Genomic DNA, 213275 nt, shown 5'->3' on the forward strand with positions numbered 1-213275 from the left:
TGACGACATCAGGACGAAACAACTCAGCTGGTACGGACACGTAAGGAGAATGGCGGAGAATAGAATACCAAGACAAATCCTCGAATGGCAACCAAGAGGAAGGCGCAGACCAGGAAGACCTAGAAGAAGTTGGAGAGAAGGAGTTGATAGAGAAATCAGGGACAGAGAACTCGAGGACGATCTATGGAATGACAGAACGAGATGGAGATTGGAAATCGGAAGACGTCGAAGAACGTTGTAAACCGATATTATACAGGGTGTCCCGAAAAGATTGGTCATAAATTATACCACAGATTCTGGGGTCAAAAACAGGTTGATTGAACCTCACTTACCTATACAGGGTGGTGAATCGAAAAACGGGCCATAGGAAACTCAATGTAAAATTTTAAACTGTTGAATTCCTGCTTCCCTAATTATGTTACATCAAAAGTCATGAGAAGTTATTTGTAGAGGATTGAAATCTGTATTAAAAACAGAAGTTACAATTGTTCTACGATTTAAACACATTCCAAAATTTTGAAAAATATAATGTATTTACCGCAGTAGGTATATGTGGGCATGTTAGGCCACACGTTACTATTTAACTGACAGTGAGCACACTATTGACTGAAGAAAATATCTTTATTATTAATACTTTCTCCTTAACTGAGGGTATCTGATCAACTTTATTGTGTTTTAAACAATAAATGATAAAATAAATAAAGAAATTGACAGTTCAAATTGTTAATATAATAAACTCATTGCCACCGAATGCAATCTTATACACATTATTGCACTGTGTGTGGCGTAACTTTGGCGTATTTCTCTGAAAATTGTATTATATTTTTACAAAATTTTGAATAATTATTGTTCGTAGAACAATATTAACAGTTGTTTTCAATACAGATTTCAATTCTCTACAAATAGTTTCTTATGACTTTCGATGTAAAATAATTAGGGAAGCAGGAATTCAACAGTTTAGAATTTTACATTGAGTTTCCTATGGCCCGTGTTCCAATTCACCACCCGGTATACAATAGTGCACACAAAAAAAGTTACAGCCCTTTGAAGTTACAAAATGAAAATCGATTTTTTTTCATATATCGAAAACTCTCAGAGATTTTTTATTGAAAATTGACATGTGGCATTTTTACGACAGCAATATCTTAAAAAAAAATTAAGTAAAATTTGTGCACCCCATACAAATTTTATGGGGGTTTTATTCCCTTAAACCCCCCCAAATTTTTGTGTACGTTCCAATTATATTATTATTGTGGCACTATTAGGTAAACACATTATTTTTAAAACTTTTTTGCCTCTTAGTACTTTTTCGATAAGCCAGTGTTTATCGAGATATTTTGAATATTTGTCGAATCCACCACATATTTGTATATGGTTAAGTACGGTTATAGAGACCTGTTAATAATCTGAAAATTTATTTATAATTTACATTTTTAGGTATATTTTGAAAAAGAAGCTACATCTCGATAAAAGGTGACTTATGAACAAAAGACTAAGAGACAAAAGTTTTAAAAACACTGTGTTTAACTAATGGTACCACAATAATAGTTTAATTGGAACGTACACAAACATTAGGGGGGTTTAAAGGAACAAAACCCCCATAAAATTTTTACGTAAATATATTGAACAAGAAGCCGCATCTCAATAAAAACTGGCTTATCGAAAAAATACTAAGAGGCAAAAAAGTTTTAAAAACGTTGTGTTTAACTAATGGTACCACAATAATGAATTAATTGGAACGTACACAAAAGTTTGGGGGGGTTTAAGGGAACAAAATCCCCATAAATTTTTTATGGGGTGGACAAATTTCACTATAATTTTGTTTTAAGATGTTCCTGACATAAGAATTATACATGTCCATTTTCAATAAAAAATCTCTATTAGTTTTCGATATATTGAAAAAAATCGATTTTCATTTTGTAACTTCAAAGGGCTGTAACTTTTTTTGTGAGCACATTTGTACTAAGGTAAGTTAGGTTCAATCGAACTATTTTTGACCCCAGAATGTGTGGTATAATTTATGACCATTCTTTTCGGGACACCCTGTATATATAACCAGGAGCTATCCTAGTTTTTCACTATGCAGGATAAAATGTGTGTTCGTGTTAATCCACATAGTGTTATGGGAAAATTGGGATATGCACAAAATTGTGTACAAAAGATTACTATAGTTTTTGTTTCTAGTTCTGAACTTATGTGTATATAGTATAAAAGGATTTTTATAATAAACAGCAATATTTGATGCATTCTATAACTCAAAATCTAACATTTCACCTGACAAGACAATGTACACGTGGATCCCTGCGCAGAAATGCACGGCACCTTAAGAAGAAGATAACTCAAAATCTATACGTGGTGAAAAAATTTAGTGTTTGAATTCGCATTCAAGGCGCTTTAAACTCCACGGTATAGCCATTTTAACATCTGTCGCAAAATTTTTTTGTTTATTTGTTGACTAGTAATTTATTAGTAATAAATTTTACAAAAAAAAACACAACCACTACTTTTGAAACACTTAAAAACTACTTTTGTATGTAAATGTAACAAATAAATAAAGAAAAATAATTTATTGGTTATAAATTTTACAAAAAAAAAAACACAACCACAACATACAACATTTTTCAAACCCTGAAACATTTTCTGAAAACAGTTATTAAAAACTAACTTTTATATGTAAACGTCCGAAGTGGAAACGTTAATACAATCATTGTTTAAGTTAACCTGTGGCTTATTTCCAATTTAGAATAATAAATTACATAAATGCCACAAAGAAATACCTCTAGAATAATATATTAGGTGATAATGAACACTGATTTAAAACAAACAATGTTTTAAATACTTTTAAAACTTATAAGATTTTTAGAAGTTTTAAACTTCTAAAATACTTTTAATAAATCCATTTGTACTATTCATACCGCGTATACATCGAAAGATCGACAATCGACAATGTGGCTGTGCCTTGTAGTCGATTCAGTTCGGCTTGTCCGACTCCGTTTTCGGGAACGTTAAGTAACCGAGAGTGTATTTAAGGAGAGAACCGATGAACCGAAGAAGAATAATCAGTATCAGCCTTGCGGCGATCAAGCTCTAGACTCCCTGGCTAACCAGTGTAGAGTGTAGTGAACAGGTAGGCCAACCTGGGTGGTGGAATCCTGTATTGAAGAGATGCGCCGCTCGTAATTGAACAGGATCCATGTAGCCGTGGAGTGAACGGTTACCGCCTTCTCCGATTCGGAGTTGTATGGGTGTCTGCATAGTTATTGATATTATGATTGTGGGAGTATTTGTACTTAGGTACACTGGAGTGAAGTGTAGTAGGGAGGTGCGAGTCTATGTGTAATTGCTTCTTTTATTTCGTTAATTGCATTTTCTTTTGATGGTAATAAATACAATTTTATTTTTCTTCTGCATAATATGTCTGCCTAAGGAGCTTTCTCCGGAAAGCGGCGAAAATAGAATATTTTATTTTGTTATTTTTAATTTTGAACTATATATAAATATCCTTAATACATTTATTTTGTCTTAACCTGTGTTTTACTGAATCTGTTGTCCTGAAAGGACTACCCGTCACAAACTAATTAGACCGGGCAGTATCGTCGCCCCCGCTAGCGCAATTATTCCGATTTGATTTTTTTGCACAAACTTACTCAAAAAGAGGTCCTTATAACATATCCACAGGGTGTCGGGCGGTGCCGTGGTCGAAAAATGTTTTAAACAATTTTTTTTAAACAAATTCACAAAAATAATTTTTTTATTTCCAAAAATTTTTTTAGATAATTTGGGTCATTCTGAACAAAAAAGGTCTCTTGTCATTTTTCTCTAAAATTGACTGTTGTCGAGTTATACGCGATTAAAAATTTGAAAAATGCAAAAATGGACATTTTTAGAGCTTCATAACTCGATCAAAAATGATTATTATGAAATTCAAAAAGTGACAAAATCAAGATTCAAATACCTTCTTCAGCGTTCTGAAGAGATTTTTGTCATTAATTTATTACAAAGCTGTTATTTTTAGTTATTAACAATTAGCGCTATAGTCCAACTGAATCGTCGCCCCCGTTAACGGAACTGTTTCGATTAGATTTTTTTGCACAAACTTACTCAAAAAGAGGTCCTTATAACATATCCACAGGGTGCCGGCAGTTGGGCTATATCGCTAATTGTTAATAACTAAAAGTAACAGTTTTGTAATAAAATAATGCCAAAAATCTCTTCAAGACGTTGAAGAAGATATTTGAATCTTGATTTTGTCACTTTTTGAATTTCATGATAATAATTTTTAATCGAGTTATGAAGCCTTGAAAATGGCCATTTTCGCATTTTTTAAATTTTTAATCGCGTCCCACATAACAATTTCATGTTCTTAGTAGATTCATAGAACATACTTTTCAGAAAAAGTATATACTGAGAATATGCGTAATTACCATTGCGAATGTTCAGAGCACATACTGAGTATATACTACATTACAGTACTTAAACGTTCTGTGTATATACTTAGAATGTACTACCGCACTTCTTTTCAGTATTTACCAAGAATGTTCTTTTTAGAACATTCCAAGGACGTGCTATAAACCTTCTATGTGTATACTTAGAACATACTACCGCACATCTTTTTAGTTTATACCAAGAAGGTACTTTTTAGAATATTCCAAGGAAGTGCTATAAACCTTCTATCTATATACTTAGAACGTACCTACTACCGCACATCTTTGTATGGGAAGAATATATATTTTTAAGAATATTCTAAGAAAGTGCTATCAAGTGCTATATTGCTTAGAAGTATGTTTTCAGCATCACCTAATCCCATCTTAGGTTCTACTGGTTCTACCAAATACTTATTATATTTACATATTTTAATTGCAAATGAGAATGTAGTTAGTACCTACATTCTACAATATTACTTAAAAAGTAAGTACATATTTATAAATTTTAGTCATTTATATAAATCATTATATATTTAGCTAAACTAAACTATGCATAAGTAACTAAAATTTATATAATACTTATATGTACTAAAATAGATTATATTTTATGTAATTTGAAGCACCGCAAACAAAATAAAGATATTACAATAAAGATATTGTATGTATGTTCTTTAGTCCTAGTACTACATCATTCGTCTTCATCCTCAACACTGCATAGATCCATAGATGATACAAATAATGAAATAATGCCTGTTTTTTCCTATCCCTGATCCATTCAAGTAAGAAATGGTCAGATGGGGGATATGAATGTATGTGTTGTGGAATAACATCGGTGGTCAGTGTTGCCAAACGGAGAGAAATTTCCCTTTTTGCGGGAATTTTCAACAAGGTGATAAAAGGAAGAAGTTAACTCAAAAGGTAACTTATCCATTCCAAATTGTAAAATATTAAGAAAAAATCAAAATATTTGAAAATAATTAAACATATTTTCTCAGATTTTGTAAACAGGAGGGAAGTTTTTTTTATAAAAGTGGGAATTTTTAAGGTAAGTTGACGGAAAAAGCTTACTCGACGGTTGGCAACGCCAAAGCCTTTGGTTGTGCAGTTTGGCACGTTTTGGTTCTGCGAAATGTACCTAAATTCAAATTCCAAGGATATAAAAATACTCATGATTCATGATAAACTCGAAATGGTAAAGTCATTTCAATTATGAAAACGAATTTTTAATAGTATCTATCTATGTAACCGTTAATACAATTAATGTTTAAACTTTTTTACTATACAACAATTTTGAAATGAAATTCGTCCAATACTACCTACATACATAAATTTTATTAATTATTCTAAAATATAACGAAGTTGATAAACTTCCTATACTATACATACATATTATTTTTAAGATATTTTAAAAGTATCTACTTATAAGTATGTGTTAAGAATGTACTTATAAGTATGTGCTAAGAATATTCGATAAAGGTATATTCTAAGAATAGTATCTACTTATAAGTATGTGTTAAGAATGTACTTATAAGTATGTGCTAAGAATATTCGATAAAGGTATATTCTGAGAATAAACTTTTACGATTATTCCGAGTTACTACGTACAGGAATGTACTCAGTATATTCGGTACGAGAATATACTTTAAAGTATATGCAAAGAACATGAAATTTAGAATGTTTTTTAAGGTACATGCTATGCTTGTACTACGTATATATTAAACAGAATATACTCCGACGAATGTTGGTAGTATATGCTTAGAACATGATACGAACATCATTGTTATGTGGGGTATAACTCGAAATGAAAAAATTATTTTTGTGAATTTGTTTAAAAAAATTGTTTAAAACATTTTTCGACCACGGCACCGCCCGGCACCCTGTGGATATGTTATAAAGACCTCTTTTTGAGTAAGTTTGTGCAAAAAAATCTAATCGAAATAGTTCCGCTAACGGGGGCGACGATACAGTTGGACTATACCGCTAATTGTTAATAACTAAAAATAACAGCTTTATAATAAAATAGTGACAAAAATCTCTTCAGGACGTTGAAGAAGGTATTTGAATCTTGATTTTGTCACTTTTTGAATTTCATAATAATCATTTTTAATCGAGTTATGAAGCCTTAAAAATGGCAATTTTTGCATTTTTCAAATTTTTAATCGCGTATAACTCGTTAACAGTCAATTTTAGAGAAAAATGACAAGAGACCTTTTTTGCTCAGAATGACCCAAATAACCAAAAAAACATTGTGGTAAATGAAAAAAATAGTTTTGTGAATTTGTTTAAAAAAAATTGTTTAAAAAATTTTTCGACCACGGCACCGCCCCGCACCCTGTGGATATGTTATAAGGACCTCCTTTTGAGTAAGTTTGTGCAAAAAAAAATCGAATCGGAATAATTGCGCTAGCGGGGCCGACGATACTGACCGGTCTAAATGATAATATCCATTAAAGTTGGGATTGGATGGCAAGGATATAAGAGTTAGTCTGAACTTGGTCCTCACTGGATGTTACTTTTTTGTTTTCGTTTATTTTAAATTAGTCTTAATATTTCATCAGTCATCCATTGTTGTTTGCGACTTTTCAATTATTATGTCTTGCATGATGATTACAGCGGACTTCGACGTTATGTTTTTCTTCCGACTTTTCGAACTTCATTTCTATATCGTGTATAATAGTCTAAGAGCTAGTGAACCATCGGAGTAACGGTTTTCCTGTAAAGCTAGAAATTTGTATAATGATAATTCCTAGCACACCAAGGCTAAAAACCATGACCTGGCACGCATCAGCCCTGAACGTGTATCTACCAGGTGAATCGAAAACTGCATAGTTTATGGGAAAAATAAACTTTCTCCTGTAAAGTTTAAATTTAAGTATGTGTTTGAGTAAGTCATTTAGAAGAAATGTGTACAATGAGAGGAGATTCTGAACAGCATAAGACCTTGCCAGGCGAGGGGAAAGATTAGGGGCGTTTCCTAAAATTATTTTTTTGCATCGCACAAAGTTTTGAGGTTTTTTGAATCATTCCAAACAGAAAAGATCTTTAGTGACTTTTCTCTTAGGTTAATAGTTTTTGACATATAAGCGATTAAAAATTTAAAAATTGCAAAATCAGCCATTTTTAACTCTGAATCGGACATTTAACTGAAAATTTAAATGTTGCCAAGGTAGGTAGATATTCTTTAAACATCGATTGATGAAATCCCGAAGAGCTTTTTGCAGTACAATATCGAAAACCCCTTTGTTTTTTAATTGCTAATCAAGCGGGCTCGACACTGGTGTATAAGTGAGGACGTTTGAGTTTGCATAAATTCATTTTTTCGAGAATGGGCAAATTTGAAGAGACATTCTCAGACAGGTCGATTTTTATTTTTAAATTAGGACTTTTTGTTGTATATATAATACTAGTGACGTCATTCATCTGGGCGTGATGACGTAATCGATGATTTTTAAAATGAGAGTAGGGATTGTGTGATAGCTCATTTGAAAGGTTATCTAATTCTCTATTCAGTAATGTAACCATTAATATAATTATTTATACAGGGTGTACAAAATTTTTTTATATTTTATATTTATAATAATTTACAAAAAAAGATGAAACATTTTTTGCACACCCTGTATAAATAATTATGTTAAAACGTTTATATTACTGAATAGATAATTAAATAACCTTTCAAATGAGCTATCACACGACCCCTACTCCCATTCAAAAAAATCATCGATTACATCATCACGTCCAGATGGATGACGTCACTAGTAATATATATATGCCATTAGTCCTGATTTAAATAAAAATCGACCTATCTGAGGGTTTCCCTTAAAATTTGACCATTCTCGAGATAATGAGTTTATGCAAACTCAAACGTCCTCACTTATACTACAGTGTCGCACCCGCTTGATTAGCAATTAAAAAACGAAGGGGTTTTCGATATTGTACTGCAAAAAACTCTTCGGGAGTTCATCAATCGATGTTTAAAGAATATCTTCCTACCTTGGCCACATTGAAATTTTCAGTAGTAATTACACAAGAGCTCTGAAATTATTGAATTTTCCCGAGTGACACTTTGACAGTTTTAATTTCACGAGCCGAAGGCGAGTGAAATTATGTCAAAGTGTCACGAGAGCAAAAATTCTATATTAATTTCAGAGGTCGAGTGCAATTTGTTGCGATTATTTCATGAATAAAACTATTCAAAACCAAAATTTTATTGTAATTTATTTATGTAAGTACCATTAAACACACAGTTTTTATAAATATTTGACGATTGAAAGTCATCACTTTTATAATTTTTAAAACATTAATTGTCATTAATGTCACTGAATGTATTTTTTCGTAGCAACGAAGGGCATCTGACGTAATATACTTAACGACGGGAGATTATCAAAAATTATCGATTTAATTCAGATTTCTGTAGCTTTCTATTGGTCAGAATCTCCTATGAATGAAATAATCAGTTAAATGTCCAATTCAGGGTTACAAATAGCTGATTTCGCAATTTTTAAATTTTTAATCGCTTATATGTCAAAAACTATTAACCTAAGAGAAAAGTCACTAAAAATCTTTTCTGTTTGGAATGATTCAAAAAAACCAAAAAAATTTGATCGATGCAAGAAAATAATTTTAGGAAAAAACCCTAATCTTTCTTCTCGCTTGGCAAGGTCTTATGTTGTTCAGAATCGCCTGTCATTGTACATATTTCTTCTAAATAACTTACTCAAACACATACCTAAATTTAAACTTTACAGGAGAACGTTTATTTTTACCCTAAACTATGCACGTTTAGTTTCACCTGGTAGATACACGTGCAGGGCTGATGCCTGCCAGGTCATGGTTTGTAGCCTTGGTGTGCTATGACTTATCACTAGACAAATTTCTAGCCTTACAGGAAGACCGTTACTCGGAGGGTTCACTAGCTCTTAGACTATAATTTCTTGGCTACTGGTGTCTATTGGCCTGACAGATGTCTAATTAAAGATTAGAAGGGTTGAAAAAAATATGAAAAACTCATTTTTCTTAGTACAAACATTATATAATTATTCTAATCCTAATCTACATTTATAATAAAGTAACACGATGAAAACAGTCTCGTAGCAGGATCTTTGACAGTAAATCTAATGTCATGTTTGCCTTTCGTTAGTGTCCCTTCTAAATCTTTGGCCCAGCTCGGAAAACTCGTCACATATTTCCAGTTGACATCTGTGATTGGCGATGAGAACCGTACATGAACCCTATCCGTGCCATTTTCGGTCACCAAATTTTGTGAAGTTGGACAGGTTAGAACTGGTGGTGGAGCTTCTACAACAACAAAAAACAAAATAATTAGCGGTATCTAAGAAAACACTTGAATATCTTTTTTCACTTAATATAGACCAGGATGTCAGAACGGGGTGTCAGACAGGGATGTATACTATCTCCACAATTATTCAATATATATGGAGAGCATATTATGAGAAGAGCACTTGAAGGATGGGAAAAAGGCATCTCAATAAATGGTCATAAAATAAACAACCTACGTTTCGCAGATGACACAGCCCTGTTGCAAATAGTCAAGCAGAGCTGATTGATCTTATACGACTGGTTGAAAACGAAAGTCAAATATTTGGTGTGCAATTAAACATATCAAAGACAAAGATCGTGATAGTGGACAGACTACATAACAATCATCCACATATAACCACAATTGATCGGTTTGAGGTTGTGAGCTCATATTTATATCTGGGGTCATTAATCACAAACACAGGGTCACTACAGGAAGAAATAAAACGTAGATGTGATTTAGCAAAAGTCACCACAGCAATAATGACCACAATATGTAAGGACTCTCAAATTTCAATAGCGTTAAAGATGAGGTTGATCAACTGCTTAATATTCCCAATACTGACCTACATATGTGAATCTTGGACCCTGAGAAATTCGGAAAGAAGAAAGATAGACGCCACTGAAATGTTCTGTTGGAGACGAATGCTACGAGTTCCTTGGACCGACCATAGAACAAATAATTCAATTTTAAGAGAGCTAAAAGTTAGCCAACGACTCTCCAGTAAAGTCCATCTCCAACAATTAAAATTCTTTGGACATGTTATGAGAGCAAACACAGAACACATGGAAAGATTTATTATACATACAAGGAAAGGTGGAAGGTCGAAGATCACGAAGAAGATCCCCAACAAGATGGATCGATCAAATTACGGGAATATGCAAAAGACCTATGCATGAGTTAAAAGAAATGACCAGAGACAGAGATCTTTGGAGACAGACAATACATGACATCACGTCGACCACTACACTCCCTCCGGGGGGTCAGGATTGAAGAGAGAGATACTGATACAAAGGTGCATGAACGTCAATCAAAATCTGTGTTTTATTGACTATAATAAAGCATTCAACACAATATGACATGTACAATTTATGCATGTTTTGAAAAACAAATTCTGAAATATATCTTGAAACAATGATCAACTCCACAAATGATTAATTCCAGGAAATTAAAATCAGAATAGAAAAGACTAGAGCAAATTTTAACAAACTGAGAAGAATGCTATGCACAAGAGATTTGAAGTTGAAGCTAAGAGTAAGGCTCGATGTACTTTTGCGTGCTTTTAAGCTGCGAGTAAGCTACTAGTACATTCTTTGACGGTTTTTGCGGTAAATTTTAAAGAACCGTTTGAATTAACTTGAAATTTGGCAGACATATACATAATATGTCAAAGAAAAAAAGTGATATTGTGCCGATGTGTGCTTTTGATCTGGGGGTGGGTACCACCCCTTCTCGGGGGTGGAAATATTTAACCTCATCATAACCTCGGAAGTTGATAGATATTTCAATTATGAGTAAAAAATCTTATATACGACTTTTTCGCTAAATTGATATTATTTAGCAAGTTATTCACGATCGAAATTAATGATTTCCTATATGAAAAATGCATGTTTTTGAGTGAATTTTCAAAATAACTCTGAAATTATGCATTTTTACGAAAAAGTCATTATAATCAAAAAGAAACCTTTAATATTGGTAAATAGGGGTGGTGTTCTTTAAATCATTAAAGCAATAACACAACCTAAGTTACAGCCTACTTAAAATCGGGTTTTTTTTTCGAATTAACCTTGAATCAAACATTTTATCAGTAAATAACGCAAGAAATGGAGATGTTTAGAAAAAAATTATGCAGACATTTTTTAAAGATTTTATTGATACCTTTAAAAAATACTACGTTAAAAGTGATTTAGATAAAAAATGGCCGAGTTATTACAAAAACAAAACGATTATGTCGTTGAAAAAATAAAAGAATAATTACTTAAATTGGTGAATTTTCCACAAAAATAAAAATTAACATTATTCCATAAAAAATTAGGTATATTTATAAACTAACTATGTGTTCTGAGATTTTAACCAGTTTAAATTGCTTAGGTTTGAAAAAAAATTCAATTTAGTGTTAAATTATTTTTTGATATTTTATAAATATTTTCCATTTTTTCAAAATTACTTGAAAACTAAAAGAAATTTGAAAAATATAGTTTAATACTAAAATGTACTATTTTTCATACTAAAACTTTTTCAGTTTTTTTAATATCTCTATAATAAAAACTGAGTGAGATATTTATATTTTAATTTTGCACGTAAGTGTGAGAAGCAGTTTTCTAAGCTCTTTGAATCGCATGCTTTAAAAATTAAAGATCTCCAGAAAGTCCAACTTTTGAAAACTTTTCTTCTTAGCCTTCTATCGTCCACGTTTGGACATAGGCCTCTCCCAACTCCTTCCATCGGTCTCTATCCTGAGCAACATATTTCCAATTTTTCCAATTTTTTTCCATTTCTTTTTTTCCAATGAAAACTTTTAGCGCATACAATTCCCCACAAAATAAGCTTTGGGACAATGAAATATCTTGAAAACTGCAGAAGTTATCGTTAAAGAACCATATTGAAACTTGTCGAATGCTTTTTAAGCGTTGATATAAGTATTTTATTTTTTTATGAAAATGGCGCATTGTATGAAAAAAAGGAAAGATATATTTTCTGTCACCAATTAAATAAGTAACTTAAAAAGGCTTTTTAATTTGAAATATCTCAGTGGCGTACTATTTTTTTAATTCAGACCACTACCCGTACGCGCGCCAATGGAAAATATATAATTCTTAATAGTAAGTCTGTCAACAAATGCGTAATAACTACCTCTTAAAACCCACCAAATTTCATTTGCATATCTCAACCGGTTTTAGATCAATCAATAAATCTTCACTTTATAAGAGAAATCTCAACAAAGTATCTTGGAAATTCATTAGCTACGACTCTGGTTCTACTAGGTCTCCAAATATCATACATACACAGATTTTTTTAGTTTTTTATAATCTATATTTCTGCTCGGAATATTGTTGAGATAAAATACTTACTTTTTGAATTATTTCCGAAAAACCGTCTAACAACGTGGTTCTTTTGTTTAAAAATGAACATATTCACTAGCAAATAACGCGAAAACTATTGACTTGGTGAAAAACTCTATAGAACAAAAGTTGCTTAGAATTAGTCAGTTTATCCATTTCCGGACTTATTTTGGACCTATATTTTTTCACTCCCGAGAAGGGGTGAAACTCACCCCAGGGTAAAAGCACACATCGGTACTATATAACTTTTTTTCGTTGACTTATTAGCTATGTGAATGCCAAATTTCATGTTAACCCAAGCGGTTGTTTAAAATTCACAGGTTTTGCAATATTTTACCGTGAGTGAATGATCTAATAAATGCCTTTGTAGGGGCAGTTTTTAAGGGTTGAAAATATTAAATACTTAATAAACTAAATTGCAAACATAAAATAAAGTTTAAATCACTACAAAATACAGCATTACCTAATTTAAAGTTAGAAAATATTTTTTATACAAATTCTTATTTAGAGGGTAGTTTTTAAGGGTTTAAAAATAGTTGTAAACTATAAAATACATTTCAATATGAGAAAAAATCAAATTCCTATATTTAACATACTATTTAACATACCTACACATACTTTAGATTTAAATAACGCTTATATCGGCTGTTTTTAACTTTTGTTAAAAAAGGGTAGTTTTCGCCCCTTAAAAATAAAAAGCACACATTGTAGTCACATCACTTTTGAAGAAGAGGACAAGATGAGCTTATTTGCAAAATTTGTTCTAAATCGGAGCGGTTCTTTAGAATTTAGAGGTCTTGCAATATTTTACCGTTAAAGAACGCACTATATTATGTACGTGCAATCGCTGGGGGTTCAGCAGTACATGAGTTGAATTTATTCACTGCACACTCGAGCTGAGCCGCGGCGTGCAAGTTGCTTGCAAGTGACTTGCCAGCGTCGTGGACCGAGAGCACGCCAGTTTCTGCCAAAGTTTGTTTAGCAGTAAATGGTTGACTTCAATAAGTGCGGTCGTAAATATTATTAAATTTATCTGAATTGGTCCATTGTTAAGACCGGTCCGGAGCGATAAGCAAACCAGGTAGACAGAGTTGGTCTTTTGACAATTAACACTGACTAGACGGTACTCCTATAATAAAGCAAAAGATCCACAAAATTTACAATAATTACGACGACAAAAACAAAAAAACGGATGTAAAATATATTGCTTTGCCTTATATACCCGAAAATAATGTTTTCAAATGATTTTTAAAATAAATTACATCTATTTTGATTGCTAAAATTATAGAAAATCAAACATTCAATCATATTTAAATTTTACCTGAAACCGGTCTATTTATACTATTGAAGTACCAGTACAAGTATTGACCATTGAAGTCAACCATTTACTGCTAAACAAACTTTACACAGCCACGTGCACGCCACATGTAAACAAGTCAGGCGGTTTGGCAGTCTGTGATGGGAAATCATTCAGTACACATTGACAGCGCGATCGATGTCAACGTAGATATATAATAACCGGCAAAATAGCGCAAAAGATGGAAAACATTAAATTTTGAGATAAAAAGAAATAAAACTAGTAGAGGTGTTAAAATTAGCGATCGTAACATATACATTGACATTATATATTGATTGTTTCCCACCTTTAGACGTATCAGAGGAGTATGTCAACGAAAACTTTTCACTGTGACAGTGGCATTTCTCAAACTCGTCCGATACGTCTAAAGGTGGGAAACAATCAATATAATGTCAATTTTTAAGTTACTATCGCTAAATTTAACACCTCTACTAGGTTCATCCTTTTTTATCTTACAACTTAATATGTTTCCATCTTTTGCGTTGCTTTGCCGGTTATTAGTGCGCTCATCACTGTATAGCTGTTTATTTTTGGCGTGTATTGACCCCGAGAAACCAGCTCAAATATGTGTTGGCAGGAAACTTGGTTGAAAACAAGCAGCTTGCTCGCATCTTGAAAACACGCAAATGTGCGTCGAGCCTTAGGCTCTACCCCTGTTCTCATTTAAAAAATCATCGATTAGGTCATCACGCCCAGATGTATGTCGTTACTAGTGTGATATATATGCCCAAAAATTAAAATTTCAAAATAAAAATCGACCTGTTTCGGTATTTTTACCGGCTTACGAAATAACGAAATTATTCCTCCCATTTGCACCATACTATAAATATTATATTATGAGCCATTCTTAATAAATTGGCAGATTTTACCACAAAGTTTTAAAATAATTAAGATTCATTAAATATATTTTTCTATTCTCATACTTACTTACTTAAGCCGTCCGCTTGTACCTTACGGTGTCGAGGAGAATAATATGGAGAATAAATGTCTCATACTATAATATATCAATTATGATGTCACTACCTGTATCATAATGAACTTCATTATGATACAGATTTTCATTAAGATACAGATATTTAACCAATAGAATCGCGATATGGCATTCGCGATAAAGGTGGTACACGCGCAGTGACCAATGGCAAGTCAAATACATACGCTTTGACAGTTCTCAATATGTAAACAAACCGTCAAACTGACAAACTACTGAATTTATTTGTGTTACAAAATTAATAAATTTGAATATATTTTTGGTTGTGAATGATCATAGAAAAAATAGTGTATACAACTTGCATTTAATTATCATTATGAAGCTCGTACTCTATACGAAACTCGCCGCATACGGCTCGTTTCGTAACCATCATACTCTCTTCATAATGACCATCATTAAATGCTCGTTGCATAATATACTATTTTTATTTCGTAACTTGACTGATACCATCTCGCCCAAGCTATTCAACCAAGCGCTAGAAGATGTGTTCAAACAACTGCACTGGGATGGTTTGGGTATAAACATAAACGGGCAATATCTGAATCACTTACGATATGCTGATGATATTGTATTAATAGCAGAAAGAAGTGAAGAATTACAAAGAATGATAAAAGAACTAGATAGAGAATCGACAAAGATAGGACTGAAGATGAATTACAGTAAAACAAAAACCATGACCAATCAACAAGAAGAACTAGTAATTACAGTGGCACAAACAAGAATAGAACAAGTAAAAGAATATATATATCTAGGACAAATCACTAGATTAAATAAAGAAAATCAGACCGAAGAAATAAAGAGAAGAATAAGGTTGGCCTGGGCATCATTCGGAAAACTGTCTTATATTCTAAAGAACAGAAAATACCCGCAATACCTAAAAACAAAAGTCTTCAATCAATGTATACTCCCTGTTTTAATATATGGCTCTTAGACATGGACGTTTACAAAAGAGAATATGGAAAAAATAGCAAAGACAGAAAGAGCCATGGAAAGACAAATGCTGAACATTAAATTATCAGACAGGAAAAGAAACAAATGGATCCGTAACAAAACAAAAGTGAAAGACGTCTCTACCCAAGTAGCAAAGCTTAAATGGAAGTTCGCCGGACACACCCTACGGCAGAAGGATGAAAGATGGACTAAGATGGTAATACATTGGACACCATGGAACCACAAACGAAAAAGGGGAAGGCCACAGATGCGATGGTCAGATGACCTGAAGAAACACACTGGGTCAAAATGGAAGCAAATTGCCCAAGATATACAGGCATGGAAGAAGGAAGAGGAGGCCTATATCCAAAGATGGATGTTTAGGGCTGATTAGATAGATTAGACTTGACTGAGATATAGCCATTTGTTACAGAAATGGTAGCTGTCAAGCTAAATATAAAGTATTTTTCCGTAAATTAAAAAAATGTATAGTCCACAGGCAAGATGTGAGCACTGACTTGACAAAATATGTTTATTTCTGATGTTTATGTACGTAGGGTACATAAAACATAATGCGAATTATTTAGTTTTATATTTAGTAAGCAATAATAATTATTTATGTATTAAGAGCGAAAAGTGATACATTATTGCTTGAGAGTAGTTTACTCCAGGGAAATAAGGCAAAAATATACCATGTTCGGGACACTTGAGCAGCCAGGTTGCAAATTGGTTTTTGGGTACTATATACCTAATACATTATACATACAAAAATGCCCGTCACAGTTCGGACGAGAAATTTAGTTATTAACAAATAAGTGTCAAAAATGGCAGTTTTTTCGTTTAAATAGCTACGGGTAAAAATAGGGTAATTAAATATCTTATTTATACTATTATTCTTTTAGCAGATGAGCCAAGGTTTAAAATGGCAGCTTTTGAATTTCGGTTCGATTATTGGTTGCTTCAGAAATTGCAAAATTAGACTAAAATTTCGAAAATAAAAAAATTGCTATAACTTTTGTGAAAATGATCTTAAGACTTTCATATTGCACAAAAAGTTGAGACAAACAGTTCGTATAATGCATAAAAATTTTTAAGACGATTCGTCAATCAGTTTAAATTTGATTCAATTTGTTTATCCCAATGAGCTTTTTCTTCGCAATATTGTTGTTCAGAAAATAGTAATGTAATAACAAATCTGTGAAAACCACATGAAAGAAGAAAAGCCATGTTTTCAAAGTATTTTAAAAAAATCATTAAAAACTCATTTTTATCATTCAGAAAACATTTTACTCTAGTATTAGTTCATAAACAATTTTAATAACTTTGTTAATATTGACTTTAGATTAAAACTACTTTGGAATTTTAAAAGCTGGTATTTTTATACGAATTTTGAAAAAAACACTTTTTGCCTAGGATAATTACAGTCAAAGTTAGCCACTTTTTTTATTTAATTGACAGCTACTTTGTTTATAACAATTAAGCAACCCAACTAGCGCCATTTTTTCGAAGTTGAAGGTATATAGTTTATGTGTAAAAGTTTGAGTAAACTTTAAGCTTTAACAGAGTTGTTAATAAAGCTTTAAAGTAACGTTCTAACGAAATCGATTTGTGGTCGATGGAAATGAATTATTAAAATCCGTGCACTAAAACAATTAAACTGATTCTTCAAACATATGCTGCAATTAATATCTCCAGAGCTTGTTGATGGATTTTGATCATAATTTTTTTAAATTGTATGTACTCGTAGTCTTGTAGAGTACGTTATGTACGTAAATCCCCACCTAACATTTCAAAATGTTAGGGGGAGTTCCATTTATCACTGAGGGATATGAAAAATACATTACGACCGATTATAAGACCTACCGAATATACATATGTAACTTCATAAAAATCGGTCAAGCGGTCTCGGAGGAGTATGACAACTAACACTGTGACAGGAGAGTTTTATAGATGTAAATATTATAGATGGGTATTAACAAATAGGGGTTGGTGATGGAAAAGTGTAAATTAAGGGTTGTATGTATTTTTTAATCCTACATCATATAAAATTAAGATAGACAATTTTGTCCAAAAAAATTTAAAAAAATGTCAGGGGGCAACCCCCGCTTATAACTTATGGGTATGAAAAATAGATTAAAACCTATTCTCAGTCCCATAAGATATACTAAAATTTCATAAAAATCCGCCACGCCGTTTCGGAGTAGTATGGTAACTAACACTGTTACAGGAGAATTTTATGTATATTGAAGTAACTGTGAATTAAATAATAAAAGTGGCTAACTTTGACCGTAATTAACATAGGCGAAAAGTTTTCTTTTGAAAATTTGTGTAAAAATACCAGCTTTTGAAATTCTAAGGTAAATTTACTCTACACTCAATATTAACAAAGCTATTCCAATTGTTTTCAAGCCAAAAATGACTCTATTTTAGTAAAATGTTTTCGTAGTGACAAAAATTACTTTTTAATGATTTTCTTCAATAATTTGAAAAAAAGACTATTGTTCTTTCATGTGGTTTTCACAGAATTTCTATATAATTATTATTTTCTGAACAATAACATTACAAAAAAAGCTCTTTGGGATAAACAAATTGAATAAAATATAAACTAATTGGCGAATCGTCTTAAAATTTTTTGTTCAGTATATGGACTCTTTGAGTCAACTTTTTGTGAAATATAAAAGTCGTAAGGTCACTTTCTGAAAAGTTATAGCAAATTTTTTATTTTCGAAATTTTAGTTTTATTTTGCAATTTTCGAAGGAACAAATGATCAGACCAAAATTAAAAAACTGCCGTTTTAAACATTGGCTCATCTACTAAAAGAAGAATACTATAAATAAGATATTTAATTATCCTATTTTTACCTGTAGCGATTTAAACGAAAAAACTGCCATATTTGACCCTTATTTGTTAATAAGTAAAATTCTCGTCCGAACTGTGACGGGCATTTTTGTATGTATAATGTATTAGGTATATAGTATCCAAAAAACCCATTTGCAACCTGGCTGCTCAAGTGTCCCGACAAAAACCTTATTTCCCTGGAGTAGTTACCTGGTGACCCGAAGCGGAACGCAGTAATTACTCGAAAGCAATAATGTCACTTTGTGCTTGTAACACATACAACATTTTTTCTACACCCACTTAATAAAATAAAACTATTTTTAAATCATTAACTTTATTGTAACTATTTTAAATCTGTCATTATATTGTCACAACATTAACTTTAATATCTTTCAGTTTGAATTTTCAGCTTGTTTGTATTGTATGGTTGTACGGTTGCTACGGACGACGCGCGGTAATTAAATTTTAACGCGCTAGAGCGATAAAGTGACGGTACTCAGTAAACGTCAACTTTTCGTTGCCATTGACAAGGGAAAAAGTCTTCTTTATCAAGTGATTGTAGAAAAACTAAGTTTCACCTTTTCTTTTTTTATTTTGGTTTAATAAAATATAATGGTACTTGTAAAATAAATCACGTCCGTGGATATTTTGTTACGTCCGTGGAAAACAAGAATCCGTGGGTATGACGTTCATGGACGTGACAAAAAACACGTTACTAACAATCTAGAGATCAGATTTTTGAGATTAGAAAATGTTTTTACTATGTCATACAGGGTGTCGCCGAAAATAGGGCGTTCCTTTAAGGTATGGATATAATACATAATTTAGAACAAAAAAGTCTTATAACATTTTTTTTCTAAAGTTAACCGTTTCCAAGAAAAAAATTAAATTGTTCTCCATATAAGCGAATTTTTATTTTCATAAATTTAAATGACATGGCAACGTAGCCTAGAAGAACTTGCTGTGACTGTGGAAATTTAACCTAATAACCCCTTGTTTATTTACTTTGAGGTGTGATTTTCCTGGTTGTTGACATCTTAGGTACCTACCTGCAAAATAATGGATATGGGTTTGGTTGATATTTACATTATTTTACCTACCAGATGCAACTAACCTACACCTACTTTTTTAATCTTTAGATTTTTGAGTTGCGCGTTGTTGCCAGACTTCAATTTGCATATCAAAATATATTTTCGTTTCTTGGTCAAACGAATCAATTTAGAGAAAAATGTTATAATGACTTTTTTGCTCTACATTGTGCCTTTTACCTATACCTTTAAGAACGCACTATTTTCGGGGACACCTTGTATACGCAAAATTCCTGTTGAAATAACTTCACTGATGCGTTTAACAATTTGTTTGGTTTTATGCTTGCCTCGCCATCTGGTAGCCATTTGTGGTAATTTAGTATATTTATGCGCGAATTGTACAACGTATTAAGTAGGTCCACGGACATGACAAATATTTTGTGACAAGCTTTAAACCTATGTAAATTAATAGCTGTTCAGACTAAATTAATTTTATATCTACGACAGATAATAAATAGAACATAACAAATCGTTCATCTAAAATTTCTTTTGTTATTTCTAATATGTTGATTAAAAACAGACTTTCAATATTATTCATTACAGATGTGACTGTCCACGGATATGATAACTCACATTCCGTGGGCAACATAAAAACGCAAAAAATGAAGCTTACTACATATGTCCATAATATACGTTGGATAGCCAAACTTAAAATAGGGGAGGTGGGCCTAAGACGGGATATGTAGGTAAAACGGGAAATGCTATTTTGGACAACACGGCAACGTCGCTAGTTTAGTTTTCCTACGGCTAAGTGTGACGCATACCGGTTATTGTTGATGTGTGTTGTCGTCGGTGCAATTTTGCAAGTAAAACGTAAGTATTATTTTTTTATGATTTATGTAAAGGGTCGAGCTGATATTTATGATATCCTAACGAGTTCCTAGCATGTGCAAAACGCATGGTATTCAGTCGCGGCTGTGTTTACGCGAACTCGATAAGGTTAGGTTAGATTTCATGCATGAACTTCTGCTGCCAGTGTCACACAGTCCTTACGAGCTAAATTTAAAAGTGTGGCTGTAGAGTGTAGGTAAAACGGAATTCCCATGTAAAGGTAAAACGGGATATCCTGTTTTACCTACATATCTCTTTTATATATGATTTCATTTATTTCCAGATGCCTTCCAATTATAAAAGGAAATCTAACCGCAATTCGTGGTCCGAAGAGTCGATGGCTAGAGCCCTGGAGTCTGTACGAGATGGTACTCATGGTTTTCTGAGTGCTGCGAAAACGTTTAATGTTCCCAAGTCAACACTAGAACAAAGATTTAAGGATACAAATCAAGTAGCAAAAGGAACCGCAAAGAAACTTGGCAGCAGGAAGTTAACATTCCCGGTGGAATTGGAACAAAAGTTAGTAGAATATGTAGAATGTAGTAGAATAACAACAAGAAGTATTCGTAGTCTTGCATTCCAATTGGCTGAAATTAATAATATCGAACATCATTTCAACAAGACCACCAAACTAGCTGGATGGCACTGGTTACGTTCGTTTTTGCAGCGACATAAGCTCTCTTTGCGATTGCCAGAAGCTACTTCTGCAGCTAGGGCTCGAGACTTCAACAAACAAGCAATAACTTTTTTTTTGATATTTTGGAGCCCCTTCAAGATAAGATGAAGTTTACTCCAAATCGAATTTTCAATGTGGACGAAACGGGGATCACAACAGTGCAAGGGCGTCCATCAAAGGTAGTGGCCTTGAGAGGTAGAAAACAAGTGGGTAAACTCACATCAGCAGAGCGTGGTGAGTTATCGACTGCAGTGATCTGCATGAGCGCTAGTGGAATATCCATCCCACCGATGATCATTTTCCCAGGGTAAATATGCAGCAGCACTTTATGCATGGCGTTCCACCAGGAACTTTGGGGGTAACACATAAATCTGGCTGGATGCAGATTGATCTATTCACTAAATGGTTTGATCACTTCCTCATCCACACTCAAGCCTCTAAAGACAATCCAGCATTGCTTATACTCGATGGACACAAAACCCACACTCAAAATATTGCCGCTATAGAAAAAGCAAGGGAGAATGGTGTGACAATTTTATGTTTACCTCCACACTGCAGTCACCGTATTCAGACGCTCGATGTTTCGTTTATGGCACCGCTAAGTACCTTTTATACTGCACAAGTGGAAGTTTGGCTGAGGCAAAATCCAGGCAAGTGTGTAACTCTACCTCAAATTGGTTCATTATTTGGCCATGCTTATCTACAAGCTTCAACACCGTTGAACGCCATAAATGGGTTCAAGAAGACCGGAATTATCCAGTAGACCGTACTGTCTTCACAGATAACATGTTTGCAGCTTCTCTGCCTACAGAGAGACCATTAACTGAGCCTAATGGAGACGATGGCGCAGTATTATCGGAAGAGCCCCCAGAACGCACAGATTCTATTGAAATTCCTAGGGAAGTTACGCCAATGGAACAAATCGGACAAATAGGGCAGCCACTGGGTTCAATCGAATTCGAGGAAAATGATTTTCCAGTTGAAGACGATATTAGACCATCCACTAGCAAAATTCACCACTATATTTCTCCTCAAAAAATTGCCCCCTACCCAAAGACGGCAGATAAGGTAGCTCCGAAAAAAACAAGGAAGGTGAAGAAAGATAAAGCGGCTATTCTCACAAGTACCCCTTACAAAGAAGAATTAGAGAAGTTTTTTAAAGAGCAAGAAGGGAAAAATAAAAGAGTGAGCGTTAAAAAAATTAATGCTAATACAAAAATTAAATCTCTTCAAAGCAGTAGCCGAAATAAACAGTCTTCAGAAATAAACATTAAGAATAAAAACAAGTCAGTGGAGTTGGATAATATTGAAGTTACAAGAGGGAAAAGGAAGAAGTATATGAAGAAGGAAAGTAGCAGTAGTGAATCCGAAACTGAAGAAGTCAACGTCGCATGTTTATATTGCAGCAACAATTTCTTAGAAGACAGGCCCGGCGAGGGTTGGATAAGGTGCTCTTGTTGCCATAAATGGGCGCATGACGCTTGCGCCGGTGCCGAGGATGACGAGGACACATTTGTATGTGATGTGTGCAAATAATGTCTAATAATCTTTTGTTTCAGTTTTTTTTATAAAAATTAACTTTAAGAATATATCATTTGTGCAAAATTCTTATCCCGTTTTACCTCTATGTTATTTCCCGTTTTACCAACACTTATAGCACTGGCGAAGCGTCCATGTAACCATTGTTACCATTGGTAACAGTTAAAATTTGTAAATAAATATTTTATGACTACTATGAAATAATTCCATTTATATTTTTTAAAAATAGAAATATTTGTTAATAGTATCTACCTAATTCAGTAAAATAGCCAACTAGACGCACGAAAATATCAGCGAGTTTATGTAAAATCGGTTGCACGTTATTATAATACGCCCTTACCACAGTATAAAGAGGTTCCATATTTATTATACTGTGCCCTTACCGTGCGCCGCGCCGTTTACCACTTCTGTGAGTGGCAACGATAGTAGGATCTTTGACTGGATCGTCTCTGAAAATTTTGCGGGGACGATGGCTCTGAAACCGCGTATTGGTGTTACCAAATTTTAATTTGGTGACGCTAGGTAGGGCCGGTGTCTATCGGGACAGAAAATACCGACCGTAAGAATATCAGACTTAATAAATGCAATTTTAATTATTATTATAATTATAGGTAATAATTATAATTCCATTTATGAAGTCTGTTATTCTTAGGGCCGGTATTTTCTCGATTAAACTCCGGTTAGTTAACCGTACCAGCCCTTTGGATTTGATTATTGCATAATATGCATTATTAATTATTAGTTTATAACTTGTAACTGTACTTGCTTATTATACAGATAATATATCTATACCTTTTTATCCTATATAAATCATATTAATCGATTTTAATTACTTTTCGAAATATATTAATTAACAACAACATTATTATAATATGACATAATAATATTGATTATACAGTACATTGTAGTGTATAATCAATAAAATAAAAATTATTTAATATTTTAGGCTAAAAATGACAAATGAATGTACTGATTAGTATAGGTACTAATTATACAATTTGGATTTTTTAATAAAGTATAAAGGTGATATAATACATATTTTACCTAAAAACAACAAATATGTTTTTAGTTTGTAGATACTTTATATAATTTCTTAAATTTTTAATTTTATTTCATCTATTTTTATAATAGACCTGGATCGCGCGTACCAAAAAAAAGTTGATTAATAGCAAGCTGAAAATTCACGGTGTCTAGTCGAACAAACTTTGATGCATGGGAACACTGTATATATAAAAATATTTATAAAATACATTATATATATATAGATAATATATAATATATCTGGTATATATTTAATATCTGGTTTTGGTAACACTTTAGAAAAAGTCACGCGTCGCCACTGACTTATAGGTAAAAAGGGAAACTGTGCATCTGTTTGAATATAAATTTTTTCTGACTACGTTTTTCAGAATTATTCATAAGTTTGATAACAATGTTTTACATAATTGACTAATAAGAGACAAGCACCATAATTGAGTCTTATTTGACTTTATACTACTTGTGCTTCAGAAAATTTCAAAAGAAAAGTATCCCGTCTTAGGCCCACCTCCCCTACATTGTTACTAATAATAATTAATCTCAGAGGGTTTAGGGTTTTCTACAATGAAAATCACTATATGAGATGAACGGTGTATTTCGTGTTTACCATACAAAAGTCGACTGTTAACTAAATAAGAGCAAAAGCTAAGATACTGTCTGTGTGTTCTATTCACAGCTGCAAAACATTAAATATATACAAAACATTCGAACCACACACAAAATTGTGGCAGTGGACCATGAAGGTACCGGGCTCTCGGAATGTCAAGGGGCTGGTTTGTTACAAGCTTTTAAAAAATATATGATTCTATTCTAATGATTTTAAAACAGAGTAACCTACTTTCTTCCTATTTGATAAGAACAACCCATATAACGAGCACTGTTATTAGTTAATTAGTTTTTATGATAATTTCCGGCCGTATATAAATAGGTTACATAAATTAGAACCGTTCATTTCCTTTAAAATAGTAATTAGAGTATATTACCTATACATTTTCCATTTTGTTTCCCTTGCCATTCGCCATTGATTCCGCACACAAAATTATAATCTCCTGTTAACTTATATCCGTACGGACATACAAGTTCGCAAGCAGTACCAGGACTATTAATAATTCTTCTACGACCTTTTTTGGTAAACGATTGGAAAGCTCCCTTTCTTGTACAACTAATGAAACCTCTGGATGGTGGAAACAGAGGTTTGCATACGACATTGGTGGAAGACTGATCGCTTTGCATATCTGTCATGTCGAGACACATATAGGAGCCTTGTGTGTTGATACAGGTTTTACAGGTTTGTAGTATTTCATCTGTTTCACATTCATTTATATCTAAAAAAATGTACATTATGAAAACCTATATAAATAATAAATAAATACAGTATGCGGCAAAATAAACAGTACCTACTGAAATGAATATTGAAGTATTTATGATGATTTAAATTAATATGTAGTATACATGATATAGCCTTACAAACTTTATTCACGACGACGCACGTTCCCGATAAAACAGATATTAAAGATGCCCGCTGGCCAGTGGCGGATCTACGGAGAGGGAAAATGCGGAAATTTTCCCCCTACCAAGGTCAAAAATTAAAGAAAGAATTGTTCAAACATAAAAATATATTAGCTGACATGAAACCGAAACCACAGAAAGACAAATTCAACTCAATAAATACTCTAGTTAGGAAAATAAAGGGAACTTAATGCCTATAAGTTATAATTTATGTCTTTTATGTAATCTGAGTTTATCTTTTTTATATCTTTTGGTTGTTTTTGCATTGGAAGTTCCCCTAAGGCAAATTTCCCCTCCCAAGGCAAATTTCTAGATCCGCCACTGCCTCTGGCACGAAAAAATCTTTAAGTCTAGTCCATAATTCCAAAATGGCAGACGGTGGATTTGTCTGACTCCTTCAGCATTCCCCATATGTACGCATCTGGTGGCATTAGTTCAGGTGAGTGGCAGATCCCAAAATGATCGCGCAGTATTCGAAGAGGCTCCCTGACGTGTGACAGGTTGTCCCGTCCTGCTAAAACCATTGTTTATTTTAAGGTTGGACCGTTTTCGTGATCTTTTCCGTATGACCGAAAAAGTACTCCGCCATAAAAAATTTTTCTGCAAAACTGAGGCAAATTCTGGAGCACCTAACATTACCACCACATTCACATATGTTATAACCACGTTCTGAAATAACTCAGTACGTTTCGGCGCCTGACACATATAAAGTTGAGCCATACGAATTTCAGTAAGCACTGTTTATTTTGCCGCATACCGTATTTATATGTACCGGGTGTCCCAATAAGAATGGCTCTCGGCCATATCTCAGGAACCGTTTATAGTACAGCTTTGAGAAAAAAATATTGAGAACAAAAGATGCATCGGGAAAAGCCTGGAAATTATTTTCATAATTGTAGGTCGCTACAACATAATTGTAACGCTAGAGGCTAAACGTAACGCTAAAAATTAAAAAATCAAAATTTTACAAAATTTACCTAATGAAGGGGCGCTGAAAATCCAATCATCGTATTCTTCATAAAATTCTGCGCATATTTTATTTCACAAGTTTAAGTCTACCTTTGCAAATAAGAGTTGGGGGTGAGTGGGAACCTTCTTATAAAAAAAATGGTTGTAAGTCCGGTTCTGCTAAATCGAATTTTGCATAATTGGTCTTGTTGAAAACAGCTCTTTTTCGTCAATGTAAGAATCTTATCTTCGAAATAGCCTAATAAGTAATATGCCATGCAGCTAGTAGGCGTTATTTAATTATTTTCGGAAATCTAGTTTTCTTTGGTTAATATTAAATACAAGCATGCATTTATAATCCTGTATTACAAAATTAGACCAAATTAGCAATATAATACCGAAAGCCACATGTCGATACTTTTTTCTATTTTGAGATATCTTAAGAAACGTGTAAATCACCGGTAAACGAAGTTAAGGAAAGGTAGTGTGCTCTGGAAAAAACAAAGAACATTTTCCAGATGTAAACGTATATAATTGATTAAAACAACAATAAGACAAATAACACTAAACATAACAAAGAAATAAAAGCAACTATACTTACTTAGTGACGACCAAAATGTTCAAATTGTTGCCCATCATTTTCGATGCAAGCATTTACTCTTTCAAGAGCAGATTGGACAGCAACAGATTTAACTGTTCTAGACTTTTATTTATGAGAACGGATTAAAGACCTTGTTTTTGAAGCTAGGCCCACTACTCGAAAAAACATGATTTAGAGACTACCAACGCCATTCAAAGCATTGTGAGAAGAGAAATTGAGACTACTGTTTCATCTACTCTTGAAAGAGTAAATGCTTGCATCGAAAATGATGGGCAACAATTTGAACATTTTGGTCGTCACTAAGTAAGTAGTTGCTTTTAATTCTTTGTTATATTTTATAGTGTTGATTGTCTTCTTGTTGTTTTAATTAATTATGTACGTTTACATTTGGAAAATGTTTCTTTGTTCTTTCCATAGCACACTACTTTTCCTTACCTTCGTTCACCGGTGACATTAACAGTTGTTTAAAATTTACAAGTTTCTTAAGATATCTCGAGATAAAAAAAAAAGGTATCGACGTGCGGTTTTCGTTATTATGTTGCTAATTTGGTCTAATTTTGTAATACAGGATTAAAAATGCATACTTGTATTTAATATTAACCAAAGAAAACTAGATTTCCGAAAATAATTAAATACCGCCTACTAGCTGGCACATTACTTATTAGTAGGGAGCGGATTTATATGCGATCAATTTTGATGAAATATGCGCATATATATGTAGTAAAAAATTACGAAATATGCGCAAGATATGCACAAAAATTCAAAAAATGCGCATTTTGAGAAACCACAAATTTTCTGTTCTATTCTATTCTAGGTGGTACTTTTAAAGGGCGGCAATGTTATTTATTACTTTTCAAATTAAATCACTCTTTTATATATAGAATTTATTCACATTTTTTACAAAAACTGATACCAGTAGTTACCTATTTACAATAAAACAACAATAACACTATTATATCTTCGATTATAATTCACTACAATGTGTTTTTCCAAATTTTTTACGAGGAAACATTTTCTTTGATCAGATAAAATATTTTTATAACTTGAACAAATCCTTTAAACATCAACAGAAGTAATTGGGGCGTATTTAAAATAACTTGTTAAAGCCGAAAATTCTGCACCAAAATCAATTTTAAAATTGCCATTAAAAATTTCGCATATTATGTCCTCCAAAGTTTTAAAGACGGGATCTGATCTAAAGCATGAATATTCCAATTTCCGTTGGAAAATCGTAAAACTATGGTTAAAGGTGTAAATTCTCTTAACAATAGGGGATTTAAGAATCACCAGAATTATAGGTACCTACTAAATTGGGATACAAATTGTACTCAATATAATAAAAGTAAATAAAATTCTGATTTCCCGGTAAACCATCATTCATCATTTTAACATCCTACAATCATTTTATAACGGCGTACTATAAGCACTATAAGTACTTTGTGTAAAGATCGGATATTTTCTAAGAAAAAATGAGAAGGCAGTGAATGAGTCGTCTCCCTTCAGGTAGTTCTCGAATTAATAGAACAGCCTGTGCGGGGAAATATTATTTTGTGTCGAATTAAAAAATAAAATTTTTTTTTGGACTTAAATATTTTTAATAGGCCCAAAATATGCATGTTTTTTTAAAAATATGCAAAATTTAGTAAAGTTCTCAAATATGCGAAATATGCATGCAATATGCATTTAGCATAAAATCCGCTCCCTACTTATTAGGCTATTTCGAAAATAAGACTCTTACGTTGACGAAAAAGAGCAGTTTTCAACAAGACCAAGTATGCAAAATTCAATTTAGCAGAACCGGACTTACAGCCATTTTTCATAAGAAGGTTTCCACTCACCCTCACCTCTTATTTGCAAAGGTAGACTTAAACTTGTCAAATCAAATATGCGCAAAATTTAATGAAGAATACGATGATTGGATTTCCAGTGCCCTTTCATTAGGCAAATTTTGTAAAATTTTGATTTTTTGATTTTTTAATTTTTGATAATTAATTATGCCCTCTAGAGGTGGACCTACAATTATGAAAATAATTTCCAGGCTTTACCCGAAGCAACTTTTGTTATAATTATTTTTTTCTCAAAGCTGTACTATAAACTGTTCCTGAGATATGGGCGAGGGCCGTTCTTATTGGGACACCCGGTACATAAATTTCCCCGTACGTGGTTGTTAGATCCACCATCGGGCTCCTCCCCAGGTGACAGAAAGAGGAATGCCTCTTAGATGTGGGTGGTACCGAGGAAATTAATTTTAAGGAAAAACAATATTACTAACATGGGAGTGAGTGACAAGATGACCAAATACAGGGACTTATGAAACAGCATTATATAAGTCATTTTAATACAGCTGAATGTTAAAGCTGCAAATACAGATGAGTAGAACATGGCTGAATTCTACTATCAAATAGAATAAGTGCTGAAAATAACAAGGAAACACGAAACAAAAATAATTATGGAAAACTGTAACGCTAAAGTTGGACAGAAGAAAATGCAAAACATCACCGGAAACTTTGGCTTGGGAGATAGAAATTAAAGAGGTGAGCGTCTAATCGAATTCTGGCAAGAAAATGACTTCTAAAAATACCTGGTTTCAAGAAAGTCATCGGTAATTACATAGAAAACACCTCAAAATGAACAACAAGGGAAAATAGTATCGAATCAAATAGATTACATCTTAATAAACCACCGATTTTGAAACAATATTAAAGATATAAAAACTTACCCTGACGCTGATATAAACTTTAATCATAATTTGCTATGCCCCATAATACAAATTAAAAATTAATAAACCCTACTAAGGTTACTAAAATATATCTCGACCCCCTTAGAAAACCTCGAACACGTGAACACATCATAGCAGATAAATAGAAAAATACACAGAAACCAAACCGTACCAAACGAAAACAAAAACATCAACGAATGTTGGTATGATTATGAGAAAATCAATTTTAGAGGAAGTAACAGAAACAAAAAATAATGTAAGCATGCATTGGAAAATGAACACAGAGTTAGTGTAAAGATTCAAGTAAAGTCCTGAAAAAAAAACAGATGGTAAAAAGAGAAAACTCGAAACCAATTACGCCGCAAATTGCTCGGTAGATTCAGCAGAATCTGGTTACCCATATTAAAAGAGGAAATCAATAGAAGGAAAATATCACTTTTATTAATTTAATGACATATTTTAAAGTAACATACATATAAAATCGGAGTTTGGGCTTAAAATTGAGAATAAACTAAATGTAAGACCAAATAATGATTATGTCGAGATAGTATCAAAAGGTTTTTATCCTGGTTTTATCCTTATGACTTACTATGGAATCATTACCAGGAGAATTTTACCGACATCATTGCATGTGGTTGAATAAAATTGAATTGAATAAAATGTTGTCAAAATATTCAAAATTATTTCAAAGGTAGTTGGGTACGTACAATGGGGAAAAAGTTACTTTAGAAATAGATGAAAATGTAAAACCAGTTTTCCACAAACCTCATCCATTACCATTTGGTTTTCGTGAAAAGGTGGAGGTGGAACTAAAGCGGTTAGAATCAGAGGGTACTATTGAACAGGCACATCATTCTCTGTGGGGAACACCATTTAGTACCAGTTATGAAACCCAATGGCAAAGATATCCGTGTTTGCGCTAACTATAAAATCCCAGTAAATAAATATTTAAAAGATTTCAACCATCTAATGACCCGTATTGAGGACATTTTTGTCTCGTTACAAGGTGGGCAAACATATTCAAAACTCGATTTTCTCAATGCTTATAATCAGTTAGTACTAGATGATAAAACTAGTGAGTTATTATCGTGCAGCACACCTCTAGGTATATACAGAATAAAGCGGTTACCGTATGGTACCAAGCCGGCCTGTTCTATTTTTCAAAATGTAATTGAAAAGGTTTTGCAGGGGGTCAGGGCACGGTAAATTTTCTGGACGATGTAGTAGTAACAGGGAAAGACGAAAGAGAGCATTTAGAAAATTTAGAGGAGGTGTTAAATCAACTAGAAAGGGCAGGGTTTAGATTAAATGAAAAAAAATGTGATTTTTTCAAAGAAAACATTCATTATTTGGGACACAAAATATCACAAAAGGGGTTGGAAATAGACGAATAAATGGTAAGGGCAATCATAAGTGCTCCTAGACCCAAGAATGTTACAGAGGTTAGGGCTTTTGCAGGGATGATAAATTATTATTCTCGTTTTTGTGAAAATTTACATGGGAAATTAAAACCGTTATATGTATGAGTAGGAAGGAAAAATAAAAAAAATTTAAATGGACAAAAAAATATGAAAATGCTTTTCAATATGCAAAGACTGAGTTAGCTACACAAAAAATTTTAGTGCATTATGACCCATAGTCGAGGAAATGAAGCATTTTGGCTCGCAATTTTTTCGTCCAGCATGGATTTACTTGAAATTTTCACAGAAGGTAGGGAATAATCCAAGGATCATTTTCTATATCATGCCGTTGTACGCTAAAACCTTGGGGGTGGTTTTCACGGGGGTGGGAAATCTCGGGGTGGGAATTTTTTATTACATTTTAACCATGTAAATAGATGTAAAAAGTAATTCTAAGAAAAAATGTTTTTTACATTTTCTTAGTTTTTCGACGAAAAAATCGACTTTTTAGAGGGTTTTTTCAGAATAACTCGAAAAATATGCATTTAATCAAAAAAACTGTAGATATAAAAATTGTATCTTTTAGTAACACAAACGAAACTGTTTTTTCTGTAATATTTTTACGACCAATACAAAAAGAGATACGGCATGTTAAAGGTTAGCTTTTTTCGTCAAATGCATAATTTGAAATTTTCAAAGCCAAATAACGGGAAAACTTTGCATTTTTCGAGGAAAACTTAAAACATCTTTTTTCAAGCACACAATTAAATCTTTTAAAGAATAATAATAAAGAATTTCTAGCATAAAAATAGACCGACTTATGATAAAAAAGGTCGGTACTGGCTTTTTTTACGAAAAACTCAGTGAAAATAACCCCCTAACTACCCTCCTAATTAAAAATTGGTCTTGACCTTTCTGTAATTCCTTTTATATTTATATTGTCAACACACTTAAGAAGTTTGACCTATTTAAAATGCCTAATTTTAGAAAAAGTGGAGTTTAAAGGAAACCTGATTTTTCGCAATTTCCTATTTTTCACCTTTTCCTTCAAAATATCTCCGAAAATACTGGAGGTGTGAAAAAATTATAGTTTACTAAATTGTAGCTTTTTTAATAAATAAAATTATATTGTGCATATGTTTTCATTACAGTAAACAGTTAGCGAGATATAGCTGTTTAAAATCTCTATTTACGAGCAAACACCCCCTTATTCGAGCCCTTCAAACCCACCCCAATTATAAACTAAGGGATCCTATGGAATTTAATTTACACAGGCTTATAGCTCTTTAAAAATACTACAAAATCGTTTTTAAAAAAACTTTTTATCGCCAAAAATGAAAGAGCTATGTTTATAAAACGAATATTTTTTTGAAATATTCGAATAGTCCGCTTATGGAACATTTTCAATGCATGTATAATACCACAGAACTGGTTCGTATACTGGAAGATGACTTAAAAACTATTTGTATTTGTACTTGTACGAATTTGTATATTCGTATTTTTGTGTAAATAAATGTTTTTGTAATCCTTTAATTCTACTTTTTTTTTCTATAGATCTATTAAATTATCTACTTATAAAAATTGTAATGTTCTTAAAGGTTGTTTTTAAGGGTTGAAATATTATGGTATATCCTAAAGCATAAAACAATCATTATTTTTAGCCAATCAAATCCAAATTTTACCCATATTAAATTTTACAATGTTTTTATATAATTTGTGTATAATTTATATAATGTATTTATATAATTTTTGAAAATAAGGGGTAGTTTACACCCCTAAAAATAATCGACGCCGTTAAGCATGATATAGAATATGAAGTATAGAGTAAGATGATCCTAATCCCAAATTTTTATGTAAATCGATGCAAGCCGAAATTATTCTTTTCGGATAAGTAATTTGTTATATATATATATATATATATATATATATATATATATATATATATATATATATATATATATATATATATATATATATATATGCAAAAATAATAAAGCTTCTAGCAAAGCTTGCTATTGCTTTTATGAATTAAAACGCCATAATACATAGCATTGGAGCACAAATTCGTCAAAACTTCCGTGATTCAACTGGTACCAATAGACTGATATATCGATATTTCAAGGTCTCCCTCTCATCAGTCAGTCGAGCTGGTACTACAAATTAAATCACGGAAGTTTCTCTGAACGTCTCCAAAAATTTCGCCACTCTAGTGGCAGCTTACAGAGGCGCCATCTCTTTTGATGGCAGGGAACGAAGACGATTTAATAATACCGTCTCCTATCCTCTGAGCTATCGGAATGTGCAAAAAGAATAAAGCTTCTAGCAAAGCTTGCTATTGCTTTTATGAATTAAAACGCCATAATACATAGCATTGGAGCACAAATTCGTCAAAACTTCCGTGATTCAACTATTCAATGTATTATGGCGTTTTAATTCATAAAAGCAATAGCAAGCTTTGCTAGAAGCTTTATTCTTTTTGCACATTCCGATAGCTCAGAGGATAGGAGACGGTATTATTAAATCGTCTTCGTTCCCTGCCATCAAAAGAGATGGCGCCTCTGTAAGCTGCCACTAGAGTGGCGAAATTTTTGGAGACGTTCAGAGAAACTTCCGTGATTTAATTTGTAGTACCAGCTTGACTGACTGATGAGAGGGAGACCTTGAAATATCGATATATCAGTCTATTGGTACCAGTTGAATCACGGAAGTTTTGACGAATTTGTGCTCCAATGCTATGTATTATGGCGTTTTAATTCATAAAAGCAATAGCAAGCTTTGCTAGAAGCTTTATTCTTTTTGCACATTCCGATAGCTCAGAGGATAGGAGACGGTATTATTAAATCGTCTTCGTTCCCTGCCATCAAAAGAGATGGCGCCTCTGTAAGCTGCCACTAGAGTGGCGAAATTTTTGGAGACGTTCAGAGAAACTTCCGTGATTTAATTTGTAGTACCAGCTCGACTGACTGATGAGAGGGAGACCTTGAAATATCGATATATCAGTCTATTGGTACCAGTTGAATCACGGAAGTTTTGACGAATTTGTGCTCCAATGCTATGTATTATGGCGTTTTAATTCATATATATATATATATATATATATATATATATATATATATATGAAAGGAAACGGCAATTGCATTTTATTTCACTTCGACCACCACCGATATTCTACACGACGTGTTTCGAGCTCATGTCAAGCTCTCGTCAGGAACATCTAGGTGGATGGTCGAGGTGTAAGAAAATGCTTTTGGCCTTTCTGGTAATAATAAAATAACCAGACTTCAGTACACTTGGTACGACATCTATATTAATTAAACGAAAAGATTTCTCTGGTATACAGAAGAAATCCTTTCCGTAGCGGACGCGAAAATGTAAATTTCAAAGTCTTCATAAAAGATGATGAACGACAAAAGACACCTCTTTGTGTCACAGATTTGTCTACAAAGCCACGTTATTCGCTACACATTCGTCAATAACGGAGAAGAACCGTGATATGAAAGGAAACGGCAATTGCCTTTTATTTCACTTCGACCACCACCGATATTCTACACGACGTGTTTCGAGCTCATGTCAAGCTCTCGTCAGGAACATCTAGGTGGATGGTCGAGGTGTAAGAAAATGCTTTTGGCCTTTCTGGTAATAATAAAATAACCAGACTTCAGTACACTTGGTACGACATCTATATTAATTAAACGAAAAGATTTCTCTGGTATACAGAAGAAATCCTTTCCGTAGCGGACGCGAAAATGTAAATTTCAAAGTCTTCATAAAAGATGATGAACGACAAAAGACACCTCTTTGTGTCACAGATTTGTCTACAAAGCCACGTTATTCGCTACACATTCGTCAATAACGGAGAAGAACCGTGATATGAAAGGAAACGGCAATTGCATTTTATTTCACTTCGACCACCACCGATATTCTACACGACGTGTTTCGAGCTCATGTCAAGCTCTCGTCAGGAACATCTAGGTGGATGGTCGAGGTGTAAGAAAATGCTTTTGGCCTTTCTGGTAATAATAAAATAACCAGACTTCAGTACACTTGGTACGACATCTATATTAATTAAACGAAAAGATTTCTCTGGTATACAGAAGAAATCCTTTCCGTAGCGGACGCGAAAATGTAAATTTCAAAGTCTTCATAAAAGATGATGAACGACAAAAGACACCTCTTTGTGTCACAGATTTGTCTACAAAGCCACGTTATTCGCTACACATTCGTCAATAACGGAGAAGAACCGTGATATGAAAGGAAACGGCAATTGCATTTTATTTCACTTCGACCACCACCGATATTCTACACGACGTGTTTCGAGCTCATGTCAAGCTCTCGTCAGGAACATCTAGGTGGATGGTCGAGGTGTAAGAAAATGCTTTTGGCCTTTCTGGTAATAATAAAATAACCAGACTTCAGTACACTTGGTACGACATCTATATTAATTAAACGAAAAGATTTCTCTGGTATACAGAAGAAATCCTTTCCGTAGCGGACGCGAAAATGTAAATTTCAAAGTCTTCATAAAAGATGATGAACGACAAAAGACACCTCTTTGTGTCACAGATTTGTCTACAAAGCCACGTTATTCGCTACACATTCGTCAATAACGGAGAAGAACCGTGATATGAAAGGAAACGGCAATTGCATTTTATTTCACTTCGACCACCACCGATATTCTACACGACGTGTTTCGAGCTCATGTCAAGCTCTCGTCAGGAACATCTAGGTGGATGGTCGAGGTGTAAGAAAATGCTTTTGGCCTTTCTGGTAATAATAAAATAACCAGACTTCAGTACACTTGGTACGACATCTATATTAATTAAACGAAAAGATTTCTCTGGTATACAGAAGAAATCCTTTCCGTAGCGGACGCGAAAATGTAAATTTCAAAGTCTTCATAAAAGATGATGAACGACAAAAGACACCTCTTTGTGTCACAGATTTGTCTACAAAGCCACGTTATTCGCTACACATTCGTCAATAACGGAGAAGAACCGTGATATGAAAGGAAACGGCAATTGCATTTTATTTCACTTCGACCACCACCGATATTCTACACGACGTGTTTCGAGCTCATGTCAAGCTCTCGTCAGGAACATCTAGGTGGATGGTCGAGGTGTAAGAAAATGCTTTTGGCCTTCGGTGGTGGTCGAAGTGAAATAAAATGCAATTGCCGTTTCCTTTCATATCACGGTTCTTCTCCGTTATTGACGAATGTGTAGCGAATAACGTGGCTTTGTAGACAAATCTGTGACACAAAGAGGTGTCTTTTGTCGTTCATCATATTTTATGAAGACTTTGAAATTTACATTTTCGCGTCCGCTACGGAAAGGGTTTCTTCTCTATACCAGAGAAATCTTTTCGTTTAATTAATATAGATGTCGTACCAAGTGTACTGAAGTCTGGTTATTTTATTATTACCAGAAAGGCCAAAAGCATTTTCTTACACCTCGACCATCCACCTAGATGTTCCTGACGAGAGCTTGACATGAGCTCGAAACACGTCGTGTAGAATATCGGTGGTGGTCGAAGTGAAATAAAATGCAATTGCCGTTTCCTTTCATATCACGGTTCTTCTCCGTTATTGACGAATGTGTAGCGAATAACGTGGCTTTGTAGACAAATCTGTGACACAAAGAGGTGTCTTTTGTCGTTCATCATCTTTTATGAAGACTTTGAAATTTACATTTTCGCGTCCGCTACGGAAAGGATTTCTTCTGTATACCAGAGAAATCTTTTCGTTTAATTAATATAGATGTCGTACCAAGTGTACTGAAGTCTGGTTATTTTATTATTACCAGAAAGGCCAAAAGCATTTTCTTACACCTCGACAATCCACCTAGATGTTCCTGACGAGAGCTTGACATGAGCTCGAAACACGTCGTGTAGAATATCGGTGGTGGTCGAAGTGAAATAAAATGCAATTGCCGTTTCCTTTCATATCACGGTTCTTCTCCGTTATTGACGAATGTGTAGCGAATAACGTGGCTTTGTAGACAAATCTGTGACACAAAGAGGTGTCTTTTGTCGTTCATCATCTTTTATGAAGACTTTGAAATTTACATTTTCGCGTCCGCTACGGAAAGGATTTCTTCTGTATACCAGAGAAATCTTTTCGTTTAATTAATATAGATGTCGTACCAAGTGTACTGAAGTCTGGTTATTTTATTATTACCAGAAAGGCCAAAAGCATTTTCTTACACCTCGACCATCCACCTAGATGTTCCTGACGAGAGCTTGACATGAGCTCGAAACACGTCGTGTAGAATATCGGTGGTGGTCGAAGTGAAATAAAATGCAATTGCCGTTTCCTTTCATATCACGGTTCTTCTCCGTTATTGACGAATGTGTAGCGAATAACGTGGCTTTGTAGACAAATCTGTGACACAAAGAGGTGTCTTTTGTCGTTCATCATCTTTTATGAAGACTTTGAAATTTACATTTTCGCGTCCGCTACGGAAAGGATTTCTTCTGTATACCAGAGAAATCTTTTCGTTTAATTAATATATATATATATATATATATATATATATATATATATATATATATATATATATATATATATATATATATATATGTATATATTATATATATATATATATCTCCAACAAGGGTGGTTTTAAGGGTTGAAATATTAATGATAGTATATCATAAAGCATAAAACAATCATTATGTAACTAATAAGAACCAAATATTGACAATATTAAAGTTTAAAATGTTATTTTATAATTTTTTACAAGTAGTTTTTTTAGGGGTAGTTTTCACCCTTAAAAAACAAAAAGCGTACAACGGCTCAATATAGAAAATGAACTAGAGGGTGAAATGAACCTAATCCCAAATTTTTGTTCAAATCGATGCTGGACGAAAAAATTGCGAGGTTTTGCCATTTTTTCAGTTTCATTTCCTCGACTACCAGATAAGCCAATTGTTACCATGTGTTACCAGATGGGAGTGCGAGGCCTACATATATGCTATATCTCGAGGGTATTAAACAAAGCAGAGCGAAATTACTCTCAAATTATGAAGGAGGCCTGGCTGTCTACTGGTCAGTATCTAAATTGTACCAATATTTGGCGGGACGGAAGTTCGAAATTTTAAGTGATCACAAACCTTTGAACTCAATCTTTGGTGAATATAGAAGCCTACCGAAAATGGCGGCGGGTCGAATTCAAAGATGGTCTTTGTCTCTAGCTAGTTTTGATTATACTTTTAGGTTTATCAGGGGAGTGGATAACTCAAAAGCAGATGCTTTGTCACGATTGCCTTTACAGGACTATTACGAAAATGATGAGCCTGAATCTGGATATTTAAACATGGTTGAGAGCTTAATACCTATAGATTCAATAAAACTGCGGTCAGAATCAAGAAAAGATCCAATTTTGGGCACAGTGTTCAATTTTATTAAATATATGGATTTCCGAAGCATACTGAAAAGGAAATTTTGAAACCATTTATAGCCAGGAGGCAGCAGCTTTCTATTGAACAAGGAATTATAATGTAGGGGTATCGAGCGGTAATTTCTGTTGCACTGAGAGGGCAGTTACTTAAAGAATTACACAGTAATCACGAAGGTATGCCTAAGATGAAATCCAGTGCCCGTTTATATTTTTGGTGGCCATCGCTAGACAACGAGATTGAACAACAGGTAAATAATTGTAAGGTTTGTTGCCAATTGCGGCCAGATCCGCCTAAGGCTAAGTTAATAAAGTCACAGGAATCTTACTATATATATGAAAAAATACATGCTGATTTTCTAAGGCCTATTAGGACAAAGACGATTTTAATCATTGTAGACACATACACTAAATGGCCAGAGGTTTTCATAATGAACACTCCGGAGTCGGAAAATACTATTAGTAAATTTAGGGAATGTTTTTCACGTTTTGGAATACCGCGTATAGTAGAAACGGATAATGGGACCCAATTTATATCTGAAAATTTTCTAATAACCCACTAAAAGGGGTTTTATCAAAAGAAAAAGCGGAAAATCAAATTCTTATTTATAAAAGAAAAAGAAAAGATAGCTTTGTAGAAGGGGATAAAGTTTTGTGCAGGGACTATCGAAATCCAAATAGAAAAATATGAGTGGAGAGTGTAATAGACGAAGTTTTAAATGATAGAAATAATTTGTGTAAACTGATTCATGAGAATTTGATTTGGAAGAGACATTTGAATCAAATTCGGCGGAATCAATCAGATATAGTGGAAGATCAGGTTGAAAAAGTTGATAGGGAATGTCCTGAAAATAAATGGTTAAGTGGGGAACAGGGACCAAGTGCTATACATTTTCCGAAGTTAGATTTGAATGTCCAACCAAAATTGGTATGAAACGAATCGATAAACGAGCCCTATTCTCAAACAAATGAGAGTCGGGGGCAGGAAGAAATTAAAATCGACGAAGATTTAGCTGGTCAACCTTATCCTCAGACTGCATCTGAAGTTACAGCTAAAAAGGTTCAGGTTAATATAAGCGAACGGCCGAAGCGTAATATTAAACCGCCCCAGCGATTGAATTTGTGAGGGGAGGTATTGTAATATCGTAGCTTTAGATAGTGTGAACCAGACCTTAGGGTGATAGCTGTCTGCTAACCTTCAGCTGTCAACCTAAAAACAACACTTGTATAATTCTGTAAAACTAGAAACATTGTACCTATTTGTAATTATAGTATCATTTCCAAGATATTAAAATGATTATGATATTTTTGACAAATATATTCTTAGTTAAATTGATTTCATGTAATTGAATGATCTTCCAATAAAATCATCCAAGGAACGCAACTCATAAACATTGACATTATAATTTTAAAGTCATCTACTTTAAATTGTATAAGTGATATGTCTGAAGAATTTTTTACCAAGAAACAAAAATATTTTGTATTTTGAGAACGAATTCGAAAGTACAAATCGAAACGTCAAATAAACTTAACTTTAACCCTCCGTTAGTCGCTAGGATAAACGGAGCATCAAGAGTCGCTACAGTGTCAGAGACCGACAATTAAAAAAAATAGTTATTGCTATAAAATTCATACAAATATTTTATATTGTGTATAGGAATGACTTAAAAATATTTTTGAAAATGTTTTATTGAAAAACAACAGATATAAAATGAAAACCCTAGTATAACAATATACATATTATTATTTGTAATATAAAAATATTCGCTAGGAACCATTTCCCATAATTCCAACAAACGTTTTTGTTCGGCTTCAAAGGACATCTATAAATAAGATTTGACCAAAACTTACCGATAAAATGCAATAATAAGATGCTAAATCTTTACCTGAACTGCAAGTTATGCCAATAAAATAATAACCACACCGTTAGTCGCTAGGAGTCTTGCACCGAAAATAGCTATAAAACTCGCACAACTGTACCCAAGTAGGTAATAATGTATACTAACACGAGGTTAGTTGATAGGAAGAGGTACAGAAAGTGGCGATAGAAAAAACCAGTTATTTTGTAAATCCCGAATGAATAATTCTGTCGTCGGTGTGTGACACCGATAGTGACTAACGGAGGGTTAAAGTAAAATTGTAGCTTATTTCCAACAATTTTTATTTATAAATTGGATTAACAGGCAACAAGAAAATAGCTTTACGACAATAATACTAACACATTTAAAATATTTTTTAATTGTTTTAGTTTCAAATAGTGTCAGAGTTCTGTGCTAAGTTCATATTTTACCTCAATAGTGTTCGATCAGATAACAAATCTTGGTTCGAAACCTTAAGGAAAGGAGGATGTAGCAAACCGTATGGGTTATTTTAAAATGTTTTGTCTCATGTAAGAGTCCCAAAATAACTTTTCGAGTTAAAAACTATAAAAATTTCTTTACCTTGGCATGTTTTCCAATCTGAGGATAACTCCATACCATCGGGACAACTACAAAATGAGCGTCCAAGGGCATTAATGCAGTTATGGGAACAACCACCATTATTATTTTTGCACTCGTCTATATCTTCGCAAGAGTGGCCATCAATACCTTGAAATTGGACAAAGTATATCAAACAAACTACTAAATACTGTTAAAATTTTAACATAAACTAAAATAAAGTAAGTTATCAATCGAAGTAGCACAGAAAACGACAATAAATATCGTTTCCATACCACCAGATTGACAACAGGTGGAATACTTTCTTTGGTTACAACCTCCCGAGATTTTCAAAAATTATAAGTCATACAGGAGGCCGAGGAAATTAAGATGAGAGAATTTTAAATAATTCACAACCCATCTGCTCAGCGTGGCAAAAGTTCCAACAAGAAAGATTCCTTAGTACTCAACAAAAGAGTAAATGAATTAAAATGTATAAACATTTTCAATTTCTTTGCAACATGAAAATGCAGCAGCTGCATAATACCCTGGTTAAATCGGAGAGTGCAGGAAGAGTCTATACCGGTTTCGGAGGTTTTTTCCTCCTCATCAGTAGTCCCATATCCTCTTCTCTCCGATTTCCCCAGGTATCATATTTTGGGCCATTCCGAATTGCAAAAAACGAAATGTGACGGATGTACTAGAGCCATCTACCGAAAAAAAATTAAGTTATCAATCGAAGTAGCACAAAAAACGACAATAAATATCGGTCCCATACCACCAGATTGGCAACAGGTGGAATACTTTCTTTGGTTACAACCTCCCAAAATATGATGCCTGGGGAAATCGGAGAGAAGAGGATATGGGACTACTGATGAGGCGGAAAAAACCTCCAAAACCGGTATAGACTCTTCCTGCAATTTCCGATTTAACCAGAGTATTATGCAGCTGCTGCATTTTCGTGTTGCAAAGAAACTGAAAATGTTTATACATTTTAAACTAAAATAAATGATCTGCTATATCGCCATCTGTTGGGTAAACGAAATATGGTAGATAGAATAGAATAGAATAGAATTTATTTCATCAAATATACAAAATTTCTTTTGTTTTTGACAAGTCAAAAGAGTACGTACCTACATTATAAAATTTTGACAAAATTTAAAAGATAAATATTATAAATTATAATGAACAGATATACAAACAGGTACTAACAAATTTAAACAATTTAACCCACTATGTAAAAACGTAAAGACATGAAATAAACTTAAAAACATGAAACATCGTCATAATCGGCAAAAAAAACCCTGACCAAACTAGTGTACTTATCACAATGTATTATAAGCGGTACCTAAGTACTCTGTCTTTGTGTAAAAACAATGTTTTAAAAAGTGTGATTTCATTTTATTTTTAAACGACTGTAAATGAAAACTTTTTACTTCATCTGGCAAAAAATTGTACAAACTAACATCAGTTGAGTTTTTTATACTTTTCGTCAACCTAAAACGTTGTGCTCTAATAGCATCGCTCGATCTTGTATGGTGATCATGGAAGTTGGAGTCTATGTTAAACTTACTTTTGTTGGAATGAATTTCAATCAGCGTCTCATATATATAGAGTGAAGGTAGTGACATAATACATAACTTCTGAAATAAAGGTTTACAGTGTTCCCTATACTCTGCTCCTGCAAGTATCCTCACTAGTTTCTTTTGTAACTTAAAAATTCTGTCTGCGTGACAAGAGCCACCCCAAACAGTTATTCCGTACTTTAAATGGCTATGGAACAGTGCAAAGTAGATCATTTTAAGGGTACTTTTAGGGATCATAAAAACTAAGTTGCGTATCAAAAATATAGTTGTAGCAAGTTTAGAACTTAAGTAGTCTGTATGAGCACTCCAGTCCAAATTATCATCTAGGAAAATTCCTAAGAGTTTAACACTATTTCCTAAGACATACTTCCGGTCAGAACTAAACATCAAATTCTGATTTTTGTCTTCATTTAGCTTCAGACCATTATGCAAAAACCAGTTTTTTGCTTTCTTAGTATCACTATCTATTTTAATTTTCAAATTATGATGATTAATGTCAGTATTTATGAGAGTGGTATCATCTGCAAAGCACACACATTTTATGGGAAAAGTGTAGTGAAACAGATCGTTCAGATAAATAAGAAACAAAGTGGGTCCTAGTATTGAACCTTGAGGAACCCCGTATTCGACCGTGTTCAAATCAGAATAGCTATTATTAAGAAAAACTGCCTGTTTTCTATTTGTTAAATAAGATCTAAATAGATTGAGAGTGGTTCCCCTTATACCATATTTATGCATTTTTTCCAACATTAATTTATGCGAAACACAGTCAAAAGCTTTGGATAAATCACACAATGTCAAAGACACGAAATGACCTTCCTCCATGCCGTCGACTATATCTCTCACAATTTTCTGTATAGCTTGTGTAGTGCTGCACTTTTTTCTAAAGCCATATTGGTTACAGTGAAGTATTTTGTGTTTATCTAGATATTCTATCAAACGAGTATTAAGAATGCTTTCAACAATTTTACCGAAAATGGGAATGATAGAGATGGGACGGTAATTTCCAATTTCATCTAAAGACCCTTTTTTGAATAGTGGCAACACTTTTGTTACTTTTAGTACATCAGGGAAAATCCCCTCAGTAAGGCAATTATTATAAAGTAAAACTAATTTGTCAATAACAATATCAATAGTTTCGATAATTATTTTTTTGTTTAAAAAATAAAAATCTGTACAATGTGAATTTTTCAAGCCACGCAAAACATTTCTGATTTCAATATCAGTAACAGGTAGTAAAAATAAAGAGTGGCAAGGAGAGTGTACATCTTTCAAAATATCTATAGCTACATTTTCATTTGTAGAACTGAAAGAACCTCTAATATTTTTAGCTACTGAAGTAAAGTAATTATTGAAATCGTTTGATGAGATCGTACTAGGACTAACTTTTTTATTTTGACCTTTATTTCTGTGATAGTTTATAACTTTCCAACTGTCACGAGATATATTTTCAGAATTTGAAAACAAATACCCATAAGCTAATTTTTTCTTTAATGATATTGTTGATCTATAATGCTTCTTAAACTTATTATATTCACTATAATTTTTTGTAACGTCAGCAATTACCTTGACTGTGGAAAGATTTTCTCGCATAAGTTTTAATTCATCATCACACCAAGAAATTGGAGCTTTATTCTGACTTCGCAATTTTTTTAATGGAAAATTGATTTCAGTTAACTTTTGATACATTTCAGTAATAAATTGAGCTAATTCTGTTGCTGTTTTGAGAGAAATAGCTAAAGACCAATCAACGTTATTTAACGAATGTTTCAACTTCAGTATGCCATTACTCGTTATACGTCTTGTGTATGTATTTGCACTATGATTTTTTTCAGATTTTATTTTTAAGTTAATAAATTGAGCAAGATGATCAGAGATACATGGGTCCACAATTCCACAACCAACTATCCCACTGTTTATGTTTGTTAAGATGTTATCTAAACAAGTTGCTGATCTAGTTGTTATTCTAGTATATTCATTAATATTTATTGTTAAGCCAAAAGTAGAAATTAGATCACGGAAAATTCTAAGTTCATTAGAAGATTTTTTAAAATCAATGTTGAAATCCCCAATTATTATTATTTCCAAAAATATAATGTAACTTATTTCTTAATACAATTTATAGTCCCCAGTACACCATCGTTATTGGAAAATAATTATATGTATAAGCCTTAAAAATGTTTTACTGGTTCGTCTGAGCGACTACCACTTTCTGAAAATTTTCAGAGTACAGGTTGGACGCGTTTCCGCACGCATAAGACCTAAACCTGTAGTAGCTTTAGCGCCGTTATAATATTTTGTTATTGCAACACTATAATTTTTAATTTAAATCAAAAGATTATACGTTAAAATAAAATAAATTATTTTTGTCGGACAAAATTAGGGAGCGTAAGATGTCACTCTAGCTCGGTACAGTTTTGTTATTACAAAACTCTTAATTTTCAGTTGAAGGTACGAATAACTAATTTACGAAATATTATCGATATCTTATCCGGCGAATTTACAGCCTCGTTTCTTTAGTCCGACAACGTAAATATGTTAATTATCGCAGGTTATATTTCGCGATTACAAAAGCCATAATTTTAATTATTTTAACTTTCAAATAAAACATGTTTATTAAAAAAGTAAGTGTTCGACAAAATAAATGATGCAATCTTAACAAAAATCTTATTTTTCCTTATTTTTGAATTTGCTACATAGGTATTACTATAGCTCGCGCAACAAAACGAGCCGAAGAAGACAAAGAAAGAAAGAAGATAGATAACTCTCATTAAAACACCCTCAGCGCCACGGCTAGTTCACAAAAATTTCGTTCTGGACCAAAATGTTTTTTTGAATGAATATAGTTTTTTATGTTATTTTAGGGCGACTGCAGTAATTTTTTTATTTATTTGCAGTTTATTTTTGTATTTTTCAAGTGTGTATCATTTTCGATACACTGGCCTAGCATAAAGTTTTTCGAAGACTTTCGCGTAAGGGCCAATGTGTATCAAAAAAGATACACAACTTGTTTTTAATATATTTTTATTTCTTTTCAAGTTCTGACTGACCAACTTCTTTGCTTAGAACATTAACCATTATACAAACACGAGTTTTCGCCTATAAAGATAAACAATTCGATAAAAACAATAGTGTTGGAAAGTAAAAAACAATTCTACGAACAAAATAGTGTTATTGTGTACGTGTAAAGTACTTTAGTTGTGCTTTTACTGTTTAGTAGACTTTGATTATGATTTATTATTTCTCAAGTGACTCTGACAATGATGGAGGCTTTGAACCGGATTTAGATTCAAGCAATGATAGCAACACCGATGACAGTGACCAATGTAATCAGCCGTCAACTTCCAGAAAGCGACACCATTCTTCTCCAGAACCTAATCGGGATGGCCAAAATTCTCAACGGCAGGATGAAGATAATCAGATATATTCAGAAACTGAATGGGTAAAACAAAAGATAAAAAATATGTCTTGGCACATGCCCACTCACGATGATCCCCCGGCTATTGAAGTTACAGTACCGTGGTCCGGTATGAAAGAAATTTATGCAGGAATTCTAGCAGATGCCGACCCCATAGATTATTTTGAATTATTTGTGACTCCTGACATTATAACGAAGATACAGGAAAAGACCAACTTGTATGCAACGCAATATCTTTTGTCCACAGATATTTCTGATCAATCACGACTTCTTCTTCTTCTTGACTGGCTTTACAACTCGGGGTGAGTCTTCGCCGCATCCACTATGGCCCTCCATCATCTGCGATCTTGCGCTTCGATTTGCCATTGTTGTACCCCAATCCTAGATAGATCGGTTTCAACATCATCCTTCCATCTTTTTCTGGGACGGCCCACTGATCTTCTACCGTCTGGTCTCTCGAAGAACACTGTCTTTAGCACTCTGTCTTCCTCTGATCTTACTACATGCCTGCCCATCTTATCCGATTAGCTTTTATATGTCTGACGATGTTTTCAGTACCATATAGAGTCACCAATTCAGCATTGCGGCGCCTTCTCCACTCTCCTGTCAATTCATCTCTTTGAGGACCAAATATAATTCTGAGGACTTTCCTTTCAAATATCAGCAATTTATTTATTTCTCGCTGATGTAGAGTCCATGTTTCACTCCCATATGTAACAACTGGGCGAATAATTGACATGTACAGTCTTAATTTAGATTGTCTTTTCAGCAGCTTAGATCTTAATAATGATGATAGGGAGTATAATGCTCTATTTCCCGCAGCTATTCTTCCTGAGACCTCTTTTTCTATGTGATTGTCCTCTGTGATTACTGCTCCCAGATATTTAAACTCTTTTACTACTTCAAAGTTGTGGTCATTAATAGTTACGTTCTGCCTAACTCTTGGTCTTGGATTTTTGGTCACCAGCATATATTTCGTCTTCTCTTCATTTATTCGAAGGCCCAGGTTACCTGTTTCCTCCTCGAGCTGTGAAAACACCTCTCTTACGTCTCTTGTAGAATGAGCGACTGCATCTAGATCATCGGCAAAGGCCAACAATAGTTTTGATCCTCGATTTGCGAAACCCCCTGTTAGTTCAGACGATATTTTACTTATTGCGTATTCTAAAGCCAAATTGAATAGCAATGGTGATAAAGGGTCTCCTTGTCTAAGCCCTGATGTTATACTAAATGGTATCGATGTTCTGTTTCCTAACTTTACCTGTGCATATGAGTCTGCCACGCACATTTGAGTGAGCTGCACTAATTTTCTTGGTATTCCCATTTCTAGCATTGCTAGCCATAGTCTGCTTCTTTTTATCGAGTCATATGCGTGCTGGAAATCTACGAAGATTTGGTGTACATCTCGGTTGAATTCCCAGTTTTTTTCTAATATTTGTCGGATGGTAAATATTTGATCTATTGTTGACCTTCCACTTCGAAAGCCGCATTGGTAGTCGCCTAGAATATCTTCCGAATACGGAGTGAGTCTCTTTAGTAAGATAATTGATAGATCAATCACGACTACATGGGTGGAAACCAGTAACTTTCGAGGAAATACGTTCCTTCTTAGCACTTATTGGTTGGATGGGTTTGGTGAAGCTGCCTTCTATACGAGATTATTGGAAAAGCCATATATTATACAATATACCTTTAGCACGCGCAGTGATGGCCAGAAATCGCTTTGAAATTATTCTCAAATTTATACACTTTGCTGATAATGAAACTTCAAACAAAGAAGATAGATTGTATAAAGTTCGCGAAGTTATCGATATGTTTATCAGTAACTATCAGAAGGTTTTTACCCCGGGAGAGAAAATTTGTGTTGATGAGTCTCTAGTTGCTTGGAGAGGCAGGTTGCTCTTCCGGCAGTATATCCCAAACAATGCCGCAAGGTATGGCATCAAAATTTTTAAACTTTGTACTGAAAAAGGTTTTACATGGAACCTTCTGGTTTATTGCGGCAAATCGAAAAACACTGAATCCGAAGTGTCAGAAAATACAGTTATGATTTTAGCCAAAGATCTCTTGGGCGGTGGTAGAACATTATATACTGACAGTTATTATACCAGTATACCTCTGGCTTATCGACTGAGGAAGAACAACACCCATTTGGTGGGGACAATTAGAGCAAATAGGAAATACATGCCAAAAGACGTGATGTGTGCCAAACTAAGACGAGGAGATTTCTCAGCCAAACAAACAGATGACGGAATTGTTGTTTTGAAATGGCGCGATAAGAGAGATGTTCGAATGTTGTCAACAAAGTCCTCGGCATTGAAAACGCTCCCTAATGAAAGTCGAACGGGACGAACTATTCAGAAACCAATATGTATTTTTGACTATAACAATGGTAAGTCGTCCATTGATGTTAGTGATCAAATGGCTACGTATTCCTCTGCATTACGCGGCGGTGCACGAAATGGTACAGAAAACTTATGTTCGAAATTATTTGGGGGACGAGTTTGGTCAATGCTCATTTCCTGTATAACCAGAACACTATATCCGTAAGAAGCTTACTATAACGGAATTTCGTGAACATGTTCCAACTTCAATGCTTGTAAAATGTTCTACACAAAACGTCAAAACAACCTATTGCTGGCCCATCTGGAACCATAAAACAAGATGTGCATCCTCTAGTGACAAATGTCCAAGATGGCAAGAAAATCAGTTCGGAGTGTTACAAGAAATACGGAAGGAAAGGAGTAAAAAATGCCGAAGGAAAAATTGTGAGAGCATCTCAAGTAAACACCAAATGTTCTGTGTGTGACATCATTATTTGTAAAAAATGTTATAATGCAACGCACTAAATATCAAATCAATTTTTTCTAGTTTCATACATATTATATCTTTATTTTTATTTTAAGAATTTGTATATTTTTGTTCTTTCTTTCAGCATAAATGTAATTTTTATAACACATTTGAGTATATAAATAAAAACAATAATAATATCTAAATATTAACTGATTATTGCAAAAATGGGTTCAAATAGTTATGTACTGCAATAACATTTTTCATATGAATTTCTAGTTACATACATCTTTCATGTCTAAGGCCAAACCCAGTTATACCAGGAAATTGGCTTAGGCCATAACATTATTCTCTACATATAAAAACTGAAGAAACTGTGTTCTTTTAGGAGACACAACAGGTCGAACACAACGAACCATGTGTATCTTTTTCGGTACACAGCGTTGAGGACAGTGTGTATCTAAAAGGATACACTGGCGCTGAGGGTGTTATAAACCTTGGCAAAGTGACTTTTTTTAATTATATAATTATTTAAATTATTAGTAATTATTTATGCATTACAACATATTGCACATCTTTTGAACGGTTATACTTATAATGTTGAAATTTGGAGGGAGGAAAAAGTGCACAACGTTGCTAAAGTAGTTTTCACTTCAAAAATACTTTAAACACTAATCCGTTATAATGATTGGAGTAGGGATAGTTTTGCTCTCATGCGTTTGCTTCGCAAGCTCTTTCAGATACACACTCTATCCCTCCTCCAACCATTATAACTTCGTTTGAACTTATACATACGCAATTCAACTTATAGTATATAAATTACTATCTCACCGTAGCAATGACGGTCGTGAATTCAATGCTTTTCCCCATTCCAAAAGTGCACAACGTCGCTAAAGAAGTTTTCATTTCAAAAATAGTTTAAACACTAATCAGTTATAATGACTGGATAATGGATAGTGTGCCCCCCCATGCGCTTGTCTTGCAAGCTCCTTCGGGTAGACACTCTATCCCTCCTCCAACCATTTTAATCAGTCGCAATTCAAACTAGAGTATACAAATTACTAATATCTCGCCGTAGCCCGTAGCGATGACGGTCGCGAATTCAGTGCTTTTCCCAATCCAAAAAGAAGTGTCTTACGTATATTATATACGCGTTGCGTGCATCCTACACTATTTATATATACATATACATACACTTATTATATATGCATACAAAATTTATTTCGACTAAGCGATGACGGTCGCGAAATCAATTCTTTTTCCCAATCCAAAAATAGGTGTTATACCTATATTATATACGAGGTTCTACATATATTATTATTTATATGTTAATAGTAGAAGGGGTATGCCGGCACGACTATAGGTATAGGGAAATCAATGTGTTAGAGAGAGAAGTACCTTTCCAATGAGTAAGAGTGAGATAGATGCTGACGTCACAAGGAATCTTCCATAATGGAATCTACCATAGTTTAGCTAGATGGCGCCACCAATCCGCCATTTTTATTCCAATTCGCCATTTTTATTCCATTTCAGTATTTGTATTTAAATTCGCCATTTTTGATCCAATTTTCCTTGACATTCGCTAGATAGTGCCACCAATTCGCCATTTTTATTCCATTTCAGTATTTTTATTTAAATTCGCTATTTTTATTCCAATTTGTCTTGATACAAATATTACGTTGAAGGAATCTACCATAATTCGTTATAAATATGATCTCAAATAAAATCCCATACATAAAACAAATTGAATTCATCGATATGAAAAAGAACTTCGACTGAGTGCATTATAAATGACAAAGACAAAATCTAGAAGGAAGATATTTAATTGAAAAAGAATGCAAATTTTCAAAGCAAAAGTCTTTTAGAGTAATTCGATTGAGAAAATTATATATACACAAGTAAAAAATCGAACTCCTATTGGTCCAATAAAAATCAAATACAACAGCATGTAAAAAGGCTTTAGTATTTTCAGTCCTATTGGTCAACATGATTATTTAACAGAATAAAATGACACAGAAAAATGAAATTTACCTCTCCGTAGATACGCCACTGCTAATATGGAAAGATATATTATATTAGAAACTTTATTTAATTTTATTTAATAGCTAAATGATATATGGAAAAATATTAGAAACTTTGCTTAATAGCAAAGCAATTAGAAGGTAATTTAAAAAATACGTCACACTAATTGATGGAGAAAATACAGTAATTAAAGACCCATCAATATAATTACTGGACTTTGATATAAAAACGAGAAAAGTAGTGAAAATAGTGTATTCGAGTTTTCGAGGCAGTTAAGTACATATGGTATATTACAGTCAACATAGCAGTAAGGTGAGTACTATTTTTACTTTATTCTGATTTTTTATTTATATTCGTACCTTATATGCCATTCTTTCTGTTTTATTTTTCTAGTATTTCTCGATATTTTTTGCTTCTTATATATGAGAGTTTGCTTCTTTGTTCCTGAAGCTGAACTGATTTTCACGTATCCGTATATCAATTGGCCATATGTGATAGTTGTATTGCTCTTTGTACATTGTTGTCTCTTTTTTTGTAAATACACTGCTTCTCCATTCGTCTGGCTTTGTCCAACTTCCATAATTCTACTAAATAAACCTATATAAAAAGCATGGAAAACGAGTTGCAGCAATTTATATCTCTCGCTCTTTATTACAATGTGTCAGAGGCATTCGATTTTATTGTGGTTACCAGCTCTTTTTCTTTTTTAATTCTTAATAAAATGATCTAATTAGTTACGTGATGGGAATAAGATATATACAAAAATAAGAAAAAAAATGTTTTATTTCTTTGGAATAAAAAAGCCAAGTTGGTTGACTGGTTTAAAGCTTTGCAGTGCAGGAGATTTGAACCTATGGTCTAACACTTACTTATTTTCAATGCAATTTAACAAAGCCTTAAATCACTCAACCAACGTGGCTTTGGAACTTTGCTCTAAAAAATAACGATGATATTCACATGTTACGACATTCATATTGATAATAAAAAGAAATAAATATTTTTCAAATAATATTTTATTCAAAATACTGTTATTTAGAGTGTGAGCTTTGGTACAGGACACCCATATAAAAAGCGTGGCTGTCCCCTCCTTCCTTCTTTCAGCCAACGCCTCCAGTCCTTTCTGTTCTGGTATTCTCCATCTCGTCTTTTCTTTTAGATATATATTTTTGTCTTTTTGTTCTGACAACAGCATTTCCTGTCTTTATTTTTTAAGTACTTGAATTACTTCGGAGGGAATGGAGTCTTGCATTGCAGAGTCTTAATTTCTCGATTTTTTTTGTTTATATTCGCAACATATTTTAGTCTGATTTTAGCTTATATTCGTAACTTTGGATATATGTAATTTTTTTAGTCGAATTCTATTTATCTTTGAACCTTAATCTATCCAAAATTTCGATAAATCCTCTATTTTTTCAAATTATTCTAATTAAACTAAAAGACTTTTGCTTAAAAATTTTGCAATATTCTTTCTATTAGAGTCCTTCCTCTATCTATCATAGGATTTTTACAGCTGTCACCGCCTTCCTTCTTTCAACCAACATCTCCAGTCCTTTCTGTGCTAACATTCTCCATCTCGTCTTTTCTTTTAGATATATATTTTTGTCTTTTTGTTTCTGTTCTGACTCAACAGCATTTCCTGTCTTTATTTTTGAAGTGCTTGAACCACTTCAGAGGGAATGAAGTTGTATATAGCAAAAAATAAAAGTCGTCTGTTGTTTTGTTTCTGTTGTATCTAGAGCCTTCTAGAGTTGCAGCAGATTAAAATCCTATATTTTAGTTTTTAGTATTTCTCTTAGAACTTTTTTGTTCTTTTTCTTCTGTTTTGTCCAGTGCCCCATAGCGTTGCAGCAGATTAGAATTTTTAGTATTTTATTCATACATATTAGTTCTATCTTTGCTTACATTCGTAACTTATGTATGTGTAATTTTCTCGATCGAATTACTCTAAATAAACTAAAAGACTTTTGCTTTGAATTTTTTATTAGAGACCCTTCGTTTGGATATATGTTTTGTGTCGGTTCTATTCAGAGTCTCGTAGCGTTGCTTCAAATCTCGCAATATTTTTTCTATTTTTATCGATTTTTTCGAAGAGTCAAGTTGTTTATAGCAAGTTGTTATTGTTTTAGGTGGATTTAGCAAAAAAAAAAATAAGCAAGGTTTCATCCATTGCAGTGGAAACGAACATCCAGCAGCCAAATTCGAAATCGTTGAAACTTAGAATAAAAAAGAGGGTAAGTGATTTTGTTTTTTTATAAGCCATACAATATAATACTGAAATGATTAAGGAAATACTTAAGCAGCGGGTTCGAAAATCGCAATAGCGATGTATTTTTTTTTTCTATTTCTCAATTTTTTTTTTTTCGTTCTATTTTAAAAGAAAGTGAATTTTAGTATAGCAAGGTGTTATTGAGAGTTTTGCTCCGAATTACATTTTTTGCATCGAAATTTTACAACATATTTCTATTAGAGAGCCTCCTATTAGATATGTTTTTTGTCTTTTTGTGTGTTTTCTACAGCCGGTTCGAAAATCACACTAGCAATGCATTTTTTGTTTCTCGATTTCTTCGAAGAGAGTGAATTTTAGTATAGCAAATTGTTATTGTTTTAGGTGGATTTAGCAAAAAATAAGCAAGGTTTCATCCATTGCAGTGGAAACGAACATCCAGCAGCCAAATTCAAAATCGTTGAAACTTAGAATAAAAAAAGGGTAAGTGCTTTTGTTTTTTTAACCATACATATAATATAGTGAAATACTTAAGCAGCGGGTTCGAAAATCGCACTAGCGATGCATTTTTTCTTCTATTTTTCGATTTTTTTCGTTCTATTTTCAAAGAGAGTTAATTGTAGTATAGCAAGTTGTTATTGAGAGTTTTGCTCCGAATTACATTTTTTGCATCGAAATTTTGCAACATATTTCTATTAGAGAGCCTCCTATTAGATATGTTTTTTGTCTTTATTTGTGTTTTATGCAGCGGGTTCGAAAATCGGACTAGCAATGCATTTTTTTTTCAATTTTTTCGAAGATAGTGAATTTTAGTATAGCAAGTTGTTATTGTTTTAGGTGGATTTAGCAAGAAATAAGCAAGGTTTCATCCATTGCAGTGGAAACGAACATCCAGCAACCAAATTCAAAATCGTTGAAACTTAGAATAAAAAAGAGGGTAAGTGATTTTGTTTTTTTATAAGCCATACAATATATTATTGAAATGATTAAGGAAATAGTTAAGCAGTCGGATAATCTATTAGTAACTATTAAAAGACTTCGTAAAATAATTTTTGATAAATTTACTCAAAATGATGCTAAAGTGTGGTTAAAGCGATTAAATGCACATATTTGCAAATGTAATAATTTAATTAAAGCTAAAAAATTACCCATTGGAACTGCTAAAAAATTACAATCAAACGTAGGACATTTTAAACATTTTCGAAGAATAATTTTAAACTTTAATAGACGTGTTGGTCTAGGACTTAATTCAAAATTACGAAATAGAGTAAAATGGGAAAATGTCGCTTCAAGTTTTGCAAGCCGGATTAAGACAGGGGTTATAATAAATTTATATCATAAGGATGTAGGACCGTTTTTGGATGATGCTTTTACCGTATTTAAACAAAAAGTTAAAACTGTTTTGAAATCTAATAGAGTACTTAAAGTCAACACTACTTTGTGGGGGGAATTTATTAAAAAGACAGGTGATAGTGAGAGTTTAGATTTGATACATTTTAGCACTAAAAATGTCATTATAGATAGTTATTCGACCGATTTACACATTTGGTTTAGCAAAAATGTTAAAGATATAATTTTTAAAAAAATGTCTGAGTTTTCAGAAAAAGGTTCAGGTGCCGCTCTCTCTAAAGTAATCTCATTAGAAGTTAACATCAATAAAGTCGAAATTGGGAACGGATCATCGTACATTAAACTTCCTGAGCAAATTCAAAAGCGTCAAGCATGTATAAATATTAAAAATTACGATCAAAATTGCTTTTATTGGGCGATTATTAGCTCTCTTTATCCAGCTAAAATAAATAAAGAACTTACATCGTCGTATCCATATTACAGTACTGTTTTGAAAACGGAGGACTTGGAAGCTCCAATGTCTTTAAGTCATATCACAAAATTTGAAAAAATAAATACTATATCAGTGAATGTTTATGCTTTGGAATTAAATCAAGTTAAGGAAAAACAATTTTACGACGTAGTACCTGCTAGACTTACACAAAACAAGCTTGATAGACATGTAAATTTGCTTCTAATTCAGGATAAATATTTTCCAAAGTTAAATGATTACGACGCTCCTCCTAGTGACGATGAAAATATTGAAATAAAATATCACTATTGCTGGATTAAAGATATGTCTAGATTGTTAAGTTCTCAGTTAAGTAAGAACGAACATAAAAAATATATTTGTGATCGCTGCATGAATTATTTTTACAGCGGGAATAAACTTGCTGAGCATGAAGAGTTCTGCAGAGACATAAACAAATGTAAAATGACTGTTCCCAAATACGATCATGTTGCTTTTAGAAATTTCACATACAAACAAACCACTCCCTTTATCATATATGCTGATTTTGAATGTCAGTTACATAATTTTACAGATTCTAATGTAAAACTGAGCAAAACAGCAAAATACCAAAAGCATGTACCTTATAGTGCAGGCTATTACTTTAAATGTGCTTACGATGACAGCTTATCATATTTTCGAAGCTACAGAGGTGAAAATTGCATGGAGTGGTTTGCAAAAGAAATGGCTGAAATATCCAAATTTGTCAATTCTAAAATAAAATCAATTGTACCTATGATTAAAAAGCCTAGTACAAGTGGGGCAACTGCCTGTCATATTTGTGAGAAACGCTTTTTAGCTACAGACATAATTGTTGTAGATCATGATCATTTTACCGGAGAGGTAAGAGGATTTGCACACCAAGCATGCAATTTAAACTTCAGAAAGGTGTTTGTTGTGCCAGTAGCATTTCATAATTTTAGTGGATATGACTCACATTTCATGATTATTGATTTATGCAAACATGGCTACCTGAGCTTACTTCCTATTAATAAAGAAAAATATATTTCTTTTACTCTACATTCAGATGAGCATAAAATTAGACTAAGATTTATCGATACTATGAGATTTATGGGAACTTCACTCGATGAATTAGCATCACTTTTAGATACTTCAGAGAAGAAGATTTTAAAACAAGAATTTTACAGTTTAGATGATAATGCATTTAATTTATTAACTTGCAAAGGAGTATTTTGCTATGATTATGTCGATAGTTTGGAAAAATTAGAGGAAACTTCTTTACCTACAATTAGTCATTTTTATAATAAATTATGTGATGAACATATTAGCGAACAGAAGTATGCTCATGCGCAGAAAGTTTGGTCTACATTTAAATGTAAAAATTTGGGAGAGTATAGCGATTTGTACTTAAAAACAGATATTTTGCTTCTGGCTGATGTATTTGAACAATTTAGACAAAAATGTAGGGATACGTACCATTTAGATCCTGCGTGGTATTATACCATACCAGGTTATACATGGGACTGTATGCTAAGGTATACAAAATGTAGATTAGAGTTATTAAAAGATGTGGATATGATTTTGTTTATTGAAAAAGGCATAAGAGGCGAAATATCTGTGTGTAGTAACCGATTTTCGGAAGCTAACAATAAGTACATGTCGACATATGACCCCACACAGCCCTCTAAGTACATCATGTATTTAGATGTAAATAATCTATATGGTTGGGCTATGAGTGAATATTTACCTTTTGGAGGATTTAAGTGGATTGAAGATGTAACCAAATTTGGTGTTGCATCTAAATCCACTAAACTTCCCAAGGGTCATATTGATATTATGTCAATTCCGAATGCTGCGAAGGAGGGCTATTTCTTTCAAGTTGACTTAGAGTATCCACGTGAATTACACGACAAACATAAAGATTTTCCATTTGCTGCCGAACACCGCATTCCTCCCGGTTCAAAACTACCAAAATTATTGCCAACTCTTTTTAATAAGTCAAAATATATTATTCATTATAGAAATTTAAAGCAGGCTTTATCTAACGGATTAATTTTAACTAAAATACATAAAGTTTTGAAATTTAATCAATCTGCATGGCTGCGACCCTATATTGAGTTAAATACTAACTTACGGGCTGCATCTAAGAGCAGTTTTGAGAAAAATCTCTATAAAATGATGAACAATGCTGTGTTCGGTAAGACCATGGAGAATATAAGGAGGCATAGAACTGTAAAAATATGTAAAAATTGGAATGGAAGGTATGGAGCCAAAAACTTGATTGCAAGTATTCGGTTTCACAGTCGTACTATCTTTAGTGAAAACCTAGTGGCCATCGAACTAACCAAATCAGTGGTGTGCTTTAATAAACCTTTGTATATAGGTGCAGCAATCCTAGACATATCAAAATTATGTATGTATGATTTTCATTACTCCTTCATGCTTCCAACGATGGGAGAAGAAAATTGTATGTTATTGTACATGGATACAGATAGCTTTATATATGAATTACAGTGTTTAGATGCATATAAGGAGGTTTTAAAGGCACACAACTCTAAATTCGATACATCTGACTATTCGGAAGATAACCCGTACATGATAGAACGGTTAAATAAAAAAATCCCCGGTCTAATGAAGGATGAAGCTAATGGAAAAATTATTACACATTTTATTGGTCTAAGATCAAAAATGTATACATTTAAATTACAAACAACTGATGAAGAGAGAGAAAAAGAGAGAGAACGTTTAAAACTGAAACTAAACAAGGAACAAATTGATTGTGGTATTCAAAATTTAGGTATAACCAAAAAAGCAAAAGGTGTAAAATATAATGTAGTCAAAAATATAATCACATTTGAAGATTTTGAAAATTGTTTAAAAGAATACAAAATTAAAAGCACAAACCAAAGGTGTATTCGGTCATATCAACATTCAGTATTCAGCATAGAGCAAACAAAAACGGCCCTAAGTCCTTATGATGATAAACGATATTTAATACCAGAATCCTTTAAGACGCTTCCCTGGGGGCATTGTGATATACCTTAATTTTTTAGCAAAAATATAATCGCTTTAAGACGCTGAGGGCATTTACTTGGATATTAAAAATATGTATGGCTGTTGAAAAGACACAATCACTTTTCCTCAGTAATATTTAATAAAATGACTATTGTACAATATTATTTTTTCATTATCCTTTTGTAAATATATTACGAAAATAAAACACAAGTGTTTAAATACATAATATTTATTAACAAATAAAGTTATTCAAGTCATTTACAACTTTAATTTTATAATAATATACATATTCTCTCATAGCATGGCTTAACAAAGTATCTGATGGAGAAATTTCACAAAACGCAATCATAGCTTCAAACGGACCACATAAACTAGTATCTGTACAAAAATTCTGTTGCAAAAAATATACAATATTTGTATAATATGCATGAAAGTTTAAATTTTCCAACAACGATATGCGATGAGTCACTATACTGTGGTGTACTTGTAGAATTTGCGTAACATCATTTTCATCTAAATAGTATTCCACACCATGTTTTTCAATAACAAGGAATTTGATTGAATCCAACACCAATTGTCGTATCTTGCAGTAGTCTCCACACTGAAACTCGACAGGATCAAACTCGTCTGCATAGAAAAAATCATTCATCTTTTGTGAAAATAGGTTAATTATGTCACTCCACTCAAATTTGTCTATACTAATTCTTCGACCGTCGAATAATTCTTCTTTTATGGCCTGTTGACATAAAATGACGGATGCCGTAAACTGTCTAGCTGGAGATAGACCAACTTTAATTATGTAACTATCTAGTGGAAATGAGGCTTCTAACAAGTAGTATGGTTCATTCTTGGCAGCTTCTTCGAATTTTGCTAAAACTTGGTCTAGTTCGGCAACATAATTGATTTCACTTGATGAATCATCGTATACCACAATAGAACTTGATGAACTATAACCACTATCTTGAGAACTCATGTTGAAGAGCGAGGTGAACTAACTGAGAGCGAGGTTGCTGAGCGGTCTTTTATATTGCGTCCCTCCTCTTCAAGGTTGCATTCGTATGAAGCGCATTAAAAAGTACTAAACCACATCTTTATTATTAATCCAACTATTATGTTTACTATCGAGACCCAGCCATTGAACATACATCTTATTTCCGCGTCTGTGCAATACTTTTTCAATTAAGTAAATGTCTGTATTTTTTGTTTTCTGTAATTCTTCTTCGTAGAATCCTCCTCTAATAGGCGCTCCAGTCATATCTTCAATCAAATATGTTGTGGGATTTGTTATTTTAATTTCAGTAATTTTAAATAGTTCTGTTGTCCAATTTGGCTTATATCCCTTATCAAAAAGGTGTTTATTTTTACTAATACGCACCATATCACCAACTTTCAATTTTCTTTTACCTGAAATTTTCAAGTGAGTGTAATATTTTCGTAAGATTTCTTTTTCGTTAGACTTATTAACATCAATAGGTTTAAGTCGAATTTTGCTGTGTTTCGTGTTATTGTAGTCTTTTGTAATTTGAGGCAATATATCTATCCATTTGTAAGTACCATTAAGACTGAAATACTTGTAAAGTTTTTCCTTCAATGTTCGAATAATTCGTTCACATATGGCTGCTTTTTTAACACTAAAGGTATTATAGTGATTAATACCATGTTTTCTTATGAGGTTTTGAAACTTGGAATTGAAAAATTCTGTACCTTGGTCTGTTTGTAAATTTTTCGGAACTCGTTGAGTTTGATTTAAAAAATCTGCAAACGTCTTTGTTATTTCCTCCCCTGTTTTTGTCTTTAATGGTCGAGTCCACACAAATTTTGAAAAACAGTCAATTACGACAAGAATGAGCTTGTAAGATTTATTTTGATTGGCATAGGATCTCATCTCAGCAATATCCATTTGCCATAAATCATCTAGTCCTTTAATGACGGTTCGTCGACGAGGATAATTTTTTCGTGCTGGTTTATGTAATTCGTTGACCAATTGTTGTTTTTCTTTAGACATTACGAATTTAAACTTAAGACGATTGTCCCATGAAGTAATGTTATCTACTGCGTTCTGTAATGTAGGTTACATTTGATTTATTAAGTATTTTCGATGGGAAATTATTTTTCAGGACAACATTTGATTTATTCTCTTGTTAGTCTTATTTACTGTCAAGGTATTTTCTGTAGCTTTTTGTAGATTCAATGCCTTGTTAATCCTATCTACTGTCACGGTATTTTCTCCAACAGATTCTTGTTTTATTGCATTCTGGATACTTACTGCTTTTTGTAAATCATTCATTTCTTTTGTTAAATCAGATATTTTCAAGACAGCCAGTTTATTTGCATCAGATAACTCATTATTTTTTTTATTAAAATTGCTTTCAATCTTCCCGATGGAGTTTTGAAAGTCAGAAATTTTTTGTTCAAGTTGAGTATCTTTTGAACTATATTCTTTTTGCATCAAGGTAATCTCTTTTCGCAGAAAATTTTTTATATTTGCAATGTGGTCATCTACATATTTCTTGTTGGAAAGATGTATACCTGATACAGGAGGATCTCGTTTAATATCCTTATTTACTGCATGTATCTGGTTTTGTAAATCTAAAATGGATTGTTTGAAGCCTTCACGCAGCTTTTGAATAGCTTGTTCATTAGAACGATAATGATGACGACCAAACTTATCAACACTCATGTTGGAAATGATGTCTAATCTGACCTAACATTAATATATAATATCTGCTTCACGTAATTCGTTGATAATGGCAACAATTTCGTTACTATGGGATGTGTTTCCTGCTTCTTGGGAAGCAATCAACAATTCGAGTCTATCACATAGTTCATTTGGATCATCCCAATATACATATTCAATAGGATTATCGTTGTAAATCAAATGAGAAGCATCGATGAACCCTGATCCTTTGGAGGTAGATGAAGTTGCTGACGATGATGAACGAGTTGCTTTTACTACTTCTAAAGGCGATTTCTTTGATGTAGTAGACCGAGTTTTCGGTGGTGAACGAGTCGCTTTCTCTTGACCTTCGAGAGACAGTTTCTTTAATCTAGTAGATTTAATTTTCGGTGATTGCTTCTTTGCTTTTTTAGGTTTAAACAACGGTTTGACAATATTAAGATATTTTTCTGCAGTTGCACCGTTAAGATGGCATATGGAATTGTGATGAACTTCAGTATTATTTAATTCTTTATATTGTTTTAAATCTTCATTTTCATGATTCGTTGATACTGTATCGGAAAATACATCGTCATCGCTATCTTCTTTTTTCACCTCTTCTTCTGATTTCATCTCTTCCTTTTTGACGTGTTTAAGCTTGTTATTAGTAGCATGATGTGAGGATTGTGCAATATCTTTTAGTGGTTTAGTTATGGGTTCAAAGAGTTTATTTAGCGTATCGTCTTGTTCTGTCCTACCTAGCTTTAATGCCAAATACTTTTTGCGAATGACTTGAGCTAATTCAGCAACTTTACGCTTGCGTGCAGCTACCTCTTTGTCTAACATGTTGTTATGGAATGCGTGTATTTCGATCATAACTACAATTTTATAAACTTGTCGAAGCCTAAACGATATCGTCCGTTAGAAATATCGAAATCCTTAACAATTACGAACGTGCCATACTTATCCTCCCAACATTCAGAACAAATTTTTTTAAATTGAACAAATGTCATGTCAGGTGAGACGTGATCATCAAAGACGTGTTTTAAATTGAGCTCATCCTGTTTAAACAATACAATAAGGTTGGCATTATCACGCAGGAGTTGTTTGCCTGCTCGACTGTATGATTGACATATGTATGCACAATCGATATCTTTATGTCTTCCCATACAGTAATATTCACGTATTGTTTGTTGTGGATCCGTAGATACGTCATCAAATATGAATACTGAGTTGGGTTTAGCTTCGTCAGGACTTATTACGGCATCATTGTCTTTAAATGGAAAATAACCAACCTCTTTCACAGATTCCAACACTTCCTTCAAAAACTGATACTTGGGTTGAAACAACGATTTTGAATATACGTAAACATTTTTGAATTTAGCGCCATTTAGATCAAACAGTAATGCTAGCATAGCATTCGTTTTTCCACATCCACTTGGGCCACATACGATAGCACGAAAAGAATGTGGTAGCAATACACCATGTTTACTGATTCTTGCCACGTTATCGACAAAATCCAAGTTCTCCACTGCTAGTGTCTTATCTTGTTGAATGACCTTCATATTGTGATTAAGATGTATTTTATACGCTTGGTTATATAAAGAAATTTTTCAAGAAGCGATTCATTTCAATGTTAGTCGTTCAAGGTGAAGGAGTGTTGAATTCTCTGATCAACAATATACCGTTTGAATTGCATGCCCCTGGTTACCAGTATCTAGGACCTGGAACTAAATTACAGAAACGTCTAGCTCGTGGAGATCCAGGGATAAATCCATTAGATCGAGCTGCGAGAGATCATGATATTGCATATTCTCATAGTAATTCATTGAAAGATAGACATAAAGCAGATTGGGTATTGGAAAACAAAGCGTGGGAACGAGTTACAGCAAACGACGCATCTTTGAGTGAAAAAGCCACTGCCTGGTTGACTACTACAGCAATGAAAGTTAAACGAAAACTAGGTATGGGTATGAAACGTGGTAAAGGTGTTGGTTCATTTAAGCGACACGTGCTACAACCAATTATCAGAACGTTGAAACGAACTCCTCCGTCACCAAATTTGCGTAAATCAGCCCTAGTTGCACTTGCAGCAGCTAGAACAGCCGTGAAGAATATAGGTGGGAAAAGAAATGTACGAGTTCCAAGAATCATTCCATTCGAATCAAAATCTGGTGGTATTTTACCTTTAATCCCCATCTTTGCAGGCTTATCAGCTCTTGGTAGTTTGGCTGGTGGTGCAAGTGCCATCGCAAAGACTGTAATTGATTCAAAGAATGCTCAAAAGAAACTAGAAGAGGACAAACGTCATAATAAAGCTATGGAGCATCTAGGCAAAGGATTATACCTTCGAAAAAACGCTAAAGGAGGCTTTGGATTATATTTAAAAAAGTCAAAAAACTACCGCTGAAGCTACCTAATAGACCTTTAACCAATGTGGACTTGAATAAATTTGTTAAACTACTTAAAATTCCAAATTTTCGTGGTGTGTTTATGAGAGATAATTTACCTCGTTACCCTCGTAAACATGAATGTGCTATAATTAATCTCGACATTTCAACAAACCCTGGTACACATTGGGTAGCTTACAGAAAGATAAACAAAGACATAGAGTATTTTGATTCATATGGTTGCTTGAAGCCACCTCAAGAACTAGTTTCCTATTTGAATGGTGGAAGAATTGCCTATAATAACGATCAATATCAAAGTTATAACCAAATAAACTGTGGACATTTGTGCTTAAAGTTTCTGTATAATGGAAAATATAAGCGCTGATGTCTGGTATGAATTACCACAAGATATTCGCCTTGCACTAGAATATTATTTACCTTGCAAGAAAGACTATGAGAAACACGTATGGTGCGATGTTTGTGGGACGATGGAAAGTGTATGTGTATTTTGTAGAATACCGTATTATGAACAAAATATAAATAAAACAAGAAAAACATGTAACATTATTCTAAGAAAAATAAAGAAATGTTTAACATATTTTGGTATTTAACTTACTGCACCTTTTACCTCCTATCAGTCATGTCTCGATTATTGACCCTAACAAGTACTACAAACGAGTTTTTGTTTACTCCTCAAGTGCCTCTTGTGCTTGATCCGCTACGGCAGTATTATGTAGCAGTGTTGGGATTTCATACATTTAATTCAATTCCAAACATTGATGGTGAAAAGTTTTATTTCTATGAGCAGAATGATCGTACAAAGTTGCGTTATATCGAAATTCCATCAGGATCGTATGAAATTACCGATATCGAAGCATACATTCGAAATAAATTAATGGGTATATACAATTCGGTTCAGGAGTTCACTTTAAAACCGAACAACAATACGCTTAAATGTGAAATTTTCTGTCAAGATCATACCATTACTTTCGAGAAAGAAGATAGTCTTGGTAAATTATTGGGTTTCTCCTCAAATAGAGTGTTAAAATCAGGAAAAATGCATTCTTCGGACCAACCTGTAAATATTATAAAAGTATCAAGTCTACTATTTGAATGCAACATTACTGAAGGAGCCTTCTATGAAGACAGACCTGTACACACCATTCTGCATTTTCCGATAAATGTAGATCCAGGTTTTTCTATTGATGAACGTCCTCATAACCCTATATACATACCAATAAGCAGCAGTATACGTGAAATTACCAAAATTACTGTTAGTATAGTCGATCAGGAATTAAGACCTGTTAACTTTAGAGGAGAGAAAAGTACGCTCCATTTGGATTTTAAGGAAACGATATAGATGGGTTTAATTATAAAACAAAACTCTACAAGTCAATATCCATTAGTCTCACGCAGATCCTGCATGCAACGTGACGTGTCTGCTGCCAATAAAGCCTTTCTTGTTGCCATTGGATTAAAGCTGAAAGATGTCAAAACGTCAATACATTCGACGGGGGGTTCAACAGCAGGAGCCTCAACCTCATATTTTCGATCTTTACCAAAAACCTCTGTTCGATAATACTATTAGAAAAGAAGAATTTCGTACATATACACCATACATCAAATCATTTAATAATAGTGACGTTGTCGAATTTATCATAAATCAATCAGATGCATTTTTTGCGATACACGAAACGCTGTTGGAAATTAAAGGAAGTATAGAGAAAGTAGGTGATGGCGTGGTTTCTCTTGCACCGAATGCTGGAGCTTTCTTGTTTGATACATGTACGTATATCCAAAGTTCACATGATATGGAAATAGTTAGAGACCCAGGTGTAGTCAGCACTATTCGCAGTTTGTTATGTTATACTCCTGAAGATTCCAAGTTTCTCAGTACTGCAGGATGGAACTATCCGAATAATCCACATATATCGGGAGACAACTTTAGTCTACTGATTCCGATAAAACATATATTCAACATTTTCAACGACTACAATAAATTAACCTATGGCCGTCAAGTGTTTCGATTTGTTCGAGCACGCAATGATAGAGACTGTATTCTAGTGAAAGAACCTAATGCTACAACAACAACAACAGTATCTTTAACTGTTTCCAGCATGGAACTCAAGGTCAAGCATGTCTTTCCCAATGATGATATGAAAATTGAATTAATGACTCCGATTAAGAATAATGTGCCGATAACTATACCTTTCCGTAAATGGGAGCTCAATGAACTACCTTCACTTACGTCAGGATCTCGACGCGAGATATGGAGTGTAAAGACAACTTCATCTGTTGAACGCCCACGCTATGCCATTGTGGCTTTTCAAACCTCTAAACGAGATGACATACACGCTGATCCAACGTTATTTGATCACATTAGAATGTCCAGCGTGCGATTGGTTATTAATGGAGAATACTGGCCTAACGAGAGAATGCAATTGGATTTTGAAAAAAATGACTATGCTATAGCTCACTATAACTATACGGAATTCTTTCCTAGTTATACTCTTTCCTCAACAAAACATCCCATCTTAGATTATGCTGCTTTCAAGAAATATACCTTATTTGTTTTTGACTGTTCCAAGCAGGATGATACGTCATTCAGATCAGGAACCGTTGATGTTAAACTGGAAATCGAAGCAGATGAAGGTTTTCCGGCAGGCACTCGAGCCTACTGTTTAATTGTTCACGACAGCCTACTCGAATACTTTCCTCTAACAGAAGTTATCAAAAATATTATTTAAGTAGGTTTAAAGAGTATGTCACTCAGTATCATTCATCACGCTCAATCATGAGGATTGCTTTAGTTGACATACAGGGATTTATGGTAGATGGATGGTTTATACCCAAGGAACTCAGCATTGAAATTGGTTTTAAACGATATCATTACATATTTACGTCTCCGCAACCGTTTGCTTCATTAACTAATCAAGATAAGAAGACAGTATTCTTCTTGGAGAAAAACGTGCATGGCATTCGGTATTCCAATGGTGATGTGGAATATTCCAAAATAAATCAAATACTAGAATCCAAGTTATTGTATGCTGCCGATTACATTTACGTTCGAGGAGAACAAAAAGCAGAGTTTTTACGACAGAAATGTAATATGATTGGAATTCTTCCTGCAATTATTGATGTCTGCAAATTTGATTACACACCTTGCGTTTGTAAATTTGCTCCTGATGCAAACCCCTGTCACGCCAATGGAGTGTTTTTATGTACCGAAAGAAATGTGGATCGACTACGCCAATGGTTTTGTAATACGATATTACCTGTATAATTATGTTTTATAATAAAAATATATAAAAAACTATTGACTTTTAATTAAAACTCCTTATTTACTCATAAATTTTTATATTACGTGTCAAATCCTCTATTTACAATTTTTTTTAAAAATAATTTTTAAAATTAAGATAAATACAGGCATTAAAATTAAACATGTCAATGCGAATATATTATTAATTTCATTTTTCATGTTTCTGCTGGTGGTGTTATCGTCCATGGTTGAATATGTCCTAGTGGATATGTTCTATCGCTAATATGTAGGTTCTCTAATTGTTTGATAATTTTTCTTAAATCCTGATATACTTTAATATCTTTCTGTAACTCAATGAGTTTATCTTGAAACTGTTCAACTTTATGTCTGTACTCACTCAAAGACATGACGCTACTAACAAATTTGTTTTAGTAAAGATACATATCTAATGCCTTTATGACATGATGTTTAATTTTTCTCCATCGCTTAAACATAAATTATGTTACGGTCGTAGATAAAATATAGTATGCAACTCGTAAAGCTTAGATTTCTACACGTGACTGGTTTAAATAACATATTATTTTATGGTCATAGATAAAATATAGTATGCAGCTCGTAACGGTTAGTTTATGGATCAAATAACATATTCGATACTCCCCACACCTTTAACGTATGACAATCTCCAAGACCAATGACAATCAGACCAATGCTAACGAGATGTCACCATCGCTTAAACATACTAAATTATCGGTCGTAGATAAAATATAGTATGCAACACGTAGAGCTTAGATTTCTGCACGTGACTGGCTTAAATAACATATTATGTAAAAGAAGAAGAATAGACAGTTGACAAAAAGAAGAAGAGCGTGGCGACTAGCACTGAACGGAAAATTGTTTTATTTTTAATTTATTTACTATTTTAATTTAAAAATAGCGTCATCTAGCGGCTAATAGCTAAACTATGGTAGATTTCTTTGACGTAATGTCAAGGAAAATTGGATCAAAAATGGCGAATTTAAATAAAAATACTGAAATGGAATAAAAATGGCGAATTGGTGGCGCCATCTAGCTAAACTATGGTAGATTCCATTATGGAAGATTCCTTGTGACGTCAGCATCTATCTCACTCTTACTCATTGGAAAGGTACTTCTCTCTCTAACACATTGATTTCCCTATACCTATAGTCGTGCCGGCATACCCCTTCTACTGTTAATACACATAATTATATACGTACAAAATTGATTTCGCTGAAGAGATGACGATCGCAATGACGGTAGCGAAATCAATCCTTTTTTCCCATCCAAAAATAGGTTTTACATTTATTTTCAATTTAAATACTTCTACACAATTTGTATATATGTACATACGTACAAAATTTATTTCGCCGAAGCGATGACGGTCGCGATGACGGTCGTGAAATCAATTATTTTTTCTCGTCCAAAAATAGATGTTATACCTACATTTTACCTATATACAGGTATACTGTATACACTGTATATAAATATATAACTGTATATTTTGTACGTGTTGCAGGCTTTCTACATTATTTATAAGATACAATTTTACATACACATAATATATATATACGTACAAAATTTATTTCTCCGAAGCGATGACGGTCGCGATGACGGTCGCAATGACGGTCGCGAATTCAATGCATTTTTCCCATCCAAAAAGTGCATAGCAACGTCCCTAAAGAAGTTTCCCTTAAAAAATGCCAAGTTCCCTTATGAAAATTAAGAGTTTTGTAATAACAAAACTGTATTGTGCTAGAGTGATATCTTGGGTGTGTCGGACTCGACTACGCTCTTTTTGGTCCGACAGAAATCATTTATTTTATTTTAACGTATAACCTTTTGATTAAAATTAAAAATAATAGTTTTGCAATAACAAAACATAACCGCGCTAGAGCTACAGGTTTAGGTATTGTGCGTGCGGAAACGCGTCTGAAAATTTTCAGAAAGTGGTAGATTCGCTCAAGCGAAGCAGTTAAAACCATTTTTAAGATTTTGCAATCATTTTTAAAAAAGGTCCGTGTACTGTAACTGTCCGTGTAACATGTATTTATAAATAATAATCTTTATATTGACAATAGACCAGGGCCGACATATTTGAGAACAAAAAAATATTAATAGGATTATACCCACTGTAAATAAAGAAAATATAACAAAAATTAAAGGAGAAATAATTTACTGGCAATATAAGAATGGTAAGTAAAATGGGTGATATGCAGATGGCATCGACCGACACGTATAGAGATTATGTAAAAATAATGACGATGATTTGCAGCAGGTCATTTAACTGAACTCTATAAAATACCTTCGGTATATGAAATTGTAAAGTAGTCTCTTTTCTCAATTCATGGAATATTTTTTTAACTTTAAAATATGTATGTGTAATCTATGCAAGAAAATTACCTAATTTGGTTCCTTTAAGACCTACACAGCTACAATTGTATGACCCAAAAGTATTGCGGCAAGTATCTTGACATGGTCCGTGACCATTTCTTAGTAAGCATTCGTTGATATCCTGACAGGATTTTCTATCCTCAGCAATGGTTAATCCAGTCGGACATTTACAAGAATATGATCCTATTTGATTCACGCACTCTCTTTCGCAGCCTCCGTTGTTGGTTTTACACTCATCTATATCTAAAAATTAAAAAAAAATTGAGTTGAGTTGAGAATTAGAAAAGTTAGTTAGAGAAAGTGATTAGAGAGGTAGTTAGAGCAGATACAGAGAAGGAAAGGAAGGAGAAAGAAGGATAGAAGGAGGAGAGCAAGGATACGTTGGAGGAGAAGTTAGAGATTTGGAGAGGAGAAGGGGTATTGGAGAGTGAGAACTTATGGGTTAGCTGGTCAAAAACGGAGTATATGTGGTTGGGAAAACAGGAATGATTGGGACATAAAATTTCTTGGAGAATAACTGCAACTTAAATACCCTGAAATCTGAAAGTGGTACTAGGAAAGGAAAGGCAGAAAAGAAATCTATACACCGTCGATAGGTAAATACAGTTTGCACCATAGAATAAATAATAATAGTCGCTTGCTAACATACTTTGGTCCATGTGGTGAAACCGTTCCCGTCTGAAAAAAATTTCTGATTTGGTTTCTTTGTGGATTCCTATTCAAAAATATCCCCTTTAAACAAATCTGAAGGGTGCCGGGCGGAATTTTTGGGCAGAAATTGTTTAAACAATTTTTTTAAACAAATACAAAACATCATGTTTTTTGCTCTGGAACATATATTTTTAGATTTTTTGGGTCAATCTAAACAAGAAAGGTATCTTGCAATTTTTCTCAGAAATTTATAGTTTTGGAGTTATAGGCGATTTAAAATCTGAAAAATGCGAAAATACGCATTTTCGAGGCTTAAAACTCATATTCAAGTTAGTATTTTTGAGGTTACCAGATACTTAGATTGAAGACTGAACATTCAGCTTCAATATTCTGAGGAGTGGTCGCATCTAACTTAAATTTATACCGTTGTTTTTTAATTGATAAATATGCGTGTTTATCTGATTTTTTTGCCGGTGCGGCGCGCTCCATTTCAAAAATCTCCTATTTTCATCCTAAAAATATTTTTTATAGATTCTTTGGGATATTCTAAATAAAATAAGTTTCTTGACATTTTTCTCAAAAGTTAATAGTTTTAAGTTATAAGCGATTGAAAATCCGAAAAATGACAAAAAACACATTTTCGGATTTTAAATCGCTTAACTTTAACACTATTACCTTTCGAGAAAAATGTCAAGAAACTTATTTTATTTAGAATGTCCCAAAGAATCTAGAAAAAATATTTTTCGGATGAAAATAGGAGATTTTTAAAACGGAGCGCGCCGCACCGGCAAGAAAATCGGATAAACACGCATATTTAACAATTAAAAAACAACGGTATAAATTAAAGTTAGACGCGATCACTCTTCAGAATCTGGAAGCTGCATATTTAGTCTTCAATTTAAGTATCTGGTAACCTCAAAAATACTAATTTGAATATGAGTTTTTAAGTCTCGAAAATGCGTATTTTCGCATTTTTCAGATTTTAAATCGCCTATAACTCGAAAACTATCAATTTTTGAGAAAATTTACCATATACCTTTCTTGTTCAAAATCACCGACAAAACTCAAAAATATATGTTCCGGAGCAAAAAAAGGTGATCTTTTGTTTTTGTTTAAAAAAATTGTTTAAACAATTTCTGCCCAAAAATTCCGCCCGGCACCCTTCAGATTTGTTTAAAGGGGACATTTTTGAATAGGAATCCACAAAGAAACCGAATCAGAAATTTTTCCAGACGGGAGCGGTCGCACTACATGGACTACTTCACCAAAGAAAATAATCTGATTGTTTTTTTTTTTTTTTTATTTATTTAATGGCATAGACATTAGTCATTCAGCCAGTTGCAATAAACAATATACAATCCTATCCCTAATACAAAATTAAACAGAAACAAAATAATAATACAATAAATAATACAATACAACAATAATACAATAAAAACAATAATGGAACTCTGATAAAGTGATAAAACATTTATGACAAAAAAAAAGATGCAAATCTGAACTTAAATCATAAAAAATATCATGCCAGCGTACAAATCTTATAGGACCGTGCGTGTATCTGACAAGAAAGCTATAATAATATTGTATATTTGTTGTGAGCCTGTAGCCAGCAAAGACTGTATATTGAATGGTGCATGCATATCAAGTTTGATTAAATTTTTATAGAGAGAGTTTGAATGCTGTTGAAACTTAGTACATTCAAAAAAGATATGATCAAGATCACCCTGCTTTCCGTAATGTTTGCAATTATTGTCTTCAATCACATTTATTTTATATAAATGACTTGGATAGCAAGCATGCCCAAAACGTAATCGATTTATAGTTGTTATATATTTACGTGGAGCTTTAAAACTCTTAAACTAGGTACTTTGTGGAATCACTGGTTGTAAAGTGGTGTATCTTGTGGGGTTTGTTAAGCAATAAAGATTCCATTGATCTTTCCATATCGATAGTTGGTTTCTTTTAAAAATAGTAATAACATCTGATACACATAAAGAATATGACAATAAAGTGCCTGATGTTATACTGGATTTAGCTAAGTAGTCTACATACTCATTATCTTTGAGTCCAATATGTGCCTTAACCCAAATAAATTTTATATTGAAGCCAGAGTCTTCTAACTGCTTTAACATATCCTTTATTAAAAATATGTAAGGATTACTAAATGTTTTGGGCAAAAAAGTATTTTTGATATTCTGTAAAACTGATAGGCAGTCTGAAAGAATTAACGTTTTTTTAGTATAAGAGTTTTTAATATATTTCAACGCTTCGAGTATGGCCAATGATTCCGCAGAGAAAATTGAAAACTCATTGGGAAGTTTGTACTTGAATTTGAAACCTCCTGAGGGTAAAAAATAAGCACAGCCAGATCCTTCTCTTGATTTAGATGCATCTGTGTATATAACTGTTGCATCACTGTAGCAGTTCAAAATAGATTTCAGGATATTGTTGCTGATTATGTTGTTTTCGTTGTATGTGGGTATTATTACATCAGTTTTATGGAAGAGAGCAAAGTAGTCTAAGTTTTTGTCTACTGTGTTTAATTCATTTGAAAAAATAGGATTGTTCTGTAATGCAGTACATAAAGGCGGAGATGGTTTTTTAATCCAATACTTGTGAGTAAGATCTGATTCGTTAAGATGACATATACTGGAAAATAATTCGAAATTTGTAGTGTGTGCTTTAAGTACCCATTTTTCGCTTAGTAAATTTCTTCTAATCTCTAAAGGAGGCTCAGAAGCTTCAACATGTATTGGTTGTATAGGAGTACCTAAACATAGCACCTAAACAGATTCTCAAGGCAGAATTTTGGAAAATGTCAATTTTTCTTAAAAGGTTTTTGGAAGCAGAACCGTAGAGAGTAGCACCATAATCTATAATGGATCGTATATAAGCTCTATAAAACAATAAAGATGTTTCAACAGCGCAGCCCCACCACACTCTAGTTGTCATTCTAAGGAAATTAATACCTTTGCTACATCTATCCAGCATATATTGTATGTGTGGTTTCCAAGTTAGTTTTTTGTCCAGAATGAGTCCCAGATATTTGACATTATTTTTAAATGTAAAAGATTGATCACTAAGTAATACATCTTGGTTTATAGGAAGATTGTGTCTTGTAAAGACAGATACTGCTGATTTGTTAATTGATAAATTTAAGCCGTTCTCTAAGAACCATGGAAAGAGGGAACTACAAACTGTACTTAGGTTTTGCATACCGTTTTCATATTTCTTGCTTTCCATATAGACACAAAAGTCGTCTGCATATTGTATGATTTTGAATGGGATGTTGTTTATTTGCATCTTATGTATATCAGAGGTGTACAGATTAAATAAAATTGGTGATAATACTGAGCCTTGTGGTATACCGTAATAATTATGTCGAGGTCCTATTAGTTTGTTATTATGATCTCTGATGTAAATTACCCTATCTGTATAGAAACCGATTATTGTGTTAACGAAAGCAATTGGCATATGAAAAAAATTTACCATTTTATGTTTTAAGGTTGATAAACAAACTGAGTCATAAGCTCCTTCAATATCTAAGAATAGTGCTGCTAAGTAGTTATTTTTAGTTAAGTTATTCTGTACATCTACAACAAGTGTTGTTAAAGCGTCTAGAGTTCCAAAACCTCTTTTGTAACCAAACTGGTTTACTGGAAGTAAATTCTCTTTTTGTAACCACCAATCTAATCTAAATTTTATAAGCCTTTCTAAAGTTTTAAAAATACAAGACAGTAAGGATATTGGTCTATATGAACTTACGATGTTTGGGTCTTTTCCGGGTTTAAGGATAGGAACAACTAAGATGTCTTTGAAAGAATCAATAACTATATTTTTTTGGATGATATCATTGAAGACATTTAAAAGAAGTTTTTTAGCAACATCTGGTAGGTTGATTAACATGGGGTATTTTATATGATCGATACCAGGAGAAGTATTTATGCGGTTTTTAAGGGCAAAATCTAATTCAGTTTCAGTAAATGGTTTTAACAGGAAGTGATTATTTGAATGATGACTTTGTGTAGATCGTGTAAGTGAATTTTGAGCAAAAGGAGGACATACTTTATTAAAAAAGTCGTCCAATAGATTATCATTGAAGGGTTTTATACTAATAGATGCTTTTCGATTCATTTTGTTGGCCTGTGACCATATCTCCTTAGAGGAGGTATTTTTGCATAAATTAGAACACCATTTAATCCAACTAGCTTTGGCTTTTTGTTTCAACTGCTTTTTAGTATGAGCAGTAACTTTCTGACAATTTAGATAATTATCAAGGCTTGGTGAACGTTTATACAATGCTAATGCTTCTTTTCTGTCATTTATTATCAGATCGCATTCTGGGTCCCACCATGGTGGAGGCGATCGATTTTTAGATTTAAAAATTTTGTATTGAGGAATAGACCTAATTGCAGCATCATTAATGCAATCTATTAGAAAACTATAATTTTGATAAGTATTGAAAGAGTTATTGTAGTTGGAAAACATGTTTTCAATTAAGGATGTATACAGGGACCAATTGGCTTTCTTGATATTCCATTTGCTTTTTGGATAAATTATTTCTTGTGAGGTGTTGGTTATTGAAAAATTCATAGTTATAGCAAAATGATTCGAGCCTAAGGTGTCAGATAAAACTGACCAAGTAAATTTACTGGCTATATTAGCTGTGCAGAGTGAAATGTCAATCATAGATTTTTGAGTACCATATCTAGGAAGATATGTAGGTTCTCCATTATTCAAATTTAAAAGATCTAGGTCTTCGATACTGCTAACAATTTGGTTACCAACTGGATCATTACGCAGTGAGCCCCATAGTGAGTGATGAGCATTCATATCTCCGCCAATTAAAAAAGGTGATTTGATTTGTGAGAAGATATTTATCCAATCGTTTTTGGATGTACTAATATTTGGAGGTCTATATATAGATAAAAAACTTAGTTCTATTGTGTTACATTTAACGATAGCACCGCAAACTAAAATTCCCTCATTAAAATTGTTTCTAATATTTATTTCACGAAATGGTATAGTTGTTTTAATTAAAATTGCAACACCTGCATACCCGTCATATCTATCTTGGCGAATTACATTATAACCTTTAAATGTATAATTTTGATTTGGTTTGAACCAGGTTTCACTTAATAATACAATATCAATATTTTCAGTTATTAAAAAATGAATTAAACTATTTTTATTCGAAACAACGGATCTACCGTTCCATTGCAAAATTTTTAATGATTTAAGTTCTGGGAACATGTTATTTATGAGTGATATCCTCTAAAATCGTTTTTATACCATGGTAAATACTATCTTGACTCATAGTTTTTATATCATCTACAGTTTGAATATTTGTAATCAAATTAAAAATATAATTGGAAATGAGTGTTTCCAATACTCTCTGATCTGATTTGTTTTGACAAATTGGGGGTTTTAAATTAGCAGGAAGGGGTTTGGAGGGCCCAAAATTAAAAGGGAACATGGGTGAATTGTTTTGTGATTGGTTTGGTGATATTTTTCGTTTTTTAGCTATATTATAGTGGCTTGAGGAGGGTTGGGATTGGGATGTATTATTTGAAATGTTTTGATTTTTATGTGTGGTAGTAGAAGGGGATGATTTTTTTGAAGATGTTGGGAGGGGAGGAAAACTGTCTTCGATATTGTCTAGTGTGGAATATCTATTCTGAATAAACAATCCCGAGAAGGACGATTCACAGTAATTTTTTGCCTCGATAAAGGAAATTTTTTGCTCAATCATCACGTTCTTTATCTTCTTTTGATGTTCGTATTTTGGACACTTCTTGGATATGGAAACATGATCTTTACTATCACAATGTATGCATTGAACATCATTATCTTGACATGTATGATCTTCATTTTTGATCTTTCCACATTTTATGCAATGTGCTTGTGGACTGCGACACTGCTTGGAAATATGTCCAAATCTTAAGCAATTGTAACACTGTGTTACTTTGCCAATGTAGGTTTCAACAGGAAAAAATACACTATTTATTGAAATGTAGCTAGGAAGAATATTCCCTTCGAAGGTGACTATCATTGTCCTTTTGGGTACATAGTTAGTTTTTCCATCGGTGTCAACTTTTCTGTAAGTTCTTTTAAAGGCTATTATGGGGGAGGGAGATTTACTATTATCTAACAAATACTTTTCATCGTATTGAGTATCAATATCTCTTATTAGGCCTCTAATTTCTAGTAAATGGTTAGGGACATATGCTACTAAGTTTTGGTCTTTTAATTTTATATTTTTAACCAAATTATTTGCATCTACGACTGACCTTAACAAAACTTTAATTCTGTTTTTTCCAATGGCTTTTATTTCAATAATATTAGGAATGTTCAATTTTTTATGCAAGATGTCCGCAACAGTAAGTGGATGTAAACGGCCAATATCCTGATTGTTTGATTTTTCTATATATACATAATACATAAACGTTATTAAAATTGTACTTATCTGATGCAACGTTGAACAATTTTTTCTCTACAACTTTTTGAGGAGGTGGGATTTGTTGTGTAGGCACTTTAATAAAATCTCTGGTTTTAGTTGTAATTTTCGCAGTAGAATCATCCAAATTTTCGATTAAACTTGATTCAATAATATCCATTTCACTATTCTCACTAGCACCTGAAAAGTTTTCACCTAATGGTGTCCCTGGGGAAAAAGCTTCCCCCATTGGGGGTCGCTTATAGCACTGTTTATCGCACTCAATTAATATCAGTTTTTAAATCACACCAAGTGTCCTTTTTTCTACTAATTAACTCGCTAAATAGTTAATTTTATTAAGAGCAGATTTTAATGGGCACTGTCAGTTTGACGTTTTGCGTGACAAATGTAATCTGATTGTTAACAACACTTACTTTCAACGCAAAGATAAAGGCAAAGATAAAGGTACATGGAAATCTCCAATAAATGGCAAAGTAATCAAGCAGATCGACCATGTACAATCGACCATAATCGAACCAATCGAACATACTGACCACTTTATGGTATGAGTGAGAATGAAACAGATCATACCAGTTCTGAGGAACTTAAATACAGAAAAACTTAGATTGAATAGATCTATAAGGTTAATGACACACAATGAAAAAAGAAAAATTAGCACGAACAAGCAATTAACGAGAAGGTAAAAACAAAAAAGAAGAAGATAATCCAGAATAAATGTGGGGATAAATTGAGTGGTGTATGGTAAACTCAACCATAACTGTAAATAAGAAATTAAAAATTAAAGAAAACATGGTTCGGTAACGAATGTAGAAAAGAATTAAAATTAAAACTGATGCTGAAATTAGGATCAAACGATGCTAAATAAAACAACGAAAAAGAACTAAAAAATATTAAGATTAAATTAAAGAAGATGTAAAGAAAGACTGTTGAAATAAATTGAGGAAAATTATAGAAATTAAGATATAAGGAATATACATCGCAGGGCAAGAAAGAACATTGTGTTAAAACTTTATTTATAAGAGCCCAAAATTGAAAAATTCTAATTAATCAAAAAGACATTTTAAACAGATGGAAGATAACGAGGAAGAATATTTAAGTACACAATCAAATACAAATTATAAAAATTGAAGAAAACAATCTTCTGTGTAAAAGGTATATATATATATATATATATATATATATATATATATATATATATATATATCTTTAAACCCAAATAAAGGGCTACAATAAAACAGAACGTTTTCGCTCTAAAGAGAGCATCATCAGTGTTCTAAGCAAGCTCTACAAAAATATGCTAAGCCACCAAAAATACATGGGTTAAAACCCTTAAAATGACGACCAAAAGTATTACATTGGCGTGTTATACCGGGTGTCCACTTATATTTTCCCCAATTTTAACTGCCTATAACTTCTAAACGGCTCAAGATAAAAATATGCGGTTTTCACTGAAATGTTTTATTTTAGTAAAAGTTTTGTCTGAATGGATGGAATTTTTTATATCGCTTTAAAATACGAAATAAAAATGGCGGATTTTCGAAAAAAACTTTGTTGACTTTTTTTAATGGAACACCCAGTATATTCTTTTGTAAATTGAAATAAAGGTCATTCACCTATCTAGCGATATAAAGTTTTTCAAAATCGGTTGTCAAATCACTGAGTAATCAATTTTTAAAATGAGAGGTGCAATGTGGATATCACATACCTAAATAACATATACATAACTAAGCAAGTTATGTGATTTCCACATTGCATCTCTCATTTTAAAAATTAATTGCTTAAAAACGAGTGGATGACAGAGTGGTCTTTTAAATTCTGTTTATGAAAATCATAGATTGTATGATCAGCTAATCCAAGATACCACAAATAACTAAAACAACGATATGCAGATTATAAATATAAATTACGACTTTTAATAAAAAACTGCAAAAAGAAATTACACAAAACAACAAATTGAGAAAAATAAAACGCTGTCAAATTATTATGCACCTACTTCAAACAGCCACAAAGTGTAAACGAAAATAATGTACCAAACAACCAAGGAAACTCTACCTTCGTGCGACTGAACGACAGTATCATGAAAGGATGCATAAGTCCCCTAATATATATTACTGGGTGCCTAAAGACGGCACGGCTGCCGTCTGCTGTAGTGGCAAGAGACGGCATGAACACGGTGACTTTACCAAACGTTCCAACCACAGTCTATAAAGGTACGTATCCGTACAAGGGTGAACCCCGCTACGTGTAGCAGATCCACATAGAGGATACGTCAGTGATCGCCGCTCGGCGCTCACCCTCTTAGATTCAACCGGTTTGCGGTTTATATGTAGGGGAGCGCATGCCATATCCATTTGAGCAACTACACGGAACGGGGTTCAGCCATGTATGGATACGTACCTTAATAGTGAGAAAGGCTCCGTATGATTGCACGAGCCACCATTGGAATGTCGTCGTGCGTTCTAGCCCTCGCACGTAAAGTTTAGTGTGTGAAACCTCGCTAATAAACTTTAACAGTTCGCAGCCGGTCGACGTTGTTTATCTAGACTTCTCTAAAGCCTTTGACCGTGTCCCTAAGCGCAGACTTCTACATAAGCTAGAACATTTCGGAGTTCGCGGTACTTTACTTCGTTGGATAGATGATTTCCTGACAGATCGACATTACAAAGTTAGAGTTGGCGAATCTTTCTCACAGGACAGGTTAGTGGAAAGTGGAGTGCCTCAGGGTTCTGTCCTCGGACCTCTGCTTTTTACGGTTTATACCAGCGATATTCCTTATTATGTTTCCAGTAAAATATCGTTCTATGCTGATGACACAAAAATATATGCCAATCCTATGACAAACCAGTTAACCCTCCAAAGGGACTTGGACTCTATCTTTACTTGGTGTTCCCAATGGGTACTACCCTTAAACGCGGAAAAATGTGTAGTGCTTAGAATTGGTAAAAATAACCCACTTGTGCCGTATTTTGTTAACGGGCGACCATTAGATTCAGTGTTCTCGTATAACGACCTTGGTGTTATCGTAAACAGCAGTCTAACGTGGTCCGACCACATTACTTCTATTTGTAAACGTGCGAACTCCAGACTATATCTTATTCGGAGGTGTTTTGCGAGAGTTTCAATGCAGTCATTCTGTAAACTTTACACTATTTACGTAAGACCGATTCTTGAATACGCTGGTCCAACGTGGCATCCTGATTTGGTTCGAGACAAAACATTGTTGGAAAACGTCCAAAGAAAAGCAACTCGAATTCCATTGGGACTGAGAAGACCCTCCTATGCAGAGAGACTTAGTATGGCCAATCTAACTTCCTTCGAACTTCGTCGACAACGTGGAGACTTAATAACCACTTTTAAAATATTAAAATTCAGTTTCGGAAATCTCGATGAAATGTTTACTATAAACCAAGATGAACGCCTCAGAGGTCACCAGTTCAAACTTAAAAAAGAGAACTTTTCTACGAGATCAAGGCAGAACTTCCTACCAAATAGAGTGTTCGAGAGTTGGAATAACCTTAGTGATAACATTGTCACGGCCCCCTCTACTAACACGTTTAAAAACAGACTTGACCGTTTCTTATTATAGCTGAACTATTTTATTTTATTTTTCTTTATGTAAACAAAAATTATATCTTTTTTTTGTTTTATATTGTATCTACTAGTAGGTTAGTTATGTAATTTCTTTGTTTTTGGGCATAATAGGGACTTGTCCCTCTGCCCTTGCTTATGTATAATAATAATAATAATAATAATAATAATTCGCGGAGTTAATAACCTGTGGGAGTTTTTTGTCAGTTCTTCTATCAGGCGCGGCCCCCTGCGAATGGGGGATGCTTTCTGGGTATTCGTAGCGCCAGTACCCAGAGAGTAGCAGGGATACTTGCCGTGGAACAAAAACTGACACCTGGCAGTAGGTATAAAATGCACACCCATGAGAATGGAGAATAATAATTTATGTTTAGGATCGCTGCCTGGGGATCGCCAGGGCACGTCTGGAGCCGGCGATGGACGTGACAGCATGCGGAACGTCGGTGGCAGGGTGTTGAGGAGGCGGGCCCCTGTCATACAATCAGCTACAGCCCAACCACAACCACAAGCGAGCCAAACAACAACAAGAGCTCCACCCGCCGAAGGTGCTGCGCTGGATCATCAGCCGGCGCTCACTCAAGCGGGACGACCGAGGCAGCGCATGAAATGGACTGTGTCCATTTGGATGATTTGAAATTAATGGCTTCCACTCGAAATCAACTCGACGAGATGCTAAGAACTGTAGAAACTTTTTCTAATGATATTAGTATGCACTTCGGACTAGATAAGTGCCGTATTTTAAATATAGTCAGAGGAAAAGTACAGCCCGGAGGATTCGATATGCAAAATGGCCAGAACATCGAGGCCATGGGTGAAAACGATATGTATAAATATCTTGGAGTAAAGCAAGCGCGGAAAATTGACCATAAACAAATGAAAACAGAGATAACTACTGAGTTTATACGAAGGGTAAAACAGCTGCTTCGCTCACACCTTAACAGTAGAAATTTGTTTAAGGCACTAAACACCTACGCATGTTCCGCGCTTAGCTACTCATTTGGTATTGTTAAGTGGACAAAAACAGATATAGAAGCTCTTCAGCGAAAAGTACGAACACACCTCACAAAGGCACAAAAACACCATCCGAAAAGTGCAGTAGAAAGAACAACATTACCACGGAATCTAGGAGGAAGAGGACTTATGGATATAGGTGAGCAATTAGATAAACAAATTGCTAATTTAAGAACTTATTTTCAGATGCAGGCTGAGACATCTACTCTACATCGCGCTATCTGCGCAGTAGATGACACAACACCGATCAAACTGAGGGAACCAGAAATACGCATAAACCACCTTACTAAGGAAGAAAAAGTGCGCGCCTGGATGGGTAAACCTCTGCACGGGCGACATCCCAATGAGGTCAGCCAAGATTATGTCGACAATATAGCGTCGAACTACTGGTTGATATCAGGAAAGATGTTCCCTGCGACGGAGGGTTCATTACTGGCCATTCAGGATCAGGTTATACCAACAAGAAATTACCTGAAATATATCATCAAAGACCCTCAGATTCAAAACGACAGATGCCGATATGGATGTCAAGCCCAAGAAACCATCCAACATCTTACAGGGGGCGGCCAGGCATTTGCTGCAACTGAATACAAGGAACGGCATGACGCAGTGGGAAAAATCCTTCATCAAGAGATAGCTATCAAGCTGGGACTTCTCCAAACAGACCATCTCCCGTATTATCAATACGTCCCTGAGAGTATGCTTGAGGATGGCAACTACAAGCTATACTGGGACCGCACTGTGCTCACAGACCAAACAGTGGCACATAATAGACCAGATCTCGTACTAGTTAATAAATTAACAAGACAAACAACACTAATTGATGTGGCGATACCTAACAACAATAATCTACGTAGTAAATTTACTGAAAAGATCGCCAAATACAGAGATCTAGAAATTCAAATACGAAGGCAATGGAGAATGGAAAGTACCCAGACGATACCGATTATTATGTCTACTACTGGAGTCATTCCGAAGACCCTCCTCGAAAGCATAAAAAAGCTAGGTCTGAATGAACATCTTTATAAGACCATGCAGAAAGCTGTACTACTCGCGACGGCCAGATGCGTACGAAAATTTCTGGGAGATACACCTGCATTCCAAGTCACCTAGGGCTCGATAACACGGAAAGAGTCCCACCAGAGCTCAATCCTTTTGATACCGTAGGTATCTGGGATGAGTCAATTTTCCCCTTAGAGGGAGTGTGAGCCGTATGGCTAAATCTATAATAATAATAATAATAATACGTCCCATTCACAAAAAAGAAGATAAGAGGGAATGTAACAATTACAGGAATAGTTGACTCTGTCATTGACATTGAAAGTGGGTGAATAACTTTTTCTGACTACCAAAAATAATGTTCTGACTATTAATATCGAATTACCGATTACGAATACAAATCTCCAAGAATTTCCCTACGTTTTCAAAACGATACATCCATACAGGAAGAATTAAATGAGTTAAAATTTATAATACTTATTACACAAATATACAAACGTGTTAAAAGAAATACATGATAATTTTTTTATGGTAGTAAAAATAAAAGATAAATTGCATTATCCAATTTATTTTTAAGTAAAATATTTATGTTGATATTATTTTTTTTATTCCCATTTGAAAGAGCCTTGGAAATTTTTTATAAGTTGAAATGGTTGGGTTAAATTGTATATTATTGCAATATGTATATATTAATCTTACGCTATATAATATTTAATAATAATCAATAAATATATAATAATAATAAAATAATAAATAAATATAATAATTAATAGAATGAAATGGTTTTATCGAGATTCGAGTCGAGTAACATTGTAACCTATTGGATTAAAAAAACCGAAAACCGGTTTTTGGAAAAACCGATTTTTTGGCCGGTTATAACCGCCCGGTTAAACCGTAAGCAAAAAAAAACCGGTATAACCGAAAACCGGTGTTTTGTTAAAAAGCGCTATCCCTAGTAGTAACCCCGGGAGAACGTTGAGTACTGATTGTGACTTGTACGAGATTTAGTTGAAGACTCTATTTGATGCTACATATTGAATTTAGTGAATGAAGTTAAAGGCACCTCTGGCCTGGTTGAAGTGATTCTTGAGAATGATTCTAAAATATATTATCTCTTGTTGGCAACATGAATTGGGTCATGGCCCACACGCCAAAATTAACAAAGGTTTTTAATTAGTCAGTTAAAATTATGTCCATTGCCAAAATATTGTTTATAAATTGCAACAATTAAACAAATGAAATATCTAGCACATGTTTAAATATGAAAACAAATTGGCTCGTGTGATATACGGGGTGATGAAAATATACTGTTCAATATCGGATATGAATAATGAATTTTAACTATTTAGAATAATGAATTTTAAAATAGCTTCAGAACAACATGAATAATGAATGTTTGATATTGGACAGGGGCATAGCATTACTAAACGTCACATACAAAATATTTGCAATGCATAAAAAGAATATACAAAAAAGGATAGAATATAATAATTGGTAAACATCAGAGTGGTGCATAGAAGACCAGAACACAAGAGGTTGGGTATGAAACAACGTAAAACTTTATCAGATTACACTTAAACTACCTCAGACACTGTTCTGAAGTAGTCTCATGGTTGCGATTTTTAACCTGAATGAGAAAACGTGGCACACATCGCAAGAATTTCCTTCAGTCGACGGTCTGCCAATATGAGATCGTGGATTGTTTTAACTTTATCTTCCGTCGCGCGTAGCCATTTTCGGGGCACTCGGGCGTGGCTTATGAAAAACCGACGTGCTACCACATTGAAACTCGTTAAACCAATTTCTGCCCAAAATTCGCCTACACAGCATTAAAACGACCTTTGATATTGTTGCCCGATTTCTTTCCAAAAACAAAAATCGAATCACCGACTGATATAATACAGAGCTCTGATTTGATTTTTCTGAAATCCCCAGATACCTTCGCTTCCACACGCGGTCAAAACAAAACCATGAGTCCCAGTCTACTGAGATTTTAACATGTGGAGAGAAGTTTAAAATTGCTTACCGTAACAGGATTTTTGATCTGGTCCCAAATAGAAACCTTCCAAGCACGAGCATTTCACAATTCCTTTTGGATTACAAATATGTGCGCATCCGTTTCTATTTTTTCGGCAACGGCTGAACTTCTTTTCAAAATTCTGTTTGACAGTTGCAGTGAGCTTGGATTCTAGAATTATGAAAAATAATGAAGTCATCCGAAAAACACTAGCTACGTTAAATATGCTATCAATTTGTATAGAGTAAAACCTGTCAATAACGACCACTAAAAATGAGAGAACTGTTGGCTGTTATAGAAAGGTGGCCGGTATTTTCAGGTTTTAGTCCTGTCGCCAGTGGAGGTACAACAACCTCCTTAATTCAGATGGACTTACCCAAGTTTTTTTATGTATTTTGACCTGTAGAACACGAATTTTTTGGGTAACAGTTGATCCGGATGTCGATAAGATTGTTATAAACGAAGAACTTGAGGAATCACATAACAGCGATATTTCGCAAAACAAAACATTATTTTGTATTTCTTGGGTCATTCTAAGCCAAAAAGGTTTTTACAAGTTTTTTCGTAGGATGCATATTTTTTTATGTATTTTGACCTGTAGAACACGAATTTATTTTTTGTAACAGTTGATCCGGATGTCGGTAAGATTATTATAAACGAAGAACTTGAGGAATAGGGTGGTGCGAAAAAACTCAAGTTGATAATCCAGTATCGCTATAGTGCGGAAAAGTTGCGATTGGTAATTGCAAGAAAAACAAATCAGAGTTTATCTTCCGATCCCGCAACGGGCCTAAAGATTATGAACAAATGAAATTTTACCTTTTTTTCGGAAATTTTTATTTATTCCCCCTGTACATTTTATTTATCGCTATAGTAAAATTTATTTACAGTTTGCATGATTCAGTAATAAAACCAATAGTTTTACGCACTTTACGAATATCTTCTGATTCCGCAAGGTCAATCAAAATCTATAAAAATTTGAAATTGTTGATGATTTTGATAAATTAAAAATCATTTAGTTATCTCATTTTTCTGTTGCATTGTGAAGCTCTTCGCTTGTTTAGATATTGTATAATAATATTTAAACGACCCAGAACTCACAACAAGAAAGTGGTTGCACTTTTTACTCCACCCACACCCTTCTCTCCATAAACCAATGAGTGTGTGTTTTTTACATTATTTACATAGTACATTTCTTTTTCATTTGTTTGTGTCCAGCTTTTAAACGTCAAGTTTGAATCTTGATTTGGTGGTACAATCTGGCAGCATGGACCTTGATTTAAGGGTTGCCTTGATGAATCCATCTCTTGATTGGGTCCCACATACATTAGACGATACTTCCGTGACCAACTCTACGTACCGCTAGACAGCTTGCGAATGGCAGGGATGGTTTTGTACATGCCAGTCTGGTGTGTTGCCTGATATAATGTAGCAACTTATATCTTCATTTGAAACGCTTTGAAGAACTGGTGGAGAAGATAGTTTTGCAACATTCCAATCTAATATTTTAGTGTAGTCCTGTGCTTCAAAAAATTTAAAGTAGGAGGGATGAAATTTCTAATACGTTTGTCCTTGGCTTTAATCTATCCGGCTTTTAACACTCTCCTTAGCCCTAGCTCTCTAATGTGTTTCCTTTCTCCGTAGTACTTGAAATTTTGAAGCACGGTACTAAACTGAAATAATAGACTGGAGTATAATGTTGCAAAACTATCTTCTCCACCACTTCTTCGAAGTGTCAAATGAAGATATAAGTTCTTGCACTACATCGGGCGACATACCAGACTGGAATGTACAAAACTATCCCTGACACACGCAAGTTGATAAGAGGTGCCTAAAGTTGGTCACGGAAGCTTCGTCTAATGCAGGGGAGGCAAACCCGTCGATCGCGACCCCTAGGTCAGTCGATCGATGGCAAGAAAAAATTATCTACCTACCTACCTATTCCCGTCCTAAATATTACGAAAATTCCTAGTCGGTAGATCGCAGAGAATTAGAAAGGCAGACAGTAGATCTCGTGTCCGATTAAGTTGGTCACCCCTGGTCTAATGTATGTGGGCCCCAATCAAGAAATGTATTCATAAGGGTAACACTTAAATCAAGGTCCATGCTGCCAGATTCTACCATCAAATCACAATACAAAGTTGACGTTTAAAAGCTGGATACAAACATGAAAAAGAAATTTACTATGTAAATAATGTAAAAATCACACTTATTGGTTGGTTGGAGAGAAGGGTGTGTGTGGAGCTAAGAGTGCAACCACCTCCTCGTTGTGACTTCTGGGTTGTTTAAGTATTGTCATACAATATATAAACAAGCGAAAAACTTCACAATGTAGGAGAAAGATGAAATAACTAAATGTTTTTAAATTTATCATAATCATCGAAAATTTCAAATTTTTATAGATTTTGATTGACCTTGAGGGATCGGAAGATATTCGTTAGATGTGTAAAACTGTTGTTTTTATTACTCAACCATGCAAACTGTAAATAAATTTTACTATAGCGATAAATAAAACGTACATGGAGGATTAATAAAAATTTCCGAAAAAAAGGTAAAATTTCATTTTTTCATAATCTTTAGGCCCGTTGCGGGATCGGAAGATAAAGTCCGATTTTAATAATTTTTGTTTTGTTTTTCTTCTAATTACCAATCGCAACTTTTCCGCACTATAGCGATACTGGATTATCAATTTGACTTTTATCGCACCACCCTATTGAGGAATCACATAACAGCGATTTTTCGCTAAACAAAACATTTTTTTGTATTTCTTGAGTCATTCTAAGCCAAAAAGGTTTTTACAAGCTCTTTTGTAGGATGCATAGTTTTCGACATAAACGCGGTTGAACTTTCAAAAAATCGAAAAATTGCAATTATTGAACCACAATAAATTTTTTTGTTGAAAAATAAAATAGCAATTTTGCTTACCGCATTTGAAGGTTCAAGTCAAATTCTATCGGTTTTGATTATTTTCATTGCTAAAAATTAATTTTTTTATTGTTAAACAAAGCTATAAACACATAGTGCTTGAAGGACGTTTTCAATGCATTTCTCATTTGAAATCGAACGAGTAGGCGCGCATACAGACAATTTCTACGTATATTACGTACATTAAACGCATGCATGGGATTTCAAGAAGTGTTGCTGGCTAAATGGGCGCAGTTCACAAAAGCCATAAAAAAACGCATGCATTGGGCACGGGAAACACTACGTGTTTATAGCTTTGTTTAACAATAATTTAGTTTAACAATAATACCAAAAATAAAAATTAAAAAATAATTTTTAGCAATGCAAATAATCAAAACCGATAGAATTTGACTTGAACTTTCAAATGCAGTAAGCGGAATTGCTATTTTATTTTTTAATCAACAGTTATTCGGGTTCAAAAATTGCACTTTTCGATTTTTCGAAAGTTCAACCGCGTTTATCTCGAAAACTATGCATCCTACGAAAAAACTTGTAGGACCATTTTTTTTTCTGAGCATCATCCAAAAATACAAAAACATGTTTTGTTTTGCGAAAAATCGCTGTTATGTAATTCCTCAAGCTCTTTGTTTATATCAATCTTATCGACATTCGGATCAACTGTTACCCAAAAAATTCGTGTTCTACGGGTCAAAATATGTAGGTAGATAAAAAACTTGGGTAAGTCCATCTGAATTAAGGAGGCCATTGTACCCGCCCTGGCGACAGGACTATTTTGCAGTTTACAAATATTTAAAAGATTTTTGTAACTTTGTTCACTTTATTAATTATTTACAGATTCACATTTAATTAACATTTAAGACACATCCATAAAAATCTCACCATTATTTTTTGACAATTAATAATTTTTTTCTATTCTCATACTATAATATATCAATTATGATGTCACTATGTATCATAATGAACTTCATTATGATACAGATTTTCATTAAGATACAGATTTTTAACCAATAGAATCGCGATATGGCATTCGCGATAAAGGTGGTACACGCGTAATGACCAATAGCGAGTAAAATACATACGCTTTGACAGTTTTCAATATGTAAACAAACTGTCAAACTGACAAACTACTTAATTTGTTTGCGTTACAAAATTAATAAATTTGAATATATTTTTTGTTGTGAATGATCATAGAAAAAATAGTGTATACAACTTGCATGTAATTATCATTATGAAGCTCGTACTCTATAAGAAACTCGCCGCATACGGCTTATTTCTTATCCCTCATACTTGCTTCATAATGACCATCATTAAATGCTTGTTGCATAATATACTATTTACGTCCCTCAATTTTGCATCCCACTTCGTTCATATTAGATAATAGTGGATTTTGGAGTTTCACATTTCTCCACACCACTATTGTCATAATTGTGTTTTTCATTATTATCGCGTTGTTCTTCCACAATGTCAAGGTAAGTAATATTGCCCTAGAGACTAAGTTTTCACTCTAATGGCATATAACATATCCCACCAGAATGAAAACAATGGGAACCTTCTCTGGTTACACCTCCGAGGCTTCTACAATTTGCAAGCCATACGGATGCTGAGACTAAGGAAGATGAGGGAATTCTACAATTTACAATTCACGTCACATCTGCTCAGCGCGGTAAAGTTCCAACGAGACTGGTTCCCTTCATACTCCACACAGAGTAAATGTAAATCAAAAATGAATAACCATTTTCAATTTCGTTGCAAAACGAAAATACAGCCGAACCATATTCCAGTCCAATCAGAGAGTGCTGCAAGCACCTCTACCGGTTTCGAAACTTATTAGTCTCTCATCAGGAGGCACATATGCTGCTCTCCCTGATCCAACCAAAACAAACCCCAGCGTGCAGTCCCGAATTGCAACGAACGAAATGGCATAGATGCCCTAGCGGCAACTGCTAGCAAAAGACTAAGTTTTCACTCTAATGGCATATAACATATCCCACCAGAATGAAAACAATGGGAACCTTCTCTGGTTACACCTCCGAGGCTTCTACAATTTGCAAGCCATACGGATGCTGAGACTAAGGAAGATGAGGGAATTCTACAATTTACAATTCACGTCACATCTGCTCAGCGCGGTAAAGTTCCAACGAGACTGGTTCCCTTCATACTCCACACAGAGTAAATGTAAATCAAAAATGAATAACCATTTTCAATTTCGTTGCAAAACGAAAATACAGCCGAACCATATTCCAGTCCAATCAGAGAGTGCTGCAAGCACCTCTACCGGTTTCGAAACTTATTAGTCTCTCATCAGGAGGCACATATGCTGCTCTCCCTGATCCAACCAAAACAAACCCCAGCGTGCAGTCCCGAATTGCAACGAACGAAATGGCATAGATGCCCTAGCGGCAACTGCTAGCAAAAGACTAAGTTTTCACTCTAATGGCATATAACATATCCCACCAGAATGAAAACAATGGGAACCTTCTCTGGTTACACCTCCGAGGCTTCTACAATTAGTCTCAGCATCCGTATGGCTTGCAAATTGTAGAAGCCTCGGAGGTGTAACCAGAGAAGGTTCCCATTGTTTTCATTCTGGTGGGATATGTTATATGCCATTAGAGTGAAAACTTAGTCTTTTGCTAGCAGTTGCCGCTAGGGCATCTATGCCATTTCGTTCGTTGCAATTCGGGACTGCACGCTGGGGTTTGTTTTGGTTGGATCAGGGAGAGCAGCATATGTGCCTCCTGATGAGAGACTAATAAGTTTCGAAACCGGTAGAGGTGCTTGCAGCACTCTCTGATTGGACTGGAATATGGTTCGGCTGTATTTTCGTTTTGCAACGAAATTGAAAATGGTTATTCATTTCTGATTTACATTTACTCTGTGTGGAGTATGAAGGGAACCAGTCTCGTTGGAACTTTACCGCGCTGAGCAGATGTGACGTGAATTGTAAATTGTAGAATTCCCTCATCTTCCTTAGTCTCAGCATCCGTATGGCTTGCAAATTGTAGAATCCTCGGAGGTGTAACCAGAGAAGGTTCCCATTGTTTTCATTCTGGCGGGATATGTTATATGCCATTAGAGTGAAAACTTAGTCTTTTGCTAGCAGTTGCCGCTAGGGCATCTATGCCATTTCGTTCGTTGCAATTCGGGACTGCACGCTGGGGTTTGTTTTGGTTGGATCAGGGAGAGCAGCATATGTGCCTCCTGATGAGAGACTAATAAGTTTCGAAACCGGTAGAGGTGCTTGCAGCACTCTCTGATTGGACTGGAATATGGTTCGGCTGTATTTTCGTTTTGCAACGAAATTGAAAATGGTTATTCATTTTTAATATTGCCCTCTTCATCAAAATGTTTATCTTCTTGGATAACATCAGAGAAGCTGACTTAGAGAAACAAATATTAACTGTACCAGAATATAACTTTTCCAAGCTGTAATCAAGGTACAAAGTGCATTGGATAATTTTATGTTTGTTTCTCAATTCTAGAAATAACATCCACTGTCAATAAACGCTAGAAGTCTTTTAATGAAATAATTTCGGAAAATCAATTAGTCCATTGAAATGTTACATTTAGTGTGCATTTCTTAGAGGAGTCAATTTTATTTTTTTAATGTGTAGGGGGGTTCAGTAGAAGCTTAAGTTCAAGTTTTTGGGGGTTGAGGTCCTTGTCCCCGGCCGCCATCTTGGAAAAAGAGGTGAAAAGAGGGCTTTCGCGCTGTATCTCGTAAACTAGCTACCCTACAGAAAATTTAATTTCACATAAAATGAAGCAAATTAAATTTTCTACAATTTTATATTTATTACTTTTTATCGTAAAGTGACCAACAAAAAATTATAAACAAAAATAAGAGAAAATTTTGTAAGATATTTCCTTTTGGAGGTTATAACTTTTTTTACGTTCATTTCACAATAAAATAACATCATAGCGATTTTGTAGAGGATTTTTCAATAAACAATTTTCACTATAAAGTGGTTTAATTTTATTTATTATCTAGGTTTTACAGCGCTCCAAACTTGACCAGATTCTCGAATTCTCGTAGAAAAATAATGCTTTTCTATCTATATATTAGACGAGCGGCATTAACCGTTATACCAACCACGAAAATCAAATTTAAGGTGAATGATCAATTTTGGTCGATTTTTATGTTTTAGATGTCGCTGAATCCGAATATGAAGTTTATTTTTATCTAGAGTTGGTGAAACATGTTAAAAAATAAATTTTATACAAAAATGCCAAAAATAAATTTTGATGATTTTTCAAATTTACCTCGCTGTATCTTTGGTCGCTGTAAATATTTCCTTTTAAAAATTTTACTGTGTCATCTTTGAAGTACGTAGATAACAATGAAATTTGTCCAAAATGTTTAAACACATTAAAAAAGGAGTTGTTAATTTATTAACATTTTGTCATCATATTTCGTTAGTTTCATGTTTACTTAAAAAAGTTGAGTGACAAACTTTTTAGTTTATAATTTTAACCAACACAACAATAAAATATAGTTCATAAAGAAGTTTTTTGGAAAATTTTAAGTCAAAATATGTAATACGAAAAAAGTTATGTTACTTCATATACAAGCGGCACACCCCAAAAAACGCTTATATCTCGAGATCCTGAACACGGTGTGGTGAATGGCTAATTTTTATCATACTTTATGATTTTGATATCAAAAATCGTTTTTTTGCTCTGCTTAAGAATTTTGCATTTTGCGGTTGCGTCATTCTTCTTCTGAAGCGGCGAATTTTTCCTCAAACAACTTCTTGGGCCTTTTCTATATATGCTTAGAGTTATAAGTTTTATAGTGGGAAGAAAGGTCAAAAACAGATTCATAATAGCATAGGAATGTTAAAGTCATAATAAATTGTATGAATAAAAAATATATATAGATAGAAAAGTAAGCCTAACTTTTGTTTTTATTGTATCCCTCTGAGCATTCGAGAATCTGGTCAAGTTTGGAGCGCTGTAAAACCTATATAAATAAATAGAATTAAACAACTTTATAGTGCAAATTGTTCGCTAAAAAACCCTCTACAAAATTGCTATAATGTTATTTTACTTTAAAATGAACTGAAAAAAAGTTATAACATCCAAAAGGAAACTTGTTAAAAAAATTTACATATTTTTGGTTATATCTTTTTTGTTGGTCACTTGATAAAAAGTAATAGAAATAAAATTGTGGAAAATTTAATTTGCTAGATTTTATGTTAAACTAGATTTTCCGTAGGGCTGGTAGTTTACGAGATATAGCGCGAAACCCCTTTGCACCCCATTTTCAAGATGGCGACCGGGGGACAAGGATGGCGACCCCAAAACTTGAACTTAAGCATCTACTGATCCCCCCTACACATTAAAGAAATAAAATTGACTTCTCTAAGAAATGCAAGGTACGGCCTAAAAAATGTAACATTTTAATGGACTAAATTTGAAATTTTGAATTATTTCTTGATTTAAGGGATGGTAATGTGAAGTACTTTTTGGTGGCAGGAAGGCCATTTTAACATTTTCGACATTTTCTAATGGAACTCTAGAATGTAGCGTGGCACTATCCAGAAATAGAAGCAATTTTGTATTTTGTTTATTCATTTCATTTATTCAAACCCATTCATTGACAAAATTATAAAACGTAATAAAATACTCGTAAAATAGCGAATAGGCGAGCTAATTCGACTATCCAAAAAAAATTAAATAAAAAACAGCCAGAAAACTACAGGGGTATAATCTTGTTAAAAAACTTACAACTCAAATTTAACAAGAACTAACGAATCAGATAATAAAATTAGCAGGTGAACAATAGAGTTTTCGTGTTAGAAGATCGTGTACAGATCCAATATTCGTCATAAAGCAAATTTCTGAGAAATCACTAGAGTATAATAGATCAGAATTTCTATGTCTCATCGACTTGAGCATGTGACAAAGTAGAATTAAAATATGTAATCCATGTTCTGTATAATACAGATAGACGTATATCTAACAGTCAAAGTCCGAATTTCAGGCACTCCAAGCACAGTTTGACTAGGCAATTTAGGTCTTACTGACGCATGACGGTCTTAGTCAAAGCCCGAAATAAATTACAGTTTCGGCCTTTGATTAGTCAAACCTAGGAGAGACTAAGTTGATCAGGCAAAGGTCGAAATTTAATTTTATGAAATCGAAGTTTGACTAGTTAAACCCCGATCAGCTATTAAAATGTCGTAATTTGTTAGATTAGGTTTAATAAAACGTCATTGTTTAATTTTAATATTTATTGTTTTTATATTGCCATATTTAAAATAAAAAATATTAGGGTTTATGATCACATTTTGAGGCATTCTGGCATTTAGAGTTGCACAATACGTTGGACCTTTTACAATTGCATAATTTTGAAGAGCAGTTGTTATTGTTGTAGCATTTTATAAAGCCTTGTCCTCTAAATTTAGAATATTTTGTACTAATTTCTCTTAGAGACAGCTTAACGTCTGGAACATCTTCGAAATTCAGAAAATTCTCATTGCATTTTCTTATTTGATTTTTTGAAAAAAGTGTGTTCATTGTTCCGTATTTCGTACAAACTCTATTTAAACCGTCAATTGTTTTATCTTGTATGATATCCAAAATATTTCGAGCATCTCCTTTGGCTCTATTAAAGCTGGGGATATGTATTGTATATAGTTTTTTTGATAGAAATTGGAGAAAAATTTTTTCACTTGATTGTTTCATAGCATTATCCTGGATATAAAGACCTTCAATCGCATTTCCTTTGTTACAGAGATTAAGCTGCCTCTAAAAGAAATTAGTACAAAAGATTCTAAATTTGGAGGACAAGGCTTAATAGAATGCCACAGCAATTACAAATGCTCTCAAAATCATGTAAGTGTAAAAGGTGTAACGTATTGTGCAATTCTAAATATGTACCATAATGCCTCAACATGCGAGAATAAACACTATTTTTTTAAGTTTTCAACCTAATAGAAACATTAATAATATTAAAAAATATTAAAAATATTACTAAAAGATTTTTAAATTGAAAACTTATTGGTCCATTTCCCTGGTTACACCTCCATGGCTTTTAAAAATTGCAAGCCAGATGGATGCTGAAGCGAATAAAGACAAAAGGGAATTAAAAAACTTACAATTCACGACTCCGTCTAGCGTCTGTTCAGCTGGTAAATTCCAACGGAAAATGGACCTAGTTACTCAAAGGAGTAAAGATCAATATAAAAATAAAATAAAAATTCCATTTTTATTCAGTTGCAATGCGAAGGCAAAACCGTCTTATTTTTCACTTAGAACAGGTAGCACAAACCAGCACTCTAAATCGACGATTTTCGACTCTATTTGGAGTCATCATCAGAGAGGCGTAGGTATGTTGCTCTCTGCCCGAAGTGACAAAACTACGAAAGCTTATTTCCGCATTGCAAGTGACGTTTATGGAGTAGGTGACTAGCGTCATCTGGCAACTGAAAGGCAAAGTTTTCAAAGTTTAGAAGCCATGGAGGTGTTACCAGGGAAATTGACCAATAAGTTTTCAATTAAAAATATTTAAGTAATATTTTTAATATTTTCCAATATTATTAATGTTTCTATTAGGTTGAAAACTTTGGCTTTCAGTTGCCAGATGGCGCTCTACTCCATAAACGTCAGTTGCAATGGGGGGACAAGCTCTCGGAGTTTCGTCACTTGGGGCAGAGAGCAGCAAACCTACGCCTCTCTGATGATGACTCCAAAAATCGTCGATTTAGAGTGCTGGTTTGCGCTTCCTGTTCTAAGTGAAAAATAAGACGGTTTTGCCTTCGCTGCAACTAAATAAGAATAGAATTTTTATTTTATTTTTATATTGGTCTTTACTCCTTTGAGTAACTATGTCCATTTTCCGTTGGAATTTACCATCTGAACAGATGGGGTCGTGAATTGTAAGTTTTTGAATTCCATCTTGCCTTCTTCGTTTCAGCATCCATCTGGCTTGCAATTTTTAGAAACCATGGAGGTGTTACCACGGAAATGGACCAAAAAGTTTTCAATTTAAAATATTTTAGTAATATTTTTAATATTTTTCAATATTATTAAAGTTTCTATTAGTCCATGTGGTGACACCGCTCCCGTCTGAAAAAAATTTCTGATTCGGTTTCTTTGTGGATTCCTATTCAAAAATGTCCCCTTCAAACAAATCAGGGGGGTGCCGGGCGGAATTTTTGGGCAGAAATTGTTTAAACAATTTTTTTAAACATATACAAAAGATCATGTTTTTTGCTCTGGAACATATATTTTTAGATTTTTTATGTCAATCTAAACAAGAAAGGTATTTTGTAATTTTTCTCAGAAATTTATAGTTTTGGAGTTATAGGCGATTTAAAATTTGAAAAATGCGAAAATACGCATTTTCGAGGCTTAAAAACTCATATTTAAATTAATATTTTTGAGATTTCCAGATACTTAGATTGAAGACTGAACATTCAGCTTCAAGATTCTGAAGAGTGATCGCGTCTAATTTTAATTTATACCGTTGATTTTTAATTGTTAAATATGCGTGTTTATCCGATTTTTTTGCCGAAGCGGCGCGCACCATTTCAAAAATCTCCTATTTTCCTCCGAAAAATATTTTTCCAGGTTCTTTGTGATATTCTAAATAAAATATGTTTCTTATCATTTTTCTCAACAGTTAATAGTTTTTAAGTTATAAGCGATTTAAAATCCGAAAAATGACAAGAAAACGCATTTTCGGATTTTAAATCGCTTATAACTTTAAAACTATTAACTTTTGAGAAAAATGTCAAGAAATTTATTTTATTTAGAATGTTCCAAAAAATCTAGAAAAAATATTTTTCGGAAGAAAATAGGAGATTTTTGAAACGGAGCGCGACGCACCGGCAAAAAAATCGGATAAACACGCATATTTAACAATTAAAAAACAACGTTATAAATTAAAGTTAGACACGATCACTCTTCAGAATCTTGAAGCTGAAAATTTAGTCTTCAATTTAAGTATCTAGCAACCTCAAAAATACTAATTTGAATGAGTTTTTAAGCCTCGAAAATGCGCATTTTCGCATTTTTCAGATTTTAAATCGCCTATATCTCGAAAACTATCAATTTCTGAGAAAATTTACAAGATACCTTTCTTGTTCATAATTACCCACAAAACTGAAAAATATATGTTCCGGAGCAAAAAAACGTGATCTTTTGTATTTGTTAAAAAAATTTTTTTAAACAATTTCTGCCCAACAATTATGCCCGGCACCCTTCAGATTTGTTTAAAGGGGACATTTTTGAATAGGAATCCATAAAGACACCGAATCAGAAATTTTTCCAGACGGGAGCGGTCTCACCACATGGACTATATTCGGTTGGAAACTTTGCCTTTCAGTTGCCAGATGACGCTAGACACCTACTCCATAAACGTTAGTTGCAATGCGGGGATAAGCTTTCGTAGTTTTGTCACTTCGGGCAGAGAACAGCAAACCTACGCCTCTCTGATGATGACTCCAAATAGAGTCGAAAATCGTCGATTTAGAGTGCTGGTCTGTGCTCCCTGTTCTATAAGTGAAAAATAAGACGGTTTTGCCTTCGCATTGAAACTGAATAAAAATGGAATTTTTATTTTATTTTTACTATTTTTGTTACTGTAATTACGGCAATATAAAAATAATAAACATTAAAATTAAAAAATGACCTTTTATTAAACCTAATTCAACAAATTACGACATTTTACTAGCTAATCGGGGTTTGGCTAGTCAAACCCCGATTTCATAAAATTTAATTTCGACCTTTGCCTAACCAACTTAGTCTCTCCTAGGTTTGACTAGTCAAAGGTCGAAACTGTAATTTATTTCGGGCTTTGACTAAGACCGTCAGTCAGACCTGTGCATTGCCTAGTCAAACCTAGAAATGCCTGAAATTCGGGCTTTGACTATAACATATATAAATAATATTGTAGACATTGGCAGTGGAATACGACAGTCATTAAGCAACAAAGCATTAATTGAGCTCTATTATTTTCAATTTAATCATGGATGAAATCGTCAAAAGCGTCAAAAAAGGAAGAGGATGCAGAATGGGAAACAAAGAAGTAAAAATACTTTGTTATGCAGTCAACATGATATTGATAGCCCAAGTTGAAGATAGTCTGTAAAGATTGGTCCACAAATTTAACATAACATTAAAAGGGTGTAATATGACAATCTCATCTAAAAATACTAAAACATCAGTAATTAACAAAAAACCAATCAGATGTAAAATAGAAATTGATGGCATCAATATTAAACAAGTAATGGAAATAAAATACCTTGAAATTATCTAACAATAAAACACTGAAAACGTTTGTTTTCTATACTTCCACAAAATTGATTATAACTATGTGACTACAGCTGTTTCGGCAGAGTGCCTTTCTCAAGTGATTTAGTTTACTATGGGTTTTCCTTTTTAAAGACTTTAACTGAAGAGGTTGAGGAGTGGGGAGCTGTTTGCCTCGAGTTGGTCATTCAGAATTATATCTGTATTTTTTAATTTATTAATTTCCATAGATTCTAATAAAGATAGCTTAAGGCCTTTATTTTGAATATGTAGAATTTGAAACTCTTCATTAAAATAATGATTATGATCTAGCTAGAAGGTGAAGTGCGTATGTAGAAGTGTCTGTTTTTCTATTGTTGAAAGCCCTTTGTGATCTGCTATCCGTTTGTCAAAGGTTCTGCCAGTTTGACCGATGTAAGTTTTCGGACAGTCACCACATGTTAGTTTGTAGACACCACTCTGTAGTTGTTTTCTCTTTCGGCTCTTATTGTTCTTAATATATTTGCTTAAGTTGTTGTTAATTCTGAAAGCTGGTGTTATTCCTTTCTGTTTTATGTATCTGGATATTTTTGTTGTTATCTTGACAGTATATCCCAGGCAACCAAGTGACGTCATATAACGTCGAGGAAACGTCAGCTTTGGTTGAATATATACACGTGTTTGAACATTACGTCATATAGAGGTCTTTTGTAGGTGATTTTAAATACGTAAGATTAGTGACGTTAAAATACGTTTAAAAAACGTTTTCATTTCAGACAGCCAAGTCTGACGTCACAAAATTGGGAGGAGTTTAAAAAGCTTGTTTGTATTAACTCCAAACAATTTCGTTTATAACGTTGTTCATAAGAAATTTCTCATTTATTGTTTACGTGGTTTGTGTCGTGTGATAAAATAATACTTTTTATTTAGATACCTTAGTTGGAGAAACGTGTTAATTGAGAGATTTTTATTCGTTTTTGCTCAGTGAGCTAATTCTTCTTGTCAACTATTTGAGGTTATGTTTATTTGTGTTTGATGTTTATTTTCTGTTAATGAACTAATTATGTGTTATCGTGTTAAATTAAATTAATTTTTAGCCTACATTTTCATGTTACCTATTTTTATACTATTTTGAAACATCTGAAAGAGGTCACTTTTTGAAAGTATTAAAGACTTGATTTTACCGACGGCGACGTATAAAAGTCATCATCTTTTTGACGTTTGAAAATCGTCACAATCTCGACGTGAAAAAAACGTAGGTACAATAACGTTTTAAAATCGTCACAATTATGACGTCAAATCGATGAGACAAATACACGTGATTTTCAACGTCAGTACTACGTCATAGAAACACGTCAATTGGTCATTTTTATGACGTGTTATCTACGTTATATAAACGTCGATTGGTGGCCTGGAATGTGATAGAGCAAAAGGTACTGCGTTCTTTCTGTGGTGGTGAATAGACTAAACCCATAGTAAACTAAATCACTTGAAAAAGGCACTCTGCCAAAACAGCTGTAGTCACATAGTTATAATCAATTTTGTGGAAGTATAGAAAACAAACGTTTTCAGTGTTTTATTGTTAGACAAAATGAACTTCCATTAAGTAACGGTCGAATCCATCAACCTTGAAATTACACTGTCCAGCTGTGGAGACCTGGACAAAGACGTGAAAAATTAAGTACAAAATACAAGCTAACTGACAGAATGCCTTAATAACACTATAACACTTGCATTAACTGAGATGAAGTCAAAAGCAGTGGCGGCTAGTCCTATGAGGCAGGTGAGGCAGTGCCTCACCGGTATATCAATCGACTCTTTACGTTATTTCGTTATTTCATCATCAATTCTTTAAATACAATTTAACTGTTTGAAATTTGCTAAATAACTTTATTTTCGTTATTTCATCATCAATTATTTAAATACAATTTAACTTTTTGAAAGTTGCTAAATAACTTAATTTTTATTATAAAACTTAATAACTTTATTTTTATGATAAAAAATAAAAATAGGTAGGTACGGCCCTGACCCCGTATCTTTGTAGTTAAGCGTTCTTCATAAATACATCGGTAGGATCGGTAGGTACCTACCCTACGTGGGAGTATATATGCGTCTCATTCTCACTTTCTCAAATTATAGCAGAAGCACTGCCTCAGATGGGTCCTTGTCTAGCATATTACGAAGCCGGCGGTAATCGGCCGGCCGCAATAAAATTTAAACTGAGAATAATTTTTGGAGCCGGGATTAAATGTCCTTTCAGAGGCTGGCAAAAATATGCCTCTAGCGTGGTTTTGCAGTTTTAGTTAGGTAGTTTGTTAAAGCAGTTTGTTCTGGACTTGGCCTTCTTACACTCTGGTTACTTACTATTAGTATAATTAGATGTTTAGAATATGTTATCATGCTGTGACTAGCTGTATGCCATTTTCCAAATAAATGTCAATTAAATAAGTAAATTAATAAAAAAATTAGAAATTATGATTTCTTTCATAATAATTTTACTTTTAAGCACGCTGTTTAATAAAAAATATAAAAAAACCAAAAAAATTAAATTTAACCCTTAGTTTATTTAACATAAAAAATCAATCTTATAATATAACAGTAATTTGCTTACTTGCTTGTTTTTATTTCCTATATATTAAAATACATTTACAATATAAGATTGGTTCCAAATGAAATTATCACGTGTTTGAAGGTATATTGATTGCGCACAATAATTTCATTTTGGCAAGTGATTAATAATAAAAGAATCAGTCAACAGCGTAACCAGGATGATCCTAAGGGGGTATGGGTCTCCGGGGGTATGGAATTAAGGAGGATGTTAAGGGTATGGGGCGCTTATAACCCCTAAAAACCCCCTGGTTACGCCACTGAAATCAGTTGTACGTTCTTGTCATGTAGTATATAATGTAAATTTTGCTTAGTATGACTGTACAACGCTGATGAGACCAAGAAAGGACGAAACATCTGACTCACACTGTTTTGATATGTGGTATCATATTAATTATTTTTAGCTAAAAAAACAGCTAATAAGAGTATGAACGATGTTATAGACTTAGAACTTTCGACTTTCTTTTGCGAATAAAATAATTGTTATTTAATTTCCTTTGCAAGCCTTAAAATAAATACGGTGCCGTTTTGTGACGTTATGACGCCACAAAATCGACCTTCCGGCTATTAAAGAAAAGCTAACCATAATAATACAGTAAACTCCCTCTATAACGAGAACTGAAATGGCTTACTAATTACCTCGTTATAAGCGGATCTCGTTATATCAGACAACAATATTATGTAATATATTATGTTTAGGATGTAAAAGAAGAAGACCAACGACAGACAGATGTCAGCGACGTAACGCCATTCCGGCTAGCGTCATGAAACTTGTAAGTTGTAGCTTCTTGATTGCTAATAAAGATTTGTATGAACAATACTGTTTAATATTTGATTTACATGACGAAAGGAACTTAAAACAGTACATATCACCACTACTGAAATGTTTTGAAGCCTCCTACATAGTTTATTAGGTATCGATCTCGATCATCGACTTCAACAATGAAACTTGGCCATCACAAATTGTAAATTTCCTACGATATTCAATATCGGTCGACAGATAAATAGGAAGGAAGTTACAGGCCGTGGAATTTATTACAGCACTGGCCTCGGTAAGCACACAGATGTTGGACATACCTCGTTATAAGCGAAACTTCGTAATACCCGTGTTCGTTATAGAGAGAGTCTACTGTAATATTCCTCAAGTGTAGTGTGCCTCACTATCTTGTACTATCACGAGCCGCCCCTGGTCAAAAGCCAGTGTAAAACCAATGTGCCAAGGACATGTGCTTTCGGATGCAGCACCCTACACAGCAACAACACAAAGACTAATACTGGAACCTGCAGAGATGGGAGTACTGAGAAAAATTACTGGAAATAAGTTGAGATATCGTAAAAGGGGTGAAGTCAGAAAAAATGATAGCGTACAGTGTATAAACGATTGGACACAGATAGAATAAAAAAGGATGTAATAACTACATAAGCATTATTGGGAAAACTCGTATACTCAAACAAGCAAGGGACAAAAAATTGCCAATTGGTAGAAGTATCGGCTGACCTCGCAAAAGATGGAGTGAAAACCTTCCATAGAGGTATCAATCCGTCAATGAACAAGCAACATTGCTGTTAAAGAAGCAGAAGAAGAAGAATAAAAAGAAGAAGAAGGACAAAAAGAGGAAGAAGAAAATAAAACTACATTTTAAGTACAATTTAAAAACAGAATTATATACTTACTTACCATTGTTTGATGTAACTAAATCAGTTATATTAGCTAGGGGGTCAAAAAACGTACTCTGCGGGGCTAAAACCAATCTCTCGGTTTTTTGTTTATGCTTAAATTCGTCAAAATTGTCCTCTGGGTTCTTGTTTAATTTCTCTATAAGCTTAGTAAGAGTATCGTTTGAATCAGTCTTTGTCGAGATAATAAACCCCTTAGTCGTAGTTACTTCTGCCAATCGTGCTGTTACCTTTGGCTTCCTACGTCGTTTTCTGAATTTTCTTCTTCGTAAAACCGGTCTTCTATTGAGAGTATTCGAGTCGGACGCATTGCGATGGTTTTGCCGGTTTAAATTGTTACCTACAAGTGTAAAAAGTTTATTAGTTTACTATATTAACTCACTTATACAGAGTGTCCCGCAAAAGTAGTGGAACGGTCGAATATCTCACGAAATAAACATCGGATCGAAAAACTGAAAAATATGTTTTCAGTAATTTTTAAAAATCTATTGAATGACAGAAAACACGACCCCCACTCCACCCCTGGAGGTAAGGTGGGGGGTAACTTTAAAATCTTAAATGAAAACCCCCAGTTTTTATTGCAAATTTGCATTCCTTACACAAAAGTAAGCAACTTTAATTCGAGATATTTTTTCGAATTGTGAACAGATGGCGCTATAATCGGAAAAAACGATGTGTCGTGATACGATTGGTAAATAGAAACGGTCTAATATCCCGAGAAATACACTTCGAAATGAAAAACCAAAAAATACGTGTTAAATATTTTTAAAAAAACTATCGAATAACATCAAACATGATCCTCCATCCCATCCCCTGGAGGTGTGGTAGGGGGTAACTTTAAAATATTAAATGGGTGCCCCCATTTTTTATTGCAGATTTGAATTCCCCATTAAAAAAAAGTAACATTTGTTCGAAACATTTTTTAGAATTGTTGATAGATGGCGCTATAATCGGAAAAATACGATTTATTAGCGTCATCTATCAACAATTCTAAAAAATGTTTCGAATAAATGTTACTTAATCTTTCATGTGGAATCGAAAACTGCAAAAAAATGCCGGTTCCTATTTAAGATTTTAGAGTTACCCCCCACCCCACCTCCAGGGCGGGGAGTGGGGTGTCGTGTTTGGTGTCGTTCGATAGGTTTTTGAAAAATATTAAAAATGAGTTTTTTGGTTTTTCATTTCGAAGTGTATTTCTCAAGATATTATACCGTTTCTATAATTTAACTATGTTATCACGATAAATCTTTTTTTCCGATTATAGCGCCATCTATCCACAATTCCAAAAAATATCTTGACTAAAATTTGCTTACTTTTATGTAAGCAATTCAAATCTGCAATAAAAGCTGGGGGTTTCCATTTAAGATTTTAAAGTTACCCCCACCACACCTCCAGGGGGTGGAAGGGGGGTCGTGTTTGCTCTCATTCGATAGATTTTTGAAAATTATTGAACACGTATTTTTTAGTTTTTCGATACGGTGTTTATTTCGTGAAATAGTCGACCGTTCCGCTACTTTTGAGACACCCTATATAAACATGATTAAAAAAACATACTGAAGAGTGAAGACAGAAAGTAGCAGTAGCAAAAGCTAAAGCAGAAGCGTATTCAAACCTATACGATCAACTTGATACCAGGGAAGGCGAAACGAAGATATATAAAATAGCCAAACAGAGAGCAAAGAAAGCAAAAGATTTTAATCAGATTAGATGAGATGTATCCGAGATGAAAATAATAAAATACTAGTTCACGAAAGGGATGTCAAAAAGAGATGGAGAAAGTACTTTGACAGCTTATTAAATAAAGAATTTGGCAGACAGCCTGTAGAGTCAACGGAAACAGTAGCAGCAATGGTCACCAAAATAACCAACGAGGAAGTGGCTCAAGCGCTTCAAAAAATAAAGAAAGGAAAAGCGGTAGGACCAGATGATATTCCTGGGGAAGTATGGAGAGCATTGGGAGAGACAGGAACAAGGTGGCTAGCAGGTCTATTTAATAGAATTATGGTAGTTGGACAAATGCCAGACGAATGGAGAAGCAGTACACTGGTACCTGTTTACAAAAATAAGGGAGATATACAACAATGTACAAACTACAGGGCTATAAAACTGCTTAGCCACATCATGAAAATATGGGAAAGAGTAATTGATAGACGGATACGTGAAGAGACCGAAATATCCGAGAATCAATTTGGCTTTATGCAGGGTAGATCAACAACAGATGCAATTTTCATTATAAGGCAGTTGATGGAAAAATACAGGAGTAAAGAAACAAACGCTCATATGGTATTCATTGATCTTGAGAAAGCAAATTATAGAGTTCCTCGGGAGATTCTGTGGTGGGCACTTAATAAGAAAGGAGTCCCTGGTGAATATGTAAAGATTGTGAGGGATATGTATGAGGGAGTAACGACTAGTGTTAGGACAGGTGTGGGAGAGACTGATAAATTTCATATGAAAGTAGGATTGCATCAAGTTTCTGTGCTTAGTCCTTATTTATTCTCATTAGTTTTGGACCAGATAATAGCGAAAATGCAGGGTAACATTCCATGGTGCTTAATGTATGCTGATGATGTCGTGTTAGTAGGAAATAGTGAAAGAGACTTAGAACAAAAACTGGAACAGTGGAGACAAGCTCTGGAGGAAAAAGGTTTAAAACTTAGTAGGGCAAAAACAGAGTATTTGGAATGTTCATTTAAAGATGGAGCTACTACAAATAAAATGGTATCTTTGGATGGTGAAATGATTGTAAAAAGCAATAGTTTTAAGTACCTAGGATCGGTATTACAGAGTAATGGAGAAATAGATGGAGATGCATGCAGTAGAATTAGGGCTGGATGTATGAAGTGGAAAGAAGCGAGTGGTGTGTTGTGTGACAGAAAAATTCCAATGAAGCTGAAGGGAAAATTCTATAAAACAGCCATAAGACCAGCTATGATGTACGGAACTGAATGTTGGGCAGTGAAAAAGAAAGAGGAACAGCGAATGCATGTGGCGGAAATGAGACTGCTTAGATGGATGAGTGGAGTGACAACGAAGGATAAAATTAGAAATGAGTATATTAGGAGAAGTCTAGGTGTGGCACCAATTGATGCCAAAAGGAGAGAGCATAGGTTAAGATGGTTTGGTCATGTTCAACGTCGAGACGTTAACCACTCAATACGAAGAATAGCTGAAGTGCAGATTCCTGGAAGGAGTAGGAGAGGAAGACCAAAGAAGACCTGGGGGAGACGATAAGGCAGGACATGTTGGTAAAGGGGATTAACATTGATATGACCCAAGATAGAATTGTGTGGAGAAATGCAATTAGGGAAGCCGACCCCGCATAGGGATAAGGCAAAGAGAGTGATGACTGAAGAGTGAAGACACCGGAGGCACGAGAAGACTACGTGAAAATCAGGAAGAGAGTAAACCAAGAATTAGATAACATCAGAAAAGATCACTGGGAGAAATTTACCAAGGATATGGAATATGGACCTCTATGGATCCCAGAAAAAGGTGTGGAACATGATAAAAAGACAAAAAACAGAAATGAATGAGTCTGTACGAACAGATAACAATATGAGGAATAATCTACTGAGAATTTCACGAAATTATATGAACAAGGAGAAGAAGAGAATAGAGAAATAAACATTAACGAAACTCACGATAGAACTCATAATATCCTGAAAATTATAGAGGCATTAGTCAGATGAATAGCCTACATTAAAACAGTTGACGGCCAGGGCCGTAACTACGATGTTAGGGGCCCCGGGGCAAAGGTGATCTGGAGGCCCCCTGCCGGTGGTCTGGGGTTTACCCCCCAGCGGAAGGCGGGGTCCGGAAAAATGTTTTATATTTAACCCCTTGAAAACGCATTTTAATGGATTCTATGACTGAAGTTTCTTGAACCTACATATTGCTATTTTAATTGACCAACACAAAAAAATTTGGAAATCACCTTATTTTTTCGATTTAAAAAATTTAAAAGAAAACAACAAAATTAACAGATAGTAAAACAAAATGAAATAATATATTGAAACAATAAAAAGAAAATTTCTTGAAACTTCAAAACGAAATGGAAAAATATGAAGATATGAAGGTTTATTTAGAGAAAATGCAGAAAGAGGTAAATCAGATTGCTGAGGAGATACAAAAATTTGAAAAGGTGGAAGAAAAATTCAAGAATGCGGTAAAATTCGATATGGAAAAAGTGGAAGAAAAATTGACGGAGATAGAAAAATGCCAAAAAGGAAGAGACCGTCGGGAAGTAATTGTATACAGCTCTAATGAGAGCAGAATCATATTTGACGAGGATATTAGAAAACGATATCCGGTATTGTACCCTCGGAGATCGCTGGGAAAATTTCCACTCAAAATAACAAAATTCAGTTTGGCAACACTGTGTGAATGTTGATAGTAACATATCCTTTTTAAGAAAAACAGAACAGTAATTTAGTCCAGACCAATTAATATATTTTTTTGCCAACAAAAATGAGATTTTTCAACCAAATAATGTTTCAAATATGATGTGCAAAAAAATTTTTAATTGGTTTCTGCTAATGTGCTTGCTTTTTTTGTGATTAAAGTAGAAAAAATTTTAAATTTCACTCATTAAATCATTATCGTCTTAATTATTTTAACTGTACATACTAATATCCGTCGGCTAATTCTGAATGATTAATGGGCTCTTAAAACATTTTATCTGTAGCGGCTTCTGGACTATCTTAAAAAATATCGAATTTCATTGATAAAATGCGCATATCCCACGGATCTTCGCTTCGACCATACCTTCAGTAGTGACACTCTCAAAGGCGAATACTGTCACTGCTGTTAGATTTATTATGCTGTGGTACTGGTAGGGCTAATTCCAATATGCTCATTTCATCTTATCCTTACCTTTTTTTTCAATATGTGGTACCATGTGGTTCCGTTCACGTACCAAGATGTGGTCTGGGGTAAATTGGTTAAGACAAAGTAGCTGGGACCGGGGCCGCTATTCCGGTTGCATTTTAGTTTTTATTTCACCAAATAACTAATTTCCTCAGTAACAATTTAAATCTTTACGAAAGGTCTCGGGGGTCCCAGCTTAGCCCGGGCCCCTCTTCTAATGGCATTTTAGGTTTTATTACGCCGAAATAACTAATTTCCTAAGTATTAATCTAAATTTTTATGTTAAGGTCTCGGGAGCCCCAGCTGAGTTCAGGCCTTAGGGCTTAGTTCTGTTCCAACAGAACTAATACTAATCCATTGAACTCCAATACTAATCTATCTAGTGAAAAATTAAAACTCTATTGTTCAGTTCTAGGGTGCCCCTGTAAGGTCTTTTTAAAATTGTGTCATTTGAAAATATTTTGTTGGGATCGGCTTTTAAAATACATATTTATATTTTCCTCGTTAAACTCTATGCACGGTCAAAAGAGGGGTACCTGCGGGGCCCCCCTTGGCCGGGGACCCCGGGGCCCTGCCCCGGTTGCCCCAATGGTAGTTACGGCCCTGTTGACGGCGGTCATAAAAGATAAAATCAAGGAAAAAGCGAACATGTCAGATGAACAGCGAACAACAAGGCTTCCTGAAGAACCGCAGCACAGTAAACGCAATTTTTATTATCAGACAAATAATAGAAAAGTCTATTGAATATGGAAAACCAGCATACATGTGCTTTGTAGATTTAAAAAGTGCTTTTGACAGGGTGAGGCGAAATGACACCTTAAATTTATTACAAACTAAAAAAACAAGAGCAAAGTTATAATGTCAAGAGGAGAAAATAATGCATGGAACTAAAAGGAGGAATCCGCCAAGGATACTCACTCAGCCTATTGTTATTTAATACGGTGATGAATTAAGTAATTCACGAAGTAAGAAAACGACATGGATACCACATAGGAGCACATAAAATCACGATAGTATGTATGCTATGCCGATGGTAAAGTACTAATTGTTGGATGGCCTACAAAGGCAGCTCCATACCTTCAATATCACAGCAAACAAGCTTAATATCAAAACATTTGCAGAGCAACTAAATCTATAGTGATCAGTAAAGAGCCGCATAGATTCAAACTAAAAATAGATGGCAAAATTGCAGAACAAGTAAAAAGATAAAAACAAGAAAAAAATCTGGAACGAACATGTAAACCGAATGGGACAAAATCGATCAATGGGAGCAGACAAAGGCTGCCGAAAAGGTGGAAAGACAATGTAGAGTCAACAACAACAACTAAAACAGAATAAGAGGCAGACAAACAGGAGGATTCTGGTAGCACGAAGAAGATTAAGTACTAAACATTACATAATATAAGTAAGAAATACTAGGCTCAGGTTGGTCAATAACCTTATTTTTCCGCCAATAACCTTTATATTAGAATTCTACGAATGTCTTGGATCGAACACAGGACCAACCTGTCAATTCTAGAAGAACTAAATAACAGAGGATTGTGAAAGGCTTATAAAGGAAATTTCCAAGGAATAAAACAGAAGACGATGCGTTCATCCAGCCAATCAGCCATCTTTTTCACTTTTGCCTAAGAGACACAAGAGAGCCAAATATTACATAAGGAGAGAAGGCAATATAGATAGATAGATAGATAGATAGATAGATAGATAGATAGATAGATAGATAGATAGATAGATAGATAGATAGATAGATAGATAGATAGATAGATAGATAGATAGATAGATAGATAGATAGATAGATAGATAGATAGATAGATAGATAGATAGATAGATAGATAGATAGATAGATAGATAGATAGATAGATAGATAGATAGATAGATAGATAGATAGATAGATAGATAGATAGATAGATAGATAGATAGATAGATAGATAGATAGATAGATAGATAGATAGATAGATAGATAGATAGATAGATAGATAGATAGATAGATAGATAGATAGATAGATAGATAGATAGATAGATAGATAGATAGATAGATAGATAGATAGATAGATAGATAGATAGATAGATAGATAGATAGATAGATAGATAGATAGATAGATAGATAGATAGATAGATAGATAGATAGATAGATAGATAGATAGATAGATAGATAGATAGATAGATAGATAGATAGATAGATAGATAGATAGATAGATAGATAGATAGATAGATAGATAGATAGATAGATAGATAGATAGATAGATAGATAGATAGATAGATAGATAGATAGATAGATAGATAGATAGATAGATAGATAGATAGATAGATAGATAGATAGATAGATAGATAGATAGATAGATAGATAGATAGATAGATAGATAGATAGATAGATAGATAGATAGATAGATAGATAGATAGATAGATAGATAGATAGATAGATAGATAGATAGATAGATAGATAGATAGATAGATAGATAGATAGATAGATAGATAGATAGATAGATAGATAGATAGATAGATAGATAGATAGATAGATAGATAGATAGATAGATAGATAGATAGATAGATAGATAGATAGATAGATAGATAGATAGATAGATAGATAGATAGATAGATAGATAGATAGATAGATAGATAGATAGATAGATAGATAGATAGATAGATAGATAGATAGATAGATAGATAGATAGATAGATAGATAGATAGATAGATAGATAGATAGATAGTTAGATAGATAGATAGATAGATACATAGATAGATAGATAGATAGATAGATAGATAGATAGATAGATAGATAGATAGATAGATAGATAGATAGGTTGAGAGAGAGAAAAATATCGACGTTGTATATTTAAGACGAGCACTCAAGGAGAGGAATAATATAAATCGCCATATAAAGAGGGTATAACTGTAGAAATGTTAAAGAATGGTGGAAAAACAATTAGAAAAGTTTTAAATAAAGAAAATTAGACCGAAGAAATAAAGAAAAGAATAAAAGTGGCATGGTCATCATTCGAGAAACGGTCATATATTTTTAAGAACAGAAAATACCGCAAATACCTAAAAACAGGAGTCTTCAATCAATGTATACTCCATGTCCTTATATGTGACTCTCAGACCTAGACGTCTACAAAAGAAAATATTAAAAAATGATAGAGACAGAAAGATCCATGGAAAGGCAAATTCTGAACATCAAAATAACAAAACAGGAAAAGAGACAAATGGATCCGTAATAAAATAAAGATGAGAGATGTCTCAACCCAAGTAGCAAAGCTTAAATGGAAGTTCGCTGGACATACCCTAACGCAGAAGAACGAAAGATCGACTAAGATGATTATACATTGGAGACCGTGGAACCACACACGAAACAGGGAAAAGTCACAAATGCGATGGTAAGATGGCCTGTAGTGTAGAAACATGCCGGATCAAAGTTGATGCAAAATGCCCAAGATAGAGAGGCATGGAAGAAGGAAGGGAAGGCCTGTGTTCAAGTATGGATGTTTTGGGCTGATTAGATGGACAGATGATTTATCAACGATGTGCGATTTTTAAATATGTAAATAATTATGTTATCGTTACCTATCCTTCTTCTTCTCGCTCTTCTTCTTAAGGGACGCGCACTCCCAGCTCTCTTCCTACCAGTTCGCCTATTACCTTTTCGAATTGATTTTGTAATATTGATGTGTTTAAGAGTATTTTCGATTAGTTCATTACTGATTATTTCGTTTTCTGCTGTCCTGGCAATACGTTCTAAGCTCTTTTTGGACAACGATTCTACAGCCGTCGAGTCTAAGGCTAGAGAGAACTCTAAAAAAGAAAATAGGTTAGTAAATAATTTGATAAATTACTCAACATATAGTTTTATTATTTATGTCAATATGTGCCCTCCACGTTAATTTTTGTCAAAGTGAAAGTCCGAAAATATGTCCTCACTCTTCACTGGGATTGTTGATTGTTAATTGTGATTTATGAATATTAGGTATGTCTGGTCATAAAAATTATCTCTGTAGATTTCTAAGCGTTTACAATTTTTTTACTTGTGGACTCAATCTTGAAGCAAATTAAGGTGTTAATATTGTCTGATCTACGTAAATTTCTTACATCAGTAAGTAGTAATGAACAAATTCACATCTAGAAAGAACTTCTAGCAATCAACAGAGTAGGCGGATTTTTGAAAAGAGTTCAGTAGTACTGACCCCCTTTAAGCAATGTGAATTTTAAGGAAAATGCAGAATATATTATAATTGGTACTTGCACATTACCAGAAACTTTTTGATTATGTAGAAACTAGAGCAATTCTTAGCATCCTGATGAGTTATATGTTGATTGTCATACGTCCTGGATATGTTGGACAATACCACCTATGCAATATTGAGTGATGCCTCTATGATTATCACACACCATCATGTCTCAATTTTTCTGAAATAGATTGTTTCTTTTTGTTGCCAGATTAATTTAGGTTATGTTTCAAAAGGGCTTAGCCGCTCCGTTTTTAGAAAGTTCAAGATGAAGATTATCCGAAACGGGGTCTTTGTTATTTTTCATTTTTATAAGTTTGTTAGATGACCTGCCCCATAAAAGGAGAAAAAATTTATTCAGGGACTTCAGCATTAATAATTATGCTGCTGCTTGTGCTACACAAATATCCTTGGCCAACATATTTGAATCGTATGGTCTAACAATGCACGTGAATTCTCCTACAAGGATAACAAAAACTTCATCTACCATAATTTATTATATTGTCATAGATTTCTCACCCCTTGATTTCTACTCTACACTTATTAATGGTGGACTATCTGATCATGAAGCAGCTTATACAAAGTTTAATATCTTCAGCAAACCCTCCTCGAAAACCCGACGTTCGTAATTTCCAAAAGTTATGCTTAACCTCTGAGTGATGCTTTCCTTCCATTGACATCGCAAAACATCGCAAACCCTGGATTACTAAAGGTATCCGAATATCAGCCAAGAATATGCGTTCTCTACCCTACATCAAGAAATTTACTACCAACGTCTCTATCACTGAATATATCACCAAGTACAGGCAACCTATCTTTTATAAAATCGGCTAAAAAAGTATAGGTGCTACCAATACCGTCTGGAAAGCCCAAAAAGTATTGCAAAAGAAACTTGGTCCATAATAAACGATCTTCGAAATGAAACCCACACTGGTGAAACATTTTCCCTTCCAGACCATGAAAATCTAAATGAATACTTTGTTAATGTGAGTAAAAATATTACCTTAACTATTTTGTAACAAGATCCCATTTCCTATCTCCCTAATTCAAGAAAGGTCTCGAATTAATTCTTTATAAAACCACTCGATAAATCTGAACTGAACCAAACAATCAATAGTACCTATCAAAAGCAAATCTTCCTGTAGTACTGATGGTCTATCGATAAAAATTTTTTCAAATCTCCCAGAAAATGTGTTGAAAGTTATCATCCCACTAATTAATGATTCTTTTAAGAAAGGTAAATTTCCAGAGTGTGTTGGGTACCTCAAGGTTCAGTATTGGGTCCTCTACTTTTCCTTATCTTTATTAATGACATCATTAGTTTAAAAATCGATGGAAAAATCTTTCTTTTTGCTGATGATACCAGTAACACTTGGAGCAACTCAAATATTGCAACTCTTCATGCTACTATAGCTTCTAATCTACTTACAATAAAAACCTGGTCTGACTATAATTTACTCTCGTTTAACGTAGATAAAATAGCAGCATTATCTTATAAAGGAGCTCTTCAACCCTTACCTCTTAATAACAGCCAGATCAGTACCGTTGATTCTGTAAAATTTCGTGGTATTTTTTTGAACAGCAACCTTAAAAATGGTCTCTTCATATCGATTTGTTAATGCTTGCTATGCTATAAGATCTGTTTGGAATGAACTCAATTTAGCATCTTCCAAAATAACATATTTTTCTTTGTTTGAGTCACATCTACGATATGGTCGTCTTCCTTTTTGGGGTTCTGGTACAGCTGCCCAATTCGATGTTATTTTCAAATTACAAAAAAGAGCAATACGATATCTGTTTGGCCTCAGAAGAACAACACATTGCAGACGTTACTTCAAAGATCACGGAATTTTAACCCTTCCATCTTTGTATATTTTATAAACTGTTTGCTTAATTCGTAAACATCTACATGTCTTTCCACCAAAGACCTAATCATGACTACTTCACGAGAAATTCTACCTTTGACGTCTATTTACCGACCCCGTCCTCTGAATTAGTAAAGAAATCTATATTATATTCCGCAAAAAACTTTACAACGATCTCCCTCTACAACTTAAATCTGCATCATCTTTCTTCATCCGTAAAATGACAAAACCCTATCTATCTTAAAGAACATATTATTCAGTAGAAGATTTTCTTAATAAATAGCCAAGTAATTACAGTACCCTTTGCACAAGTAGTATTTTTATTATTTTTTTATCTATATTTGGGTGTCTTATGCAGCAGCTTAACTCTTAAACTTATTAGGTACTAGGTAGACTATGAAATTTGCAATTTATTTAAATTTTTAAATTTTGCAATTGATTGTTTCTGTTTTACTTCATTATTATTATTGTTTTTAATTATATTGACGATTTATGTAATTTTAGTAATCTGAAATGTTATTGTTTTGTTTTCTTGACTTTTTATAAGCTTTGTCGATAAATTTGTACAATTTTCCATGGCAGCAAAGCATATTTCTATTCTATTCTATTCTATTCTATTCTATTCTATTCTATTCTATTCTATTCTATTCTATTCTGTTCTATTCTATTCTATTCTATTCTATTCTATTCTATTCTATTCTATTCTATTCTATTCTATTCTATTCTATTCCATTCTATTCTATTCTATTCTATTCTATTCTATTCTATTCTATTCTATTCTATTCTATTCTATTCTATTCTATTCTATTCTATTCTATTCTTCTATTCTATTCTATTCTATTCTATTCTATTCTATTCTATTCTATTCTATTCTATTCTATTCTATTCTATTCTATTCTATTCTATTCTATTCTATTCTATTCTATTCTATTCTATTCTATTCTATTCTATTTTATTCTATTCTATTCTATTCTATTCTATTCTATTCTATTCTATTCTATTCTATTCTATTCTATTCTATTCTATTCTATTCTATTCTATTCTATTCTATTCTATTCTATTCTATTCTATTCTATTCTATTCTATTCTATTATATTCTATTCTATTCTATTCTATTCTATTCTATTCTATTCTATTCTATTCTATTCTATTCTATTCTATTCCATTCTATTCTATTCTATTCTATTCTATTCTATTCTATTCTATTCTATTCTATTCTATTCTATTCTATTCTATTCTATTCTATTCTATTCTATTCTATTCCATTCCATTCTATTCTATTCTATTCTATTCTATTCTATTCTATTTTATTCTATTCTATTCTATTCTATTCTATTCTATTCTATTCTATTCTATTCTATTCTATTCTATTCTATTCTATTCTATTCTATTCTATTCTATTCAGTTTTCAATTGGCTGCCGATCATTTTCATTCATTTGAAACAAGAAAGCCTCCATCTCATCTCCATGATTGACTTGATCGCCAAAGCAGTTCATGCTATTGTATTCTTCTTCTTTTTCTTCTTCTTCTACCTTCTTGTATGTAGGCTATAAAGCCTGTTTATTCTTCAATATGAGCCTCCTAAATGGTCCAAATTATCGCACCATCTTTATATTGGTCTGCCAATACGTTTTCGTGCATTTGGTGACTTATCACGTGCTATTCGAACTATCCTATCCTCTGCCATTCTATTAACCCTTAAACGCCCAAGCTTTTTTAGGTTCCATGTACGCCAAAGGGTGGGTAAAAAATGTCCACCTCGAAAATAGCTAATATATTTATTGAGTTGTTGGTTGGAAATGGATTAAACTTAAGAATCTTACGCTTAATAAACACAGCATCTTCTAAAATATTAATATGAACAATTTACAAACCTTACAACAAAATTACAATGTACATCAAAATTAACATACCAGTAAAAGCCAGTAATTCAGATTTGTCGATTTTCTCCACATTCTTCCTTTCAGCCTCTTCATTGGCGGATAATTATGTGGATTATGTAATTATACGTCGATAATTATATGGATTATGTTCCTACCAACGAGAAATTAAATAGAAACCTTTAGTAACAAGTTTTACCAAGTGTGTACTTTTTATGCCCACCCATATTTAACTCAAGATATTACTTTTATTTTCAAAAATATCGGTAGAACCAATTTAAAATTCGATAAAAGGCTGTCTTTTTAACAATAAATAATTTTTGGAAAATTTTTAAACACGTAATAAATATGTTACAAGGGAATACGCATTAGGTGGACATTTTTTACCCACCCTTGGGCGTTTAAGGGTTAATGTGTTCGTTCTACTTCTGTTTCCGTTTTGTCACCCATCCATTTTTGTCTTCTAGATTGCATGCTCTTCTTATGTTTTCGCTTCTCTCCCTATCCAACAGACTTTTCCCTGATATTCGTCGAAGTATTTTCATCTCTGTTGTTTCTAGTAGTCGTCTCGTTTTAGATGTATCAGGTCTTGTCTACGCCGTAATAGCTGCTTTATAGATTCTTGCTTTTGTGTCTTATCTCAGGTGTTTGTTCTTCCAGATTGTGTCATTAAGAGATCCCGCCGCTTTACTTGCTTTTGTCGCTATGTTCTCGTACTTCTTCAACATCTCCATAACTAGTTATATCTATTCCCAGATATCTAAACCTTGCTTTAATATTTTCCCGTTAATTTCGATTTTACATCATAGTGGGTATTTAGATGTTGTCATACATTTGGTTTTTTCTGCTGATAGTATCATATTGTATTTCTTGGCTGTCGTATTGAAGGTGTGTGTTAATCTTTGGAGATCGTCTTCTGTTTCAGCGACCAATGCATAACATAATATTTGAATTTCTCGTCTGCATAGCATAATATTTGGATTCTTTTTTTTCCATTCTGTAACTATGACCTTTACGTAAGTACTGCTTGTATTATTTCGTTCATTATTATATTAAAGAGCAGTGGGCTTAACGAGTCACCTTGTCTGACTCCGCTTTGTACTGGTATAAACTATGTTTTCCATTTATCTTTACCTATATTCAATTATGGAAGTAGATGTTTTCGATGGTTTGTATAATATTAACTGGTATATTAATTTCTTCTATACAGTAGGTGTAAGACGTCTTCGACTTGGATGCGATCGAAAGCCTTTGTCAGGTCTATAAGACATAGATACGCTGGTTTATTGTACTCGATGGCCTCTTCTGTGTTTTTCTTAGTACAAATACAGCTTCTACGCAGGATCTTCCGGATCTGAATCCTTGTAGTCACTAGAGGTAAAAGACCGAAAAGTTTAAGTTCTAAAAAACTACATTATCCGTTTGTATTAAGTCAATCTTTGAAAAATAAGTGTTACATAATAACGAAGTTATGTAAACACATATTCCAATACGGGGATCCTTTAATATAGGATATTATGTTATTTCAATAATTAAGATAGACATGTTAACTTCTATCATCGTTTAAGGTATATACTGCCGTGCTAAGCCCAAAGGCGGAAACTGATTTTTTATCGAAAATAAGATTTTTGTATTTTTAGGTAGAATAGGGTATTTACTATATATTTATAAAGTCTTTGGAGTTGTAGAAGTATTATATTTTAAATAAAATTGCAATTTTGTTAGCGGTATCTACACTTTTCAGTTAAAATACTAAGCCATTTGGCGGCAAATGTTAAATACTATGGCGTTTTGACGGTATCTGCTACAGTTGCCGTCCATATACCTTAGCATATGGCACTTACTGCTAATCTACTTTCAAGAATGCTACGCCTACATTTAGAAACCGCCAAATCGCCTTAGTATTACAAAGTAAATTCGGCCTAACTTTACAAGGTTAAATTATTGTGTTAGTTAAAAAGTTGTGTTAGTAAAAGAAATAATTAGCGAGCATGGTAAGAACTTCTCGAGATTATTATATCTATTGAAATGTATTTTCATTTTTGTTTATAGTATTTCAAGAATTAACCAATTATGTTGTCCTAAACAATATGAATCTGCGCCAAGTGGATAATTTATATCTTGAATTAGGCGGTAAGATATTTTTATATTTAAAAAATATGTCTTTTTTTAATTAGGTTTTAAAAACTTAATAATATATCCACAAGCTGTCCACAAACATTTTTAGAAAAAGAGACTTAGAATATTTTGTTTTTTTAGAAAATCAAGTAGTCGAGTAAGAGTTGTGAAACACGAGGTGAAACCACTGAAGACAATATTGTAGAAAGAGAAAAATTTATTGTAAAGCAATTACAAGAGGTGGAAAAAAATTATGTTCAGCCTGTACAGGCGCAAGGTTTGTTTCATACTTAAAGTTTTCTGTATGTTTAAACCCTTTGTTGGTCGTACATGGGATTAGCAGTCCCATTGATTGCATTTTTTTTTGTTTAAATACAAGCTATTATCATTTGTTTAACTAGACAATGTCTAGTAGTCTAGTTATGCAATGCTATTATAGATACGAGATTGTAGATTTGGGATATCTTTACTTAATCTTTTGAGAATCATTTACCTAAGTTTTATACAAAAATGCTGGTTTTATTCCTTTATAAATTTTCTAAGAATGCGTCAGGTACCTGGATAATGATCCAAAAATTTGTTTGCATAATATCCCATAATTAGGTATTTTTCGGTCTAAAAGACAATGTTATCATATTTTAATCATAACATATAACTAGTTTGTACAATACAACTAATAAAATGTTAAAATTTGCCCTAATTACTGTAAGTAATGGTATTTACCCGAATATAATATTGTGAAATACCCAATAATATAACAATGCATAATAATATTAGGGTAGGCCTCGGCAATCATAAAAATTTTAAAAAATTTTATTTTAATATTTACAACCTGTCGTAAAATAGCAAACCTTTTTCGCTAAGAAACAAAATAAAAATAGCTGAGAAAGTCAAAAGTATGGTTTACAATCACATTCACAGTTTTGAAGAATTCTTTAAAACGCTTAACATCAGCAGGTGTTTAAACATCTATAATCTATAACAATCTGAACGGATTCTGATTTGTCCTAGTATAAGTACAGTTCTGCCCAAATTATTAGACGCACTATAAAAGATTTTATAAAAAATGTTAATTATGAGGTAATACCATTGTAATACTAAATAGGTGTTGTGTATGTACCGGACACAAGGTATGTTGTTCGGTTGTCTATTAAATTGTCTATATTGAATCACAAATAGAACATTACCTAATATTAATAAACCAATATAATATATTATATATTATAACATATTATGTATTTATTGATTCTGGAAAGAAAACAAATATAACGACAACTAAATATTGTCAATTTGTTGTTGTCATAATATGGTGGCTCAACAAAATAATAACATTTTCGTACTTCCGGGCCTAAAGTGACAACTTCACTCCCTTGTGACAGGTACTAAAGTGTCACATTTAATCCCTCCGGGATTAAATATTGACGAAACTCCCGGAACGATTAAATCACAAACAAACGAATTTAAGGGATATTTTATTGAAAAATATAATTAATTAGAATGGTAATTAACGTTAATATTCAAATTAATATTGTGACAGTTCGTCATATTGACCAGTCTTTCCTGGGTTAATGCAGCAGGTAACTGACGAGTAACAGATAGGTCCTTTTCATATTGAACTGGTGTTTGTTTCGAAGATCCTGCGGAAACAGGAAGCGAGAATGAGGACTGTGGCATAACTATAGTGGACGAATCGGCGACTTGACCAAATATTTTATCTGAAATTTTTTGTTTATTTTTAATAGACGATTCAATATATCCCTCGGCCACGTTGGAGGATTTCCATCCTCCATGTCTCTTCAGCACGTCTATTGTTGCTCCCGAATCAGCTAACAAAGACGCAGATGTGCGTCTAAAACAATGTCCCGTATAAGACGTCGCATTTTCTAATTTCAAGAAAGCTGCTATTTGCCGTGGAATTGTACCAAACATGTTTTTTCCTACTACTCGCGTAGTACATTCTTTGTTGATGTATTGAACAAAAAATTTTGAATGAGTTGTCCCTGTCTTTCGCAATGCCACATATTTCCGAAATATCGCCACAAAACTGATGGCACTGTTTTCTGAATTTTTGATCACAAAATTTCGGTCAATTTTATTTTTGGTGTTTCTAATCGCAATTAGGAAGGAATCGCCCAAATCTCTCACATCGTCGATTTCTAAATCAACCAACTCTTTTCCACGACAAGCTCCCGCAACGCCCAAAATAAGTGCAACCTACAAAAAAATTGATTTCTTAAAATTTCTGAATATAAACAAATTTCCAAATTTACCTTAAGCATTAAATATTTATCATCCGGAGCCTCCCGTAAGAACTGATCTACCTGCTCAGACGTGAGAATTCTTGACTTCTTTGGCTTAAATCCCTCATTTCTTCTCTTCAAAAAAGCTAATAATTTTGGAAATTTACTTATATCAATATCTTTTCTAATGTTAATAACCGATTTCAGCATTGAGTAATGTGCCCAGAGAGTTGAGGCACAAACCGCTTTTGATTTATCATCGAAGTAGACTAACAGCGCATTTTCAGTAGGTTGTCTCACATTTTTTAAGCGGCACCACTTTTTAAAAGCATCGTACTGCTGCTCGTATAGTTTTCTAGATTTCGGTGGTAACAATTCTTCACCTACTTCGGCTGCTCTTTTATCAATATCAGATACACCTTCTTCACTCATGATACCAATAATTATCAATAACAATGTTTCTTTACAATGACACTAGTAATGACAATGTTTCTAAATTATAACTGTCACAACGCAATGTTACTATGGTAACTTATTTTAAAGACAGTTTATTAAATGAGTTGAAGAGAGAAAAAACTGATTGAAATTATTGAAATAATTAATAAAATCATACCGGAAGTACGAAAAGTATCGTATATACCTTGCGACTGAAGTACATTTAATCCTTCAGGTAAATTATGGCCCTCCCTGCGGTCGGGCCATAAACTTTACCTTCAGGATTAAATGTACTACTTCAGTCCCGCGGTATATAATGTACTATTAATAGTACTTTTCTTTCAATTTAATAAACTGTAATACACAGAAAAGCTTTTTATTTCATATCAATCACAACTGTAAACCACATACCGCTAATAGGCTTAGTTTTATAGTAAGTTTTGATAAAACGTTTTAGCGGTATCTACCTCTTTTTATATAAAACTTTGTTTTAAAATATAATTAATGGTTCCCTTAATAAACTGGGGCATATATGCATGCATTAAAACTATTAGCTAGTACATAAATCCCGAACGGGCCAAAATTTTAGCATTCAATTTTGAAATCGATTTTGCCACCATTTTATCAAATGTTATTTACCGCCTTTGGGCCTAGCACGGCAGTATATACAAAGAACTAATTCAGGACCTAATTTAAGCCTAACCTTCAACTGATTTAATAAATATGCTTCGTCGCTAGTCCAAATATGGAGAACTCCTTGAAATATTGATATCTCGTTGATCAATTGCGTTATAAAGTAAAATGTTTACTGGTAATAGAAAATAACTACTCAATTTATTAAATGATAATAAATGGTAATTTTATATTATTCGAATGTATGTAATAAGTTTTACCAATGTATAAAACAACAAGAATAAAAAACCGCTAAACGCTGTAAAAATGAGTGGCGCATACAATATTCCAGCTACAAAAGGGCTGATATGAATATTACGTGGCGCAAAAACGTATTTTCATTTTAATGGAATAATAAAATTATAGTTTTATTTTGAAAGATTTTTCCATAGATTTGCTAAATTTAAAGTAAAACGCGCCACAAAAGAGCCTCAAACTACAAACTATGTCAAAAGTACACCGAGAGAACAATTTATTTTCTCCTAAAACACCGATTTCTTTGAGCAATATTTCTTAAAAGTTAACATATCCTATTAACTTAAACATACCGGTTCACATATAAAGAAACGAGTTTTTTTAAACACAACTCAATAATTTCTTACAGATAATTTCTTCAATACTAAGAAATGCATTAATGGTTACATTTAATTTTCTTATCCTAAAGTTTTTATTTCTTAAATTGAAAACTACAAATATTTTGCAGTATAAGAAATATAATGTTAAGTTAATGCATATTTATATTTGTGAACAAGAAATTTTCTTGTAATTAAATAAATATTTTAAACCACAAGAAATAATTCTTCAGAAATACCCTCTGTAGTAACTGTGGTTATAAAATAAAAACTTTGTCATTAATGCCGAAATGTTACTTGCAAAGAAATTTTCTTCCACAGAAGAATTGCGCAGATTAACTATTTATGATTTAGTCGTCAGTGTTTGTCAAGATGGCGTGATATGTTCATGTTCATATAGATGGATGTTGGATTTATTGGTGTACTTTAAAAATTAACGGATATTTTGAAGGTACGTACATATATAGGTATTAAATAAAAGTAAATTGAGTAATTTAAGATGTAATAATAATATTGTTGCGTATCCGAATGGTTAAAAAAGAAATATAATAGTATCTTTATATGCTTTTTAGGTATAATGATGGACGACTCTGAAATAAAGGAGCTGGGAAATATACCACAATTTAAAGCTGGGACAGAATGATATAATATATAGCTTCAGAACAATATTAACAAAGGAGTTATTAACCAACTGCGGGACCTTCCAGAACTTCATACATGTAAGTACCTTTTTAAAAATGTGTATACTTATGTATCAACTATAATAGGTTTCTTGAATGTATCGTCTTCTATAAAAATTTACAATATAACGCTATATCAAACATGGCGGGTGCAACGCTGAGGATTTTTTCTGTTAATTTATTTGAGATAAAGAAATCAGTTAGTCTAAAAGAAATATATGTTTATGGTTAAGAAATGTTATTGCCGAAAACCGTGAATTAGTTAATATGTATTAAATTACTTAGATGTAAACTAATAATATTTTTCCGTAATAAAATTTCTTAATGATTAGGTATGCTGTCTCTTTTAGATTATAAAAATTAAGAAAATTACATATTATTATGTCTGCTTCAATGTTTTACATTGGTTGTATTTTCCCTCTTGTTTTAGCTAAACAATGTTTATTGTGTGACTTAATATTATACAGATAAATAATTAATATTTCAGTAACAAAAAGAAAAAAATAAACAACGATGTGTAGGTTAAATAATGCCATGTTTGAACTAAATATGATTGATTATTATTAGTATTAATAGTTCTTACGTGGGGACGTGCATTTGTTTTTTTTTGTATTTCCTAAATTTGTCAAAATAAATATCTATATCTTTATAAAAAAAAAATTTTATTAAAGTAAGTTTACTCTTTCTTACATAATGATTTTGTTTTAGTGAATTGCTGATATACAAAGTGCTATTAACAAAAGAAGGAAAATTTGAGGAAGTTGGATTTGCCTCTCCATCCTTTTATTGTTGTGTAGAAGCCAATGGTTTAAGAGTGGAGAAAATATTTGTATGTAATAATAACGTTTTATATCTTGTTTTATTAATAAATAATGATTTTACCTTAACACAATGATTTATTTCGCGGTATGTAATATCACTTTATTTTAAAGAAATATTAACTTAACTCTAAATATACGTTTATATCTGCGAAATATATTTCTTAACATTAAATAAATTAATTATTAATAGTAAAATAATAATATTCCTTACTAAGAAATATTATTGCTCAGAAAGAATAGTTTTCTAATGTGTAGAAAATATATTTTTATGACTAATAAAATTAATTAACATCAAGTGTAATTTCTTTCTGATAAATGGGTTTGAAGTTTGCCAGAAAGTGATAGTTCAACCATGTTTAAGATATATTTCTTTGGCTATAGTAGAATTTATTTGAAATATTTTAGAAAATTATATTTTACATACAAAGATATATTTCTTAGGCAATATGCCAAGTCGATCTTTCTTAAATATTAATAAAGTTTCTTTATGTCAAGAATTTTTTTCTCTCGGTGTACTCTTTTGTGGCGCGAATTATAAATATTCTTGGGAAAAACACTTTTTTAAAAACTTAACTCACAATTTAAACTTTTATTTTCGACTTATAAAGATTTTAGTAACAACACAATAAATTAAAATCAGACTGAAAAATATTGATTTTTACATGGTGTTTCCTAATTTTATAATTGCTGATCTTGCTTTCAATACGTCGCAGTTAGGTCCAGAATGTTCAAGCGGTAGCCTCGTGTTGAATCCACGTCGTAGAATTTACTGGATGATAGCGGTCATTGTACTGTAACTACTCCATCCCCTGAAGAAGTTTTGTGAGGGACGAACAGAACTGTTGAGGGCCTCTTCTGGAGTTTCGTCTCTAGAGTTGGGTTTTTTTGTTATTTGTTTTATACCTGTAACATATTATATAGAGGCAGATTATTGTAATAAAGATATATATAGGAGTCATCCAAAAATGGTTATGGCTATGGTTCCATAATTTCGGGTTAATGGTCTCTAGATGTTCCTCTTCCTTAGAGAGTTCATACAGTTTGTCTAAGGTGATGAGATCTATCCTTAATGGTTTGAATTTAATCGCTGTTTGAATATCTATGGCCCTAATTTTGGGAAGCATTAGCCGTTCCAATCCAATTGGGAGCGTAGGTTCGTATTCTACTGGCTGCGCCAATTATGAATGTTCTTGGGAAAAACACTTTTTTAAAAACTGAACTCAAAATTTAAACTTTTATTTTCGACTTACAAAGATTTTGGTAACACCACAATAAATTAAAATCAGACTGAAAAATATTGATTTTTACATGGTGCTTTATAATTTTATAATTGCTGATCTTGCTGTCCAATACATCGCAATTAGGTCCAGAATGTTTAAGCGGTAGACTCGTGTTGACTCCACGTAGTAGAATTTACTGGATGGTAGCGGTCATTGTACTGTAACTCGCGTTTTACTTTAAATATAGCAAATATTATCGAAAACATTTTCAAAATAAAACTATAGTTTGATTTTCCATCAAAATGACAATACATTTTTCTACAACCGTGTTAAAAATGCAATTTTTAGCACTCCATACGAGCGTTAAAAAAGCTACTTTAAGGCACTAGTGCTTTAAACTATTTTTAAGGTATAACGGAGATCCGTGGAAAAAATTTACACCCAAAATATCAAAATTCAGTTTGGCAATACTGTGTGAATGTTGATAGTAACAAGATAAACAGAACTATAATTTAGTCCAGACAAATTAATATATTTTTGTGCCAACAAAAATGAGACTTTTCAACAAAATAATGTTTCACATATGATGTGCAAAATAATTTTGAATTGGTTTCTGGTAATGAGCTTGCTTTTTTTGTCATTAAAGTAGAAAAACTTTAAAATTTATTCTTTATAATAATTATCGTCCAGTTCTCCTCTTATTATTTTCACTGTACTAATATCCCTCGACTTATTTACAATGATTAATGTGATGATTAAAACATTTTATCGTTTACGGCTTCTGGAGTGTCTGAGACATATCTTATTTCATTGATAAAATGCAAAGTCCCACCGATTTCCACTTGAATCATACTGCAGTTCGTATTGACCGTATACGCTGTGAGCTCGTACCGAATACTATGGACTGGCTAATGTATTTGCTCGTACGTAGAGGGGATATTTACAAATTCGCGAGCGCCAGTAGTGACAAGTCTGTAAACCTTAAACCTAAAAATTAAAAACGTTAATTATAAAAAATATTAGTTGGTCAAAGCTGTGGTATATATTTTTACCTTAAATATACTTACGTTTTAAATACTGAATTTAAGTTTTTTTACTGTTCCGTAATATGTAATTATAAATTAATCTATTAATCTTAGCGCCATCTACACGATAATTGTAAAAGTATCCGAAGTAAGAAATTCATATTTATTAATACAACGTCAAAATGATTAGCAAAATCTTAAAAAAATCGATTACAATTTAATTACTTTTTTGCGTTGTAAATATTAAGCGATAACAATTAAATAATAAATTTAAAAATTACAGGTGAAAGTTGAATTAGTAATCCGCTAGGAGCGCCACCAGCGAAGCTAAGAGAGTATAGACAATTTTGATGTAATGTCAAAAAAATATAAAAATGGAATGTCAGTCACGTTCAAGTAAAAGTTTTTTGTAGATATTTTCCTGTAATTACGTTTGTAGAAAAAATATTGTATGATATGCGTGTTAAAAAGTACATTTTTAAGGCGCTCATGTGAATTGCAGAACTCGCTATCGCTCATTCTGCAAACTTTTACATGCGTGCCTTAAACGTGTACTTTTAACACTTATATCATAAATAACTATTATGCGCCGATTCTTATCAGCTCTTTAGTAGCTAAAATATTTTATGAGCCACTCATTTTTACGGCGTTTAGCTGTTTTTATTTTTATATCAGGAGTTTTTCGAAGTTTTCTATAAATAAAATGTATAAAATTAAATCTAATGTTTATTACACGTTAAGCGTTATAAACGCCTTTGTCGCACTGTCGCCCTAATGGGCGTTACAATACTAAACTTGTGATAGGGCATATCCCAGTCAACCCAATATTTATTTTTTCAATATAATCCTTTGGTCCATCCAATGTACGCTAGACCTTTTTCTATTCGGAATAGATTGAAAAAAATACATTGGAGTGGCTGGAAAATGAACTCGGATTGCCAGATTAAGTTTAGCATCGTAACCACGATCACTTATCACTTTTTTCGGTGATAATGGTTAAATTGATTATATTTTGAAGCTCAATAAATTCTAAACGGTTTAACCCATTTTGATCACTAAACATAAGTTTGACAGGTATTTATAAGTAGTATTTGATTCACCCAAGATCAAATATGAAATCTGAAGGTGTTATAGGATTTAGTGATCTTAAAAAACACTTAAAGTGATATTTATGAGGCTTATAATTTAGAAATTCGAATTTTTTCAGATATGGCGTATACATCGTTAGAGACGCGTCTGGAGTCCTCCTACAAAAGCTTAGCTATTGGCGCAATTAGTAGCTGCAAATTTTGAGTAATTGTCAAGAAACCAAAATTTTCAAAGTTAAATTTTTCAGCTTTTCGACTATACTGAGCCGTGTGTCTGTCCGATCCTGACAACTTAGGCACCATTTGAAACCTAAACTCAAGCGCTACCGATTTGGTGTATGCACAGATTTCCTATCTCTCTTTGAACCTAAGATACACTCACCCAAAAAGTATGCATTCTTGTACATATCCACACCCACTCCTATAGCTGACTTTTGGATGGTCCAAAGTCTCAAACTACACCGGATCTGAATCGGCCCTGACCCCCTCTTGAAAAATAAAAAAACAATTCAGATCGGAGTAATTTATCCACACACATACAAACATTTTTCCACATACACAGAAACATTTTTCCTTTTTGAGTAAAATATTGAATGGTATAACCGATTTTCAAAATTAGACATGCATTGGAATGTTAATGATCAAAACCATCAGAAGTTTTTTGTGAGTTTTGGGAACGAGCGAAAAACAGACCCCAAATGGATAGGGATGTAAAACCCACACAAATGGAATACAATGGATGGCTGACATCAGTGGCGTAGCTGACAGGCCCGCAGGGCCCGCAAGGCGGGGGCCCCTGCTAATTGGGGACCAAAACATATGTTTTAATTAGCGTCAAAATAGGGAATTTGGAAGGAAGTAATGAAACGGTTAATTGACGTAACTCTTAATCTTTCCGGGTGAAATTTAGCGTTTCGTGGACCTGTTGGTAGTTTAGATGAAAGTGAATTCCAAAAAGGTAATTTCTTCTCGGTGGTTCTTTCACTAGGTAGGTAAATGTGATCATGTTTTAGCTAAATTAATTGATATAACATTATTATCACCGGATTTGAAACTGCAGGAGATACTATAGAGCTAAAAGAAGATATAGAGAATCAGTTGCAAACTTTTCTTGGAACAAAGTGTGAGATGAAAGAGATAACGAAACTGAATAAGAGAATGTGTAAGTTAAAATTGAGTACATATGGTGATAAAGCAGACATAATGAAAAATAAGAACAAGTTAAGACATATTAAAGGAAGAAAACTTTTTATTGATGATGACTATACGATCCAAGAAAGAGAGATACAAAAACAACTAAGAGAATATGCAAATGAACAGAGACAAAAAGGTAATGTTGTAAAAGTTAAATACCAGAAGATCATTATAAATGATGAAATATGGAAATGGAATATGGAAACTGGCACAATTGAAAAAGAGAGCAACAGAGCTAATCCAAAAAACTAATAAAAGCAGAGGCGGACAAAATGATGACAAATTCGGCAATGAAAACGGAAAAAGGAATGGAACTGAAAGTTATAGATAAGAAAGGAGAGGTATGGAGAGCAGCGACATGGAATGTCAGAGGAATAAGTGGAAAAGAGTTAGAATTAGTAGAAACCCTTAGCAACACAAACTATGCTGCAATAGCCATCACTGAGACAAAAAAAAAAAGGGAGCTGGGACACAAATAATAGGAGATGGAAATCTATTAATATACAGTGGTGTAAAGGAAACTGAATGGGCCAGAGCAGGAGTAGCCTGTTTGATACCCAAAGATAAAGTAAAAGGTATAAGAAATTGGGAGTTCATCAATGAGAGACTATTGAAAGTATCAATGAATTGTAGTAAAAGCGATATTATAACTTTGATTGTAATATACGCACCTGGAGAAAGTGACCAAGCAAACGACAAAAATCAATTTTGGGAACAACTACAGCAGACAGTAGAAGATTATGAGGGAACACTCATAATATTGGGAGACTTCAATGCTAGAGTGGGAAACGAAAACATGAAATGGCAAGGAGCTATAGGTAGGCACGGAGAACACACAATTAATAAAAACGGGAAAAGATTGCTAGAGTTTTGTATAGATAATAATTTAGTTATAGCCAACACTTTCTTTGAACACAAAGAAATACACAAGGTAACAAGAGCAATGCCCCAGCGAAATGAAAAATCAGTAATAGACTTCATAATTGTTCCTCGAGAAAAAAGGAGTAAAGTTAAAGATGTCAGAGTGAAAGGAAGCTATGATATAGGTAGTGACCATTATCTACTAGAGGGAGTATTCAAGAATAACAACAAAGTCGAGGACCGAAAACAGATACAAAACAAAAACTATAGCGGAAGAATAAGAACCTATAAGCTGAGAAACTTACAAACAAGAAATGAGTATATAGAAAAAACAGAAAAACAGTTTGCAAGGATTGAAAAGAGAAGACAAAGTAGAAATGTGGAAGAAAAGTGGATCAGATTTAAGGCAATATTATTAGAAACAGCAGGGCAAGTTTGCGGGTATACCAGAAGAAATAATCATAAAAAGCAGACAAGCTGGTGGAACAACGATATTAAAAAAGAAGTCAGAGAAAAGAAAAGGCTACGGAAAATGTACATACAAAAAAGAAATCAAGAGGCATACGATAAATACAAGGAACAGCGCAACAAAGTTAAAGTAAGGATAAAACAAGAAAAGCAGAACGCCTGGGAAGAATTTGGAAGAACTATGGAAGAAAATAGTACCCAAAATACAAAATTATTTTATAGAGTATTAAAGAATATGAGAAGTAAAACGGAAATTAAACTACAGCAGATAAAAGATAGAAACGGAAATATAATAACTGAGGATGAGCCCATTATAGAAAGGTGGAGAGAATATTTCAAGGAACTTTTAAACAATGAAAATACAACAGCAGAGAATCGCACACAGATAACAGATGAAACACCTGAAAGAGGGCAAGAAGACGTTTATGAAACTAAAATAAAGATGGAAGAAGTTGAAGATGCACTAGAAAAACTAAAAGTTGGTAAATCAGCAGGGATCGATGGAATCGATGCTGAATTATTGAAATATCTTGGACAACAGGATAAACAAGAATTACATGACCTACTAAATTTAGCGTGGACAAACAAAAAAATCCCAGAGGATTGGAACATTTCAATAATACTGCCTATACACAAAAAGGGAGATACGAAAGAGTGCAGTAATTATAGGGGCATATCACTTCTCTGCTCAGCGTTGAAAATCTATGAAATTATCCTAGAAAAGAAACTACGAGAAATAGTTGAGCCTCGACTGGCGGATATACAAAGTGGATTTAGACCATCACACAGCGTACAAGATCATATATTCACACTACAGCAAATTACTGAAAAAACACTGTTAAAAAACGATACACTGTACCTGGCGTTTTTAGATATGAAAAAGGCGTTTGACATGGTCAATAGAGAAGGAATATGGCAAAGCCTGATAAACAAGGAAGTAGATGAAGAACTTGTAAGTGTAATAAAGAGTTTGTATGTCAACACAAAAAACCAGGTCAGGACAAGTAACTTAATCTCCGGCGAATTTTCTAATAACGACGGGGTTAGACAAGGTGGAGTGTTGAGCCCACTGTTATTTATTTCCGTTATGGATGAAGTTATTAAAAAGTGTTGGAAAAAAACTAAAAAATGCGCTATAGGGTATAGAAATTTGCAACAAATAAAAATTGAAGCCTCTGCATTTGCTGATGACATTGTATTAGTTGCAAGAACTGAAAAGGCTCTCGCAGATAACATTAGAATCTGGGCTGAAGAACTAAAAAACTACAACTTAATAATAAATATGGAAAGTAAACTTGGTACTAATATGGTAAATATGGTACTAATAAAGTAATGACAATAGCCAACAAAGAAGCAACTGTAAATATTGAAATCGAAGGTCAAAAAATCGAGCAAGTAAACCTCTTTAAGTATTTGGGAATAATGTTAAACAACAAAGGTATACAAGAAGATGAAATTGGAAACAGAATAAAATTGGCAACGAGAACTTATTATTCACTGTATAAAAATTTCCTAAACAAAAAAGAAATATCGAGGAAAACCAAAATGACAGTATATAAAACTGTATATATGCCAATTACAATATATGGGGCAGAAAACTGGGTACTGACAGACAAAGAAAAAGATTACAAGCTACAGAAATGAGATACTTAAGAAAAGTGGTGGGAGCAAGAAGATTAGACAAAAGAAGAAATGAAGATATAAGACATGAATTACAGGTAAAATCGCTCAACGAAAAAGTTGAAGAAAAGAAGTTAAAATGGGCTGGACACATGATAAGAATAAGTGGTAAGAGACAAGTGAAAATGACATGGGAGGCCAAAGCAGTGGGTAAAAGCACGAGGGGCAGACCAAGGAAAAGCTGGAACACTAGTGTAAACGAAATACTAAAGAAAAGAGGAACATCGTGGCAAGAAGCAAAAGTTTTAGCAGCAGATAGGAAGAAGTGGCGTAAATTTGCAGAGAGTATTATATAAAGGAGGAATCCTCGACACCTAATGGTATAAGAGGCAACCGATTATGTATGTATGTATGTAATCGATATAAACAATAACTTAAAACAAATTACTTAAGCCGCCAAATACAAAACGAAGTTATACATTTGCTGGCCCAAGAAACTGAAAGTAAATTGATTAATTTAATTAAAAAAAGTTGTTTATTCAATAATTTTTGATACCACCCAAGATATTTCAGAACACGATCAGCTTAGTTTATTTTTCGGTATGTAAAAAGACCTTGCGACGAAAATAATTTACCGTCCAAAACACAAGTTGTTGAAAGTTTTTTGGGATTTATTCGCATATTAGACCAAAGTGCAGAAGGTCTTATAAATAAAATTTTCAAAGTTATACAATCAAAGCACCTTTCTGTACACAATTGCAGATAAAAAGAACATGCTGGGGCAAGCGTTATGAGTGGTGTATATTCAGGCGTACAAAGGCGCACAACTGACATTGAAAAAACAGATTCCTATGTTCATTTTGCATCCCATAATGTTAACCTAGTGTTGAATGATGCGGTTGTTAGTGTACAAGAGCTGTTTTTTTTACGATATAATTAAGAGAATATATGATTTTTTTAGTGCAAGTATTAAAAGATTGGATCTACTATGTACCTACTATTACGACTTTGGATTCATCGCGTTTGCCAAAACTTAAAAGGTTATATGAAACCTGGTGGTCATCCAGACATGATGCTGTTACTGCTTTGCGTCGAGTTTTCCGACAAGTAATGAAATCTTTAACGAAAATTTCATTGCTATCTAAAAAAACGATGAAAAATTAGAAGGTAATACATTATTAGAGAATACGAATAATCTTGAATTTGCCGTTAACATTCCTATTCAATCTAAAATACTTAACTTTATTAATCTAACATCAAAATTTTTGCAATCTGAAACGGCAGAATTAACGGTCGCCCTTCAACTTTTTTACGTGATAATCTTCGAGAAATGAGAAATAAGAAATTCGTTTTCCGAAACTTTAGCAGAGGCAGCAGGAATAGCAGAATAGTGGGGTATTTTACCACAATAGGGAACTTGCATAAATTTTTAAATTCGAAAAAAATGTTATAAATCACAACAGAACATAATTTAAAACATGTATCAAAGATAAAAAGTTTTGTTTGTCTTTCGTTTGGCCCCTAAAGACGATTAAAAATTCAAATTCAAACAGGTGGTCCAAAACGCATCGTGACGTCACTTGGTTTTACATTTACATTTTTCCAATAAAGTAAACAGAATTTTAAATTAGACGTTATAAACGTCAGTGGAAAATACATTTATGTGACGTTACAAGTGTTTTTGATCGTTTGACCTATTCATAGTAATCCAGAAAGCCACTGCGCATCCGCTAGGAAAAATATTCTAATTCGGATTTTTTGCACAATCTTACTCAAAAAGGACTCTTTTTAACAAATTTGCTTGTTGCCAGGACCAAAAGGTGGTCAAAAATTTTTTAAACGTTTTTTTTTTGTTTTTTTCCTAATATTATTTTTTTTGCATGGAAAAAAGTTTTTATAGAATTTTTAAATCATTCCAAACAGAAAAGGTCTTTAGTGACTTTTCTCTAAAAATGATAGTTTTTGACATATAAGCGATTAAAAATTGAAAAATTGCGAAATCGGCCATTTTTAACCCTCAAAAACTATGTGAAAAACTAAAAATTTGAATGTTGCCAAGGTAGACAGATATTCTTTAAACATCGATAGATGAGATCCCGAAGAGTTTTTTGCAATACAATATTCAAAACTCCTTTGTTTTGTAATTGCTAATCAAGCGTGCGCGACACTATTTTCCACCGACAGTATGGTGCAAATGAAAGGAATAAATTCGTTATTTCGTAAACCGGCGACTTTAAGGAAAAATCCCGAAATAGGTCGATTTTTATTTTTAAGTTATGATATTGTGGCTTATATGGGATACTAGTGACGTCATCCATCTGGACGTGATGACGTAATTATGATTTTTTTTAAACGAGAATAGGGGTCGTGTGCTAGCTCATTTGAAAGGTTATTCAATTCTCTATTCAGTAATATAAACATTTACATAATTATTTTTATAGGGTGTCCAAAAATTTTTATTAAATTAAATTATTTCACAAAAAAAGAAGTAGAAGGACACCCTGTATAAATAATTATGTAAATGTTTACATTACTGAATAGAGAATTGAAGAACCTTTCAAATGAGCTACCACACGACCCCTATTCTCATTTAAAAAAATCATCGATTGCGTCATCACACCCAGACGGATGACGTCACTAGTATACCATATATGCCACAATATCATAACTTAAAAATAAAAATCGACCTATTTCGGGATTTTTCCTTAAAGTCGCCGGTTTACGAAATAACGAATTTATTCCTTTCATTTGCACCATAATGTCGGTGGAAAATAGTGTCGCGCACGCTTGATTAGCAATTAAAAAACAAAGGAGTTTTGAATATTGTATTGCAAAAAACTCTTCGGGATTTCGTCAATCGATGTTTAAATAATATCTACCTACCATGCCAACATTAAAATTTTCAGTTTTTCACATAGTTTTTGAGGGTTAAAAATGGCCGATTTCGCAATTTTTCAATTTTTAATCGCTTATATGTCAAAAACTATCATTTTTAGAGAAAAGTCACTAAAGACCTTTTCTGTTTGGAATGATCCAAAAAACCTAAAAAAACTTTGTTCCATGCAAAAAAAAATAATTTTAGGAAAAAAACAAAAAAAAAACGTTTAAAAAATGTTTGACCACCTTTTGGTCCTGGCAACATGCAAATTTGTTAAAAGGAGTCCTTTTTGAGTAAGATTGTGCAAAAAATCCGAATTAGAATATTTTTCCTAGCGGATGCGCAGTGGCTTTCTGGACTATAGAAAATTTGTACTTTTACAAAATGGTTTTCTTTTCAATTGTAAACCTTCGTTCCTTTCCTTCAAAAACAGTATAAAACTACAATTTTAACAAACTGGTATATATTATTACAATGACATACGATAAATGTCATTAGAATATAAATATTTTTTACTTATTCCACGACGATGAGCTTGCCAAATACCCAAGTAGGTGGAGGCCAATAAACTAAAGAATGAGAAGAAGAATATACCTAAATATAAGGTTGTGTCTAGGTATACGCTAACGTGTACGCAAATAAAAAAGTTAGAGTGTCAGTGATTTCTTATTTTTTATTTGTTTACCCGTTGTCCTACGTGAGCGACAAACGCGACAACGCGACACGACGCGACGCGACGCGAAAATATCAAGTAAATGGTTGTATATGTGTGTGGCCTCCGTTTTCGGGTTAATCAGTCTACGACAAGACGCGACGAAATGCGAACTTGTTTTGTTCGCGACGAGACACGACAGTATGTCAGTATTGACAGTTCGTTGGACACGACACATTGTGAGTGAAGAAGTGAGTTTATAAAGCAAATAGTAGTGTTCTAGTTTTATAAAAACATGGATCTAGAACTCCTTATTAATGCAGTGCGAGAACAAAAACTATTGTGGAATAAAAAACATAAAGATTACAGAAATCGTTTATTGGCAAGAAGAGCTTGGAAGCGTGTTGCTGATGGACTTGGGTGCACTAGTAAGTACATAATTGAAAGTTTAACTAATATTCGTAATAAAGGTGAAATCCACTAACTTATCTAGTTGTGTTTAAAAAAATTTAAAAATAAATCTCTTGTCTGCAAAGCTTCTCGTGTTGAGGCATTATAGCGCCGTGATCTTCGAAGAGATTGTTGTCTCTGAAAAGTAGTTGAGTATGAAGTTTTATCAGAGGGAGCTTCAAGGTCACGTGCAATGTTATGAATTGGGTGCGTTCGGACGACCATAGCGGCTGGCTGGCAGCAGAAATCGGCTGAGTGGTTGCATCCAGCCGTGATAGGGAAAGCTTAGTAAATCTCTCAGCGGCTGGCTTCCAGCGGTGACGTCTGACAGCTACTGCTGGCTCAGCTATCCAGCCGCTGTGGTCGTCCGAACGCACCCATAGTTATAGCTTTTACAATGTGAATTGCATTATCGACATCAGTAGCTATAGGTCTGCTAAGTATTCCAAATTTTGACGCTATAGATCCAAAGGAACACTCCACAACCGTTCTGGCACGTGACAATCTGTAATTAAAACGGTCTTTATCATCTCCCGGAACAGTGTTTGCGTCTGGAAATGGTTTTAAGAGATAAGTTTTTAACGGAAATGCAGAGTCGCCAAGCAATACGAACGTAGCTTTAATATTGGAACTTGGCAAAAAATCTTTTGCTGGTACTTTTATTTTTCCACATTTAATCGCACGACGGAACAAACCTGTATCAAATACTCCGGCATCATTATCTTTACCATAAGCACCAATGTCAACCATAATAAATTTGTAATTGGCGTCTGTAATGGCTAATAAAATAATGGAAAAAAATCCTTTGTAATTGTAATACATGGAACCGCTTTTTTTCGGTTTCTTAATGCGGATATGCTTCCCATCTATGCAACCAATGCAGTTTGGAAATTGCCACTTCTGCCAAGAATCATTAGCTATATGCAGAAAGTTGTCCTCTGTTGGTACTGGCATGTGTTTTTGCACTAAAGTCTCCCATATAGTAACGCAAACTTGTTTTACAATATTGGCTACTGCTGTTTTTGATATGCGAAAACTAAATGCTAGTTTTCTAAATGGCGTACCAGTTACCAAGTACCTAAAATAAATCTCTATTAGTATTTTTTTCTATTACAGGTGCAGATGCCCAAAAAAAGTGGAAAAATCTACGTGATTCTTTTGCTCGAGAATTGAAAAAAATCCCTAAAAGACGATCTGGTGCTGACGCTGAAAATGGTGGGGGGGAGTACAGGGGTGATTGGCCATATTTTGAGGCGATGAAATTTTTAGAAGTAGTTATAAAGCCACGTGCAAGTGCCACAAGCGTTCCTAGGATATTTTTAGATGAAACAGATATGCTTGACGATGACACAATTATGTCCGTTTTGTCAGATTCCACAGTAGTATCGGGTAATACAGATACTATTACAGAAAATCAAACTGAGACACAACATGAAGATGACAGCAATTCGGTCGCTCATGCTACTGAAGGTCAATTTGCTCTAGAACAAGATGCCATGGAACCAACTGAAAATGATAATTTAACACCTGGAATGTCCCAGATTAACCAGTCAGTTGGTACGTCACGTCCACAAACCCGTCATAATCAATCTGAAGCTGCTGTTGAAAAAAAGAAGAGAAACCCCACTGATATTTCAGAAGTATTTATGAATCTTGAGAGAGAGAAAATTAAGTTGTTAAGGAAGGACATGGACGTTCAGGATGACGATGATCTGAATTGGTTCAAATCTATATCACCATATTTAAAAAAATTGCCACCACTAAATAAACTTCTGTTTCGGACAAACGTACAAGAAATTCTTTTCAATGAATTAGCAAAATTCGAGCCACAACAACAATCATCATCATCCCAGACTTCGCAACCTTAATCATCATCATCATCCCAGACTTCGTCAAGCACCATTGCTTTTTTCAATTTAAATTGTGCTACGCAATAGTTTATTAAATAAATAAAAATTAATAATAACTATATAGTACCAGTGTTTTATCATTAACATACCTTAAAGTCAGTAACAGCCTCTCCTCAATAGAAATTGGTTTTTGAAAATTACTTACTGACAGTTGAATACTGGGTTTAACAGCTGCAATAATATAATCAAAGGTGCTTGGTAATAAGCCACAATACTCTTTAAACCAACGTGGATTATTTCTTAATTTCGAATATAAATGATGAAACTCTCCAAATTTATTTCGCTCTAAATATATGATATTTGTTGTCGCTCTTCTTCGTTTGTGGTATTTTTTTAAAGCTAAGTATTTAAAATATGAATTTTCTAGTAACACTGCCGTATACTTCCCTATACTTATATATACTTCCAATAATAGGAATGAATTGACATCGTGACGTTTGTCGTAGATTGAGCGATGGAAAGCGACGCGATGCGACACTTTAGTGTTTGTTTTTAAATTAGCTACTTAGTGCGGACAATTATTTAGTTCTTTTAATGAGTTTAAGAACATTTTAAAACAGTACGCAAAAGATAAGAGACTATAAATTAATATATATTTTTTTTAGTTATAAATGAAATAGTATTACCGTAAACGATTAAAATAAAAGGAAGACCTAAAGCTTTCACAATAATAATTAACTTGTATTAAAGCTATTATCCTTGTGGCATTGTAATCAACTATTCTAAATGGGAACTAAGCCACAATTTAACTAAAAAATTGATTTTATTAACGTTTCGACTTCTAAACCGGATGTCGTTGTCAAAATACAAAATATTATTAAATTAAACAAAAATGTTGTTGCTTAGTAAAAAAATTTTTCTAATAATTTATTTAATCTGACTAATTTTTGTATTTTGACAATGACATCCGATTTGGACGTCTAAACGTTAATAAAATATTTTTTTAGTTAAATTGTGGCTTATTTTGCATTTAGAATAGTTGATTATAATAATTCACTTATGTATAAAAATTATTTTAACAATATTTTGTACCTACATGTCATGTCAACTAAATACATATAATTATTTTGCTAACCTAAATATATACTTTTATATATACACATTGATTTATTACAATTAAGTTTGAAACATCTGAATATATAGTTCTGCTTCCCGTCCCTTAACAAATATGTTTCCATCAAACAAACACTAAACATATCAAAATAGCATGTACCAAAATATATATAGTAACTGCGCAAGCTAAATAATGACGTCACGAAGTTTAATTCGCGTCTATAGTATTTTTACTACAAAAACGTTATTACGTAGGTCAAAATTTTTGACGTAAGAGAACTGTCAAAACATTAGAATGTGACTTTTCATTATTGCCATATTTTTATAAACATGACAATAACGAAAAGTCACATTCTAATGTTTTGACAGTTCTCTTACGTCAAAAATTTTGACCTACGTAATAACGTTTTTGTAGTAAAAATACTATACCTAACTTTTTTATTTGCGTACACGTTAGCGTGTACCTAGACACAGCGAAATATAACCATAATAAAAACTAATGCAAAACTATGTGACGTCACGTGCCGTTTGAACTATTTTATACCGCTGAAGACTTTAAATATGTATTTCTAAGTTATTACGAGTTTTTGAAGCGTGAAATTTTGGAAATCTCATTTTTAAACAAAACTGAACATTATTATCTAATAAAAAAAAATGTGCAAGTTCCCTATTTACAGAATATACTGAAATATACCGGAATAAACGGATAATAAAAAAATTTTACGATGAACTCAGCTGCGACCAAAAAATAACTTAAAACAAACAGTTTTGAACTTAATGTTTTTAATGAAAATTTAGATATACATAACATTACAACAACTTAGGTAATATGTTTGTCGGATTAAGAGACATGTATAATAGGTTTTCATGTCTATTTCCAAAAAATCTATCAACACTAACTGATGAAAACTTATTAAAGAAAGGCCAAATATTTTCATTTACACATCATCATTATCCAGCCCTTATGTCCACTGCTGGACAATGAAGGCCTCCTTCATTTTTGTCCATTGTGTACACATATTTTAGTAATTATAGATTAGTGATATTAGTTGTCGTTATGTTTAAAATACGGGGGCCCACAAAAATTGTCGCGGGGAGGGGGCCAATCTTCAGCTACGCCACTGGCTGACATATGGATTGACGAGTCTTTTCCTAAACTTTAACATGGGATTTGGCCCATTTTTAAGTTGGTCAATTTGAAATGAAATATACAACCTCGAAAACAAAGGGAAGTCATTCTCCATTGATATCAACTGTAACTGCTTAGTTGATTTCTTACGAAGTAGCTGATGGCTGAAAAGGTTCAGACTGTACGTTTGTTTGTTTGTTTGTTTGTTTGTTTTCTCTCTAATCCAGAAAAGCAGAAGATAGAGACAAATTTTCAATGGTTATAGCCAACCTTCATTAGTGGAGTTGAAACAAGAACGAAAATAATATTTCAATCAACCAAAATAGCTATCTCTCACCCTAACTTAGCTCAGTCTCTTAAGGTGTGTATTCGTCTTGTCCTAATCTTCAATATGAACTATGAAAATTCAGAATGGAAGCAAACAAAACAATATTTTAACCAATCATGTTTATTGTTCAATAAAGATATAATATAAATGTGACTTATTAAATGCATTAACAAATATATTCAAATTCTTGCCAAAAACTAACAATTCGTAGATTATACTTATACAGGGTGTCCAGAAACTCTACCGACAAACGAAGACAGGAGATTCCTCAGATAATGTTAAGACAATTTAACCCAATTCACCTAGTCCGAAAATGCTTTTTAAGGGAGCTAGAGCTCTTTGAAGATGGTGTCATGAAATTAGTTTTTGTTAAATACCTCCAGAACGCTTCTATTTAGAAAAACGAAAATTGGTATGCGTATTTATTTTTCAGAGATGAATCGACTCCATCCATTGCAAATTTCTAGTACCGGTCATAGGCGCCCGTTTTGGGTAGAGCAACGGGTATTTTATCGCATAACTTTTTTGTCCTTAACTTTGATGCATTTTTGACACCGGATTATTAAATTGTGAGGAATTCTAGTACTAAAAGATACTCTTGCTTTAAGTCGGTAGGGCACACTGTTTTCTAGAAAAATCGATTTGAAAGTTTTCGTTTTTGGAATTTGAAAAAAAATTGAAAGAACTTTTCAACAAAAAACGAAGTATTTTACCAACATAAAGGAAGAGTAACTTTTAGTACTCGAATACCTCATAATTTAAACCAATTACAAAAAACTCGAAGATGTACCACAAGGTTATTTATTATTGTTAAAAAACATATAAAAGGACGCGTTTCGGCTTTACACAAGCCATCATCAGCTTAAATACAGGACAAAAAAAAACGGACTGACCAGAAAAACAGGAAGGAGGAAGAATCAGCTAGTTTACATTATAAAATATAGAGATGTACACATTTCTTCATTAATAATTAGCTATTAATAGCATTTTGTTATTATTGTATTGTAAAATCCTCAAGAACTTCCGCATGTTCCGCATGTTCTTGAGGATTTTACAATACAATAATAACAAAATGCTATTAATAGCTAATTATTAATGAAGAAATGTGTACATCTCTATATTTTATAATGTAAACTAGCTGATTCTTCCTCCTTCCTGTTTTTCTGGTCAGTCCGTTGTTTTTTGTCCTGATGATTTAAGCTGATGATGGCTTGTGTAAAGCCGAAACGCGTCCTTTTATATGTTTTTTAACAATAATAAATAACCTTGTGGTACATCTTCGAGTTTTTTGTAATTGGTTTACCTCGAGACCACATTTGAGTAAGTATGGATACTTCTCTTCATGACCTCATAATTTAGTAATCTAGTATCAAAAATGTTCAAAAATCCAAGACAAAAAAGGTATGCTATAAAATAACTGTTGACCTACCCAAAACGGACGCCTATGACCAGTACTAGAAATTCGCAATTAATGAAATCGATTTATCTCTGGAATATAAATACATGTACCAGTTTTCGCCTTTCTAAACAGTTTTTTTTTAATTTTTTTTTGATTGAAAAAGCGAAAAATTTTCAACTCGTTTTTTCTAGAAAAGGGTGTGTCCTACCGATTTAAAACAAGAGTACCTTTTAGTACTAGAATATTTCACAATTTAATAATCCAGTGTCAGAAATGCATAAAAGTTAAAGATAAAAAAGTTATGTGATAAAATAACCGTTGCCCTACCCAAAACGGGCGCCTATGGTCGGTTCTAGAAATTTGCAATGAATGGATTAGATTTATATCTTAAAGATAAATAAGCGTACAAATTTCTGTTATTCTAAATAGAAGCGTTCTGGCGGTATTTAAGAAAAACTAATTACAAGACGCCATCTTCAAAGAGCTCTAGCTCCCTTAGGAAGCATTTTCGGACTAAGTGAATTGGGTTAAATTATCTTAAAATTATCTGAAGAATCTCCTGTCTTCGTTTGTCGGTAGAGTTTCTAGACACCCTGTATAATATGGCTTGTGGTATTTGATGGTAGATCTTCTTAATGTTGGATGGTACAGCTGGTGTATTTTCAACCTGGGCTAGATGGTCGGCCTCAGGTCACTGCAGTTCTAGTTGATTGGTTGGTTGCTGTTGATTGTTGGATGCATCCTGTTTTTATTTAAGATTAGGACAAGACGAACACACACCTTGAGAGACTGAGCTAAGTTAGGGTGAGTGATGGCTATCTTGGTTGATTGAAATATTATTTTCGAATGGTATTTTAAATAGCTGGGATAGTATTTCGCGTCGTTCTTGTTTCACTGGCGCCCAACGTGGGGGATTTGAATACTTTTTGGCAAGGGTACCTTTTCTTCTTGATGTCAAACTTATACACGTTTTGTATTCCAGTTTTTAAATAAAAATCATTTTTCTCCCTTCGGGAGCCACCAGATTTCATCACCGGTGATGCAACTTTAAAGGCAAGACGACAAAGTGCATCGAACAGACAGCAGCACATGCCATCATTAGTTTCAGCGACCTAGGGCCACAACATCTGCCCAGGTCTACAAGTCTACAGCTGTACCATCCGACATCAAGAAGATCTACCATCAAATACCACAAGCTATGAATAAGTATAATCTACAAATTGTTAGTTTTTGGCAAGAATTTGAATATATTTGTTAATGCATTTAATAAGTCACATTTTTATTATCTCTTTATTGAACAATAAACATGAATAGTTAAAACATTGTTTTGCTTGCTTATATATCAATCGGTTTTAAAACGTCTTGCGACGTTGTCCGATGCCTAATTTCCATGACACTCTATCATCCCGTTGGCCCTCTCTAAGATCTCTTGCGCTCATCGCCTTCGTTACTCCCTCTCTCCAAGATTTCTTGGGTCTTCCTCTCTTTCTGCGGTTTGGTCTTGGTGGTACCCATTGCATAATTATTTTAGGGAGTCTTGAGTTATCCATCCTCTGGACGTGTCCGTACCATATCAGCTGTTTTCTTTCTATGTCTGTTGTTAGAGAGCCGTCAACCCCCATTCGCTGTCTTATCTCATCATTACGTATTCTCTCTCTGCGTGACACTCCTACTGATCTTCTAAAAGCGTCCATTTCTACTGCCTCCAGTTTTCTTCTGTTGTTTTCAGTTATCCGCCAAGTTTCTGCTCAGTACAATAGACTGCTTTTGATAAGAGATTCGTAGATATTGTGTTTTCTTCTTTTTCCTATTTCATGACTCCACAGTACGCTGTTTAGACAACCGATTGATTTTCTGGATTGTGTTATTGTTCTCTTTATTTCTTCATCATCTTTCCCCGTTGTGTCCTAGGTATGTGTAATGGTCGCAGGGCATGATGATTTCATTATTTTCTAATGTGATATTCGATAGTTCGGTACCTATTGGCAGGTATTTTGTTTTTTCTGTATTAATTTCTAGTCCCCACTTTCTATATTCTTCTTGTAATTTCCTTGCCATGTACTCTACATCATCTTTATCATTTGCTGTAACAACCTGGTCATCAGCAAACTGCAATGTATATAAGCAAATCTCTCCAAGGTCTACGCCCATGCCTCTGCATTTTCTTTTCTACTCTTTCAATGCTTTTGCAATATATATTTTAAACAAGGGCGGTGATACACAACACCCCTGACGTAGACCTTTATTAAACATGAAGCTTTGCGATAATCTGTTTCCAGTTTTTATTTGTGATGCTGACCCTTCATACAAATTTCTTAAGGCTTTTATTAAGGTGACACTAATATTCGTCTGTCGTAACACTTTCCAGAGTTTGTTTAGAGGAACTGTATCGTACGCCTCCTGCAAGTCAATAAACATGAGGTGGGTTTCTTGATTTGTGCTTAATTTTTTATTATTAGTTGTTTGAGGCAGAAGATATTATCAGTACAGCTTCTTCCTGTTCGAAAACCGGATTGTTCTTCTTCCTCTTGGTCTTTGTACTTCTTCTCAATGCGGTCTCTAATTATTCGTCCATACAAACGGCTGAATCTACTAGTGACTGATATCCCTCTATAGTTTTCACATTTAAGCTTATCTCCTTTCTTATAGATCGACGAAATGTAAGCAATTTTCCACTCGTCGGGTACGGGAGAACCATTTATAAATTGATTTATGCACCAAGTGACGGTTGTTTGCTTACATTCTAAATTTTCGGAGTTCATATTTAAGATTAGGACAAGACGAATGCACACCTTGAGAGACTGAGCTAAGCTAGAGGGGTGAACGATAACTACCTTGTATGATTTAAGTATTATTTTCGATTGTTATTTCAATTATCTGAGGTAGTCTATCAAGTTTTCCTTTTGCTTGAGAGTCGCTAGAAGAAGAAGAAGAAAAAGAAGAACCAGCAGTACACCTATGTAAAACATTCCAACAACAAATTCAGGAATAGAAAAAAATACACATCTCACATATAAAAAATGAACAAAAAATAATGATTAAATATAAAATATGCATTATTTTTGTCATTGAGTATATTTTCTATAAATAGAGTAAATCGTCTATAATATTTTACCCAAAAGTAATAAACATTTTACACAACATTGAAACTTAATGAGACCAATTCCTCGGCAAATGGTGTCTTTTAAAATGCAATAAACATTAATAACAGTTCATTGCCTAGATGTTTTTTCTGTAATTGAAACTATGCAGATGCATGCCATTCTAAATTTGTCACATTGAAGATTGAACTAATTCCCCATGGGTGGCAAATGTCTGCAAATAAGTGGTCCATTAAACTATTATTTATTTCCGTATTATTTATTGACTGTGACAATAAGATTGCATCTGCAAACATTCCCACATGATAACGTAATTCGTATTTTGCGATATTTGCCGTATTCGTATATACAAAGTGAGTTTTATATAATATATATATATATAATATCCATTTTATGGAACACCTCAATTATCTTAGAAACTGCCTGGACGATTTTTATTAGTCCAGTCGGGTTAGACGAATAACAGGCCTAACCTTGCATTAGGAGCTGCCCCAAATTTTATTTCTCTAATCTATAGGGAGGGTCAATATTAGTATAAATTTAAAATCTCGACTGAATTCCACCGTTGGGTTAGCCGCCATCTTGATTTTAAACGAGAACCGTTTTTGCTCAAAAGTGTAGAAACTGAAATTGTTGAAAACACGATTTTCTATAATTTCATTTATTATAATTTTTTTCGTGCGGTCGATATTTTCCGAGTTATGAGGTGAAAATAGTGACAGTTGGAGCATAATTATTGAATTATTGAATTATCTCGTTTATTATTAGTTTTAAAACAAATATGTACCTGTACAAAAATGAAGAGAATTAAATTCTACACAATTTTGATTTCTTTCATTTTTTTGCTAAAATTAATATTTAAGGTAGTACGTATGCGGTAATGGCGCGAGCGTAAGACCGGATTGATTTTATAGCAATTGTTTTTGTTCAATATCCACGCCACTTTCAACTAAAATTGTTCAAAATATAATTTCCTACAATTTATTTTCAACAATTTTTTTCATGCGGTTGATATTTTCCGAGTTACATGGGAAAATAGTAAAAAGTGGTGGGGGGAGCCTTATTATTGAATTGAATTTTGTATCCGAGCTGCCCCAAATTTTATAATTATATCCTTTAGGAGAGATCAATAGTAGTCTAAATTTAAAATCTCGACTGAATTCCGTGGTTGCATTAGCCGCCATATTGATTTTAAATGAGAACTGTTGTTGCTTAATATCTCCGCAATTTTCAACTTTTCGACATAAATGGTGGGAAAGAAAATTGTTGGAAATGCAATTTCCTACAATTTCTTTGGCACAATTTTTTTATACGATCAATATTCTCCGAGTTAAGGGGGAAAATAATGGAAGCGGAGAGGAAGCATAATTATTGAATTGTCTCATTTATTATTAAATTTACGACATAATTGTACATAAACAAAAATAAAGAGAATTATATTTTATACACTTTTTGAAACTTCCAATGAAACATCAACCAAACTAAGTATATAAAAGATATAAAAAGACATTATATACATTAAGTTCACTTAATTTTATTAACTAGCGGGTTTTATTGGTTGAATTTGTCTGTCGATATTTTAAGTTTTATGTCAGCTAATATATCGTGATGTTCCAACAATCTTTTTTTAAATTTTGGACCCTGTTTGGGGGAATTTTCCCATTTCCCCCTTGTAGACCCGCCACTGGTTCTCTCGAAAAATTGTAGTAAATCTTAATTGCAACAATTTCAGTTCTTACACTTTTTGTCGAAAAGTTTAAAATGGCGGAGATATTGAACAAAAACAATTGCTACAAAATCAATCAGGTCTTACGCTCGCACTTTTACCACATACGTACTACCTTAAATATTGATTTTATCAAAAAAATGAACGGCATCAAAATTGTACAAAATTTAATTCTCTTCATTTTTGTATAGGTAAATATTTGTTGTAAAACTAATAATAAACGAGATAATTCAATAATCCAATAATTATGCTACAACTGTCACTATGTTCCCCTCATAACTCAGAAAATATTGACCGCACGAAAAAAATTATAATAAATGAAATTATAGAAAATCGCATTTTCAAAAATTTCAGTTTATACACTTTTTGTCAAAAAATTGAAAAAGGCGGAGATATTGAGCAAAATCGGTTCTTGTTTAAAATCAAGATGGCGGCTAACGCAACGGTGGAATTCAGTCGAGATTTTAAATTTATACTAATATTGACCCTCTCTAAAGATTAGAAAAATAAAATTTAGGGCAGCTCCTAATGCAAGGTCAAATGCTATCCCGACTAGGCTATATACCTAGGTTCTAGTGAGTAAGGGCCTGTGTATTTACATTGCTGTCAATTCTTTCGTTTTTCTGAAAATCTAATGAAGTTTCTTATTTTAAATGGAATACCCTGTGAAAAAAATCAGCATACGAAAATGCTAGCTGATCCTTGAATCGATGCAGGAGCTGGTTGGACTTCTGTGTGTAATGAAACACCAAGGCTTAAATATACACGTTTATTTAACCCCAAACTCCAACCCGAGAGACACCCACTAGTTGTTAACAGTTACAAAGTATGAAGCTAATAATTCTTAATGAAACTAATTAGTTACTTACATCTTGTGTATATTTACTATTGCAGGTATTGAAAGTGTGGTGTTACAGAAGGATGCTTAGAATAGCATCGACACAGAAGAAAACAAACATGGAAGTATTGCGAGAAATGAGTAAAGAATGCGAAATAAGAAACACATTAAAAATAAGAAAGTTACAATATCTGGGACACGTAATGAGGGACAACGATATGAATTGCTAAGACTGATAATACAGGGAAAGATAAGACGTGGAAGGAGTATAGGAAGAAAAAAAGTGTCGTGGTTGAAGAATTTAAGGGACTGGTTTAAATGCAGTTCTATAGAACTTTTCAGAGCAGCGGTATATAGAGTAAAGATAGTGATGATGATATCCAACCTCCGATTAGAAGACGGCACTTAAAGTAGAAGGTATTGAACGAGACAATTGATAAAGTAAATAAACAAACAATTACAATAATTCCTGCTAAATCATAAACAAATTATCCCGTCAATAGCTGTGGCGAGATAAATAAATGGTATTTTCCCACAGATGCTATACATACATTTAAGTTAAAATTGGTTGCTAAATAATTCAAATCATAAAATCATGTAAATATTTTGAACTGTAACTATTTAGCTTATTTTTATTTTCTGTAATGCGAGTTCTTTGCCATACCTTCCGAGCCTTTCTTTTTTCCTGTATCATGTCTCTAATTTCTTTGAGGTAATTGTTTCCTACTGTTTTTCTTTGGATTATAGGTGTGTTGTTTCACGCTGCCTGCTGGATGTTTATCATAAACAGCTCGGTTTCTCGTTCCAATAGTTCTATCGTCTGAATAAATCCATTGAACTCAATTCTCTCATTAATTTCTGATTGGAAGTTTACCCAGTCCGTAAACTTATTGGTCAACGCGAGTTTCATTTCAGTGGTAACAATTTGCTCACCAATTTTTAGTAGAATTGGAGAGTGGTCAGATATATCCTCTACATCCTCTACTTTTATAAAATTTGTTGCTACACCTCTAGATATGAAAAATCTAGGAGGTCCGGGATTCTGTTTGCATCACTTGGCCAGTAAGTGGGTTTCTCAGTAGAGTGCCGTCTACAATTGTGTCCGGTCACGACATGCTGCAATTCTTTACCTTTAAGTGTTGAGAGTCTGGTGCCCCAACATGTATTTTTTGCATTAAAGTGTGCGCCAACTATGTATTTTTCACCCTGACCTCTAACTGAATTTTGTAGATATATGGCATGATAGATTTGATAACCTTGCAGCTCAATAAATGATTGTCTAGTTAGATGTGTTTCTGCAATTAGGCATATGTCTATTTTTTGGAGTCCGGTCCTGGCATTGTTGAGAACGGTAGCATTGAACGTAAACTCGCAATAAATTGGCTATTTTTAGCGAAACTAAAGTAATTTAATTGAAGTGATTAACACTAGTGTGTACAGTGAACAAACAGGCTTCTTGATAACCAAAAGTAAGTGCTACAAATTAATAGATATTAATTAAATTCCATATTTCATTATTACAATAAGGTTAAGCAGGATATTCCATTTATTTAAATTTTATATTTTTATTTAATTTGAGAACAAAAACAAGTTCTGATAAGAATTATCGCTAACAGTGTAAACGCCAAAATACAGAGGCGGCTCCAGAAGTAGTCGAAATACAGAAAAGAGAGAAAGAAGCAAGGTAAGCTAGCTCTCGTACGGGTTGGGGCTGGATTGAGCAGGTCTTTAACACGAACTGTACGGGAGACGCCGAACTTGTGGAAACTCTGACTAAGAAGAAATGGAGGAATTTATAAAGGAACTACGGGAAAAATTAGATAAAATGGAAGAAAGAGGTATGAGAATAGAAGAAAAATTAGATGGGATCCAAATTGAGCTTGAACAACTAAGAAATACGAATCAGGAACTAAAAAATGAAAATGCGCTTCTAAAACAAGAGCTGCATCAGCAGAAAAATAGAATAGACCAAATAGAAAGAGATATGAAGAGGAAAAACCTTATAATACACGGCATTGAAGAAACACGCGATGAGGACACACAAATGTTGGTAAACAAAGTACAAGACATCATTAACAAAATGGAAATACCTTGCAAAGCCAACCATGAGGTCACAGACATTAGAAGAATAGGAGACAAAACTAGAAATTCTGAAAGACCAGTCCTGGTAGAGTTAAGAAGTGGGAATAAAAGAACGGAAATTCTTAAAGCTACATGGAAATTAAAAGGATCGAAATGGTTTGTTAATGAAGATTATCCAAAAACCATAATCGAACAACGCAAAATACTTATAAAACACATGAAAGAGGCAAGGATGAAAGGGTACAACGCAAAGATTAAATATAACAAGTTAATAATTAACGGAGACGAGTATGATATAGACCAGGTCAAAAGATGGAACAGCGATTCCGAAGATTTTAGAAAGGATAATATGGCAGAAACTACAAAGAATAAAACTGGAACAAGAACAACGAGTGAAAGATCACCACACGGAGACACAGAACTAGGTCCAAGAGAAAAAATAAAGAAAGTAAACGAAACTCAAACATTAAAAAACTAGAATTGGAACGGAAACACATTATGACGACAACAGAACGAAAAATGGACAAGGCAATGATACAAAAGGACATGAGAACAAGCAAGATTAGCAAAAAGAAAGAAAGTAAGAAGGGTAATACAAAAAAGAAAAAAAGAGAAGGTGGTGTTATAAGAATAGCTTCATGGAATATAAGAACATTACTTAGAGTAGGAAAACTGGAAGAAATAACATCAGTTCTGATACAGTACAACATAGAAATAGCAGCATTACAGGAAATTCGATGGAAAGGGAAAGGACAAATAGATCAAAAGAATGGTACCTTTATATACTCAGGGGAAGAAAAGCAAGGACAACATGGAGTAGGATTCATAGTAACTGGAAATATGAAAGACAAAATAATGGAAGTCAGACTAATAAACAAAAGAATAGCCTACCTAAGGATTGAAGCTAAACCGACAAACATATCCCTACTAAATGTTTATGCACCGACAGAAAATGCGAAAGAGGAGGAAAAAGATTATTTCTACGACACTATGGAAGAAGAGCTAGAAAAAATACCAAAAGAAGATGTGATATTAATATTGGGCGATTTTAATGCACAAATAGGAAAGGAGGATTATATACAGCAAATAGCGGGCAAACATACAATACATGAGAAAACGAATGACAACGGGCACAGAATATGCAACATGGCGACAGGAAACAATATGTCTATCAGCAGTACAATGTTCAAGCATCCAAGAAAACACAAAGTCACATGGGTTTCTCCAGACCAAAAAACAGAGTCACAAATAGACCACATATTAATATCGAAAAGAAGACAATCAAGTATAATGGATGTGAGAAGCTACAGAGGTGCATGCGGAGATTCAGACCATTTCCTGGTGGTAGCAAAGCTGAGACAAAAGATGAAAGTAATGAGAAGGCAGAAAGAGAGGAATAAGAGGTGGAATATCGAAAAATTGAATGAAGCAAAAGAGATACAAAAGTATGGAGATGAAATAGGTAAAAGAATTGCCGCACTGAATAAGGATAGAGATGATATCGAAGAAATATGGGGGGATATTAAAAAAGCAATTAACCACACGGCGGAGACTACACTAGGGACGAAGCAAATCACAAAAAAGAAGGACTGGTTCAATACAGAATGTAAAGAATCAGTTGAAGAAAAAGTAAAAGCACGAAATCAGTGGATGCGGACACATAAAATTGAACATAGAGACATGTACGAACAAAAACGAAAGGAAAGCAACAAAATAATAAGACAACATAAGAGAAAATTCATGGAACGTCAGTTAGAGGAAATTGAGGCGGAAAGTAAGACTCAAAACACCAAGAAATTCTACACAAAAATCAGAGAACAGAATAGAGGTTTCAAACCAAAAGTAAGTGGAGTTAAAAATAAACAAGGGCAAATAGTAACACAAGATCAACCATATATGGAAGTCTGGATGGAACACTTCAAGGAGTTATTGGCAGAAAATCAAACAGAAGAGATTACAGAAATGGAGGAAGAGTGGGAAAATAATGGAACGAATGAGCCAACACTCGAAGAAGTAATCGAAATAATTAAAAATAACAAAAACGGAAGAGCACCCGGGAAAGATAACATAAACAGCGAACTCATAAAATTAGGAGGAGAACCGTTGCATAGGGAAATACACAAACTGATAGTAAACATCTGGAAAGAAGAGAAAATGCCAAAAGAATGGCAAACAGGGCAAATAATAACGATACATAAAAAAGGAAACCAACAAGAATGTCAAAATTACAGGGGAATAACATTACTGAGTACAGTATATAAGGTGTTGTCAACCATAATACAAAGAAGATTACAGGAAGCAACAGACAATAAGATAGGGCAATATCAATGTGGATTCAGGAAAGGAAAATCCACAATAGATGCGATATACATACTAAAACAAATAATGGAGAAGGCGAACGAATCTAACATAAACTTAGAAATACTTTTCGTAGATTTTAGACAAGCTTTTGATTCCATCAAACGAAAGCAACTATTGGAAATACTAAAAACGCTACAGGTACCTCTTAAATTAAGAAAACTTATAAAAATGACGATGAGTCATACCAGAGTGAGTGTGAAAACGCAAATAGGGGAAACAGAAGAGTTCGAAACAAACAAAGGAGTGAGGCAGGGTGATAGTTTGTCCACAACATTATTCAACATGGCAATAGAATATATTACCAGAAAAATGAACAAAGGAACACTCAGAAATAGAGGAGGTCAAATTGTAGCATATGCCGATGACGTCGTGATAATGGCAAAGAGAAGAGATATATTAACGCAAATGGTAGAGGAACTCATTCAAGAAGGAAAAACAGTGGGTTTGAGTATTAACGAAAACAAAACAAAAATGTTAAGATTAGGAAAAAAACCTACCAATAGTGAGGTCAAAGTGGGAAGATACAAATTTGAAGAAGTAAGTAAATATAAGTATCTAGGAGTCATGCTGTCAAATGATGGAACAAGAGAAAACGAAATAAAAGAGAAATCATTGGCAATAAATAGAGCATTCCAAGCCAACAAAAAAATGATAAAAAGCAAGATATTAACAAAAACAACAAAATTAAGGCTCTATGAAACATTAATTAGACCGACATTAATGTATGGAGCAGAAGTGATGACAATGACCAAGACAGACGAAGAAAATTTGAGAAGAACTGAGAGAAAAATAATTCGGGCAATATTAGGACCAATAAAAACAGCAGAAGGTGAATACAGGAGTCGAAGAAATAATGAAATAAATGAGGAATTGAAGGGGCAAGATATAGTCAGGAGAATAAAGAGACAAAGATTGAGATGGCTTGGGCATGTATGGAGAGCAGGAGAAGAGGCGATAGTAAACATAGTAACAAAGTGGTCTCCGGCCGGTAGGAGACGAAGAGGAAGACCGAGGTCCAAATGGCTGGAAGAGGTGAAGCGAGATCTAGAGGACATGGGAATTAGAAATGCAGAAGAAAGAGCAAGAGACAGAAGGAGCTGGAACCGGATATGTAATGCAGTCTAAGAAAAGAAGAATGGAGGACTGATCCACCTCGAAAACATGGATCTAGAGAGCCTGTGAAGGCGGCGCTACCCCCACGGGGGTGTTTTAGCCACTATATATATATATATATATCCTTTAGGAGAGATCAATAGTAGTCTAAATTTAAAATCTCGACTGAATTCCGTGGTTGCATTAGCCGCCATATTGATTTTAAATGAGAACTGTTGTTGCTTAATATCTCCGCAATTTTCAACTTTTCGACATAAATGGTGGGAAAGAAAATTGTTGGAAATGCAATTTCCTACAATTTCTTTGGCACAATTTTTTTATACGATCAATATTCTCCGAGTTAAGGGGGAAAATAATGGAAGCGGAGAGGAAGCATAATTATTGAATTGTCTCATTTATTATTAAATTTACGACATAATTGTACATAAACAAAAATAAAGAGAATTATATTTTATACACTTTTTGAAACTTCCAATGAAACATCAACCAAACTAAGTATATAAAAGATATAAAAAGACATTATATACATTAAGTTCACTTAATTTTATTAACTAGCGGGTTTTATTGGTTGAATTTGTCTGTCGATATTTTAAGTTTTATGTCAGCTAATATATCGTGATGTTCCAACAATCTTTTTTTAAATTTTGGACCCTGTTTGGGGGAATTTTCCCATTTCCCCCTTGTAGACCCGCCACTGGTTCTCTCGAAAAATTGTAGTAAATCTTAATTGCAACAATTTCAGTTCTTACACTTTTTGTCGAAAAGTTTAAAATGGCGGAGATATTGAACAAAAACAATTGCTACAAAATCAATCAGGTCTTACGCTCGCACTTTTACCACATACGTACTACCTTAAATATTGATTTTATCAAAAAAATGAACGGCATCAAAATTGTACAAAATTTAATTCTCTTCATTTTTGTATAGGTAAATATTTGTTGTAAAACTAATAATAAACGAGATAATTCAATAATCCAATAATTATGCTACAACTGTCACTATGTTCCCCTCATAACTCAGAAAATATTGACCGCACGAAAAAAATTATAATAAATGAAATTATAGAAAATCGCATTTTCAAAAATTTCAGTTTATACACTTTTTGTCAAAAAATTGAAAAAGGCGGAGATATTGAGCAAAATCGGTTCTTGTTTAAAATCAAGATGGCGGCTAACGCAACGGTGGAATTCAGTCGAGATTTTAAATTTATACTAATATTGACCCTCTCTAAAGATTAGAAAAATAAAATTTAGGGCAGCTCCTAATGCAAGGTCAAATGCTATCCCGACTAGGCTATATACCTAGGTTCTAGTGAGTAAGGGCCTGTGTATTTACATTGCTGTCAATTCTTTCGTTTTTCTGAAAATCTAATGAAGTTTCTTATTTTAAATGGAATACCCTGTGAAAAAAATCAGCATACGAAAATGCTAGCTGATCCTTGAATCGATGCAGGAGCTGGTTGGACTTCTGTGTGTAATGAAACACCAAGGCTTAAATATACACGTTTATTTAACCCCAAACTCCAACCCGAGAGACACCCACTAGTTGTTAACAGTTACAAAGTATGAAGCTAATAATTCTTAATGAAACTAATTAGTTACTTACATCTTGTGTATATTTACTATTGCAGGTATTGAAAGTGTGGTGTTACAGAAGGATGCTTAGAATAGCATCGACACAGAAGAAAACAAACATGGAAGTATTGCGAGAAATGAGTAAAGAATGCGAAATAAGAAACACATTAAAAATAAGAAAGTTACAATATCTGGGACACGTAATGAGGGACAACGATATGAATTGCTAAGACTGATAATACAGGGAAAGATAAGACGTGGAAGGAGTATAGGAAGAAAAAAAGTGTCGTGGTTGAAGAATTTAAGGGACTGGTTTAAATGCAGTTCTATAGAACTTTTCAGAGCAGCGGTATATAGAGTAAAGATAGTGATGATGATATCCAACCTCCGATTAGAAGACGGCACTTAAAGTAGAAGGTATTGAACGAGACAATTGATAAAGTAAATAAACAAACAATTACAATAATTCCTGCTAAATCATAAACAAATTATCCCGTCAATAGCTGTGGCGAGATAAATAAATGGTATTTTCCCACAGATGCTATACATACATTTAAGTTAAAATTGGTTGCTAAATAATTCAAATCATAAAATCATGTAAATATTTTGAACTGTAACTATTTAGCTTATTTTTATTTTCTGTAATGCGAGTTCTTTGCCATACCTTCCGAGCCTTTCTTTTTTCCTGTATCATGTCTCTAATTTCTTTGAGGTAATTGTTTCCTACTGTTTTTCTTTGGATTATAGGTGTGTTGTTTCACGCTGCCTGCTGGATGTTTATCATAAACAGCTCGGTTTCTCGTTCCAATAGTTCTATCGTCTGAATAAATCCATTGAACTCAATTCTCTCATTAATTTCTGATTGGAAGTTTACCCAGTCCGTAAACTTATTGGTCAACGCGAGTTTCATTTCAGTGGTAACAATTTGCTCACCAATTTTTAGTAGAATTGGAGAGTGGTCAGATATATCCTCTACATCCTCTACTTTTATAAAATTTGTTGCTACACCTCTAGATATGAAAAATCTAGGAGGTCCGGGATTCTGTTTGCATCACTTGGCCAGTAAGTGGGTTTCTCAGTAGAGTGCCGTCTACAATTGTGTCCGGTCACGACATGCTGCAATTCTTTACCTTTAAGTGTTGAGAGTCTGGTGCCCCAACATGTATTTTTTGCATTAAAGTGTGCGCCAACTATGTATTTTTCACCCTGACCTCTAACTGAATTTTGTAGATATATGGCATGATAGATTTGATAACCTTGCAGCTCAATAAATGATTGTCTAGTTAGATGTGTTTCTGCAATTAGGCATATGTCTATTTTTTGTGTTTATAGGGTTACTAATAACTCTTGCTGGTGTTGTAAGAGTCCATTTTTATTCCATTGGAGTATCCTAAGGTCCGGGGGCATTATAGTCTCATTATGATCGGCTTCTGATATTTTCAAGTCTGTGCAGCCTTTCAAGTAGATACTTTTTTGTTAAATTCTTCTTGTTTTCTAATTTTCTCCATTATTTTTTGCAGCATGTCAGTTACTCCAGCTTTTCTTAAAGTTCGGTGTCTATTTTCCATATTTTCTATATTTAATCTGCTCTAAGGCGCCTTGTTATTTATATTTTTATTTCTTAGTGTTTGTAGAGCTTTTGCAGTGCTACATTCTCTATAATTAGCTGGATGGTCGTTTCCGCAGTGAACACATTTTGGAGCTATATTTTTGGATTTTTTACAGTCATGGGTTAGATGTTTTCCAATGCATTTGACACATCTTGGTTCCCTTTTGCAGTAATTCTGTGTGTGCCCATATTCCTGGCAGTGCTTGCATTGTGGCAGCAATTTTGGTTTGCTGAAAGTCTCTATTTGTACTCTCATATTTAATATTTCATTAATGGGATAGATTTTTTTAATATCTTCATCTTTATCGAAGGATAAAGTGAAAAGCGGAAGTGGCGTTTTACCTCTCTTGGTTAGTATTTGATTTACCTCCAGTATATTGAAGCCTTTGTTGTTTAGGTTTTTTGTGCATTTGTTCAGCTTTGCATGACTGGTGTAAGTTTCTTGCAGCTACCTTAATAGGTCTTGACTGTTTGTTTTCAAATGAAAACCATTCCATTTTCGTATTGTTTAAGACTTCAGTTAGACTCATGTATGCATCTGAGTGTCAGTGACATTGATTTTCATATTCCCTCCAGCCAGCATGGTTGCCTGGAATTGTATCTTGTTTTTATGTAGATAATAATCTGACAATTCGTCATATTTTTGTACTATATTAATTATTATAATTGGTGGAGGTTTTATATTAACTGGTTGCAGTTTGTTACTTTTAGTATTCTTTTCAGGGGATTGTACCTGCGGCGAGTTGCTAGCTTTTCTTTTTTTTTTCAGTTTCTAATCCTAATCCATTCTATCTCTCTGCTAAGTTCTTCTTCATCTGTATGATATTCAGTTTGGTCCTTTTTAGTGTACTCCTCAATTGGCTCTATTTTATTTTGAATTATCTCAATTTGTATTTGAAGCTGTTCAATAGTGACTTCTAATTTTTCTCTTAATTGGTTTTCACTCATCCAAGCATTACACCACGCCTGCTCATTTTGTCTGCGGGCTTCATTTTCGTTGAACAAAGCTTGGTTTTGTTGAACTAGCAGCGCCTCGTTCAAGGTAGACTGCTGTATGTACCCATCCATTTGAATATTCTGATTATCATTCTCAGTAGAATAAATAATGATTTAACAAATATTTACTAAATAAAAATTAACTACTTACTCAGTTTATCACTAACCACTTTCGATATTTGAGATGTGGTGCTACCGCCGTATACTAAGAATTAGTTGGGTGGATAAAATTACAAATGAAGAAGTAATACGCAGAATAAATAACGAGCCAGAAGTTCTACTAAATATAAAAAAGAGAAAACTGGAATACTTAGGCCACCTGATGAGGGGACAAAAGTACACCTTCCTACCAAATATAATGCAAGGAAAAATCCAAAGACGAAGAAATCCAGGCCGTAGAAGAATGTCCTGGATGAGAAATTTGAGAGGTGGTTTGGCTGTACCACTAACGAATTGTTCAAAACAGCAGTAAATAAAATTAGAATCGCCCTAATGATATCCAATCTCCGATAGGAGAGGCACTCAAAGAAGAAGAAGACTTTCGATATTATTAATTACAAGATAAAAAAACATCATTCACTTCAACAGTTCGCAAATGATGTATTTTTAATTGTTTATTAATAGCCTTTAATTACAGAACTGAAAAACTGAGTGTAAACACGTCCGTTTTGTTTCGCTGCTCGATTAGAAGTGTGAACTTGAGTAGTTAATATTTTTTTATCTATGGCGTGAACCATAGGCGTAACCAGGGGTAGTTTTGGGGGTTATAACCCCCTCCATTTGGATGTACTTTGAGCTCCATACGCTTAACACAATTACTATTCCATACCCTCCAGAGACCATCAAGTAGTTGTAACCCCCCTAGAATCATCTTGTTTACATCTCTGGTGTGAACGTTAATAAAATCATTTTTTTTTTAGTAAAATTAGCTCCGGTGGTCAGTTCTGATGAAGTATTCGTCTTCAACGACCCCAAAAACTCCCGAGTAACAAAATCCGCTCCTTAATACACCTCTTTTGATATGTTTATGCAATTTTGGATGCATTTTATTCACTTTAAATTGCAACTATGCAGTTCCACACATTTTGCTATAGTGGACTTTTTTCTTGACATCATCCTGAACATAATGCACAAAGGTGCAAGATTCTAGGTATTTAAAAATCGATTTATTCTGTGCTAAATATCCTTAGTCTTGTCGCCAGGGGGGGTACAACGGCCTCCTTTATTCAGATGGACTTACCCAAGTTTTTTTCATGTATTTTGACCCGTAGAATACGAATTTTTTGGGTAACAGTTGATCAGGATGTCGATAAGATTGTTATTGACCAAGAACTTAAGGAATTACATAACAGAGGTTTCTCACAAAACAAAACATTTTTTTGTATTTTTTGGGGCATTCTAAGTAAAAAATGTTCTAACAAGTTTTCCCGTAGGATGCTCAGTTTTCGAGATAAACGCGGTTGAACTTTCAAAAAATCGAAAAGCTGCAATTTTTAAACCCGAATAACTTTTGATTAAAAAATAAAATAGCAATTCTGCTTAGCGCCTTTGAAAGTTCAAGTCAAATTATATCGGTTTTGATTATTTGCATTGCTAAAAATTTATTGTGTTATTGTTAAACAAAGCTACAAACACCTAGTGCGTGAGTGATGTTTTCTATGATTTCTCATTTAAAATCTAACGAGTAGGTAGAATTAGGTACTATACTAGTGCAATCGAGGCTATTTCTACGTAGCATGCGTTAAAATGCATGTAAAGGCACGGGAAACACTATGTGTTTATAGCTTTGTTAAACAATAAAAAAATAAATTTTTAGCAATGCAAATAACTAAAACCGATATAATTTGACTTAAACTTTCAAATGCGGTAAGCAGACTGGCTATTTTATTTTTTAATCAAAAGTTATTCGGGTTCAAAAATTGCAATTTTTCGATTTTTTGAAAGTTCAACCGCGGTTATCTCGAAAACTAGCCATCCTATGAAAAAAATTGTAGAAACATGTTTTGCTTAGAATGATCCCAAAAAATAACAAAAAATGTTTTGTTTTGCGAAAGATCGCGGTTATGTAATTCCTCAAGTTCTTGGTCAATAACAATCTTATCGACATCCGGATCAACTGTTACCCAAAAAATTCGTATTCTACGGGTCAAAATACATGAAAAAAACTTGGGTAAGTCCATCTGAATAAAGGAGGCCGTTGTACCCCCCCCTGGCGACAGGACTACCTGCTCTATTACTAATGCGCAGTCAAACTAAATACATAATTGAATCAAGTAGTGGAGTCACTGAAGGTGGATATGAGCTATTACCTCCGATTTCGTTCAACCTCCATCTATTTGCATGAAAATTGGTGAGTGGTTAGAGGATATCTCAAGAAACAAAGGTGACATGGTACCAACTTGCGCTTTTACCCTGGGGGTGGATGCCACCCCTTCTCGGGGTGAAAATTATTTTATTAAAATGAACCCCATAATTAGATAGGGGGAAAAATTCTAAGCAAAATTTGTTATATAAGGTTATTAAAATAAATCAAAACTTTTTAAAGATTTTATTAAAGAGTTATTGTTATTAAAAATCAAAAATTTTAATTTTTCGTAAGAAAAATGCACGTTTTTAACCGATTTTTCATAGATAACTCAAAAACTATAAGTTTTTACAAAAAAGATATTATTACCAAAAATGAAGCTAATAAAAAATGAAATAAACTCCTCACTAAAAAACCTTTTAATATTAACTAAAAGTGAGTTAGAGGTAATTGAATGCATATTTTTTTCGGCGAGTACCCAAATCGAAAGTATTCAAGCTTAAATTACGGGAAAATAATACATTTTATAACAAACTTGTTAAACATTTGTGAAAGTACTTAGAAATATCTATCAAATGAGATACCGAACAAGTTAATAGCATTAAAATTTATGCTCAAAAATTTTTTCAAACTTTATCTTTTGAAATTTTTTCCAAAAAAGTTATCGTTTTTTTTTAATAATTCCGTTAATTTGTAAGATATCAGGTTCACCTAAAAACGGTTTGAAAGGTAAGTCGAAAAGCTAGTAAAACGCGTTGAATTTAATCTTTTAAACCCCTTACTTTTTTCAAAATCAAAGATTAAATGGCCACGGTTACATGGTTCTCGCAGCAAAATTTAAGCGTTAAACGTTTCTAACTCGGGTATTTTTCACCCTACAGAAATGGTAAAATGGGTATATTACCTATTTGATATAGAAAAAACTAAAATGTGCTTATTTACAAGTTTTTACGTATATCGAGTATTTTTATAGTTATTATCAAAAGAAAATAAAAATGCCGATAATTTTAAAAATTCTGATTTTTTTAAATTATACCTTTTTTTCAAAAATATGCATTCTAAACCGGTGAAAATTGTTAAAATCATTACTTATGCTAATAGCATAATAGTTAGTAGTTAGTAATAGTTAGTAATAACCGCAAAAGCGACAATGCTGTTTTTGAAAGTTCTGAAAAGGCGCTCTATCGAAAACTCAATTCCACTGTAGAACGTGTCGATAAGACTTACCCAAGCCAAGAAGAAATTCATGAGTTTTGGGGAAATCAACTTTCCACGCCAGCTGCTCTTAACAACAATGCTGGATGGATAGAAGATACGACACAGAACTGCCAACACTACATTTCCACCCTTTACGAACCCTTCACTACTGAAGAAGTCTCAAATACAGTAAAACCTGTCAATAACGGTCACTAAAAATGACAGAACTATTGGCCGATATAAAAAGGTAGCCGCTAATACCAGGTTTTGTAGTCCACAAATTTTGGTTTGGGGAACTTTGAAACTGGCCGGCTAGTTCAGGTGGCCGGTTTTGACAGGTGGCCGTTAACACAAATTTTACTGTACCATCAAAGAGCTTCATAACTGGAAATCTCCTAGACCAGACGGAGTTCAAAACTTTTGGCTCAAGAAGTTTTGGAGTGTTCATGAATGCTTATCAACACTAATTAATCATGTTATTTCTAATCCGCAGGATATACCATCATTCCTAACTCAGGGAACCATTTATTTAATTCCGAAGGATCAAAATAACACCCAAGATCCAGCCAAATACCGCCCAATTACTTGTCTTCCATCTTTGTATAAATTGGTCACATCCTGTGTAGCCCGGCGTATCTACCAACACTGTGCTCTGAACAATATCATAGAGCCTCAACAGAAAGAATGCGCTAAGAGTTCCATGGGTTGCAAAGAACAACTCATCATCGACTCAGTCATTTCTAACCAGGCATATTCCAAAAGAGGAATCATTTTACTGCCTTCATTGATTACAAGAAGGCCTTTGATTCAGTGCCGCATGAATGGCTTATAGATATATTGAGAATATATAAAGTCGATGATAATATAGTGACCTTTTTTGAGTATATAATGACGGAGTGGAAGACTAGAATTCACCTTCAAATACCTGGTGAAAATAACATCGAAATTGAAAATATCGCAATCAACCGGGGCCTGTTTCAAGGAGATTTGTTGAGTCCACTGTGGTTCTGTCTAGCTATGAACCCACTATGTCAGCTATTGAACTCCACAGAAGCAGGTTTTAGCATAAAAAATAACAACAATGTGGTGGCGAAGCTTAATCATTTATTGTATATGGATGATTTGAAATTAATGGCTTCCACTCGAAACCAACTCGATGAGATGCTAAAAACTGTAGAAACTTTTTCTAATGATATTAGCATGCACTTCGGACTAGACAAGTGCCGTATTTTAAATATGGTCAGAGGAAAAGTACAGCCCGGAGGATTCAATATGCAAAATGGCCAGAACATCGTGGCCATGGGTGAAAACAATATGTATAAATATCTTGGAGTAAAGCAAGCGCGGAGATTTAACCATAAACAAATGAAAACAGAGATAACTACTGAGTTTATACGAAGGGTAAAACAGCTGCTTCGCTCACACCTTAATAGTAGAAATTTGTTTAAGGCACTAAACACCTACGCATGTTCGGCGCTTAGCTATTCATTTGTTATTGTTAAGTGGACAAAAACGGACATAGAAAATCTTCAGCGAAAAGTAAGAACGCACCTCACAAAGACAAAAACAATATCCAAAAAGTGCAGTAGAAAGAACGACATTACCACAGAATTTAGGAGGAAGAGGACTTATGGATATAGGTGAGCAATTAGACAAACAAACTGCTAATTTAAGATCTTATTTTCAGATGCAGGCTGAAACATCTTCTCTACATCGCGCTATCTGCGCAGTAGATGACACAACACCGATAAAACTAAGGGAAGCAGAACTGCGCATAAACCACCTTACTAAGGACGAAAAAGTGCGCGCCTGGATGGGTAAACCTCTGCACGGGCGACATCCCAATGAAGTCAGCCAAGATTATGTCGACAATATAGCGTCGAACTACTGGTTGACATCAGGAAAGATGTTCCCTGAAACGGAGGGTTCATTACTGGCCATTCAGGATCAGGTTATACCAACCAGAAATTACCTGAAATATATCATCAAAGACCCTCATGTTCAAAACGACAGTTGACGATATGGATGTCAAGCCCAAGAAACCATCCAACATCTTACAGGGGGCTGCCAGGCATTTGCTGCAACTGAGTACAAGGAACGGCATGACGCAGTGGGAAAAATCCTTCATCAGGAGATAGCTATCAAGCTGGGACTTCTCCAAACCGACCATCTCCCATATTATCAATACGTCTCTGAGAGTATACTTAAGAATGGCAACTACAAGCTATACTGGGACCGCACTGTGCTCACAGACCAAACAGTGGCGCATAATAGACCAGATCTCGTATTAGTCAATAAATTAACGAGACAAACAACCCTCATTGATGTGGCTATTCCTAACAACAATAATCTACGTACTAAATTTACTGAAAAGATCGCCAAGTACAGAGATCTGGAAATTCAAATACGGAGACAATGGAGAATGCAAAGTACCCAGACGATACCGATTATTATGTCTACTACTGGAGTCATTCCGAAGACCCTCATCGAAAGCATAAAAAAGCTGGGTCTTAATGAACATCTTTACAAGACCATGCAGAAAGCAGTACTACTCGCAACGGCTAGATGGGTACGAACATTTTTGGGAGATACACCTGCATACCAAGTCACCTAGGGCTCGATAACACGGAAAGAGTCCCACCAGAGCTCAATCCTTTTGATACCGTAGGTATCTGGGATGAGTCAATTTTCCCATTAGAGGGAGTGTGAGCCGTATGGCTAAATCTGGATAATAATAATAATTACAACCTGTGGGAGTTTTTTGTCAGTTCTTCTATCAGGCGCGGCCCCCTGCGAATGGGGGATGCTCTCTGGGTATTCGTAGCGCCAATGCCCAGAGGGTAGCAGGGATACTTGCCGTGGAACAAAAACTGACACTTGGCAGTGGATATAAAATGCATACCCATGAAAATGGTGGATAATCATAATTTATGTTTAGGGTCGCTGCCTGGGGATTGCCAGGGCACGTTTGGAGCCGACGCTGGACGTGACAGCATTCGGGACGTCGGTGGCAGGGTGTTGAGGAGGCGGGCCCCTGTCACACAATCAGCTACAGCCCAACAACAACAACAACCACAAGCGAGCCAACCAACAGCAAGAGCTTCACTCGCTGAAGGTGCTGCGCTGGAACATCAGCCGGCGCTCACTCAAGCGGGACGACCGACGCAGCGCATGAAATGGACTGTGCCCGTTAACGAGAGCATTTGCGCTTCTATTATAAGGTGACAAACCTCGGTCAAGAAACGATCGGCTACAGACAGCAGCTGTATGCCGAATTTTGCAGGGAGTACCCAGATATTCAAGTATCGGAGTAAAGAGTATCAGATCAATACCGGGTAATCATAAGAAATAATCTTGTCCCAAAGACTAGACGCGATGCCATCAAAAGCGAAGTCGAACGGGAGATTAACCACCAAGGGCTAGTTTTAGATTAAGTCCCTAATCAAATTCCTGATGAGCAGATTCCTGGGCTTCCCATACCAGAAACTCAACCTGATAATACACCGCAGGAAAACAACGAGATACGTGATAGTCTAATACACGAAATGGCTCGCGCCGTACAAGAGTTTAATGGAACAGACCCACTTAGCAGACCACCGCTACCAAGAATAAACTCTTGTAAGAAACTAGGTGCGCTGTTACAAATTGTGAACACTAAAGTCCTACCCAATTACGTCGTAGAAGCTCACACATTGGAATATCTGCATATGCTCATCTACTGTGCAGCGACAGCAATTGTTAATGTAATTGGCATTAAGATCAGAACACGGCGGGGTACTAATAACGGAAGAACTGGTAACAGAATTGCACCCTGGGAAAAAGACTGCTAGGGAAGATTGAGTTACTGCGTAGGGATATTGGTCAAGTCACAGAATATTTACGAGGAGTACCGAGTAGAAAAGTCATTGTGAGAGCTGAAGAAATAATGCGGAGCACTGCAAGACATTCGAGATACGATCCAGAAAATAACACAGCCCAACAGTGCCTGGATACATTAAAACAAAAACTCATTCAGGGCGACTAAGGAGGTACAAAGTTAGTAATAACCGAAAATGTGACAATGCACTTTTTGAGAATTCCGAGAAGGCGTTCTACCGAAAACTCAATTCCACCGTAGAAAGTGTCGACAAGTCTTAGCCAAGCCAAGAAGAAATTCATGAGTTTTGGGGAAATCAACTTTCCACACCAGTTGCTTTTAACAACAATGCCGGCTGGATAGAATATACGACGCACAACTGTCACCACTACGTCACTGCTAACTACGAACCTTTCACGACTGAAGAGGTCCCAAATGTCATCAAAGAGCTTCATAACTGGAAATCTCCTGGACCAGACGGAGTTCAGAACTTCTGGCTTAAGAAGTTTTGGAGTGTTCATGAGTGCTTATCAATATTAACTAAACATGTTATTTCTAATCCGCAGGAAATGCCATCATTTTTAACTCAGACAACTACCTATTTAATACCAAAGGATCAAAATAACACTCAAGTTCCATCCAAGTACCGCCCAATTACTTGTCTTCCAACTTTGTATAAATTGGTCACATCCGGTGTAACCCGACGTATTTACCAACACTGTGCTCTAAACAATATCATAGAGCCTCAACAGAAAGGATGCGCTAAGGGTTCCATGGGTTGCAAAGAACAACTTATCATCGACTCAGTCATTTCTAACCAGGCATTCACTAAAAAAGGGAACCTTTTTATTGCCTTTATTGACTATAAAAAGAACTTTGATTCAGTACCGCATGAATGGCTTATAGATATATTGAAAGTATACAAAGTCGATGATAACATAGTGACCTTTTTAAGACATATAATGAGAGATTGGAAGACTAGAATTCACCTCCAAATACCTGGTGAAAACAATATCGAAACCAAAAATATCGCAATCAACCGGGGCCTGTTTCAAGGAGACTCGTTGAGTCTATTGTGGTTCTGTTTAGCTTTGAACCCCCTTTCCCAGCTATTAAACTCAACTGACTCAGGTTTTAGCATTAAAAACAATAATACTGTGGTAGCGCAGCTCAATCATCTGTTGTATATGGATGATTTGAAACTAATGGCTTCCACTCGAGAACACCTAGAACAGATGCTAAAAACTGTAGAAACATTATCTAATGATATTAGTATGCAGTTCGGTCTAGACAAATGCCGTGTTTTGAAAATAGTCAGAGGAAAGGTACAGCCCGGTGGATTCGATATGCAAAATGGCCAGAACATCGAGGCCATGGGCGATAACGATATGTACAAATATCTTGGAGTAAAGCAGGCGCGGAAAATTGACCATAAGCAAATGAAAACTGAGATAACTACTGAGTTTATACGAAGGGTAAAACAGCTGCTTCGTTCACAGCTTAACAGTAAAAATGTGTTTAAGGCACTAAACACATACGCTTGTTCCGCGCTTAGCTATTCATTTGGTATTGTTAAGTGGACAAAAACCGATATAGAAAATCTTCAGCGAAAAGTACGAATACACCTCACAAAGGCACAAAAACACCACCCTAAAAGTGCAGTAGAACGAACGACATTACCCCGGTATTTAGGTGGAAGAGGACTTATGGATATAGGTGAGCAATTAGATAAACAGATTACTAATTTAAGAACTTATTTTCAGATGCAGGCTGAGACATCTACTCTACACCGCGCTATTTGCGCAGTAGATGACACAACACCGATCAAAGTAAGGGAACCAGAAATACGCATAAACTACCTCACTAAAGACGAAAAAATGCGCAACTGGATGGGTAAACCTCTGCACGGGCGACATCCCAATGAGGTCAGCCAAGACTATGTCGACAATACAGCGTCGAACTATTGGTTGACATCAGGAAAGATGTTCCCTGAAACGGAGGGTTCATTACTGGCCATTCAGGATCAGGTTATACCAACCAGAAATTACCTGAAATATATCATCAAAGACCCTCAGGTTCAAAATGACAGATGCCGATATGGATGTCAAGCCCAAGAAACCACCTAACATCTTACGGGGGGCTGCCAGGCATTTGCCGCAATTGAATACAAGGAACGGCATGACTTAGTGGGAAAAATCCTTCATCAAGAGATAGCTATCAAGCTGGGCCTTCTCCAAACAGACCATCTCCCGTATTATCAATACGTCCCCGAGAGTAAGCTTGAGGATGGCAACTACAAGCTATACTGGGACCGCACTGTGCTCACAGACCGAACAGTGGCACATAATAGACCAGAGTACTAGTTAATAAATTAACAAGACAAACAACACTAATTGATGTGGCGATCCATAACAACAATAATCTACGTAGTAAATTTACTGAAAAGATCGCCAAGTAGGGGAGATGTGCCTGAGACGGCATACTGGCTGAGACGGCACATCACGCGTTTTTCGTAAACTATTTCAAATTTGGTGCCTAGTGTGACAGTTTTTAGTTCCTCAAGTTAGAATTTCTCAACATTACTGAACTAATGCATGTTAGTTTTATTTTGACAGCAGTAGCCTTTGGAATGTTTAATAAGTAAGGCAAAATATTTATTGGCTTTTTTTGTATCATATTATAATTCGCGAGTCTTTACACCTAAATTAAGTTTTTAAATTTTGTGATGTTCTTTTACCTTATGCCCATCACGCCTGTATCGATTTATATCTTAAAATTGTGCTTAAGGAAAATTAGGTTAAAAAAACCGTCTGATTGTAATGTTGCCTGAGATGGCATAGTAAGTAGGTGGATTAGATGGCATAGGTATGCTATCTCTCCCTTATGCGTTTTTACACTGCATTAATTTTGTTATATGATTGGAGTTTATCATTACAGTTATGGATCGTTTTAACAGGAATTCGAACCGACAAAATTGATTTCGTCGATGTTGGGACAAGTGACGAGGAAGATGCTGCTTGCATTTTTTGTAATGGCCTCTTATCATTATCTCGTTCTCGAGAAACTTGACTAAGATGTAAAATTTGTGGCAAGTGGTCATATTCCGAATGTGCCGGTGTACCCAAGACTGCAAAAAAATTTATTTGTGACATGTCGAGATTAGTGCCTTTATCTCAAGGGTATGCCATCTTACCCACATTTATGTGGGTGAGATGGCACATGCAATACTTTAAACTTTATTTTTTCAGAAAGAAACTATAATATGTACCTTATTAAAAAATAATGTTATATTAATGTAAATGTTCCTAGCACTGACTTTGATTTTAATTACATGTCTATCTCTATCGATTATAGATTACAAAACATTTAAAAAAAAGTATGCCGTCTCAGGCATATCTCCCCTACAGAGATCTGAAAATTCAAATACGAAGGCAATGGAGAATGCAAAGTACCCAGATGATACCGATTATTATGTCTACTACTGGAGTCATTCCGAAGACCCTCCACGAAAGCATAAAAAAGCTGGGTCCAAATGAACACCTTTATAAGACCATGCAGAAAGCTGTACTACTCGCGACGGCCAGATGCGTACGAAAATTTCTGGGAGAAACTCCAGCATACCAAGTCACCTAGGGCTCGATAACACGGAAAGAGTCCCACCAGAGCTCAATCCTTTTGATACCGTAGGTATCTGGGATGAGTCAATTTTCCCCTTAGAGGGAGTGTGAGCCGTATGGCTAAATCTGAAAATAATTACAAAGAAATTTTTGTAAGGATTACTATAAAATTTAATTTTTGTGGAAATGGCGTATGTTTTATTTTTTACTTTTTCCTAAAAAATTCGAAAGGGTTCTCTTCGTCTCATCATAACTTGCTTAATTTTGATGCCATTAACTTCTTCTGGAGCTCATTTGTTAGGTACTCTGAAGTACTTTGAGAAGTGTTTAATAGGCATATTTTATAAAATGCATAGTTTTCCCGTTACTTAAGGCTGTATGACACTATGCATTTTCTTGTATCGTTTCTGATATGTCAAAAAAATGCATAGTGTCATACACAGATACAAGAAACGATACAAGAATTTGTGTCAGACACAGATTCTTGTACAAAAACTGCGCCAATTTCTGCGCAAAGAGCAAAAACGTAAAACCTGCTGGCCTAAAATGAGATCATATTATTTATATCTTGATGAATTTACTTGTGTTTTTGTAGGTATTATTTATAAATCTTTTATTGATATTTAATATACCGTTTGGTATGGACTACTGTTCTACTAATAACCATATATTTAGCTCCTAGTAAAGTTCAAACTATAACTTTGGGTTTCATGTTGCATAATTTTGTAATAGAGGAAAATACAATACATAGTTCCTAATTTGGATCAAACTGAAGATAATTCTAATGCAAATATTTTAGCACAAATATCAAAACAAAATAAAAAACACAAATGATCAACAGTCAACGTAAAAATTCTGGTTAACATTAAAATGTTATGTTTTTAAAAGTTTATAAAATCCTTAAAATCAGCTGTAGTGCTGTAGACGCAGTACTACCATACCAATGCAACGTGACACAGGGTGACAAACACAATTTCGACCAATCACGTGCCGAATTTCATACAATTTTCGATACAAGAACTTGCATAGTGTCATACAGGGCACAAATGTACGTACAAGAAACGATACAAGAAAATATATACAACTTCTGATATCAGAAACTATATTGGAAATGATACAAGAAAATGCATAGTGTCATACAGCCTTTAAGCTTGAATATTTAGATTTGAGCTCTCATCGAAAAAAATATACATTCAATTACCCATAACTTACTTTGAATTAACGTTAGTTTAGTACTTTGAGTGAATAGTGTACCTATTCAATTTTTTATTGTCTTCAATTTTGGTAAGAATAACTTTTTTGTAAAAGCTAATAGTTTTTGAGTTATACGTGAGAAACAGTTTTAAAACATGCATTTTTTTACGAAAAAATAAAATTTTGATCTTTAATAACTCAAAAAGTATTGATTTGTGTTAATAACTTATTATAACAAATTTTGCTTATAATTTGTTCCTCTATCGATTTATGGTATTATTTTTAATAAAATAATTTTCACCCCAGAAAAGGGGTGGCATTCACCCACAGAGTAATAGCGCAAGTTGGCTTAATGTCACCTTTGTTCCTTGAGGTATCCTCTAAGTGCTCATTACTTTTCATGAAAATAGATGGAGGTTCAACGAAATCGGAGGTGAAAACCTTCAGTGATTGCACTAAAGTAGTAAACTAATCAAATTACATTTCCTCATAAAATGAACCATTCATCATTCATCACTCATTTGATACAACAAAATAACCATGCCTTCCATGACACGTTCTAATGTTTACAGACAATATAAGACCAGTATTTTAAAATAAGGATGTCAACGCATCAACTTGTCTGCTGGTCTTGTAATAATAAGTTATTATTATTATCTACTTGTAAATCTCCGCAATTTATGCTGCATGCCGCAGACAAAAATAAACTAAAAACGTCCTACTGAAATAGCTTGAATCGTTCTTACAACAAGAAGAGATTTCTTGTCGTCTGGATTTATATTTACCAAAAATTACCGCCAACAGTCAAAAGTTGAACGTATTTCAGTACATCAGAGGGGTTTGCTGTTTTTGATCATTAATATTATATACATACACAAATAACATTAAGAGCGTAACACAATAGTTCGGTCCAATGCTTTTTAAACGCATTAATTTTTTTCGAATCCTGAAAAAACTAATAAATATTTTTGAAAAATTTAAACGCAGAGACTACTTTATTACCGAGAGCCAAAATTCTCTTAATATAAACAAAAAGTTTCGTTTGAATGAGATATTTGAAATTAAATATCACACTCAATTTATCTTCTTTTTCACCCATGTAACTTATTAAAATAAACATTATAACAGTTTTCAGCAACTTTCGGCCCTCGGTAATAATAGAATATTTCATTCTGCGTTTAAATTTTTGAAAAATATTTTTTCTACGAGCGTGCAAAAATGTCTTCTTTTGCGCACGCGTTTTAGTTTAGAAAGTTTTACTTTTCCGCACTGCATTAAGATATTTTAATATGGCTTTAAAATAATTATAATACATGCAATAAACTAATATTTAGATATTATTTACTATTTTATTTCAAATGTATCTTATTGTGTTCCCGTTTTAATGAAATTAACGCGACAATTCGATGAAATAAAAATATTTTGAAATAATATGCGAAAGTCAAATCAGTAGACAATAGCAGTGGTTTTGAATCGTCGTAATGGAAACCAAGATCGTCGTCATGCTAATTATGCTGAAAGTTTAGTACAATATTAAAAAAAAACGAGTCTGTACCGCCATTAAGAAGAACAAGGAAATACACTTTCTTCAAATAAACTTTTTTATCCGATGCCTAGATTTTGTGTCATTTTGGAACTACTAAAATTTTTTATTTTATTAGTAGTTCCAAAATGACACAATATCTAGGCATCGGATAAAAAAGTTTATTTGAAGAAAGTGTATTTTTTTGTTCTTCTTAATGGCGGTACAGGCTCATTTTTTTAATATTGCATTTAATTAAAGAGTAATTTCCACATATTAATATATTTTTCAAATTGGCCTCTGTACCGCCATTCTTTATTATATTAGGAATACGTGTGCCAAATATCTCGAAAAAATATTCAAAATTACAGCCGCAATCTTGGAACGCGTTTTTGCTACCTGTTGATCGCTACTGTTTCCTCTTAAGATTTGGTCATTTTTTACCAGACTCGTAGAAAAAATATTGTTCCTAACTCTTGCAGAAAGACTCATTTCCGCACTCGACTGCTTGCCGAACTCCCGCTTCGCATCCCACTTGTTAAGAAAATAACTATATTAAGTAGTTTTCTTAGGATTCGAAAAAATAAATGCATTGAAAAAGCATTGGCCGTATGTCAACTAAAACTGTCACTGTCACAGTGGAAGTTGCCAAACTCTTCCAATCCGTCTAAAGGTGGGAAACAATAAATTAAATAGTTATACATTTATTGGTTTATATCGCTAAATTTCCCACATTCACTAGTTTAATTTCTTTTTATCTCACAACTTAATTATGTTTTCCATCTTTTGCGTTAATTCTGCCGGATGTAAGGGCGCTCATCACTTTTAGGTCTGGATCCCGCGTATGAAAAAAAAGTTGATTAATAGCAAGCTGAAAATTTGTTAATAGCTTAAGGGTGTCTAGTCGGATAAACTTTGATATATGGGAACACTGGAACAGGGGCAGTTTTAATTGTGAAACAGGTTAACAATTTGGAACGGTCAGACCACGAAAACGGCACATGTATTTTGTCCGACAGAACAGACTTAAACTCTCCGAACAGAGATTAAACTCTCATGCAAAAATCAGACTGCTATTTATCACCAAATGGGCGTTTTAATGAGTGGAACATGTAGAATATGTCAAATGACAGGAATTATGACAGGTGATAAATATCAGTCTGATTTTTGCATGAGAGTTTAATCTCTGTTCGGTGAGTTTAAGTCTGTTCTTTCGGACAAAATAAATGTGCCGTTTTCGTGGTCTGACCGTTCCAAATTTTTAACCTGTTCCACAATTAAAACTGCCCCTGTTCCAGTGTTCCCATATATCAAAGTTTATCCGACTAGACACCCTTAAGCTATTAACAAATTTTCAGCTTGCTATTAATCAACTTTTTTTTCATACGCGGGATCCAGACCTATGTATACGCCAACAAGATTGAGACGTTTCGTTTTATTAATTAATGCTTTTAATGTAATTTTTCAATTACATTACTTAGGGAGTGAAAGCTACCCCTTCTCGGGATTCTTATTTTTGAATAAATTTGGTTTTGGATTAAATTTTTTTTGAAATTTTGAAAAAAAAAATACTTTTATTTAAAAAAATATTGCACAGTAAAAAATATCAGCATCATCATCAATGGCGCTACAACTCTTCGTGCGTCTTTGCCGCGTTTACTATTGCCTTCCATGTTTGTCGGCCCTGTGTCACTAATTCCCATTGTCGCACTCCCATTTTCTCTAGATCTTCTTTGATTGCATCTTTCCACCTTTTTCTAGGCCGCCCTACAGATCTTCGTCCATCTGGCCTTTCCCAGAATACATTGTTTATAAGGCGATTGTCGTTACTGCGTATCACATGCCCTGCCCATCTGAGTCTATTGGCCTTTATATATCTGACTAGATTTTCTTTTCAGAATAGAGACTAGCTTGTTATTGTATCTGCGCCTCCATTCGTTTGTCACGCTCTCTCTGCAAGGGCCATATATATCATTCGAAGGATTTTACGTTCCCACACCAGCAATTTATTTACTTCTCTTTTTGTTAGTGTCCATGTTTCGCTTCCAAACGCGACTGCTGGTCGTATTATGGTCTTATATATGATTTTTGCACCTCGTGAGAGAGGTTTTGACTTCATTAGCTGTTGCATTGCAAAGAAAGATCTGTTTCCTGCCATTATTCTTGTTTCAACTTCTCGCTCTAATTTATTGTCATTTTTGTAATTGTTGCTCCTAGATATTTAAATTCTTTAACCACTTCGAAGTTGTGATAGTTTATAGTAATGATTTGCCTTATTCGCCGTCGTTCTTGTTTTGAGACGACCATGTATTTTGTTTTATCTTCATTTATTTTTAAAAATATCCTTAATTTATAATGTTAATTGTGCTACTGCATCTACTTTATCGGCAAAGACGAGTATGATTTTTGGATACATTTTTCGCATAACATATTCTAAGGCCAAGTTAAACAACAATGGGGACAACGGATCTGCCTGTCTCAGTCCAGAATTTACGCAGAAAGCATTTTTTGATATTTTTCCTCCTATTCTAACTTGTGCAAAGGAGTTACTTACACACATTTATGTTACCGCATCTAGTTTCTTGGGTACGCCGAGCTCGATTAATTGAATCATAAGCCTGTTTGAAATCTATAAAGATCTGATGCACGTCCTCATTATATTCCTAATATTTTTCAAGCATTTGTCTTATTGTAAATATTTGATCAATAGTCGATCTGCTCTCTAGTAAAAATATAGAGTTTGCTTTTCTAAATATTTTGAATTTTATTGTTTTTCTGTAAGTCAAAAATTGGTTAAAATATGTACGTTCACAGTTTGTGACTCCTTCAAGCTCTTTTAGTTACTCAAAAATAAGCACTTTGAACCAGTGAAATTTACAGATCATCAGAAACAATACATACGCGAGTACAGAAACATTTGAAGCGGCAACGATTAATTTTATTTCGGATGCTAATTAGGAGGTGATTTATACGATTTTTTTACAAATTAAAAAAGAGGCCAACTTATTTTGAACGTAACTTGCTTACTTTCAAACTTCAAAATTAAATTTCTTCATACCAACCTATATATCTGTCGGCTATACTATCGAAACTGTTTGAAAATTTATTGCTAAAAAAATTTGAACAAACATTGAAAACCAGACAGATCCATGTCTACACAAAAAATAAAGAAGAAGAAGGAAAAGAAAAAGATGAAGAAGATTTTTCTTCGTTCAAGAAAAAGCTGTATTTAATTGGGTCAACAGTAAAATGAGAAAGGATCTTACCTGACAAAAAAGTAAAATGCTTGTAAGTAGTCCTAGATACGAGGTGAACTTTTGGTGAACACATCGTAAATACGTGCGTCGTTTGCAGGACAGTGGAGAGGATTGCGGTGCTAACCAAGATTACGCCTAACGTGGAAGGACCAGGCGCCAAAAGGAGAATTTTTAATGGAATTGGTTCACTATACTTTATTCTACGCGGTACCGATAAGCCAACAAGTGCTTGAAATAAAAAAATATAAGAAGATGCTAGAGAAAGCCCGAAGGAAAGTACTACTAAGTGCAGGGGCTTCCATAAATGGTAGAACTGTATAGAGGTAAGTTCCTTTATAAAAATGTGTATACCTACTTGTGTATAAACTATAATATGTTTCTTGAATGTATCGTCTTCTATATACAATCCTACAATTCAACGTTATATCAAACATAGCGTGTGCTTTATTTGTCATAAAGAAATTTAGTTAGAAGGAACATCTTAACGATTAAGAACTTTTATTGCCGAAAAGTGAGTAAGTTAATAGGTGTAAAATAACTTAAGATGTAAACTAATAATACTTTCCTGTAATAAAATTTCTTAATGATTAGGTTTGCTGTCTCTTTTAGATTATATAAATAAATAAAACTACAAAAATATGTCTGCTTCAATGTTTTACATTAGTTGTATTTTTCTTCTTATTTTAGCTAAACAATGTCTATTTTGTGATATTATACAGATAAATAATTAATATTTCATACACAAAAAGAACAAAATTAACATAGATGGTAGGATCAATAAAGCCATGTTTGAACTAAATATAATTGATTATTATTTGTTGAAATGCCAAGAAATGTTTTTGGATTGTAGACTGTTTTACTGATACCTACCGTTCTTATACCAAAAAATTAATAGTTTTTATGTGGGCCCGTATATTTGTTTTTTTTTTGTATTTCCTTTTGTCAAAATAAGTATATACTTATATCCTTATAAAAAAATTTATATTAAAATAAGTTTACTCTTTCTCCATAACGGTTTTGTTTTAGGTAATTGCTGATATACAAAGTGCTATTAACAAAAAGAAGGAAAAATTAAGGAAGTTGGCTTTGCCTCACCATCCTTTTATTATTGTATAGAAGTCAGTGGTTTAAGAGTGGAGAAATTATTTTTATGTATTAATATATAACGTTTTATATCCTGTTTCTATTATCTAATAAAGAATAATTTTACCTTAACAGAATGATTTATTTCGCCGTGTGTAATATCACTTTATTTTTAAGAAATGTAACTTAATTCTAAATGTACAATTATATCTGCGAAATATATTTGTTAAAATTAAATACATTAATTAATAATGGTAAGATAACAATATTCCTTACTAAGAAATATTATTGCTCAGAAAGAAGAGTTTTGTAATGCCAAGAAAATATATTCTTATGACAAATATAATTTCTTTCTGACAAATGGGTTTGCAGTTTGCAAGAAAGTGATAGTTCAATCATGTTTACGATATATTTCTTTGGGTATATTAAAATTTATTTGAAATATTTTAGAAAGTTATATCTTACATACAAAGATATATTTCTTAGGCAGTATGCCAAGTCGATCTTTCTAAAATATTAATTAAGTTTCTTTATGTCAAGAATTTTTTTCTTTCGGTGTGTAGAAAGTTCATACATATACATATCAACGGTGACCATACAAATAATTGCGGGCGTATTACCCATCCACCTGATGGTAAAAGAAAGGGCGGGGAGGATGAACATTAGAAAATATGAACTAGACATAGCAGCATAACGGAGTGGCAGAAAGAATGGATAAATGAGCACAGAGCGGCCTAAACGAGGGTATAGGTAGGGTAAGTACAAAATACCATAATATAGGTGGCAATGAGAAGAAAGACTGAAAACAAGGCAATACTGTAGGTGATACTGAATACCAGGCAACAAAAACTTTTTAAAGGGAAGTGATATAAAAACCGGCAGTATATATTGGTTCTTATTTTTCTAAAGCGCGTCGAATAATATATCGCTTGTACTCTTTCGACGACTTTAAAGGAGTACTTTCGGTTGCAACCCTAAAACTGGAAGTGCGGGGCAAATTTCTCACCTCTAAAATCATCTTTGGGTTTTAAGCTCTCATTCGACACCTCACTTGTCATTCTATCTGTTTTATTAATATTTGCGGACAGACAGAGCGATCGACAGGCAGGCATGAAACCTGAATTATATATTATTGTTCTCGTCTTGGTAAGGCACGTCGTATAATATATCGCTCGTACTATTTAGGCGACTTTAAAACAGGATTTCCGGTTGCAATTGTAAAATCGGAAGTCCTAGGTCAAATTTCACCCCACCTTAAGTACCATCCTTGGGTTATAAGCATTCATTCGACACCTCATTTGTCGTTCTATCTGATCTAATAAAAGAGTTGTGTGTACAGACGGACATACAGACATATACTAAATTTACAATCAAGATGCAGTAGAAATAAACAAACCAAGACAGGTTAAATGCTACTAGGAGAACTCCCAAATCATAATTTACAATGTATAAATTTTGGAAATCATGATTTGGGATTTACAATGTATATACATTGTAAATTATGATTTGGGAGTGCTCCTAGTAGCATTTAACGTGTCTTGGTTTGTTGACTTCTACTGCATCTTGATTGTAAATTTAGTATAGATAATTCAAAGTTTTCACATTTTTGTGAAATGGCTGCAAACAAAACATTTTTATAGCGTTTTTTTATCTACGGTTAATTTATGGTAACGGTTGATTTTGCCAGTTATGTTATCATAAGATTTTATCTAAAAAATGTTTAAAAATTTGTTTTTCCCAGCTTCCTCAGAATTATCTTTATATTTTCACACTTTAACAATAACAATATTTTTATAGAAGAAATTAATATAAATATAAATTAATGTAGTACAGCAACAAGACACAGAAACAAAGACTATTAGACTATTATTTGAATCCAACACTAATAGTACAGTTACTGAAGGTGGCTATGAGTATGAGCTATTATCTCCGATTTCGTTGAACCTCCATAGATTTGCATGAAAATTGGCGAGTGGTTAGAGGATACCTCAAAGAACAAAGGTGACATGGTGCCAACTTGCCTTTTTACCCTGGGGGTGGACGCCACCCCCAGCAAAATTCTAAGCAAAATTTGTTATATAAAGTTACTTATTAAAACAAATCAAAACTTTTTGAGGTATTAAAGATCAAAGATTTTAATTTTTCGTTAGAAAAATGCATGTTTTTAACTGATTTTTCACAAATAACTCAAAAACTATAAGTTTTTTCAAAAAAGTTATAATTACCAAGATATAAGCTAATAAAAAATGTAATAAACTCCTTTATAAAAAACCTTTTAATGTTAACTAAAAGTGAGTTATAGGCAATTGAATGTATATTTTTTTTCGGCGAGAACCCAAGTCTAAATATTCAAGCTTAAATAACGTGAAAATGATGCATTATGACATAAACTTATTAAACATTTGTCAAAGTACTTAGAAATATCTATCAAATGAGCTCCAGAACGAGTCGATAGCATTAAAATTTATGCTCAAAGAATTGTTCAAAATTTATCTTTTAAAATGTTTTACAAAAATGTTATTGTGTTTTTTAAATAACTCCGTTAATTTTTACGACGTCAGATTCACCTTAGCACCATTTGAAACCTAATTCCAAGGACTATGAAGCTTGGACCCGGTTACATGGTTTTCGCAGCAAAATTTGAGCTTTAAACGTTTCTATCTCAGTTAACTTTTACCCTACACAAATTAAAGGAGGTAAAATATTTGCTACAGAAAAAACTAAAATTTGGTAATATATCATTTTTTACGTATATTGAGTATTTTTGAAGTTATTATCAAAAAAAAAAAAATGAAAATTACGATAATTTTAAAAATTCTGATTTTTTCAAGTCATATATATCTTTTTTTTTTTTTCAAAAATATGCATTCTAAACCGGTAGGTCTGGATCCCGCGTATGAAAAAAAAGTTGATTAATAGCAAGCTGAAAATTTGTTAATAGCTTAAGGGTGTCTAGTCGGATAAACTTTGATATATGTGAACACTGTAACAGGGGTAGTTTTAATTGTGGAACAAGTTAAAAATTTGGAACGGTCAGACCACGAAAACGGCACATTTATTTTTTCTGACAGAACAGATTTAAACTCTCCGAACAGAGATTAAACTCTCATGCAAAAATCAGACTGCTATTTATCACCTGTCATTATTTCTGTCATTTGACATATTCTACATGTTTCACTCATTAAAACGCCCATTTGGTGATAAATAGCAGTCTGATTTTTGCATGAGAATTTAATCTCTATTCGGAGAGTTTAAGTCTGTTCTGTCGGACAAAATACATGTGCCGTTTTCGTGGTCTGACCGTTCCAAATTTTTAACCTGTTCCACAATTAAAACTTCCCCTGTGTCAGTGTTCCCATATATCAAAGTTTGTCGGACTAGACACCCTTAAGATAATAACAAATTTTCAGCTTGCTATTAATCAACTTTTTTTCATACGCGGGATCCAGACCTACGGTCAAAATTGTTAAAATGATTACTTATGCTAATATAAATAAATTTTTGTAAGGACTACAATAAATTATAATTTTTGTGGAAATGGCATATGTTTTATTTTTCACTTTTTCCTAAAAAATTCGTAAGGGTTCTCTTATTTTAATCATTACTTGCTTAATTTTGAAGCCACTAACTTCTGCTAATGCTTATTTGATAGGTATTCTGTAGTGCTTTGACAAGTGTTTAACAGGTATATTTTATAAAATGCATCGTTTTCCCGTTATTTAAGCTTGAATACTTAGATTTGAGTACTCGTTGAAAAAAATATACATTCAATTACCCGTAACTCACTTTGAATTAACATTAGATTAGTTATTTTAGTAAGCGATGTATTCAATTTTTTATTATCTTCAATTTTGGTAATAATAACTTTTTTGCAAAAGGTTATAGTTATTGAGTTATACGTGAAAAATAGCTTTAAAACATGCATTTTTTGCGAAAAAATAAAATCTTTGATCTTTAATAACTTAAAAAGTATTGATTTATGTTAATAACTTTACATAACAAATGTTTCGTAGGATTTGTCCCTCTTTCGAGTTAAGGTATTATTTTTAATAAAATAATTTTCTCCACCCCCCAGGGTAAAATCGCAAGTTGGTATCATGTCACCTTTGTTCCTTGAGGTATCCTTTAACTGCTCACCGATTTTCATGAAAATCGATGGAGGTTCAACGAAATCGGAGGTGAAAACCTCCAGTGACTGCACTATAAATAATAAAATGACTAAAACACGTATCAGTTAAAAGTGTTAAAATTTAGACAGTTAATTCAAATAAAATAGAGCAATAAATCATTAAATAGAAGTTGACGACATTTGGTGAGATTGTAGAGTGTAATAATTAATTTAAATAACAATTTAAATAGGGGACATTAACCTTTCGACACAACATAAAAATTTTGATATCAAAAATGTAGTAACACAACTAAATGTACTACTCAATATTATTTTTTTTTCAAGAGATCACAGGCTAAAAATTAAACTAATACCTATAGACCAGTAAGGATCTGTTTTTAGGTGGATGTGAGAGGTGGCATTCAGATTTTTGCGGATATAGTTGGGTGATAATTTCGTTAATAATAATTTATTTATGCTCCTTCTCAAATATGCCCGGAACATTAATAAAAAAATTCAAATATTTAAAAATTTCGAATAACATCGATTTTTTTCTAATGTTTTTGTTTATAACTTTAAAACGATTCATTTTTGAACAAAGTCGTATAGGAATAAAACAAAGATAATTAAATTTTCTATTAGATGCAATTGGTTAAAAATATCTTCATTTATCACCCTTGCTGCAAAATAGCAATAAATATAAAATAAGGGGGCAAAACAAGCTTGTCCTTATTCAATGATTTTTTATCACTTAGGTTACACCTGCAATCTTCCTAATTCTTTTAGAAAATGTTTGTAATGTGCTAAAACCGTACACCAAATTTAATTAAAATTGACTTACTAGATTTTGAATAATAATTTTGCAATCTAAACTTTTTAAAGAAGCACTCCACCTATCTAACGCACTTTACAGAATTGAAATCGGATTATTTAAGCAGCCTCAGCAATGTTTTAAAGTTATAAACAATTTTTTGGCTTATAAACAAATTAGTGCTGTGGCCAGGAGGGGGTGCTACGCGCTCCTTATTAAGATGGACTTACCCAAGGTTTTTATGTATTTTTTGACCCGTAGAACACGATTTTTTTGGGTAACAGTTGATTCGGATGTCGATAAGATTGTTATAAACAAAGAACTTGAGGAATTATATAACATCGATTTTTGGGTATTTCTTGGGTAATTCTAAGCAAAAAATGTTCTTACAAGTTTTTTCGTAGGATGCATAGTTTTCGAGATAAACGCAGTGGAACTTTCAAAAAATCGAAAAATTGAAATTTTTGAACGCGAATAATTTTTGATTAAAAAATAAAATAGCAATTCTGCTGACAGCATTTGAAAGTTTAAGTCAAATTATACCGGTTTTAATTATTTGCATTGCTAAAAATTATTTATTTTTTGTTATTAAACAAAGCTATTTGTTTATAAGTCAAAAAATTGTTTATAAGTTTAAAACATTGCTGAGGCCCCTTAAATAATCCGATTTTAATTCTGTAAAGTGTATTAGATAGGTAGAGCACCTCTTTATATGTAAAAAAATTAGCCAACTTCTAAATGGTCTACTTTTTGTTCAGAAAGATTTGAAAAATTTGAACTTTTTTAAAAACATTTAGATTGCAAATTTATTATGCAAAATCTATTAGGTCGATTTTAATGAAATTTGGTACACTGTTTAAGTATGTTACAATGAATTTTCTAAGCGAATTACTAAGGTTCTAAGTGCCACCAAAGTGGTTAAAAACATTGAATAACAAAAGGCGTATTTTGCCCCCTTATTTTGTATTTATTGCTATATTGCAGAAAAGATAATACGTTAAGACATTTTTGACGAGCCATATATCATACAAAATTCAATTATCTTTATTTTATTTCTCTACGACTTTGTTCCAAAACGAATCGTTTTAAAGTTATAAGCAAAGAAAGCAGAAAAATCGACGTTTTTCGAAATTTTTAAATATTTTAATTTTTTTATTAATGTTCCGGGCATATTTGAGAAGGAGCATAAGTCAATTGTTATTAGGTACTGAAGGTGTGACCTAACTTCATCTGCAAAAATCCGAATGCCACCTCTCACATCCAAAAATAAACGTTTTTTCACAGATCCTTACTGGTCTACTCTACTAAGACAGATACATAAATGGAAAATATCAGTTGTTCAGGAATTGCGACAATATTTTCGAAAAATTCAGAGATAAGTCGATTTTAGATTAAAGGGGACACATTTTTAGAATATTTTTTATATTCTATTGTAGGCCTGGATCCTGCGTACCAAAAAAAAGTTTATTAATGGGATCTTAAAAATCATGTCTCGAATTTCCTAAACCAGTTGTTCGATTTGAGTTATTTTTTAGTATGGTATAGCCTTATTATTTAAGATTATCGCTGTAATAATATTGTTGCTAGACATCGACAGGTAAATGTCATTTTATACCGGGTGTAAGAATCATACTGTGTTTTTTCCTTAAAGTTCGGAATACCCTGTGGAATATTCTAGTATATATAAAATATTAAAATTAAAATTAAATTGTAGTCTTAGGAATTCTTAACATTTTCTTTTTTGATTCATTTGCTTATGTTCGATAATAAAAAAGTTAGGTACTTTAACAACTAGCCATGTTCTTCATCAATATAGGGTGTTTCTAAATAAGTGTGACAAACTTAGAGGGGTAATTCTGCATAAAAAAAATAATGACCGTTTACTTTATAAACATATGTCCACAAGTGTTTCGTTTCCGAGATGGGATGTTGAATTTTTTTCTTACAAACTGTCGATTTATCAAATGCTCTAAAACCGGTTAAGATATGCAAATTAAATTTGGTAGGTTTTAAGAGGTAGTTATTGCGCATTTTTGGCATAAAATTAAGAATTTTTGATTTACCATTGCCGTGCATACGGGATATATCTAAAATGTAGATACCCGTATGCACGCCAATGGTGAATACAAAATTCTTAATGGTATCTCAAAAATGCGGAATAAATACCTCTTTAAGCTTACCAGATCTAAATCGGTTTTAGAGCAATAAATAAATCGTCAGTTTGTAACAAAAAATTCAATATCCCTTATCTGGGAAACGAAGTATTTGCGGACATACATTTATGAAGCAAACGGTCATTATTTTTTTGTAGCTCTTATTTAGTAACACCCTGCATTGATGAAGAACATGGCTAGCTGATAACGTACCTAACTTTTTTATTATCCAACATAAGCAAATTAACCAAAAAATAAAATATTAAGAAAGCCTAAGTAAACTTAAAGACTACAACTGAGTTTTAAGTTCAATATTTTATACATGTTCGAATATTCCACAGGGTGTTCGGAACTTTAAGGAAAAAACACAGTATAATTGTTACACCCGGTATAAAATGACATTTACTCGTCTAGCAACAATATTATTACACTAATATTATTAAATAATAAGGCTTTAACATACTAAAAAAATCACTCAAATCGCACAACTGGTTTAGGAAATTCGATGCATCAAACACGTCCCATTTTTAAGGTGTTTTTTACTTTTTCCGTTGTGTGTAGCTTAACGTTGTCTAGTCGGATAAACTTTGATGTATGGGAACATTGGAACAGGGGAAGTGTTAATCAACTTAACTGAATAATACATACAGTTAGGACGTTTAGGTTGGAATAAATTCATTTTCTCGAGAATTTGTCGATTTTTATTTTTAAATTATGATTTTTTGGCACATATATCATACTAGTGACATCATCGATCTGGGCGTGATGACGTAGGTAATCGATGATTTTTTTAAATGCGAGTAGGGGTCGTGTGATAGCTCATTTGAAAGGTTGTTTTATTCTCTTTTCAGTAATATAAAAGTTAACATAATTATTTATACAAGGTGTCCAAAAAACATTTTTTTATTAAATTAATTGAATCATTTGATTCAAAATACATTTTAGTGCTGTCAGAAAACAAAATAACTGTTTATTTGACAAATAAATATTGTTTTTCGCTTATATTCAATGTTAAAGCTACCACCCACCCGTCTCTTAGTAGTTTGAACATTGAATTTAAGTAAAAAAACAATGTTTATTTGTGTAACAAACATTTTTACTGACTTACCTGTTTTCTGACATCAGTAAAATATACACTTGAGAGCAAAACAATCGACTCACTCGCTGAGTTGTACACGTTCGTTGTCTCGAATTTCCCAAACCTGTTGTCCGATTTGAGTGATTATTTAGTATACAGTGCGTCCATAAAGTAAAGCATAAATTCATTATCTCGTAAACTGGTGACATTAAGGAAAAATCCCGAAACAGGTCGATTTTTATTTTTAAATTCCGATTTTTTCACATATATATCATACTAGTGACGTCATCCATCTGGGCGTGATGACGTAATCGATGATTTTTTTTTAAATAAGAATAGGGGTCATGTGATAGCCCATTTTAAAGGGTATTCAATTCTCTATCCAATAATATAAACATTAACATAATTATTTATACAAGGTGTTCAAAAAAACATTTTTTTAATTAAAATAATTGAGACAAAAAGAAGAATGTATGTAATTTTTTTAATTCAAAATACTTTTCCTGTTGTCAAACAACAGGAAAAAAATGTTTATTTGACAAATAAATATTGTTTTTCGCTTAAATTTAAAGTTAAAGCTGCCACCCACCTGTCTCTTGGCAGTTTGAACATTTCGTTTAAGCGAAATACAATGTTTATTTGTCAAATAAATTTTTTTTCTGTTTACTGACAGTAGTAAAATGTATTTTGAATTAAATAAATTACATAATATATTCTTCCTTTTGTCTCACTTATTTTAATTTAAAAAATGTTTTTTGAACACCCTGTATAAATAATTATGTTAATGTTTATATTTTTGGATAGAGAATTGAATAACCTTTCAAATGAGCTATCACATGACCCCTATTCCGATTTAAAAAAATCATCGATTACGCCATCACTCCCAGATGGATGACGTCACTAGTATGATATATATGCCAAAAAATCGTAATTTAAAAATAAAAATCGACCTCTTTCGGGATTTTTCCTTAAAGACGCCGGTTTACGAAATAACGAATTTATGCGTTACTTTATGGACGCACTGTAGTATAGCCTTATTATTTAAAAAAAAACGATGTAATAGTATTGTTGCTTGGGATCGGTACTCACCGGAGGGACCGCAGACGTTCGGAAACAATTAGCGTCTCTTTGTAAAGACAATGACGTCGACTTTGCAAAGTAACAAGACACTTACTCAACACACACACTACACATTACTCCCCTGACTTAGTGATAAGTTATACAATTACGTGGCTAAAGGTTCTAGTTCTAAACCAAAGCCAGAATCAGAGAAAAAAAAAAGTATTGTTGCTAGACAGGTAGATGTCGTTTTATACCGGGTGTAACAATCATACTGTGTATTTTTCTTAAAGTTCGGCAGACCCTGTGGAATATTCTAGCATATATAAAATATTTAAATTAAAAATCAATTGTAGCGTTAGGCTTTATTAACATTTTCTATTTTGGATTCATTTGCTTATGTTGGAAACTAAAAAAGTTAGGTACCTACGCTAATAACTAATAGCGATGCTTTTCATCAATACATCCTCACTTTCTGCTTAAAGCTTACAGTAGGCTATGAGAAATTAAAAATTTAATGGATGTCAAACTGTTAACAGTCAAAAAGTGTCTGGTTTGGTATGAAAAGTAGTAGATTTATTTTTAAAGTTTCAGTATCAAGTCTGTATTTTTTGTTGTTGTTTGATGGAAATGGAACGCGCTACAAAGAATTTGACCCGCGATGAGTGTTTTTCAAGCAGTGGTCTTACATAGCGAAGAACTTAGCTACCATGCTATCAGCTCCTTATAAATATTGGTAACAATTATTTGCTAATGCACGATAATGCAAGACGAACTCTAACCGAATATTTGCAACAGGTAAATCTTTGGATTTTGAATTAGCCATCGCATAGTCCAGATCTTAACCAGATTGAATATTTGTGGGACATAATTGGCAGAAGACTACGACAGCGTTTGTCAGCTCCTAGAACCATACCTCCTAAGAGGTAGAAACAGTAGCTCTCGAGATTTAAAATGATATTGATTAAGACCAAATAGAATACCTTATTAATTTATATTATAAAAGTACATTTCCCTTTTGAAGAGTGGAGATATACAGGGTGTCCCGAAAAGATTGGTCATAAATTATACCACACATTCTGGGGTCAAAAATAGTTCGATTGAACCTAACTTACCTTAGTACAAATCTGCTCACAAAAAAAGTTACAGCCCTTTGAAATTACAAAATGAAAATCGATTTTTTTCAATATAACGAAAACTATTAGAGATTTTTTGTTGAATATGGACATGTATCATTGTTATGGCAGGAACATCTTAAAACAAAATTATAGTGAAATTTGTCCACCCCATAAAAATTTTATGGGGGTTTTGTTCCCTTAAACCCCCCCAAACTTTGGTGTACGTTCCAATTAATTCATTATTGTGGTACCATTAGTTAAACACAACGTTTTTAAAACTTTGTTGCCTCTTAGTCTTTTTTTGATAAGTCACCTTTTATCGAGATGTGGCTTCTTTTTCAAAATATACCTAAAAATATAAATTATAAATAAATTTTCAGATTATTAACAGGTCGCTACAATCGTACTTAACCATATGCAAATATGAGGTGGATTCGACAAATATTCAAAATATCTCGATAAACACTGGCTTATCGAAAAAGTACTAAGAGGCCGAGTAATTGATCTTGGTCCCTGAATTCTGTGAGGGGAGCACGATCAGTGAAACCAAACACAGTCCCAGCGTCCAGCGTCTGTGCACCGGGTGGTCGCCGGACACCGCCGCTGGACGCTAAAAGGCGCGGCAACTGAAGCGAACAGTTGCGGCGCCTTCGCCTTCAGCAATTTTAAGTTATACATTCCAACTTCCCGGAGGCTACTCTATCCCCAAATTCTAATCGTCACTTTCAACAAACGTTTTTGTCGGGGTCGGGGCTGGGGCATTTCGCCGGGGTGTCTGCGTCGTGCATCGCGTTTTGCGTCGTTGCGGGGGCTCCAGTTTCAACTTTCGACAAACACCTTTTTCATTCTTAGAATGATCCCAACCCATTTATAAAGAGTGGCCGAAATGTCTCACCCCACCTAAATACCTTTATCCCATATACACAAATCCCCATTCTAATCCCGCGTAACAGGGGAGGCAGCAGTTACGCGGAAATTCCAAGTAGCCTGCGAATACAGACTGCTACTGCGTCCGGAGGCAACCGTGAAAATAGCCTAGAGGAGTAAACCTCAATAAAATAATCCCCATTATCACGGTGGAAGGCATCGTGCCAAAGATATGAGAGATGCGAGGGTTAGAGCATCGCAAACGATCCCTTCGGGATACCTGGCGACCTCCCGAAGTAACACAGCCTTAACGCGGTAAGGGCGCACTGCCGCGTCTGACGTATAGTACGTCCCAACTCGTGGGATTTGTATGGAACCATTAAAAAAACCAAAGGAACAGGAAAAAAAAGAAGACGACTACAGGCAAAAGAAACAGGACGAAGCTAAGACTAACAAAAACGAGAATGGGGAAGAACTGTCGCATGACGGCAAAATGGAAGAAATAGAGGAGCGAAAGAAGTTTGAGGAAGAAATGTTAAAGAGGCATCAGAATCAGCCAAAAATAAACAGGTCGGGTCCCATAACACACTCGACATTATTGGACAACATGCTAGAAGAAACTAATAGAGAAGATGAAGAGAAAGAAGGAGATGCAGAGGAGAGGGAACCCTCGGCGGAAGCAATAGAAGTGGAAGGAGAGGAAAATAAAAGAGAAGAGCAAACGGAGACACACTGGCAAAAAACTGGAGATAGCATTCTTCAAGCCTTATTGTTTGACGACGAGGATTACGAAGCAATACAACAGTCCAAAAAAAGAAAAGGGGATAGCCTAGAGGAAAATGAGAGATTCAAAAAAGAGAAGAGGGAAGAGACCGCCGAATACCCCGAGGAGACAGAAAATGAAAGGATCCTGAGAAAGCTAAAACAAGTATTGGAAATATTAAACAATAAAGGTCCCATACAGGGGGAACACAAAATAGAAGCTAGAAATCTGATTGGGGAAATATATAATCAGAACAAAACTGGCCTAAACCAAAGTAAGAAGACACAAGCGGAGGAGGAGAGCATTAGATGCGAACAATGCAAAATAAAAATAGAGCGAGAAAAGCAAAGAAAGGAGACTGAGAAGATAATTGAAGTATTAAACAAAGGGGGGGACATAAATGACTTCAACCAAATATATGAAAAGAGGTGGGAGGAAACAGTCTACGAAAAAACAAAATGGGAACAAGGGGGCTTGCAAGAAACAATAGCTAAGAAAGAATGCCTGATAGTAACAAAAAATGAAATAAAAGAGGGTGGAATAGAAAGCGTAATACGCACTATCAGAGTAGAAGTGCATGAAATCATAGAGGGTTGTCAAGAGGGAAACGTAGAGTACATAGAAAATGGGAACAGAAGCTCCATGGCAACTGTAAGGAGAGAATGGTATACCTATGTCGCAAAAATTAAGGATCAAGGTATATATATGAAGTGGCGGAGAAGGCCCTAAAACAAATTAAAGAGAGGAAGGAGCCGCCCGAAATAATACGGGTAGCAATTAATAACGAAATAAACAAAGAGAAGGTACGAAAAGCCCTGAAATTCGTGGGTAGGAGGGAAAAAATAACGTGGGAGATAATTATACGAGGCAAAGAAATGGATAAAGAAGTTAAAAACGAGCAAGAGGAATCCCTCCTAATTAAAACCGGGAGCAAGTCATATACAGACGTCTTAAAGGAGATGAATGCGAAAATAAATATAGGGAAAATAGGAGTGAAGATGGATAGACTTAAAAAAACCGAAGGGGGGACATCCTCGTGAAGCTTAAAGGAAGGGGAGCTGCAGAAAAGCTAAAAAGGGAGATGGACACGAAGATGTCCGGTATTAGTATGGCAGTAAGGCGCAAAGAGAATTATTTCACAATAACTGGTCTGGACCCAGGGGTCACGGAGAAAATCCTACATGAAGCCATACAAGCATACACCGGAATATCACAGGACGAGGTAGACATAAAAATGCTACGAACAAACCAGCACGGAGAACAAGTGGCAACCATAGCCGTGCGCCCTACGAAAGCGGAGGAATTGAGACGATACACTACGATAGCGATAGGCTGGGTGTTCTGTCCCATTATGGAGAGGTACACCCCGATGAGGTGCTACAAATGTCTCCATTACGGGCATAGCACATTTGAATGTAAAGGGGAGAGCAGGGTAGCGTGTTGCTACAACTGCATGAAAACAGGGCATACGGCAGTGCAGTGTGGTAACACTGCATTCTGTCTCACTTGTAATGAAGAAGGTCATCGCATGGACCGCATGCAATGCCCAGCCTATCGGGCGTGGGTGTACGGTAGGGGAAGGGAAAGGGAACCCCCAAAGGGTGCATAAGAAAAAAATAAAAGTAAGAAGGTGAGAGATGGTTTCCTGGAGAACAGAAATGGACCCCTATACAGCCTACCTGCAAAACAGGAGGCCACCTCTCACAAAGTTTCACGGAAAACACCTTATGCTCACCACTATTTCAATTTAATAAAATTTATTTATACACTCTATTTATTTTACTTAATTATTGAATTTTATTTATTTTATTTATTCATCTATATATACTATTTATTGAAAATTTCTATTTATATACATTTTATCTATATACATTTTATTTCTTTTATTTATTTATTTATTTTATCTATACCTGTTTATTTATTCACTTTAGTTTTTAGACATTTTAACCTAATAATAGGATGCGAATCCGCTGCAGAGGAGACCTCAGGGAACTGAACCTAAACGGACCTCAAGGATCAACCTGGTATAAAGATACTGCAGGTGAACGTGGGCAGAGCGCGCAGATCGCACGATCTTGTCCACGCAAAAGCCTGGAAGCTAGAAATAGCTCTGCTCATCGTCCCCGAACCAAATAAGAAAATTACATCGGTCGGTGGGTGGGTACAAGATAGCCAGCAAAACGTGGCGGTGCTCATTAGGAATGGGGATGTGGGAGTTCGTGCCATTGTCAGGGGGGAAAATCATGTCCTCATCAGACTTAGGGACTTCAGCCTCCTGGCATGTTACGTGTCTCCGAACATCCCTCTACCTAGATACAAAGACATAGTAGATGAGATAATGAGTACCGCCGCGAACGAAAAAGAAATTATGATCGCCGGGGACATCAATGCAAAATCTAGGTTGTGGGGTTCCCCCATAAACGACAAAAAGGGGGAACTCTGGAATGAGTGAATAGCCCAGACTGGCCTCCAAGTTCTAAATAATAATAAACCTACGTTCGTAAGGGGGACCAGTCAAACACATATTGACATTACTATTGCAAGCGAGGGGCTATCAAGAAGAGTCCACGATTGGGATGTTCTCGACGATCAGTTATTTACCTACCATCGATACATCAAATATGAAATAAAGGTTAAAGGGGGAATAAGGCGGCCGATAGGACACACTAAAACATATTTTAACACAAATACGTACCTATCGGAGGTCAGAAAAATAAATGAGGAAGCGATTTCTGACCTTGGCCAACTGAGAGGAGTACTCGAGAGCGCAGTATAGTTGGCCACCGTGAAAAGGAAAAACAACCAAAAAACTCCCTACTGGTGGACGGATGAAATTGAAGATCTACGGGAGAAATGCCTCAGAGCTCGAAGGAATTACACGAGAAGCCAGGGCAACCTCGAGCTCAATGAAATATACAAATAACAGAAGAAAAAATTAAACAAAACAATAAAACAAAGTAAAAAAGAAAAGTGGCAGACCCTGATTAAAGCTTTAGATGAGGATATATGGGGCGACGCATATAAAATTACCATGAAGTCCTTGAAAATAATGGCCCCATATAAACTTGACGAGGACCAGCGGATGGAATCAGCTGAACTGCTCTTCCCCACGAAGACAGTCCAAAACTTTGTCAAGATTTTTCCAACAATGGTAGAGGAGTTCACGGAAGATGAAATTAAAACCGCTGGTCAGGAGATGAAGACGGGGAAAGCTCCCGGCCCCGACGGGCTGCCTCCAGAGGCAATCAAGATAATAGCAACAGAGAAACCAGGTTTGATCAGAAGAATATGTAATGACCTACTGCAGAAGCAAGAGATTCCCAGGGACTTAAAGGAAGCGAACTTAGTTCTACTCCTGAAGCCTGGGAAGTCCCCGATTCGGCAGCCTCTTATCGGCCAATATGCCTCTTGGACTGCCTTGGTAAGTTCTACGAAAGACTTATCAAGAAGAGACTGGAAGTCATGTTGGAAGATGAGAGAGCGTTATCTAATCAACAGTACGGATTCCGGAAAGGCAGATCGACAGTAGATGCAGCAACCTGGATAAAGGACTCGGCAAAGGCAAGCAAGAAAAGTGGGTAGTCCTTGTTCTGTTGGACATAAAAAACGCTTTTAACTCAGCAAACTGGGGCCTCATTGTAGACAGAATAGTCGAATGTGGAGCTCCGGAATATTTGTCCAACATAATAAAGGACTACCTATCTGAAAGAACCGTATGCATATGCATATCAAAGAAAAAGAAGATGAAAATGACCGCGGGAGTACCCCAGGGGTCAGTCCTGGGACCCTCACTATGGAATATATTATATAACGGGGTACTAGAAATAAACAAAGAGAGAGGAGTAAAAGCGATTGCATACGCGGACGATCTGGCCTTACTAGTCGAAGGCGATTGGGGCATAATAGAAAAATAAACCAAGCAATAAAGAGAACCGCGGAATGGATAGAAGAAAACGATTTAAAACTTGCAGTAGAGAAAACGGAAGCGATAATCTTGAGGGGACCGAGATACAGAAACAACGTAATATTCGAGTACAATGGCTCCGAAATAAGACCCCAAAAGACCGTGAAATACTTAGGCATCACGTTAGACGATAGACTAGCATTCGGACAACACGTTCAGGAAGCATGTCGAAAGGCTGAAAAAAGGACCTCGGTACTAAACAAGCTAATGCCAAACATAGGGGGCCCAGGATCACAGAAAAGAACAGTTATGTTACAATCCATTCTATCGATAGTATTATACGGGGCCCCGGTATGGTACGAGGTCCTCCGGATGAAAAAATATAAAGACATGCTTCTCAGGGCACAAAGGAAACCTCTGATCAGGGTGTGCAGCGCGTACAGAACCGTATCAACCATTGCGTTACAGGTGGTGGCTGGTTCTGTGCCGGTGCACATCCTGGCTGGAGAGAGAGTCCGAATGTACCAACGGGGCAACGGGGCAATAGGTTCAGGACCATTAGAAAGAAAGAGAAGTATAGAGTTGTGGCAGAGGGAATGGGCAGCCGAAGTCGAGAAGGCGGTCTGGACGAGATCCTTGATCCCGGATGTGGTGAGGTGGTGCGGGTGTCGGCATCGGCGCGTCAACTACTACTTCACACAGTTTTTGACGGGGCATGGATCATTCAGAAAATATACCCACCGTATAGGGAAGACCGCTGAAGATCTGTGTCCCGAGTGTGGGGTGGTTGATGACGCGCGGCATGTCGTGTTCGTGTGCCCTGCGTACCATGCGGGGCGTGCCGAGCTGCAGCTGGGTCTGGGATCCCCTCTAGGTGAGCCACACGAGCTAATGGACAAAGCCATTAATAGCAAGAGAGACTTCTACCTGGTCATTGCTTTTGTCACCAAGACAATGAAACACAAGGAAGAGAAGGAGAGGCGTCTGCAGACGGGATGACCACTATATTTATTTATTTAAAAAATGTGTTTTTGTCGTGGCGGGCAGTCAGAGGGGGGAGGACCCTTTACATCCAAACCACACTGACTGTCTATTTTTATTCTTACACGGTTTTATTTATTTATTTATTTATTTATTTTATTGTAGTTTATTTATATATTTACTTAATTTTATCTATATAAGTAATCGTCTTTTGATCAATTTTATCTTTCTATTTCCTGTTTATGTTCTCTATCTTTACTTTTTCTTTTCTCTTTTGCTTCTTTCCTATTCTTTCTTTTCTCTTTCTTCTCTCTTCTCTAATTCTATCTCCACTTTCTCTTTTCATCTCCTTTTACTCTAGTTCTTTCTTTGTATGTTATACCATGTTTTGTATCGTTTTGGGACAGTCAGTGGGGAAGGACCTTTTACATCCAACCTACACAGACTGTCCCATCTAAATGTCAGAATGAATGGGTGGACGAGTAAGTGTGCATAGATGAAAGTAAGGAATGTTTGGGGTTAAATGAAAGAAAGTATGAATGGGTGGATGAGACAGCGTGGATAGATGAAAGTATGAATGACTGGAGTTGCTCGTAACTGCCAACTGACATTCTCTGGTTCGTTCCATCCTGGGCTGGGGACACCTCGGTCGACCTACCCGCGCACGGGTTGAGCTAGGCGGTCGCTTCACCGGCCTGTCTGGTGCAAAGCGTGTGCGGGGGGCGGCCGAGTGGCCAACCAATCCATGGAATGCACGCTAGAAGTGCCGGAGGGGAGCTATGAGTAAGGTCGACGGGTCAGATATGCTCGCTAAGAGCGGTTCCAGACCCGTCGGCTGGAGAAAGAGGAGGTGGGTTTAGTCGGTAGGCGGCTCGTGATACAGAGAGGGCGGGCCGAATCCGACACACATGGGACACCTTCCCAGACGGTCTTAAGAAGATTCCCACCTCGAAAAAAAAAAAAAAAGAGGCAAAAAAGTTTTAAAAATATTGTGTTTAACTAATGGTGTTACAATAATAATTTAATTGGAACGTACACAAAAGTTTGGGGGGGTTTAAGGGAACAAAACCCCCATAAAATTTTTATGGGGTGCACGAATTTCACGTTAATTTTTTTTAAGATGTTGCTACCATAAGAGTGCCACATGTCCATTTTAAATAAAAAATCTCTAAGAGGTTTCGATATATGACAAAAAATCGATTTTCATTTTGTAAATTCAAAGGGCTGTAACTTTTTTTGTGTGCACTATTGTATATAGGTAAGTGAGGTTTAATCAACCTAGTTTTGACCCCAGAATCTGTGGTATAATTTATGACCAATCTTTTCGGGACACCCTGTATAATAATGGCCAAGTGACAAAAATACACAATCGAGAAAAATGAGTTTTTATCAGGAAACGGAACACTATACTTAACGGCGGCGGACGCTATTTTGTTGAATTTATTTAGAGCTGTTTCCAATGCAACTGTCACTTGGTCCATAATAAAGATTAACGACATTGTTGCATAGACCATTATAATGGAAAAAACAGAAATATTTATTTTTGGTCACTTGGCCCGTTATATATATTCACTCTTCTTTTATTAAAAAACCAATACAGAAGTAAAAACTTCGAGATGTATTCTGGTATAAAATCGTTTATTTAAAAACTATAAAATGTCATCGATTGCAGAACGTTTTCGTTCTAAACAGAACATCTTCAGTGCATCCTGCCGAGTATTTTGAAACTAGCACACCGTAAATAGTGTTAACATCATCATATATGGTTTACATAATGTAATATGTTAAAATGTTATGACTACAAGTCGATGTTAATGGATAAAGTGGAACACATGCTAAAAGGGTGCCATGGTTCCCTGCTCGAAGATACTAGGTACTTGCCAATTCAATGGGCACAGACCAACTCTAAGTTGGTCTGTGCCCATTGAATTGGCAAGTACCTAGTATCTTCGAGCAGGGAACCATGGCACCCTTTTAGCATGTGTTCCACTTTATCCATTAACATCGACTTGTAGTCATAACATTTTAACATATTACATTATGTAAACCATATATGATGATGTTAACACTATTTACGGTGTGCTAGTTTCAAAATACTCGGCAGGATGCACTGAAGATGTTCTGTTTAGAACGAAAACGTTCTGCAATCGATGACATTTTATAGTTTTTAAATAAACGATTTTATACCAGAATACATCTCGAAGTTTTTACTTCTGTATTGGTTTTTTAAACTATGGTATACAGCCAGCTATTGGGATTTTCCCATTGATTTTTTCTTCTTTTATTATCGAACATTAGCGAATGAATAAAAAAACAAAATGTTAAGGAAGCCTAAGGCTATAATTGAGTTTTAATTTAAATATTTTATATTATGCTAGATTATTCCACAGGGTATTCCGAACTTTAAGAAAAAACACAGTATGATTGTTACATCCGGTATAAAATGACATTTATCTGTCTAGGAACAATATTATTACAGCGATTATTTCATTCATAGGAGATTCTGGCCAATAGAAAGCTACAGAAATCTGAATTAAATCGATAATTTTTGATAATCTCCCGTCGTTAAGTATATTATGTCAAATGCCCTTCGTTGCTACGAAAAAATACATTCAGTGGCATTAATGACAATTAATGTTTTAAAAATTATAAAAGTGATGACTTTCAATCGTCAAATATTTATAAAAACTGTGTGTTTAATATTACTTACATAAATAAATTACAATAAAATTTTGGTTTTGAACAGTTTTATTCATGAAATAATCGCAACAAATTGCACTCGACCTCTGAAATTAATATAGAATTTTTGCTTTCGTGACACTTTGACATAATTTCTGTTTGACATAAAACTGTCAAAGTGTCACTCGGGAAAAATTCAATAATTTCAGAGCTCTTGTGCAATTACTACTGATTATTTCATTCATAGGAGATTCTGACCAATAGAAAGCGACAGAACTGATAACTTTTTTGATAATTGCCCGTCGTCAAGCATATTACGTCAGATGCCCTTCGTTGCTGCGAAAAAATACATTCAGTGACATTAATGACAAATGTTTTAAAAATTATAAAGGTGATGAATTTCAACCGTCAAATACATATTTATAACAACTGTGTGTTTAATTATACTAATTTGTACTTACATAAATTAATTACAATAAAATTTTGGTTTTGGACAGTTTTATTCATGAAATAATCGCAACAAATTGCACTCGATCTCTAAAATTCATATAGAATTTTAGAGCTCTTGTGCAATTACTACTGATTATTTCATTCATAGGAGATTCTGACCAATAGAAAGCTACAGAAATCTGAATTAAATCGATAATTTTTGATAATTGCCCGTCGTTAAGTATATTACGTCAAATGCCCTTCGTTGCTACGAAAAATTACATTCAGTGACATTAATGACAATTAATGTTTTAAAAATTATAAAAGTAATGACTTTCAATCGTCAAATATTTATAAAAACTTTGTGTTTAATTGTACTAATTTGTACTTACATAAATAAATTACAATAAAATTTTGGTTTTGAACAGTTTTATTCATGAAATAATCGCAACAAATTGCACTCGAACTCTAAAATTAATATAGAATTTTCGAGCTCTTGTGCAATTACTACTGGTAATCTTAAATAATAAGGCGATAATACACTTAAATATCACTCGAATCGGACAACAGGTTTAGAAAATTCGAGACATCTAACTTGTACAACTCAGCAAGTGAGTCGATTGTTTTGCTCTCAAGTTTATTTTGAATTAAATAAATTGCTTACATTTTTCTTGGTGTGTTAAATAATTTAGTCAAAAAGAATTTTTATGGACATCCTGTATAAATAATTCTATTAATGGTTATTTTACTGAATAGAGAATTGAATACACCTTCAAATAAGCTTGCACACGAGATTATGTCATCACGCCCAAATTGATGACCTTACTAGTATGATATACCTACAAGCCAAAAAATCATAATTCAAAAATAAAAATCGACATGTTTCGGGATTTATCTCCAAAATCGCCCATTCTCGAGAAAATGAATTTATTCCAACCTAAACGTCCTCACTGTATATGGTCTTTCAGATAGATAGGTTTTTGTCATTTTACTGAACTTGGAGAAAGATGTTGCAGATTTAGATTGTAAAGAGAGATGGGTGTATCCTTCTTTTGCAGAATATAATAAAGATTTCTTTACTAACTCAGTGGACCGGACAGTAAATAGACCTTAATGGTTGAATTTCTGATGGAGTCATAATGTCTTACTAGAAAGATATACTTATTATAAGTGTTTACGAATCAAGCAAATAATAGTTTCTAATATATAAAGAGGGAAGTGCTTTGTTCTTTTGAGGCCAAACAAATATTTTTTGCTCTTTTTTTATTTAAAAATATCGGATTGGCAGCTGTACCAGAACCCCATAAAGGACGACCATATCGAAGATGCGACTCGAGCAAAGAAAATATGCTATTTTGGAAGAAGTTTTTATTTCCTTTGAAACAGTTATTAAGAGGTAAGAGTGGTTTCTTTTTAGAAACAAAAGTTGTTTCTCTTGGTCTCTTTTGACTTGGTCTCTCGAGTAAAAATTATATTACTGTTGAGATTAGTTTTCCCGCGCAAAATACTGAAATTGTGAAACGTTTGGATCTTTAAATCGAATTTTATGAATGTTGTGGTTTATTTTGCAAACAAATAACCACTCATATATCTATCGTCTTAGAAACATCCGAAATATTTGGATATTTCAATGCCAATCAATCTAAACATGTATTGTAGTATCAATTTGACGGTCAAAGGTCAGAATAATTTAAATAATTTTGGGACACACGATTATTTTTTATGACTTTTGCATTTACGCATTGACTGATGAATGTCAAATAAATTGTGCCGAGGATTTGAACTCATAGTCCATTGAAAAGTTGCATTTTTTAGGGTTACAGCTTTCAGAGGACGCAGTTTAAATTTTTTCATGTGTGCGGGGAGATAGTATAAGCTTTAGTTTAAGTTTGTGGTATCGCCACCTGTGTCCAGAGGCTCTCATCTTGGAAAAAGGGGTGCTAAGAGTTTTCGTGATGTATCTCGTAAACTAGCAACCTTACACAAAATTTTATAAGACATTATTTGTAGCATAGGTATTTGTAAGGTTTCTACAATCTTATTTATATTACTTTTATCGCTAAATGGAAAATGAAAATGTTATAAACAAAAATAACTGACAATTATTAAACACATTGTCTTTTGGGCCATATGACTTTTTTCTGGTGATTTTAAAATAAAATGGCATCAGAGCAATTTTATAGATATTCAAGATCCGAATCTAGGTCAACTTTCGTCCATCTGCTTTCCAGATGAAACATTTTTTTATATTAATTTCATACATACTTTAATAGCAGAGTAGGAGCAAATAACCAGGAATATAAAGAGATATTAGGAAATATGGAGAAACAGCACGAAACAAAAATGGTATAAGAATGTTAGATTTCTGTATGATGCACAATTTAGTAATAACTAATACATTTTTTGAACACAAAAACATACAAAAGTACACAAGAGAAGTTAAAAGTAGAGAAAAAAAATCTATAATTGATTACATGTTAATAGAAAAAAAAATAACAAGAAAAACGTAATGGACACAAAAGTTAGAAGGGGTTCAGAAATATGAAGTGGCCACTATTTAGTAATAATGAAAATAAAACAAAATATGTCAGATAATAACAACAATCACAAAATGCAAGAAAAGAAGCAAGAATATGAAACTATTAGGTCATATAAGTTGAGAAATACACAGAATACTGAGAAGTACCAGATGATCATAAATCAAAAACTAGAAAATACTAAAGAAAATAGAGAGGGTCAAAACGTTGAACAATTATGGAACTAATTTAAAGAGATAATACTAAATACAGCGACAGAAATATGTGGAACCAGTAAAAAGAGCAATAAAAGAAAGCAAACTGCATGGTGGAATGAAGAAATAAAACAACAAGTTAAAAGAAAAAAACATGCTTGGAAAATATACTTACAAAACAAAACACCAGAAAACTATAAAGAATATAAAAAACACAGGAGACAAGTAAAAGAACCGGTTACAAAGGCAAAGAAGGACAAATGGACAGAATTTGGAGAAAATATGGAAACAAACAGTAAAGAGAATAAAAAACTGTTTTATGGAGTATTAAAATCAATGAGAAATGAAAAATTCAAGAAATAGAAAACACAAAGAATAAAACTGGCGAATTTCTTACAGAAGAAAATGAAATAATGAACAGATGGAGAGAATATTTCCAAGAGATGCTACAAACTCACTGCTATCAAGAAGAAAACAATGAAGCAGACCAAAGAATAGAAGTAGACAAGGTAGACCCTATAACCATAAATGAACTGCAAGAAGCTATTGCAGAAATGAAAAACGGAAAAGCACCAGGCTATGACAGAATAACCAGTGAAATGATAAAAAAATCTGACAAAATGTAACAGAGCTGCTATTAAAAATATTTAATGCAGTTTGGAGAGAAGAACAGACTGACAGAAGGCACAGATAGTGCTGATTTATAAAAAGGGCGATAAAACAGATTGCAACAATTACAGAGGAATAACACTGTTAAGCACTGCCATGAAAATATACGAAAAAATACTGAACAAAAGAATAATCGGAAAAATTGACAGCACACTCGAGGAATCACAAAGCGGTTTCAGAAAAGGCAGAAGCACCCAGGATCATATATTTACAATCAAGCAAATAAAAGAAAAATATCAGCAACACGAGAAAAAAAATGTATATGGCTTACATAGATCTTGAAAAGGCTTTTGACACGGTACCAAGGCAAAAATTATGGGAAATATTAGAGAAGAGAGGTATAAGTAACAAAACGATAAGGGTATTTAAAAACATTTACAACAACAATGTGAATTATACCATCAGCCAAAACAGAACATCAAAATCATTTACTACGAACGAGGGACTAAGACAAGGAGGAGGATTAAGTCCAACACTGTTTATAATTTACATGGATGAGATAATTAAAGAATGTAAAGTAAAAGTGAAAAAATGCATGTGGGTTATAGAAATTTTAGAAGAGTAGACATTTCAGAAGGAGCATTCGCCGATGACGTCGTCATATTGGCCGAAAATGAGAAACAACTACAAAGCAATATGGAATGAAACACTAAAAAAATATGGAATGACAATTAATAAAAATAAAACAAAGGTTATGGTCATGGGCGAAAAGGAAGAAGAACAAAAGATAAACATAAAAATAGAAGAAGTAAATATAGAACAAGCACGAACATTCCAATATTTAGGAGTAGGATTAGAAGACAACGGAAGACAGGAAACAGAAATTAATAATATAATTAAAAAAACAATGAACCTATACCATGCAATGATCAATCAATTCATAATAAAAAAGAAATAACACGAAAAACAAAAATTAATGTCGAAAGTTGAGTCAGGAAATAATTGTCACCGTGATAATAATCTTAGCGAATTATTTCCCTTTATATCCACAAAAGTGAATAAAGTATAATCTAAAAGAAAGGAAAGGATGGTTTAAATTTGATTACAGTACAGCACCTCTACTATGTGCTTATACGTATTTCGAAATAGTCGTTTCCTCGTCGGAGCACCTGGGTAGAGGCACTGAACTGGAAAGGAAAATAATTCCCTAAAATTATTATCACGGTGAATGACAGGACGTGAAATGCATTTTTAGATTTCCCTTGTCGAGTATTTCGCCACTCTGTTATCCTTTATTTTTTCCAACTTAAAAAGCTCAGAGGATAAATAATTTCGAATTTTATTTCCTGACTCAACTTTCGATTCATAGATGGTGCTAGTAGCATCTTTGGTAATTATTTTGATAATTACCCGGAAAGGATGAAACGATTTGATTTCAGTGCCTCTACCCAGGTGCTCCGATGAGGAAACGGCTATTCCGAAATACGTATAAGCACATAGTAGAGGTGCTGTACTGTAATCAAATCTAAACCATCCTTTCCTTTCTTTTATTTTAAAAATTAATGTGTTCAAGTCAATATATAGACCTGTATTAACCTTTGGCTGCGAGTCATGGGTACTAACAGAACGACAAAAGAGTAAAATACAGGCAGTAGAAATGAAATACCTTAGACGAGTTCGAGGAGTTACCAAAAGATATAGACTACGGAACACTCAAATAAGAGAAGATTTGGAAATCAAGTCAACGTTAGAATTTATAGAGAGAAGGCAACTCAGTTGGTGTGGTCATCTTCAGAGAATGGATCAGACAAAACCGGTGAAAGAAATTTGGCAGTCAAAAACGCAAAGAAGAAAGAAGAAAGGTAGACCACGACTAACATGGGATAGAACACTAGGCAAAATAATCGAGAAAAGGGGATAGAAGCGAGGACGCTGGCTAGAAATGGGTCTGGCTAGGAATGGGTCAAATTTGTATAAAATATAAATGTATAGCAGTTATTAGTTAAATTTAAGATTAAGTTATTTTTGTATTGTATTATAATGTAACATAATGTAATGTATTGTCGCGTTACACCACTACGTGGTAAAAAGGTTTTTTTGAAAAAATATATAAGTATATGTTATGTCAAAGCTCGAATTTCAGGTACTCCTAGGTTTGACTAGGCAATCCTCAGGTCTGACTGGCAGTCTTAGTCAAAGCCCGAAATAAATTATAGTTTCGGCCTTTGACTAGTCAAACCTAGCAGAGACTAAGTTGGTTAGGCAAAGGTCGAAATTTAATTTTATGAAATCGGGGTTTGACTACTCAAACCCCGATCAGCTATTGAAATGTCGTTATTTGTTAGATTACACGTTGCACAATACGTTATACCTTTTACACTTACGTAATTTGAAAGAGCATTTCTTATTGCAGTAGCATTTTATAAATACTTGTCCCCCAAATTTAGAATCTTTTGTACTAATTTCCTTTAGAAACAGAGACACCTTAACGTTTAGAACATCTTCGAAAATAGGAAATTTCTCTTTGAATTCTCTTATTTGATTTCTTGAAAAAAGTGTGTTTATTGTTTCGTGTTTCGTACCAACTCTATATAAACCGTCAATTGTTTTATCTTGTGTGCTACTCAAATATTTCGAGCATCCTCTTTGGCTCTATCAAAACTGGGGATAGGTATTGTAACAGTTTTTCCGACCGAAATTGGAGGGCATTTTTTTCCAATTAATTCTTTCATAGCATTACCCTGGGCATGAAGACCTTCAATCGCATTTCCTTTATTTATTTTAATCTTTTCTGTCTGTGCACAACGCATGCTCGAACGCGTGACAAGGAGATGCTCGAAATATTTTGGGTATCATACAAGATAAAACAATAATTGACGGTTTATATAGAGTTGGTACGAAATATGGAAAAATAAACACACTTTTTTCAAAAAATCAAATAAGAGAATGCAAAAAGAATTTTCCTAAATTCGAAGACGTTCCAGACGTTAAGCTGTCGCTAAGAGAAATTAGTACAAAAGATTCTAAATTTGGAGGACAAGGATTTATAAAATACCACAGCAATAAGATGTGCTCTTCAAAACCATGTAAGTGTAAAAGGTCTAACGTATTGTGCAACTCTAAATGCCATAATGCCTCAACATGCGAGAATAAACACTATTTTTTATTTCAATGACGACAATATAAAAATGATAAACATTACAATTAAAAAATGAGGTTCTATTGAACCTAATCTAACAAATTACGACATTTTAATAGCTGATAGCTTTGACTAGTCAAACCCCGATTTCATAAAATTAAATTTCGACCTTTGCCTGACCAACGTAGTCTCTCCTAGGTTTGACTAGTCAAAGGCCGAAACTGTAATTTATTTCGAGCTTTGACTAAGACCGTCAGTCAGACCTGAGGATTGCCTAGTCAAACCTAGGAGTGCACCGGAGTTTAAAGTATTGTCAACTTTTATTTTTAATATCTTTTCTGCCTATCAAATCGTAAAGTGTTGCACACTGGAATATGTTTTTAAATCGCGGAGTAATTTACAAAAGAGAATGGAAACAGCTGCTGACCGTTGCTTACTACGTTCAAGCGCACTGGCGCGAACTTGTTGCAAAGCGAGTCGAAGGTAGGGATATTTAACATGCTGTATTTTCGGTCATTTTGCTCAAATGAATTTGAAATTTTGAGTAAGTATTCTTGAGGTCATGTACTTTCATTTAAAATCATAAAAGAAATGAAAATAACAAAATTTTCAAAACTACTCTTAATTAAAAATAAATTTTGTTTAGCAAGTTCCACCCATTTGTTTACAAATTAAATTTTATTGAAACTAAAAGAAAAAACATATAAAATAGGTCTATGAGGTACTGCCTACGTATTAACGTTCATGACTACCGGGGAAGTAGTGCAAAGAGTTAAGCAAATGTAGGTGACTTCACCCATCTGTTTACCAATAAAAATATATATCAAAATAAAAATTATTAAAGAACCTTAATTGATATTAAATAATTAAATTTTAATATCAAACGCGAGGATATAGTGTTGAATATCTCTATCTTCGACTCTTTTTGCAGCAGGTTTGCGCGAGCGCTTTTGAGCGTAGTGGGAAACGTTCAACAGCTGTTCCCATTCTTTTTTGTAAATTACTCCGCGATTTAAAAACATATTTCGGTGTGCATAACTTCACTGAATGACAGACAAAAAAGAAATTGAAAGTAAAAGTTAACAATACTTTAAACGCGTTTTTCCTAAAACTGCTTTTTTCAAAGGCGGTAGATATTGCAACTCAAAAACTACTGGACCGATCTACCTGGAATTTGAAATATTAGTCTAGTAAAATAAAATTACACTACATGTAAATCAAAATGTAAATTCGTACAGGTTGAAACAAATTTTATATCAAAGTTTAGGTGGGTACAAAAGATATTGTCAAGAAAGTATCCAAATCATACAAGGGGATCATTGTTTAAATAATTAAAAAGGGGTCATTTTTGCAAAAAAACTTACTTTTTTAACTGCTGAGGTCATTCAATTATTAATGAAGGTGTATAGGATTGTTTTCTGCAAAGTTGAAGGGTAAGTTTTTCACATAAGACTTACAAAATTAAATTTGACCCCCTATTTATTTAAATAATTATACATAAAACTTTAAAAACAAATTTGCAAAAAATTATTTTTAGCGTTTTAGATAAGCACTATAAAATATCTTATTTTACAGGAGAAGTTGCGCTAAGTTATTAGTAATAAGCAAAATAAAAATTAGTACAAAAATATTTAATATTTTTTTAGATATTCAATTTGTTTATTAAATGTTACTCTATTTTCAATTGCAAAAACGCGGTTGTTGCCAAAGAAGTATTCACCTATATTAAATCTTATTACTTTTAAAAAGGGTTCAAGGCAGGTTTTGTTTATATTCGATTCAGAGTTGGACTACCATCTCCATATAGCAACTAGTTCAGCATCCTTATGCATCATCAGTGAAGATTATGCAGTCACAACTCTAAATTATTTTATTACCTTATTATTTTTATTTTTTTGTATATTTTCGATAAATGTATTGATAAACTCAAATTTCAATTAAACTTTCCCCTAAAATGACATTTGAAAATTATTCAAATTTGTTTATAATTTTTTTTTTAATAACGTCGCGGGGATTAAATATTTTGAAATACCGTTTCGATAATTGGATTCCTGGGAATTTTTCACTAATTAATAAATTTTTTTTGTCTTTTTTTCCTCTTCTTTTTTTTTTCTTGGAGTTATATTACTACGGGCCCTTTTAGGGTTAAGTTTCATTAAGAATGTCGAATCTCTAAGTTGTAGATTCTAGAATTAAAAATATTAAGATTGGTCCAAAATCACTTAAATAAAACGTGGCTACTTACTGAGTTACAGGGTGTTTTATTTAAAAATTTAAAAATTATTTTACCAAGTACTTTTAAACTATTTGACGTATCCTTATCATACTTGGCAGAAAGTGTGGGTACTATACAGTCTACTAAATTGTGATAAACAAAAGTTTCTAGCTACTACCAGAGGCGTACGACAGGGGATAGTTAATGGTTGACCCTTCCCAAATTCTACGCCACTGAGGGAATTACTATTTTAGCGAAATTTTTCGATTCTCTAATACTTTCTATGTAAATAACATACTTTTTACTGGTAACGATTAAGTCATTAGTTTTCGAGATATTGGACGTTAAAAATTAAACGGCATAGTTATTTTGATTAATTATTCATTCATTTATTTTAAACTTCCAATATCTCTCAAACTGATCACTTTATCGATACCAATAAAGTTATTTACATACAAAGTATTGGAGAATCGAAAAATTTCGCTAAAATAGTAATTCACTCAGTGGCGTAGAATTTGGGAAGGGTCAATCATTCACTATCCCCTGTCGTACGCCTCTGGCACTAGCTAGAAACGTTTATTAATCACAATTTAGTAGGGTGTATAATAGCTACACTTTCTGCCAAGTATGATAAGGATACGTCAAATAGTTTTAAAGTATTTGGTAAAAATAATTTTTAAATTTTTAAATAAAACACCCTGTAACTCAGTAAGTAGAAACATTTTATTTAAGAGATTTTAGTTAAATCTTAATATTTTTAGGTCTAGAATCTACAACTCAGAGATTCGACATTCTTAATAAAATTTAACCCTAAAAGGGCCCGTAATAATATAACTCCAAGAAAAAAAAGAAGAAGAAAAAACGACTAAAAAAATTTTGTTAATTAGTAAAAAATTCCCAGGAATCCAATTATGGAAACGGCATTTCAAAACACTTAATCCCCGCGACGTTATTAAAAAAATAAATTATAAACAAATTTGAATAATTTTCAAATGCCATTTTAGGGGGGAGTTTAAGTGAAATTTGAATTTATCAATACATTTATCGAAAACATACATAAAAATAAAAATAATGAGATCTTAAGCAGGTGAATATTTCTTTGGCAACAACCGCGGTTTTGCAATTGAAAATATAGTAACATTTAATAAACAAATTCAATATCTCAAACAATATTAAATATTTTTTGACCAATTTTTTTTGCTTAATACTGGTAACATAGCGCAACTTAGTCTGTAAAAAAATATATTTTATAGTGCTTATTTAAAGCGCTAAAAATATTTTTTTGCAAATTTGTTTTTAAAGTTTTATATACAATTATTTAAATAAATAGGGTGTCAAATTTAATTTAGTAAGCCTTATGTGAAAGATTTTCTCTTCAACTTTGCAGAAAAAATCCCATAGACCTTCATCGATAAGTGGATTACCTCAGCAGGTAAAAAAGTATTTTTTTTTGCAAAAATGACCCCTTTTTTATTATTTAAACAATGATCCCCTTGTATGATTTGGATACTTTCTTGAAAATATCTTTTGTACCCACCTAAACTTTGATATAAAATTTGTTTTAACCTGTACGAATTTACATTTTGACTTTTTTTTTATTTGATTAGGCTATATTTCCTTTAGACATTTTAGACAAGGCGAAAACGGCGGGTTCTTTGGAGAAAATACGGGCCCCACATTTTTTAACACCAATTAAATGCAAACTCAAAGATTGCGAGTAGTAACTTAATTTATATCCAAAATGGACTCGCATAGGCGACTTTTCATCGTGTATAAAACTCTTATGACACTTGTGGTCTCCGTCAAAAGTTAACAAAAACCTTTTTTTAAGTATATCATACGATAATAACACAATTAGAAAGAACTAGGCTATGAATAAATGACAACAAATTAGTAACAATGATTGTTGATGCGATTAAATCTCCACTCAAATAATTTGTTTGTCTGAAATATGCGCATAACTGCAATCAATTGCTTCTTACAATCTAACGAAAATGATTGTATTTCGAAATAAGGCTAATAACTTATTTTTTTAAGCACTATGCAGAGGAATAGATTAGATTATAATTTACATTTAATACAGTTATGCTTTTTATTCAATTATATTTTCAGGAAAACCATTTCTGAAAATGCAAGTATGCACTGAAATATAAGTGTGTTAGTATGCACTAAAATTTTAAATTGCGTAAATACAGCGCTCAACAATTAATAAGGATCAAAGCAATATTTTACGCCAAAAATAGTCAGTTTGTAAAAATTTAATATAACTAAAATAGTACTAATACCACTTTAAAATTTTTAAAATTATTAAAACTATTAAATTTTTTAAATATTTTTCACAGTTGTTTCACCATCCAAAGAAATAAAATGGTATCTTTGGATGGTGAAATGATTGTGAAAAGCAATAGTTTTAAGTACCTAAGATCGGTATTACAGAGTAATGGAGAAATAGATGGAGATGCATGCAGTAGAATTAGGGCTGGATGGATGAAGTGGAAGGAAGCGAGTGGTGTGCTGTGTGACAGAAAAATTCCAATGAAGCTGAAGGGCAAATTCTATAAAACAGTCATAAGACCGGCTATGATGTACGGAACTGAATGTTGGGCAGTGAAAAACAAAGCGGAACAACGTATGCATGTGGCGGAAATGAGAATGCTTAGATGGATGAGTGGAGTGACAAAGAAGGATAAAATTATAAATGAGTATATTAGGGGAAGTCTAGGTGTGTCACCAATTGATGCCAAAATGAGAGTGCGTAGGGTAAGATGGTTTGGTCATGTTCAACGTCGAGACGTTAATCACCCAATACGAAGAATAGCTGAAGTGCAAATTTCTGAAAGGAGTAGGAGAGGAAGACCAAAGATAACCTGGGGGGAGACGATAAGGCAGGGCATGTTGGTAAAAGGGATTAACATTAATATGACCCAAGATAGAATTGTGTGGAGAAATGCAATTAGGGAAGCCGAATAAGGATAAGGCAAAGAGAATGATAAGTACTAAAACCACCACTTTGGTATTAATTTTAAACAAAATTAAATACATTCTGTTATTTTGGCCATCCGTTTTATCCTGTTTTGCTAGCGCCAGCAAAAATATTAAAGTCATATATTTTTTTTGACATTAATACAATTTGGGTTCAGTCGTTTTAAAAAGTGGTGTATTTTTATTATTTGGTTACAAACGATGCCTAAACACCTTTATATATTGTCTAAACGCAACAGACTGTGAGGTGAATCAAATGTTCATGGTGGAGGGCGATAACTGAGTACCAACCCTCTTGAGGAGCGATATATGCAAATTATTGCTAGACGGAACCCAACATATACTGCTTTTCGCATCAACAGAACATTGAATGCATAATTTCAAACCAAACCGTTAGAAGAAGGTTTCATATGACTGGATTAAGAGCAAGAAGATGTTCATCTTCGTTGGGAAGACCATAGGCTGAATAATACCGCAACTGGACAATCAACGAATTAGTTCATTCTTTCACGGTTTTTGCTCTAAATTTTAAAGAACCGCTTGGATTGACATGAAATTTGGCATGCGCGTAGCTTACATATCAAAGAAAAAAAGTGATATTGTGCCGATGTGTGCTTTTGCCCTGGGGGTGACTTTCACCCCCTTTTGGGGGTGAAAAAGTATATGTCCAAAATAAGTCCGGAAATGAGTAAACTGACTAATTTTAAGTAACTTTTGTTCTATAGAGCTTTTTCGCCAAGTCAACATTTTTCCAGTTATTTGCGAGTGAATATGTTCATTTTTCAACAAAATAACCACATTTTTAGACGACTTTTCGCAAATAACTCAAAAAGTAAGTATTTTGTCGAAAAAAACGTTCTTAGCAAAAATATAGCTTATAAAAAAGTAAAATGGTGTACGCGTTAGGTCGCTGGATCTTGTAGAACCAGAGTTATAGCCAATGAAAAATAGATCCATATTCACCAAATTTCAAATAGAATAATTCGACGTGAAATATCCAAAAAATTAAGCACTTTTTGGGGAAAACCCATTATAACTTTTTTAAAGTGTTTAAAAAAGCTTTATTTCTGTTTTTACAAAAAGTTTCTATCATTAAATTTAAGCAAGTTACGCTCAAAATAAAGTTGGTCCCTTTTGTTTTTGCAAAAAAAAAAATCGGGAAGACCAACCCCTAATTAGCAACTTAAATGAAATTAATCGTTACCGCTTCACAAATTATTTTACTTATGTTGTGTTTATATGATCTGTAAGTTTCATCGATTCAAAGTGCTTATTTTTGAAAAAATTTGGTTTCAAAGTAAAATTTTTAAAAATTTAAATTTTGAAAAATATGTTTTTTTTTTTCAAAATAACTTAAAAATTCTTAGAGATACCAAAAACCTCGAAAAACAAAAAAAGTTAGATTTGCTTTTCAGAATATCATGTATATTTTTGTTTTTCTGTTAGACAAAAATTGATTAAGATTTGGTGTTTCTAAATTTGCATACATTCGTGATCAGTGACTCGTTCAACCCTTTTTAACTACAGCCCTTTCAATAATAAGGACTTTGAACCGATGAAACTTACAGATCATATAAACAATATATACACGAATCCAGAAATTTGTGAAGTCGTAACGATTAAGTTCATTTAAGATACTAATTAGGGGGTGATTTTCTCGATTTTTTTACCAAAACCAAAAGGGACTAACTTTATTTTGAGCGTAACTTGTTTAATTTTGATGCTAGAAATTTTTTTTTTTTTTGAAACAAAAATGAAGCTTTTTTAAATAATTTAAATAAGTTGTAATGAGTTTTCCCCGAAATGTGCTTCATTTTTGGTTATTTCACGTTAAATTATTCCATTTGGAATTTGACGAATATGAACCTATTTTTCATTAGCTATATCTCTGCTTCTACTAGGTGTAGAGACGTGATGTATACACCATTTTTTAAAAAATTTTACAGGCTATATTTTTGCTAAGAATGTTTTTTGACAAAATACTTACTATTTGAGTTATTTGCGAAAAACCGTCTAAAACCGTGGTTATTTTGTTGAAAAAATGAACATATTCACTGCCAAATAACTCGAAAAGTATTGACTTAGTGAAAAAACTCTATAGAACAAAAGTTACTTAAAATTAGCCAGTTTATCCATTTCCTGACTTTTTTTGGACGAATATTTTTTCACCCCCAATAGGGGGTGAAAACCACCCCCAGGACAAAAGCACATATCGGCACAATATCAATTTTTTTCTTTGACTTATTAGCTATGTGTATGCCGAATTTCATGTCAATCCAAGCGGTTCCTTAAAATTTAGAGGTTTTGCAATATTTTACCGTTAAAGAACGGACTAAATGGAGAAACTGTTTATTTACAGATAAGTCTAGATTTCTTATAAGCAATTCCGATGGTCGTATTTTGGTTTGGAGGGAACGAGTTGAAAGGTATATGAACATTATAGGGTGTCAATGACTGCTTTTGGGGGAGTCTCTATTTGCGTTTGGTGTGGTATTTGTTTTGATGGCCGCACCGACTTTGTGGTTCTGACAAATGATACGATGGCGGCTCAGGGATATAGAGAAATGGTTATAGAAACAATTATTTTATCATTTACGGGTGCAATCGGAGAAAATTTTGTCCTTATTTACGATAATGCCCATCCTCACCGTAACAGAATAATTGTGGACGAAAGATTAAAGCATGTCGGTATTGACAGAATGGAGTAATCAGCCCGGTTATCACGTTATCAGATATAAACTGTCTGAACATGTGGGCCGCTATAACACGGCGACTAAAAAATATTATGTTAGATAATCATGTGAATACGCTTCAAGTTAAGTGAAGCTGTGAGACACATATTTTATGGTCAACTTTGGATCAAAATTTTATGAAAGCATTTATTTATTGAGAGTATGCCTAATAGAAGAAGTTTACGAGAAGGTGAAACCAAATATTAGAATTTTTTATTTAAATTTTGTAGGCCAATTATCTCATTATTTTGGATCTTGCAGAATATAATGTTATATTACTTTATTTCAGTAAACTATTTTTCTTGCTTAAATATTTTATTTTTGCTTTTGATTAATATATATTCCAGAAAATATACATATATTTTTTCTAACTATAACCAATGAAAAATACTACGACATCAATAAACTTTTAAACTATTTGAAATAATATTTATGATCCTTATCAATTGTTGAGCATTGTAGAATAACTGCAGTACCGAGATCCTCACAGCAAACAAGTTGCAATAGATAAGCTGTAATAATTTTTTAAGGTGTAAGGCTAATAATATAAGGTATAAAAATATTAATTTAAGTACATAATAGAGAGGTTAGCGAACTTTAAAGTCACAAAAGCGGTGTAGAAATAAATTTCCTAACTCAGACCATGCTTAAAACTAAATACTAAAAAAATTACAAAACGGTATAAAAAATTATATAAATTCTCTAAATCTTAGACTTATCGTTAATAAACTTATCGTTAACAACTGAACTAGACATCGAAACAGCAGTCGAAAACCTAACAAAAAATATACAAGAAGCATCTTGGTTAGCCACTACAAACTATGAAACACCTCTAGGCAAAAGTGAAATATCTCCCATAATTAAAGAAAAAAATTGCTTTCAAAAGACAAATACGGAAACAATGGCAACAGGCAAGGACTGGTGAGAACAAGAAGAAACTTAATAAAGTAACCAAAGAATTGAAACAACTATTCAAGAAGAGCTAAACCAAGACATTCAAGACTATCTGGAAAGTCTTACACCTACAGAAGCAACGGAATACTCATTATGGAAAGCAACAAGAAAACTTAAAACGCAACCACTTCCAAATCCACCAATCAAAAACTTCAATAAAACATGGACCAGAAGACATTAAGAAAAAGCTGAAGTCTTCGCGGAACACCTAAAAAATGTATTTAAACCATTTACTTCTGAGGTATCCACCGCAGAAGAAAAAGAAATAATGAACTACCTAGATGCCCCATTTCAAATGGACTTGCCTCTACATAAATTTACTGTAATAGAAGTCAAACACATTGCAAAGCATGAAATCAACATAAAAAAAGGCCCCTGGATTCGATCTAATTTCTGGAAAAATCCTACAAGAGTTACCTGAAAAATGTTACAAACTCATAACCTTCATTCTCAACGCAATGCTACGGACGAGTTTCTTCCCCTGCACCTGGAAGGTTGCACAAATCATCATGATCCCTAAGCCCGGAAAAAACCAGAAATCGTCTCCTCATATAGGCCAATAATCCTGCTCCCAATGTTATCCAAAGTCTTCGAAAAGCTCTACGCCAGTAGGCTCGAAATAATAATGAATTTAAAAAAACTTATTCTAGATCATCAGTTTGGATTTCGAAAAAAGCACGGAACAATTGAGCAGGTGCACAGATTAGCTAACCAAGTCTACAGGGATCTGAACGGTAAAAGATATTGCTCAGCAGCCTTCTTGGATATATCACAGGCATTTGACAAAGTATGGCATAGCGGCTTACAATTTAAATTGGAAGAACTCTTACCCTATCTCCACTATCTACTACTAAAATCCTACCTATCAGACAGACATTTCTTCGTGAAACAAGGGAGTGAACTTACTGCATTACATCCAATATATTCTGGCGTTCCTCAAGGTAGTGTCTTGGGACCTATATTGTTTCTCCTTTATACAGCTGATCTGCCAAGAACAAGAGCCACCACTGTAGCAACATTTGCTGATGACACGGCGGTCTTGGCATCCCACACCAATCCGGCCTCAGCCTCAAAGAACATTCAGACAAACCTTGATAAAATCCAAAAGTGGCTAAAAAGATGGCGTATCAGAGTTAATGAAACGAAATCTACACAAGTGACATTCACTTTACGCAGAGAAACATGTCCACCAGTAAAAATTAACGACTGCTACCTCCCACAAGCTGACGATGCTAAATTTCTTGGCATACATTTGGACCGACGGATGACATGGAAGAAACATATATTCACCAAAAGAAAACAGCTAGGCCTTAAATTTAGCAAAATGTATTGGCTGATTGGACGCAAATCCAAATTATCATTGGACAACAAAATACTGTTGTATAAGGCCATTCTCAAACCTGTGTGGATATATGGTATATAACTTTGGGGAACCGCCAGTAATTCCAACATTGACATCCTTCAAAGATTCCAAAACAAAGTGGTGCGAACCATCGTAGATGCACCTTTCTACATCCCCAACAGGGTCATTCTACACGACGTCAAGTTGGAATCCATCAAGGAAGTTATCTACCAGTTTAGTGTTCGTTACAGTGAACGAGTGTCAGTGCACCCAACGTGTTGGCCAACCGCCTAAACGTGCCCGATGTCAAAGAAGTGCGTAGACTTGGAGGCCTGCTGCCTGCCGACCTGTCTACAGGACTCAGATAAGTTTTAGCTTCTAAGGATATATAGACACCAATGATTACTCTCATTGTCAAAAAACACTAAATTTAAACCTGAACACGCAGAATAAGCAAAATGATAAAATAGAAGAAAAAGAAAAGCTTACTCATTAATGAACGAAAAACGTAAATTAAAACAGACAAAAGAAAGAAAATGTATACATTTAGAAATAAAATCCAATAAACAAAATAAATCTGAATGAAAAATAGAATAGAAACTGTATGTATTGTATTTCATGAAAAAATACAAGAAGTAAATAAATGGAAGACAATAAAAACAAGTATATGAGGGCCCAGAACCACCTATTTGACAAAAATGCATTAATGATTAAAATAAAACAGAGTAAACCATACACTTACACATAAAATTCAAAATAAAAAATAAGGCTTCTGAATGACAAGTCAAAGAAAATTTATATTTTTTAGATTTAAAAAGAAATGTACAATAGAGGCTACTTATTTAGGTACTCTTATTTTTAGCAATAAAAAAATGAAAGTATCTAGGAGGAAAACCATGTAGAGGAAAATTTAAGAAACCTGAACCTACCGAATATGCAAAATGTTAAAATAAAAAAAAAGAACTGGGCAGTCATAAATGAACGAAAAGCATTAACTAAAACTAAAAGATAAAAGAAAGAATATGTCTGTTTACATCTAAAAATAAAATGCAAAAAACAAAATAAATCTGAATCAAAAATAAGAGAGAAACTGTACCTACTTCATGTAATTCATGAAAAAAATATTAGTAGAAAATAAATGGAAAAAAAGAAAAACAAGTGGATGAGGATCTAGAAAAACTTATTTGGTCAAATACATTAAATGCTAAAAGAAAATATGTAGAGTAAACCATATATTCAGAGATAAATTGCAAAATAAAAATAAAAAATATGAAAAAAATTTTTAGGAAACGCTTTTCTTTAGTTCCGAGTGACTAAAATTAAAGATATTAAAAAATCAACTAAAAAGCAAAAAATTGAAAAAATCCAACACATTCGTCAAAGAAAAGCGTGGCGCATTTTCATCGAATAAACGGTTTTCGCCCCACGCTTTTCTTTAACGAATGTGTTGGATTTTTTCAATTTTTTGCTTTTTAGTTGATTTTTTAATATTTTTAATTTTAGTCACTCGGAACTAAAGAAAAGCGTTTCCTAAAAATTTGTTTTTCATATTTTTTATTTTTTACTTTTTAGTCTTACACTTTTCAAACATTAAAATATATCGTCATGCTTATTAAAATATGTATACAAAACATACATATGATGTACAAACATGAAAAGTAATCGGAATGGGTAAAAAAATTAAAACTTCATTGTTTATTTATGAAGCATAACGTAAACAATTAACGTAAAAAGTGAAATTATGTATAGTTTATATAATTAGCTACAATCTGTAAAAGTTTCAAGTTTCTTCATTGTAAAAAGCAAGAGACTTTAAGCGTTTTCCGATAAAATCGTTTTTTATTTAAACAATTAATAAACATAAAAAAATGTTATTGACTATTCGTGTATTGTTCCCGCGAATGCATATGGCTGCAAATTTTTAGTCATTTGCATTGAAGAAAAGGCAGTCAAATTAACGACCAAAGATTTGACCCAAACGATTGAACTAAAGAAAAGCGTTTCATTAATACGCCAAAATGAATTCTAATGTTACTTATAGCACAAAACGTCTCTACCGGTGGTTTTTCTAAGACTACGATAAAAACACGAATTTTTGAATTCGAGTTTTGGTTGAAGTTTTGTTTCGTATCGTATTGAAATTTGACACGAGTAAGCGCCGATTTTTATATAAACAAATATATTAGCGTTTAAAATTTGAAACTTTATTGTTTATTTGTGAAGCATAACGTAGACAATTAACGTAAAAAGTGAAATTATGTATAGTCCATATCATTAGCTACAATCCGTAAAAATTTAAAATTTCTGTATTTTAAAAAACAAGAGAATTTAAGCATTTTCCATTAAAACCGTTTTTTTTTTATTTAAACAATTAATAAACATAAACAAATTTTTTTATTGACTATTCGTGTATTGTTCCCGCGAATGCATATGTCTGCAAATTTTCATTCATTTACATTGAAAAAAAGGCAGTCAAATTAACCTCTAAAGATTTGACGCAAACTATTGAACTAAAGAAAAGCGTTTAATAAGGCACCTGAATGGTAAATTAAAGAAAATTTAAATAGATTATAAATTTAAAAAGAAATGTACAATAGACGCTACTTATATTTACATATAGAAAAAAAATATAATGGATATACAACCTACCTGCAAGAGACAAAATTCCAAACACAAACACATCAATGATCACTGGCTTTAGCACCAACATATTTTGGCGAGCAGACTTAGTACTAAGAGCTTTAATTATTTAATTTCACCGAGATGCGTTTCTGGATTCAATTCTCGCACAATCTGCGGTAATGTGATGCGCGTTGACTTTAATCTGAAGATGTCACTCGGGATGTGCAAAGCACAAAATCGTGACGACTCAACGTTATTTAAGAACGGAACCGTTATTTCTGTTACTCTAATTTATTTAAGAAAATCTCTTGATTTAATTTTTATCCAGATTTAGCCATACGGCTCAGACTCCCTCTAAGGGGAAAATTCAATCATCCCAGATACATAGGGCGTCAAAACTATTGAACTCTGGTGAGACTCCTTCCGTGTTATCGAGCGCTAGGTGACTTGGTATGCTGGAGTATCTTTTAGCTGGAGAGTAGTACAGCTTTCTGCATGTTCTTGTAAAGATATTCATTTAGACCCAGCTTTTTTATATTTTCGAGGAGGTTATTCGGAATGACCCCAGTAGTAGATATAATAATAGGTATCGTCTGGGTACTTTGCATTCTCCATTGTCTTCGTATTTGAATGTCCAGATCTCTTGTACTTAACCAGATCTTTTCAGTATATTTAGTACGCAGATTATTGTTGTTAGGTATCGCCACATCAATTAGTGTAACTGAGATAGTTCTGGTCTATTATGTGCCACTGTTTGCAGTGCCGGTTTAACCTAACTTCGGGCCCTGGGCACTAGAGATTTAGGAGCCCCCTTTATTGCTATTCGTTGTCAATTTTTTTAACAAAAAAGAACACATGCATTAACCTGCATTAAACATAAACGTTTATTGTAAAACCCATACATTTTTAAAAATTTTAAAAAAGATTTTTAAAACAAACGAGAAAAATAGCAAACGTAAAAATATTCCAAAAAATACATTTAAAAATTAAAAAAAAAACAGAAAGTTCTACAGAACAACACACGACAAACAAAAAAACATATTCTAAAAAATATATATGTAAGACAAAAATTAGCTCACTTTTTTTCTTGACTAGGCATTAGCTAACTGCCATAGTAATACTATCAAAATTCAGTTGCTCCACTTCTTCATTTTTTATAATACGATAGTGATAATGCGTCTAGGTTTTATGGACCCTTTGACCTTCAAATGTATCTTTATTCTTTTAAAGCCAAAAAAGACCACTGGCCTGACGCAGTAGAAGTTGGTATCGTCAAATACACTTGCAGTAAAGTTCAAAATTGACAAAAGTTGCCTTCACATCCTGGATGACACCAAATTTTCAAATGTTTATTCAAATTTTGACATAACGTTATAAAATGAATAATTTCATTATGCAAATTCTATTTGGTCATCAACATCTTTTTTATATTCCTCGCATAAAGTATTAATTCACTTATTGTCTTCTTTATTTAGCGTAAAAACATCTAACAGCTGATGTAACATCTTTGTAGCATTATATTATCTTTAAAAGATCTTGAGAAATATTGTGGCATATATTTTTATAACATTAAATAGGTACTTCAATTTTGAATATCTCTTGCCCCTTTAAAATAATTGTTTCACTTTCAACTGCTTCATCGAAAAATGTTTTTTTCATTGTTTTTTGAAGGCCAATTCTATAGAATATGTTTGAGATTATTGCCTTCACAAAAAAATTTTTTGGCTTCTAGTTCAATTTCGCTTAATTTATTTCTTACATCTCCAACATAGCTCAAATGTCACTAATTCTACTCCAATTGACACGTTCATGTCCACAGTTTCTAACGTTTTGCTTGTAGTCGAGGAAATGAAGCATTTTGGCTCGCAATTTCTTCGTCCAGCATGGATTTACTTGAAATTTTCACAGAAGGTAGGGAGTAGTCCAAGGATCATTTTCTATATCATGCCGCTGTACGCTAAAACCTTGGGGGTGGTTGCCACCCCATCTTGGGGGTGGGAATTTTTTATTACATTTTAACCATGTAAATCGATGTAAAGATTGATTCTAAGAAAAAAATGATTTTTACAGTTTCTTCGTAAAACTAATATTTTTCGAGTTAT

The 213275-nt window shown here is 33.7% G+C and overlaps 1 protein-coding gene across 2 annotated transcripts; it reads right to left on the reverse strand.

The window, feature by feature from the left end:
- Positions 1 to 9431: 9431 nt before the first annotated feature.
- LOC126891727 (uncharacterized) lies at positions 9432 to 211381 on the reverse strand. 2 transcript variants are annotated; one of them, XM_050660992.1, is made up of 9 exons: positions 211201 to 211367; positions 129662 to 129808; positions 109249 to 109476; positions 100817 to 101155; positions 83377 to 83538; positions 68654 to 68887; positions 41102 to 41248; positions 25073 to 25414; positions 9432 to 9719 (listed from the first exon to the last, which is right to left on the reverse strand). In XM_050660992.1, exons 1-9 carry the CDS (start codon positions 211259 to 211261, stop codon positions 9469 to 9471), a joined length of 1911 nt encoding a protein of 636 aa, XP_050516949.1. In that variant the 5' UTR covers positions 211262 to 211367; the 3' UTR covers positions 9432 to 9468. The 2 variants fall into 2 exon arrangements, with proteins under 2 accessions (XP_050516949.1, XP_050516950.1); XM_050660993.1 differs by lacking the exon at positions 129662 to 129808 and having other exon boundaries at positions 211201 to 211381.
- Positions 211382 to 213275: the final 1894 nt, after the last annotated feature.

The sequence above is a fragment of the Diabrotica virgifera genome, chromosome 9 (genome assembly GCF_917563875.1).
Source record: "Diabrotica virgifera virgifera chromosome 9, PGI_DIABVI_V3a".
NCBI lineage: Eukaryota > Metazoa > Arthropoda > Insecta > Coleoptera > Chrysomelidae > Diabrotica > Diabrotica virgifera.

Bases quoted from the DNA above. Each gene is read 5' to 3' on its own strand.
- LOC126891727 (XM_050660992.1), bottom strand. From the start codon at position 211,261: ATGTTGGTGCTAAAGCCAGTGATCATTGATGTGTTTGTGTTTGGAATT. The intron at 101,156-109,248 runs GTAACGATAACA...TTACACTTGTAG, and splicing joins AGCGAGAAGAAGAAGGATAG to GTAACAATTTAAACCGGCAA. The intron at 83,539-100,816 runs GTAAGTAAGTAT...TCATAATTCTAG, and splicing joins TTTAGTTACATCAAACAATG to AATCCAAGCTCACTGCAACT.